The sequence below is a fragment of the Nyctibius grandis genome, chromosome 1 (assembly GCF_013368605.1).
Source record: "Nyctibius grandis isolate bNycGra1 chromosome 1, bNycGra1.pri, whole genome shotgun sequence".
NCBI lineage: Eukaryota > Metazoa > Chordata > Aves > Nyctibiiformes > Nyctibiidae > Nyctibius > Nyctibius grandis.
The window spans coordinates 70207349-70495706 of NC_090658.1; the positions used below are offsets into that span (position 1 = coordinate 70207349).

Consider the following 288358-nt stretch of genomic DNA (forward strand, 5'->3'; position numbering starts at 1 on the left):
TTACCTACTTCCTCTTCAGTCATGAAGAAAGTAAGAGACAACATATTACAGCCGCTATTTTATTGCCTTTGCAAGCGATACTTTTTCTGTTTGGTAAAAATGTGTGTTACTGTTTATTTTTAAATTCCTCTGCCAGGTTGACATCATGCTCTGCACATTATGAGAAAAAATACTGCAGGGATTTTTCTTTTCTTTCTTGCTTTCCGGAGAACGTAGTGTTGCAACTACTGGCAAGTTGCATACACAAACAGAGAACGGATGTGACCACATTTAACTCCTCATTGGATCTTTTATCTCCACACAGTAGAATTTTTCTTTTTCTTTTTTTTTCTTAAACGATACTGTTTGTGAAAGGTGCCAGGCAGCCACCAATGTGACCTCCACTCTAAATATCAGATCCTAGAATACAATCTTTTCATGTGTATTCACAGAATCACAGAATCAATCAGGTTGGAAGAGACCTCTGGGATCATCGAGTCCAACCATTGCCCTGACACCACCATGTCAACTAGACCATGGCACTAAGTGCCATGTCCAGTCTTTTCTTAAACACATCCAGAGATGGTGACTCCACCACCTCCCTGGGCAGCCCATTCCAATATCTAATGACCCTTTCTGAGAAGAAATTCTTCCCAATGTCCAACCTACTCCTCCCCTGGCGAAGCTTGAGGCTATGTCCTCTTGTCCTATCGCTAGTTGCCCGGGAGAAGAGGCCGACTCCCACTCCACTACAACCTCCCTTCAGGTAGTTGTAGACTGCAATAAGGTCACCTCTGAGCCTCCTCTTCTTCAGGCTAAACAACCCCAGCTCCCTTAGCCGTTCCTCATAGGTCATACCCTCCAGACCCTGCACCAGCTTGGTCGCCCTCCTCTGGACTTGTTCCAACACCTCAACATCTTTCTTGAAGTGCAGGACCCAGAACTAAGCCCACAAGTTTCTCTGATTCAGGGAATGAATAAAATTTGAAGTCTTTAGCTTGTAACTCATTCTCCTACCCAGTTACGCCCTTCAGTTGCCCTGGCCTGCTTCCTCTAGTCCAGGTACTTCCTCCTGCCCCTGACTCCCCACAGTCCTGTCTTGCTTTTTTCTCTTGCCCCTCAGTGTGTCTTATCAGCTTTCCCTTCATTCCAAAACTTGACACCAAACTTGCTAACTTGGGGGTTCCTTTCTAATTTTAATGTGGACTTGAAAACAGTCTGACCTTTACTCTGAGTGGCTTTTATTCATATCAAGGAATGTGAAGGAATGAGGAAGAAAAGACTGGATATATAAATTTTTTTCTCTGTAATTTGTTCTAATGTAATCCCTGAGCACCACAAATTCTTCTTTGTGTTGGTCCTCATGGCTCATTTAGGAAAGGAAGTGTTTTCCGCCTTAGATGCTGGCATTCCCCCTGATTTGTTTACCTGGGTCAACCGGTAATCTGCTGGGATTATTCTGAGATTGTAATAAAGTCCTTAGGAGTCTGTGCTCTACTCTGTGCGAGCTCAGCTCAGGAAGGTTTTATTCAGATGATACACCAAAGTACAAACAAAAGAGACAAAGACCTGAGGCACCTGAAAGGAAAAACTGATAGGGACAGGGCCAGTGACACACAGAACAGCACCTCAGACTTGGTTTCATCCTTCACTGTTGTTATGTCTTCAAAGTTCAGACACAGGCAGTGAAAAACCTGAGGTTTCTATAGAAATTTGACAGTACCTGCTTCCTGCTGCCCTCTCTGAGATCAGTTGTCCTCTGTCATTTTTCAGAGAAGTGACTGTAATAGACACAGACCAAGGGAGAAAAAATGTTCCTCCTGATTTCAATGTCTGCATCTTATCACTTTAAGAAAGGCTTTAGAAAGAAACTTAATAGGTTGGAACAAGCAACAAGATCTTGCAATCAGCTCAAGAGTCAGTGAGAGCCTGTGCAGGCCCAAGAGGCAGGGGAGGGAACCTCTAATGACCTGTCTGCAGACCAAGATCAAAAGACTTTTACCTTTTATTTCATGTGACATAAAGCTAATGCAATGTTTTAGAGATGGTGTTGAACCAAAACATTGGATCTGTGCCCCACGTGAGCATACAAAGAATCAGAATCTAAACTCAGAATTAAGCTCTGAAATTTATGGCTGTTTTTTATTGATATGCTGGAGAGAACAAGAATCCCAGCTATAAACCACTGAGTGTCAGAGGAGAGTTATCTCCCAGATCAAGACCTTGACTCTGCGTCTTTCATGTAGCTCGAAGTTTGCTTGCTCATTTCCCACAAGAGTCATCTTTGGCTTCGTCTGTACTGGTAAATTAAAGGTGCTTGGGATAGTTCTCTGGCACTGAGGCCAAGCCGCATGTGAGTCTGTGTCCACATCATTAACTGCTCTTGTCCTCCAGAACAGGATAGCTGCATCCCAAACTGTCTATTTGAAATGATCCTTGCTCCACTGTGGGGGTGCTTGCACAGCCCACCCTAGGACAAGGGCCTGGATAACCCCCCTGCTAAGATAAGCATGTGGCTGTAAACAGCATGTGTGGATCGAATACACAAAACCACACCAAAACTCATCGTGTTAAAGAGGAAGATGACCATACACCAGAGTAAACAGTAACCAAGGAATTACAAAGAGACTTTTGAAACAAAGAAAGAAACAGCTTGAAAGGAAATATAAAAAGGGATCTCAATTTGTAACAGGGGTGGAGATCTTGACGTGAAAACAGCAGTAGTCAAAACCTGGTGTGCTACCTCTGAAGACACCCTGCAGCACCCTGCCCTCGGGCAGGCCGGGCAGAGCCGGCTCCCCAAGGATCAGCCAACAACGCCCAGCGATGGGCAGGCAGGGTGGGAGCCCACCCCGGCTGCACACCCCGACTTGCTGCGGCATCAGCAGGTTGCCGGGAGCAGCAGGGGCAGGTGGGCAGCTGGAGATGCCCCACAGCCAAGCATGTGCATGTTTGTGTGCGCGCATGAGTTTAAAGCTTCTTGGGATTAGGCCTAGAAGGGCGTGGAGAGGTTTGTAGGTGTTTATTAACATTTTAGAAATGTCTAGCACTGTGATTTATGTGTTGTATTGCTGATATTGATCCTGAATGTGTAGTTCACTGATTGGTGGTTAATTACTATCATAAACAACAAACCACTGCATTCCTGATTTGACTTAAACTCTGTGAACTCAGTGGTTTTCCCTTGCAACTGCTTGTGTTAACCCTTGAGCTGCGTATGGGTATTGTCTACAGGAGTGCTAGGCTGTCCCAGCAAAACAGGGTCAGGGCCTAATCTAACACTTCTAAGAGTGCAGACAATCAAGTTGCAGTGCCCAGGAACATTTACTGGCCTTACTTAATTTACCAGTAGAGATGTAGCCTATATTTTTCTCATGAGAGGGCCAGCACCCTATCTGCAACATGTACTTCATCTGCTCCTTTGGAGATGTTCTCCCACTAAATGCCACAAAATAAGCAGGGTCTGTAAGAGCAACGTAAGAACTTGTACAAATGTGAGAAAACCTGGAGCACCTTTTTGTTTTAGTGCAATGTAACAATTGTTGTGGAAATTAGCAGAGCATCAGCTGCTCTCAGTTTAAGAGAGTTATGAACACTGGTCCTTCACCTTTCTATCCTCACCAGGTCTTTAATGTTTTTTGTTTACATATTTTTACGTTAAAAGTGTAAGTGCCAGTTTGGACCCAGCACTGGTATGATGGTGGCTATAAGTTCACATCTGTAACTCCACAAGATTTTGGTGTCAGTGTCTGCACAGTCTGTGCATGGGAATCCAATCTGACAGTGGTGACACAGAGCCCCTGTGATATTGGTAAGAGCAATTCTAATGCAAGTTGCTCATGGGGAAAGCCAACTCACCTAGCTCTGGCATCTAATTCAGTGTGTAGTGAGGTGATGGTAGAAAAGAAATTGTCTGACTCTGCTAATGAGGAAGCAGCATCTTGGAGAGCCTGTAGAAGAAGAAGAGCATGTACTCAGTTTGGGTGTTGGGGCAGCAGGCAGGGTCTTCCCCTGGAGACCCTCGGAGATGTTTTCCCTCCACGGGACAGGCAGTGGTGCTTGACTAGCTGCCTGAAACTTCAGTACAAGTTTGTTGCAGGCAGACTGGGTCTCAGCCGGTGATTCCTTTGGGCCTGATCTAACACGTAGTAAAGAAATTGAATATTATCCCACTTGTTCTACTGAGTTTCACAGGCTTTTTTTACATCTGCTTGTCTCCCTTTCTTCTCTCTTGTGATTAATAAAGAGTGCACAAGAGGAGGAAACGTTTAAATACAAACATTCTCACATGAAGACCAATATTTTCATTTTTTTAGAGGGGGGCAAAGACAGCAAGGTGCCTTTTCAGATTACTTCAGTGACAGTTGCTTGCTCTTTAGCCTCATCTATGGAGTACAGGGCTGTGCAGAAATGCCCAGGTTGGGTCTGAAGGAAATATTTGGACTAATAATAAACTAATATTTGTGGCTGCTTTAATTGCATGTGATTTAGAGTAACAGTCATAAAGTGTATAACAACAGTCATAAAGTGTAGCGCAATATTTTAAATCTGGGTATTCTCAACGCAGACTCAATGTAGTCTAGGAAAAGCGGGTCAAATAAAAACGATCCCTTGCATACACTTTATTGTTCTTCTATGGCATGTAAAACTAGAGTAAGATCCCTGTATTGTTCAGGAAACTAAAAAAGTAGGTTCTCAAAATTCTGACATTTTAACCAATGTTAAAAATATTAGTGCTGAGGTGAAATCACTTCACATGTTATCAGTGACCGTATTGTTAAGTCTGCTTTGGTCTGTAGCCTGACCTAAGTTCTTTCCACTCGCTCTCTTTATAAATTTAAGAGTAGCTCTACAAGGGGATTTAGGCATGACATCACCACACCTAACTTGCTGTCTGCATCCAGATCCTTGAAGTAGCTACTCACCTAATGGCCACTGAGGAGCACAGCTCCCATTTAAACTAACAAGAGGCAGGCTCCTAAAACTTTCTAATGCAGGCATTTAAGTGCCGTTGGTGGGAGCCTGCTGTAACTTGCAGAGAAGGAGTGCAAGTCAGAAGATACGCCATGACAATAAAGTCACAGCTAATTCTTGAAGTGATATAATCCTCAAAAAATATAGTTAACAAATGTTCTGGGCTGTATCTGGAAAGGAGTTGGACACTTCCTTATATGGTGAATGAGAGAGTTAAAACTTCAGCTGGGATTTACAACCAGCCACTGAGTGAGGACATGCCTATACCGTTCATTTGGAAATGCTGACATCTTCCCTATTCAGCAGGCTAGGCACTCATCTTCAACCTATGTGGGACTTAATTTAATAACCTGTCTTCTTTTTAAACCAAGGTATCAAAATCACCTCATTTAGCAATAAGTGGTTGTCTTACCCTTTTTGTTTAAATTAGGGCCAGCGGTGGTGGCATTCATGTTTCATCTTATGCATTAGTCTGCGTAACAATCCCTGCTCTCTGGATTATTCCTGTGCTTTAGCAAATGATCATCTACTGAAAAATGCATCACAAGTCCAGACCACAGTAACCAGGATCAAGTTTGCCCCTCCAGCTGCATGGCTTTTCCATTATGCAACACGACCAGTCTTGTCTCTCTTTTGCTTCTCTGTGGAGGAAAAGAAGGTTATCAGGAGTAGTCAATATGGAGTCACCAAGGGGAAATCATGCTTGACTAATCTGATAGCCTTCTGTGATGACATGACTGTCTGGGGACATGAGGGGAAAGCAGTGGATGTTGTCTACCTTGACTTCAGCAAGGCTTTTGACACTGTCTCCCATAACATCCTCATAGGAAAGCTCAGGAAGTGTGGGTTAGATGAGTGGACAAAGAGGTGGATTGAGAACTGGATGAATGGCAGAGCTCAGAGGGTTGTGATGAGTGGGGCTGAGTCTAGTTGGAGGTCTGTAGCTAGCGGTGTTCCCCAGGGGACAGTACTGGGTCGAGTCTTGTTCAATTTATTCATCAATGACCTGGATGAAGGGACTGAGTGTACCCTCAGCAAGTTTGCTGATGACACAAAACTGGGGAGAGAGGCACTGACCTGGACAGGCCAGAGAGTTGGGTGGAGAGGAACCTAATGAAAGTCAACAAAGGCAAGTGTAGGGTCCTGCACCTAGGGAGGAATAACCCCATGAACCAGTACAGGTTGGGGGTTGACCTGATGGAAAGCAGCTCTGCAGAGGAGGACCTGGGAGTTCTGGTGGACAAGAAGTTCACTATGAGCCAGCAGTGTGCCCTTGTGGCCAGGAAGGCCAGTGGTATCCTGGGGTGCATTAGGAAGAGTGTGGCCAGCAGGTTGAGGAAGATTATCCTGCCCCTCTACACTGCCCTAGTGAGGCCACACCTGTGCAGTTATGGGTCCCCCCATTCAAGAAAGACAAGGAACTACTGGAGAGAGTCCAGAGGAGGGCTACAAAGATGATCAGAGGACTGGAGCATCTCTCTTACAACGAGAGGCTGAGGGAGCTGGGTCTGTTTAGCCTAGAGAAGAGAAGATTGAGGGGGGATCTTATCAATGCTTACAAATAGCTTAGAGGCAGGTGTCAAGAGGATGGGGTCAGACTCTTCTCAGTGGTGCCCAGTGACAGTACAAGGGGCAATGGGCACAAACTGAAACACAGGAAGTTCCGTCTGAATATGAGGAGGAACTTCTTTACTTTGAGGGTGACAGAGCACTGGAACAGGCTGCCCAGGGAGATTGTAGAGTCTTCTTCTCTGGAGATATTAAAAACCCACCTGGATGAAACCTTGTACAACGTGCTCTAGGGGAACCTGCTTTAGCAAGGGGTTGGACTAGATGATCTCCAGAGGTCCCGTCCAACCCCAACCGTTCTGTGATTCTGTGATTCTGACACCTATACTCACACAGAATCACAGAATCACAGAATCACAGAATGTTAGGGATTGGAAGGGACCTCGAAAGATCATCTAGTCCAATCCCCCTGCCGGGGCAGGATTGCCTAGACCATATCACACAGGAACGCGTCCAGGCGGGTTTTGAATGTCTCCAGAGAAGGAGACTCCACAACCTCTCTGGGCAGCCTGTTCCAGTGTTCAGTCACCCTTACAGTAAAGAAGTTTTTCCTCAAATTTAAGTGGAACCTCCTGTGCTCCAGCTTGCACCCATTGCCCCTTGTCCTGTCAAGGGATGTCACTGAGAAGAGCCTGGCTCCATCCTCTTGACACTTGCCCTTTACATATTCATAAACATTAATGAGGTCACCCCTCAGTCTCCTCTTCTCTAAGCTAAAGAGACCCAGCTCCCTCAGCCTCTCCTCATAAGGGAGATGTTCCACCCCCTTAATCATCTTCGTGGCTCTGCGCTGGACTCTCTCTAGCAGTTCCCTGTCCTTCTTGAACTGAGGGGCCCAGAACTGGACACAATACTCCAGATGCGGCCTCACCAGGGCAGAGTAGAGGGGGAGGAGAACCTCTCTCGATCTGCTGACCACACCCCTTCTAATACACCCCAGGATGCCATTGGCCTTCTTGGCCACAAGGGCACACTGCTGGCTCATGGTCATCCTGTTGTCCACTAGGACCCCCAGGTCCCTTTCTCCTACGCTGGTCTCCAACAGCTCTGTCCCCAACTTGTACTGGTACATGGGGTTGTTCTTGCCCAGATGCAGGACTCTACACTTGCCCTTGTTATATTTCATTAAATTTCTCCCCGCCCAACTCTCCAGCCTGTCCAGGTCTCTCTGAATGGCTGCGCAGCCTTCCGGCATCTCAGCCACTCCTCCCAGTTTTGTGTCATCAGCGAACTTGCTGACAGCACACTCTAATCCCTCATCCAAGTCATTAATGAATATATTGAATAGAACTGGTCCCAGAACCGACCCTTGCGGAACTCCGCTAGACACAGACCTCCAACTGGACTCTGTCCCGCTGACCACTACTCTCTGGCTTCTTTCCTTCAGCCAGTTTACAATCCACCTCACTACCCGATCATCCAGACCACACTTCCCCAGTTTAGCTGCGAGGATGCTGTGGGAGACCGTGTCAAACGCTTTACTGAAATCGAGATAGACCACATCCACAGCTTTACCATCATCTATCCACCGGGTAACATCCTCATAAAAGGCTATCAAGTTGGTTGAGCAAGACTTCCCCTTGGTGAAGCCATGCTGAGTGCCCCTAATGATCCCCCTATCCTTGATGTGCCTAGAGACAGCACCAAGGACAAGTTGCTCCATCACCTTTCCGGGGATGGAGGTGAGGCTGACCGGTCTATAGTTACCCGGGTCCTCCTTCCTGCCCTTTTTGAAGACTCTTACTCATCACAGTGGCTCAGCTGTAGCAATAGGACAGTACTGCCTTAAAAATGGGATACAAACTCCATGGGTTCAATCTCAGAAAGCTCTGGAGAGACTAGAGTCCAGGTTTCCTCTTTATGGGTGACTACTCCAACCAGTAGACTCATAAGCAAAAGGTCTCCTTGCCTATTTCTTTTTAAGAGGAAAATTGACAGTGGTGACTGGCTTTCAGGGAAACACAGAGGCACCCAGCACTGATGTGGACAGCAATGCTTTGCAGAAGTGCAAGTGTCTGGACTTGACTTTAAGCAGTGTTTAAACTTTCTGGTTTGGTTGGTAGGTTTCCTTTTTTTTTTTTTTTGGCTGGACTTTACAACCGTTTATGAACTAGTTTGAAGTCTTATATGCATAAACTGGTATTACTGGGATCATATACCCATTTTTACAGCATTTTAGTGTCCAAGTTTGGAACTTACACATCTTGCCTTAAAATATACAGGAAAGTCTGTGGAAGAGCCAGGAGCTGAATATGGAGTTCTGCAGGTCCTGCAGAGTTACCTAACTATTGACCTGTTAAGGCTTCTTCCTCAGCTGAAGTAGAAGCGAGCTTGCCTATTTATTACAGTTTTAAATTCTGCAACATTGTCTTTCCAGGATTCTGGGTTGGTGGGTTGGTGGCACAGTAACCGTTTGTGAACATCTGTTTATTCTGTTTTCAGAAAGAGAAATAGCTGACTGTAGGCGTCTGGAAAATTTTATCTGATTTGAGTTCAGAGATCCATCTCCTAGATATTTGGCTTGGCAAAGCTTAGCAAGCACTGTCATCTACAGCTTAGAACCACAGTTCCCCTCAAAACCTTGGAAAGTTGTATAGTACAATCCCATCAAAACAGGACTTTTCCTCCTTCCTCCCCCAACTCATGATTCTCCTCCTAGGAGTTCAGCTGCCTGTGATCCCAGGCTTAGTTTTGATACAGCCCAGCTGTGCAACCTTAGCTCAAACTGTAGAGAATATGTTAAGTTACGAGAAAGAGCTGTGAGAAGTACGTAGACTAGAATCAGCCATATTAAAAGGTAAAATTGGAGACAGAGGTAAGATCATTGGGACAGGCACAGGTAACAACTGAAGGATTCAAGGAGAATATCACTAACAAGAAAAGTTATAAAATCTTAGGGGAGAAGAGAGTGAACCAGAAGATGGCAACTCAGTGACACCGAGGACCACCCTGCTCCCAGGAGCAGCAGTAAAGGCTGACAGATGCCTGCCTGGCCAGAAATGTCCTACTGTCTTATTGGGGGTGGTGAGCATCCTAATGCTTAGCCTAGTACCTAATGCTAATGCTTAGCTCCTTACATCCTCGCCATCTATTGTGCGCGCTATCCAACACATAATTGCCTTGTGGGTTTTTTTGTTGGTATACCCTATTTGTAGAGTTTGTCTCTTCATACACGGTAAAAGTTGTCTGAATAATGAGAGCCAGGGGACAGAATAACAACCTGTAAAAACATGGCCTGTACTGCTGTACCCTAACACAGAGTAATATAGTATTACACAGGGTACAGTTAAATCATTAAGGGTGTTTTTATATTGCATATTTCCTTCCCAGGAACTTTTACACGTAAGATGTGCTAGTTATAAGGGGTTAGAAATCTACAGCTGCTTAACTGCAGACACATGCCAGTCTAGCTCTGTAACACAAAGAGTGGGAAGTATCCCAGAGGAATTCAGTGTTTGAAGAGAAAATATGAAGACCAACACAGCTCTCTCACAGGCAAAACCTACACAGACTTAGCAAAGGAAACAGTTTATTGAGACACATTCTCACTTTACTTCTGCTAGCATGGGTAGTGAAGGGCAGAAGGCTATGAAACAGCAATGCTAGTGAAGTGTGTGACTGCAAATACCCCTAACACTGGCAACTGAAGTATCTCTTGCCATGTTTAAACATAAACTTCCACATTACTACCTGTAGAAGGGTGATGGTACTTGAGGTCTGCATGAGGTGCCTCAGCACTTCTCAAGTCTGGGCATACAACCTAGGAGGGAAAAATCCTGATATATCAAGAATTGTTGACAGAAGAAAGGCAAAGTTTTCAAATTTGGGGGTGTCTAAAATTAGGAATCAAAACTTTTGTCATTATTTCATTTTGCTCTAGTGGGTAAGAAACAGCGTAAAACAACTTCAGTAATCTGAATGTTAAAAAAGACAACTTGTGATCACTGGCATGTATAAAGTTGTCAAAATGTTCCCTCTCTTGATGTAGTGTCAGCAGCTTTTGGATCTTTGTAAATATTCTGCCTTCCTCAGATGTTTATTCCTGTATTTATTTGGTAGTACTTCCTTTGACTATAACTCCAGTTATCTAAAGTAGAAGGTGGCAAAGTAAGTAGAATACTCTGGAAACTGCATATTAATGTATCATGCCTTTTATTTATAAACTCTAGGCTTCTTCAGATTTTTCTTTTATTCCTGCAAAAATCTGAACTTTTCAACTTGGATAGTCTTGCAAAGCATTAAAAAACAGTACAAAAATTGCCAGTAGAAGCATATATCTTAAAGTCATTCATGTTCTGGCATATAGTCCTTAGTTATTTTATAATGGTTACTTTATATTGTTCCCTTTCTTTTCTTTCTTTCTTCTTTTTTTTTTTTTTCTTTTTACATTCAACTGATTATGTCCGTGGAAACTAGACCTAATTGTAGCTTTACAGGCAGGCCATGTTTTCCATCATTGGCACATACTGATGTAACTCACGGGGGAGTAGCACAGGACTGAGCTGCTGTTTTCTGTTATGCTGCAATTCAGAACAAGATTAGTATTTCTGATTAATCATTTTTGCAAGTGGCCTACCAATTCCCTGTCAGATTATCATGTAATAAATAAAAACATCACCAAAGATACTGGGCTCAGCACAGATCAGATAAAAGAGGATAGTCTTTCAAGGAAGATGTTTCTAAGTTTGCACTTACTATAGTGGTCTTAATGACCAAAGTTCATTTTACCCATAAAAAGCCTGAGTATTCTTCCTGTAGATGCTGAGACACATATATCATCCCTTCTTTCACCCTTGATGCAGGGCCATGATGTGGCACCCGTGACACCTCTAGGCAGGCTGCTAGAAATGCATGGACCATACCTGAGGTGCAAGGATGCCTCCAAACCCTGCTTTGTTAGATGAATCTGTGATGGCTGTAAGACTTGGGAAAGCTGGGACACTGCTAACCAAAGAGGGAGCCTGGGAAAGTCTGTTCCACCAGCAAGGCACCATTGAGACCTCCAGAGGTGCGGGGGAATGCACCAGCAGAAACTCAGCAGAGAGGCAGCAGCAGGCAAGGGGCTCACCAGCTCCCGCTGGCCATGGCTGCCCCCCTCGTTGGCCTGGGGAGCACTACTCCTTGCACTGTGAGGGGGAAAACGTGGGCTGCCTGCCCATGCGGATCCATCATCCCAGCTCAGAGGGGGAGAGAGGGCTCTGAGTGAGCTTCCCTCTCCTGGTCAGCCAGGCAGCTACCTACCACAGAGAGGGAAGCTTCGGGCTAGGGAAGGTGAGCCAAGCTGCCTGCTTGGGAGCCAGTGCTCTCTCCACAGTTGCTGCGGTTCAGGAGGCTGCTGGCCCCTGCATGGCCGCCTGCTGCGCTCGGTGGGAGGGTGAGGGAGATTTCAGCTGCAGCGGTGCCAAACATGAGGCCATTAGCGCGCTGAGACATGGGTGAGTGGGTGGTAGCCGGCCTCAGCGAGACCTTGAAAACACCATGCAGGCAATGGCACTGGGTGAATGCCAAGGCCGGTCTCTAACAACTGCTGCTATTCCTTTGCACTTTAGCCCCTGTTTTGACTGTTGCTTGAGTTAATCTCTGCTAATTTCTTTAAAGCCAAAGGTCCTCTGCAGAAGACAATACATGTCTCTTAAGGTGAGGGGCCATCCCAGCCCTTGTGGGTCAGCGTAAGAATTAAATCAGCTGGAGTATTTCAGATAGCACGCCTACGAGCATGCTGTGCCCGGGCAGATAAGGCAAGCCTTCTGTCAATACAATTTTGATCTCTGGCCTTTTCCAACCGACTGTCTTCGGGAACAGGTTTTTGGAGGGGTAAACTGAAGTTTAAAACTTCTGTTGTGAAACTCTCTATTGTACTTTTCTGCAGCCTTCATAGTATGAAAAAAGATACCATTTTGATTATTACAGTTACCTCTTTTGTGTTAATCCACCACGCACTTGTCCTTGGCTGCAGTTTTTGCTGACTTTAAGAAAAACTCACTTTAAAACACCTGAAAGTTAAAAAAAAAAAATGTTTCTGCTTTCAGCCTCCGAATTTTTGAGGCTTTTCTATGTATTCTATAGCAACTCATGAATTACAAGTACTGAAACGTACGAAGGTGTATTAAAACATGTTTGCATTTCTGATTTTTTTATTCTGCTACATCGGATGGTGTTAAACTGACAGTGAATCTGCAAATGTAATGTCGCAACACTGGGCACTGGAGGTGAGTTGCTAGAAGCCATCAGAGCTCAGGCACATGTGCTCTCCTAACGATACCACTCATTCAATCACATTTTAGCAGCCTCCCAGCAGGAAGTGCTGATTTATTTAACTCTATTAAGCTTAGATAACAAAGGTAAATAATATGTCTACCGAATATAAGACAACCACTCCAAAATAAGTTTGACATTGGCCAATAATCATTCTAACATTTTTGTGGCTTTAACAGCTTTGGAGCCTGTTGAATGGCATGATGGGGAAAAAAAAGAAAGCGAGAGAACAAACGCCTGCTTGCTGCTTTAGCTTATTTGAGATGAATTATTAGGAAGGACAGCCAACACTCAGGCTAAATGCTAACAGATGTGGCGCCAAGTGTGCCATTTAGATGCTGGTGGTTTGCTGTGGAGCAGCAGGAAGTGGCTGCAGTGGGTGGCAATGGGAGCTGGTGTCCGGTCAGCAAGTGGCTGGGGGGGGCACAGACCCAGCTTCCTGGAGAAATCCCACCCCATGGTGGGGCTGGCACTGTGTCTAAAGACCCAGTTTAATCTTTTTACCTGATTTCTGCCAGGAAATGTCTGGTTACCAGGCATGTCTTTGACAGTGACTCTGTCCATGAGGCAGAAGAAAGGGCTCACGTCTTTTGGGGGGTGCAGGCAGCTCTACAATTGCTCTGTTTGGCAGGAGCTAGTACAGACCAGCCATCAAAGCCACGGGGGGTGAAGAGAGAGGCCTTCCTCACCTCATTGTACTCACTTAGGATGTGATGAAGCAATAACTTTGCCACTGACATGTTAAGGAAGGGGTTTTGCAAAGTCACTCATGGGTTTTGGTGTAAGATGAGTCTGGTATCCATTAAGTGCATGTCTGGGATGTGCTGGGCAGCCCTATGGTGTGACAAAAACAGGCTGGTTGCTTCACCTTGCAGACATCTGCCAGTTGTTTCCCAACAGGACTGTTTTTCAGCTTCTTGGCATGTAAATTACAGTGACACGGCTGTGTGTTGAAACCTGACAGAGCCATAGCAAACTGGTTGAGAGCCTTGTTGTGTTCAAAGTTTCAGTGACAGGGACAAAAAGGTTTTCAACACAAAACCAGTATTGTGCAGTGATGTAGGAGATCAGTCAAGGAGTACAAAAACAATAGCAAAGACCCACAATGGGAGATGCGGTTAACTTTTTAGCAGGCCACAAGCCAAAGTTTGCTCAGAAAAAGCCATCACTGAACACATTTGATGAATGAAGGCATTCTTATCACAAGCTGGTTGCATAAAAGAGAAGACCTGTTGGCCAAGATACTGTGCATGCCCTCTCATCTACCTGCCTTGAAAAGGCGTCAGTGTGAATCCTGATTCACGGAGAGTAAGGAAAGGTGTCAGCCAATGACTGAAGTTTTTACCAGAACCCTGCTCAGGGAACTTATCTTTCTGTGTGCAAAGAATACAAGTAGTTTCTGCCACGGATTATCACTGATTTTTTCTTTTTTATGGACAGCCCAGTTTGATATAGGAAAAAGTGCCACTGAAGAGAAGATTGTCATGACTTCTTCCCAACCTTAACTCTGTTTGGAGCTTGGTTATATTCTGCCCTGTATTCTTCCTGGGATGCAGAGTCTCTTCATGAAATAGTTTGATATTAAATGTCTGTTCTTCATCCACTGTGTCTTCTCACCTTCTTTTTTGGGGGTCTGAAAAAATGGACCATTGCACTTTTCTTTCTTTTTGCCTATTTTGACTAGTCAAACCTGTGTTCCTAGGGTCACAGTTAATCATTGGAAGCTGGATTTCTCATCCACCTTGCCTGTCAGATGAGACAGGACAGCACTGTAGCCAAAAGGCCCCTGAAGCCCAAGCAACTACATTTTTAAATGATTGCTCACAGTTTGATGAATTTCATAGCTCTTAGGAAAAAACTTCCCAGTGGACCGGTGGGAGAAGCCCTGGAGTATCTTGCCCAGGGAAGCTGTGGACAGTTCACCAGCAGCAGTCTGTAGGCTCAAGTTAGATGGACAGCTGTCAGGAATGGCATAGGCAGTGTTACCTCAGGGTTTAGGGGTCGTCTGGAGACCTCCTGCAGTTCCCCCAGACATCTCTGACTGCCTGATGGAGGATCAGGGCCTGCGTCATCTCACAGGGAAGAGGCTGCATGCCACTATGGCCATATCTCACTAGCCTGATGCTCCACTTAATGTGGAGGTGAACTTACGAACTTTTTATTTTATGGATATCTTAACAGCACTGAACAGAAGGATTTTGGCTTCTCCTTACAGTGTGACAGATTTTGCTGAAGAGACCACAAGAACTGGATAGGTAGCCTCTATTCCAAGTCCAAGTTTAAACTGCTCTGAAAACATCTGTTTCAGCTTGACTCTTGCAGGTGGGAATGCCATTCCTAGTACTATCGTGAAGCTGCTAACATCGAGTTTGAAACAATTTTAATGTTAGAAACACAAATAAACAACTCATAGACTTTAATGCAGTATAAGCCAGTCCAGTGCCTCCCATCTAGGTCAGTTTGTCAAGGGCACAATTATCAGAGACATTCCCAGACTGAATTTAATCATGGAACAAAATACAACTGCAAACTCCATCTTTACAGGGACAAAAGCATCAGATTCGACACTGTGTCTGTTATGTAGCAATAACGACAGAAGGGTGCAAAAGCTGTTTTCCAAATGCTGTTCCAGGATTCCCTGCCCTTGGTATTGTTGTGTTCACCAAGCCAGCTGGGTTTTAAGAGTTCTTGCCCTTTCTTATGGTCATAGTCTGCCATGACTTGGCCAGACCTGAATGTGGGTCTCAGTGACTACAGAAAACAAAAAGTGATGCCTCTCTGTGATCACCACTCAGGCATGGGTTTATCTGTGCGTGTGTAGGAGAGCTGGCAGGGACACGGAGAACCCTAAAACATTCTCACCTCAGCAGTGCTGCCTGCGTAGAAACAAGACATTGCATAATATGACTAAGGTCAGCCACTTGCACAGGCTCTTCCAACAGGCCTGTATGTTTCAAATACTGGTCTTTGTGGATTTTGGATTTCTTATTTAGACCTTTTTCTTTCTCTGACTCAAATTTTCTTAAGCAACCTAGAATACGTTCATTATTATATCACATGCATCACATGTTTACCATTAAGTAAAATTCTTATGAGCTTAGAGAAAAAGTATGATACTTCCTTTATTTATTTAATTATTTTTATGTACCCTATGCATATATATGTATATAAATATATTTTCATCATCTTCCATTTTCCCTGGCACAAGCCCAGTGGTAAAAAGTGTCATACTTTTTCTCTAATCTCATAAAAATTTTACTTAATAGTTATATTAACCCATATATATAGAATAATAAAATTATCTTGCCAGAATTTAGCAAAAAGGCCTAACTAAATAAAACATTTTCTGTAAAAATTGCATCTAACCCACACACCTAGCTGCAGATGTCTAGTTTCATAAGTCATCTGTTTTTCTAGTAATTTAAGAATTCAGCATGGAGGGAGTTTCTACCTTAGATGAATACTCTGAGGTAAACATGATATGAAAAGCAAAAAAAGGTAGATTAAATTTTTACAGAGCTGTAGCCTTGAGAGTGTTGGGCTCTTGTAAAGGAGACTCTATAGCGCTACCAAAAGAAGGTTACAGTCCTTTGCAGGGCTAGCTACACTTGTTTCAACAGATCTACCCCAGGTATCTGCTTGGCCCACAAATTATGCTTTGCATGCAGATAGCATGAACGCTGAAGTTATTTTTGTAATCAATTCAGATCATACTGGCACAAGATTTCAGCCTCATGGGAGAAAAGAAAAGGTTGCTGCTGAACTGGAGACCCGTTCCAAAAAGTTACTGACAGGGTGGGAGGATCCATTGCTTTCAGGCAGGGTAGTGCTCTCCCAGGAAACAGCAAGGGTCTGGGCCTAAAAATGCATTTTTTTTCCGCTCAAAAAGTCATTATTCACAGGTCTAATCACATTAAAATCAAGTCTGATGGAGGCTTTCACCTTAGAGTTCAAATTTTACTTTTGATTCCTGTAGAAGATATGTAGCCAAAGCCAGTCAGTCCATCTGGAAGCTTCAGTGTGTGTCTCTGCTACACCCATGCAGGGGAGCCACTGAAGGGACTGACTGATCATGACTTGTTTTAGGATTATCAAGATTTTCAGAATCAAATGATTTTTAGTGGATTTATTGCCTACTTGAATCAATGGCTTCACTTAGTGTCCTTTACTGAAAGATCTAGGTACCTAAACAGTGTCACACTAGCCCATCTGCTGGCGGGGAAGTGGAGGATAGTCAAAGCAGCCAATAAAGAAATCATAAAATCATAGAATCATAGAGTAGTTTCGGTTGGAAGGGACCTTAAAGATCATCTAGTTCCAACCCCCCTGCCATGGGCAGGGACACCTTTCCACTAGACCAGGTTGCTCAAAGCAACATCCAATCTGGCCTTAAACACTGCCACGGAGGGGGCATCCACAACATCTCTGGGCAACCTGGGCCAGTGTCTCACCACCCTCACAGTAAAGAATGTCTTCCTAATATCTAATCTAAATCTACCCTCTTGCAGTTTAAAACCGTTCCTCCTCGTCCTGTCACTACTTGCCCTTGTAAAAAGCCCCTCTCCCGCTTTCCTGTAGGCCCCCTTCAGGTACTGGAAGGCTGCTAGAAGGTCTCCTGGAGCCTTGTCTTCTCCAGGCTGAAGAGTCCCAACTCTCTCAGCCTGTCTTCATAAGAGAGGTCCTCCAGCCCTCTCATCATCCTTGTGGCCCTCCTCTGGACTCTTTCCAACAGTTTCATATCCTTCTTATGTTGGGGGTCCCAGAGCTGGATGCAGTACTGCAGGTGGGGTCTCATGAGAGCAGAGCAGAAGGGCAGAATCATCTCCCTCGACCTGCTGGCCACGCTGCTTTTGATGCAGCCCAGGATACGATTGGCCTTCTGGGCTGCAAGCCCACACTCCCAGCTCATGTTGAGCTTTTCATCAACCATCACCCCCAAGTCCTTCTCCTCAGGGCTGCTTTCAATCCGTTCTCCACCCAGCTTGTATTTGTGCTTGGGATTGCCCCGACCCACATGCAGGACCTTGTACTTGGCCTTGTTGAACTTTATGTGGTTCACACAGGCCCAGCTCTCAAGCCTATCAAGGTCCCTCTGAATGGCATCCCTTCCCTCCAGCGTGTCGACCGAACCGCACAGCTTGGTGTTGTCGGCAAACTTGCTGAGGGTGCACTCAATCCCACTGTCCATGTCGCCAACAAAGGTGTTAAACAGGACTGGTCCCAATACCGACCCCTGAGGAGCGCCACTCGTCACTGGTCTCCACTTGGACATTGAGCCATTGACCGTTACTCTTTGAGTGCAACCATCCAGCCAATTCTTTACCCACCGAGTGGTCCATCCATCAAGTCCATGTCTCTCCAATTTAGAGACAAGGATGTCATGCAGGACAGTGTCAAATGCTTTGGACAAATGTCCATTTGACCAATGTCAAGGAGAGATATATGCTCAGTCCGTAGGTCAGATACAGTGAAGGATGAAAAAAACATGGCTATTTCTACATGGGCTCCAAAGACTGACTTCTTTCCTGGGGTCAGATATCTATGAAGCAGAGAAGTTGTTTATTGCTAAAATTGGGGAGGAGAAATATCGTCCGTATTGGCAGTAGCCAAGTACTTTGGAGTGCTCATCTGAAAAGTGAGATATGAAGATCAAAATTCCCCCTTTTCATTGACTGAAGTGGAGAAGCAAAAGTAGGTATTCAGCCTCACAGGTCTCCCACCCAACTAGTTTAGTCACCAGGCAATAAAGTATTCTGAGGTGGGGCTTTCCCTGCATCTCTTGGATTGATGCTGTTGTCCTTTGTACAAGTAATCGGATATTCTCTAGTCCAGGGACCTAAGCCCCACTCAACTCTTCTGTGTAAGTGACCTCATATAGTCTGTAATGCAAGTAAAAAGCTTGCAAAAAAAGAAGGCTTGCTTACGTTATGTTTTAATGAGGTATTTTACTATGGATTAAGAGGCACAACGTAATCCAGCTGCAAATATGCTCCTGGGGAGTCAAAATCACAAAGTAGGTGACAGAAAGCCACACTGGTACGATGTTGGGAACATCACTGTTTTGCACACTATGGGCTGGAGAAGATGATGGCCCTTAATAATGAGTGACTTTTTTGGCCAAGGAGAGAAGAGTGCTGTATTTCCACCCTATGAAGATTAAAGTTTGAAATATCTCTATTTCAAATGAAGAAAACAGGTCAATTGCCAGGAGATGGCTATAATTCAAACCACTGCAAAGAAGTAATATCTCAGCCTAGAATAAGGAAATAGCAAGTTAGAGAGTTCTTAAGTTAGGTATTTCATTTTAAGTATCCTTAGTGAACTTCATCCTAGAATACTTAAAGAATTGGCTGCAGCAATCTCAGAAACATTAGCAGTTGTATTTAAGAAATAGTGGATGACAGAGAAGGTACTGAAAGACTAGAAAACACTAATTTTTAAAAAAAGAAGGGAAGGAATAGATTATTCAGTTTAACTTAAGTATCTGGGAAATACTGGAAATAATGAGCAGACATGTTTTTGCAGGATAAGCTGAGTAGCAAACAGTATAGACTCACCAGGAGCAGAACAATCTAATTTCCCTCCACAGAATGGTAATAAACTTTCTGGATTCTGTAGTAACAGTAGATCTCGTGAGACCCCACCTGGAATACCGCGTCCAGCTCTGGGGCTCCCAACATAAGAAGAACATGGAGCTGTTGGAGCGAGTCCAGAGGAGGGCCACAAGGATGATGAGAGGGCTGGAGGACCTCTCCTATGAAGACAGGCTGAGAGAGTTGGGACTCTTCAGCCTGGAGAAGACAAGGCTCCAGGAGACCTTCTAGCAGCCTTCCAGTACCTGAAGGGGGCCTACAGGAAAGCGGGAGAGGGGCTTTTTACAAGGGCAAGCAGTGACAGGACGAGGAGGAACGGTTTTAAACTGCAAGAGGGTAGATTTAGATTAGATATTAGGAAGACATTCTTTACTGTGAGGGTGGTGAGACACTGGCCCAGGTTGCCCAGAGATGTTGTGGATGCCCCCTCCGTGGCAGCGTTTAAGGCCAGATTGGATGTTGCTTTGAGCAACCTGGTCTAGTGGAAAGGTGTCCCTGCCCATGGCAGGGGGGTTGGAACTAGATGATCTTTAAGGTCCTTTCCAACCAAAACCATTCTATGATTTTAGATACAGAAACATCTGTCTTGACTGTAATAAGACTTCTGACACTGTGTTATGCACCAAGCAAGTGGGCTAGGAAAACATAGCCTTGAGAGTATGTGGAAGCTGTTAAGAAAAGTCTTCCAAGAGACTCATGATTTTTCACTCTCCCATGGGAAGAATGAATGAAGAGGGGTTGCATGGGACTACTATGTCCTGTCCAGGCTCTGTTTGGTGCTCTGGTGAGTAAGCTGGATGGTCGATAAAACAGAGCTACTACATTTGTACATGACATGATATTTAGAAGGACTGTACACATGCTGGAGAGAGAAGTAAAATTCAGAAGCATGTAGAGTAACTGCAGAAATGGTCTAAGATGGGATAGTTCTATGTGAAGACATTAAGGACAAGTGCCAGTTTCTACACTTAGGTGGAAATACAGGTTCACAGTGGGGAACAATTGACTGGACAGCAGATCTTCAGAGCAAAAAAAGAAGGAGTTAAGATAAATTGGAAGCTGAACACGCTTGCTGAATAAATGTGATTGTCACACTGGGGAGTGTAAACTTGAGCGTAGCCTAAAAGCAATGTGATATGATCCTTCAGTACCATTCAGGTTTGAAAGACCTTTGTTGGAGTCCAGTCTGTAGTTTTGCTCCAAGGAGGATTTGGAGCTGCGTGAGAAGGTCCAGAAAGCAGCAGCTTGAGTGTCCTCAAAGGAAAGGGTCTTTTTTTACTTCCTGAATGGAAGAAGGTGCTTCCAAGATAAATATCCATGGCAAAGGTGTAAGTGTGGGGACGCTCCAGAGCTTCTGTAACTTAAGGTCTTCAGACAATACCTGCTAGGAATTATATAGTCTGTATAGATTGTTTCTGACAAGAAGTAGAAGAGTAAAATATATGATCTTTTGAGGTCCCTTGAAGAGGACCTTGAGATTTTACCATGACCTTATGATTAACCTTACTCTATGTAACACCAAGGTCTGTGTAACAGAGAGGCCTTTGGGGCTGCATCCTGGTTTGATCACAGTGCTGAATTTTATTTTTAATTATTAATACCAAACAAGAAAAGGATAGGAACTCTGACTTCTCCTGGTACCATGATTGATTTTACTGAGGAAGCCAGCAGAATTATAAGCAGCTATGTGTCTGTGCTTCCCCAGTGGAGGAGATGCAGGTACACAGACAACTAGTCAATTAGCTCATCACAGCCCAAAGACCAAACAAGGATGGTTCTGCTGCATATTGTTCAAACTTACAGGAATGAAAGCAAACTAAAATATCAACTGATTTTCATAGCACAGCTCAGTGATTTGAAGAATTTATCCTAACTGGTAGAGGTGGATATCCATTTCAGCCATGTGCAATCTGCAAAGTTCATCATGAACTTACAGAAGTTCATCACTTCCAGAAACAATCAGCAAGGGTAGATACATATGGAAAGCCATTTATGAAGATTACACAAATCCATCAAACAGAACATGGAGTCTAAAAGTGTTTGTTACCTGTTCAGGATAAGTGAAAAGACATGGGCTGTATGGGACTGGAAGGAGGCACTGAGGGGAATGCACACAAGAGGAGGGATTTTTTACAGTGACCAATTTAACAACACTAGGCAGGACGATTAGAAGAAATAGGCTATCTTTCTATATATTATAATCGTGTGTGTGGTGTTATTTTTAACTTGCTAACCCTGTATAAAATCTAATAACATGCTTGATTGAAAAAATAGTCTTTATTTGAATGTATTAAGAGATGGAAAATCCACCACTTTTGTAATTTTTTCTGATGGTTTAACATTCTCAAGTCTGGGGAGAGAAAAACCCAACCCAATCCAAACCAAACCAAACCAACCAAAAAACATCTCCCATACCCCAAGTCTGCAGTATTTACAGTCTGAATTTTTGTGAATTTAATTTTCAGTTCTTCTTTATTTTCTCAGTAGATTAAAGAACCCTTGAGTGACTGACTTTTTCTTTTTCTTTTTTTCCATAGTGTTGATAAATTCTTCTGTTTCTTTCTTTGATAAGCAAACAGAAAAATTCTTACTGGGAAAGCCTAATCCCAGTCTTTCTGATGGCTCTGTTTTATATTGTCTCCAAGTTCTTGACACTCTCTTAAAACTACAGTCACCAGAAGTGGATATGATGCTGTAGTACCAGTGCTAAATACAAAAGTTAATTTACCTCTGAACTCCTACTCACTGATCGCCTGTTTATTCAGCCATGAACTGCAGAGAGATGAAGTGACCTCTTGCATCATGAGTCTGGTTCCCTGCTATTTAAATTGCCTAAACATTTAGGAGAACTAGAACTGCTGCGCTGGGTCCAGCCAAGAGCCCATGAAGGCCACTACCACATCTCTGACAGTAGCTAGTCAGAGAGACTTTAGGGAAGAGAAGAACAAGCTCACAATGATCTTTTGCCCAGTATTTCATGGTTTTCAGCAGTTTGCAATTTAAAGGCCTCTTAAATAAAAACTGCACCTTTGTGCTTAATAGTTCTTGATAGATAGTTTTCCCATGGATCTATCTAATCTGATAATTGTTAGTCCTTAAACTGTGACAAATAATGAATAATCATTATTTAACCATCTCTGGATGTGTTTAAGAAAAGACTGGACATGGCATTTAGTGCCATGGTCTAGTTGACAGGGTGGTGTCAGGGCAATGGTTGGACTCAATGATCCCAGAGGTCTCTTCTAACCTGGTTGATTCTGTGATTCTGTGATTCACCATTCATCTTCTAGGTGTCCCTGTCTGTGGCAGGGGGGTTGGAACTAGATGATCTTTAAGGTCCCTTCCAACCCAAACCATTCTGTGATTCTCCATATTGTTCATGACATTTTATTTCTCTATCATGTATCCCTTTAGGTTTCTCTTTGCCAAGATGGATACTCCTAGTCTGCCTCACTCTGTAGAAGTCATTGCCTAATTTTGCACATCACTGTAATTCCTGACATATTTTTCTCTTTCTACTCTTTTATTTTGGAAATGGGGAAAAAGAACTGCACATAGGATTCAAGATGCAACTTCTATTTTCAATTTGACCTGGTAAGAGAGCTCTGCAAAAAGATTCAGCACTAAGACTCAGTTACCTAAATTAGGTATTTAAATTGACTGGCCAGGTTTCCAGGACTGTTGAGTATCCACTGCCTTCCACTGAGGTAGTGGAAACTGTGGTTTATTCTTCTGAATATCTGAACTCTGCTGTGGACATTGAGCACTTTGGAACTAACCTTTATAATATAAATATATCTTGGAAGCAGCATGTTTGCTTGAACAGCAGCAGAATGAAAAAATTCCTCTAACTCTCTCACATTTTTTAATGCTGAGGTTAAATATGCAATCATGGGTAGGCAGGAAGAGGGTGTGCAAACTCTCTGCAACTGTATCATTTCATCATTTTTATGAGCAGTGGGGATTATTTTTTTGCTAAGAACACTATGCATTATAAAAACATCTGATTTTTTGAAACACATTTCCTGGCATTCTTAGACTTCAACAATATTTCTTCTTCTTGTGTTTTAGAGGGGTTTTTTGAGGTTTTTTTTTCACAAACAATTTCTTGGGGGAATTATGACTAATTATATCTAACTTAGGCTACATTTATATTGCCCTATGGAAAAAATGTTTATCTTTTACAACAATAATGGAAATGTTGAACTGCTTTGCTAATGCTGATGTATTCCCTTGTAACAGATAGGGGCATAGTTTTAGTTCTTTTTAAACAGAAGGCTTTTTATTGGTACAACCCTTACTCTTTGCCATGGATCATAACTTCACTGAAAGGCCCAAATTAAATAAAAGGAACAAATAATGAAGCAAAATTCTTGAATTCGAGTACACCTGCCTCTTGTATTGGAAAAGTCCCACAGAAAAGTAATAGTATTGTTCTCCTCTATTATCAACCCGTCTCCTTTCATAAGCACTGAACTTTTTTTCTCAATGTAATTAAAAAAGGAGAGCTAGTGTCCTGGGAATTTGTATGCTTCATTTACTAGCACCTGGTCTACCCCTTCCTCTCTCTTGCTTTTTCTCCTAGCAAACGTATATAGTAGATTATATAACACAGAAAAGGCAGGAAAGTCCACATGACTGATTCTTTCAGAGAAACGTGGCAATGTTGTTTTATTGTATCAAGAAACGCAGTCCTCCTTTGTCCTTCATGGGAGTCCTTCAAATATGAAATAAACAATTGGTGATTGAAGTAAATGGCAATGTTGACTTTTTCGGCCTACAAATGGTAACTAGGGACCTGCATTGCAGGTATTTCAGATCCTAAAGCAGTAGAGGAAGGTGGAGGTTGCTGACAGTGTTCAGACTAATAAATACCAAGTCTCTTTGGTGAGCTCTACCAGAGTTTCCTCATAGCAAGAAAACTCTTCACCCTAAGGATGGAAAATGAAAGATTGTCACTATTCCTAGAACTGCTTAGAGCAGGTTCTGCATGCCTTGGTTCCTGGAGTAGAAATCATTGTTGTCTACTTCAGCAGTGCTCCATTGGCCAAAGGGATTTCACCGAAGAGAATCTGCTGCAATATTTTGCTACTTAAATTATGCCTACAAAAGGACTTGTTATCAGAAGCAGAGCATTGCAGAGTTTTAGCTGAAGACGTTTCTCATCTAATTGCAGTTTAAAGCCTACAGTACAGACCAATGAAGATAAAGCCTGTGTTATATGGTGGACATCTTAAAATTGCCCTTTGTCCTCACTACAATAAAATACCTGTCTGAATGAAGGTCCTAGTAGATTATACAGTCATCTAATTCTGAGAGCTGTGCTTTGAATTTCTCTTCATAAGCAATAATGTTTGAATAAAAGAGAATTTTCCTATCAGGACACAAGACATAGCATCACAGGTGCTGCCCGGAAAAATGAGTGCTGTCTTGGGAATCGAGAGGCAGGAGTTACGGCATCAGCAGTGCTTTTGGGTTGCTCACAAAACCTGGGAAAGTGATTATACTGCCTTATTTTTCTAAAAGTAAAGATAATTGCTGATCTCTAGAGCGTAAATCTGGACCCATCTTACTGTCTGCCTTCTCACTTTCAACGGCTGCAGATGTTCCCCTGTACTCACACTCTTCGCACTGGCCTGTCACCCCTCTCCTTGAGCAGCAGCAATGCCAGAGGAGATGTTTGTGGCCTCAGATGTGACAGCCTTTGCCTGGCATCATCTCAGAGCATGCTGATGACATGCATCTTTCTCATCTCACACCTGCTGTGGCTTTGCTTGCATCCTCGGTCAATTACCTTAAAATCTAACATTGCAAAGTACTGTAGAAGAGGTAGGTCTATATTATCCTTATGGTCAGTAGCACCTTTGGTAAAGAAGGTATCTGAACACTAGCTCTCAGAGCAAGTGCCCAAGATATTTTTTGGGAAAAGCCTGTATGCAAAAGCTAGCAGCTGCTCCCTCTGAAGCCACTGGGACAGCTCCTGGGAGCCCAGCTGACCCATGGTGGCCAGAAGCCTGGTGGGAGCCAGCTGCAGGCAGGGGAGGGATCCCTGGGCTTTGGATCAGCCCCAGGTAAAGACATCACTGACTTTAATTTTGCCAAGCCAGGGGAAAAGTGAGAAGACACTGAGAAGGTGTTAGGAAAAGCAGACAAGCTTCACACATCCTCAAACAGGCTGAACAAGGGCAGTAACATAAGGGTGCAGCTGCAACCCTCAGACCTGTTGTCTTTTGCTATGTTGGGGAACAAAAGTGGGTGAAAATTGTCTGCCTGTGGATTTGCCTTACAAAATCCTAGTTCTCTTCTCACCCTAGGCACTGTTCAGTGAGCTGGTGTCAGATGGGATGGGACAGAGATGAAGCAGAAAAACACAGTATCCTACTTTCATAAGTTAAATATTCCATGTTGATTAAGAAGAAATTATTGGATTCACAGTTTCAGTTTACCTGAGTCCCAAGAGAGGAGTTTTGTGTTATATCTCACTTGCTGTCCCTTTCCCAAAGAAAGATGGAAATCACCCTGTACCATCTCAGTGAAGCTGAACTGAGGAAATATGCCGAAGATGCAGAGTGAAAAGTAGACCTAAACCATTCAGCAAAATTGGAAGATAAGATGTTTTTCTTGCTGTGCTGGTGCTGTGTAACTTGCCTCCTGATGTGAACTTTTCACTGTGATAGCAAAATCATAATGCATTTTTCCCAATATTATTTAGTTGTGCTATTGATTTTTTGAAAAAAGAAAAAAAACAAACCACAAACAAACAAAAAAACCCCAAACACCAAACCTCCCAAATAAACACAAAACAAAACGCAACCAAAACAGCAAAAAAACAGTTAACTGATTTTCCCAAATGTTTTGTTCTGCTGTGGCTGTGACCAGAAAAAAGTATTGGCAATTGCAACATATTTTATTAAACTACTAATTGTTCTCACGTCCTTTAGAAAACAGTAGTGCACCAGAGTTTGTGTTTGTTTGTCAATGTTACTTTTTCTTTTCATGAGGTAAACATTGAATCTTTGGTTTATTTTTATGCCATGTCTATTTTCAGATGTTTCAGATACTGAGGCAGGTAGAGCAAAGAGGTGCCGGATAGAGGTGTTAGTGTTACTACCTGGTGTATAACGCAGGTTCTGCTATGCGAGGAGCTTATGGAGAACCAAATGACCTGTGAGGAGAGCAGAAGGGTGGTGGGAGAGAATGTAAGCCATGGTGGCTAACATTTTCCGGAGTGACAAGAACTGTGGAATCCATTTTTGGGTTGGGGTTGACAGTTCACTTCTGTGTTTGCTGAGGTAGAAATATTTTTATTTCTTAATCAGAAGAAATTACATTTAAAAAGGAGAAACCCATGAGGCTGGTGAGGTAGCTGGCTGTGAGAAGAGCCATTTACTCTTACAAGGTTGCCTCCTCACTCCTTCTAAATTATATTTCTGATTTTAATTTTAGGGACTTAGGGACAAACATCCTACCTTACTGAAGTCAAAGCAAATTTTTCCCTGGGTTTCAACGATGCTGCAAATTAACCCCAATCCTTCTGTAGATCAGCAAAACATGCCCTGGGCACACACTGAAGCAGTTGCAGTGCTGTGACCCTACAACAACAGTGCAATAGTGCTCTGGCACTCAGCAAGGGCTGATGTCTGAGCAAGCACCACATTACAGTCGTTCAGGGAGCTGCTGCACCATGGAAGCTACATCAGTGTCAATGTAGAGGTGCAGAAGTACATCATATATTAAAACCTCCTGTTCCTTTTGAGGTCCCCAGGGTGAATCTGCCACGCTCCTCAAAGCCTGGGCAAAATCCAGAGCCCTCCCCGCAGCGGCTGATCCCAGCACCGGGTATTTCTCACAGCAAACAGCTCAGCAGGTTCTGGCTGTGATCTCAGAATGGTCCCTTGTCCCCCTGAACAGAATTAGTCCTATTGTTTCATGCAACATAAATGTCACTTTTTATATTGCTTCACAGAATCTAACTTTGCATAGTACCAGTAAATTGGCCAATGGCACCTTATCTGATGCTAGTGCAGTGCACTTTACATTCAATATTGCAAAACAGCTTGGCTGGGCTGTGATCATTTGCTTTTGTCAGACCTCCTGACTCAAGAAGAAATGGAAACAAGCTCACAGATTACTTAGTAATGAATAATACTCCAGATGTTGTTAACTCCATCTTCTCTTGGACATCAACAGAGGCAGTTGATGGGTGCAGCTATAATATATCTTTACTCTCAAAGGAAAAAAAAAAAAAAAGCTGGCTCTTGCTCAAAAAGGGAAAAAAAAAGGAGTCATATGAGTGATTTGTTTTACTAAAAGAGGCTCACGAAATGTTCCCCCTTCAAATTAATCTTACTGAAATCTTAAAAATCAGAGGGGTGCTACAGGGTGTTAGGTTAACAAGCCAGAAGCATTTTCTGTGAACTTCAACTCCTCTGACCACAACTCAAGCCAAAAAACATCTCCAAGCAAGCAGATTTGTATTCTTAAGAGGTTTAGAACATGGGTGAAATGACTATGTGTAACTTTTTTCTATGGGAAAAAAAAAAAAGGAAGAAAGAAAAGATTGCAGCTGCAATCAACCCAGAGACACTGAAGCAACAAAATGGAGTGAGAACTGCAGGAAAGAGGAGTTCTGTCAGAGCCCAAACATGCTCCTGGAAAACGCCCAGTGAAGATACCCACATTCCTCCGCACAGAAAGAAAGGACGCTGGTTAGGACTGGCAACCCACACCAGCCAAGTGACTGGTCATATTTTAAGTGGTTATTATTTATCCATTAAACAAACCAATTAAATGTCTCGCATCACCAAACAGCCGTTAGAAACATTTCATTTATCATACAGCATGATAGTTCAACAATACAAACCGTGGTCCAGATAATCAATCAGCCAGCACAGACACTCTATACAAGTAGGAAAAAGGGACAAAGAAACACCTCCGTCTACCTGCTGTTTTCTCCCCAGATGCCTGGGAAATTTGGTAGACCTTATCAGCATTCCAGGTTATGAATTCCAAACAAACTCAAAAATCAGATCCTCACATCAAAAACATCCCATCAGCAGTTCCTTTGTTTTGCCCTTCCTGAAAGTCTGGGGCAGAGAATGGCAGAGGCTGAAAAAAAAGATGCAAGAATCTTCATGACAATTCTTAAATTGGAAAAGAAAATTATTATACTGAGGGGGAAAAAAACCCCAGTTACAGTGAAATAAGGTGCAGGAAAAATCTCAAACTTATTGGACCACCCAGCAAGTACCAAACTCAATACTTTCCTTCAAATGCTTCCTGGCTTCTTTCCTGGATAGACATGCCACAGGCAGCAGACTGAGACTCTAACAAACCCTCTCCACCCTGCCTTCATGGTCAGCAGCCAGACCCGACCTGATTCACATTGCAGCAGAGGCAATCTGGAAGGTAACATTAGAGAGCCACTCACCTGGGAGAGCACAGCTATTCGAGTACGCAGAACTTTTTGTTACCTCTGCAGTGTAGCCACAGTGAAGCATCTCTCATCCTACAGAGCAGGAGTTTCCAGCAGAAAGGAAAGGAAGTCTTTACACCAGGAAACAAATGTATATTTATTCCATCATGCCCAGAAGCAGAATTTCAGATATAACAATTCCTCTCTGCTTTCTCCTGTGTACTCAGCAGCTGCCAGGTACATATCTCATGCCTAGCTTTGAGGCAGCTATGCTGGCTGGCCCTCCACACCTAAGCAAATGTCAACCGAAGGCTGGATTTTTCCAGAGCACTGAGTCCTGGCATGCTTCTGCTCTCACTGAGGTCATCAGCATCATTGCCCTCCACCTGAGGAAAGCTGGACAAAATGATAGAAGCACCTAAAAACCCCATTTCAAATCGCTCTCTTGCCTAAATTGAGAGATCGTTGTAAACATGTTCAGTCCATATCTGCTGTTGAGATAGGTATGTTTTTCTTCTCTTCCTCACGTTCTCTTTACTTTTCTATCAATCAGCTATTGGCTGCATTAAGCGTAAAAAAGGACAAATATTTTTGAAACATCCATTCCCCTCCGCTCTTTCATTGATTTGAACTCTAGGAAACAGGGTTATGAATTTTATTGAAAGAATGGAGATAAATATCATGGCTCCCTATATTATATGTATATAACAGAGTATTATAGCAGCATCTAGTACAATATATACTATGTAGTGCATTACTACATTGTAGTTTAGTTGGTCTATGATGTAAACTATAACACATTGTGTGCATATATACAGCATATATAGAATATATATATGCATTGTATGTATACATGCACATATATATATAGTGTATATTTGTATATAGAATACAAGAGTGCCTATTTTATATACACTATATAATAGAGTATATATGATTAAAACTTGGCATTTATGTGCTGCAGTATTAACGTACACAGTACTGATGTGCAAGTTGCTCTGTGATGAGCAATTGATGAGGCCATATGGATTATGCGGTATGTCTTTCTGTGTACTTTCACCACAGTAACCTGAGATTACCTATGACTTCATACTTCTGCAATACATGCAGTTTTCTTCTGTGCCACCTATTTTCCCATGCTTCTATGTCTACTGGATTTTGGTTAGAGAAGCTGAAGTATGAGCTGTATCAGTTCCAAAGCTGACTGGCCAGTCAATGTATGTGTCCCAACTGGCCAGCTGGCAGACCAAACCAAGTAGATAATTACTACTTCCACACTGCAGCTTTTTGTTTAGTCCTTAAACTGGGCTAACCTCCATTACCAAGCCACTAGCTCCACAAAGTTTGTAGAAATGTAATTTTTTTTGAATGTTCTGTCCTGTCAAATTAGGTTGGAGTTAACCAATAGCTGGCAGGAGGAATGACAGATATATATACAAACAAATGGAGAGAGGGACTGAATGAATATGATCCACTTTCTTAGGAAACAGTGAAGGGATTAATAGTCTTAGGTACTTCAGTGTTATATGTCTTGTCTAAATTACTTGTGCTGGTCACTTTAACACTCAATGAAGAAGACAGGTGTACCCAGTAGGCATTTGACCCAATTTAGCATATGTAGAGGAGCATTTGTAGTACTATATAGCATATGGGCTGCTATTGATTCAGGAAGGCTGTCTGTTGGTTTATCAAACCCATTAGTTGAAGCAGAAGCTGTGTTCTTCAGTGACCCTAGCAACCAGCCCCTGGGAAGCGATACAGTCCTGAAGAGGAACAAAACCCAGATCAATCTGTCATTGTGCAGTTACATACAGACTTGCATTTCTATATACACATCCTCTTCTTATAGCCTGAATTTCATTCAGAAAGAAAATAATGACAACATTAGACAAGATTTTTCATCCCTGGCAAAATTACCAGTGACTAGAGAGTGCTGATGGGTATACAAAAGACCCAGACAAGTGGGTTTTCTGCATATATAGAAACCTTGAAACAGGTCCAGTGCAGGCTGGACGCGTCAGGCTTCTTGCACAGGCACAGATGAACCACCTGGGCATCCCTGCTCACCTGCCAATGGCAGATTCACTGCAGCTATGTGTAGAGGGCAAACGTAACTGGTCTGACACAGCCTGGGCACATCAGGCTTTCTGTGTGTGCATCACACGTTTCTCTGTCTAGGGAATCCCAAGGGAAACCCTTGTTATAGTAAGAAATGTTCTTGGAAAATGTTAGCAAGACTATTTTTCAAATAGTAATTTCAAAATATGCAAAGTCTCACTGGAATAAAGTAACACAGCACAGAGAATGGATAGGTGTGGAGCATGAAAGAATTACTCGGTTTGCAAATATGTAACTAAGCAAAGGCTTATTAGGAGAGTGCTGTAAACTTCAGCAGGAAAGGGTGAAGTTTACAGACACACTCAGATCACAAAAGACTTGCCATTTGCAATACCAAAATCATAACCTGTCACAACTAGTCTCTATGAATGTAAAGAGAAGTTCTGAAAGCAATATTCTGATGTAATTTGCTTTTACATCTCGAAACAGTGTATTTATGTTCCTTAATTTGGACTGGTGCTAAATTTGGAAGTGTTCTAGAGCACTTATGAAGGTGATGCAAAATCTCCATATCCTCAATAAAGAGAAATATAATCTATTTATTGGGAAACAAACAAGATGTAATCCCTAAAGATAAAATTAGCCCAGCTGTAGTTTCAGGAAGCCTCCCTCTCAAGTGAAGAGAGACAGAGAATTTCCTTCAGACTGTGGTTCATATTTTGATTCTTGCTTTCAGTTGCCATCTCGAGAAACTCTTTTGTTGACTGACGACCTGATGAACTATTCCCATCCCTTGGGCCTATCTCAGCCCCCAAATTCCTGGAGTTGTTCTTTAGTACAAGCAAAAAGTATAAGCATGTCTACTGTCTCCATCACTGCCAGACTCTCTACAAAACAACAGTGTACTCCTTCAACTTCCTCAAAACCTCACATTTGTGGTGGTACTGCAGTCTGCAGTGCAAGTGGACTACAAAGTCCTGCAGTTATTATATTGACCACAACCATTTTGCTGTCCCTTATAATCTTCCCAGATGTATATTGATCTGTTGCCTGTGCCTGCAGACTATGAGGTCTTTATAGCAGAAGCAACCTTTATTGTTCCTTAGTTATATGTCCTGTAATTAGCAGGATATTGTGCTACAATCCTTGACTGTAGCTACAAGGAAATGCCTCAAACGCAGGTCTAGCTCTAGGCAGAAGCTCAGTTTGCCTAGGGACTCTCAGGAAAGATAAACAAGCTGTAGGAAAGCCTACTTCATCCATGACAAAGCCTTAAAAGCAGGTTAGCAGCTGCTGCTGAAAGAGGGGCAGCAATGTGTGTGGTGACAGCCTCTCCCAGCAGTCATGTTCTCTACTCCCATCAGCTGTGGTCTCCCCATGTACCAGCAGCAGCAAGCTCAGCTATTGAAGAGTTTTTCCTGGTTCTTCACCGCATTGGTCTTTTCTCTATACCTCACTTTATTTTCCCTGGTAGAAGATGCCTTGGCCTTGGCCTTGGCAAAGAGAAACTCTGTTCTTGCTGTGCTGCCTGAGGAGCCTTGAACTGGCACCATCTTTACACATAGAAATATCTATGAATAAGTTACCCATTTTGAGGCTTGCTCAGTTCCTGTTCAGTCATTGTGCATTGAATTTCAATGTATTTTAGTTCATCTTAGGAGGGAGATGAGTATTCAGCAAAGGTGGTGGCTAAATGCCAGTCTTTCTCAATTCTCTCCAAAGCACACATGGAATAAAATTGCAGACATATATAATGCTGTATTTGTTAGAGGTAGAAAAATAAAAGCGTATTCGTACAACCGTGTCTAATACTTTGGTCAAGTTGTATTCATTCTATACACAATTATTTTTCTATGCATAAATCAAAACAGAGGTTTTTTCCTTGCTATCAATAAAGGACAACGTCTTATTTATGCAGGTGCAAAGTGCTCCGTGTGTGTGTACCCTGGCCTAGGTGAATGCAAACTCTTACTTGGAAGCCTTTTGAAAAATACCACTGATTTGTTTTGATTTTTTTGCCAGCAAGGATTGGTCACAGGGTCAACATATGGGACTGATTTAGGGCATTATTCAAATGAGCACCCTCTGCCACTGCTTTCTTGCTCTCTCCCAAACCAGCAGCAAAATATTTCAGCCGTCAAAGCACCAGTCATTTTGGTAGAAGATATACCCTAATCCGTAGTCTGTGAGTTATGCCTTGATGATTTATCCAGACTAGCTACTTCTCTATTCCCTGAAATATTCCCCATGTTGTTATTTTAAAAGTATGAAAATACATACAGCATACAAAAATGTGAACATGCATTTGTCTGCTTGCATTCGTGTGTTTGTGATGGTGGTGGGAAGTTTAGTATTATGGATGATCTCACACTGCAAAATTCACCTCTGCGTATGTTTTGCTAATGCTCTGGAGTGTTCAGATCAGTGTTCTGGCAAGGTCAGTGGCTGGGATTAAAATGTTCTAAATTGTTAAAATGGATGTGATTTAAAAATACCTCCTCCCTTATAGCAGTTTGTAAAATGTTCCCCAAATGCTGGAGGAAGGGCAGAAGCAGGGATGTAAATTTTCAGTGATTATATAACCTGTTGTTCACCAGAGCCACAGTATGGTCCTCCTCCCAAATACCGAGTCCTTCAGCAGAAATGCGGCCTGGAAGAAATCTGCCCTTTCTGGAGATCTCATGCTGCTTTGTGCTTACAGCAGAGGAAAAAATTATTTGACAAATTGCAGGTCAGAGCAAAATCAATGGAAGAGTGTAGTAATGATTTAATTCAGGTACTTCCCACAAAAAGCTAATAGCTATATAATAACGTCTTTCTCAGAAAGTGATGATGAGCAGCAATGAGAAACCCAAGGAGAAATTGAAAAGAAGTCTGCTACTGTCCACCCGTGGGGTGAAACTTGGCCAAACTTCAGCAGAAAACTAGAGCAGCTCGACTTGGTTAGGACCACAGCAGACAGGTCAGATATCCGTGTGTTGGGGTTTCCTCGTGTGTATACAGATACATGCACAAACAGGTACAGAAACATGCACACTGTGCATACTGTATGCATACTGTGAACAACAAAATAAGTCTACTGGAGAGGTTAATAAACTAGACAACTAATGTACCTGCAGTACCTCACTTTCAGGTATCTCAAGTTAGAAGAGATGAATCCCACTCAAAATTACTTTATTTTTGTCAATACCCTTCCCTGATCAATTTTACTGGTGCTTATCATTTATAAGTTGTGTTCTGTGCTTCCGCATGTGATGTGTTTCCTTATTTTCTATGTTCTTGAGTATAAGAAGACTCTTCTTTAAACGGTAGCCTTTAGAAATATGTTTGCAGAGGAGATGTAAGGTCAGACAAAGAGTACCAGAATTTACAAGGGCCAGAATTCGTTGTTATTGCCAAGTAAGGCAGCAAACTGGGAACCTCAGTCATTCCACCACTACCCAACATTGCAAAGAGGGTAATCACAGTCCAGTATTTTAATTTTGGGTGACAGACGCTTGGTTTTGAGTATCTCTACAGGCCTGAGTATTGGTACAGCCAATGATGCTTCTTCACAGAACAGCCTTAGCTTCCCTTTGGGAGTATGGCAGCAGGTACCAAGGCAAGTACTCACATGAGGACACATCCAAGACCTCTTGGACATCATCTGTTTCCTATAATGTCATTCTCATCTCCTTCAGTCCCTGTTCAGCTCCCCAGGACACAAAGTAGAGGATCTCTGAGAACTGCCTGGAGTGAATTGCCTGATCCAGCTTACAGTACTCCTGTCAAGCCACGTACTTACAAGCAGCTGAACTGTTCCCACAGCTTTCCAGATGCTTAAAAAGAGATCTTCAAATCTTAGAGGAAAGTGAGAAGCTGCATGTTTGTTGCTCAGCTTCCTTCACAGAAGAAGAATAATGTGCACAAAAAAAACCCAACACATTGCTTAGTTTACAAACTTTCACTGTGGGATGGAGCAGCTATGCGCATGCACTTAATTTATATTCTCCCCCACAATGGCTGAATACACAGGGGACAAGAAACTCAGCACTGATTGATGTGAAAACTTACAGCATGTAAAATAACCCACTAAAAACTCTCCTTCCCTAAATCAGCTAACGTAAGTCTCTCCCAAAGGTGCAAGACAGTAATCAGCTTCTTAATAGCTTTATTTGAGCCATGGGACAAGGGGATAGATGATTATTATCTACCTTGTTTCATTTGTATGGTACCTGATAGTGTGCTCCATCCTAGCCCTAAAAATCACTGGGAATACTGTTACATAGCTTTTTCTCATATAGGTCTTTGTTCATTAGTCCTTCTTTCTTTTTTCTCTCTTTCCGTCATCAACTCTAACCAATAAATCTCTCCTACTCTTTCTCACTTTCTATTTGAAGCTTTATCACTACCTGATTGTATTCAGGTTAGTTTGCAGAGATAGTGGACATGTATAAGGAGAAAAAGAAGGTGGAAAGACATGGTGGTAACCCATGAAGGCAAGGTTTGGGGGCTTCCCTGCTGGTTCCTGAACGAGACAGCATCAAAGAAGCCTTTGCTCACACAGAGATGTGTCCAAGACCTCTTGGATATCATCTATTTTCAGTAATGCCCTGCCAGATGATTTCTCACAGGAGGTTTCATTTCCTGCTTGCAGAGGTGCTTGAAGAGGGAGATTTTCTTCAAGCTAAAACAAAGGTTCCAGTGAAACCAGTCTTGGAAAACAGTATAATAATTCCATGAAAAAAAAAGTTGGTGGGCACCTTGAGGATGGTTTTCTTCCACAGTACTCAGGTTGCTAAACGTTAACTATATTCCAGGACTGGTCTTTCCTCAACAGCCATCTGTGTTTCTACCATAATTAACTAGGATGTCAGGAGTTTAAAAGAACAGCCTAAATTTCCAAACACTTCTTCTTACAAAAACAACTTGTGCCGACCAAAGCTGCATAATAAATGAGACTTCCATTAACATTAAAAGACAAATAAGGCACTCCCATTGAACAGTGGTATCAAACAGGTGGAGGGCAAGGCTTGTATGTTTGGCTGTGTCTGTATTGTGGGACCTGGGAGTGCATCTCAGATCCAAATCTGGAGTATGCCCATGCGACCATGGACGTGTCCATCCTCTGCTCCCTCTCTCCTGCCAAACTAGCAATCAGACTGGCAAAGCCCCACTCTCCAGATGCTGCCATTGAGTACTTGTCAGGGAATAAAAACATGGCAATTGTGCAGGATGTGGGGCACATACCCTCCTCTTCTAGGAACACAGCTCTAATTATAGGGCTAGATTTTTTGTCTTATTTACACAGGTATTTCATTAAGAGTAATTCATTTAGCACTGATAGAGTAGCACCAAAGTAAAACTTGTAACTGAGAGCAGAATTTAGGATCAGGATTTAATATACAGAAACAGCAACTCTGTAACTTCTTATATTTATGGATGTAATTCTCTGAGACCACATTCATTTCCTTTATAACTCTACTCAAATCAACAGAATCACACTGAGGATTAATTCACTGCTTAAATTTAACCACATTGAAAATAATTATAATGTCCTATGACTATAGTATTTTCATTTTCCATGAGGAGAAATTTGCCAATATGTAATATGGTCTCACGTACCTGATTGAGCATTACCTTCAAATCTGTGAGAGCCTTCAGGAATGGTAAAGCTGAAGAGGTCATGCTGTTTAGATTGGAAAAGGGCCAGATGCATCATTGGCTGAATATCTAGGCTGTCTTCGAAATGGATGCACAAAACCAATGTTGAAATGGTACAACATATGTCGATTACTAAATCTCAAAACAACTTTGTTGTTTCAGCAAAATTCTTTGTGTGAAGAAAAGGGGGCCCAGTCCTAGAGCACCATGGCAGCTGCAATTCCTGCTGATCTCACTAAGAGTTGGAAGTGCAGCACTGGAAGCTAAAGGATTTGTTCTGCTCACATTGGTCTGGTATGTGCTTGGAGAAGTTTCTTTAGAACCAGTAGAATCAAAGACATGTGAAACTCGCACAAGCTTGGTCCTAACAGAGGTCTTTAAGACTGCATGCCATATTCATTTTCTGAATTCATGGTCTCTGTATTATCTGGGATGATCAGTAATTCTCTTAAAGATAAAAGTAGAAAATACTGAGCTCCTGAGGAGAGGATAGACCTATATTCCTTTATTTCCATCAGTGAGAACTTAAGTGTTTTTACTGAAATATAACAGAACACGCAAATATTTTAAAGATGTGGGAAAAATTTCCAGTCCCTCAAATATTCTTACAATATTGTAGTTTGTTTTTTCACAACACCTCTTATAATATTTTAGTTTAGTTTTCGACAACAACTAGAAGTTCATAATTTGTTACTTCAATATACAATTTTGGAAACAGAAGCTTTCCAGGTTTTTCGGTCAGAAGTTTTGTTTTCTAGATTTTGATATCCTACTCTCCCCCAATGCCATCTTTAAAAAATTTGGGGCATTGAAGCCAGTTTATTTCAATTATTTGAGGGGAACAGAAGATGGTACAAGGAAAAGAAAAGAAATAAAAATAAAAGATTCTCATGAATTTGCTTTCCCTTTCAAACAGAACGTTTTTATTTTAAAAATGACAATCTTAAAATCAGTTTTGCAAGAGGTCTTGCAATCTGCTAAAACATCTTTTCTGTCTTTCTTATATACTGTTTATATGCTACATCTTTACCTCACAGATTTGCTCTCCAGCCAGGTGCCACCATCAATTTAAGAAAGGTTTGACTTTGTGGTACAATTAGCTCTTGGAGTACGTAGATCTAAATGTCATCACATCGCAGTATTTTAGCACAAGGTGATGATATTCTGTTTTGACACAGTGTCATCACGCTGCATCCCAGTAGGAAGTTGTTTTGACACAAAGTGCTGACAAAACATCAAAATGTTAACAATTGCTCTTTAATATTCATGTGTTCTGTGATGCCTGGTGCATGCTAACTGATAATAGCAAGACAGAGGACCAGTAAAGATTGCTGTTAAATATATTTATTTAATTTTTATACAAACAAATTCCTAATGAATATTCCAACCCGGGTGAAGGTGAACACATGTCCTCCATAAGGACTGCCAAACAGGCTGCTACCAACCTAGCATCTTAATCTACAGAAAAGGAAAAAAAAAACCTTTACGCACAAAAAAACCTTCTTTCTAATTTATTTTTTCTGTTTTTACAATGCACAAAGAAAAATAAACTAATGGCCAGAAATAGCAGCATGGAAGAAGTGTGATATTAATATGCGAGACTGGAAGTAACAATTGGTAGAAACCATTATAAGTGCCTACATGTGAAAGAACAGCCCTGTATAAGAGGAGGATTGAGTCTTCTAAGAAACATCTCAAGATTTTTGGGTGTGAGGCACAGGGAAGGAAAGATTTCAAGCTGAACAGAGTCAGCAAGGAGCCACTCTGCTTGGGGTCCCAGTTAGCTGGTCCACCCAGAAACCCACAGCTCAGCATCCCAGACCTGCAAACAGCCAAGCAAGCAAGAAAACCGCAAGGGGTTTGCACCCTAGAGCTGGAAGCAGTAACTCTATCAGTTAGCTTACCTAAGGCAGAAGCCCTCACGTAAGTTTGTCAATATGCTTCACAAAAGGGATGCAGGCAGCAGTTTTATTGAACTCTGTTTTTACTGAAGCCGAACCTGGGTTTAACCTGAATAATAGTCTTGTACAATGCACCAGGCAGCAGCTGGGGCAGAGAAGCCACAGATCAATGCTGTCCACCAGCCAGGCTGAGAGGAGCAGCAGCATGACACGGGGTTAAAGGCAAGATTTGTACAGATGTTCTTCCCATTGTCCAGCCTGTTCCCACACAGTACTGGCACAGAAAGCGGCATGACAGCCACATTATTCATAACATTTCGTGATGTTAATATTTTTTTCATCAATCAGCTAAAGTGCATTAATTTTTTTAGCCACTGCAAACTATTTATTTTAAGGCAATGCTAATAAACCAGTAAAATAATTAATTTAGCATATAGAATGATTAGTACATGGCATGACACTTATCTGGCATTTTTAAGATGAAGCACTCCAGAACTATTGACAGTTTTAACAATTTGAGACCTATAGTTGTTGTCCAGTCTCGAGCTACCCTTCTCTTTGTGACTTTATATTTGAGATTACAGTGTTTACTGTTTACTGAAAGAAGGTGACATATTGAGAAATAACAAATAACTTTGGAGAAATTTTCAAGCCACAGGTATGCGTAAGTACTACAGATTAGCATAAACATAAAATTATCCCGTGTCATCTGCAAGTACATAATATTATGCATGCAAATCCATTCTGCTTTGTGAATAGAGCTATTGATTTCTTTGGATCTATCAAATGATTAAAAGTTACTTACATAAACGTGCATGCAGAATTAGATCCTTAATAAAACCTATATCTGGACATGTTACTCTTTCCTCATGAATTTTCACTAGCTGCAATAGTATAGGCTTGCTATTGTTATAGCATTGAATTACTTACACTAATGTTCATGAAACTTAAATTTCATCTCTTTCTTTAAAAGGTGAGAGCCAAGGAGAGGCTCACATGTTTTCATGGTCTGAAACAAACAATATTTTATTCTAAAGGATTATCGTTAATGTAAAGATTTGGTCCTGAGCCCATTTCTCCAAGGATTAGTTTCTCCAAAGTTTCTGGCACATGTTTAAGTTCCATTTGAATATAATGAATGACTGCCATGAAGAATGGCCATAACCAGCAGCCTGTGCTGAATGTGTCCTGCACTGTTATAGGCTGAATCCCATAATAGTTCAGCACCTTCATTTCTTATTGACTTCACTAGGAGCCAAGGTGCTTAGAACAAAAACTGACTGGATGATGACAATTCCATTTTATGCAACTGTCAAGGTTTAACATTTGTTTTGGTTTCATGTTGAACTATCTATTATTGTACTGAAACCTGAACTGTTCAGCTAGGATCCCGAGCAGCATTTCTTGATTTACTTCCACGTCACCTTGAATCTGGCAAAAAACTGCAATTAACTTTCCCAAATGAATGCAGTAGAATGCAAGATGGTCTCTTTTTTTTTTCCTGAAAAAAACCCAAAACCCCTTGCAGCTCAAAACTTCAAAGGAGAAAAATGAACCTGAGGTCTTTTGTCCAAGTAACTTGTACGTGTGAGCCTCAGCACTTCTTCAGCTCCAGGTCCCTGGGTGCTGCACAGTCTTTGTGTCACTGCTGCCCAATGCAAACGCCCTTGGGCAATGCCCAGTTAAACACACCCACATAGCCAAGGAGGGTGACTGGTGTGTGCATGCCTTAGCCTTGGGTTTCCACTCCAGGCAGTGTGAGAAGGAGCATGCACCACCACCTTGCCCACACAGGCACTCCAGTTTGCTCCACTGTGACAGCATACATACACTTTTAATACAATTTCACGTTGTTTCTAGAGGAAATCTGTAGTTAACAGCTGATGGGGCTTTTATAAAAATGTATGTAAGCAGTAAACACATGCTTTACGTCTGGGTTCCTTAGCAGACGGATATAATTACAGTGCACCATTAATTTACAGAGCCATGTAGGAAAGTTCCAGGCTTGCTCTCTTTCTCCACTCCTTCATGCTTCCTGATGCATCCAAGCATCCAGGCCTGCCTGTGCATGCCATACAGAGTTATCTGCATATGCCCAGCAAGCCTGGTGCACGTATCACACATGTGCTGGCCATCTGTATGGTGCATGTGCAGGAGGTTCAGCGAGACGCCGCATTTCTGCCTGTGATTTCCTGAACAAAGGAATGGGAGCTGTATCAACACGTACCCACACCACACTGACGGTGTGTGACCACACACTTGGCCAGCAAGACGGGAGCTGAGTCCAGCCCCCAGAGTGCAGCTGATTTCAGCTCCAGGTCTGCTTGTTCATTGTGGGGTTTTCTCCTTTCATTTCTAGTCATTCTGTCAGTGACTGCATTGATCTCCATTTGACTTACCCTTCAGAGCCCAGACAGACTGGGGAAGCGATTGCCCTCTGCAACTGCAACCATGTGAAAGGTCTCCGAGCAAATCTTCTCACTTACTCAATTATCCCTTCACTGAAGTGATTTGCACCGCCGTGGGCGGGGAGACCTGAACTCCCAGTGCACCACACTCATTTATCAGGTGAAATGAGGCAAAGAAAGTAAGGTCAGTGAGTGTCCATGCTGCTTACAAGCTGCAGAGCCCTCAAGCCTGTCATTGCCCAGATTACTTAAAAACTCATTCCCTTCCCAGCATACGATCCCCTTTATCAGCAGCTGCTCTCCACTCACTGTCAAGAGGAAGCTTGCTAGCCTTTGTCGTCAGGTCCAAACGAACAATGGGAACTACAGACAAAAGCCACACCAGAGAAGGTAGTACCCATGCTAGTGAAACAGGCTTTCTTCAGTCTTGGAGCATTGCTGGGAAGCTCCTCATCCCCCTGATATGTTTTGATGGAAATCAGTATTGGCAGGAAGATAAATCAGGAACAGGCAGATGGAAAATGATCGCTTAAAGATTGTTTGGCTTTTTGGTCCTTGGACAAGTAATGGCAATAAAACTACATCACTCAGCAACTTTCAGGGAACCATTTTAGCCTGGTTTCTTGTGGAAGGGAACTTCTTATGGCCATGCTATCTATCTGTTTTCCTCTCTTGTTCCTAATAATTCCCATTTCTACCAAGATTCAGAGAAAACTAAGGATCATTAAGAGAAAGATTTAATTCCTGGAAGTTTTGTGAACGTAGGTGTCCCTACAGAGAAAATAAATCCTATAAGTGCCCCAGCTAAATCTGACCTAGATCTGTAGGGCAGCAAACTTCACTACTTTTGATGTCATAGCAATGACTTGTCAGTCTTACAGTCAGTTTTAATAAACCAACTGGGTATATCTCAATTTCAACAGGCAACATTTGTGTAGCCTCTGAAGCCGGTAAGTTAACAAGCAGAAGTGTTCAACAGGAAAATTTGGTGAAGAATTTTTTACTATCTGAATATGTACTTTTAAAGCCTAAACCCCATATTTGAGCATTACTCTAATTCTAATTAACCCTAGCATTAATGTGATTTGCTCAGATATATTTTCATGCTTACAGGAGATACATCACCCTGTCTAACAGAGAAGATGGTTCTGGTATCATGGGGTGTCACTGTTCTCTTTCATGATCAAAGCAGAGCTCTGTTTGTAGGACTTTGGAGGAAAAAGTATCGTGCTATCTATGTTAAATCAGTTATGATGAGATACAGGTAATTATAGGTATATGAACATACACGCAAACACACTCACAGCAGTTTCACAGTGCAGCATCCTCCCAGCTGTTCCTTCCTCTGGTTTACACCAGGATTTTACAGACAGTCCATCCAGGAGCTCTAGCATCACACCAAGTGCTTACTGGTGCACACACAAAGTTGTCCTTTCATGTTTGCTCTCTGCATAGTCACCAGTTCTGATTACAAGGGTGCATTTTGTCAGAAAATGGTGCATTTTGTCTTCTACAGCAGGGTAAATCAGGGGAGAGCTCTAGTGCTGCCGAGAAGTTATTGCTGAGTTTGGGATTTACTGCAGAGATGTAATGTTGTGTTGCAAATCAATAGGAGGTTGACTTGCTCTGTGCCACTAACATTTCTATTACTGCCAAAGGGCAAGTTACCTGGTTCTTATGTCTAGTTCTTCTGTAATCTATACAGCAAAAGTAACAAGTTAGAAATTTACTACACTGTTTGAAATGATATTCTTCATAATTTGGAGTGTGATGGCAGCACATGGGGTGAGATACTATTTTTTTTTTCTCCAATGGGCAGCTCAGAACACAGGTATTTTGGGGACAAGTCACTCAGCCAGGTTGTAAGTCACTTTGAGTGGGCCCTGCTGCTGAGGAGGCCAGGTCACCTTTAAGAACTTACGTTTAAAACTTCACCACAGAGCTACAGCACAGCTTTCAAGGACTGAGAAACTTGGGGCTTGTACAGGCTGTGAGGACTCTTCAGTCAGCTCAGTGCCTGCTTGTGGTCAAAGACTAATGAAAGACCAGTGAGGGACTAATGGTGAGGAGAATACATGTGCCTTCAGCCAGTCTGAGAAGCCTAGATGCCTCTCCTGGAGGTAATCTAGACATTTACTTGACAGATTATTGATATTTGGCTATTGAACAGTAATTCTCAAATTATTCATCTCAGTATTTTGTATAGATTTCACACTTGAGGCTCTTGTGAAGAGAGATTTCATCAGCTTTCACGATCATAAAAAACCTGATTATAATCATATAGACCAAGCTTGGCTATTCGTCTTTTCCTGTACTTTAAAGGGACACCAGTAGGTGTGGTTGTCCTGACATCAAACCTACCAGATTTCTTTTGATTTAAACACAAGTGCTATTTCCTGCCTCTTATCCATCCTTATGAACAAGCAGGATGCTCTGGCCTCGATTCTACTGCTCTTGTTCACATCTACATCTGTAAGGCGGGCAAGGTACGAGAATAACTGAATATGTATATGCTTCTTTCACAGAAAACCTTGGGCCAGCATGTTTCCCACATGAGAAGATAAGCAAGATATGAGGGACGAGGGAATCCTATTGCTACAGTGTGAAGATGGAAAATGTGCACAGCAGCTGTTTCAGAAGTGACATAGCTTTTCTCTTTTTTTTTTTTTAATATAAAACGGGCATTTACTTAACAGAAATTTTGGGGCTTCATCCATATAATAGGGTACCTTTAACAGGATGCTTTGTATTTTACTACCTTTCATTTTCTTGTCTCTGAACTAGACTTTTCAGTGCAGGGCTGGCATAAAAGCAGTAACTACACTTATGTGGGCTCTTTCATGGAGAGCTGGCCAAGCCACTGGCATTGCAGAAGGCACCCCTAAGAACTGCTTTCAAGAAGGCTCTTGAAGCCACCTCCCCATCACTCCTCATGGAACAGTGAAAACATTGCTATTTATCCTCAATTTCTCCAATTTCTTACGTGCATGCAGTGTGTGAAGCACACAGTTTAAAACTCGTGTGTTTTTTGTGTAGCATTCCTGGGGCCAGATTTTGAATCTGTGCCACTGGCTGCATTATGGGTTGGCAAAGAAAGGTCTGACCTCCGCTGAGGGTCCCCAGAGCTATGGTGAGTTTGGCTGCAGCTCTGGAGAGGCACATGTCTCCTCTGCAGTTCACACACCTCTCTGCTGGCTGGTGAGGAAAGGGGCAGTATCACAAGGCTTGAAGTTTCCACTTTGAATGCAGCTGCTTGTCACAGGCAGTATCAGATGAGAGAAAATGAAATGCGAGCTGTAGGATGGTTCACTTCAGGATAGCACCCTAAGGCAGCTGAAATCGATGGGAATCTTCTTCCTAGTGAGCTCTTTCAGATCAGCTTTGCTCCTGTTGGAACAGTTTTGTGTAATCGCAATGTACAGAACAGGATAAGAAAGCAGGGAAAATGCGTTCAGTGCCTTGTTCTATGACCCTGAGTCTATCACCTTTTATCTGTGTCCCATCCTTTTTCTCTTCTATTTAATGGTAAGTACCTCACAGCTGGGATTACCTCCTACCATGTGTACACTCAGTGAACAGCGAGGCCCTGATCTCAGAAACTGCCTAATGGCACACGTAAAATAATCCAGAGCAAAAGTTTCAGTTTCCTTCTGAAACTGTATATTTTGGTGATGATGAACATATGCCAAAGGCTAAGGTTGCACACAGAGTCACACTGAAACCAAAGCAAATATTCGAAGACCAAACATGTGACTTCCTTTCCCTTGCTGCAGAGCTGTTGGATTCACTTCTCGTACACAGAGAGTTTTTAGAGGGTTTCATTGCAGCTGAGCTTTTTTTTTTTTCTTTTACTATAGACTGGATCTACTTCTCTCTTCATTAAAGTACAATTCTGAAGGCTGTTAGTAGGCATGAAACAAGGCTCCAAACTAAAAAGAAAAACAGTTACCAGCTGCATTTTCTGACCTGGCAGGCTCTGAAAAAAAGTGTATTTTTTATGTATGAGGCAAATACAAGACCTTGCTTTAAGAGGGGCTAGGGTTTTGATAGGAATCTTAGAGTCCTAGAGCTCTTGCCCTGTTGAGTGCTAAATATCTTTGATGAATATGGAACGCAATGTGGTACACAGATGACAGAGCAGGCGCTTAGAAAGTACAAAACAAAACAAAAAATCCTAACCCTTGGACAGTGAGATTAAGCAGATAGTATGATACTACACAGAACTCTGAAGACACTACATGTGCGGACATGCACTAAATCACAGCCTTTTCTGAAGTCATGCAGGCTGCCATTTCAGCTCTGTCCTCAGCTCCGGTGAACATGATGGACAGTCTGGTGAGTGGGTGCAGTGCCATGCTAACAGACAGGCATGAATGTAAACAGGCAAGAGACTGCACAGGAACTTCAGGATGGGCCCACTCAGGTCACAGGTGAGACAGGAACGGGGAAACTTTCATGTTATTTCTATGGTTTCTACCGCTTGGCATCAGCACATGTGATTTACATGCCTCTCTGGGGCTGGATTGCTGCTAAAGAGTTATAAAACCACTCTTGTGCATGCAGAAGGTGGGATCTTTAAAATCTGACTACTGTCAGAGCTTCAGGAAAGAAAGTGGAATGAATGGAGAGACAAAAGCGTGCCCGAAATCTCTTCTGTTCTTGTTTCATCAACGCAAACTCCCCCCAGTGTCAGCAGAGGTCTGAGTGCCTTCAGTCAGCCCAGTGCTCTCTGCACTGAGCAGGTATGAAGGATACTTCTCCCTCAGAGAAGTCATCTTGCAGGCAACCCCCACTGATGAACAGGGCCTTCTGTGTGGTCACACTGTGACCAAGCGATTTTCTTTTAGTGGGTAGAGATTATTCTAGTGGCTTTGGCTTCTAAAATTGAAAGCAACTTTCTTGAGCAGCAATCTGTTTATTTAATCATTTGCCACACAGAATGCATAGCTGTCAGATGACAAAATCCACCCTACTCTGTCAGCCAAAACTGATTTTTTTCGAATAATTATTTTTTATCTTGTTTCATCTTTGAGGAATTAAGTCCTGCTTGGTACAAGATATTTTTCTCTATCAAGGTTCCTCAGATGAAACATGCTGCAGCTCTACAGTTGAGTTTGTGCTTGTCTATAATTTATATTATTTTTGTTTCAAGGCACCAGGTCAAACTCTGTCCTCACTCTCGTGCAACCGCAAACACTTCACTGTGGCTGCAATCGAGGATGGAATCTGACCCATTGTGTTTGTTTTTAATCGGAATATGCATGACTTAATGTTGCCTTCTCCTTTATTTTAATCTCCCAGGGCAGTCTAAAGAATCAGATGTTGAATCTCAAGGGATTTCTCCCCACTAAAATATTCTAAATATGTCAGGAAAAATGTTTTGTCAATTCCAGCTTGTTGATTCACCCCAGCCAGCTGGCTGGGCAGGCTCAGCCACTACATGCTGCCATACAAACTGGGAGGTCGGAGTTGGGTGCATGTGGGCAGGATGGTGGGGCCATGTGCTAGAGATGATTGGATGGATTCCACTTATTGTAGTAGATGATGTGTTTGGTCTTCTGAGGGAAGGGGAGGTTGCACACCATCTGTCGCTCAGGACTTCATTTAACTGACTGAAGCAGAGAGAAGTTGGAGTTAAGCATTATCCCCATGTTTTCACCATCCTTGACTACATTCTGCCCTGTCCTTTCTACCAAAGGCATCAGAGTCATGGTGCACCTCTGAAGATGGAGGAGCTGGAGGCTCTGCCTTGCCAACCTCCAGATCTACTAATACTCGCTGAAGGGTTCCACGCAGACAAAAAGCATCCTCCATCAAAATGAGCACTTCAGAAACTGCCTTTCATGAAGATCTGATCTATTTTTTAGGATGCTTGAAAATAAAAAGCATGATTGACTTTTTATGTGGCTGATCATTAGAATTAAGGATACATTGGCCTTTTTCTTTTGTTTACAAAACTGATCCAGATCCTTCAAATAATCTGGAAAGTTGTCATGTATCTCTGACACACCAAGAGGTTTCCTAAAAAAGACGGATTTTCATTTTGTAGATTTTGTGTATTACAATAGCAAAGGAAAGATGGTAATGGTGGCCACCATTGTGGCTATGTTAAGAACATCCCCTTGTTTGGGGACGGCTTGGATAGGCATACATTTTGAGAAAGCGCTAGTTTTATGTTCACATGTGATTGTGTGGAAGAGGAGCATCATGCTACTGGTGTCATGGGAGGGCACTGAGGTGTTTAACAAATCAGAAGGAAAGTGTGTGTCAAACCAATAAAAAAAATCATCTTCCAGAGGTGCAAGTTCTTTCCTTTGAAACCATGAATTTGTGAGCAGAAGCCCTCTGTGTTAGTGAGATTTTTAATACTAGAGGATGTCTTATGAAGGTAAGGCGTGACTGTTTCACTGAGGACTATATTTTCATAGCACTTCAAGTGCTTAGATCTGCATATTGCCCTTGCCTTGGATCATAGCCCTAAAGATCAAAACAATACTGTAGGTGCCTTACTGCAAAATGAGCAGGGAAAACAACCAAAGCAAAGGAGCAGATACAGAAAGCAACACACAAAGAGACAAACGATACAAAGCAGAACCAGACTTAGACATCAGAGGTCAACCCACAAAATATTGTGAGGGGTGAACATGTGAAAAAGAAAATTCTTCCAAGAAAAGCAGTCACAAAATGGTTTCTGAGAAAGCTGCAGGGCTCCCTCATATGGGCTCCTCATGCAATATGTACTCCTTACTCTCCTGCATTTGGCTTTGGCACACACATGACAGACAATAAGAAAGCAGTCATGAACCACTTTTTTTGTTGGGACGTGTTTATCTATAGAAATTTTAATTCAACTCTAATTTTAATGAAGGCTTGTTGCAGAAATTGAGAGGGCTCATTATAACTGAAAATAGATGTAGTAAAAAAAAAAAAAAGCACAACTTTGTTTTGACCTTACTTTGCCGACTGTTACTTCACTTAACAAGAGATACACCAAAATGTCTTGCAGAATTAGAATCTACAAGACCAACACATGGTCAGAATAACAGAAAAAGAGAGAGAACTGTGTGTGCAGTCAGAAGTGAAACATGTTTCTTATTGCTAACCTATCCCATTTGCCATAATGTTCTGTACCCAGGAAAATAAACTTCAGTCAATATAATCAATATTTTGATGTTTTCTCTTAAAATGCAAACCCTGCCTTGTAGATCATTAATGTAAAGAAGTTTTAACAACACCTGTTCTAGACCAGTGGAATAAACGTTGCATTTTGCACATGCTTCTAAAAATTACAGTGCAATACTAGCCCAATTAATTTCAGTGGCTCAAAAGCTACAACACCTACCTTCTCACTGGATAACTGCTGTAGATTTTCAACTGTCCTCAAGTGGTCCCTGCTGACTTATGCTCAGGGTTGTCGCTGGCAGTGTGAACACTGTCAAAGACCTGGAAAGAAAAAATGCTTCGGTTTCTCATAGGAAACTATAGTAAGCAAACTGGGTGCTTAAGTTAGGCACATTGATAAGCATGATGTGATATTCAGAAGTAAGCACCCTCCAGAAAGATCCTTATTTCTGCAAGCAAAGAAGTTATATGGCTCATCCTTAGTGTAAATGAGAGGCCTCTTCCAGCTCTTTCCCCTCACATCTGTATGATGATTTTTATATGGCTCTAGATATCTCCAGTTTCTCCTAATCTAACCTAAGGTTGTTATGTCTTAGTTCATATCTTTAGTATGAGACTTACACAAGTCTCCTCAAAGACTTACCTCCCAAAGTCCATGACAAAGCTAGGCATGAACTGTCAGAAGGACTCTGAAAGGCGAGTCCTCTCTGGGTGCCCAGGTCTTGGAGTACATCCCAAAGGCAGACCCTGCCCCTAGTCGCTTCTTCCTGGCTAGCCTTTATTCAGGAAAGCTTCAGTCCTCATGGCTGAAACAAAACATCCTCGAGGAACTTATGAATAAGTCCATTTGCTTCCTGCCTCAAACACTTCTAAAACATTAACCTGAAGCGTAAACGTTTCTGCCTTTCATTTCCTTGGGGATGCAGGAGAGAGAGACTGAGACTGATTGCAAAAGCTGTACGCTTGTCTGAAGTTTTTAGCCTGACTCTGGTCAGGCCCCAGGTGACCAGCTAATGAAAATAATTCAAACTTTACCAAAACAAGAGCCATTTATAATGTGGAAATTCTAGACAGACAGCTCCACAAAACCCTGGGAACAAACACGGAGATAAATCTTTGCAAGAAAAAACACCCCTACCTCACTACTCAGAAGGTCAATTCTAAATAGCATCATGGGGCACAGCCCCCACATGTGGCAGAAAATTAGTTAGTATTAGCTCTTTTTTAAATACGTCCATACCTGTGTGCTTGTTCCTCTGGAGTCGTGAGGTATGAGGAAACGTTTGGTTTCAGATGTATTAGAAAGGCTTTTGAAACCCATACCTTTTAAATAGATGGACTTTGGGATTATTCTTAAGAACAGTTTCTATAACTGCAAATGAAAGAGAAAGAAATGAACCACGGAAAATGGATATAAAAGCCCTGATTTCAAATAAACTCAACACAGCCATGAAACAAGACACAGAACAAAACGAGGAACATGCGTGAAGGAGGAAATCAGCTGGGGGTCTCCAGTAACAAAACTGGAAGTTTTCAGATGTCAAAAAACCTCCCAGAAACAGGAAAAGGAAGATGGCTTGCATGCCGTGGCACATAGGCTGTGCAAGCATGGAGTAAGCCAGTACCAATGAAGCACAGCTGGAGGTAACCAGTGGCAGGAAGCTGCAGCATCCCAAGGAAAGTGTATGCTGGGTTACCCGGGCTCAGTGGTCATCAGCCTGCTCCTGCCCTCCAAGCAGCACAGCCCAGCCCAGCCCTGCCTGAAGGGCTGCACACCCCCCCTGCGCCAGAAGGAGCTCCCCAGAGGCAGAGAGAGGCCATGGGACGGGCTTGGGGTTGGCAGGGACTTCCCAGCCAAAAAGCCTGCAGTTATGAGGAAAGTGCACACTAACTCCTGCAGGCTCAGGACCATCCCCAGGGCATGCCTGAAGACCAAGAAATGGGGAACAATTTGGAATCAGTCCCCAAACTGTTCTGTGAGACCATCCCAGACCTTGCACAAAATGATGTGAAGGTTCTTCTCTCCAGTTAAGTCTACTTAAAAGCCTTATCTAAACTTTTACAGTTTAAGGATTTAAACTATATTAGAATGAAGTGCTTTTAATGTGAGTTTTGTAAATAAAAAGTCTTTAGAGGTACACACTATGAAGCGAATAATTCTTTCTTTATATTAACTTCATATATATAAAAAAATAACACATTTCTATGTGTTTGTATATATATTTACATCTTGCCATTTATTCATACTTTATTTTTTCATAGCTGTCTTCTGAGCATTTGCCAAGAAGTCTGCAGAGACCCAAATTGCATTTCTGCTTCCTGTGGAAAAACAATAATTGGAAAATTGGTTTTGTAGAAATTACTGCCTTCTGAGACATCTTAGATACATCCTAATAAAAAAGATTGTAAAACTCATTAAATGAGTTATATGGAATCATATCCTGATCCCACATAATAAATAAATAATTTTATCTCAGTGTTTAGACCCATTGAAAAATAGTATTTCCCACACTTGCTGCTTTATAGAGTTAGGGTTGAGCAAAAGTCCTCTCTTACTGTGTATCTATTGTCTGGCTGAACAGCATGTGCAGAGGACATTGTATTAAGGTTATGAAAAGGAACATTTTAAAGGTATTTATTATTTCCAAAATAATTGAAAGAGAAGAATATTATATGGAGTCTCAAAATATCTCCATATTAAAGAAAACCCTCAGGATATGGTTGCTTCCTTCAAGTTCTCATTGCAAGAAGAAAATTATTTCTGAAAGTGATGGAGAATTCTCAGTGTGGTTAAAACTCCTAAAAGCTGATTGCTACGTCATGTCATGTGGTGATGTACAAAAGCAGCACGGTGCATTACTGCATACGTCATCACCTGAAAACTGTTTTCAAAACATCTGTGAAATCAATGATGGAAGTCAGATCTATGCTTTTGTTTCCAGGTGTCCAACATTATTTTGATGGGACTCATTTCAGTACATTACTGAAACTGTCAAGAATTAGCAAAATTAAATTAAAATAGAAGTAAAACCCTTGAGAGTGTCTAACAGTGTAATTCTGCTGCTTTCTAACTTCCCTGAGCACAGCTGTCAAGAAGATATCACAAGCATAGGAATTCAGGAAAAACACTCAAAGGCTTTTAGTGTCTGTGCTTTAGGGAAGAAATATGTTAAATGAAAAAAACATTGTTAAACTGGCCAAGAGTTTGGAGGAAATTTTGTCAGTCTGTCACTTTTTCAGTACAAGAGGTCTCATTTCTAAATTGCAAGACAACACATTTTCTCTTTACTTAGTACCAATCATCTTGGGTCATATCATTTTTGAGATGAAAATTCATATGAAATATAAAAAAATGAAAAAATTATCCATGAAGATTCATAGTTGAATATGTACTACTAGGCCCCAAATTGGAAAATGATGGGAGAATCAGCATCAGAAGTTGCAGTATTCACTACCAGTGCCTACTACCAGACCTTCAGGTTTCAGGTGCAAACTCCCATGACCCCAAATTTGTACCCCCCAAACTGGCATCATTGCCAGGAGCTTCCTGCAGGCAAAGGTGCTGGTGCTGCAGTGATGATGAGTGAATTACATCCTTCCCTTTCCCTCCAGGAAACACAGAGGTTAGAGACCCTTACATCCACAAGCTCTGTACATGTCTGGGAGGCTGGTGGGAGCTCTCACCTCTCCAAGGGAAGCTTCTGCCCCGGATGACCACGTCCCCTCCCGCACGGCTACAGCTGCCACCCATGGCTAAGTGAGTGACCACACAGCTTCCCTGAAAAAAACACATAATCTTCATGGTCTGAGTGGGGCAAAGTGAAGGGAAACACCCTTTTACTGCTAGTCTACAAGCACTTCAGTCTTATCCAAAACACTTCTCTAGGGAAGCTTGGGAGAGGCAAGTAGCTTCAGCCCTTCCTCACCCATCCGTGACAGTCACTCCAGATGCCTCCAGGGTATCCCATTACAAGCTTATCAGGTCCTTTTGACGACTAGGTTGTCAGCTTTGCAATAATGGGCTGAAGTTATCTGAAAACATCATGCTGCCTTTGTGTGATTTTCTGAAACACCGTGCTACAGAAGTAAATCAACAGAGGCTAGAGTGAGTCTTCCAGTAACTCAGCAATCTGATAACTAGCTCAACAATTGTGCAAAGAATTAACATTCCCTTAAAGAGTGTCTCCATGCCCTTGAGACCCATTAGCCTGGTATCCAAATTACAAGAATATCGCACAACAGCAAGAAAAGGAAAAACTTGTGTCTATCTGCTCTATTTGTATCTTTTTCCTAATAAATCTTTTGAAAAAGAAGCATTTGCAGGGAAATTTTTATGGACAAGCTAAAGGATAACAATTATTTTTTAAATGACTTGTGAATAATTTCCAGAAATCACAGACAAGTTGTTGAAAAAAGAAGGGGGCCAGTAGATAGGAATTGCATAGAGCATTCAATTCATCATGACAGACTCACTCAGTTGCAATCTGAAGTGAAAATTAAGGTACAGAAAGATATATTCAAATAACATTTAACGTTTGGCTTCATTTCAGACGAACAAGCATGCTGCCGTTGAGTCAAGCTGAAAGTTTTCCCTGTTCCCATGCACTGTAGGTTTTAAAGAATGAGCGCCTTGGCACTTTGTATAGGTCAAGCTAAGTGGTATCATAGGTTAAGTTCTGGCATTCAGTCTAAATGCCCTCATGTTTGTACTTTACAGCCAGATTTTGAACATTGCTTGAAAAATTGTCTACATCCGAACAAAGAGTGATTGCTGCACAGGCCCCCTCCAAGAGTTTTCCCCTCTCTCTTCTCTGCTTTCCTGAGTCAGAGAAATGCCATTTTAAAGCGGCAAGAAAACCGTTAGGCACTCTCTGCACTTGGAAGTGATGCTGACTTTTTAAGAAGTTTGGGCTGAAATGTTGCATGTCATGAAACCTTTTGATTAAATAATTATTTACTGATACAGGAGTTAGAGTGGCATATGCAGCCTGACTGGGAAACGAAGAGTCCTCGCTGTTCCTTGTAAAATCTATCTTCTAAGTTTTTTTCTTTAACTATTGTAGCAACAGCTCATCACTCTTATTAACTCTGTGTGACTCAGAGTTTGCATTAATCACCTTCTAGGAAAACAACTGCTCTCAGTCGCGTGGGCTGCGTGTCTCAGCTTTCCCTGCTCAGTGTGCTAGGGTAGTCTCCAGCATTGTTTATGCCACAACATAATCACTCCTGTAGTGATATTGTTCAGACCCAGATGATCCAATGTCATCAGCTAGGCATTTATATACAGTGCCTTCATTCTGGAATTTAGTGCAGGCTTTAATTGAACAAGACTAAGAAAAACTTTTCAAGAGTAAGTTAAGAAGCAGAAAGCATAAACTGATCCGAGTCAGATTTTGTGGGTAACACTAGGTGCAGTGGGTGTGCTCAAAAACTTTCTCCTGGCTTTACAGATTTCAAAGAATTTCAAGATATTCCCTATTCTTATAAGGAGCAATTCTGTTACTTGCTGATGTTCCCTCCTAGCACTGTGAGGAGCAGTCTACGTTGCCCTCGCTGCTTGAGCAAACAAAAGACTACCCAAGCTGAGCCACGCTACAAGACCTGGTGTTAACATGTTTAATCCCTTGGTTGTTTTTCAGATGGGATAGGGAATCTGCCCTAATCAGTGCTGTCAGCAGATGTATCTCACATGTACCACAGAACGCGTGGCTGAATCCTGTTTGTGCCACTTGTATAAAACAAATCAGAGCTCTGATGGGGACAAGGGGCATATGGGCACACATACTCTGTAGGTATCTCTTTCTCTCCCACTTCACCTCTCTGGAGGGCTGGACGACTAGTTTTGATTGTTCAATGGCAGTTAGGTGAGGAAAAAAGAATCTCTGGTCAAACCAACAGCGAAACTTTTATATGTGTCCAGTAAAATACAGAAATTTGATTTCTAAACAAGCCAAAGATATTTGAATTAGTTTTCAGGCACTCTTAAGGAAAAGGAAAGGGAGTTTGGAAACAAAAGGTTGGAAGATCTAAGCGCTGCTCATTAAGAGAATAGAGTAATTCCCTAATAATCTAAGGCCCCTTCGTTAGAGCGCTCGTCTGTGATACTGGAAACACACGTTCCTCCCACCACCTGCCCAGAAGCAGGGCTGTAACACTCTGGCACGAACGTCTTCAGTGCCAGGCTGTAGGGCCCCCTGTCACTTTACGGCTATGGCCAAATAATTTTTTTTCTCCCTTCGGAAGCTGTTTAAATATATGAAAGCTAAAGCCACTCTATTTCTAAATGAGCACTACCACAGAGAGGCTCACTGTGTTTTGAGTTCATCCATTTTCTAAATTTGCCTTTGTTTTCCAGACCATTCTTGGGCAGACAAGCCGTTAATATCATATCTAAGACCTTTCTTGTTTCTTCCTTTTTAATCAACTGGCACAAAAACCTGTTGCTCTTTCATATTTCTAAAATATCTGAAAAATTAGAATGTTCTACTTTAATCACAACTGCATTGCACATGCCTTGGTATTCTTTTGCCTCAGCTACTCCAGCCTCTGCCATTTTGACCTTTACATCTCATCACGCTTCCCTCTGGTGTATACAAAATGCTGCTAAATCCAATTTACTCTCATACAAATCAAGCCCTTGTCACTTCTCTTTTTAAACACCTCCAGCAGATTCTGGTAAGTTCCTATGATGTCACATGTGAGCTTCTTATCAAAAACTTCTTTACATTTTCTGATTCTTAGACCAATGTAATACCTGACTCATCCGTACTTAAACATCCTTTTTGTTTTCTTTTCTGGTTTACTATTTTTCCTATAAAAGCTTTGTCTTTTTGCTTTTTCTTCCGGGTCAAATGACTACATTTTCTTCATTCCAGCCCTTTCTTCCAAGGAGTTTCTCACAGTAAGCCCTTCACTAGTGTTCAGCCAAAGCTTTCACTGTCTGGTAGACTTAGACTATATTATCTATGTTTTATAGACAAACACTAAATACATTGTAAGCACCAGTAAATTATACTTACCAATACCACTTGTGGAAAATAAACTTGAGAGGAGTCAGCTCAAACTACATCTTGGACATTTATGATGAAAAAAACAGAAATAAAATTTTCACCCCAGCCACAGGAACTGCATCAGAGATGAAGAGAGAGAGGGATTGTGTGTGCATGTCTTTCTGGCTCAAAGAGTAATCTTGCCCTGTTTCAATCAATGGAAGCTTCACCATTAGCCTTATTGTGCCCAAGACCAAGCCTGTAAAAGGGCTACAGCAAAGACAAATGGAGCTCTCAGATCCTGGAAGCCAGCAATGCAAAATATAAAGCAGGATCCAGGTACCTAAATTCAAATAAAGAGCTTAAGTATGCAAGGAGCTTCCTCTGGCAAAATGAGAAACATCTAATTCCCAAAGCAGAAATTATTGTTCCTGAGATGAACAAGTTAAAAAGATACTGTTTCTATAGCAGTATTGATTCCTCTGGAAACTTACAAATAATAGTTTGAATACATTTGTTTGGATAAAATTATGTGCTATCAATTCATAAAAAATCACACCAACTATAGATTATGAACAGCCTTGCTTAGCTTGTAAACCCAACAAGTTTTACTTAATTTAGACCAGCTTAGCTGTATTCCTTCCAACCTCAGTTGTTCTTACAGGACCCATTGAAAAGAATAAGTTTCTGCTATTTACAACAGAGGAGAGGGAGCTAACGTACATAATTGTGGATCCTACTTCAATATGTCTCAGTACCAAATCAGTTCCCAAGGTAGTCTGAGCTATGAAGGAGTCTTGAACCTTGCCTGCAACTGCCTTCTGGAGAAGGCTGCCAAGTAGGCTGGATGCAGCCACTGTAAATGCTGCACAGCCAGGGCTTGGAGAGGAGAAGGCAACTCAGAGATTGTCCCTTGGCAAATCCCCGGTGTCTGTCAAGGACATCATGGCTTGTTTACACACACAAGAGAGCATAAGGAACTGTAACAATGCACAGGAAAGATAGGAAGTCATAAAAATGTAGGAGGGGACATGGCAGGCAGTGGAAAAAAAGTACATTGTTTTTCCACAGGAAGAGCAAGATGAACTAATCCAGTGCAGTAGTTGAGATGTGATAGAACTGACATCAGGGCTCAGGTTTTCAGAAGAGCATCTATATAATCTCACATCTAATGCTCAGTTGTACATAAGATGGTGCTGTACAATGCTATTGCACGTACAGTCCTGGGGAAGACTGGTTCATGTCAAACATGTCACTGAGAACATTTTTAAATGTGTCTAAATATTTCTATATAGGTTTTATAAATGATTGGTAATGGTATCTTGAATGCTTTTGTAAGAGTTTTCGTGATGTTGACAGTGGCTCTTTGAGTGTTTTCATATCTGCTTTCAGTGCATTTGATGGGAAATACTCAAGCATATAGAGACCCCATTTACAGAATCACAGAATCACAGAATGTTAGGGATTGGAAGGGACCTCGAAAGATCATCTAGTCCAATCCCCCTGCCGGAGCAGGATTGCCTAGACCATATCACACAGGAACGCGTCCAGGCAGGTTTTGAATGTCTCCAGAGAAGGAGACTCCACAGCCTCTCTGGGCAGCCTGTTCCAGTGTTCGGTCACCCTCACTGTAAAGAAGTTTTTCCTCATATTTATGTGGAACCTCCTGTGCTCCAGCTTGCACCCATTGCCCCTTGTCCTGTCAAGGGATGTCACTGAGAAGAGCCTGGCTCCATCCTCATGACACTTGCCCTTTACATATTTATAAACATTAATGAGGTCACCCCTCAGTCTCCTCTTCTCTAAGCTAAAGAGACCCAGCTCCCTCAGCCTCTCCTCATAAGGGAGATGTTCCATTCCCTTAATCATCTTTGTGGCTCTGCGCTGGACTCTCTCTAGCAGTTCCCTGTCCTTCTTGAACTGAGGGGCCCAGAACTGGACACAATATTCCAGATGCGGCCTCACCAGGGCAGAGTAGAGGGGGAGGAGAACCTCTCTCGACCTGCTAACCACACCCCTTCTAATACACCCCAGGATGCCATTGGCCTTCTTGGCCACAAGGGCACACTGCTGGCTCATGGTCATCCTGCTGTCCACTAGGACCCCCAGGTCCCTTTCCCCTACGCTGCTCTCCAACAGGTCTGCCCCCAACGTAGCCCACTCCTTGGAGAGAGGAAGATGTGGCCTGCATTGAGGTTAATGAACTGGCTGGCAGAGAAATTTGTAAGACCAAGTTTTAACTCATTTATTTTTTAGTGAAGATTATGTCCCTGAAGGCTGACTATGGAGAAATTCCCACATCTCCCATTAAAATATTCCCACCTACTGATTTTCAACAGGAAGAATGCCAGAAAGGCCTTTTAGGCCAAAGAGTTCAGTCATGTTATTTCTACCATCCCAACTAAAAATGCCTCCTTGCACTATTGCAGCTAGAAATATTGCCACATTATTTGTTGTTGAGCTTCTTCCAATAGAAATACCACAAAAATGCCTTTTCTTTGGGGCATTTAGACTATGAAATTCTTACAAATTGTATATAGAAACATAGCTCAAATTGGTACCAAGTATTTTTCTTTTTTAACTTTACCAGTGTTTGGTAGCATGTCTTCCCTTTCCATTTTGAGAACACATCATCAGATTAGAGTTCCTGCTGGGAAGAAACTTGTCACCAGATTTCATACTTGGTAAAAGATGAAGAAAATATAAATTATCAAAAAATGTATAAAACCTCATCTTTACTTTAAAAGTAAGTCAAACTCCTATCTTTCCTAGAGAATGAGATTAGCTGGTGTATTTAAGCAGGATAGACAGCCAAATCAGTATATTTCTGGATGATTTATTTGCATACATAATTATGTAGGTCCTGCAAATTCTGTTACCACAGTGGGCACTGGTAGGAAAATCATTTCCATTTTTAAATAGCTTCGTTAAGGATATCTTCTAATTCAGAAATATTTGGTTATGTGAATGAACAGATGTGTCCTTCATGTCTCCTTTTCAGTTTACTGCTTTGAAAGATCCAAAGGCTGTCTTGAAAGGTCAAAGCAGAGAATGAAAACCTCTGAAATTCTGCTTCTTTGTTGACACAGTGGTTGGAGACCAATTGAATCAAAAGGGGGGTGTCCTCTCTACATCCATCATCACTTTCAAAAGGTTCTCTGCAAAACCGTTATTTTGGAGGCTCCAAAATTTGGAGGGGAGCTAGCTAAGCTGAGAAAGCTTACAAACAAATATATGGAGAGTCACCCTGTGAGAATCCAAGCCCACAGTAATTTGCTTGGGCAAGATGTGTATCAAGGTTTTGTCACATTGTGTGTATAGTCAGTGTGCACTCTCACAGGCTCACTAGGAGGTAAGGCTTGTCAAAAGTTGGTTGGAGGAGCGATATTGATAGTTTGGGATGAAGCTGGATGCTGGCTTCCCTCCAGTTTGGGAAAGTTTGGGTTCAGTCAGGAAGCATCTGCTTTATGCTGTTTACCATAACGGATCAAAATGGGCCACCAGCCTTAACTGGCTCCCCACCTTCCTGCATTGTGTTCAAATCTGAAATCCTGAGTGAATGTTATGGCTTGAAGCCTCCTCTAGGTAGCAATAACTATCTTTGCTTTGACTTCTAGGGGTGAAAGAACCGACTCATTGTAGAGGTTTGGTTGAGTGAGAAGGGGCACGATCCTGTGTCAGTCACTGAGCAGTCTGAGCAACCCAGGCTTTGAGCAAGGGTTAAGCCCAGAGCTAGCGACCTTGCACTCCTCTTGCACAGTGCAGAACAAAGAACCTCGTGGTGCCTGCTTTGCGGGAAGCAAAACTACATCCGGGAGGGGAGGGGGCGGTCACGGCTCTGAATATGTAAACCTATGGACCAATCACAAGTGCGATCGGGGGGAGCGATTAACATATGCATAGTCTATATAACCACTGCTTCCTTTGTTAATAAACGAGAAGCTTCCATACTCACATTGAGATCGCATAGCTTATTCCGGACCGTCCCCCAGCACCTGCGAGCGCGCCTCCCCCGGTTTTCCCCTTACTACAACTCATAAAGATGAAGAAAAAATGTCTGTGGTTTATTAAATACATTTCCATTTTTTGTCCAACACTACAAAAGCTCATCTTAGCACTAGCACTGTCTTCAGTTTCTTTTCATTTCCCTTGAGTTGCTCATTCAAATAGCGCAGTTCTGCAGCATCTCAGGGCAAAAGCCCAGGAAGGCTGAGGCTCATGAAGGAACTGTCACACCTGATAACTGCACCACAGGTTTCCAGAGAACGATCTTTCAACAGACTTCAGAAGACAAGGGATGACTGCTACCAAACAGGCTCAGCATTTGAAGACAGTTCCCAGGCTGAGGACCAGAATTGGCTCCCGGTTGGTACCGAGAAGTACAGACGTCATGCAGAGCCCCTCTCTCCTCTGACTCACACTGCTTTTATAGTGGTGTGGCCCCGCTGGGCAGCCAGCGCGTCGTCATGGATGTAGAGGACATTGGAAATGGGCCTGCAGAGTAACCACAGAAGCAAGCAACATCTAGGTAGGCCCCTTTGTTCCAGCCTAGAATGTTGTGTTGGCTTTTTTTTTTCCAAAACTATTTGGCCCTCCCCTGAGCTGTTGAGTAACTGGGTTAGAATTTTTTATTTGTTTGCTTTAAACAAAATGGGATTGTTATTGTGCAATAGCATTGTTCTGGGATGCAGACAGCTTTTGCAGGCTGTCTGCAGCTTTGTATTTATAAAGTATCTGTGTTTTTAAAACAAAGGTCAGTGATCATGCTATCAGGTCATTCCTGTATCTGTGTCACTGTGGGATCAGAGCCTCCTGATAACTGGGCCACCAACTCCCTCACGCTCCCCCAAGTGACTTCGGTGCAGCCATCTGCAGGGCTGCGGAGTTACTGCAGGTGAGCCTCGTCCTCCCACCCTGCCCCAGCCACCCTGCACAGCAAGGTTTTCTTTTCCAGGTGTTCCCTGTCCAGACAGGCAGCAGAGCTTGATTTAGTGCCACTAGTAATCAGCACCTTCAGATGAATTAAAAGCAGGACTGTAAATCTCGACATGCTCTTTCATCCATGACTTTTTGGTTCTTAACATCAAAATAGATTGACATTCTTCTACCACATGGCAGGGTTGGGTCTTGTTTTACTGAGACATTGAAGACTGCAGCCGCAGCGCTCATGCTGTAACGATATAGCGTGTGGGAAGAGGCTGAGTGATGTATTGCATAGAGTACTGGCTTTGTTCCTCTGGGATCCAGGTTTTCAGTCGAATTTCAAGTCCTGTGTTAAATGAGTAGTCTCTGCTCCACTCCTAGGGGAACAGCAGTCTGCATTAGAAAACCAGGTGCACAATTCAGCAGACTCAGTAGCTGAAAGCAGGACGAGATTCTCAGAGAAAGTTAAGTATCTTCCTCTTGACAGAGGAACATTTCTGCTCCCCAAGGCTCAGGTCAGAAGCTGCCTGATGGGCATCTTGCCCTGGGAAACCAAGGACACTTCTGCTAGAGCTAGCCTCAACTACAAAATGCAGAGACAAGCCTCTGATTGGTGCTGTCTTGTAGCAGTAATGTAATTCTCCAGATTGAATCTGCTAACACTCCCCGCCCCAGACAGCACTAATATTAGTCCACAAATGAAATGAGGAACCCTTCGGTTCAGTAAAGCCTTTATACTGTCCCCCTTCAAAGCTGTTGGACAGGCAAGCCCTGGAGTGGCTTGTACTCTCAAGTGCAGTTCAAAAAATCCTAAACAGACACAGCTGTAGTGCCCTGTGACTTTCAAACAGATCTTGTTTTATGAAAGGAAATTATCCCCCAGCTGGTACAGAATCTGGTGATCGATTTGTGTATTCATTTTAGTCGGACAGAATTCCATGAAAAAGACTTTGGAGCCACACATCTGCCCTGGACCCTGACACCAATATGAGCTTTATGATGAGACTACAAATGATCGAGGGACCTAGATGAAAGAGAGAGGAGTCTCAAGACTGGACACTGGAGCCAAGCTCCTGGGAAGAGCAACCATCTTCAGCATAGTGTGCTAGCTGGAGGCTATCTCAGCCCAGAATACCAACCCTTCAAGATACAACCACAATGCATGGCATGGAAATTATGGAACAGAATAATAAGCACAAGGGGAAATGATAAGACAAAAACTTTCATTAACAGTTGAGATGAATAGTAAAAAGGCTGTTTGGATCATATGAGCTGTATCCCATGCTCACTCACTGACGTTGCTGTAGTATTACAAACATGGAACAATTTGCGTTGTTTTAAGAACCACTAAGGAATGGTCCACAGTCTGAACTTGCTGCTTAACTATGAAGTATTTCACCAATGTCAATAGAATTACTCAGCCTTTATGAAAATCTGATTCTAGCACAATGCTGTACGAATGCTGACATTTCAGCATATTATTCTGAACAGTAAGCCAGATCACACAACAGGGTGTGTCTGCTGATCAGTGGGAAGCCAGGATGTACCATTTGCTCTTCTGGGAAAAGGCTGTAAGAAACAAGAGGCACACAATTCAAGGGCTGTAGAAGGAATGAAGAGGTTCATGTGCATGCTACAAGGCAGTGCTATGCAGAGATCTGGAAACAGAGTGGACAAAGAGTGGTAAGACTATACTGCCCAAGGGTGGCAATGGTTTCGGACATGGGAACACAGCTTTCAGGCCCAAGTCAGTATCTCTGCGCTTCATAGATATGCCAGTTTGTCTGGAGGCTCCTTGCATAGGAATCCTTACACAGCGCTGGGCTACCTCATACAGATGTACCCAAAAAGGCTCTGTTTCTGTGAGGAGAAGATAAATGAAAGGAGTACTTTCATTGAAACAGCCGTGAGTAAGTCTGAGTGACTTGATAAGAGCTGCATGGAGCCAAATGTGTACAAAAGAGTCGTATGAAATTCTGTGGTGTAACAGAAGGCAATGGTCTCTTCTTTCCTTGCAATCAACAAGACGTGAATCTATCTTTCATATAGCACCTCTGGCACCATCATACCCATTCTCTCCTTCTTTCCTTCAGCTTCTTCTTTCCCATCTCTCTCTCTGACGACCTACCTTGAATCATAGAAACATAGAATGGTTTGGGTTGGAAGGGACCTTAAAGATCATCTAGTTCCAACTACCCTGCCACAGGCAGGGACACCTTTCCACTAGACCAGGTTGCTCAAAGCCTCATCCAATCTGGCCTTAAACACTGCCAGGGAGGGGGCTTCACTGCAATCCTCCAGGTCTCACCACTCAGCAACACCGGCACCCCAGTCACCTGAAATGACTGTGCTCAAAGCTGTAATTCACTATTATTCTTCATTGTATACATTAGAGAGAACTGTACCAATTAATAATGCTTTAGATTAAAACTTATCTGGGCTTTCAGCCACTTAAGAGTTGTCAAGCATTGTACTTACAGTTGTAAGTCAGTCTTAAGTCAGGTCAAGCTGGAGTGTGAACAATTGCTTTTTTTTCTCCAGAACACTCACTCGATATTAATCTCTCAGCTAAAAGTGTGATGACTGGAGTGTTACTTCAGGAAGACTGATAAGAGTGCTATGTCTTGGGGTAGGGGGGTCAGTATCTTAGAATTATTTGTTTTAGATAAGCAATTAGGCCAACATTATCAAGCTTGTGTGTAAAAAAAAAAAAAGGCATTTAATTCATATCCTTACTTAGGCACTTCAGTGGATTCGCAGGAACACGAACGCTAATTTAATTGTAGGCTCCTGTGCGTATGTGACCAGGTTTGGAAATGTTTGATTTCATTTTCCATAAGAGAAACCAAACTGAAAATTAACTAGTACTAAATATATAGGAAAGAAGAAAGACTGTTTTGGAAACAGGGTGATGTAGCAGAACAAATGTACGCAGTTATCAGCTGCTGCTGAGGAAAGTGCACACCTGCAGCATCCTGGAAATCATGTCAGCAGTGCTTGAACAAAAGGCCAGAGAGTCCTGTGTTTAAGATAATAATTACAGGGAAAACTGGATGGGCAGCATGCTGTGGTCCTAATTGCATCTAAATACAAAGCTGAATGTTTTAAAGCCAGTCTTTAAATCAAAGCATATTCCCCTTTCATTACTGGACCTTCAAGCCAGAGTGAATTCATAGCAAATTCTAAGGCTTTAAAGTCCTTTCCCATACATTAAATCATCAAAGACTTTTCTGTATGTATTTTGGACTGGCTTATGGCAAATCGGGGGACACTGGACCATTTTCGTGCTGTCTGCTTAGTGTTCCCATAGCAAAAGAAAGCATCTTGGGTAGGAACCAATCTACTTACTGACTGTTAAACCCACACTACTTGTGTTTGTCTGAGCAGTGGAGAACACAAACCCCCATTATCTCAGGACTGAGATTCCTTTTAAGACTCATATCACCACTGACAGGCAGAACCAGAGACAAGCTCTGACCCTGCACTTAGCAATCAAAGGCCAAACTGTCAGAATATTCAGCCCTCACCAAAAAATCCTTCCTTAAATAACTACCTCTCTCCCCCAAAGAAAAACAACTCTGAGCTTCGTCTTGCATTTCCACAGATCTCCTAGTATGGGAAAAGAGGTGGGAATTTCAGAGCTGACAATCTCCTCATGGAGATGGACCCTCATGAAGATGCCTCACTCTGATGTCCGCCTGGCAGACGTTGCAGCTGCCGTGGCACCAACAACTTACCTCAAGCAGGGGAGCCCAAGCCACTCTCTATCAGGTGTGAAAGGACAAAACCAGCATCCTTCCGATTCCCACAGGCAGGCACGGAGGAGGACGAAGCCCTTGTATTGTATACCGAAAAGTGAGGTTCTCCTGTTTTTGTGTATGATGCATTCATGACATACATACTACTCTGCCGAGCTGCCCTCAACATGCCATTTGTCTGGCACTACAAGCCATCCAGAAAACCAGGTGGACTGTCTTTAACTGAATGGTAAAAGCTGCTAGGCAGAAAAAAGAACAAACCTTGCAAAGAAAACGTAAAGCAGCTGCCTACAAGGCAAAACCAAAAGTTTAACAAGTGATACAGGTTTTGTACCAGTTGCAGTTTTATATAAACTTCAAGTGTAGCCCTTATGTAGTGCTCACAGTAGAAGCTTACACAATGTAGTAAGGAATTGAGTTGTGCCTGGCTTATTGTACAAAATTTTGCAGCCACAAGTTGCTTTCCACCTGCCTCAGCATAAGAGAAGGACAATTATTTCTATCAACAGTAGCCTGGACAAGAAAAGAGAAATCCATCTGGTTTCTGAAGCAAAACCGGAGTATCTAATGGCAGACACTCCAGCCTAGGGAGATAATTTTTTACCACCTTCCACATCCTTAGTATTGGTGGTCCAACCTTGACTAGACCCTGATTCAGCTGTAACGAGTAAAGCAATAATAGAAAACTGGCATGTATCACATACAGAAAATACCGCAATCCTTGTCTTTAGGACTCAAATTGCAGCAAGATGACATTGCAAGCACAGGGTTAAACACCTGCTGCAAACTGTCCTGCCCTGCTAAGTACTGATCTAAAATGGAGCACCGACGAATCCAAAGGTATTGACTGCAAGTGACTAATAGTGGGCAGGATTTTTTTCTTTACCTCTGTGTCTAGCCAAAGCCATCCCTTGGCACTGGAGAGAAAACCATCTATATTACAAAAAAGTTTCAGGATGTTTGGGGTCTTGTTGGAGTCAAAACGAATGGGAAACTTTGTGATAGCTGAAAAATGAGAGAAGTAAAGGATACCCTCTGGATTTAACAAATTCCCCCCCAAAACTAAGGCACAGGTGGAGGATCTCAGATGTTCTTTCTTTGCATTAGGCAGATAAGCCTTAACATGGGCCTGCCCCATCCTCCTGAATCTCCTAGCCACAGCCCACAGAGCCAGTTTCTCTTTATTCCTCATGTTAAAAGGGTTTTGCCTGCACTGTGCAATTGTCCACAGGTTGACTTCTGCAGTCCACACTTCTGATGAAGGTAATTCACGGAGAGCTAACAGCAGAGATATCCAGGATGTATCAGAAGGAAGCATGACAGGATAGATTCATCAACGAATTTTTTCCTTGTCTGTTTACCAGCTCTGTGCTTAGGATACAATAGGGCCCTATTGCACTCAGTGCCAAAACTTGCACTACTTTTAGTCTCTTGAACCCAGACAGCCTTTGTGTTCACAGCTGAAGAAAAGAGACCGTACCCAGCTGCTCAGCAAGGGAATAGCGTGCGTGGAAGAGAAGGAAAAGTAAAAGGGAAAGCACCATGTGCCTGTTGGCCTCCCCCTCCTCCCACCTCGCCTCTCATGCATCCCCCAAGGTCAGGCACAATCTGTCCCTTTGTATCCAGGAAAGAAACAGGACACAAAGTGTTAGGAATTTCCTAAAACTGTCTCGAATCATGTGCTGTTTAAGTAACTGTCATTTTGCTGCCTGGTTCATTGACACTTGGGTCTTAAATGGTGCTTGCGGAGGAGTAATATTTTCAGCTCTGAAGGGGTAAAGAAAATGGTCTTACAGAACCAAAGCCTTTGAACAGTGATATGCTGTTGAGATGTTTATTTCACATAAAGGCTGCATTCTCTTTGCATGAAATCAACAAGATGTTAAAATAAGTATTTCATCAAAGTGTAGCATGTAGGAGAAGTCTATTTTCATAGAAGGAAAAAAAGTTAGAACAGATGGCTCAAGGAAAAATTAGTTTAAAGATATCAAAAACAGCTGAATAAACTTTCAGTAGTCCAAGAGAAAAAGAGGCTCAATCTTCTGGTTTATTCTCATTTTCCTATTTACATTCTTTAAATGCACTGGAAATGGCATTCAACTTTTCTAGTACCTCGGCCTTTTTCATTTATTAAGGTTTTTGAGTATGGATCATAATGTTTAAGGTCATGGGGAAGAACACTGTTAAAACAGCACTAGATCTAGTGTTACTCTCCGTATGTTAATTTTAAGGTCATAAACTAATAGGCACACAAGACTTCAGAGCTGTTATTAGCCCAAGTCTCATGAACACACCATAACAGAGATGCGATTAAAAATCAGGCGCATCTATTAAAAAAAGAAGAAAAAAAATCTCACTCATGACTTTCCTTTGACAGGTTCTGCTGTATGTTGTAGCATGCAAATATATGGCTGTGTGAGAGCTCATGGCCAGCTTCACTCAATATGTTCAGAGGCAGTGGAAGAAGCTCTGCTCAGGTTGACGAACTGCCTGATGGATTAGACATTGGTCAGAATTTTTTCTGGTGTAATACCATCTTTTACATTTGAATAATGAAGAAGGAGAGTGATGGAAATAGCCTTTTATATGTTAAATGGTAATTTCTGCTTCCAGGTATGCCAGAAATGTTAGACAAGCAGCCCTTTTCAATGATACTAGGTCCTATCTGTATCAGTCTTGATCTGGATTAAGAACTAAAGAGGAATGTTGGAATAAGACGTAGTCTAAAAAGTTATTAGAAATTAGGCACACCTAACATTATATATTGTTATTAATTTTTTTCTGTGGAGGAGACTTTTTGAATCTCAACTTGCATGTGAATCCATAATAATTATGCCTAAGTTGTAAAATACTAAATGCTTTTCTGAGACAGACAGTGAATTATCTAATTCTGGGATAGGAAGATGAAGAACATGCATTTTTGATAAATAATGTATATATTAAATTTGATTGAATGTTGATGCAGTGATTTGGTAATCCTAAGTAATTTTATGATTGGAGAGGTCTGAGCCTCAGAGATACCAGAACTGTTTTCAGCAACAGCAATGAAACAGAATTCTTATTATTATAACAAAATTATTATTATTTTCAAACAAAATTATCTTCATGATAAACTATATGTAACGTATCCAGAGACAAATCTTGGTTCTCTCATGTCAAATAGCAGCATAATAGTGGACAGAAATAGTTTAGTCTGGAAGTGTTAAGATCATTGGCGCATGCAAGTAATTTGATTCCTGCTGCTACTCAGGAACATCAACAAGTTATAAGCAAAACAACATTTTTTTTTATCCTTAGATTTAAAGTGAGAAAACGTAAGGTAAAATTTTCATTTTTCGTAGAAGTCCTCAGGCTTTCCTGGTGGCAGAGCAATATAGCTCCAGGATAAAAACTATAATAATTTTGAATTTAATGGCTGAGGCCAGAAACATTTTGTTCCTACCTTTTTACGAGAAGCTGTCTTTTCCACCAAAACAAAGATTGCTAGAAAAAAAATCTTTTTTTAAAAAAATTAATATATAAACTATTATATAGATAACTAAAAATCAAAGCAAAACCAAGGAAAATCAATAACCTACAGTAATTCTGAGCAAACAATAAAATGTGGTTAAATTTTTTTGTTGTTCTTTCACCAGGACATCAAATAATTTCCAACTGAAATTTGACAAAAATATTTTTTTCAGCATTTCCTATGGAAGCTGGTTATGTCTTGTATCATACCTAATTTTGATCTTTCATGAAAAACTGTGAACATTTTGAGCAGCTTTATTTTTAGCCTATAACGTAAGAATATTTTGTTTACTTCCCTTCATAATTTCTAAGAAAGTATTTGACTGCATTTTTAGTCTACTAATTTTTAGACCAGTATGGGACTTTTTTTCTGTTCAGTATTAGAATGGAGCCAAAGCTGTGTTTATAACCTGTGTTTATTAAGAGAGATTAGTCATTCCATAATAAACTTGGTTTATGATTAATCTAATCTTGTTCCAGTGGCTGAATGAGATTCACAGTCATATCCTTCCAGGACAGCTTCCAGGACAGGACCCTCAAGGAAGATAAATTTAGTGGTAGAGAAGCACAAGCAGAGTTGAAAGACCATAGAGGAAACCAACTGGTAGCCGAACATGATCTAAAGAGTCTTTTTTGCAGAAGACTTTGAAAATATGATTCTTATTAGAAAGATCTGAATTTTTATGGATGATTTTAACCAATCCATTGGTGTAGAGACATGAAAAAGCATAATCCAGCTCCTTCTGAATTTTTTTTGTGCCATTTGGATGAGGCTCAAATGAAGTCATTGCACCTGTACTTCCCCATTCCATCTCTCGATTTACCGTTATGTCACGCATGCTGTTTGAACTGCCTGAACCAGGCCCATATTTTATGTGAAACACTCATACCACTTGAGTGTTGCTACTATAAAGTGGCAATAAAACAACTAGTAGGCCACATCTATGTCTTTATCATATTGACATTTTAAAAGACATAGTTTATCAGCTTCTTCTTAATGACTATCTAAAGAAATTCTCAACTTTCAAGTATGCAGAATGGTCAAATAAGGCATTAGATGATATTCAGTTTTCCTTTTATTTGTCACAGGTAAATTTTCATTATGGTTCTTGATAGTTTTGATGGTTTTTGAGCAAACTGTTTTGTGAAAATTGTCTCCCTTTTATGGCACGTGTCATATCAGAAAAGCGCTTTCTGCATCTTGTTTAATTAAAACTGTCTTCTACCAACAGCATAAAACTGGAGCTTAAGCCATTAGCCACAACTAGAAGTCAGCTTAGGTGAACATGGATTCACTGTCCAGTTCAGTTAATATCCCCTTTAAAGTCGCGGGGAGATAACCACAATTTCAGATAATGTTGCAGTAAACCTCTAACATCTGGTTTAACATAAGTTTGAATATGTCTCTTTTTGAACTCCAGATTTAGTTGTGCTTCCCTGCTGACTGGATATGTTCCCATATTGTATGAAGAGTCCACCTCTAGACTCAATGACATGCAGAAACCTCTGGAAGAGGTCGTGGCAAATCAAGGCACTGCAGCTCAGATCTCTGTCTTGTCCTCATTCCTGAGATCTGGGATCACCATCCAACAACTGGCTGTGGAGATCCATACTGACTCTTTGCAGACACTCCCAGCTAACACAAATCCTCTCCCAGAAGCCAAGCAGATCCTTCCCTGTTTAACCCCTAGCTGTGGTGTCTAATATACTCACCTTCAGGCTTTGCGCAGTTCCTAAATACAATATAGCTCTTAAAAGGCAAAGTACAAGAGAGAGTAAAAGCCAACAAGCGAACAAGCTGAATACAAACCGTTTTCTTGTCATTCATTCTTTCACTGGGGGCCCATCTGTGTAGGACATCAGGGTCAGGAAAGCAGCTGTGCCCCAGAGAGCTCCTACCCTTGCACTGCTCATCCTGAGCAAGAAACTGCTCTCCATAACCATCCCATTTTGTCATTAATCTCGCATCAGCCCCTGGAGGTGGTCAGGGACAACTATCCAGTGTGCCATTGACAGGTAATCTTCTCCCCAATGAACTCTTCCACTTGGGTGAAATACCTTCTTTTTTGAAGCGAATTAATTATGAGGGCAAAGCATGCAAATCAGCAAATCTTGTTAGATTTCTTATTCTGTGCCACTAGTGTGGGGAATTTTACCACAGACACGGAAAAAAATGAGTAATGAAGACAAAAGTGATAAAAATAAGTTCCTGTCTCAAATTCACATACGCAGCAAGTTCATAATTTCCAACAGGATTCATGAATTTTTATAAATGGATTCTTCATGTCAACACAAGCATTTGCAAAAGTATTGCTGAACTGGGGTTCACAGGAGATTGGTGAGCTGCAGGGACTGATTCTTCCATAAATTTTAATGCTGCCCATGAAACTAAGTTTTGTTTCTGAAAAGAAAACTCAGCTATGCTTTGATACTGTGCTGTGAGACCCTGCTACAAAAATTAAGTGGTCAAAGGCAGGAACAGAATTGCCAACACTTGTGATTTTATTAGGAGAGAGATCGCTTTTTCTTGAAACCTTAGCTCCTGAAGTCATACGATTACAGGAAACTGTCATGTTTCATTCTTTCGGAAGAAATAGTTTCTACCTTTTGCGGTTGTGAAGAAAAGTTGAAAATACAAATCCAATAGACGGGGCCACCAGATGACAAAAAGACACCAGCTTTACTGGTATTTTAAGGAACGTGATGGTTTATGAAGGCCTGAAGTTGGGAATACTGAAATAATGTTATTCAGACAAAGAAGGCAGTGAATAATGATGTGAAAGTGAAATCTAAAGAGTCAGAGAGCTTTCCCTATCATACTAAAGAGAGGAAATAGCATGTGTAGTGAAACTCCCCAGCTTCAAAGCTCATCCACATTTTTATCCTAGAGTAGTTTTTTAAAAATTATATCTTTATTCTTGGAGAACGGAGCACATATTATGTCGGATGAGAACTGCTAATACACTAATGGAAAGATAAAGCAATGCTTTAGGTCTACATGATGGAACTTTACTTTTCCTGTTTCTCCAGATAAAAATGAGAGAGATATGTTAAATAATATGAAGCCAAGCTATTGCAGAACTTGCAGAAACTGCTTCCTGTGAAGAATTAAGGTTTAATTAGCTAAAAAGGAAGTGTACAGAGGGATGATAACTGAGTTGGTCACCCTGTCTCTCTGATGAGATTATCCTCTGTACCTCTGAACTTTATTATCCAAACAAGTCGTCCATGGCGTGATTTGGTGCCTCCAATAATCTTGCGCTAATTTTTACTCATGCTGTCTGTCAGGAGGCCCTGAGTTGTCTGCAGAACAGCTCTAGATATGAAGAACAACTGACTGCATTAGCTGTGTGTGCAGTAACATTATTATAGACATCAAAAAACAGACACTGGGTCCTGATCCAAAGTCCACTGAGATCAACAAAAATCTTTCAGCATTTTGAATCAAGATCTATGATCACTTTTGCTTAGTACATTTTTATGCCTTTATTTTAAAATTAGTTTACCTGATCATCCCAGGAAGCAGAGTCCTAGGTCTCCTAAAATAGATGAGAGTGTGAAAACAGGATCGGATTTAACTGACCTTCGAAGCACCACGTGCAAAGGTCAGCAATGTACTCTTTCAAACACACGCATCACCAGGATACAGGCAGAGCTAAGGACAGGCAACAGGTTGCCAGTCTGGGTCTATTGCTAGAATCCTCCTTTGTTTCATGTACTTTCTAGCTGTGACCTGACCTTGCTCTCTGTCTGAGGAAGATGTCACCAATACAACTCTCTGCAGGGGTTCAGACACTGACTTGTAACTACCTATGTGCCAACAGACCAGTTCCGCTGCCTGTTACAAGCAATGAGACTGGTTGTGTCCTACCTACCACTTGGTGAAGCCCTGTTTCCCAAGCAAAATGGGGTGGTAAACACCACTGCTAAGGTCTCAGGGTGCTCCACAATCATGTGGTGCTCCCTGCTGCAAACAGAAAGTGATCCTGCCTGGAGCAAATCTGCAGTCTCAGGCCCATGGAAAAAGCTCACCCTATAAAAAAGTTTAAAAAGCCAAGAATTAAGCCTCTTCACTGCCATGGTCTTGGTATAGGCAGGTACTCGTTTGGGCTCCCAATACAGTGACACTGCATTTTTTAGGGAATCTATTTGGTGTGAAAATGTGTCGTCAACATTAGTTCAGGTATTCTGAGGGAATCAGAGCTGTGGGGGAGGAAAGCATCAGAAAACCTCCATAAGCTGATGTGGACAAAAGGAAAGAACAAAATGAGATGATAAAAGGATTAAAGGATGATATGGGATGACAAGTAAGAGTCATTGAGAGATGTGGATCAAAAGTAGCTGTAGGGATCCTGCTCTCATTTGTCCTTTAGCAACAGTTTAAGAACATCGTTTACTGAGGGACCCCACTGTGCTAAAACTATTGCACAAACTCATTGTAATTTTTATAGGCATGCTCTGCCCTGAACCGTTTCTAGTCTCAGCTGGTGAGCAAGGGCACAAAGGCACAGAGAAAGGAAGCATCTTGCCCAAAGTAGGTTAGTGGCAGAAATAAAGATAGGATCCAGATCTCCTGCAGCCAATTGGATGCATCCCATGGAGAAAAGTGTAATCTGCCTCCCAAGCCCATGGGGAAGCTTCCAAGCAGAAAAATCTGTTCAGATGAAAAAGCAAGGAAAAGGAGTAAGTATGGGCTTGAGGTTCCTAAGTGAGATACGTAGGAACATGCTGATTGTCTGCAACTTTCTTCCAGTGGAAAGCTCCAAGGAAATAAACAAGTACAGATGATTTAAACAAAAACCAAGACTTGGTAGCTGCAGCACTCAGAGCCTCTGCTAATGCTGCAGACCATTCTTCAGAGAAAGAAAAAGCACGGCAAAGATAGCACAGACCTCTCACAAGTGTATTATACAGTGAGGACAAAAAGAGGATAGGTATGTTATTCTAAACTTTAGTGGTTTGGGGGAAATTCTGAACTAGAACATTTCTTTTTAGCTAAAAAAGCACAGATTCATTTCTTCAGATATTTAAGTCTGGGTTTCTTGCTGTTTTATTTCAGCTTCTGTTCCACGCTCTTTCTGATCCTCATCTTTTAGCTGTTTAGAGATTTGAGAAACTGAAAAATGGCTCCTGTCCATTGGAATTTCAACACAGCTGTGAAAAAACACGGTTTTAAAAATGTGGCCTGACTATGATCAAACCAAGGTGCAATACAAATAAGCAAATCACATACTTCTATTGTGTTGCACACTGTCATTAAGAGGAGCATGGTAATTTCCTTTAACCTCCATAAAGAAATTGTTAGCAATAAGGTAAGCGTGGCATGAAATAAAAACTTTCAAAAATAAAGTAAGATTGTCAGTGTACCTGAGGTTTTGTGTCAGTGTCAAAGGTTTCAAAGCCAAGGAATGGAATTAAGAAGGAAAATCTAAGACAATGGAGAAACATTATGCAGCGTAATATTAGTAATAAATTTTAATGCAATGAGCCATTTCTTGCACAGGGAGAACATTACTTTTTTTCTCCAGAAATCTGAAAGCATCCTGCTTAAAAGAGACAGAGCACCTCTGTGAATTAAGTATGATAGTATTCCTGCATCAGCCCTCCTAAAGGAAGGTAAGCTGAAGTACAGAGATGCTAAAGATTAGGCTCTGCTACCTGCATCTCTGCTCTGAGTTAAAGGAAATAATAATATTCATCATCTTTTGAAACTAGATTCTGAATAAAGGTTCTCAAAACTGAATGCAAAACCCATACTTTTGAAATGATGTGATTACTTCTTCAAATTTGGTCGTCTTATTGCACATTATACATTAGTGCCAGAGAGGGTCACAACCCAGACATACAGGCCTCTTTATTCCTGTGCTTGCCACTCAGGTAGGACATTTTGCCTGCAGGCAAGCACTGTTTGGTTTTTCTCAGATTAATTCTATTTCTTATTCTCTTTGCACACAGATGTTCATCACATGCGTACATCTTTAGCAATTCAGAGAGAAACTTTCTTTACCTCACATTTAAATATGCTGGATTTTGGATATTTTATGGTAGTTACTGTCTCCCTTAATGAGAAAAAGATTGTCAAAACTCTAAAGTCATGAATGGCACATGTTACACTGTCAAACTAATTAAGGCAGGGAAGTTGTATGTGTTTTGGTTTCCAGCACTGGATAGGATCATCTTTAAATTGATGTGTTCCCAGTGCAGGTTAGCTCATTATCAGCAGAGCTCTGGAAGGTAACTTCTAATGATGAATTCCTTAGCCTCCAAATTGCTGTGGAAGTTTATCTGCATGAGATCTTTTTCAGGCACATGTGAAGGGGATCATTAGTGTGGTCATTAAATCAAAGGACAGAGTCTGGCAGCATGGATTCTAGACTCAACTCCTCTACCGAGCTGCTTTGCTGAATGCAAGCTGGTCTCAATTTTTCCAAATGTCTGCTCAGATTAGGAGATTAGCCTATTAGATTAGACTGCTGCCCATGCACACATACAACATGCTGATGTAAGCCACCATGGCTCTGCAAAGAGCTCACCTATCCCCAACACACCACCCCTGCATTCCTCCTGCCTTCTCTGTGTTGATCTGAGCCTTGGTACAGCTCTGAGGTGGAGAGCTTCAATACTCAAGTAAAGTTCACAAGGCAGTGAAAAGGTGTGGTGAATTGCTTAAGGAAATGACCATGGCTAGAACCAACTTTTTTTCTTTTCTGGCAATCATAGTTTTAATGCAAATCAACTCACTGATCTGGATCACCATACAGCATCACAGATGCTTGTGCCAGCACCAGGAGGTGATGGGACAGAGGTGTGAACAGGATGCCAGTGGTGGACAATGGTGGTAGCAGTGCTGGTTTATGCTGATCGAAAGTATACGTGAAACTAACACACAGCTTTATGTTTTTTCCTTTCCAGTTACGGAATTGTTCAGAAGAACAGCATTCTGTACAGTCTATCTGAAGGAAAGATGACTGGATGATGATGATGATTATTATTATTGTCATTTTTTAAATGGTTTCACTTCCTTTCTCTTTGCACAAACATTCTCTCCAGGGATTTAACGCTTAAGTGTTTAAGCACCAAATCCTGTTGATAAGACCTATGCTTGAAAATTCACATTCAAAAGCATTACCCTTTGTATTGCTGAATCCATTTATCTGTTAGCAGTGTGCCCAGGTGGCCAAGAAGGCCAATGGCATCCTGGCCTCTAGTAGGAATAGTGTAGCCAGCCAGTCTAGGGAAGTGATCGTCCCTCTGTACTCGGCACTGGTGAGGCCGCATCTTGAGTACTGGGTTCAGTTCTGGGCCCCGCACTTCAAGAAAGATGTTGAGGTGTTGGAGCAAGTCCAGAGGAGGGCGACCAAGCTGGTGAAGGGTCTGGAGGGTCTGACCTACGAGGAACGGCTGAGGGAGCTGGGGTTGTTTAGCCTGGAGAAGAGGAGGCTTAGAGGTGACCTTATTGCAGTCTACAACTACCTGAAGGGAGGTTATAGTGAAGTGGGAGTTGGCCTTTTCTCCCGGGCAACTAGCGATAGGACAAGAGGACATAGCCTCAAGCTTCGCCAGGGGAGGTTCAGGTTGGACATTAGGAAGAATTTCTTTACAGAAAGGGTTATTAGACATTGGAATGGGCTGCCCAGGGAGGTGGTGGAGTCACCATCTCTGGATGTGTTTAAGAAGAGACTGGACATGGCACTTAGTGCCATGGTCTAGTTGATGGGGTGGTGTCAGGGCAACGGTTGGACTCGATGATCCCTGAGGTCTCTTCCAACCTGGTTGATTCTGTGTGATTCTGTGTGATTCTGTTTATAAAACATGACTGACATTTATCTGCATAGAATTTATCTCTACTCTTACTGCCGAGTTGTCTGGAAAAAGCAAAGAGGAGGCTGCCTGCTGATAACACATCACATATTTTTTACATCAGGACCTATACGCCTGGGATAGGGTTTCTGGAGTTCACAGATCAGGCACACTCTGAGGCTGACCTGAACATTTTCCGCTGGATCAGCCCCTGAAAACGCTGGCTGGATATGAATGGAACAGACATTTTAATGGATGCAAGATCAGATTTTCATTAATAAAGTTCAAGGATCAATTAATTCAAGGGATGTCCCTGCCTCTGCTTTTTGATTATACCCACAGGCCTCACAAGGGCCTATAATTAACAACAAAAAAAAAAGTGAAAGCAGAGAGGGACAGAGGTGGTGTGAGGGGTGGGTATTGTTTTCCTAGAACGGTCTGGAACTGAGACCGAATTTCCCATAACTTCAGTCTCCGAAACCATTTGATTACTCTCGCCGTATATTTTGGGAAGGGGAACTTCTCAGGGATGTTTGCTGGAAGGATGTCACCCCACTGCTAGGTGCCATGCAGGGTGCACAGCTCTGGGGGGAGGTTGGTGCTCAAGGCTTGCCGAGAGCTGCTGGTTGTGGCTCTCTGCAATTGACACCTTCCCTCTGAAACGGGTGCTGCAGTCACAGTGACCTGAATACCTCCTTAGATCCAGAGTTTCTGGGCCAAAAGTCCCTGTTCATTTCAGTGTCTTAAACATAGTGAAACCATTCAAAAGAAGCCTGAAGATCTTGCCCTCCCCTCTATCCCCAGCGAGCTCCCAAAGGACGGGCCTGAAAATTCCCCACACAGAAGTATTTTGTTACTGCTAGCCTCCACATTGAGGGACATGGAAAGGACAGGATCTGTCCCTGTGCCAAATCACAAGGTATACCAGAGAAGGTAAGGTCCCCTACCACCCAATTCAGGCGCCTGCTCTACTTGCTGCTGCAGAACAGTTTCTGCCAGCACAATTGTAACTCTCCCCAAGCGGCGTGTCAGAAAAAGTCCCCTCAGCATATTCTGGGATGTATTTATAGAATGCCTTTAATTGTCTCTCTTAGTGGAGCATATCCACACCGTGTCTCAGGAGGCAGCTGGGTCACCACAAGGTCCCTCCCACCCTCCTGCTTCCCTCCTGCTGCAGCTGTATCCAGTCCTGGTAGGCCCACCTAGAGCGGAATTTGGGGAAGAACTTTATTTCTCTTCCCCTCAAATAGGATTTTATTCCTTTATTAGTCTGAGTAAGGCTAATCCAGAACCTAGCAACTCAGGAGCTCAGTCATATAGTTAAACTCTTACCGAAATATTTATACCATCTTTGCTGGGCTGTTCTAGGACCTAACGTAGGTGACACCCAACGGACTAAGCTGAAGATCTCAAGTAACCTAAGGTGTGAATTAACTCTTATGGAATGGGGTTTGTGAATATGGTAGAAGCTGTATTAACTTCTTTTTTAACTTAAGTCCACAGTGGCCTGTCTCAATTAGTATGAAACAGGGTTACCTATAGTGGGAAAGCTTCTGAGGAGCTCACCCCTCAACATTTCTTATGCAACAGGCAATATTTTTTATATCCAACAGTAAGGTCAAATATTACCTGTGGGTAAAGGATACTAAACCAGCGTCCCTTACCATCTTCTAGACTGGAAGTAGTAGAAGAGAGTGCTCTGGTCTCCTCATGAGCACCTTTGCTAAAAGAGCTTGCTGAGTACTGAAGCATGGGGGAGATGGAAAATCTGAAGCAAAGTGATGCTTGTGAGCATGTAGCTCACGTCTCACCCTGAGCAAATAGTGGAGCTATACACGAGCTGTCTATGAACCCTGAAGCACAGGAATGCTCACACTAACAAAGCCACAGAGCAAAAGCCATGTTTGAAGCTGCCGCTGCTTCCTTGGTGACATGGTTACCCAGTATGTCAAACTTCTTGGCATGCAAATGAGACATAAGCCACTCACAACAGGGCTGTTTTGCACATCTTCAGTGCTGAGAGCACTGTGCCCTCGGCTAGAGATGAGGATGCAGCAAAATCAGTTCGTTACCAGACTGCATTTTATTCACAGGAGGCACGAGGATTGACAAGTGACAAGCGCCACACTATGATGTGCATCAAGTGCAAGCCCTGGGCCCCCATCCACAGGGGCTTTTCTCAAGGAAAAGTACAGCACATCCAGTATCACCTCACTGGCTAAATTTGCTCCCTTCTCCTCCTCACAATATTTCAGAGATCGTCAGGGCCGCAGCTGCAGATAAATCTTGCCTTTTTGGCAAGTGTGCAGGATGGCCAAGCATATCAAATGAGCTTTCTAAGCTTAATTGATAATGACAAAAAGTCTAAGGCAATCACATATAAAATTCTCTCTTCTCTCAGATGTTGCTGGACGAGTGCTGGCACAGCCGCCTTCCCTCACAAACATTTCAGATACTGTTTCTTACTTTTTGGCTAGAGCTTTCAGTAAGACTTGGAAAAAGACCAAGATTTATCATGGGCCTGGGTTACTTTTTTTTCTCCTACTTTTTTATCCTTATTTTCCTCAGACAAAACACTGCTTGATTCACTTAAATAAAATCAATCCTCTAACCCTGTTCTCACTTTCAGTTCTCATTGAGGGTTTGGGGTGAGGTCAGGAATGCTCTGAAGCAGCACCTCTGCAGACAGCATGTTAATGACACAGAGGACAGATTCATTTCACTTACACCTTGGCTAATGGACTTTTTACAGAGCACATACACACACAGATTTCTGTGTCTCCATAAATAAAATCTCCTCTGAGCACAAGACTGTACCTTTATGGGACTTTTATGAAGTGGCATTGTTCAGTGAACTTCATGTAAGTACGTGTCAACATTATGTCTGGGCCAGCGTGCTACAGCTAGAAGCTGGAAATGAAGGCTTCCAAGCATCAGGAGTGTTCATCAGTGGGGTTCTGAAGCAGGCACTTTGCAGACAGTGGAAGCGCACAGGGTGGGAGGGAGCTGGAATACGGTTTTGACCCAAACCCAAATACTTTTAAGTCTGAATGTGTGTTTGGATCCAAAGTTTTGGTTTTGCACATTACTGAAATGTGAAAGCTATCCATGGAAGAGAGACCTGATGCTGAACTTTTCTTGCATTTGTGGAGTGTCCTAACTGTGGCTTGGTTCAGGTTCATGCCTAGGTGAAACATCTCTGCTTCACAGTGACCTACATTTTGTGGTTCAAAGAGCTTTCCCCTCCAGCCTCTTCTCAGTATTGTTTCAACTGCTGCAATCTCCGTTTGTTCTCTCCCAGCCATACCAGTCTACCTAAGAATATCACCAAACATGCCCCTTATATCTCCCCTGAGTCCCAAGAGGAAATTCTTGTATGAAGGCTCAGGTGGGCAGTAATGATACACCTTCCAAACATGACCACCTTGCAACAAGGAGGTGCCCACAATAGCTGCAGCCCAGCCAGCCAACCCATCACTCGTGAGGAACCTGTGGCTGTATGGGCATCAGCCTGGACTATACAATAACCAGGAGCCTCAGGAGGTGTTTGGTTATTAAAAGCCATGTCACTGTAGTTTCACTTATTAAGCACACATGTCTCAGTAACGTAGAGGAAAAGATGGAAAATAACACATTTTGAAAGGTGGTCCAAGAGAAGACTTATGGTCACATTTCCAGCTATTTGCCTTTCACAGAATGATAAACATACTTACCACACAAAGGGAAAAAACAAGAAATGTGATTTAGGTTGTTCGTTTGCAAAGAAACTGGATATCTAATCTCAGCTCTCTCCTTCTCTCATGTGCTCTCCCAAATATGATCATTTTATCTGCAAGAGCAATTTGTTGAAAACCCCCATGTATCATCCATGCCTGTGTCTTTTCTACTCAGAGATAAATAAGAATAAAATGTCAATGACCTTCTCTTCTCCTCAGTTCCCTGGTTTCCCTGTCAGAACAAACAGCTAGGGCTGAGGTGCCCCCCCAAAGTCATCAACTGTTCAGCTGATCTGAAAACTGCCCATAGCTTTCCACTGCAACATATCATTGCCTGACTCACTAAAAATAGGTTGTATTTTTTTGCTCCACTGAAACCTGTACAAAAGAGCCAAAGCCTTGACAAATCTGCAGCAGAAGATCTATGGCTTTTTATGACCATGACCTTAAGTGACCATGTTAATTTACTCTTCTTCCTGGCTCCATACCAAATCCCACTTGCATGATCCACACAGTGAATCCAAGTTGTCCAAAGCAGACAAGAAGGATTTCAGTTTGCTGCTGTGTAATTAGGCTCAGTAAATGACAGCGCCCTTCAGCAGTAAACCTAGTGCTGTTGGGGCTGAAGCAGGAGTGAGGAGTCATGGGAAGAGGAGAGAAAAGAAGAGGAAAGAGGAAAGAAGAGAAGCTGTGGCTGCCCCCTCCCTGTCAGCGTTCAACGCCAGGTTGGATGAGGCTTTGAGTAACCAGGTCTAGTGGAAAGGTGTCCCTGCCTGTGGCAGGGTGGTTGGAAATAGATGATCTTTAAGGTCCCTTCCAACCCAAACCATTCTATGATTCTATGATTCTATGAAAGAAAGACAGACATACAGAAACTGTCTCAATAGGTGCAGAAATTTTCTCCTCTGAATTGAGAGAAATCAGGGGAGGTTCGCCAGGGGAGGTTCAGGCTGGACATTAGGAAGAACTTCTTTTCAGAAAGGGTTATTAGACATTGGAATGGGCTGCCCAGGGAGGTGGTGGAGTCACCATCTCTGGATGTGTTTAAGAAAAGACTGGACATGGCACTTAGTGCCATGGTCTAGTCGACAGGGTGGTGTCAGGGCAACGGTTGGACTCGATGATCCCTGAGGTCTCTTCCAACCTGGTTGATTCTGTGATTCTGTGATTCTGTGATTCTGTGAGTGCCACAAGCAAAGCAGGGACATCTGTTCAGCTTTACCCAGGTGCACCTCTACCTTTTCCCCGTCTTTTCTGACCAATGCATTGTAGTGCATGAGCACAGACGTCACGGATGACTACAGGCCAGGAGCATGTCCCAGGTGGCCTTGGCTCTTGTCTCAGCCATGGAGGCTGGGAGGCAAGGCCTGAAGGGACTGTGAAACATGGAGGCAGCAAGGCAGCGTGGCTGACCCCATGGGAAGATGTAAGCTTTTTCCACTGTTGAGTGACCGGTTAGAAGGGCCTGTTCCTCCAGTGTCCTGGGCCAAAGACGGATGTCCTTTCCCTGCAGAGTAGATTGTGTATCCATCGCCCAGCCCTGAGGCAGAGAGTAGGTACCATCTGTTCCTATGAGTAGCGGGGAGGGACTGTGCTCTGTGCATCAACAGCACACTTGACAAATCCCTGGAAAGGAGAAGCACACGTTAGCTGTGCCTTTTAAATACAGTGACCTGAAGGCCATACGCTGAACTTGAAGGGGACGTGCATTACACTAAAGTGCCTACTTGTGCTTTTTTCTGCCAAGTTGACTGGGGCATGAGTCGTGTGCAGCACCCAACCTCCAGCTGGTTACCAAGAAGGATCCACTGATATTTCTAGTCAGGAAAGGTCTGAGGAGGTTTAGAAGCATAGAATCATAGAACTGTTTTGGTTGGAAAGGACCTTTAAGATCACTGAGTCCAGCCATTAACCTAACACTACCAAGTCAATCACTAAATAATATCTCTAAGCATCATGTCTACACACCTTTTAAATACCTCCAGGGATGGTGACTCCACCACTTCCCTGGACAGCCTGTTCTACTGCTTGATAACTCTTTCCCTGAAGAAATTTTTCCTGATATCCAATCTAAACCTCTAAATTAGGTTTCAGAGTCAACTCTTCGGCCTGAACAGCCTATTTGGAACTATTGGAAAACAAACAAAACAGCAGAAAACATAAATGTATTTAAAATGACTGTTACGCAAAGATGGAAACATGGCAATTTTATTTTACATTTATTTGTAAATGAAGCTCACTTGTAACAAATTAAGCACGTGCAACTTGCCCTAGATCCCACAGGTCCTAGAGAAAGGGCAGGAGACAATCACACTAGGCAGTAAAGCAGCAAGCTGAGGTCCCCAGGCCTATGTAGTTCCCTCCTGCAGCTCATCTGTGGAAGCCTTCCTTTCATTCTTTCTTTCCTTTACACCCTGATTTTCCCCTTTCAAGTCTGCTCTCCTTTGCCCATTTTCTCCCTCCTTACTTAACACCTGTGCTGGAAAAAATAATGTCCTGAGCTTTCCACAGCTCCAAAAGGAATTATTTAATTGAAATATTGTAAAAATTGTTAATGTAAACAGGAAGAGAAGTTTTTAATTAGACATAGGAGAAAAAGTAGATTAGCCCCAGGATCTCTTGTGTGGAGATCATCGGGCCATCACGGCAGCTATTTTCCTGATGTCTGCATGGACCGAAGCCAGTTACTTTTTGCTCCTGCTGAAGAATCAGGTTAATCAAAACGATGACAGCCAAATGGACAGAGAGCAGGATTCATCCAGGCCTCTTTGTCTAAACTCCAGATGGAATTAGAAAGCTAAGGCACAGACAGCGTGTCCAGGATGGCCGGGCCCTCATGTGACAAGCCCTGTCTAAAAATCGTTCCCACTAATTTGCAACTGTCAATCACCTCAGCATTCTGCTCTGAAACAATGGCTGGCCCCGGATCATAGCTTCTCCCCATCTCCTTGCATCAGCACAGCAGAGAACTAAGGATTTTTTTTTCTTGATTAGTAAAGACTTCTTGGTGCAATGCAACCAGCTTGGTGCAAGAAAACAAGCTGCTAGAAAGCCAAGGGACACTTTATACATACCCACATCCCCATCCCCTAATAAAGTGCTAAAACTATTTAATGGATTACATTTAGTGGCTATATTTTGTCTGTGTGAATAAGAAGTTTTTCAGCTTGGCAGCCAAATAAGAAAAAAAAAAAAGGAGCAGGAGGCTGGAAGTTGGTTGAAGTGAAGTTAAAAGCAAGCGAAATGAAAAGCAAGATTTGCCACCCCACTGGAGAAGAAGGAGATAGCAGCATCTCTGTTTCACTCAATAGCTCATGGGTTGCTGCTCTCATCCAGGATGACCTTACCTGCCAAAGGGCTGAACGTGGCTTCCAGTTGCTGCTTCAGTGATTATAAGGAGAAGTGTCATCAGAAGAAACTGAGAACATCTTTCCTCAGCTGTCTATAACCCGCTGCTGTCTGCACTTTCTTGGAGCAGGAGTGGTAGTTGAGTTCAAAGTCAAGCAAGTAAAGGTGGGAATGAAGCGTGGTCTTGTTCTGGTTTTAAAGAGTGCCCTGACTATGAAGATATAGGGCAGATGGGAGATGACAGCAAGTTCTTCTGCAGTTTTGTTTTGTGTCTTTATCTTCCGTATTCCCTGGGAGAAAAGAACACAAAAATTTTGACTCAAAATCCTGAATAACTTTAGGATGACTAAAAACACATATTAGAAGGCACATTTACTATTACCAACAAAAATAAACCCTTGTTCTATCGTTTGTATAAATTCCATGACAATTAAATTCGTATTAAATTTCCTATGCAGAGAATTTACATTTATTTTTTGCAGCCCACATTACCAGTATATTGAATCTAATGCAATACTCAAGCACATTTGTGAAATTAAATCACATTCATTTAAGATATGCAGAAACCTAAACAAAAGGATATAGGAGGAATTTTGAGAAGTCAGAAGATATTATTTGAAAAGGCAGTCATATTTTTTTTTAGATACTTAGAACAGTATTTTAAAAGGAAAAAAAAAGTCAAACCAAACATTTCAAATCGACTTCACAGGAGTTTTTTCATTTTTTTCAAAAACTTCTAAGAGCTCCTATTTCAGTTCTACCTGAACTGAGGATCTTTCTCCAGTTGTTCAGTCCAGCAACCAAATTGAAAACCCTTGTTCTTCCCAGCTGTTGATATAACACGATATATTTTGTTGCTTGAGATTGCTTTCCTGAGTATATTACTTCTCTATCTGGGTGACCCAGCCTGAAGACATAAAGCCAGAGTCAGTAGCCATTTCACTTCCCAGACTTAGGCTGAGTCATTACCCTGCACGTGCCTTGCTTTTTCGGTTTGCCTGTCTAAAGACACATACACACAATAGCTAACACATGTATGATACAGGGATGACATCATACGCTATTTTAAAGAATCATCCAGTAAAGATTATCTATCGTATACCACATGAAACTTGTGTAACTTGTAGATCCATATTTTCCCCTATTACTTAGATATTACCCATGAAGTTTGTTGTCATAGAAAGGGGAAGAAACTGTTAGCTACATGAGATATTTATCACAAAATGACACTCTCTCACAACCAGTCTTTTGCTAAGAGTACAAGAGAAAAGAGGGGAAATAAAATAGATGAAAAAGAAGGACAAGGAGATTGAAAAATTACATTACTTTGCTCCTGGAGAATGGAGCTTTTGAAAACAAGTGCAGCCTTTATCCATCTGGCTTACTAAATAGTTAGTAAAAAGCTTCTCTGAAAGGGTTTGCTTTACATTCATAACTGCAGTTTGTTAGTCCATTGGCACTAGCATGCCTAAACACAAGGGAAAGTCAATACTGTATCATAGCATCGCCTAGCTAACACCTGGAATATATTCTCTGGAGTGAAAACAGCAGGGAACTGACCAGAAATAACCTCTCTCATATTATTCCTTCAATTAGACCAAAACAAGTTTCCCTTTGAAAACTTAATAATAAACACTGCAGGTCATTCACTTGTTTGGAGCCCCTTTGGGAAAGCTGAGCAGATGGGTCCCCTTATCTAGCCCCCTCGCTGTCACAGAGACAACAGCCACAAATCAGGACAGATATTGATTTTAATTGGAACCAACAGCATCTACATACCGTCTTAATATCCACATCTTCCTGGAAAAAAATACATCTTTTTAAAAGATTGGCTTGTTTTGCCCTGTCAGGTTGATTAGACAGAATGAGGTAATTCTTTGCAAGATGAACAATTATGCCATTTTTCAGGTTCACTGCTTAAGTAGATACACACAGCAAATCCCTAGGCAAACCCGAGGTCCATTTCAGAGCCTTTGTACATGTAAGTAGCACAGATTAAAATATTGTTCATCCAAACTGAGGCAGTTATATTCTCATTATCAAACAGATTTGAGGTGTTGTCAGGGTCTCTTCAGTGGTTTTCACTGGGGCGTAAGTATTCCTCAGCCATGGAGAGAAGTAAAAACACAAAGTGAACATCTACTTAAAATCAAATTATCTGGGACATTTTCACCACCCCCGGGGTAAAAGCAGTTCTCCTCAAAAATCTTGTAAATTCATCAAGTCTGCTATTCCCTGAAGAACCTCAAATGCATTGCTATTTGCTTTTAACAGACGCAAGGAAGCTCTTCCCCCCTACCCCCCATGCAAATCTCTTTCCCATATGGCATGTTAATTCCTGTGAGTGAGGTGAGATGAACAGGTGTCATGGTTCTTGACTTAATTGCTGCGAAAAGTAGAGCACTAATAACGAGCTGTTCACTAGAGGCAGTTTCCATCCTGGCAAAGGAGCCCTGCCAATCTGGGGGGCGTCAGCCAGGCAGCGGCACTGTCAGCCGGCCGGCTGCTGAGACTGCAGGGATGGGCAGATTGCGGTCTCGGCAGCAGGCCAGCCCAAGTAGACCTTGCAGGGCTGTCATTGTCATCGGCATTAGCATCGTCCTTCCAAAGAGACAAACAACATCACCTTCCCTCCCCCTGGGAACCATAAGAAATAGCTTTATCACTAAGGGAGTCATCTCAGGGGACTTCTATGGCTCCTGCAATAACATAAGCAGTAGCATGAAGGGGACTGGACCCCTGCCTGTGGATATCACTATGAAGGCCTTAATGGGGAACAAATTAGACTGGGGAATAATTAGACATTGCATTAGGAGGCTGGGGTGCGAATGGAGGGATCACACAGGGCTTTCATTAGCCCATTCACTATGGGGTGCAGTACTGTCACAACAGGCTGGAGGCAAAGTCAAGTCTGTTTCTACCCTGTCTCTGCATACTCCATGCATCGATGGCCACGTCTGGGCATTTTTGACTGTACACCCTGGGGAAAGGCATTCGCAGGGAGCATAGCGGCAGACACCTATACGCTCCATATTCCCCAGCTGATGGAGTCGTACTGCAGAAGTAGGAGGGTGTATGCTGCACCTCCCCGAAGGGGAGTGCTCCCTCCCATGTGTCCGGCAGCTCCAGGAGAAATTCTTCCTCCATGAGAAGCATCCTCACTTGGCAGTGTAATAGCCTCTCAAGGGAAATGGTATAACCCATGGCTTGAATTGTCTAAAACGAGATTGTAGCAAGTGTCAGCAGATGTAGGGGAGATAACAATCATGCGGGAGGTGGAAGGGGGGGGAGGAAGGACTACCGTCCATCTTTGACATCTGTGCTTCCATGATTGATGAAAACCCCAGCAACAGCTGCCCTTTTGGCTAAGACTCAACAAATCTAAGGGTTATTAGAGCTTTTTGCAGGGCTGAAAGGGAATGCAGACATGCAGTGGGTCTCTTGCATCTTGAAAATTGTGTAGCACACTCAGATCACTTCTCCCCTTCACTACCTGATATGCCTTTTAATTTCCTGTCCTGCCACTCATCTCCAATCCCCCTGCCAGACTGCCTGGTGATCTTGGCAAGCTTTGTTTCTTCAAGTGCATGCTTACCCTGCATGTGGGTTTTCCCAAGCCCTCACAGCTTCTGTTAAAAGCCCCCTGGAGATGAACTACAAGACTAATACTAATTACCATAATAATTTGTTAGAGCATTGCTTTGATCTTTTCTCACCTACCAAGTCAATCCTTTTCTACTCCATCTCCGAAAGTGTTAGGCGTGATTACATAACTAATTAACACAAGGGATTGAATTTTAAAGATGTATGACAGTAATTCAGATAAAAGTTTTGATCTCTTGATAAACTAGGAAGTGGGCAAACATCACTTCCCAGGAGACTTGTAGCAGGCCAGTTATTGCCAGAAATCTAATATATAACACGAATGGCTTTGAGCGGCACTGCTAAGCCAGGAAGATGTACTGTTCCCCAACAGTTTCTGTAGAAAACATCATTACTTTTTTAAAACTCACAATCTTGAAATAGTCATATTTAACTCTTATGTGTGAAGCATAATTCACATATAAGATATTTCTCTTTGATCAGGAAAACCCCAAACTTTTTCAGAGGTTTTATCTCCTTTCAGGATCAATTTCAGTTTGATTTCTACCTCAGAATAAGACAGTTTTTGAGTGTTTTCAGATTCCTTGGTGTGTCATGACAATTTCATTTTATAGGATGCCTGGCAAGTTACACAGATGAGCTCTCACTGTATTCCTTTGAATAAATAAGAAAGAGAAGAGAGGGAGAGAGAACACATATCACACTTTACAAGTAGGTCAACTTACACAACTCCTTCTAAAACATGTTAACTAGGATTTAGGAAATAGAATCAGAGCCCATTGGATCTATGCCCTGGCTTTAGAGATTTTGACATCAAATCACGATAGGCAAAAATAGAACAGGAAACCAGATGAGTGTCTGGGAGTATCAGGAACTACATAACTGGGATTATTAAAGCAGTAAGAGTCTCTGCATGACTGCTTCATGTTGTCACCTGCAATATCTTCGATGACAGATGCTTTTGTTGGATGTTAGAAGCCTGTGAGAAGCTATTGATCCAGCATAACTAAAGGACAGTGCTATTACTAAGAGTTTTTTTTTTAGATTTTTTGGACACCTAGTATTCTGCAGTCATAGTTCCTACTAGGCTACAGAGAATTTTCCAGGGCAGATATAGCTGGTATTTGATGGTTAGGAAAACAGTGTTAAAAAAAGAGTTATGACCGCTACGTTCAACTCCCTGTACTATATCATGACGTTTGAAGTGTAACATTAAAATATTGCTCCAGGAAATGACCAGGTCCTGAATAAGCAGTGTATTCCATATAGCCAGAGATGAGAGTGCCCGCACAAAGGTTGCACTGCACAGGTCTGCTTTCTTGTCGGTTCCAGCACATTTTTTTACACTGCTTAGTGTAAAGGAGTGGTCTGCATTGTTGTGGTTGCTAGCAAGGTACACTCTCCTCAGGGTTTAAAGCTTTCAGTAGGGATTTGGCATGGTTTACATGCCCAGCTGAGACATGCACGGGACCAGTTTTCAGTAGAAACTAGAGCTCACAAATGCTGCTGAGGGAAGGAAGGGGGCCTGTGGATGAGGGGGGGTTAGAAAATATGTCTCCAGGAAATGTTTGCAATTGTCTTCTGTTTTTATTTCCTGTCCTCTCTCTTTCTACCTCTACCTCCTTCTCTCCCCTTCTTTCCTCTCCCTTCCCAAAAGCAGTGCATGTGTGTGTGTGTTTGGGCTAACCTGATAGGTTTGATTTTGATGACATCCCTGGACTATAAAATGAAGGAATTCACACAGGAAGATTCTAAACAGGTTTCAAATATGTCTGCTACAATCCCTTTCTTTTTTACAAAAAAGAAGAGAGGAAAAAAAAAGGAAAAAAAAAAACCAGAAAAGCTTAGCTTTTTAACAGAGGAAATATTTTGTGTTTCTGTCATCAGAGATACATAATTAAGACCTGAAATTTTTTGCCAGCTTCTCTCCCCATCCTTGGTCCCAGCCTTAGCACAGCATACTACTTCAGAAGCTTCTTGTATGACAAATTGCATAGGAGCAGAGCAATATATCATCAGATCTGACTCATGACCAGTGCATTCATCCAAATGGCCAAGGCTACAGATCATTTCAGGGCTCCCTAATGTTACAGTAATTTAGCTTGCAGAGTGTGATTTATTAATCTGAGGTTTCTTTAAATAAATAAACTTTGCAAACTATCACGTGCAGACAGATCTCTTTGCATATGGACTCTACTGTATGGTAACCCGCACAGCTGAGAAAGAATTCTTACTCATTTGGTAAACCAGTTGAGGTATTTTCTCTTGTTGCTCCTTTATCATTGAAAAGGACCAATATAAAAATATTGCCTATTTAAGTCACACAAACCTACATTTCTTCAGCAGTGGCATAATATTTCTTAAATACACTTTTGCAGGCGAATGGGCAGGTCATTTCCTAGTACTTCAGTTCAGTTACTGGGTTAAAATATAGTTCAGTATCGCTGATATAAAGAAGCATATACCACTTATTAGCGATATACTTGAGTTTAGACAAAGCACTGAAACAAAGAACAGTCAGCCTGTGTGAGGTCAACTTCATTACCACTGCTTGCACCAAATTTGAATTTGACCTCCTGATCTTTGCAGGGCTATAACGCAATTTAATTCAGTCACTTCAGATTTCATTTGAGGTACCTTTCACTGAGAAAGGAATTTAGTTTCATCTGTGCTTGAGTTAAAGCTGCTGAGAGAAAGTCAGGCAAATGTTCATCTCATTTATTCCAGTTCAACTTTAACAGAACCCATTGGCATAAGCAAGAGGAGAATTTTGTTCATTGTCTCCCCATATGACTATGTGTATCTCATTCTTAATGACTGGAATCAGAAGGAAACTGAGCAAAAGTATAGAAAATTGGTCCCTCGGGTCATTTTTAATGATCTACAAAAGTAAAGGCTCTGTTAGCTCTTTCTTAATTCTAACCTGATTGATTGCTGATGCTTTTGGAGGAAGAAAGGTGCACCTAATCTATTGCACACAATCTGAGGTGAACACTGGGATAATAATGATACACGAGAAACTGTGATCCCTGTTAGAGACGCCTTTTTCTCAGTAATGTCTTTCCTCATTGACTTCATTACAACTGCCAAAACATGGCTATCATTTGAGAAGTGAGTGAAAAAAGTCCTCCCCATCCTACAAACATATTTTTCCTTTGTCTGGCTACTTTGGGACATTAGGGAGTTGGTTTGCAGGCAAGGCCAAATCCCAATTTCCCTGTGAAGGAGAAAGTTGACATCAGTGAATGTTTAGTGAGAGTAGTGACTGCAGATTCGATCTTCTCGTAAACCCTGAAGCACTGCAGAGCAGCAGTCCCTTTAAAATCAACTCAGCATTACCTTACCATCTAAGTGCTAGCTCCAAAGCTTATTGTAGGATATTGTGACCCATATGGTCCAGTCCACCTGAGCTTGTCTTTATCTCTGTTCTCTGTAAGCATTGAATGGTGTTCCAGGATCCCTGCATGATCAAGGAAGAGAAATAGATGGAGATTTAGACCTCTCTCTGAATTTAGGAATTGGTTAGGATCTAAGTCACCCTTCTAGCCCTGATCTTCTATGACTGGTGGGAAAAAAGGGTAACTCAGGGTATCCATGCCTTCCTCTGGAGGCACTTACTTACAGTTGCTGTATGCTGAATTAACAGACATTTATTAGCCTGTCAAGTTAGACATCTCACTTACATGCCTGTAGGCTACCTGGACAGCACAGAGGGTCCTGATTTCAGGCCTCTTCTTTCCTTTGCAGGACAATATGAATGATTAAAAGCCTTTCAGAGGCTTCCTGCTCTGTCAGTTTTATTCTCTTGGTCATCGTTGGAGATCCTAAAGTGTTTTGTGCTCTTTCTTGCCTTTACAAATGTAAGCTGTATTCTGCCTCTGGTGGTTAGCGTCATTTCCAAGAGGAATGCAAAAACTTCCCCTATATACTCTGGCATGTATTTGAATGTGTGGAAGGACCAGACTTTCATACTTCAGTCCCTGAAGACCAATATTTAATTAATCATCTAATTCTTAATTCGGATGAGTAAAAATGCCAAGAGTGTTCATTTAGTCACTTTACCTTCTGGCATATTTCCTTGTTCTGCCATTCTTATATCCTTTGAAATGAAATAGAAATGCAGAAAATAATTCTGTGCATTTTATTACAGAGAATTATTTGCTTGATCAGAGACTTGAAATTTTGCTTCCTGGTAAGATACACTTTTATGCTTTTTAAAAATAAATAATGAGAATTTTCAATTTAATTATTTTATCCTGAAGGGGAAATATATATGAAAGTAGGATATTGTGTAGATCTGTGTGTGTGTGTGGTTATGGGTAATTCATTAAAAACACATTCTTCATTCTGCCTGCCCCTGCAAATGTGAAAGGTTAGCCTTTTTAGAGTTGCCACCTGTGAGATGAGGGATCACTAGTTCCTTCTTCCTCCCAAAGACCCACAGTGTTCTTTCTTGCTATAATGAAGAAGTTGATTGATGGACGTCACCCTCCATGCTGTTGATATCCTTATCTCCCCCTGCTTTATGCAACAGGCACGACCTCCTTCAGCCAGATGGTTTCTGAGTGCTGCATCCACTGCTCACTTCCACCACACTCTCGGCACGCTCACCTTCAGCACGCATGCCCATTGGCAGCAAACTATATGTCTGTCTGTCAGTGGCTCTGTAATGAGACCTATTTATTAGGTTACATAATCCTACCTCTTTAGGGAAGGGGCGGGGGGGGAAATTGCACAGCACACTGGAAGAAATCTGTCCTGGCTTCTAATTCTCAGGACTGTGGGAGGTAATTTCTTTTTAGTTCAAAAAAAAAAAAAGGTAGGGGTAGGCTGGCATGTTTGAAATTATTTCACTTCAGGGCAATTTTGCAATATTTTCTTGCTGTTATGGCTTACTGTTTTACAACATTCAGAAGGGGGTGCAAATCAAAATACCAGATGCAGACTCCTCTGGGCTTTGTAGAAGGTCAGACCCAACCCAACTGTGTCATTGTCTTCCTGATATGATTGTATTGCAAGTCATTTTATCCACCACAGTAGTTTCCTTTAAAAAGCATACCATTTTGTTATGTTGAAGAACTCTGCTGCTTCATTTCGTATTTTATTACTGGGGATACTCAAGAAAAGAAGAACCTAGGTAAATCTTCATTGTGATGCTTATTTTACACATAGGATCACAAACTTTGAGTTGTAGTGACAATGCAATGACAGAGGCTTGGATGTAATACATGAATAGAGAATGAGGACACAGGCTAGTCTCTCCATACACTAGGCACTTTATACAAGACGGTCACCCTGCATAGCCAGGTCCAGCTCCAAAAACTTGCAAAGTAGAGAAGAGGAAAACAAAACAAAACAAAAGACAACAAGGAATATTCAGGTAAATATTTCATGAAAAATATTATTAAAAACTTGTATGACAGAAATCCCCACAAATTCCAACAAAGTTCAAGATCCTGCTGTGCTAACTGCTTCAGTGAAATGCAACAATAACAAAACTAAATTCAGATTCAGACTGTATAATGTCACCACCTAAATTTGAAGTCTTGTTTCCCTGGGTTCCCCCTACTAGACAGAGAAGAGCACATCCAGGGTATAATTCAGAGGTTAGATAGGTTGAAATGCCTTTTAAAGATGCCTGATGTTAAGGTGGATCAACCTAGACCTAAAGGACTGCTATCCTTCTATAAGAAAAATAAAAAATACATTGTATGTGAAAATAATAATCAAAACACAATTAGAAGCACAATTAAATTTTGAGTTCATTTGGTTTTGAAGGGAAAACAAAAGGTAACAGCCATAACTCTTTGAATATATTTGAAAATATATTCAAAAAATAATTCCTGAAGTTTGTGGCTCAGAAGAGAAACCTTCTTAGCAAGAGCTAGTTGAAAACTCTCGAAAGGAAAAAAAAAAATACTGTGTGTTTTATGTAGTAGATATGAAGTGCCCAATGCTCCGTTCAAGAACTACGTCTCCCTACTAAATAAAATGAGCTGGGGACTATTCTATACCCAGCTGTTATAGGAAAGTGCTTTTCATCTAAACTTCCTAGTGGTAGCAGTCTCTTGCTTATTCCTGCTGACTCCTGAACGGTCCCTGGGAACTGTTTCAAAGAGTGTTTTTTGGCTCAGGCTGAAACAGGGCTAAAAAGCAGGATAACAAATTAACAGTAGAAGTGATCATGTGCCAGTCAGTATTCTGGCACTGTTTAATCTACTAGTACAGAAGTACCCAAATTGGCTACAACTGATTTACCTACAGCTAGCTCAAGATTCAAGCTTTTAACCAAGTCATCCAGCTATAAGACTATATGAAAACATAGTAAACAGGCCCTAAGATTCCCACAAATAATCTTGCTGTAGAGCACCTTACATAGCAGCTAAGCAATCTTGCCTCTGCTTAAGTCCAGGGCTTCTTTATATACATAATCCATAACAAAACACTGAATGAATTCACCTCATGTGCACTCCATTAAGTCCTTTTTTGGGCCAAACACCTAATACAAAGCAACAAGCCTGAATGCAACAAGAAATGATAAGATGTGGCTCCTGGTGCTACTGCTCAAACCCAGGCTGCCAGCTCCCCTAGTGGGAAGTTCTCTGGGTTGAACTGGAGTCAAGATTTCGTCTATACGAATGCCTGGATCGTGAGCTTACAGAGACACAAAAATAACCAGAGCACTCACTAATCCCAGAGGGCATTGATGCTGCATTACCATCCATTCCTTGTCAGACTTAACATACTTATTATACAGAACATATTTGGGAAAGGAGCAGACATCACAGTGATTGGTGAACAAAAGCGGAAAAGAATAAACACAGTACAATGGATATCACTTATGCAGAGTAATCCATCTAACATACAGAAACAAGGGAAGTATCCCCAATCAAAACTATCTGCTCCTTAAGCCTAAACATTCAATAACTTCCCAGCTTTGGAATGTATGTGCATCTCCTCCACGGGTTTCCTGTGGTTTACATTATCATTTGCAAGGTATATTATGACAAGTTATTTACTTTGGGCCATTGCCCTGAGGCATTTGTGTGTCTTTCCTTTCAAAGAATGTCATAAATAAACATGAATAATCTGCATAAAGGGAGATGACTTTATCTTACAACAAGTCAGAAGAGCAGGCTATGCTCCTCCACACACAATTCCCTACATGTATTTCCTTTTGTCTGATCATGAAGGTGGTAAGGTTTGTGTGCCTGTTAAATAAATAAACTTTTCCTGTTATATTGTACAGCACTGCATTCACATTCAAACAGCAAGATGTTCACTTAAGTCAAATAGTTTCTACAACAAAAACTACTACTTTACTGTCAACATTATTTTTTCTATGCTATGCTAACAGATGAATTGTGCAGCCAATAAACAAGCAATTCAATTTAAAACCAGTAGCACTTGTCAAACAGCAGTTCCTTAACACCACTCTCTGACATCCCCCAGCATTACCTCATGAGGCTTGAGACAGGGGACAAGGAAGGCTTTTAGATTAAACAGCAGAGGCTCACCATAGCCTGACTCCCAAAATAGCAGAGAGAAAGGCAAAAATAGTTAGACATGCTGATTGTATTGTTATAACTTAAATTGTATTCAGATGCGAACTCTGACGTGCCAAAAACTGTAAGACCTGAGCATGAAAGATCAGAAAAGTGACATCTGGTATTGGATGCCCCTCCAGACATGACTAATACCATTGGTATTGTGTAAGCTTTGCCCTTCCTAATTTAATAGTCAAATGTAAAGATTAGGCCCCCACAGCTCCTACAGTATCATGAGAGACTGTTTTACTGTATGTCTATATAAAATTCCCTACTATCCTTCTCCATGGATCTCCACAGATGGGCTGACTTTGAATAGGCATGTATATCTTTCATATTGCTATGGACAGTTCCTCTCATTACTTCCAGCTGGTGGATTTACAACTGAACCATATGACTCCATCCGTTATTAGTGGGAAACAAGGGAAATTTGACCACTAAATATTGATTTTATGCAAGAGCAAGTTTTTACTGCACAGTATGTGACATATATATGCAGCTAGGCCCACACTTTGTTTTCATTAAAGCTGGAGTTATAGCTGTAGATTTCAAGTGCATTATTAACAGCACAGCCCAAGTATTTTTAAATCTGGCTTTACTTTCATGAATATCATAAAGCACCCAATATTAAGAATATAAAACTTTCTCTTTCCCTGAAGTAAGTCTCTGAAGTCAGGGACCCAAATCTAATTTTTTTCTAACCAGGGTGGTTCTTTCTCTTTAAGTTTAAATACTTGTTGCTGCCATGCCATAATCATATGCAGCTTTTCTAGAGCTCTCTGCAGATACAGGCTTCAAAATATTTTGACCTAGGAAGTGTATGTACCAGCCCTCACAGATAGAGAAATAATGCCATGCGAAACCAACAGGCCTATTCCAAGTCACAAAGCAAACTGACACAGAGCTAGCATCAGAAGAGCGCCCTGTCATGTATCCTACTCTCTGTGTGACCCAGCTGTACCAATATACATGTAGATAAGACGGTCTTCAAAGCTGTTAATCATAATTTTATTACATGTCAAGGCATGTGATGGCAGCCCTGAAGGGATGACAGAGGTGACATGGACAACAGCACCGAAGGATCACGGAAATGCTGGTCCACAAGAGAAGCAACATGGAAAATTCTATCGTGAAACAACCAGCCAAGGGGAGAAATTCACAAGGGCTGGAAATGTGAAGGTCAGTGTGAAATTTCACATGAGGAAGACATTACCTGTTTAAAAATTATTTATATGTATTTATTTATTTTATACTTACTTTATTACTTTTATAACAAAAATGTGGGTGCAGCTAATCAAACAAGCTTGGGTACAAAATTAGAGTGAGTTGAAATACCTTGATAACTCTCTGCAAACACGTACTCCACCGTAAGTGGGTGAGAGCTTAAAAAAAACCCAAAACACAAAAGCTCAAATTTTGTCACTTCATTAGTGTGGAGCAGTACACCAACTCTAACATATAAGGTACAATGCATGAGCCTTGCTCACGGTATGTTAACATTGACCTTTTCTTTCCTATAACAGAATAGCGCAATTATTCTAATATCTGCTGTAGGAATAGCTCACGTTCCCTTGGATATGGATTAGCCCTGTAAGTGACTGTGAGCCACTAGATTTCACATCAAATCATTTAAAACTGGTCTCTAAAAGCTTGTTACCAAACCATAAAAAGCATACACAGAGAACCCAAAACATTGTCTATGCATCAAATAGAAACTCCATGTTGAATCAGGCAGGCTTAACCTGAATATTAACAATATTGAAGGACAGAAGGGAGAACAAACCTTACAATTCAGAGGTTCACTTTGGTTTGGCTAAGGACCCAATATCTGAACGTTCATTTGAGTTTCAACCAGACTGTTTGACCATCTTTGATCTTCAGAACTAGCCTGGAAGTCTTGCAAAAAAAGGGTATTCTTGTGAAACTTCCAGTAATTTCTCTTTCTGGTCGGGCTTGAAATACGGTAAAAGTAGTCTTTTTTGTGGTATTTCACTGGGTCGTTAAACTCCAAGCACAGTGTCAGTGCTCAATAAATAATACATAAGTATAGTCTTTCAACACTTCCATTTCCAACCCTGATCAGACATGGGAAGTGAAGAAGAGTGAAAAACCAAAAGAAACGGTCAACTCAAGTCTCAAAATGTCTTTAACATTTGGGCTTTTGTGGTTTTGAAGCCAGAAAAGGAGGCCCCAGGGCTGCTGTGCAATAACAGTCCCTGCTATCACTGGAGGAAAAAGGATGGGTTTGCTGGCCATGGTCAAAAAAGAGAGGATGGTTGTGTACCACATGGGAGGGTGCTTCCAAAATCCATGCTAGTAAGAGGGTTAAAGTTTTAAACTAGTCCTCTGAATGAAAAAACATATCTCTTACCTTTTAGCATCCACATATTCTCAAGTTTAACTCCTTTATTTTCAATGCCTTCTATCATATTTTAAATCTTAGCACAAATCTCTGGCTCCTTGTAAACAAAAAGGCAGCTGAGATGACACTTCTTCCTGCTCTTATTACTGATAGGGGTAGGGGAAGGGGGGAGGTCTGTGTGACAGCTGGTCACTACAGCCAACCTGATTTCTAAAGAACAAAACATCTTGAGGTCTCAGACAACAGACATCAGATTTAGGGAGAGGGGTGTGCAGAATGCTCAGGGAAATATCAGCAATTTACATATAACCCACATGAGAATTGCTGCAGCCATTATTAAAACTTAAAGGCATGCGATGATTGCACAGAGCAAGCTGGTATTTCTCTATTTTGGAAGTTAGGCACTTTTTATATTATAGATCCTTATCCTGGGACCTAAGCAACAAATGTGTCCATTTTTCTTTTGGAACAGAAAATACTGAGCCTAATACTGACTTTTTTTCTCATAATACCTCAAATCAAAAAGAAAAACTTGAAAAACTGAATTTTTGCACTTATCTTTCAAGTTACATTAATTTGTTTTTCCATCTACTGAAAAAAATCTACATCCAAGAAAAATGAAAAACATATGGTTTAAATAGTTTAAGCCATGAATATGAGTTAGTGCTACTAAATTTTATGATACATTGCATCTAATTAATGTGACAGAATATACTGAAGATATATATTTACACATATATCATGGAGGATAATAAACCACTCTGTAGTTATGATTAACATATGCAGAGATATACACACATATACACACACACTTGTAGAAATGCAGGTAAATATTACACCTATTCAGTAGGCTACTTACATATACTTGTATTGCACTGAAAGCAAAAATACATTGTTATAATTTTTCTTGTACACAGAGGGTAAAATGAAGATAAATATTCACAAAAATACCTATTTCATTTTCCCTTTTATAAGGGAAAATTTTTGACAAGCTGACTTCTACAGTAACAGGGTCTATGCTAGTGAGTGTTACATATTTTATATGCTTATATTTTCACTGTCTAGCTTGGGTTTTCTGTTGCAGCATGCTCATAGTTGTAGCTGAATATTGACATGACTCTACACCCTGGAATCGGCTTTGGTGATTAAAACTGTGTAGCACAGTAGACTGTCTACTCCTATGTGAACACAACAAAATATTCATTGACTTTGAATTTTTCACATGTAAGAACAGAAAAGCCTCAGTTCCAAATGTTCTCAAGAAAGAGGCTTCACTTTTCAACATACTGATCATTTGAAAAATGCATGAGTGGTTTAGTAGTTTAAGTCCTATGGTCTTTTGGAAACAAAGGGTGTGACTAGATAAGCTCCAAGGAATCTATTTGTGAGAATTTTAAATATCCCCACCTTGTCACTTCACTGGTCACCTTGAATTATCCATCCCACAAGAAAGCATGCCATTCTCTAGCTTGTTTATCACAGTGTTCACTGTCTCAGCTTAAACCCACTGCCATTACAAACTTCAGTTACTAGACTGCGAACTGCGGCAGGCACATCGTGCATGCTTGCCTTACACTGCTGACTATGCTACCAGGGCACTGAACTCGGGCAGGAGGGCAGCAACCAGGAGACCGTCACACCCTGAACCACTCCAGCAGAGTCTTTGGAGTGTATCTGACTGTGTCCTTAGGCTTCTCCATCAGAACATTTTATCATTATGGAATACCATCCACTTTGTGTCATCTTATTTCTATGCAAAAGAGTTCAAATCTGTTTTATTATTCTTTATTGGGAAATATTCTTTGCTTCTGAGCACCCATGTTACCCACTTTCGTACCCTACATCCCCTTTGGTGTGGAGGAACAGGGCTCCGCACACTGTTTCAGAGGGGGCTACCCCATCATCTTTGTCATACAGTGGAAGAAGAAAGTTGCCTGCTTCATTCTCCATGAATGAGCACTGAACTGATACTTTTCTTTCTCTCAAGGTCTCATTCCTAAATGGGAATAGTCAACTCAAAGGTTATCATTCTATAAATAAAGTTAAGGTTGTTATTTTTCCACGCATGTCACTATGTTTACCTACATTGAATCTTTTGCTGCCATTTATTTCTCCATCACTCAGTATTGTGTGACCCTATTTAGTTTTTTGCAGACAGTTTTACTACCTTAAGTAACTGAGCATCATCAGCAAACTTTGCTATTGCTCACCTCTTCCCTGAATTACCTATGAAATCCATGCCTGGGCCTGTGCTGCTCAGGGCCAAGCACATATTACTGTGGCACTCTGTGCACAAACTCCTTTGGTATGAATAGTGACCTTTTATTCCTATCCTTTGCTTCCTAACTTTAACTAGTTTTTTATCTGTGTGAAGATCTTCCTTCTTATCCTATGGTAGCTGTGTTTCCTTAGAAGCTTTTGGCAAAAGGCAGTGTTACAATTGAATCATGCCAATTAAATAATCCACTCTAGAAAAAGAAATGTATATAAACATGTGTTAAGCAAATGTCTTCATTTAGCCTGCACCCGGGGCTAAACAATAACCCGTTGTTCTCTCACCCAATGTCCCTTCCCCGACCAAGAAAGGGAATTGGGAAAAGGAGGGAGACTCCTGGGTTAAAATTTGCACAGATTTAATAAAATAAGGAAACCAATATCAATGCTAATACAAAACACACAAAAGTATACTTAGCCCACAGAGTTGGGGCAAGTTATTCCAGAGAGAGCAATCGTTGAGAAGAAGGGGAAAGATAGGATGGAAGAAGGGAGCAAAGCAAGAAGAGCCCACCCCCACCAAGCTTTCCCATTTATAGTGACCCTGCCGTTAATGATATAGAATACACCTGTGGGCCAGCCTGGGTCAGCTCCCCTGGCTTTCACTGCTAATGGCTTTGATCACCATGGCTGGCCACAAACTGAAACAAAATGTAACAGAAAAGTGATTCTATAAATTTTATCCCCATGAAACCAGGACACCAAATTAAATCAACCTTCAGAAAAGCCATATTTGGAATTCTATCTTATTAGCCAATAGCAAAATCATAGTGCCCTACACCAGACACTTAGAACACGTTAACACATAGCGACTAATGTACATGAACATCCATTTTTTTCATTGAGTCTCGACAAAACCTTTTTTGGAAATGTCAGGCTGGAATACTAGTCACAGCAACCTCACTGTTATCTTGGGATGTGTCCCATAAGCTGGCATGTGCTCATCCTGAACACTTACACTTTCGTCACTTCCAGTGAATGACACCTTTCTGGTTTGGAGTTTTGTAATTGCCAGACTGACTAGTGAGTGGTGTGGGCTTGTCCTTCGCATCACCTGCTGGTTATATAATAGGAAACACATAAAGAGATTTTAGTTTCTTATTTCTTCACTTGCAACAAGACTTTGGTGCAACTAATAAAGTAAGGAATATTTTCCTGTGTTCTTTATTATGAACCAAAAATTTAGAAAAACACTTTTTAATGTAAAATTAAAAAGTTGTTATTCCTTGGCCAAGCTGGCATATACCACCTTGTCTTCCCGTTTCTGGTTTTAATAGAAAGGAAAAGGGATATATTACTTTCATAATAACTTGATTACCTTATGGGCCAGGTTCTTCCTCCAATTTGTGTAGTAACTGCCCTGTAAATGGTCATAGTGTTTATTTAGCCAGATGCAGTTAAGTTGTGGTGCCTTACATGAGTAGTCATGCCAAATCAAGCTACTAATGAAAATCCATTACTGAGAAATGATAAAGGCTGTGAAAACCTCTGAAACCACAAACATCTTTGAGTGTAAAAATGTGCTACTCTAAGGAGCATCTTACTTGGGTCTTTTAAATACTTCTGTCAGACACACCCCCACCCAAAAAAAACCCCCAAACCAAAACAAAAAAAGCATGAATTCTTTAGCTCCAGAAAACTAATATTCTTTAAATTGGCTTTACTAAACCTCTAATCACTCAGTGTCAGTGAAAGCTCACAGGTCTTAGTTATAACTCTTCCATTTCACAGGTCTTAGTTATAACTCTCTTCCTATGACCCAACAACTTGTGAATTTCCACGTTTTCCAGGAGATTTAATTTCTGTGACTAAAGGCAAAGTAGCTCACGAGTCTCATGTCACATTGTTATAATTTCCAAGCAATTGTGATTAACTTGCTGTGATACACAGTTCAATTTTTTTGCAACTTTGCCCTCAGTAGGATGAAACATTGGAGTGGTGTACACTGCTGGACCATAATCCAATTATTCCTTCTGGTTGTGCTGATTTCACATTCAGAAGTACCAAAGACCACTGGTTTCTACTTGAGGTTCTCATAGCTGTAAAGTCCTGCACTGTTTCAGATAATGCACAGGGTATTTAAATAATGTACAGTGGCTGAATTTGCCTTTCTGTGAGATCCATGTTCAGAAGCTTCTCAGGCAATGTTCATGTTCTTACTGCAATCTGAAAAGATATATTGGGCCTGCTACTTTGGGTGAAGAACATCATTATATCACCCTCATATCAAGCTTGCATTTTAGACAAATGTTTTTGGTCTTTCTCCGTGGCTGGAAACATAAAATGCTGGATGTCCAGTGGGCCACATGGCCACAAAACCCTCACTATTGACAAAGATAGAAAGTAGGTCTAGTCCTTTCACTGCAACAGTTGCGATCTGATGAAAGAATTACACAGCTTTTCACATGAACTGAGACAGAATTTTTTTTAAAAAGGAGCTTCAAAGATATTATAGAGGCCTTCAAACCCTCCATAGACCACTGGCAGTCCACAGGGTCCGTTGTTATTCTCATTTCCAGCTAAGAGAAACAAAACAGCTGGGAGGAGATGAAGAACAAAAGCAGAAAATGCAAGTGTTTTGTTTTTCAGAAAGGGAAAAGCATTTATCACACTCAATACAGTACAAATGCATAAATACTTTCCTATTATTAATTTTCTGTGCAAGCAACCACTGTCATTGCCACAGGGGTAGTATGTGAGTGTGCATAACAGAGGAGGAGGCCACACAGTTCTGAAGGGGAGGGGACCTGGTACTGGATACCAACTCTTTTACAAAGAGATTATCCACATTAATAAATGTTTTAGCACCCCTCCCAATGGAATTTGAAGAGAATTTTTAATATCAGTAATTTTCCAGACAGAATCCTAGTGGCTCACTATGCCCAGTTTGGGGTAATGAAAATTTAATTTCCTTAAATTTTTCTGTGCCCATTTTTCCTTCCTCCATACTGAGAAAAATTGAAAACTAAATAATACTTATGTAAAAGCATTCTAACACTTCAGCCATAAGAGTTGCAAAGACCAAACATCAAATAGCAAATGCTGTTTAGCAATGGGGAAACCAGTCTAAACAAGTTAATGGAATCTTTTTGCAGTCTCTGACAGAGTGATCAATGGTGAGGATGTGGCATATAAAACTATTTGTTAAAAAATGCAGCTTGCTGGGATTTTGTGTGGGATAGCACGTAAGCTGCAAATATCAAGTGTAACCTCTTGTCAGGCTACAGGGCACATGTCCCATTGGGACTTCTGTGTTCAGCTGCCAACCACTCAGACTTGCATATTCTAATGCCATCCTGTATCTAAGGCATAGTCCACTTAGGAGACTCTAACATTCTTCAATTTATTCCAATTGCGCTTTGTAGCTTTACAAAGCCACTGCGGCACAAACCAAAGAGAAAAACACAGATCCTGCAGAGTATAAAAGCTAATGCCTTTTGTCTCAGATTTTCAAAAAACCCTGATAATTCTGAATGACTTTGTTTCCATAAGTGTCTTTGTTTGGACACTATGAAGCAGCGGTAGCCTGGGTCATAAGACTCTTCTGAACGTCAGCTGAAGTTATTTTTTTTTTTTTGAAGCTTCACAAGATAAACTTCTGATTTGATTTTACAAAAGTTGTGACTTTTGGTGGCCTGTGAAACTTTCAATGTCAAGGGCTTTGTCCTAGTTTGGACTAGGACAGACTTTACAGCTTTAAGACTATGGGGCTTTTTGGTGGGGTTTTTTTCATTTTTGAAACTGCGGTGAACAGTGTTTATGAAGTGAAATACATCACCAGGACTACTGGAGGATGTCAACCAATGTTATCTTTTCCATGTCACAGTGAGATGCTGCTGCTGCTAGTCTCTAGAGTGTCTTGCTCTGGACCCCAGCTGGTTCATGGATCTGTCCACTGTGTGAGGAAGCATGAAACCACTGACCCTGGCAGCTTGGGATCTCCAGCAGCACACTACAACTGCATCTACTCTAGTGAATTAAACAGTGCCAGGAATTGTTCCTGGCATTGAAACTTGATTGTCCACAAAACAGCAGAACAATCCCAGGAATGTTTTTGCCAGAGACAGACGCTATTTTCCCAAACAATTGTAGTGTATGGTCTGAAAACTAGCATGCCCTACATAATGTTCCAAACAGGTAACTGGAGGTAGCTACCCTGCGATGGAGAGTAAGAGATCTTCACAATATGGATATGGAATCTTCCATGCCAGTTGGCTTTAATGCTAGAGAATGGCCCCAAGAACATTTAATTTACCAAAACACACTTAGCCAGGAAAACCGCTGTTCCTGCTCTGCTGGAATCCTGTCCATGGTTCAATTAGAATTTCTCAAACCTGGGATGTTTTTGCAAAAGATTTCAGCTTCAGTAAATTAGTATTTTCTCATCAAACTATTTCATCAGAAGACTTCCAAACCACTTTAGCCATTTGTATTTTCTTACGACAGCCCAGGAAGAGCCTTGAATTATTTAATCCCAAGAACTCACATACAGATATGGCCACAGAAAGCAGATAGTGAAAGTCAGAGGTAGAATGAGTACTTTTTGTCTAATCCAGTTGATACTTAAACACTTAATCTTATTATAAACATTTTCCTATTAAAAATCTCTACCTTCTCCCAGTAATAGTGGGATGTGAGCAAACTACTTCCAGGCATAAATAAATGAAAATAGGTGGACCTTCTTAGGCCTTGTTTTGTTAAGGAGCATTTTTAAGGTTCTGATAATTCTTATTGCTCTGTTTTAACTCCCTTTAGTATGTCAACTGCCTTCTAGCATTTTTATGATAAAGCCCAAGCACAACAGTCAGAAACTAATTCAGATAATAGAGTTCACACAGGTGATACAATTTCTTACTCAACTGGAAAGTCCTCTGATTAGCACATATGGGGATAATATCTTATGCCATTGCAATGGCAACTTCTGATCAACTGATTAGTCAAGCTCTTTTCTGTATTTTTTCCAGAACACAGTCCCTCCTTTTACAGAATATTCTTTATGTCTAATAAGGCTTTCTGCTCAACTGTGTAAACAAGTCTGGTGTTTAAATGAACTGACTTTCAACAACAACTGAAGGTCTTTGCTTTTCACAACACCACTAATTTTTGTGCTATAAGCTAATATCACTTGAATAAACTCATTAGAGTCTTACATGAAATAGGATTGTATCTGCTACAGACATTTTTATAGAAATGGTTACCAGCCTTATTAGCAGCGCTGTCTATAGCATATGCACAGGATATTACTGTATTCAGCCCAGTAACCAATATTCAACTGCTTCTCATCTTTAAAGGAAAGAGCAAATTATAGGTTTCATTTGTGGTAACATGGCCTCTCTCAGTTCAGTCTGCCTTTGTGCTTAAAAGGAAACTACACCAACTTAGCACAGAGGTTTTTACACATTTTGAGAAGAGGGTTCTTCAAATGGCTTCTGACAGAATACAGGAGGTCACTCACATGCTAATGGAGCAGATACTATTGTCTTTAGTCAGGATGCAGGATTCTGAACCTGAACATAACTGGAGAGAGCAAAAAACACGTGGACTCCCACTGCAAATCTCCTAGAAGCACTATTAAGTGCTTTTGTTCATCCTCAGTGATATCTAACTTTGAGAGCAAACTAAGTCATCTTGGATAGAATAGGGCTATTTGCAAGAAGCAAAAGGCTGAAAACATTTTCAACCACAGCTATGAAGAGTAAGTCCTTCCTTCAAGCAGTAAATTTTCTACAGTTGCTTCCATCATCTATTTGCCAGATCAGATACAATCTCTTCTAAACTTTAACTTCATTCTGGTCTCTAACTGTTGCTTCAGTAGAGACATTATCCAAATGTCCTGATTTTACTGTGTCTATTCCCCCATCCACTTTTATTTTTCTGACATCTACAGATGAATTTTCCCTTTTGTAGTACCTCTGGTATAGAGTGGGCCACAGAAACACTCTGATGCTTGTCTGTTCAATAACAATCAACCACTTTCTTCTGGCAACCTGGATTTCCTGGCACAAAATGCCCTGTCAGCAGTGAATAAACTATTACTGACTGCAGTCTTCAGAGGATTAATATCATAGACAGTCATCATGCAAGCACTCCATTGGCATCCTGCAATTATTAAAATTTCCACAGCTATAAAATCTTTAGCACCCCAAGTACCTGACAGTGAGGCTCCAAAACTGCCTGTCCAAAATGCAATTTTTGTCTTCCTTGTTTTGTTTTTTGTCATTAACCCAGTGAGTCCTGAACATCCTTTTCTGCTTTTCAGTAGTTCTGCAGAGTAATAATGTTTCTAATCATATTTTTATATCAGCAAAAACTACACGATGAAGACAGTAAAAAAAACAGTAGAAGGCTGTTTGTGCTTCTATAGCTTCTTCTCTATATTTTTTCCTAAGAGGGACAGAACAATCTCTACATGCAAGAGGGGAATATGGAGGGAGAGTGATAAAGGTACAGCATAGCTTTACTTGAATGGGGCATAATCAAAAACATAAAGGGAATTTTTGGAAAGTGCTGAAAGGAGGGCTGGTGCTGTAAATGGTCTCTGAGGTTTTTTCCTTGCTCTCCATCAGAGAAGCAGAGCTTTCTACATTTCAATATGTAAATAAGCACATGTCCACTGAAATAATTGATTCATATTATAATTTTCTTCTCTAGCTAGATGACTCTAGAAGATTTGGAGTTCTTTGAGTTCTGGTTGTGGCAAAAGGTTGCTATACAGAGCTCCCATGTCAAACTTACAGCTTTGTAACTTGTCATGATCACAGCATCACTCATAGTCAAAGGGAATGATTTGTGATTAGAATTTCAGAAGTCATCATTTAATCTTCCCTGTTTCCGCCCTTCATTGTGATACCTAAAGGCGGGCTGTACAAATGACTTCTATTGCCAGACCATCTTTGGACTATAATATAACACACAGTTTGAAGCACAACAACTTCATTCTTTCAGGCATTCCTCACCCCATTCATGTGGTTCATTTTAGATGGGTTCAGCTGCATCTACGGTCTGTGCAGCTGGAATGTAAACAAGGAGGGCTTGGCGAATGAGGCAGAGGAAGGTGAAGAAGCAAGCTCCAGAGATTGTACTGGGTAATATGGAACAGCCCCGAGATGATTTTAATTAGAGCACATGCCACAGGATCATTTACTCACAAAAAATATTCAAGGACTTGTGGGCTAGAAGCCTCTGTTTAGAGGAAACTTCTCTGCCCTAGGCTGCTTCAAGATGTCACTACATTAGCTAGATTTAAATATGTGTGGCTCATTCCAGATTCAGTGCCCCCGAGTCTTTCTGGCATGATAGTCACTTTCTACTCAACTCCTGTCACTAATCAACACGGAAGCTGCTGCAGAGCAGGGCTTGGAGGATGTTTAGGGAGAACAGATTTAATAAAGTAGAATCAGAGCATCTTGGTTTCAAATTCAATCTCTTTTGCTAGCTCTTGATGCTACAGCTTGCTGCCTACTTCTGACCTTCTAAAAGCGAATTCCTACTGTAAATGAGGTTAACACTGATTAATTCAGAAGTGCATTGAGCTGAGGAGCTGAGCTGTTAAATAACCTTTCATAAGGGATATGGAAGGACTTCAAGTTTCCTACCTCCCTGCATAAATTATTATTATTTGTGTTGCACGTAGAAGCCCCAGACAAGAGTTGTCCCATTACTTCTGGCATATCAGAAACATGTAACAATGGGCAGTTTTTTCGTTTTTTTCTCTGAAGACCTTACTGAGATGGGAAAAGTGACTAGCAGGCTTCTTTTACAGATAAACTAACTCAGAATCAAGTGACTTGACCAAGATCACACAAGAATCCCATGGCAGTTCCAAGAACTGAGACTACTTCCCCTCTCCTCCAGCAGCATAACCACCAAATCATTTCATTTCTCTAAGAGAGCAGCAACTCAAATGAACTTAGTGAGAGGGAGCGTTGTAAAGGGAATCATCCCATTATGTTGCCAGGGTTTAGAAAATGATAACTCTGAAAATAGTAGGCCAGGGAAATGTTTTATTTCTCAAACACTTAACTAACTCGATACTTCTGAAAAAGTTCCAAATAAGTTTTTCTTATCCATATCCCACAAATGAAGGTCTAGATTACTGGGAGGTTATGAGCTTTTGGTGGAACATGCCTTTACAAACAGAGACCCTAGACAGAGGAATAACTAACAGCGAGTACAGAGGACCTGTGGAGTAGATGTCATCATGTTCCATGTCAGCTAATTAAAAGATTCTTTGGAAGGCAGATTAGTATACAATCTCTAAAACAATTATTTTAACAAGGTCTTATAATTATTAGGGATGTGACTGCTGCAAAGCACACTCAGAGAACTTTAAAAACACAACACACTGATGATACATGGCTATGTCCCTGGGTCCCTCATGTATCCATGTGAACAAAAAGTAGCTCTTTGGAGTTCACTGAGGGCCATGTTGTGGTAAAACTCATGAGAGCAACACAGATACCTGCTACAGCTCTATGCATAACACACAGTAGCATATGAAAATAATAACAGTGAGGTAAAAAATACAGCCATCAAATATTCTGTTGTCAAAAGATACATGTCTCTGATGAAATGTATTCTCTAGCTCCTGTCTGTGTTACAGCATTGCTCTTTGAAAAAAAAAGAAGCTGGAAGAAACTGAAGAAGTGACACATGCTGCTTGCCTCACTGAATGTTATTTTAATACTAATGTGGAAATTTTGCTTTGTGCACAAACACTTTTCTTTAGGGTGGATAAAAAAAAACCTCGAAGAATTCTGTATCTATTTCACTGGTGATGACAAGTATGTTAATTGCTTGCAGATAACATCTGCTCTAGTGAAATCAAGATGCAGGCTCTCACTGGACTGCTAGTGCTACACTTTGCGCTTTGTCTAGGAGATCTACTGCCCTTTGCTGAAGTTTGAAGGGAGCTGAAGTGCCTTTGAATTTTTTGAGAATCTTCCAGTAACTGAAACCAAATCCACCAGGAGTCCTGGGTCATTGCAATGTCTCTCTTTGAGCACAGGACTTACCTTTGAAGCTCAGAGCCTTTCACTGACCATGACACCGAAGTGTGCTCTGGCTGAAACAAGTTCATGGTGATCTGCCAACAGCCCTGCATGAGAGAGCCTCTGATTTCTTTCTGTTTACAGTAGAAGGTGAAGGGCCTCTCCTGCTAGAAAAGCGTGAGCCTGGTAAATATAATGTCAGATCTAAGGAGCCCTTATCCTCTACAGACCACATTTACAATTTTACAGTGTGCGTATGCAGACCTTGCCATGAAGTTACTTACCAGATGTGCCTATTGAGTCTGTCAATCAGAGTGTTGAAGAAACAGCTCCAGACTTACCATTCCCTGCTTCCCACTGTGCATTTGCATATGTGTTTAGTAAACTTGTAGATTCCCTAAAATACTTCAATCTAATTAGCTCTCCAACATGAGGAAAAATTCCTGGCAATCTGTTATTGCAATAACATTTATGAGGGAGGAAGGGACAAACAACTCCCCCTCATCCTTAAGAGCAGACCATTATTAAAATCCTAAATACACAATGAATAGCAAATAGAGGTCAATATGCAATTGCACACTTAATAGAGCTTATTCTGCGCCAACTGGGTTCCAACCAGGAATAAAGTTCAGCCATATACTGAGGGATATTGCCAAGAGTTGTGCTGCCTGAAAAAAAAAAAGACATTTCTTATTTTTATTAGTTTGTTTTCCAAGCTCTTCTCCTGTGTAGGGATAATCAACTTCACAAATATAGGATGGAAAAAAACCTACACAGCAGCTGAATTGCAGAACAGGAGCTTATAGTGGATGGTATATATGATCTATCTATGGAGATAAATCTATATCAGATCTATCATAGATCATTAAATGAAGATAAGTTAATGGTGTTTCCCTATTGTGGCAAAGGGAAATTCTGTTACTAGGCTGTATAAAGAAAGGTAATGCCTATAAACCGTAGGCTGCGGTTCTTCTGCTTTGTGCACCGCTGGCAAGGTTGCAGTGGAAATAAATACATTCAGCTAGTGGAGCCTAATTAAAGAAGGTTGTGGATTGACTAGAGAGAGTCCTGAGAACAGCAGCAAGAATGGTCAGAGGTTTTTAAACACACAGAAATATTGAAGGAATTGTAGCTATATACTCTAGAGGAAAAACTACTAGGGGAAACACGATGATGATTCAAATAGATGTAGAACAGCTACGAAGAGAGAGGTAATATACTGTTCTCCATGTCCAGTAAGGATAAGGCAAGGGGCTGCAAGCTAAACTCACAGCAAGGGGGATACCAGTCTGAAACCAGAGAAAACTTTCTAACAGGAACAACTGTGAGGCCCTGAAACAAATTGATGTGAAAGACTACAAAACCTTTATCACTGTCTGTTTTTAAGAAGAGGCTGAGCATGTTCTGGTGATACAGCTCCTCCTGAAATAGGTTAAAGAGATGGTTTAAAAGGATTTTCAAAGGCTTTGGCAGACTTTTTAGTATAACTTGACAAAACAAGAGCCATCCAAGGGAAATGCCGCTGAGCGGCAGGGTCCCCCTCATTAAATCACTGTAGAAACGGCAATATCATTTCTCTTTTTGACTTTGTGTCAGCCAAAGTTTTGAGGTGGTTCAGGCTACACCTTTTCCTCAAAACAAGCACACCAAGGGGATCTTCAAACTCTAAAGCTAGATTTTATTTGACTACATACTGAAACAAAGTCACTTTTTGAACAGCAAAAAATTTCAATCTGCTGGGAATGACAAAATAAAAGCAAAATAAATCTCTCTCCTGTCCCCTTGCCTACTGTGCTGTTGCAGGGGGGGGATCCTTTCCCCCAGTCTTCTCTCAGCTAAGGAATGTTCAGTGGCTTCCTGGGATGCAATAAATTACACACATTCCCTCTGCGTCCCTAGATAAAGTCAGTGTCCTTCCCTCATGGCTGAGGCAAGGCTGCATGCCCGTCTCTGAGGACTGGCACAGTGCCTGCTGATGCTGCTGGCCTCCAGCCGCCCTTGCACTCCCCACCCCAGCCCTGCTCACCCAGCCTTCTTCCCCGGCACGGCTCGGGTTGGTTTGTCCCCAAGGAGGGCTGTCCTCGCACTCACTGGGGCTCCCACCTGAACCCCAACAGTGACCACTAGAATCAGAGAACAGGCATCTTTCCTCCCTGCTCTCAGGTGCAGCCCTGTCAAGGAGCACAGTACCTCACATACGGTAAAGGAATGAAACAGCTCCCGTCCATCGCAGCAAGATAAGCCTCCTGGCATCACATCCACTCTCAACAAAAAAAAAGGCTTTCTGCTACATTTTTACCCCTTGCTTTGTTTTCACACCATTTCTCTTTTGGGTTTTCTTTAAAGAGAAGCTGGAAAGTTTCCCTGCACTGCTCTGCTCTCAGAAGGGACAGAGCTAATATTCCTCAATAATCCCAAATTTACCAAATATTAGAGAGCGGGGATTGTGAAAAGGTGGGACAGCAACTGGATCAGTATTTTGGTCCAGCAAGAAACTTTGCATTAAGCCATGTGGTGTGACAGCACTCACTTATCTGCAGAAACCTTCCACTTCTGCTCTTCTAGCACTGTATAAAAGCCTTCTCATGAACAACTGAAGACCTCAGGTCTCAACAGTACAGAGAATCTCAGATACAGTTGGAAATTAAAAAGAAAACCAAAACCAACAAAACAAACCAAATTAAGGGTTAAATTAAAATAAAATGAAAGTCAGTAGATTAATCAGAGAGAGATTTCAGACCTGGTATACAGTTTACTAGATAGGTTTGTCGGCACATATCACTGAATTCAAGAAAATTGTGGGTTTTTTTCAGAAAATGGCAGTATCAATCATTTCTTGCTCTAGAACGCAGCTCTGGAATTTCTTAGCTGGTTTTGGTACAAGACATATTTCACTGCTGACTCTGTAATAACTTAATAACATGAAAATTTCCAGTCTTTACACAGAGGAATGAAGGGTTCCATTTTATTTCCTTCATTATAATGCAGTAGAGTTTAATTTTATTTCATATATTCTAATGCAGTTTCCTAAAATGAATGCCTAAAATTAGGCTTTTCAGTTTATAGAAAAGAATCCACTCGATTTTGCAGAACTGCTTAGCACGCAGCAATACCAACTGAGGACATTCAGCATGTGTTGGATACAGAACATGTACTTGCCTAAACTTCTGGCCACTTAGAGCCTAAATCAAGGCATCCTCTTCCAAAAATCTTGTAAAAGCTGTTATAGGTTCCTTGTTTACCAAAAATGTCTTTCTAGTTAACTCCATCTGTTTTTTTTTTCCTAGCTAAAATCAGATGTTGAAACTACTTTCTCCAATACTGAGTTTCAATTTCTGTAGTTTAAATCAACTGTTTATTCTTCAGGTTATAAAAATAAACATGTTCTTATTAAAGCCTTTAGTTCCCTGACTCCCTCTCTCCCTCCACAACTTTTTAAGATAGGAAAGGTTCTGTAACCTCATAAGTTTACCTATGTACAGAAAGGCTACTGTTATCTACTCCCCAGCACTGGAAAATTTGGAATGAAAAAAAACATTTATATTTTTGTATAGCTAACCATACAGTCCTCCTAGTGCTTTTTTATATTGAATGTTTATATTATATAGAAACAGAAAAACACAATTATATAATTAGCATCTGTGTTACTTTAAACTGATACTCACACACACATGCCTTGATGCCAGTGTAGCCATTACTAACATCAAAGGCAAGAGAGAAGAATAACTAAGAATAACTGTCATGTTGCAAAGAAGTCATAAAAAGGCAATATACTTAGTAAAGTTATACTAAAAAAGAACATGCTGTTTTCCACAGAAACACTGTAAATCCCCTAATCATTCAGTCATTTTCAATTATGTCCTTCCAGTTGCTTCTTTGTGACAATCTTATAAGACTGGCAGAACTGCCTTCTTTTTTATTCTGTTTTGGTTGGGGGGGGGCATTGTTGGGGGTTTTTTTCCTTCTCTCCTTATCCCTACCTAGGTACTGTAGAGATTTCTCACATATACAGCTTATTGACTACCATGACCCTAGTCTCTTAATTTGGAAATAACAAAGCCTATATTTCAGCAGCACCATTTTCTGAATTATTCTGCTCTAAGATGCCTGTTATTACAGGCTGAAATAAATGCAATAGCATCCATAGCTGGGGAGTCCTCAGTTGAGAGAAGATCCACAATACACTCTACCATAAGATTAATTGGTCTAATGAGTCAGCAGACACAGTTCATTTCTGAGGCTGCCTTGATCTAACACTTTACCCAGAGAAATAATTTTGAAGGATTTCTCAGCAGTCCTTTTGCCAATGTTGTCTGTTCACACCTACTGGAACTCAAAACTAAAGAGCTAGGGGCAAATTACACTTCTTAAAACAGCCAGGAAAGTTAATGACAAAACCAGAAAGGAAGGATAGGAGGGAGGGAAGGGGGGAAATGAGGAACAAACATTCTTTTGGGTAAAACTCCTGCAGACATGTTCATAAACTGACCCTTGTGGTATCTGCTTAGAAGGCTGAAAGTAAGACATCCCTAGCAGACTTGCCTAGAAGGTCACTTACGTATTTGTCAGGTGTGGAGCCAGAAATCTAAAAGTATTAATGAGAAATAAAAATATATCAAAGCTACAGAGTCTTCCCAGAGATTGTAGTGCGTGTGCACCTTTGTGATAGAGGGTGAAAGCTCTTCTCTTTTAAAGCCATGGGATTTAAGAAGGCTCAAGTCTACACCTTGAAGAACTATTTGAAAGGTGGTGAATACACTGGAATTATATTTCCCCTTTATTGATTGCCTGACAATATGCCTCCTATTTGAGGAAAATTGCATATTTTCATTGGCAGTTGTTCACTGATAAAGTGCTTTACAGATTGTGATGAAACAATTTGGCAATCATTTTCTCCAAGCCACACAAAGAAAAGAAAAATGCACTATTCCCAGCTCATTTGTGCTTTCAACCATTCCCTCTTGCCAGAAAGAATAGCCCTAGACACTTGCTTCAAAAGGAAAGAGGCAAGATTTATTTTAGGTTGTGCAAAAGTTTAGAACAGAACATTACAAGAAATTAAAGTGTACCGTGGAGCAGAGGAAGATAAATTGGGGCCACCTGAAAAGATGGAAGACTGAAAAGGACACACTAGAAAGAAAAGAAGGAAACTTGGGTCCTATAGCTGTTGTCAGAAAGAGGAAAGCTGTCCCACTAACCATACCTCAGCTGTTTTACAGGTGGCATTCCAGTCACCCCCATGAGAAGATCTTGAGAACTTGGAAGAAGATTTGCTGTTTCTTTGAGCAGAGGTGCAGAATCCATCCCCTGTTAAAAGTAACCATCATCAGGAAAGGGAAAATGTAAATGGAAATGCTCTTGACCTGCCCCCAAAAAAGTAGCCCACTCAGTAAAGGTTTGGGGAGTAAGTAGCTAAAAAGAACAGCAAAAGGAACTGATTCAACAAAAACAGGATCTTGGAACTCTAAAAATAAAAGAAGAAAACAAGAATGGTCAAAGTTAAAATTATTAACAAAGTTCCTCAGTCAAAGTGTTGGGGATGGCTTTAAGTAACACTTGAATTTATGACCACAAAAAATGTTTTCCACAAAAAAAGTGAGTATCACAATGGAACTTGCTGATGAAAAATGGGAGGCAATGTCTGGTCACAAGCTGGTCACTATTTGTAACAGAAGAATTAAACAATTCAAGATTAGATAAAGAGCTGTATGGACTAAAGTGAACTACTTATCAAATGGATGAATGCTTGACTTATTTTTTTATATATATATATATATATATACACACACACACACCCCCCTAATTGGCCTCAGCACCATATTACAACTGCTCCGATGAAAGTTTTCATCTACCAATATGCATAAATGTCTGCAAGGGAGCTCCAGAAAAGTCCCACATACAGTCATATGGGTATCATCTCCTACATGACCATTACCAAGTTCCATCTAGTTTACTTGAAATTGCTTCGTTGTTTCAACCGCACTATTTTTACTAGACAGTTCCTCCAAAACTGCAATTGTCATACTTAGAAATATACTTTAAGTCTTACCCTAGCATCTTTCTTGATCAATTAATATCCCATTTGTCATTGGCACACTTTGACAGTAAGCCTGGGCCTAATTTTGTGCTTATTTCTTAAAACATACTCAAAGATCTTCATTAATGCTAAGGACTGAGTGAAGCAGATTTTTTCTGGGGACGATCCATTAACATTGTATGTAAGGAAGGCCTGAAGAGCTTTCTAGGCATAAGGTGGTACTTCATTTTGTGACTTTGAGCCCTGATTAATATTTCACCTATGTGGAAAAGCTGGTGAGACATTACACACAGCAAAAGCTCAGACGCTATTGCCCTGTCCAGGATACTGGCTTAAGGAAAGGGAGGTTTGGACAGTGCTTCTTGGTACTTATGCAAATACAAGCAATTGTGTAACAGCCTGTATTGATGAGCCCAACACAGTGGGTTCCCAGGAAAAAAAGCGTGGAAATTACATGAAGCTCTCTCCCCAGCTGCCTGGAGCATCTGGGGATGGCTCCCAGCTGAGCCTGGGCTGAGCAACTGGTCAAATTTGTGTCATCATCAGTAACTCAATGCCTGAAGCATTTCACAGCTGGTTTGAAGAATCACACTTATTTTTTTGGACTTGCAAACTATAATCTCCTGGTAAACTTTTCCAAGGGCTTTAAAAAAATCATGGTTATTTGTTCTAGTAACTAAGATGTTGTCCAGGTAGCAGACTATACAGAATTTCTTCTACCACCTTCTGATACACAGCAAAACATAGATGCAATGCTGAGAGTTAATAAGTGTAGCTAAGCAGACCTGCCTGTCTTTATTTCAGAACTACTGCAATTTGCCTCACAGCATGTTTTCTAATGTACTGACACTGTCTATTTTACAAAAACTGTCACCTTCACTAAAATCACTGTGATAAACCTGCATCTGAGCATCAGATACTTCTGCTGAATGCAGAGGAGGGCTTGTAAAACTTTTAGACTTCCCCCAACTCTTCCACCCTTTTAATCTGTGGATGCAGTCAATGAAGACCACTTAGCTCTAAAGGGAGCATGCAGTTATTTGGTTATTTTCCCAACTATTTGAATCTCCTTGATTCAGAGCATTCATTAGGGAAACACAGTAACCAATGGGTGTTAGCACTAACTGCAAACCATATACTTCAGCCAACATATTTTAAACTAGGTTCTTTTAATGATACTCTAAATAAGTCATTTGCTTTCAGACAGTCTGGGCATAAAGAGCTTCACAACCATTCTCTTTTATGTGTGTAAATTTGATTGTTCAGTACCAGAGATGAAACAAGAAAGTTTCATATGAGCTAGAAGCAAATCTCAAATATCCTGCCTCCCAGTCTTGAGCTTCGGGCACAACACTGTTTCTCTGTTCATATATATGATGAGTGACTTCCTGACTTTGTAGAGTTCAATTCCAAAGCTTCCATGATTTCCAAAAGCCCTTAGACTCACTGTTTCCTATTCAGTACAGGGCAAAAAAAAGGAAATCAGGAGCACATCATGACTGCTCTTCAGTTATTAGGCTTCTTAAGCTCTTAGGAAAATATTTAATGGACACTTCTTCTGGATCATGCTGGACTAACAAGGATTCAGCCAGAAAAGGCATGCACAAAGGATGTGTAGACAAGCTTACATGCACAAATCTATACTTCCAGGGTCTGTAGCTGATTGCAGGCACTGACTCTAACACTGAATATTAACTTTGGAGAAAAATTAAACCAGAAGAATAGAGAAAAGGCTAGGAAGAAGGTCTCCCAGTGTCCATCCAAGAAGAGGAACAGGAATTCCCCAGACAAGGATCCTTCCTGGGCGTCCTCTTCCATGCAGCATATGATCCTCCCTCACAGTACTTTTGCCATAGTAACTCAAAGTTCCCATATAGCTTTTCATCAGGAACCACTCCAATACCCTATTCCCGTTGCCTATGTAACTAGCATTGACTGGAGCATGCTCTGGAAAGCCACTGCCATGAAAGCTTAGCTTACATGTTCCAGAGCTGCAAGTGAAAGACAGGCTTGAGAATTGCAATGCAAAGTCTGTAGCATTGCCCAGTTTAAGGTGCTTAAGACTCTGTGCAACATAGCCATACTTCATTAGGCTTGCATACCAGCATAGTGGAGTGCAACAAGATGGTAAACTCCCTAATTTCTTGACTTTTATCTGCCATTCATGCTAAAAGCTCTTGTTTGCCTTTTTCATAATTCATATTTTAAATAAAGTTACTTCTGCACAATACAAGCAGTATAATGAAGCATACATCACAACAGCAAACTTCAATCACTTGCCACAAATAATGCATGGAAAACAACTAGGATTGACCCATGTAGGACGATAGTTGTTCATACAAACTTCTCAGGGGATACAAATAATGAAGTCATTCTTAAAAACGAACTTAAATTCAAGAACATTTTGTGAACAGGAAGAAAGAAAGGCTTAGTTCTTTAGATATTTTATTCACAACAAGTAATTTAACCACATGTACTTCAAAGACAGTGGTTTGGAACTGCTATTTATACAGTGTGGAATCAATCACCAAAACCTCATTCAACTTAATTGCTGTAGCTCATAAACAGTTTTTTTCAGGAACAAAATGAACATACCATGCTCTTAAAGTGTTATTGTGCATGGCTGATGGTAATAGAGACCTGTGATGTAATCTCCTAAAAAAACATTACTGAAGTTCTGAAGTGCCTGAATTTTGTACTTGTGCTCAGATAACAAAGTGCCCAAGAACACCAAATCTTACTATAAATTTCCTCTCAATGGTGTCTACTTTACCAAAATAAGAAACTACAATTCTCTGCTAACATTGAGCCATTCACAAGACAACAGGTGACAGTGTAGAACAGAATAATGTAACTTGTCAGCTTATTCTATAACCGTATCATTTCTTGAACTGTCCATGTCATATGACACGGTGGCAAATCATTTGGCTCAATAACTGGCAGCAACTTTGCTGACATAATTAGTGGAGTGTCCCTAATGATGACGTAAGGTTCCCAGCACAGGAAAAAAAAAAGCCAAGAGGAGTTTAAAAAGATGCTATAGCAACCACATTACTATAGGAATAATAATGATGGAAATCATGCAACAGATGGGGATCTTTCGTAAATGCTGAATGGGATTCAGTACTGAAGTACAAGTACATGAAAAGTACATGCTTTTAAAAATGTCTTCATAGCATTGCCAAGTCATACCTGTGTCATCCTTTAGGTACAAGTTAATTTATGTAAAAAGTGACTTGATATATCAAATGCCCAGGAGAATAAATGCTTTGCAGGATGGAGTACACCGAAAATGGGAGGCAACTGTAACTGGTGGACACTGAATTGTTAAAGGAACAACAACCAAATCGCTGCTCTGTGTGTTTGCAATAGGTGGTACATGTGGCTAGGCTACTAGTACGTTTCAGGAGAAGGCAGAAATAAGATAGGAAGAGGACTTTTCCTCCTCTGCTTACTGTGATCACTGAAACATAAAGTGGAAAAAAAGAAGCATTTTATGCAGTTGGCTCAGAAAGCTCCACGTCCCCCAGCACCTAGATCCTGGTAAATGGCACCCATATGATACACTGCTGTGTTCTTCTCATACATCTTTAACCTCACTGCAGACCTGTTCCTTAATCCACCTCTCATCTACAAGCAGAACTGTACTGTTTGTGTAACCAATATGATGAAGCTAAGCAGCAGGAGCAAGGGAAGGTTTTAGACAAAAGATACAATTTGAAACAGAATGCAAGATGCAGACTAGCTCTACTGTTATTGTTACAATGAAGTTCTTTATTCAGTGTTAGATGAAAGCTACTGACCATTTTTCACATGGCAGATTTATTCCAATATAAGAGCATTCTGAACAGCTCCAACCTCCACTTATATAAAACAAACCAGTCTATAAAGCCAGCTCCTTGTTTAAGCTCCATTTTAAAAATTTTCTTCCTTAAATGCTATTTCAGTTTCAGTCTGTAACAGGTAGGAGTCTGTTATGGACCACTAGCTTTTTCCACAGCAAATGCATAATAAGTTTACAGGGGTTTTGTGTAGTCCAGCAAAAACAGAAACAAGCAAAAACTTAACTTAAAAGACTATTTCTGACTTATCACTAGTTACTAAAGTCCACTTCTAGCCATTGGTAAGGCATACTACATTGCACTCAAAGGGTTCTGTCAACACTCATACAGCATGAAACGCCTGTTTTGAAAGTAATGAAGCATGAAGCTACAATTTTTTGAAAACTCTAAGCCAATCATTCCTGAAATGAATTTTTAAAGTGAAATCTTAAAATTTATTTTCTTATACCCAATACATGATAGTGTGATCTGGGAGGCTGTAAAGCTTTGATTAGCATTCTTTGGGAAGATTTGGATATTTTCTTGATGTGTTGCCTCTTATCTCTGTTTCTAGTTTATCAAGAGTCAGATGAGGTAGCCTAATGCTGTACAGTTCAAATATTCTTACATGCTGCTGGAGTCCTCAGTTTGGTGGAAAATAACACAGCTTGAGAAATGCTGCTCTCACTTTCAGTTTCATAGGGGGTTTTTTGTGATTGCTTGTTCATTTATTTATTTCTCTGTGAAGAGTTTTCAGAAGGAAAACTAAGAGGCCAATATACAGGTATGGAAAAGGTTAAATTGGATGTAAAATGAACACCTAAAGTTAGATAAACAACAAAGTTATTCTTTCAACATGAATTGCATCCATTCCAATCTCATAGGGATACAGTAGGACTGGAAGGGGTGACCTGGATCATTGTTTTCTCAGGAAACCATAACATATAATCTAATTCATAAAGTCATAACATTTCATCAGAAATTGATTAGTAGGTTGGTGCCCTTTCTACACCATCAGAAAGAACAATGTGAGAAAATAAAGTGTGCATACTTCATTAAAACATGAGCCACATGGGAAATGATTTCCTAAAATTAAGCTCAGGATTAGAAGTGCTAAATAAAAAGGTTAACATCCAAAAGAGATAAATGACCAGAAAAGCACTTAAGACATCAAAGAACTGAAAATCACCAGGACCTGTTATCATCCATGTTTTTGGTGTAGTTATTTATGTGTCTGCACAAGGGATTACCACAGCCCCATTATGTAGTTCTACAAGGAGACATCAGTGAATGGATGACACACAGGAAAACAAAACAAATTTTTAAGTACTGACCAACCAAATATTGGTCTCCAGCTGTGTGGAGTTCATTAATATTTACAATGTCAAACCTGACCTCTGACCATTTAGTCAACCAAAGGGGATAAAAATGAAATACAGGAAGTGGAATAGCTCAACTTTTGATTCACAAATTTATTGTGGAGACTGCTAAAAGTAAGAAAATAATCTGTGGAGTAATGTGGACAGATTAAAAAAGACCTATGATTCAATCCCATAGTCATGGTTATGGAAAGTTCAGGATTGCAAACAGCTTCTATAAATGCTTATGTCCTCTGTCATTCTGTCCTCCAAACCAAAACCACCGTGGTTAAGGGTGAGTTACTCCCATCCCCCCAAACACTGAAGAGTGCTGAGCTACTGTCATTCCTGGCCCTTACTAGGAGCTGGTAATGGATCATGACTTGCTCTTTTTTGCATGTTTATGCAGACCATTATTGCCAAATTATATGTATATTTGCACAACATGTGGCTTTTGGTACACTGAAATCCCACCTCAGCTACCTGCAAGGGGGATGTCTTTCACAAAAACTAAATGGCTTGTTTACAGCCAAGATAAATAGTGACCTAGTTGCTCGAGAGTCTCTTTTCTTCCTGGCCAGGAGATGTCCCAGGGGACACTGCTATTTCCAAAACTGAAGCTCTGTAGTTACTTGGGAAATAAATGTTAAAAACAGAGAGCTTGGTTAAGAGTTGAACTTGTGAATGACAAGAAACTCGTTGTATGAACATTTGAAACTGAATAGACTCCTCCAGGGAAAAGGACACACCTAAGTACAAGAGTGTCGTGAGAGCAAGATCATAGGACCTTGCCAATATAAGGACTTATTTGCAGCTAAAATGCCTGTGTGGGCATCCTGACATCTTGTATGGATGTTACACAGTGGGTCTCCTAGTTTTGAACTGACTGTGTCAGGGCATCACGAGAGCCAGCAGCTCCTTGGAGTCAGGCACCAAGAGCCGTGGGGGCTCCCCAAACCAAGAGGCAGATGGGCAGGACCCTGGTGGCAAGGCCCCCACCAGGGAGCAGGGCAGCCAGGGGGCAGCAGGGACAGCCCCAGCCCTGGACATCGGGCACCTCCCTGGGGATGGGCTCAGGACGGGCTGGGACACAGGCTTGCGGGTGTGCCTGGCTCAGCGGGGCCCATGGCTGTGCGGGACAAGGCTGTGGGGAGCTGGAGACCAACCCTGCTGCAGGACTTAGTGGTGGACTTGGCAGTGCTTGGTTAACGGTTGGACTTGATGATCTTAAAGGTCCTTTCCAACCAAATGATTCTATGTCTAAGTCTATGCAGTATCACTGGGGCAGGGGCTGACAGCCTGGGGGGCTGAAATAAGGTCCTGGGCTGTGGGCAGGGCGGGGGCAGCCCTGGGTAGGGCTGGGCATGGTCAGTAAGGCCTGTGGATGCCTCCATGACCCTGATCTACTGGTAGCTATAATCTTTAATTTTATCTGACTTTATCTCAATTTATTTTATTTTTATTTTTCAAACCGATTATTATTGTAATAATAATATTGTAACAATTATTGTAATAATTATTGTAATAATATTGCAGGGCAGCGGGGCCGGGGCAGGGGACAGCCTCAGGGGGGGAGTTGGGGGGGAGATGGGGGTCAGGAGGGAGTGCGGGCGGCCTCGGGGAGTCATGGTGCAGTGGGCCCGGCCCAGGGGAGGGGGTGACAGAGGTACCTCAGCCCTGGGAGTGTAACGGGGCCTGCCCGGGGCAGGGGAACGGGCAACTGGGAGGGGGGAACAGGGAAAGCCCTGGGGACAGTACCTGAAGGGGCTACAGGAAAGCGGGAGAGGGACTTTTTACAAGGGCATGGAGTGACAGGACGAGGGGGAATGGTTTTAAACTGAAAGAGGGGAGATTGATATTAGATATGAGGAAGAAATTCTTCACTGTGAGGGTGGTGAGACACTGGCCCAGGTTGCCCAGAGCAGCTGTGGCTGCCCCCTCCCTGGCAGTGTTCAAGGCCAGGTTGGATGGGGCTTGGAGCTACCTGGTCTAGTGGAAGGTGTCCCTGCCTGTGGCAGGGGGTTGGAACTAGATGTTCTGTAAGGTCCCTTCCAACCTAAACCAGTCTGTGAAATGACATCTTCATAACATAAGTTGGTTACCTTTATGTTTGTCCAGTCATACGAGTGATTTCAGTGTGCCTCAGAAAAATCCAAATACTTGTTTCCCAAAGGACTCACAGTCCATGGTGGCAATACCCTGCTGCTTTACTGTTGTACTGCCCAGCTCCCACTGCATGATCAAGGCTATCAAAGAAGCAGCAGGATGTTCCTCCACTAACCTGAATTTTACAGTCAAAAGGAGAGGTAACAGACTGCAATACATGAATGGAAAGGGGCACATTAGCTAAGGAGCACTGGTGAGTACTCTTCATGGGTCCTGAAGAGGGCTGTGTTCTCTCAAAATGTTCTCCTAAAGTCAAACAAAACCCTGCAGTGACCTTAAAAGAAGTGGGCAAAGACAGAATTTTGGGAAAGTCATGAAGGAATGAATGATATGAATAAATAAGGATGCATTAGTCTTTCTTCATAAACCTCAAATTTTTCCAAAACAAATAACAGTAGCCTTGACCTCTTTTACAAATAGGTGAAAACCTACACCAAACTGATCTCATTCAGGGATACCTAACCCCCAGTGGCAATGCTAGAAACCACGCTGTTCTTTGCACATTACATTGTACTGGTTTTCCCTTAAAGCTTCTCCTTTTCTACAGAGGGCTCTGCAACCTGCAGATGAATGCCATTCAGCATTGAATTTTTATGAATACAATACTCTTTTGTGATAGTTCAAAGTTCTGAGAACAGGGTGTATGAACATGTAGACAACAATGATATATTTCTGAAGGGCAAATCTACGTGGAGACAAAATATTAGTCTGAAGAGACTTCATAGATTTCCAAGGCCACCCAGAAGCAGAATTAATGAGTGTTTTCAGTACACCTTCTTATGTGCATCTACAGCAATGGCTCTTCCATGAATGAACAGAAAATAAATCTCAGGCGCACTGCAGAAAGTCCACTTCACAGAGAGAGATGAATATCATGTATATTTTGAGATATACTATTTAAAAAGGAATTATTTTAACTTTAAACAATTTAGACTTCAAAAGTTAAGGTGCTCGTTTTGGAGAACAATTGTCACAGTACAAATCATATTTCATTAATTTAGGTAATAATAGATGCTATAGACTAGAAATAAATAAATTATATTTATCCGGCAGCTGCTGTCCTTTCCTGAGAAGTTCCACTTGACTGAAAGTGTCGTAAAATATTGCCAATAGTTCTTTGGTGATTGTTGTTGTGCTGTACTATTTTCTCTCAGCATTACCTTTCCTATTGTTATTTTTTACATTTTTTCCTATACAGTAGTAGTCTTAGCAGCTGATCTGTTAGAGCATGTATTTTTCTTCTGACTTCCACGATCTTAACTATTGTATAGCAAAAGCCTGCTTCACACAGCATGGAGCAACTATCTGTCATAGAGGCTGTGGCAAGAGGTATGGTCTGACAGGCTTGTCTCTGCGCCTCCTGATATTATTCACTGTGGAATCCTGGGCCAACTCTAGTCTCCACGGTCTTTTCAGTTTACATTCCTTGTTCTGGAAGATGCCAAGAAACAGCAAAAAAAGCATTTATTGAATTAGACAGGGAGACATTACAAAACAGGAAGGGAGCTGGATGGATGAGTATTTATCTTCAGAAGGTCCCAGCAAAAAGATTTGTTCGAATTGCTGGAGATTATTCTGTTTGATAAATGACAGGCTTCTACCACACTTCGGTTGACTAAGCTCCTCTTTTTAAATCTCTTGTGCACTTGTGGCCTTTATGGAGGTACAAAGAAGTGTGTTACTTTAAGTGGGACTATACAGGTGCAATGGGGTGAACTTATTGTTTATTTGTCATCTGTGGGAAACTGTTCCAAATAAAATGAAGCCCACAGAGATGGTGACAGGCTTTTTGTCATTTAAGATCTTCCTTTTTTTCAAACAGGTAAAAGATGCAACATGTATAACCCCAATTTCAAGCTCAGCTGAAATGAAATATCTGTTGTATTCAAAACTCAGAATGAAAGATTACTTTCTATGGACTCTATTCAGCAAAAAGTCCAATTTTTGTGGTTTTGGCAATAGTTTCCTTGTGGGCTTCAACGGTTTAACTTTCACTGAGCTGAAGACTCAATCAAGAGCCAGAAGTTTCTCCACACCTCTCCCTTGAGAATCGGCCTGGAGGTTCTGGCAGCAACTCTTTACTAGTATTGAAAAGATGTCATGATCCCGAAGCACATAGTTTTGCTTAATATTTACTCCTATCTGGAGTCTACCTTAACTCCATCTTGACATTGGTCAAGTGTTAATATTAGCATATATATGCTTAAACAAAAAGAAATAAACAAGAAATAACTAACTTCTTTCTTTTCTAAAGTTATAGGAGTAGAAGCAAATATCAGTAACATAGAGTGGGGGAAAAAATAATTCCATAGATGATGCAATTATCTGCAAACTTGCTTTCTAAATACAGAAAATACAGAGTTAAGGTTAAACTTAAGAACTCCAAATACATTAGCATGTGGAAATACAGGGGAGATACCAAAGCAACTGTAAATTTACTTATCTTACAGGCTTCTACTACACTTCTTTTGGTTATATCTCCTCTTTAGATCGAGTATCTGCGTACACTGTAATATAAAATACAATTGTGACAAAGGTATTCCAGTGTTTGTGATACCAGATTCAAAAAATAGAAGCTTTTAAGAGACCTTCACTTTTCCCAGTGTTGCTTAATTGCAAGAAAAAACAGAAATATCTTGGTTCTCTCTTTTTAACCTGATAATATAGTAATCCTGCAAGCTAATCTCAGTTTCTGAGGTTCGGAGTGATGAGAACTGCATAATGTCCAGGAGCTAATTTATGCTGCATAGGATATACAGGCCTTCAACAGCAAATTGTAACAATTGTCTGGAGCCATACACTGAGTAGCAAAGGTGTAAGTACAACTGATTTCCCCTAATTATTGTACTTGTAACTTTGCAGCCTAAAAAACATTCAACATATTTATATGAATTACATAAACACATATATTGCATAGATTCACACATTTTAATGCAGATGGAATATTAGGTGAGTTTGCAATTTTTATATGCAATGGAAAGGATTAGATAACAGGTATGTGCATTCACAGTGCCCCTAGCCCAATAACGTAATGCTGATTCAAATGCGTATTCTCACAGGGTGTGTGGGTAAACAGATGCATAGGGAGTTTCAAAATCTCTTAACTTCCACTGAAATTAATATAAATTATGTGCCTGGGGACATTATGCATACAGAGTATTTATGTGCAACTTTAAATGTCAAAATAGCCCTTAAAATATAGCCGTAAAACCTGATCCTGATGTGAGATAAATTCCGAGTGAGAAAGTAGTAAGAGAGCATCTCCCAGCCACTAGGCCTAGGTTCTTCCTCTGTTCAGTAGCAATGAGCAGATAGGCTGAAATGTGCCTAGTTCTTTGTGTATTTTGAAATAGACTACAGCTAGTACAGAAGTTACACATTTTTCCAGGTATTCCTAACTTAATCCCCAGAGGCAGACAAATCAATCCTGTGTACAAGCTTAAAGGAAGAAGATTTAAGGAGATCTGGAAACATTTTTTAATGCTGGAACATCAAGTTCATCCTTTATAAGGTTTTCTGTTAAACAAACAACTCTGGTATCTGAAACAACACAATATTTTCCCTGTTTCCATCTAGAATGTAGCAGTGGTGTTTTAAGATGCAGGAGCACAAACAAATCACTGTGGAGGAAGATCAAACTTCGGTCATTTGCCTTGCAAGCATGCACTGTGCATCATCCCACATTTATCCCAGGGTACAAGAACACAAGCAGTTATGGGGAAGAATAGCTTTTGTGCTGCAAAATCCCATCTAACCTTACCACATTTGTTGATGTGCCAGTGACTCATGATTAGATGGGAAGAGGTGAATCAGTTAAGAGTCTATAAGACCTATTATTTGACCAGAAAGTGATGACATAAATTTACCCAGTTAAGTCCATTCAGGGATTTTAGAAGCAACATGTATCATTTCTAAGTTTCTCAACGACCCTTCCGAAGAAAAGGCAACTTCTTGTGGTTGGTTCAGATAGAAGAGAGTAGAAGTGCATCATTGTCACTTAAAGGTTAATGGAGAGGTAGAATAGTTACCCTGGTAACCTATAGATAAACAGAAGGGGTTACAGGCGCCTATTGCAATAGGTCTTATTAAAAGTTCAGGAATATGAAAGAAATGTTGGAAAAAATGCTTACAGTCAAGTCAAAGGACATTGAAGAGACAAATAGTATAGAAGTAGAAACTAGGAGGAGAGCTTGTCATGAGTAGTAGGTGGACTTATGTCAGTCCTAAACACTATGAATAAATGAATGGCTATAGATATAGCCCCTTCCCTTCCCTTCCCTTCCCTTCCCTTCCCTTCCCTTCCCTTCCCTTCCCTTCCCTTCCCTTCCCTTCCCTTCCCTTCCCTTCCCTTCCCTTCCCTTCCCTTCCCTTCCCTTCCCTTCCCTTCCCTTCCCTTCCCTTCCCTTCCCTCCCCTCCCCTCCCCTCCCCTCCCCTCCCCTCCCCTCCCCTCCCCTCCCCTTCCCTTTCCCTTTCCCTTTCCCTTTCCCTTTCCCTTTCCCTTTCCCTTTCCTTGTGTCTTTCTGAAGTTTTGAAGAATGGCTTTGGAATTGAGAGCAGAAAGCAGCCCAGGCTGGACCGTGTTAGGCTGAGCTGTTTGGCATGGCCTGGGTATTTTCAGTAAGTGGTTCCGTAGTGGGCACAAGTCTCCATCACCTGGCTCAGCTGAACAGGATGGGAGGAAACCTGGTCGCAGGCACACTGGGAATGTAATAGTTTGTCTGAACAAAACCATATACCAAAACTCCTGTCTCAGTGTGGTTGGAAACTTTGTTGTATATCAGGAGAAATTCAGACGAAAGGGCAGTTCCAAGAGAGACACTACAATGGCAGCCTAATGCAATATGACAGACAGAGTGAAATATAATCTATAGTAATAATTTTCTGTATTACCAAAATCTTGCCAGGTAGCTGATGGTTCTATTAGAAATGGACAATTTCAAGATACCCACAAGTAGTATGTCACACAGCATCAGTTAACACCTGCTCATCTTTAGTTTTTATAGGATGATTTCCACAATTTAAATAGTAAAGAGGGTTCCAGTTTTCCTGCTAGCTAATGAAACAGGTGCTGTGTCCATTTAAAAATAAATATTTTATTCTATTAATTGACTCAAGAGCAGCAAAATCCATCCATCCCAAGAATCTTCATCGCTTTTCTTTTGAGTTTTTACAAGAGTTGTAAAAAAGTCATTACTGCTCATAGCATAAAAATATTTTCCCATTAAAACAGTGGCCTGGTTTTAATAAATCCCAAAGTTATTGTTGGCTCTGGATTTCCAACGTGTAACCAAATGAATATTTTTTTGTGTGTGCAAGTCAGGAAACTTAATATACTCTGTAAAACTGTTCAAATCCTTCAACAACTCATTTAGTCTATGCAGATGTCAAGAGAGACGAAGCTGTATTTTAAGTTATTGTATAGCCATGATTAACCTTTCTTTCATTACTATTATCGCCGAAAGCAGGAAAGGTTGTACTGGCAACATTTCTACTGGGTTGCTGTGGAAAGGGAAATTTGCCCTCTGGGCTATCAAGAAGATAAACTACTTTACCTGCAACTGTGGTGCATTTTATCACATAGATAATGACAATATCTAGGGGAACATTTTTTCTTTGTCTTGCAGCTTAGTCAGGTAAGTTTTTGGCAATCTGACAAGTTCCTTTGACATAAAATTTGATCCACTAAAGTCAAAGGAAATGTAGTCATTGCATTTGATACTGCTGCGATTTCATCCCTTAGTTTTAAAGCACAAAAGATATTACAAAAAGGTCTGTTTCAGTCAGTCATTTCTGCACCTGAAGGAAGAATAGGTTTGACTGTGCTCTCAGCTTTATTCCACTTGGAAGGGTCTTCGTTGAACCATGGTAAAATATTTCATTGATGTTTTTCTTCATGACCAAAATATTCCATATTTATGGTGTGAAATATCTTTCATATAATTTTATTATGGCTCCTCTTCAAGAAAATACCCTTGTTCTGGAACAATATACACACCACAGCTGTCTTGTGCAGCATGCCCCACCATTTTTGAGTGCTTCAGCAGATGGCTGGTACTCAGCACTTTCCTGGGAACCCACACTGTGGTGGATTTAACTAAAATTGAATGAGTAATTATGGTAAGGGATTTACCTATGCCAAAGTGACATAAATGCATGGAGAATCCCTTCAACAGTCTCCAGCTTAGGTGTGACAATGATTTGGCATACTGAGATGCTATTATCACCAACATTTGTTCAGACTTTTTTAAATTAAAATAGCCATCTCTGTTGTGTTTAATGCTGGACTCAGTACCACCCTAGATAGAGACAAAAGTTTGACAGCCAGCTCAAAATTAAGCTCCTTTTGAGGTGCATCTCTGGATCCTTACAATTTAGATAGGAGCTAACCATCTTTTTCGTCAGAGCTAGGAGCTTCTGTACCTTCAAAGGCAGTTAGTTTACAGCACCCTGGGAACATGCAGGCTGAGAAAGGAGATACAACTGAGCCTTGTCAGCATCTGGGTTGAGGCTTTCATAGGATTATAGGGTGTTCAAATGGCTTTCCAGAGGAAAGGCACAAAAAATTTATACAGGTCCCATTTTAGGTGCCAAGCAGCCATGCTGCATCTTCCCTGACAAGTCTGAAAAGACAGCAGAACTAAATTAGGCATACGTCTTTTTAGTTAGCTATGCTAATGATAACCCCATGTTTCAGAAATTGTAAGGCCTAAGGGGATCATCATGATTATCATGATTATAAAATATGATTTATAGGATGACAGTGTTAAAGAAACTCACTGGGTAATTTTACTTCAAGCTCATAACCTTTCTTTGAACTGTGGTATGTGTTTTGGAAAAGTATTTAAAGGCTTTAGATGATACAGAGCATACCAGAAGTGGGAGAGAGAGAGTCTCAGAAAATAAGCCTTGCCAAGGGTTGTTCTCAGTATATGGTGGAAAGATGGGCTGCTTGAAAGGGTAGTTTATAACACAAACCTACCTGCAACTTCACAGTGCATGTAGGACCACCTGCAGAAATGTGTGTCTACAGTGTGGAATGTGTCCCCTTGAGTTTGATTGGCTTGAGTACATCTCCTCTGCCTGACGTGACTGCTCAATGCTTTTCATCACCTAATATCCACATAGAGAAAGGCTGAACAGTTCCCGGATTCAGAAAGAAAGGCATAATTATTGATCAGATAACTTAAAGTGCCAGTTTGAAAATCAGTTTTCCATTTTTATATTTCTAAAATTCTTCTTATACCCATGAACATCATTGAAACCCAAGTGGGTTGTGAGTGCTCAGCACCTCTGGACCAGCTGCATAATGGCCAGTACCCCAGGATGACTTCAGTTTTCTCAAATGGAAAGGTTTGGTGACTAAAGGCTCAATCTATGGCCCTTAACAGTTATAAAACTTGTCTGCCCATAGAGTTAATTTTCTGAAAATTTTCCACAAGTGATTTGCTGACAAGGCAGAGCAGACATAAAGGATTGTTTAAGTAAACCCGGCACGGCACCGCTGCCCAAACCAGCTTCAGTCACCGAGCAGCCTCTGCAAACTTCCCTCCTGGGCAGAGCTGGCGGCGCTGCCGGTGGAGGCAATGACCGAGGAGCTGCCACAATGGCTGTCCTCGTCCTTCCTCAGGAAATTCCTCCGCTGGCAGCCATTTCGGAGGGATGCTTTCTCCTTCCTCTTTCGGAAACTGGTTCCAAGGGTTTCTTTTAACCCCAACTGCAGCTTCCCTCCGTGTATTAACAAAGAGGTGAGCAAAGGAAACACTCTTCAGTCAGTTCTGCTCTGAAGGGCAGGCAGAAGTCGTAATGCATAAATGGGGAAAAACACGTCAGGGGAAGTGGCGCGGGGTGCGGGCGCGCAGGGGACCACGCGAGTGGCAGGGAACTGGCCCCAGAAACGTTGGCAGTGCTCCAACCTGAAGCCTAACCTGCTGATTGCCCTCTTGTTCAAAGCAGCCTAAAAGAGCAAAATAATATCTGATAAAGGAGTCAAAAGGGAAACACTCTGTCTCGAATAATAAGAAATAAGACATCGTGACCGTCTCCTACAAATCCTTCTTTAGTGCTCTTGTATGAAGTGGTGATACACACATATTTTTAAAAGAAGCTCTTCAGGAAAAAGAAACTCTGGAGTGTAACTAAAGCTGTGTTTTATTTACTGCTTCTTTCTTTTTTTGAAAAAATGTACTGTACTTCAGGGCTATTGTAAGACTTAATTAAGAAAAATAACTTCATAAACTCAGGCAGTTTACAGAAGTGGGTTAAAATTAACGTGACTCTGTCTATTTTACGTGAGGACACCTAGTAGAAAGGTAAACTTCATCCTCCAGAATTACTAGGAGGAGAGAATTAAAATCCTTAACGAAGTTGCTTTGATCTAACCCCAGTTTATAATTATTAAGATGCCTGATACATAACTAATATATCATGTTACACTGAGGTAGAACTAAGGTTGTTTGGTAGCTTTTCATGTGAAAATTTATATGTTTCTATATTGGGGTTTTTTAATCTTATATTCATAGTATTTTCTGGTCTTACAATGTTTGTTTTAGGAATACCACAACAGCCTCATAAAATGATTTCATGCTAAATCACTGTTATGTATGTACTCTCAACCTCATGGTAGATTTTATCTGGGAATATATATGTGCGTTCAGTCCCTTGATACAGAACAGCTAAATAGCAATCAGGGAACTTATTTTTGGTATCAAAGTGAAGCGACGACATCTTCCCCTAAAAAGATGCATTTTCAGACAGGCACCTGGAGAAGCCCTTCACTGCATGAGACATCCATACCTACATGAAGTCAGTGTCTGCCCCTGCACTTGTCTTGGAAGATGATATCAGCAAAATATTTCAGCTGAAGGAAGATATACAGCTCAAAGTTGTCATGCATTTTTGACTGATTTTAGTTTAGTTTGTAAAGCCATATCCCTAAACATTTTGTATTTATTGCATCGTCTTTTAAGTTTTCATTTATTATTTAGAAACATTGCCTATTTTCCATTTTAAAGTGTAGCTCTTGCCCATTTCCCTTATTTGTCTCTGTTTTTAGAATATACCATTTTCTACAATGGTCTCCCTGTCAAAAACAAAAATGACTTTCTCAGCTGACTAATTTCAGTACCTTTGCAATAAATTTCTCCTTCAGAGCATCATAACTCAAATAACAGCAATGAGTTCAAAACAGCTTTATAAATGGTGTACAACTAGACAAAAATATTTGTCAGCATAATGTCACATCTCTGCTATCTCTTTTGGACACAGACAGGAGATTTATTTTCCAGCAGCATCCAAAGCAATGGCCTCCACTTTGTATATACCATTATTTGTGTCAAAGCAATTTTACATGCTTTTCAGCCGTTCTGCTTAAGGGTGGCTGAGATCGATGCCATTTTGCAGTTGCATACTGGGAGAAGTAGTCCCCCACAGGGCATACTTCCCATATTAAAGGGATTACAATCTCCCCACTTTCTGCAGATCTGATTTAGACCTTCAGCTCCGTGCGAGCTGCCAGTGCAATAGCTCAGTTGGGCAACATTTGGATGTTTCTCTCTTAGGTTTTCCAGCCTGCTTTAATATACAATATCTGTTCTGTTCAGATCTTGGCTGTGTTGAACTTTCTTTTCTGGAACTGCAAAATATCATAAGTTTGGCTGCCTAGCACTACTGTCTAATGTAATACTCCCTAACCCATCTTTAAAAAGCCTGCCAAAGTCAGATTACTGCAAACATGAAGATCAGATATGTCTAATATAACTTTAGAAAAACCATGTGCTGTTTCCACATCGCTATTATTGCTCTGGAAAGAAAAGCAGCAAAAAGGATTTGACATCTACTGTCTGCTCTGGTAGTTGTGGTGGCTACTTAGAAGAAAAATGTCAAATGCATATGTCAGTTCTGCAGGACATCTACGCTTATTTTAATGCAAATTCTAACAAGGTTGCAAGTCTCATTTACAACCCTATATTGCTTTCTTCATAAAAACGAAACAAAAACTTTCAGAATGTATTATCTTTTTATATTGATAGTGTCCATGCCTGACACAACCAAAGACTTTTCCCCCACAGTTAAAGGAAATGCTGCCTTCTATTCCTCTGTCAACGTAACACGAAAATGGTCACAGCAGTGGCTCAGGAAAGATGTATGTTTTTCAGATGTACACTTATCTGTTCCTCACTGAGGTACAGCCGTTGTAATATTGAAAAAATATTTTGAATTATAAATGTAAAAGCAATTGAAAATATGTTCTCTGTATCCTCAGACAGAATTCTCCTGACTTCAGGAATATTTCTCAGGTTGGTTAAATTGAGAGGTATCAGTAATTAGATCAGGGTTTTCTGTCTGAGAGATGCACAAACACTCCAAATTTCATGGAGCTCTGAAAAAAAAACAGTAGTAATATTGTTGTAGCTCATTATAATGTCCACAGGGTAGAAAAAATAACTCTGGAAGTCCATTGTGCTACAGATAAATCTTTTTTCCTGTTATTAAAATGGATATTACAATGAATCTCCCAGTCTATAACTAAGTCAAAGCTGTGCAAAATGTCTGCAGCCAGTACATTATCCTGTAGCTAGGAGGGCTCCCAGACTTTATTTCCAGGTTCTTCCTCAGGTGTGCAGTCTCTTCATGAAAAGATGAGCTTAAGCGAAGCTAACACAGCGGTGCTGAAGCCAGCAGGAGGAATGGTTACCTTGAACCATTTCAGTTTGGAAATTATTGCCGTAAAATCAGTGGGACTCATCAAGGTCAAAGTGAGTAGGCTTTTGCCACGTTTGTTTGGCACCAGTGAGATAAAAACTTCACTGAAAAAGAGAATCGTACCTCTGCAATATTTGGATTACCTTCCCTTCTGCACTTCTTATGAGCTCTGAACACCATCCCCATAAGCAAAGTGGCGATCTCCATCCACAATGCTTTGGGAGAAACCTAGGCTTTATATGTGGACTTTCCATGAGAGGGAATCACACCAGAAGTACAACCATCTGTGAGGAGTGCACAAAGATGGCGGGCTGATCCTGGGGGTTTATTCTCCAAACTATGTTTGATCCACAGTCCTTGCAAACAAGACACCTTCTGGGAATTTTTGCAACACAAGATGACTTCACTCCTGAAGTACTGGGCATGCTAGTGGCATGACTGTCTTTCCATGTTTAGTGCTGACTGTTTCTTAAAAAATTTAAAACTTACTGTAGCCAGAGTGCCTAAGAAGTGCCATAAAATGGACATGAGGTGTTTGAAAAACATGATGCACGCTAACAGAATAGCTAGCTCTTCAGCTTCCAGTCATCTTCTCCCCAGACCCTGGTGACTGTCATGCTGATATCACAGAATAAAAAACTTGCATCTTTTGTAGCTTGCATTGCCCTAACCTCCTCTCCCCAAGTGCTTGCCCTTCCTCATGGCCTGCTTGAGAGACACACAGTCAGCAGGGTCTGTCACAGGCCCTGGTGTCCCTTTGTACATGGTTTGAAGGTCAGTCACGTATGCTTATATGTATCTCAGATGGGTTCCCAGTGGTGAAAAGGCAGCAAATTCTGCAGCGCTAGGGATACAGCAGCTGTCTGGCTGGAAACAGGTGTACCCAGGAAAGGCGTATGAGTGTCTCCTTCGAGCTAACCTGCACGTGCTGCCTCTTCCACGGCCTTTGGTGGAGTCCTTGCTTCCAACTACACCAGTAGGGACTGATTAATCACCAGTCATTCCATCCCTTGAGTTACATTTGTATGATCGGTGGAAACATGACTGCAGAATTCTCCATGCCCTAGTACTGGCCCTGTAATCTCTACATAAATACTGCCTCTGCTAGCAAGCTGTCAGCAATTAAAACAACATGCTTAAAAATATTTAATGGTTCCCGTGTTAATCCCAGTCAGAACTCAGTCTCTGAACACTCTCTGGCCAAACTAACAGATACAGATAATAAATTAGCCCTCTAAAAATAAATAAATAAACAAATACCAAAACTATTTCTGTGATTAGACAAACATTTCAGGGGGTACATGAATCTTCTTAACATGACATTCACATGTAAGACAGATATGTATTTTTTCACGTTAAGGTCTTAAGATAGGATATCCCATCAGTCCACCCCTCAGACAATTAGCATATTAGCTAAATTTGCTGACAGGCATTCTGTGTGAGATTTACATCTCCTTTCAGTCCAAGTGAAATATTTGTCTTTCTGCAGTGTTTTCCAAGAACATACAGCATGTTTGAGAGCTTTACTGTCCTATTTTGATAACTAAGTCCAAAACTAAGCTTATAATGAATTGCCCAACCCAGCTCTCATGAAATGTCAAACTGAAGCTGGCAAAGGAAGATAACAGATCATAAAGGTGGCATTCTAGGGGAGCTAACTGGTGCCATTATGCTTTGGGTTCTCTCCATTGCTACACTGCGTACCCTTACTTGGAGGGTTTTATAACTTGCCTGCAAAAATGTTTTCTGGGTGAATTTTGGCAGACAAAGTCTTAACTTGAGAGCAAATACTTTTAAAACAAATTAAAAAAAAAAAAAAAGAGAAAAATCTGTCTACAGTGTGGCTTTGAGCAATGCATAGTCAAATTGAGTTGATCTGGTAAGCTACAATACACCCAGCACAGCCCCGGTGCCAGCCCTGAGGGCTAGCTCTGCCCATCCTGCCACCGGTACCCACAGAGGAACCAACACGATGTCTGCTTTCATCCTGGAAAAGACAAGTCTCTCCCACCAGCTCAGCTGAATCAGACATGGGCATTTGAGAGCAGCCACCATGCCTGCAGAAGGAGACAGGGCTGGAAGAGCTTGTCCTCCTTGGAATGGCTGCAGGCGTAGGGGTAAGAGCTCAGGGTCACTGTCTTGCTCCCGCTCACGAGAGCCTGTGGCAGAGCTGGCACCCAGCCCTTCCACGGGAAAGATTTGGTGGCTCCTCCTTTAGTGGGCTTTCCTGCAGGACTGTCAAAGCAAGGCAGATGCTTGTTAAGCCTCTTAAGATTCCCAGTACAAGGCACACTGCAAGATGTTGCCTGTTTCACGAATAGACCACCACACAGGAAAGTGAAGTAGATTCAAGCCCCTCAGAGTCAAAGAGAGAATTAAGTCCTGTCCCACTTACGTGCTCTTACGACAGCACGTTTCAGACTTAGTAGACAGGTTTCAGTTCTCTTAAGATAGGTTATGATTCTCACTGACTTTAAAAAGATCATGTATCAGGCCCCAAAGACTATCCCAGAGAACTTGCAAAGCAAAAAGCCACTAGTCTCACCAGAATATCTGGAAGATGCAAGAAACTCTTTTCTTGGCCAGAGTCACATACTACTTAGTTGTATTGCAGCAGTTGTGCTGTATGGCATGGATATATGGTATGGCTGCACCATCTGTGCGAGGCTGTGTGGAAGACGGGGAAGGACTCATGTGTGCCCCCCTAATTGTTTCTATTCACCCAAAATGGCAACTTTATTTGAACTAAAGCTGTTTGCTAATTATAGCTAAATTCAGGAGAAAAAAGAAGTTCCTGATTAAAAAGAAAGAAATGCAGAAATTTCAAAACAGTTCATTTCAGCATTTCCAAAATGAAGTGTTTTGCTTTTCTGGATTAGATTCAAAAAGCACATTAAACAATATTCTATTAAAAAAAAAAAAAAAAAGGCAAAACAGACAGACAAGAAAATGATGGCATATAACCTGTAGTTTGGGCAGTCTGTTTGCATATGAGGAGCATTTTGAACATCCTGTCTTCCTGGAGAGGGCACTCACTCACCTTTGAACAAGAAAGTAATTCTGACTTGTCCTTTCTGTCCCCATGAAAGTTTATTTCCTTCAACCCACCCTGGAATTCCAAATATCTGGGTGGTTAGGAAGTACACAGCTTTGGTTTAACATCCCTGCTCTGACTCAAGCTCAAAGAAAAAGCACCTCCACACTCTCTTTCTCAGCTATAAAGTAAGAAAACGAGAAACAACTGGTATAAATTCTGAATTCAAACCATACAACCTTTCTTAGTTTCCATTTTGGGCATTGACCTGAAATATCAAGTCATGGACTGAATGAATTCACATAGAGCAAATTTAAGTGTTAGCAAATTCGGTATACTTCCACAAAAATTATCTATTCCTCAATGCTGTCCAATGAAATATCATTGCATTAAGTCTATGAGAAACAAGGTCAAACAATGACTTTCACAGAAGATTTAATGAGGCTACATTGTTCCAGAAGAACTCTTCCTAAGCTCTAGCAGCAGTGAAAGACCTGTGTAAAGTCACAGAATCACAGAATCACAGAATCACAGAATGTTAGGGATTGGAAGGGACCTCGAAAGATCATCTAGTCCAATCCCCCTGCCGGGGCAGGATTGCCTAGACCATATCACACAGGAACGCGTCCAGGCGGGTTTTGAATGTCTCCAGAGAAGGAGACTCCACAACCTCTCTGGGCAGCCTGTTCCAGTGTTCAGTCACCCTCACCGTAAAGAAGTTTTTCCTCAAATTTAAGTGGAACCTCCTGTGCTCCAGCTTGCACCCATTGCCCCTTGTCCTGTCAAGGGATGTCACTGAGAAGAGCCTGGCTCCATCCTCATGACACTTGCCCTTTACATATTTAAAAACATTAATGAGGTCACCCCTCAGTCTCCTCTTCTCTAAGCTAAAGAGACCCAGCTCCCTCAGCCTCTCCTCATAAGGGAGATGTTCCACTCCCTTAATCATCTTCGTGGCTCTGCGCTGGACTCTCTCTAGCAGTTCCCTGTCCTTCTTGAACTGAGGGGCCCAGAACTGGACACAATACTCCAGATGCGGCCTCACCAGGGCAGAGTAGAGGGGGAGGAGAACCTCTCTCGACCTGCTGACCACACCCCTTCTAATACACCCCAGGATGCCATTGGCCTTCTTGGCCACAAGGGCACACTGCTGGCTCATGGTCATCCTGTTGTCCACTAGGACCCTCAGGTCCCTTTCTCCTACGCTGGTCTCCAACAGCTCTGTCCCCAACTTGTACTGGTACATGGGGTTGTTCTTGCCCAGATGCAGGACTCTACACTTGCCCTTGTTATATTTCATTAAATTTCTCCCCGCCCAACTCTCCAGCCTGTCCAGGTCTCTCTGAATGGCTGCGCAGCCTTCTGGCATCTCAGCCACTCCTCCCAGTTTTGTGTCATCAGCGAACTTGCTGACAGCGCACTCTAATCCCTCATCCAAGTCATTAATGAATATATTGAATAGAACTGGTCCCAGAACCGACCCTTGCGGAACTCCGCTAGACACAGACCTCCAACTGGACTCTGTCCCGCTGACCACTACTCTCTGGCTTCTTTCCTTCAGCCAGTTTACAATCCACCTCACTACCCGATCATCCAGACCACACTTCCCCAGTTTAGCTGCGAGGATGCTGTGGGAGACTGTGTCAAACGCTTTACTGAAATCGAGATAGACCACATCCACAGCTTTACCATAGTCATCAGATTTTACAAGTCATCAGAAGCTAAAAACTATGCAAGACAACGTCTAGCCTAAACTTTTGGTTTGGAACTTAAACTTGAATTAACCACTCAGGATATTTTTTTTCTCATTTTCTTCAGTTCCTCTGTCTCTAGTGACAGAATACGGGCAAAGGTTTATTCCCCGGAATTTTTATCAGAAAGATACGTCACTTCTTTCAGACATATACTTTAGCTCATATCTTAAATATCAGTCTAATAGAGCCTTGAATCTGCAAGTGAGACTGAGATCTAGCTTTACAGTGCTGTCAAGAAATTATGAATTTCTAGTAACAGTATATAGATGTGGAAAAGAAACATCAAGGTCAATGCCTGATTTTACAGTGGGTAGGCAAATAAAGTGCTGATGCTATGAATTCAGCCATTTCTGATCCACACCCAGATTCTGACACATAAACATTATTAAATTAAGCTTCTGACAACATTTGACTATATCTCTATATCTGATACATCTTTTGACAATCATCTACTCAAACTAGCTGGTAGCAGGAATTACCATTTCATGTGTCTTTCAGTGCAAGAGGTCTGAGAGATAGTTTTCTCAAAAGCTTCCAACATCCAAGCAGAGAATCCCCTCTTTGGAGTTCACCCAGGTTTACCTGTTCTTTAACTTTTTCTCCTTCTTCCTTCCCGTACACAAATTGAAAATGATGCTATATGTATACTAAACTATGAGTTTTCCATGTTATTGTATTGTTGTACCAAGAAATTCCAAATTTGATTAGATAATCTCTATGAATGAGCAACCCTCCAGAGCTTAGGTAAAGTTGCAAATTTTTCTTGCAGAAGACACACCAATGTTAAAAAAATGGGCCACCTCATTTTTTTGGAATCACAACAGGGATTATCTTCAGCCACAGGTGAAACTAAAATAAACATATGAATTTAAAAAATTGAATAAAGGGAACCATGGTATCTTTATGTAAGGAATGTCATGAATGCCACCCTTAAAGACATCTGTAATACAAAGAAATGGTGGGGTTAAAAGTTGAACATATTATACTTATAAAAAATGAAGTCGTTGTGTGTAATCCAATATAAACCCTGTTAACTTTTTGTATTTCTTGGTTCTTTCATGCTCATTGTCTCTCCAAGCCACTTGACATTCATTCCTCAGTAAACCAATTATTCAGTGGTCTATTAGATTTACATTCACTGCTGTCAGTCAGCTCTCTTATATCTATGAAATCTTATTCATGATGCACAAGAAAATGCCCGAAGAGAATTGATATCTAGGGGATTGGCCAGGTTTGATAGAAACTATGGAACTGAACTGCTGCTAAATTCAGTCCTTTCAAGACTGCAGGGAAGTTCTTCAGAGGCGCTCAGCGCCTAACTTACTGTGACTGTAGTGGCAGTATTCAAATGCAAAAGACTGGATGGAGATCTTACATCTATTCCACACCATTTTAGGTTTCTGTTCTAGTTTGTCATCAGTCAGCTCAGGCATTGGACATGGATACATCCCTTCACTTAGCTGGCTTGAGTAGAGATATCAGTGGAGGGTCAAGGCACGAGAGGGAATGAGGAGAGCCTCCTGAGTTATTAAGACCATTGAACACTCAGCCATGGTCATCAGCTGCACCCTTACAAAATGCCAAAAGTCATTCTAGCTGCTTCGTAAGGAAGCTGAGTTACAATCTTGTGATAAGATAACAAACGAGTAGTTTAAAATTAGTTATAATTATCAAGCTTGACAGCCTTTGAGATGGCAGCCATTTTGTCTTCACCAAGTTGAAACAGGACTGCTCAATATTGGAATTTCTCTTTGCCTTTGCACTTATCTCTTCAGTGTCCCTTCTCTCACTTTCTCTCTCAATGTAATAAGCTAAAGTTTTGTTACAAACTCCGCTATAATTTCTCAGTAATCTGAGAGGATAACCACAACTGCAGTTTTGAGGTTGCCAGCAATTCCTGCTACTGGCAATTTTCCGTCAGTCTTGTTAAGAAAGTTGCCACAATTTTACCACAAATAGTAAGTCTGTGGCATACTCCAGAATTTGCATACAATTGCCATTAGCTTACCAAAGTGATCATTTCTGTTAACAATAGCTCTCTAAAACTGCTTGAAAATCAGGCTTCAGCCAAGCCAATCTGGTTTACATTATACAAAGTATTTTAACGTGAAACCTTTTAATAGAAATCATCACTAAAGTCACTTTGAGATCATGCTTGCTATCTGCAAGACTTGAAAAACTGATTGTATACTTGCTTTTTGGATTATTTGTACTGCTTTTTCCAGAAAAAATCATTGGAAGCATGTTTAGCCAAAATTTAAGTACAAGTTATTTTGTTAACATTATTAAAATGCATATTCAGCAAATTCATTTGGCTGCATTAGCTCGTACATTCATTCAGCTTCTGAGTCCTTACACTGTTACTAGCAGTTCAGAAGAAATCTATACTAAATTATTTGTGTTGCCTTTTGATTTCATAGGTTAAGTAGATGTTATATACAAAGTAAATTACAAAAAATCTAAAGCTATTAAAAACATTTGTAGTGATATTTAGAACCAGGTGAAACTGGTTTGGTTAAGGATTTTGAATGAAATGCCATCAAACTTCACCTAAATTGATTCACTTGGACAAAGTTTCAGTTTGTAATGATTTATTTTGCTGAACACAACCGAAACTCCATGGATTGTCATGGTTTCTGTTATATTATTTATTTTGGTATGCCTGTAGAAATATAAAATTAATTCTCCAAAACAATTACATTTTAACTAATGATTTTTAGTTGGGACATTCTTCCTGTAATCCACAAGTCTCACACTTTCATTTGAGTTAGGTTTTCAAAAAGACTAAACATTAAAAAGTTTTCTGTAGAAAACTAAAAAAATGAGATTTGTAACCAGAGCTGTTCTTTCAGTATGTTCAACAATTTGGCATATAGTTTCTCAGCTGCACATGTAAATCAGGTGTGCCATTGCATGTACACTTTGCTTACACCCATGCTTGATCTTGTTTTATGAGTTAGCATATTGCTGAGAGGGATGGAACAATTTAAACACTCTGAAGGGTTGTGGTTTTGATCTAAGAAAACATTGTGGCTGGTCATATAGGAAAAGTCCTTCCTAAAATGCTTAGGGAATCATTTTTTTTTAATAACAAAAAATTCACCTATTCAGCATGTTTTAATTCTTTCAGAGGAGCTTGACAGTATATCAAATTGTCCAGTCATTAAATGCTGACACTATAATGAAGCCGCCTTCTCTCATGATTATACCATTCTCTCCGTTGCTGAAAAGACTTTAGCCCAGCCATCCATTTAATGGTGTTTTCTTTAGTAAAAAGTAATATGTTTTACTGATAAAAATGGAACCAGTCTGTTCTTCAAGGTGGAAATTAATTTTCCAAACCTCTGCTCTTTTGAAGGCTGGCACAAAGGTAAATCTACAAATCCCAATTAATTTCACTGGTATTGGCTGTCCTTGAAACAAAACAGATGCTGGTGTTTTTTTCTGTACTGCTCAGTGTGAATTTTTGGATTCTGGAAACCAGTTAAAAGGGATAGGACAATTATTGGGAGCTCTCACTTATATTACCTTTTAGCACCTAGCTAGCATTAGACTGCTTAATTTTGAATGGAGACAGAGCATAGCAAGGCTGCTGTGGTCAGGACCCTCACTATTCATTCTCTTCCTTCTGACAGCGGAAATCTAATAGAGTAAAAGTGTTGTAAATAAATGGACAAACACTGAGCTGAAAAATATGTAAACATTTGCATCTGAAATCTTTAGCTTAGGACTTATCTCAGTTTATTTAATATCCAGATTTATAACATTAGTGCCATTCCCACATATATTTAGCCTTGTGACATCCAGCTTGGGCAGGTTGATAGAAGAGATTGCTTTTGTCAATCTTAAGATTAAATTAATTGTTCATCAGGTAATGAAGATCTTGACTACCAGTAAAATATTTCCTCAGAATGACTCATCTTCATAAGAAGTTATTTCTTCCTGACCCGAGGGCAACTTAAATTTGTCACACAGTTCAACAGTGCTTACTCTAAACGTAGACTTAATTAGCACTGTTAGGACACACTTTTGTTTGTCGGTGGCCATGGTGATGACTTCATAAATCCTCTGACTACTGTTTTTGATGTGATACTGGCTGCTATATTACTAGTACTGTGCCGCTCGTTGTTCAGACTGAAAGGCTGAGATACCCTCTTGCCTATGGGCTTGAGCCCATCCCATACTGACCTGTTGGAGACCAGCGTAGGGGAAAGGGACCTGGGGGTCCTAGTGGACAGCAGGATGACCATGAGCCAGCAGTGTGCCCTTGTGGCCAAGAAGGCCAATGGCATCCTGGGGTGTATTAGAAGGGGTGTGGTTAGCAGGTCGAGAGAGGTTCTCCTCCCCCTCTACTCTGCCCTGGTGAGGCCGCATCTGGAATATTGTGTCCAGTTCTGGGCTCCTCAGTTCAAGAAGGACAGGGAACTGCTAGAGAGAGTCCAGCGCAGAGCCACAAAGATGATTAAGGGAGTGGAACATCTCCCCTGTGAGGAGAGGCTGAGGGAGCTGGGTCTCTTTAGCTTAGAGAAGAGGAGACTGAGGGGTGACCTCATTAATGTTTTTAAATATGTAAAGGGCAAGTGTCATGAGGATGGAGCCAGGCTCTTCTCAGTGACATCCCTTGACAGGACAAGGGGCAATGGGTGCAAGCTGGAACACAGGAGGTTCCACATAAATATGAGGAAAAACTTCTTTACGGTGAGGGTGACTGAACACTGGAACAGGCTGCCCAGAGAGGTTGTGGAGTCTCCTTCTCTGGAGATATTCAAAACCTGCCTGGACACGTTCCTGTGTGATATGGTCTCGGCAATCCTGCTCCGGCAGGGGGATTGGACTAGATGATCTTTCGAGGTCCCTTCCAATCCCTAACATTCTGTGATTCTGTGATTCTGTGATTCTGTGATAGTGCAAAAAAAAAAATCTTAAAATACTACTAAGAATTGCATATTTTAATGGCTTGCTTTACCCTAAGAAAGTGAAAAGTTATGAACATATTAGAGTTAGGGGTTTTCCTCCCTCATAGAACTATATTTATAAGCCAAAACAGAGTTTCTTGGTAGACTTACAACGTGATTTTGACTGTTATGAACAAAGTGGACAACAAATAGATTTAAATATGTCTTGCAGGTTCCTCTAGATAGGGTGTAATGGTCCTGCTGAGACACACCATGTTCCAGGCCCCCAATGAAGTACTTAATCCTTACCTTCTTCCTCTTTTCCTGTTTTGACCCTTCCTTACAGATACAATATTACATGTATTTGTAATCAAGTTGGTTTAATCAAAAAGGTGCCTTTCAGTAGATCAGCCTTTGGTTCTGTCTCTAAATTACCCTGTTTATATGGTCTCCTAATCAGACTGCTGGAGCTGCATATGAATTCCTTCTCTTCTCAGAATGATCCAGTATACATTATTATTAAGAAATTTTAAAAGCAGCAATGTAGCATTAAATTAGAAGGACAAGTATTTATGCAACCATTCAATGTTCATGGAGCAAAATGATAGTCTGCAATCATATTCCTGCAGAAAGTATTTCCTTCTTGAAATGCTTGGGCTACTTTTTTTGGAATGAAAAAAATTGCCTGTCGTTTCCTAACACATCAGCATGCATGAAGCTTAGCATAATGCAATCCCCACAGCCTGTGTTCTAACTCAGTCTGCACAAGTCCATTTTGCAAGGACTTCTGTTAGATTCTATCATGATTCACCAGTGAAACAGGGTAGTCCCTTCAACCATGAATCACTGCTCTAGGCCTCACTGCACTTCTTTGAGATTGTTCCTGTGTTTCTTCGGTCCCACAGTCAAATATCTTCTCTTTATTCAAGAAACTCAAAAACTTGACTATACACATCAGATTGCACATGATCTCTTAACCAGATACAACGATCAACCCAAAGAAAAGTCATGTAACAAACATCAGACGAGACAAAATTTCTTCTAATTATTCACTCTTATTTCATATTCCTCAACTCAGAAGAATCATTTGCAATTCTTTTCACAAAGGAATTTGTCTTATAATCTGCACACAATAGCTAAGCATCATTCACCCACTTGTCAGAGCTCTAGCCATTCATTGTAAGTTTTTAACAAAAAGAAGTGCATTCAATTTCCAAGGCAACCTGCTGCTTTTACTCTAATTCACATAATCATTAGGATATTTTAATGGCTACTCCAAACAGATAAACAGTAGAGAAGTTAGACTGAAAGAGAGAAAAGAAGTTGAGAATCACAGGTAGAAAATAATACGTAAATTCTGAAAACTAGTCTCTGGTGAGTTCTCACTGTTTACTGTGTCCGTGGGAGATAAAATGATTCTGCATTTATCTCAACTGCTGCATCAGTCAATGCTTCCCTTGTACTGTCCCTCAAGAGAAACTCTTAATAAGATTGGCTGACACTAGGCAGTTAAGCAGACTTGAAAAAGTTGCTTAGGATTACAGAAAGAGAAATGTTTCTGCATATGGTCCTACATGTTTGAGCAAGAAAAAACTATTCAAGAGTCTCTTTCCACTTCCATCTTTCCATTTCAAACTTCCCTCTCTGTTACATACTTATAACGTCTATGCCACGTCTGTTTATGTTCACGTCATACCTGCATAAAAATTGTCTACAAATAGATTTCCCAAATGCCCTTATTTGGGCATTTGGTTAGGAAGTCCATCCCAGAGTGTCACTGGGCCATATTCACCGCTGAAGCATCCAGTTGGGATTGAAATTCAGTCTCTGAATTTGCAATGATTCAAGTGGTTCTATGCTAATCACTGTACCTCCTGTAATTTAAATTGTTTCTTAATTGCATTAGGAAGAAATCCAGAGTAAACTCTTGGCCCTGTTGCCATCAGCAGAAGCTGTTGATGGAATATGCTCAGTCATAGTGGACCCACCAGAATGAATAGACTGTGGTTTCCTGTTCCAGAGGAATGAAACAATTGTTTTTTCCCACAAGCATATAAAAGAAGTTGCTGCTTTATAGGTAAACATAAGGGAAGGTGTGTAAGCCACGTACTTCCTTTTGCAGCCAGCTCAGTCTTAAAAGACCAAGATTACTCTGCACATATCTGAAAAGAATTCAGGCTCAAGTAACCCAACATAAAAATCCAACTGCTGACAAACTATAGGTCTTGAAATACACACCATGTCTCTGTTTTAAGCAATGGAAAATTTGCCTGGCAGAAGTGCAAATTTTGATGACACCAATCCTTAATTCTTCTATATCTCCTTTAGTTCTTAGCTGTAAAAACTCTTTCTAAATATATGCATATATTTATATTTTTATGCTGCATCTTCAAAAAAATGAAATCACTTTCTGTTTAAAATAAAAGCCCAGCCAATGGTGCATAAAAAATCAGTAGCAGCTAGATTTCTAATGCTGCTGTTTCTTCATTTGATGGTTTAAGGTCTATACTGAAAAACTTTAAAAAAAAAATGGTGAGTGATAATTTTAATGCCCTGATTTAGGCAGCCAATTTTAAAGATATTCCTCCAAATGACATGTTGCATGTCCTCACTATCCAGCTTCGGCAGACCCAAGAAAAAAACCTCATGGTTCAGTTGCTTTAAATGATCCACACTGTCATAACAGATGATCAACAACAGCCCGTGAATCTATGGGGTAGTGTCCCAACTTTGGATACTCCTCTGCTGAACTGCAGATACTTAGAAAGGAGCTTTCTCATTTGCGTTTTAACAGCTTTGAAAAAAATAAACCACAAAAAATTAATGCTTTCCACTTTTTATAACCCTCTTTAATTTAGGTTGCTTAATATTGCTGACTATTTCTCATTTTACATTATTTATATTACTCTAAAAGTTCAGGATCACCTGAAAAAATAAGATGCTTGGACTATACCCCATCAAAACTCTTGCAGGCTGCATCACTTCTAGGGAAAAAGGGCACAAAAGGAATCTGCACCTTATTTCAGGATGTTACATGTCAAATTTGGGCTTTCTTGCATTTTAGGGCACCAGAGGCAGCTTTGGGTTTCTGTGGTTTTTATGCCTGCAATGGAATTGCTCTTGACTTTTCACAGTCTATTTTATAAGAGCTTATATATTTCATATATAATGAAGCTTATATGTTTCATATATAATGAGCTTATATGTTTCATTTTCTAGTTTGCCTGTAGTTTGAGAAAAGCACATATATCTTTTACAGCCATTGAAGTGCTGTAGTAGTAGGTGAAGCAGAGGGATAGAAGCAACCCAGGGTCCCACCAGGTCTATTTTACTTTAAACAGTGTCTTGTCCTGGTCCCTTACTATTATATGGATTTTTCCTCGATGATCTGTGAATGGTACTTTAGCTTTCCTGTACATACTTTTTTGGCTTACTTACCAAAAAGCAAAACACTGGGCCCTCATTTGGTTTTATAATTTCCTTTCCTCATGTTATCCTTCTGTGGTGCTCAGGGACCACAAAGGACCTTCAGCTCTTATGAAACTTTAGAAATAAGCCTCTTGGTACAGCAGCATCCCATAGGACATGTTTCCTCCACGCAGAGCATGACCCCACCTCCTTACTTGAGTCAACAGAGGTTCGGCCACTGAGTTCAGTGGGAGTAGGATGAGGCCCTAATGCTTCACCAGTTACCTAGTTGCTCAGCTGCTCTGGAGCTGGTAGGACAGCAGGAGTGCATATGACACTGTGACATAGGAGTCCTCAGTTTCATACAGCTTTGCAATGCTCTTAGCCTCATCAGAGAGCCTGATAATCCTCAAATGATACTGTTGGCTTCTTGCACTGTTGCCTGGTAATGAAAACAGAGAAACGCTTCCAGCAGTGAGCCATCACCCTTCAGTCCTTAAGGGAAAACACACATGTGAAGAGAAGCACACAAGCATGCATGCATATGCATGCACACACACATATGGCTCACGTATATCATGAAATGACTGGTCAGAGACATGGCTGGCCTGTGGAAAATCTTATCTTGGATAGATTAAAATATACCTCATCTCTTAAGCCTCTTTCCTTCATGAACATAGTCATCTTGTTACCTCAGTGAACCGCATTTTGTCCAATGCCTTGTACGTTTGAAAAATTATATGGTTAAGCAAGACATTTCTTAATCATTAATCTATAGTTAACTCAGCCTGCTGTATTATGCAATACTATGAGGAACAGCTGGGGCCCACTAACCAGAAAATACTTTTATGGTTTCTCTTAAGGGCTATTAAATCAATGTGATGAGAGCACAGCTGGAAAAAATCCTGCAAAAATTTATCAGATCCCACACAATACGTAAAGGGACCACTCGGTGCAATTGCAGACTCAGCACCAAGCCCCCTCAGTTGAATCTGCAGGTGGAGGAACATTTACAGCACAGCTCGTATACAGTCCTGGAAATATCTGCTGCCTCTCCCTTTCCCCTCATCTATGGGGCTTTCCATTTGGGCCTCACTAACTGCTGTAATTGCTGTGGATCCCTTAGGGGTAGATTAATGGGATCATGAGAGCAGCCTTTTCGGCAATTGCCACGCTGCCTGCTTAAGCCGTTTGAGGTGGAACTTCCTAACGTTCATGCTGGGGATGCTGGCAGTGCTGCCTCCCTTACCTCAAGCACATTCTAACTGGGGTCTGGAAATCTCACGCTTTCCTCCTTCACATTTTGAAACAGAAAGCAGAAAAGAGGAAAAAGCTATTAATCCCTGAAACTCACAAGTTTCACGACTGTTCACACATCATAGATAATGCAAAATAATTAAGAAAGAACACTGTTACTGAGTTATAATGTCCTGCAGAATTAGCCTCTGATGAAATAAAGCAGACTGGGAAGTGAAAGGCATATTAATCAGAATAGAGCAGACAAAAAAAAATCACTATACCTACTTCATGGATGTCTAATGGGTTTTAAGCCCCGGAGCAATTTCTCTAACGCCTTTCTTAAATGCTTATTAAGGACCTGATCCTAGGAGCCTGTTGAAGCCAGTGTAGTTCTGCTGTGGACTTAACAGTCTCCGGATCAGATCCATAAATGAACCAAGTGAAAATATAGTAGAAAGAGAAGAGCTAAGTATTGAAAGAACTCCAGAGGTAGGGACAAAAGAGAGGAAATAAATACAGTCCAAAAGGGACATTACGAAAAAAGGGAGCACACTTTGGGGAGAATCCAAGCAGTGGTCGATGTGTATTTTTGCACACTGGTGCAAAAGTTATCATTGCACAAGCCTGATTGATAGTCACAAGTACTGGGCTATGGTCTAAATGCACATTAGAAAAACTGACATTAGAGGCCTTGATCCTACCAGACCTTTCATTCAAATCTACGCAAAGGCAGTAGACAGGTGTCTTCCTACTACTCCACACAAGTGGCTGGTGTAAAGCCAGATAGTTTATGCATCTAGGCTCATTATGAATGTTTTTATTTACGGTTTCCTTCCTGTCTTCTCCAGAATGAGCAACCCACACCGTCTGCTTCCCTTCTTTGCTCCTCTTTATTTGTGAGACTGTGCTCTCTTTAAGTAAGATGCTCATGAAACAGCTGCTGTGTTCACCACTGCAATATTACCAAACAGCTTAGGGTAGGAACTAAAAAGAAACAAACAAAGAAAAAACACGCTGGAAATGTGTGTGTGTGGGAGGGAGGGTTTTGAAGTAGAAACAAAGACCACTGCCAAATTAGAACTTAGCTATATACACCACAGCTCTCAGCTTTCCACTTGCAAAGGGAGCCATGATCTTAAAGGATCACATTTTGGCATATTGCACATGGACAGTAATTACAGAATAGCACATAGTCACCATCAGGCACATATGAAAAATATATATGCATTTGTATAATAAGTATGCATGTATATATGTGTGTGTGTTTGTGTGGGGGTGTAAAAATGTTATGTGCATGATTTATGCCATATATCTTAATCTGTGCCATATTTCATATACATATGATACTTAGATACGCACACATACAAAACATACAATATCACACTGCACTTTGATTAAAATCCAAGAAAGATCATATCCCACTGAAATACCTTCTCTTTCCCTGTCACCCCTGCCAGCCAAGACCAAGGTGAACCTGGTTTTATGTAGCTTAGGAAGACTGAAGGACTCTCAGAGCAAAGATGAATAAACTCTTTTTCTGAACCACTAAAGTCTATGGAAGATTTGTCACTTTCTTCAGTGGATGTAGAATCAAGTCCTTTTAGGGCTGAATAGGAAGACCAGGATCAGACACTCATGTGAAACTATGTGCTTGAGTGGAGAAAGCAGCTCCTTCTGCTTGCTGGGACTTCTTTATAGGATTGTGTACCCATATAGCAGGAGCCACAGGGAAGAACAATTCGGAGAGAGGAGGAGAGAGAGAAAAGTGGGTGACATAACAAATATCCACCTCCAGGCAATGCACTCAAAGGAAAATTCTGCTTCACACTGTGTTCTCTTTTCCTTCTTGCCCTTACATCTTCTAGAACCACACTGAAAAAAGCCAAGGTCTTCACGGAAAATCTCCCTTACAGACATGATGCTTGAAGGCTAGAAGCATAACACAAACAACAGATCCAGGGCATGGCTGAGGAGAGGGGCAGCTGTTGCTCATATTCAATAATTCTTTAAAATTTTTTGTCTCCCCAATGATATTCTTTGTGTGCGTGTAAAAGGTTCCACATTCTCCACAGAAAAGAGGCTTAAAAAAAACCCCACTTAGTTTTCAAAAGTGTTATTGGTTCTTAAACATATTTTGACAGGGTTGCTGCTGTTAAAATATCGTGACGTAACCAAAGCAGAAATACCCTCTGCAGTAGCTCATGGTTCTTTTTACTGAGGAAGCCAGAAATGAGTTTCCAAACCCAAAGCAGGGGAAGTATAGAATTTTTGAATTTTAAAAACACAGAAAACCAAGACTCCCTAAAGTATACAAAAATGTAGAAGGAGAAATTCTATCTTCCCAAGGTTTGCCAAATGAAATGGGGAAGAGGGGGAATTAATTCTTCTCAGAAACAAAAGAGAAAACAGAGGAGAAAAGCTTGGGTCACGAGCACCAAGCAGGCAACAGAACGGCTTGTTGCAGCACGCATTCTCTCCACTGGAAATGCAGTCTAGCACGGGATGCTCTTGGCCCATTAGAATATTGTACCTTTACATTGAGACATGACACACAGGAATGACCAGTAGAAATGTTTTCTACGAGTGTACATTGATATGTGGCACATTCATAATCATTACATGTCAGGTTTATCAAGTCTGTCAAAAATCCCAGTAGAGTCCCAAAGAGCTGCAAATATAATCCAGTTCAGATTCATATTCTGCTATTAATGGCAACTAATGAAAGAAAGGACAGACCCTCACATTCTTGCTGTTTCAGCTTCCAAGAGGATGTCTTGCTGTGTTAATCCTTATTCATATCCAGACCACCAGAAAAGTAGGAAGTGCTCATATCCCCTTAATTATATTTCAAGATAATATGTGGGTAATGTAGCTCATTCACTTCCATTAAATATGAGCAGTGCTTCAATATTATTTCTTTTAAGATTTCGCTAAATATTTCATGATCCTTTAGATCAAAATCTGCTTCTTGCAATTTTGATCCCATCTGTTTATTTTCATCCAATTTCTTACACTTTAAGAGTATTTTCAAGAAGCAATACTTTCTTTCTCTCCTTTAAATCCTTCCTCCTCATCCTCCATCCCAAATCAATGTTTTTAATTAAAAAGAAACTTGATTCAGGGTTGCTGGCAAACTCCCATGTTCATTGTTGATACCTTCTTATTCAAAATGAAAGAAAATCTCAAGGTCCCTGCAGGATTAAATTTCAGAGATGATAGTAAAAAACTCTTACCAGAGATTTTTCAAAGCTAGAATTTTTTTTTAAGTATTGGCCCAAAAGCAGTGAGATACATGGGTAAGCAAGGGACAAAGGACATTATAGAAGAGTACACAATAACTTCTCCCAGATAGAATCTTCCTGAGTTCATTGATTAAATTTTGAAAATCGAGAGGTGTTACTGGAAGTCTATGAAGAATTTGTTATTCTACTTTTAAACCAAAGAGTAATGGCACAAGGACTTCTCCATTCTCTGTTCCATATCAGAGAGATTCAGAGAAGACCTACATAAGCAACAGAGCATTGTTTCCAATATAACTGATAACTTAACTAGATCACCTTGCTCATAAAAAAAAAAAAACAACAATATATAAAACTTTTAAGATCTGACGAGAAAAAAAACACAACCCAAAACCCGACAGCAAAATATATCCCTAAGTGGAGGAGTGCTTATTTGTTGTTACTGATTTGTGCTGTCTAATATGTGGTCTCATCTTCTATGGCATAAGTATAAGTATGATTTACAACTCGCTAAAGGCTTAGCCTTCGCTTCCATGAAGGCAATTCATAAAGTCAGAACTCAACAAACTAAATGAGCAGTTGCAACCAGCTGTCTGACCTCTTCTGATTGTCATGGGTTGTGTGCAGATCACAGTTTATGGAGACACTTATTGTATTGTCTCTCTGATGTCAAATGTGCTGTCAGTGAAGCTCCCATGGCATCCAACTATCTGGTCACGGACATTTCCAAAGCACACGGGTCCTTATGGTATATCTAGGACTCACAAAAAAAAACCCACCTGTTTCCTTTCCTAACTTGGATCAGGTTCCACAAAAAACAAGTCAAGAATAACAAACTCCCTTTATCTGCTTCTTCTTTCCCTTGATTTCTCTCCTTTTGTCAAGGTACACCTGCTCAAAACTGAAAACCCAATGAACAGAGCAGTCAGTCATGATTTAGAGGACCTGTCTTTGGTTGCCAATTCTCCCTGAAAAGCAGAAGAGTACCCAGGTACCAGGACACTTTTGAGTTCATCTATGATGAAATTATTTCATATCAAGTTACATACCAATGAACAATTACTTAGTCTTTGGGCAAAGACATGAGGGAGAGTTGGTTACTCTGCACCTACAGCATTATGGTGAAAGAACTCATCAAGAGAAGTCAGACACAGATTACAGTCATCATCAGATGAACATTGAAAATAAAATAATTTGCAAGAACTCAGGTGAATTCCTTGATTGTTATATGATAGTCTTCATTTCTGTTTTCCTTTTCCCTTATTTGGGCCATTGCATGCTTCATCAATCCACCCGAAAGGCAAGAGAAGACAGTAGGCACCACCATCTCCTCTCACATTTTCCTAAGGGCTGGCTTAGAGAATTCAGAGATGTAATCCAAAGTACAGAAAAGCACTGTCTTTCATCTTCAACTGATCTATATTCTCTACATTTCTCACTGATTAATACACTACACAGAATGCTGTTTTCCATGGATGCCATGCTTACATCTCCCTCTCTGATGTGCAAAGAGTTGGATTGGCTAGCTGAGTTGGCACTAGTGGGCAGAGATGCATCTAATGAATTCCTCTAAGTAGGTACCATGACTTAGACCACTGCTGTGTCAAAATATTATTGTGATGAAAAAGGTCAGATTGATGACCCTTTGAAAATGTCTCCTTTGGCCAAGAATCTGTCCTGCCACTAAGAAATGAACATTCCTGATGACATGCTGTTAACACACAACAGAAAATATGAGCAACTGCCTCCTTCACACCACTTTGCAAATGACGTTCTGCTTGGGAAAGCATTGTTTAAGCAATATTTCTTTCCTGATATATGGAACATTATTCAAAATGAAAATCCAGTCCTCCCTTTGAAAGAATTCTGCCTGTGATATTTCCTTTTAAAAAACACAAGTACTGTACGCTGACAGACTCTCGCCTTATTTATATCCAAACTTTGCAAAGATCAGTGGAATTGCTATGAATTTATACTGCTGCAAATACTTAAGTACGGTGCTGAGCTTTCATTAGAACTTACTTTTTCACCCATTATCTTATAAAATATCAGCATGATGTGCTGGTCCTGAATTTATCATGATATCAGACCAGCAGGGAAGGAGTTCATGGAGAAACAACTATTGTTTTTACCCACAACTGCCTGCACTCTTCTAAAACCTTATCCAAAAGGTTTAGTTGTATTTTGGCATTTGGTGATAGGGTGATGCTTCCTTGGTATCAGTATCATGAAAGATTAATTGCAATACCTATCGATATTCTTTGATATATATGGGCACTTACCTTTGGTGGTTTTAGCAGCAATACACATAAATAAAACTGTGGGGATTTAAAATAGGTGTATCCTTCATTAGAGCGATAGAAAATGTGTTACTATCATTTGTTGCTACTGAACACTTTGGCCACAAAATACTTGCCTACTTTACAAATTGGAATCTAAAAGAAAAGAAGTTGAGAGGAACGAATTAGAATGAGAGGAATGAATTACAAGAAATATGGTTGAAACAAAAAACCTAATAAAACTAAATTGTAAGTTTTCTCCTAATTTCAGCCGCTTTGGATCAACTTCACTTACATAAGTCCAAGTAGCAGAAATGACAAGTTAGTTCAAGAGCTTACAGGTTGTAAATGTATCTAGATGACAGAAAAATAGCATTATACATTCACTTCTGAGTAAACCACTTACAAAGAGATTTTTTTAGGGGATGTTTATACATTCTTAGTTTCTCACATGATGTAAGTACTAAAATAGAAACTTTCCCAAACAAAATGGAAATTGCACCAACTATCCAATTGGCCTTTAAAACCTTAGGCTAGTGTTTGTACTACACAACTAGTTTGTACTACACAACACAAGTACTGTGCTTGTATGCTTTTAGGTGTTTTCTTCTCCAAAGGATTATCAAATGGCAGCCAGACACAGCTCAAGGTATAGGATCTACTTCTCTCAGGCTCTCAATCACGTAACAGCTGCCATTCGTATTGAGCATTCATTTTGAAGGAAAGATTTCTTGTTTTCTTTTTAAACTTTGTGTAAATAACTTTTTTAGATGGGACTAAGAAGCATTGAAACAGGAAAAGCAGATAGTTCCCTAATCCATTGGTGTCAGTTACATTACACTGTACAGTCATCATCAGGCAAGGAAAGACAAATGGGAAAAAAAAAAAAGCCGCCTCTCTACAAGCACAAGTGCAGTTAGGAAGATTTTCAAGCAGCATTCTGGTCTGCTTCCCCAGCAACTAGGAGAGGGATTTTTGTCTGGGAACTTCATAAACCAGATTGCACTGCTAAAAATCCCATAAGTAACATTTATAATATGATATTGCAGGAAAGTATGGGTGATCATGGTATTCGCCATTAGTCTTCATCTGTTCTGAGAGGTTATTAATAAGAGCAATAGAATTGCAATGATGGTATGGTAAAAGCCATTGATGTTGTCTGGAAAAATACAACAACTGATCAAAGACTGGGAAGCAGGCTGGGACATATTTAGAGCTCGAAAGGGGATGCATGTTTTCTCTGAGGACCCTTACATATAGTTGCACAAATCAGTATCTGAAAATCTGAGTTTATGGAAATTTTCAAAAACTGACACTGAATCTGGCTCTAGGTTTCTTTATGGGCCTGCTTACAGCTGTTCAGGTCAACTTTGATGGAACACGTTTGCAGCCAGAAAATGAAGCATAATCCAAATAAAAATGTACAGTGTAATTTTCTTGAAGGAGAAAGAACTTCTAAAAATGTAAAAAAAAAAAATAAATCTTGTTTTTGTATTTCAGGGATATCAATATATCAATATGTATCAATATTTCTTTTGCAAATAACTTTTTATGTTGTGGTACATTACATACTTTTAAAAGTCAAAATGAAAACAAGCCATTAAAAGTAGTTTTCAGCTTTTTAATTGACATTTTGGCACTAGAATTTAGAACAAAGTTCTGAAGTTCTCCACAAAACAGGATTTTTGTTCTCCACATAGCTCTAGTTCTGGCCCACACTGGGATATAATTATAGTGTGTGAAGCAAGTCTAGCTTTTGAAAAATTCCCAATCACAGAATAACAGCAAAACTCATAAGAATCTTAGAAATACCTTAGCACATTTAGAAAGTTCCAGGAAACCTCCACAGCAATACCAGTTGAATCTAACTAGAAAATAAAATCATTTTAATATCATAGGACAGGACAGACATTTAATTATTTAGAATCACATCTGATTGCAGAAAAACATTTGAAAGCTACCTTAAATGCATATCTTCTTACCAGTTAAATTATGTTAATATTTATCTTAAGAATAAGAATGGTTGTATTGCATTAGAAAAAAAATCCCTTTAATCCAGCATCATGGGTACAATATTGGCCAGTAACAGATGTAGGGAGACACTACAAGAAGACAGCTTTCCTAAAATAGCCTTTCCGCTGGCTTTCTTTCCAGTACACCATAGCTTAGGGACTTGCGGAGGCAGAGGTTGAAGCCTGACTATCAACTGTAATCGCCATGGTTAGATCTGTCTTCTCTAAATATATGTAATTATTTTTGGACTCAATTATACTGTAGGCCTCCGCAGCATCCTGTGGCCATGAATACAAGCATTTGATAATGTATTTTAATTAACTATACTCATTCTTCTGGCCCAATTTTGAGTTCGTTTTGTCTCTATCCAAAATGTTTCAGCGGGGTAGGAGGGAGTGTTAGATTTTGTGTTTGATTTGTTGGGTTTTTTAGAGCTTATTAGAACAATTAAGGATAGTAAACTAGGATTTTATTTGTGGATGATTTTACTTGTAACCCAAAGGGTTTTGTTGAAACCCTCTAATATAAGATTACTTTTAAAGAAAACCAGAACAGGAAAGTGAAGTCCTGATTTCAGTTGTATTTCACATCCCACCATGTGTAAGCTGTCATTGGATCACTGGATGTTTAAAATTTTATGGGTAGTGGACCTCAAATATATTCACTTTGGCTTAGCCCGAAATCTTGACAGGCATCAGACTTTATTATGATTATTCCGATACAGTCTTGTTTAATCCACGTATGTAGGTGTTAAACATACCTACATGACAGATAGAGAAAGGATCAAAAAAAAAAAAAGAATCATCTCGGCCTGTTCAGACAGCAAAGGAAGGAAATTTAACTGACTCCACAGCCTATTCTAGGGCTTCAGAAATGGTAGAAAAATGTCCATTCATACAATTTTCATTATTCCAGAGAGAAAAGAGAAGAATGAGGTAGAAGGTAGATATTCTCTCAAGAAAATTGGAATCTTTGGATTTGTCTCAGTGTGGGTAGATTTTTCCTTTTTCTTTTTTATTTTGTTTTTTTGCTTTTTGCTTTTTGCTTTTTTTTTCCTTTCTTTTTTTTTTTCAATTAAAGCTTTACAGAATGTAAGTTTTTACATGACAGAATCATTTTGCATGCAGCATTGGCCAGGACTGATTGCAGCTAAACTTTGTGCACTTATGTTTTGTTTTTTTTCTATATAATGAATGCCTGCCAAATGATATTCTATAGCAAGTCTGACTTTCCTTCAGTACCACCAAACATAAAAATTAAACAGATGCTGCCAATTCCCTTGTGGTATCAGAACAGAAACAATCCCAAGACAACTCTAAGAAGTGTTGTGACGTCCCAGAGGAGGAGACATGGGCTGGGTCTCACAGAGATCAGACATGCTTCCATGGTGTAAGCAGGCAAAACCATTGTTGAGCCTTTGCAGTCAACAAGCTGGCTTTCTCTAGCTGTAGGGACACCGGTTTGGGGGACTAGGCCATGACTGTCTCATCCAAGTCCTCTCTCCTTTATATGGGAGTACTAGCAAGCTTCAGGATACCAGTCTCCATCTTCCAAGATTATAAGAATTTTACACAGGTGCTTTTGAACAGGACCTTAATAAAGTGCTGTTGCCCACATTATTTACTTACGGCAGCAGACCTGCAATTAGGAAGCAGTAATAACCAGTGTCTATCTGAGTAAACTGGATACATAAAGATTTATTCTGGCCACCAGTCTTTGGAGGACTGGTGGGCTAAACAGTATGTGAGATGGACTCAAACAGTGCAATTACCCAAGGATCTATTGTCTAACTCTTTTGAAAGAATTTGGCACAGCATTTGGTCTGCATCTGTTCTCCCTACGTCTCTGTGGCCAAGGTATAAAGCCTCTGAATGCAAAAACGTATGCTTGGAAAAAGTAATTCAAACCAAATCCACTCTGGAATGAAAGGTCACCATGCAGCAGAAAGGACACTGAGACATTTCAATTTCCTATTATTCTAGCAACTTTGAGAAAGGGGCTTCTGCAAACTGTCTGTCCATTCAGCTACATGCCACCCAAATAACACTGGAATACAACAGCTCATTTCAAACAAACATGGTGAGGGGACAGAAATCCTCAACCAATAAAGTTATTCAGCTTCATATAAGTCAGCAACTGCACCAGGGAAAAATATTCACATTTGAGTCCAACTGGGAGCAGCTTCTGTATAACTTTGTCCAGGCAGAAGGAAGCCAGGTTAAAGGATGTGGAGAAGGGAGAATGGAAGTATGGTGAGGCTGGAGGCGAGAGGGAGTGTAGGAAAGACCTACAAATAGTAATTCATGGAGTATAGGTACGTGTGAGAATGAGGCATTGCAGTGGGAAAGACAGAGGGCTTCAGAGAGAGCAAAGATTACTGTGGTGCAAAGAGAAGGAGATACACTTCCACAGAAGAGTAGGCTTCACTTGTCAGCAATTCATGGAATAACATGTCACATTTGTGGTGGTTTGGAGAGTAGGTGGAGCATTTGGTCCAAGTTTGGAATGAATGTGTGAATCGGGAGCATATGTTTACAGTCCAGAGAGGGAATATCCTCAGAGCATCCTCAGAAATTTTACTACAGACATCTTTCAATGAGAAGAGTGGGGAAAACTGTCTCCTTGGTTCCTGCTATCTCAAGATATATTCTCCTACTTTCCATTTAGCTCATCAGTTTTGCAGAAATAACATTAAGCTAAATCAGGCCCTTGCATTTGCCATTTCCAGCTCCTTCTATTCAGAACACAACTGCAAGAGGAGCACAATGCCATTAAAGTTAACATCTTTTAAATATTTTATTTCTTTTTTATAGGTTTAATATGCAATAATTGGCAGAACAACTCATTTGGAAATGAAAACATTCAATATCTTTCCGTTCAATGCTCTGAGTATTTTCTCACTCCAGGGTGTAAAAACATTTGTTCTTGATTCACACAGTCATTCCAAATCCTTGCCAAATTATGCAAAGAGCTGTCAGATTTAATGGTGCAAGCGTCTTATTCCTTATTATAGGACTTGGACAAATAAAAGCAATACTTTGTAAAAACAGGTAGTGAAGCTACTGCAAAAAGTCATCACAAAAAGATGTTTTTAATAGTATTCTGTCCTGTCTGCAGTGCCTCTCCCAGATCTCAAGTCTCTTTAGGGTCTGACTTTAACCTGCAGTGCACCTGTAAAATACAACCAATAAACACTATTTTCATTTTATAGATACAAAGACATTCCTCTTGCAGAGGCTACAGCCTCAATTCAGTAATGTGCTGAACCAGTTGTTTGATTTTAAGTACACACTAGTCCCCCAAATTCATGTTTTAGGGTCCTGTTGAACTGAAGACTCAGCAGCTTTCCCCTGCACTCACAGCAAAATGCATACCATGACAGAAATGGAGTATACATCTCCTTACCTGGTCACATGTAGATCCTTGGCGATAACTTAACCTTTCGTTCAGCAGAGAAATAGAAAACAAAACCCAACAACTGTGCTTAAATTTAATTTTGCTGAGTTGTTTTCATTTCCTCCCAAGGCAACTCAAAAAAAAAAAAAAAAATCCACTGGAGAATTGAGTCCCTGCAGGAATATGAGCTGTAACCACCCACCACTCCACTGAGTGGCCTGAGCAGCTGCCGGTAGAGTCCTGTCAGGTGGGAAGTTTTAATCCTGCTTCTTTGGAGACTGTTTCACTTTGTATAAAATATCTTCAGGCTTATTTCAACAATCCAAGTGATGTATTTGTTTAACACTATGGACAAAGCACCTTTGACTCTCCAGCCTGCGTGACCAGGTAATCATTTACAGCTGGATCATGTTGAAACTGATCTCATCACAAAATCAGAGACGTGAACTATTCCTGAGCACAGAAGATGCCCAAAAGACTGTTATTGTGTCCTTCCTCATAATTCCTGCATCCTCATACTACCAAGTGATTGTTGTGGGCCACAGAAAATCAAGCAGATTATTTTAAGTATGCAGAAATAAACAAAAGATAGACAAAATCCCCCCCTAAATCTAAATAAAGAGCCCACGATTCATCTTTTAGCCCAAACAATCTGAAATGATCACAAAAATGTAGATCTGGCCTGAAACTGCTAATTGGAGCTGTGAAAATTCTCACTTGGATTCTTTCTCTTTCTTTCTTTCTTACTTTCTTTCTTTCTTTCTTTCTTGAACATCCTTACAGGTATGTGATTTGAATTCTGCCATTAGAAATGCATTTCAGAGCAAGACTGTACTGCTCTTTAAGTGAATATCACCAGCTTTCAGCCATTTCACAGTCTTGCTTCCCAACATGTAGTCATTTGTGTTGGCAGAGAAACCTTTGCAAAATATGATATGTAATAAAAGTTAAAATAAGGATATTTTTCAGTTTCTACTTGAGTGTGTCAGGAAACTGAGACTGAAAGATTTATAGTTTTGGTACAAAAACTAGTTAAGAATTAAGCAAGAAGGCACTCTTTCTCCCCAGGAAAAAAACTCTAGTGTTACAGTCAATAGGATTTTTTCCACCTACTTCTATGAGAAGAAGATGATCAGATTTCAAGATGTAAATGGAAAGGAGAAAAACTCAGTGATCTGACTAACTTACTGCTTTTAATGACAAGGGAGGCACCTCCCAAAGTTACAGCAATTTATTTGCCTTGATTAAGGAGGGTGCACTATCCCCTGTCAAGCATCAACACAACTACATCATTTGCACCCCTTTTCCAAATAACCTCTGCATGCAAAAACAACTGAAAGGGCTGCTGTGAGTTTTATTAGTGGTGACCCTGGGATATAATTTGTCCTTCTTAAACACAAAGACCACCACAGGTAAACACCCTCTGTTCCTCTGGCTAATTTGGGCCATAAAAAAAACCCAAAATGGTAGCTGTGTAGACTTGGTCTCAACTGCTGTACAGAAACATTTGAATACTTTTGAATTAAATTAATAGTTCCTCAATCTAGGACAGTCACTGAAGTGCACACCTGAATATCTGTGGGAAATTACTCCTAAATAAGGATTTTCCAAATCAAAAACAAATCTTGCACTCGCCTTTATTCTCTCTATCAAAAACAAATCTTGCACTCGCCTTTATTCTCTCTAAGCAATCAAAATGTGTTTCACGTGACACATCGGACAATTGGGTTTCTTGCATGGCAAGATGCACTAGTAGGTTTTCTTTCCGATCTTCTTAATACAGAGCATCCTTTTTTTCTTATTTACAAGTGCTCAGTGTGCTATTGGTTACATTGGTAAAGTTTTGCCTTTCCAAGCAGACAGCACGCTTTACTCTTGGACCCTTTTCTACCCTCCTGTCCTCAGTTCCAGTGCTATAGTATGACACTGGCTCCCCTTCTCAAAAGAAAGAGGGAGGAAAGTATTTTTCACTAAAAAAATAGCTCCCCTTTTGGCAACAAACAAAGGGAGAAAAAATGCAACCAGAGGAACTTAATTCTTTAAAAGTGCTTTTTTGCTGTTTGACGACATAGGCATAAAGCCAAATTTCACCCATTGTACTTCATGTACAAAATTTCTTCACACAGCTCTATATTGCTGACAGCTCTTTAGCTACAGCCATGCTACTGGGCGCCATTATAATAGTTCACCATACCGTTATGATGTGTCAATGTTTATGACCTGTATCCCAAAACTGGACGACACTCAGATCTGTTGACTGCCTCTAAATCACCTTTTTGGAAAAGAATTAAAGTATTGAGATTGTAACTAGAATTGCTGTTGCTCAAATAGCCCCATATAATCTTTTTTTCATTGAAAACACAAAAAAGTTACAGAATTGTAAAGCCCGTGTGGAACAAAACACAGGAAAATACTTATTGTTTTCATATAGAGAAACACATATAATACCTGCAGCTGTATGAAGGCCCAGAGGGCTTTTTTATTGGTGCATGGATGAATTTTTTATTGCTACTGAATAAAGTGTTCTTGACATAAGTATTTGACCTCTGACACTAGCAAGATTCCCTCTTGGTGGCCATTAGAGTACAAACCCTGCTTCATGTTTTCTGACTTTAAATGATGTGTTATCATCCGCAGGGTTTTTTTAATGGGAATAAAATCAGAGAAACAAGAGTAAGAAAGTGTCTTATTGCCTGGAGATGGGCCAAAGTGGGTTGAGGTGATTTCACTTACCTTAGCTTCGAAAAACTTGAAGGCGTGCTGAGCAGAGCAACCTGCTTCACAAGAAAGTAAGAAAAATGAGCAAAAGGGGGAAGGCAGGAAAAGCAAAGTGAGGGGTTGCTGATCACTTAGGGCTTATAGGTCTTCAGTTAGCATGGCTGAGTAATGCCTATTTCCATAGTCAGGCAAGTAAGAGAATAACGTGTTTAGGCTTAGGTGATCACCTATCCTTCATCAGCTCAAGCCTACCTATTTGTATAGAACTAAGTACGACTGGTGGTCCCTTTGGAAGGAAGGATCAACTTGCTTTTTAGTGTGGATGACCTCCGAGGATTTCAATAGTCACATTAAACTCCAGTTCACTGATAAATATGAAAGTTATGCTCTCTCTTATCCTAGAGGAAACCTTTATTGTTTTAATTTCTTCATAAATTTTTTTGTAAACTTCATATCTTTGTTCAGCTCATATTAGCTTCTGAGGACTTTTAATTAAAATGGGTAACTGACAGATTAAAAGGTATTTGTATCAGTTTTCCTGCACATTGTTCAAGAGAATTTCCTATAGGTACTGACAGCAGAAAATTGTCCTGATATTTTTTTGAGTCCTCCTTTTGTCTTCTCCACCACACCTCTAGTTCTCTGACACTTTCAGTTTCTTAGATCTGATCACATCTAAGACATCCCTCATCCTCCTCTACCTTCCCAGGGATGTCCTGTGATTCTGTGAGCAATAAAGCAGAAAACCAGGAAAAATACAGCATTATTGGCAAAAATGCATTATCAGAACTTCAGTCCAAGCAGTTCTAACAAGTTTTGAGCCTTTGGTCCCATTTTTCAATTATAACAGTTGTTAAGTCACACCCATCTGAGTTATTCTGGTAATAAATCGCTTTGTCCATCGGGAAAGTCCCCACTCCCTTCTGGGAAGTACTTCCAACGGCTGTCAGGAGCCCGCACCCTGTTTATGAGATAGACCCGCTGGACTGCAGAAAACACACATGGAGCATCGAGCCACCATTGTGACTCTCTGTACAAAATTCACACCGGTTTCAGTGGCAAATTATACTAAAAGCCCAGAGGAAAAGCCAGGCAAGATGCAGAACGTGTACCTTTTCACTGCCCTTCTGGTGAAGAATGGCTAAGGGTGCCCGCAGCATCTGCTAACAGGCAGTGTCTAGGATTCCTTTGAGGAGGAAAGTCCCTCACCCTCAGCCACCATATTTATGTTCAGTATTTGTGGAACAGCTCAAGTTAACAAGACTTTCAAATGACTGCACCACATGAGATCTCCAGCTTCTCAAATGAGTTGTTTGAAAAGGTAGTGAAAACTGGCTTCTGGTGCCCCACTCCTTCACCAGGATCCTTCCTTTCACCTTGTCTGTGTCAGGACGCAGACAGCAGGTGAAACCGCTGACCCTCTGCATGCCTGCTCTGCAGGTGGAGAACTGAAGCCAAAATGGTCTTACAAGGATCTGCTTCTCTTCCTCCACAAGCCTCCTCTAGTAACTCAGACATGTTGGTGAGTCCTATAGTGTATCTTAAGAAACAGGAATGGGGAGAAAATTATAAAGTTATGTAACCTCAAAAGTACCAAAGAAACACTCTAGTTATCTACCACTTTTCCCTCGAGCAGAAAGTAGGTATTGAGATGCAGAAAAAAAGAAGCTGAAAGTGGGCACCAGCTGGAAGAAGTACAGAAACCACTACTATTCACGTCAACTACAACTAGCAAATATCTCATTGTCCATTGATAGAGATGGCACTGCAGGCAATACAAATGGATTCCTGTGGTGGCACAGTGTGCGACTCACTTCAGAAAGATTTTAGGTATACGGAATCTAACTCTTCAGGCATAAAGGATAAAGCTAGCTTATTCTGCTGTAATTAAATATTGAAGGCAAAATTTGAATATTTCCTCTATAAATACCGCATTTGCACTTAACAAATACAGGACAAATGATTCGAAGGACAGGCAGATGCCATCTACTCAGCCACCTACAACACAGAAACAGCAGAGAGACTGAGCAAGTCTGACCTGGTCCAAAAGAAACAGCCATTTTCAGGGGGTTTCTAACTTTAGCGGAGAACACCGCAGGCTTCTAAAATAGCTACAGGCATGTATATGAAGAACAATACACCATGTCATGGCTGGCTGGTGAGAACAAGACAGAGGAGGGCTTGCAAGGGAGCAAGTGACGAAGATGGATTGATTTGAGTGATGTTTAAATTTGGTTTATTATGGGGCTGTGGTTGACAATGTTGCAAGCTGCTCACCTCCCAGAGAGATAGGCATGTGGGCCATTCTTTGATTTCATAAATCATCCAGGAACATACCCAGAGCATTGACCTTTTATAGGGAGGGAGCTCAGGGCATTCAGCATAATTTAACACCGGCATGTCGGATGGTGTCCAGCACAGTTTAACACTCCTTAACCTCTGCCTCATTAGACATCTGTCCCGTCATTTATCTTTCTGTTTATTTTCCAAGTGATATATTATTGGTAATAACTAAGGAATGGGCACTGATGTTACTCTCCATGGAGCTGCCATTAGTCAGCTGGAAGTCAGGCCAGCATCACTCTGAAACTGGTACACAGAACAGCTTTTAAAGGATTTCAGTTATTTTTTTTGCCAAGCAATTTCCTCCTGGCATGGGCAGCTAGCGCCCCTATTATATGATCTTTTATTTATTTTTACTCTTTCCAGACCAGATCTTAGGAGTTTTTAATACCAGCAAGTATTATTACTGTTGGTAATAAGACCTGAATTATTCTTTTTGCAGCAGAAACTTCATCCTGTCTGTGACAACCACTGCTAAATAAGAAGCCAGCAGGGAAACGGCAGGGTCTTCCATTCCAACCACATATATACACATACTTGTACACAGGGACAACTACACACACACACACGCTCACACTCCACTCCCCACCTAGGTCATTGCCGTGATGGCAGATATTAAGACTCCTTTCTAAATACAAGTATTTTAGCATGTCTATAATTGACTGAATATTGGAGGTTTCATTTGTGCTGCCTTTCTTTATCAAGTGGCAACTACTTTTCCAATATTTGGTATACTGAGTTACATTCTGGAAGGGGAAAAAGAAAGCGAAGAAAGCACGGGGCCACAGTAAGGGGAAAATGAAATATTACACATTTTTTCTGTGTGTTGTAATATATGTGTTGTGATATTGGATGGGAAGTAAATTCCAACAAAGATTCTTCTATGGTACATGTGGTACTAAGCATGAATTTGGATTTCTAGCAGATTATAAAGAAGGTACAAGTCCAGAAGGACCTGTAAATTAAAAAAAGGCATTCCATATTTGTTTATATTGTGGATATTTGTGAGTCAACTCTATAATAGATGTAACACCTTCAGAAAATACTGATCATGTTTTGTTTAACTGAATAACAATATTTTGCTTTTAAATCCATCATCGCATGAAAGATATTGAAATTTTGAGCAATAACAAACAATTTTATATGAGTAATATTACCATTGAGACACAGATTGAAGTAGTTAAGGAACCCACTGGCTGACCTGAAATGTCCTCTGTTTAAACACACACACACATGCACACAGAAACCGTCAGCAAAACAAATCCTAAACAATATCAAATATCCTGTGAAACTGTGTGAGACAGGTATCCCTGAAATTTGGATTACAGTGATGAGAAAGCGCAAAGCGAAGGGAGGTGAGCCTGCTGCTGGCTCGCATTCGTTGAGGCAGGTGAGCACAGCTGAGAAGGAATTCAATGGGTGGGAGGGAGTTTGCTGGGCTACCAGAAGCTTTACTTTCCAGATGTGCTTTATTTATAAAGCACTTAATCCTTTTAAAACTACCTACGTCCCACACAGATTTGGCATTGCTTTATTGCTTAATTAATACCATCATCTCAGTTTTTGCCTAACACCGTGGTTAAAGAAAAAAATGCATCTCCGCACATGCAAATGCTGCCAGATCTAACATGACACCATGGAAGCAATTTTGATATCATAAACAAGATATCTGCTCTTCAACTGCTTTGGTTCACACTCTGCAACTGGGCATTGAGCTGTACTTGGGATCACGTAACTGGAGTTTAAAAGCTTTAGGGCTACTGTGAGATTCTGGACTCAAACTCTGATTATTTCTTCAGCAGTGAAAAACCTGCATACGCCAGTCAGTCACAGGATGCCTATGCACCACAGGATGCATTTACGAAAAAGGCAATGAGATCTGAGAATGAATTCAGCAAGGTGGAGTATGAAAGCCACCAATACAAGGGCCTTGTGAAATCTCAAGTATTGTCGGCCATTTGGGTCACCCACGTTGACAGAAAGGGAACTCATATCAGAACAGGTGCAGAAGTGGCCGCTGGGATGATCCAAGCAATGGAGAGTTTACTTTACAAGAGGAAATTAAAAGACAGTGGCTTATTTAGCCAAGCAGATCCAAGCCTGCGAGGGGATACAGTCACTCTTTGTAAATACAGCTGGAGGATAAACACCAGAAAAGGGAAGGAGCTTTTTAAGCTTACAGACAATGAGTTGGCATGGGAACAAAGAGATATAAGCCAGCCATTAAGAAATTCAGGCTGGAAATTAGGTTGGGTTTCCAGGTCTCAGAAAGGTGAATTTCTGGACCTACCACCTTTTTGTAGCAGTGAGGTCAGAATTTGCCACTAGTTCACGGCGGATTATGAAATATTTTGCATGACACAGTGCAACAGGCCAAGCACATGCTGTCCATCGGTGCCTTCCTCAGCTCTTCCCACCCTGTTCCCGACCACCAGGATTGTGAGCATACTTCCAGCCCACATTTCTTCATTTTTGTCCTTTGAAAACCAGGGCATGAGAGGCACCAGGATGGAGACACTTCATACCTTGCCTGTACTTCAGTGGTGTCCCCAGACGGGAGTCAGGAAGCACTCCCAGCTGTCTAGGTATGGGGCTGAGGGATCTTGCAGATCTTTTTCAGTCCTGCAAAATAATTAGTCTGAGGTAAAAGTCTTTCTTACAACAACAGGGCAATCCATGCTTTTCCCATGCTAGCCGGGCAAGGTAAATCTGCCACACACCCCACTTTACCTCAGCCTACTGAGGTGGGGACAGCTTCAGGCTGCCCTGCCTGCAGGCTGCCCTGGCCCTAGCCTCCCCCCAGGCACGTCTCCAGGGTCTGATCAGCCACTAACTCCTGCAGAAGGAGCCTCCCGAAGTCCGTTTCTGTCTGGTACACACACTGAACTCTGCACTCTTTGCCTAATCCTACTTAAGAGCAGCATTTAAATGTTTGTGTGTTTCTCCTAATTAAGTGCCAAAAGTTTTGAGGTTTCTCCTCAGCGAGGGGAGACTCAACCCAGCCCAACCTTGACGTAAATCTGATGACGCTAGTGATTCAGTCAAGCTACATGAGTCAAATTTGGCCCTGTTTTTTTCCCCCATTAGTAATAAAATGCAAAGCTTTATTTTGAAAGTACCTAATTGATAACATTGTCAGCAAAATTCATTATTTCCCCAGCCTCACCCTATAGTGAAAAACAATGATGTTAATACAACACAGGCCATAAACAAAACACTGTTTAGCTCTGTGTTTCTAGTTAAATTGTAAAGCTTTTAATTTTTGTATATTGAAGTAGAAAATGGAGTATACAGAATATTCTAAATCTATAAATGCATCTAATGAGTTGAAAAAAGAAATTTTAGGTTTTATAGTCTTCTGTTATTTAAAGTCCCAGACAGGATTACTATAACATACACAAAACAGATTATGTTTAGCAAGAAATTTAAAGATCAGGATTCCTGTAAACACCAGTGTAACATTTGGGCACAATAAACTCAGCTTCTCTTTCTCTGTTAATGATATTCTGGCTAAATGTCTGCAGATCATTTATTTTGGAAAAAAATGTATGAAAAAAATACGAGGTTTTGTTCAGGTTCTCTCCAGATAAGAAGCGTACTTGCTAGCACTGGGACAGACCCCCGCCACAACACTGAACCCGAAGCAAACCTCCATCTCAACCTCCCTCCAGATTGTGGTGGCAAAGCTTTGAAACCTGATTCATACCTGTGCCCAGTTATCCTCAGCACTGCAGGGGAAAGAAAGGGGGTCCCACCTCGCCTTGTAGCACCAGTATTTTTATCTCCCAGCTAGCTCAGGAAGGAATTTGGGGTGGGTGGGAGGTTCGCTCTCTCTTCAGGAGTCGATGTGGTGTGCTTTCTCAGCAGACTGGGACTTTACCGGCCGACTGGGGGGCCCACAGAACAGGCACCCAGCGTTGGTCTGATGGACATGGCACTCTTGAGATCACCTTTGAAACCTAACACAGACGCCTGTACTGCCACTCTGCAAAACACTGCATTGTAACCTGCACTGGAAAACACACTGAGGATGGGTCCCAGAAACTACATTCTTTTAACCCTAAAACCTGAGGATGCAGTGGCGGCTCCTCGTGGAGTCAGGTGCCTGCCCTGCCCAGCTTGGCAAGACTTACCAGCACTGTGTAGGGAGGGGACTGAGCTGGGAGACCCCCCCAGCCTGCCTCGCTGAAGGGCTTTGTGGCCCCCCCCCAGCTCAGGAACCCACCCCATGTGCCACTGTGAGACCCTTGGCATCAGGGCGTGACTCCTCAAACCAGGAAAACACCCAAAGCCAGACCTGCTCAGTTGATGGGCCTCAGCAGCTCCAATGGTGTTTGACAAGAGCCACCAATTTGTATTTCAATGACACTCCAAAGAAATCTTTGAACAAACATACCAACAGTGTGTGGAAACAACCATGAAACTGCATTCACTCACAAAAATGCCAATATCTTAATTATTCCCAATAAAAATTGCAATATTTTTCTTTTTTACAAAAGTATTCTTTTTTTCTGGTTCACACTATTAATAATCCTTGCTATCTCAGCACAAATGATAGACTATGGACATGCTCCTGTTCACATGCTGATACATCAGGTATAGACTCACTCTGAGATGGTTGTACCATGGTGTCACCTGGACCTGCTCCAAACCACATGAGAAAAGGGCAGTGTGATAAGGGTGAATATCATCAGCTTCACAAAGGACCCTACTATTAAAGTCAGTAGAAAAGATCTTCCAAAAGAGACACAGATCAGATGTCTCAGTTTCCTCTAAACTCACCTCCAAAATTTGTTCACACATTCCTCTCTTTCAAAGACAACTTTTTAGTCCTAAGAGACTGCTGCAGAAATGCTGCAGTTTTGTTGCTGTTGCGCAATGATGAATACAGGGCTGTGAAATTTCCATCTTTCATAACAAGTTCATTTAGTCTTTGAGTGTTTTTCTGCCATTTTCAGTTAGACCACCTTGAAATATCTTCAGATGCATCAGTCAAGTTGTTGAACTTCCCCTGACTTAGTTTCTGTTGGAATTCAGCTTCATTCCAGCAACGATGGGACAGAAATTTGAAAGGTACATACATGCCAAGAAACAGAAGCCCTATCAATTCCCAGTCAAATTTAGGTTCCCAGGTGCCCCAATTATTTTTTGAAACTGGACGTTAGAATCAAAGTCTATTTCTAATTACAAAAGTTCTTTTTTCTAATGCCAGTGTATGAAACTACATCATCTGATGCTGATGAGTTGCTCTTTGTCTAAGTAGATCATCATTATGATCACACACAACCTTCAGAAATTCATACTCTCAATGAGTTTCCACTGTTTTGTGCAATATTATCTTTTTCTTCACTTAACTTGTTCTATAAATCTTCCACCCATATTTAAATAAAATACATGCACAATTCCTGAACAAAGAGTTCTTGTACAATAGCATGTAGTATTAAGACACTAAGTGAACAAGCCTAGACACATGCTGAGTATCATATCATTCCTCGTCCCACCACCATCCATATACTATAGCTGGATAATTTCACTATGGCACCAGAAGGTCCTGCTTTTCATTAACCAAAACGAAATCCTGTCACCCCCATAAAGTCAGAAATACTGTTGCCTTTTCTCCTGCAGAGGATATGGTACAGCTTTTTCTGAAATCTTCAGACTTGCTGACAGAGCAAAAAGCAAGGAGCCAGATAACCCCCTTCCCCCCCAACAAAAAGGCTGTTGAGCATACCTAACAGGTCAGAGCTTGCCAATTTTTTTTCCCTCTTAGCACAACATCTCTAACAAATGTACATATCGTATCTTTGAATATTCACATGGAAAAAAATTTAAACCAAATGCCACATGTTCAAATGGCATTTCAGTTACACAAAAAAAGTATTCTTCATTTAGGATGGTGGTTTACAATAAATAGGGCTGTATGGTGAAGATATTAAAGCACTGAATTACAGGTTTATGTCTGAGAGAGTTGATATTAATATGGCCAAAAAAAGAAACTGTGCTTTCAGTTGAGGTTTGGAATATGTGGTGAGGCAGTGAAGCAGAGATACAAGAAGGCTGTTTTGGATGGCAGGAGCTTGAGAGAAGGTGATTCTCAAACCAGTGGTGTTTGGAAAGAACTGAGAAATCAAGACGCAGCCAGACTACAATGGCAGGGAGATAAAGGCAGGAAGGACTTTCTGAGAAAGAATGGTAGAAATTCAAGGAGGACTTTCAAAATAGTACAGAAAAAATGTAATAACGTTGTAAATATATTAAAGAGTTTAAAGAAGAAACCAGGTCCATAATCTGGATGTCTCTCTGTCGATACCTGACGTACAGTAACAAAGGTCACAGACTCACTGTTTCCAATAAAGGGCACCGTTCCACACAATAAAGTCCAATTTCTAGAATATTGGATGAAAGATTATTTTTGGAAACATAAACTGGGAAATCATTGGGGTCTCTTTTGTATGCTGATTTACCAGTTTTTCCAAAGAGCAATATAAGAAGTGTTTATGAGTTCCTATCAAATATGGCTTCATTTATTTGTCAGAAAGTTCACAGAAAGTACAGGAAGAGAGCTCCTTTATTGCTTACATCAAGAGTGGGGGCTGGGAGCAAATCTGTCCCCACATCCTTCTGCAACAGCTGTATTGTCTGAAAAGAGAAAGTGGGGGAAGCAAGAGAAAATGGGGAAGAGGAGAGAAGAGGAGAGAAGAGGAGAGAAGAGGAGAGGAGAGAAGAGAAGAGAAGAGAAGAGAAGAGAAGAGAAGAGAAGAGAAGAGAAGAGAAGAGAAAAAAGAAAAGAGAAAAAAAGAAAAGAAAAGAGAAATACAAAGTGGCATTTCTGTGTAAACACATTGCACTTGGAAAAGCCTTCCTCATTAGCTTTCAGACATTAAAAGAATCTGTGTTCCTTGTTAAAAGAATAAATTTTGGCAAACTACCATTGTGACAGAATGGGATGTATCTGTGTCAAATTATGAACCCTGTGTTGTATTAAGAGTGCAAACAAGCCAGGACATGCCCAATTACAACCTATTACACTGAATTCCTATGGCTGTCGACATAAAAAATGCTTTTTGCACCTCAATAAAAGGCTAATGCCCATAAAGCCTACAGGCCCTTGATTTGGGTGTTGCTATAGGAGCGGGCGCAAAGGGACACAAGTGAACCATGCCCATATTCAGAGCTAGGCGGAGAGGAGCCTGCTCCGATACAGAAGCCACGTAGGATATGTCTACACAGTCGATTGCAGGCAGATGTGAGCTCCCTTCGCCAGCACTCTGAACCAACAGGCAGAATTGTAGCCATGTTTACTGTGGCACAGAGTCATTTTTGAAAGAAACAGAAAACAAAAAACAACAGCATTTTAGGACCTGGTCCTGCCTTCCACATAAAGCTCTGGGTTTGGGCCTCTCCTTGTCTATACAATTTGCATTGTACTGCCAGACAGGGCTTATTGGTTCAGGATCAGCACTTTCCTAACTGCAGTTTTGCAGTCTCCAGACCATATGTGCAATGAACACTGCCTGCAAAAGTCATGCAGTCATACATTACTACACCACCAATCTTAAATTAGCTAAGAAAAGCCATGCCGCAGCTTCCAAAATAAAACTAGCCAGGTCTAGCAAGACTGGGAGAAGAACGCAGATTTCTGCATCTGTCCAGATATGCCCAGAAATGCCCACCTTTGGCTCCCTGCCACTGCTCCGCTCCTGTGGAATGAGTGCAAACACTGCATGGGGAAAACCCTATGGAAAAGCAGGACTGGGGTCATTCACAGCACAGTGTCACCACTGACTTTGAAGATCTGTAAAGGAAAGGGACCAGGAGGCTTGTTGGCTTTCCTGTCTGAGAATTACTGCTGGTTACATCAGCATTTCACTGAGCCTCAGCTACAGACTAGGAACCCCATTGCACCCGGTGCTGTGCTACATCCTTCCAATGAGATTATGAACTAATTAAAGTAGACAGGGCAGCACTAGGAGGTTAAAGGCTTTTTTGATCAGCAGGGTAGGCAGTGACCTGAGCACATCAGTAGCCCTGTCACGTCTACATCTTAGGGAGAGAATGAGCTCAGGTTTGAGGGCTCTGACTCTCATGACTTGTTTATAACATGATATTTAACTCCCAAGTGCTGTAAAAGTGAATGATTCACTTCATGTATTAAATTTCTTTGCTGAGCTCAGCAAAGGATTTAAACAAGAAGCTGTAGCTACACAATGTCTGGTGCAGAGGTGTGGGATGTGGCATGTGTAAGTAGTGGGGTAAGTAACTAACTAACTAATGTATAAGCAAGTAATTAATGGAAGTCTGAAATATCTCTATAACACTGTCAGGAATTTTTAAAATCTTGATTCACTCTAGTTCAAATCTCCTGTAGGAATGAGCTAGCTTTAAAGAGTGTGGAGTTAGGGGGGTTTCCCAGGTGCACGAGACTGAAGAACAAGACAGACATTCATGACCGTCCTGTACTAAGTAAAACCTTGTTGTTGGGACAGTCACGCAGCAGCAATTCAAATTACTGCTCTGGCTGAGCCAGGGACTAACTTCAGATGGGGTTTTCTGCAGCATATGAGTGCTTTGTCCATCTGGCTCTTGTGAGAGAAGTGTTGGGGCAACTCAGTCACTTTCTCTCCTCCAAAATTCTAACCTGTGTTGATGATATGTCAATAGAGAACAGGAAAAAAATAAGTCCTAATATTTTTAAAGCAGAGGCAGAGGGAGAAGAATAAGAAGGAGTGTCTCCTACCCCACTGCAGAACTTGGACACCAATTTCAGCAGACGGCTGTCTGTGTGTCCATGTGGTAAGCGCAGCTACTAAGAGGTTGACATGCCCAGGCCACATACTGGAAGCAATGCTGAATAATACTCAAATCCTCTCTTGGGTGGGATGTAGTGTCAACACGAGACAGGTGACCATGGAGACAGGCACTCAGCTGGACTTTAAATATCATTACTTTCCTATTTTTCTTCTTTTTAAGGACGCATTTCACAACCAACGCCTGTATTTTGTCAGCTTCCTCTAGATAGCCTCATTAACCGCACATAGCTATACTATGCAATTAATTTTTCTGCTGTCTAGATCTAGGTTAGATAAACTGCAACAAGTATCCACTTCCAGAACTGGGAGGAATTTGGAAGCAGCATCTTCGATTCCCTAAGAGAGATAACACGCTGCACTACTCAGTAACCAATGACACTGAAAAACAAGGAGCATTGCTGGAAATCTCAAAAAAGAAGCTAGAAATACTAAATGCAAGCCTTGACACAATACTGTGAGGATGGACAATTGTTAAGTAGTAAGTCCAGTGTAAGTGCAGTCACTTGCTCACCCCATTCTCTTGAGCAGAAAGCCAGTACATAGCCAGAACCTTCTTATGGTCTCACTGTTTCTCAGGAGTAACACTTAAAGAATTTTCCCACCCTGGCAACAAACAGTACATAAAAGTCAGAGGTGATAAATGTCAAGTAGCATCCAAAGAAGATCAAATTTGAGGTATCCATGAACAAGCGTCCGAGGGAAATATCTTAGCCTCTCTCTGGGAGAGTAAAACTGAAGAGTAAAGCTGTGTGTATGTGTGTGCATGCTATATGGCTTATTTAATGAAGGTCTATAAGTTCAAATTATCTTATATAATCAAATCAATAAAAGATAGTACAGAAATTATGACAGAAAGTTATGAAGATATGAATAAGCTTATATGTCTTAATAACTGGAATAACTTTGTTCGGTTCTGGCCAATTTATACCAGAATAATAGAGTGAAAACAGAAATCCAGAGATGGGTGTTAATTATTACTAAACACACAGGATAATTCCCATTCAATGATACAGTGAAGTAATTAAGACTGGACAAAAGACAAAGAGGAAACAATGAATGGTGTGTATCAGTGTTTTTTGTTTACATCTAAACAAAGCTGTAGCTGAGAATAAGATCTCCATTTCAGGATGCTCTGTTTACTACTGCAAAACTGGTGTTCTGGTTATAAATGAGCACTCTGAAAATACAATTTGATCCAGGTGCATCAGAATATTTCATCTGAGACTCTAAAAACATAATAATACAAAATTAAATAATGTTGAAATGAAACAAGATTTCAAAATGAAATGCAAGATGGGGTATTTTGTGTTTCTGGAACATTTTTTCCAATTTTCTTTTGTAACAAAATTATAGTGAATCTGACAGTTTTATAAAGCAATTTTCATTCCAGAAAAAATACATTCTCTACTTGAATTTGGTTTTATTAACAGAGCTGTGGCCAACTATATTCCTACTCCTCATTCATTTGAAAAAAAAATAAAAAAAAGAAGGACATCCAACAAAATTATCAGGCAAAATATTTAACACCAATAAAGGCAAGTACAGCCGTAAGCTACAGCTGAATGCAGAGTCTTCATAAGAATCAAAAACAGATGAGATATTTAAAGTGGGTAATGAGCATAGGCAGAGCTGCAGTAGAAAACATTTACAAAAAGAAAGATACTTTCTAATGCATAAGTCAAACAAATGATCAGGGAGAAACTTTCTCTACAAGCATGTTATTCCTGACTGCCTGCTATGGAATCCTGTTTCTGGTGCCCCTCAGAGACAGGTAGTGTATGAACGGACAGACGGCTGGCCTGCTGCTGTTTGGCCCTTACTCTGTTACTGTGCATCCTAAAAGAAGTAGAGGAGATGTTTTGCAGGTTTCATTGCTGGAAGACCCATTTCCCCCACACCGTCTGTTCCCAAACCTTCACATATGCTGTTTCAGAATCATTCAAAATTTGGCTCACAATCTAACAACTCATTCGTCCACAATCACGCTGCTTGGAAAGACCTCTTTTGGAGATAGTTTTCATTGAACCACTTCCAGAGGTCCCCAGTTTCCTCTGCTAACATAGGTCTAGCCATTTCTTTGTACTTTCTTTACTATGTTTACTTATTCAGATGACTTTTATGTCATGGCTTGCAAGTCTGCTCGTTCCTTTCAGCAGCATTTCCTCCTCTTGTTTAAAACTTGCTGAGTGCCTTCTTACATTTATGAGGGAGCCCATCTACAGTTCAACCAGAACACTAAATATATTATATGTTCTGTTTATTACATGCCCTGGAGAACTGTATTTAACAGTGCAGATAAAAAAAAAAAAATTGGCTTACTGTTCCTTAAAGGAAAGAATTAAGAGGGAAGCTCACAGAAGTGCAATTCTTAACAGCCAGTCAGACAGATGCACTTATCTGTTTCTCCAGCGTTACCTCACAGGCAGTAAGACACTTAGCTGCAAAATTTATCAGCTATGAGGTCATTAATAAAGCTGGTCAGTCTCAGTAGTCACTTTAAAGACGATAGTGCTCAGCGATTAAGTAAAATACTAGAAGATAGCTTTGTTATGTGTAAGTAGCTGAGTTATGATTTTGTAGTTTAAAGGATTTTGACAATGCTTTCTTTGAAATTTCTGGCCTAGATTTTCAGTCAAGGAGCCATTTACATATTCGGCTCTTTCCAGCAAGCTGGCTTTAAGAATCAAGGAATACGAGTGAGTCCTCGCCAAAGAATATAAAAGAAAATGCAAGAATTTAGATTTATAGTAGAGCTGGTACAGCTTAGCTTGAAGAAAACTCACCAGGCAAGCAGGCTCTTTTCCTTAAAAGAAAGATCTTTAAGCTTGCAAGCTATGGAGAGTTTTACTAATATCCATGGAAAATTCTGATATGAAAGTAGGAAAGCAGCAAAAATTTAAAAGTCTAATTATAAGCTATGCTGTCAACACTCTCTTTATGCAAGTTCTTAGCTTGTGCCCACTTCAACATTGTCCAAATTCCCACTTGAAGGAGCCAAGGGGCAAGTGTCCCTGCATGGAGTTGTCATATATAATGTAGCAAAGAGGACCAGAGCCCATCTTTTTCACTAGTGGGAAGGTTTGTGGACCACAAACTTCAGCTGAGCTCACCCACAAAAAAAGAGTTAACTTGCATGTGTGTCGGGCTCAGAGCCCACACACAGACACGGTAGTTCAGCCGCAGTTGGTAAGCTCTAGTGAACTCAACTCAGTGTGTGTGTGTAAGGGCTTGAGGCAGCCTCATATTCAGAAGTGTGGGACATATAAAACTCCTGATGATCACAGTTGCAAATGATCAAGCATCTTAAACCCTGCTCAGGCTCCTAAATAGAAGTGCTCTGGTGAATATTCCCCTGGACCAAAAGGTTTGCATTAACCTGCATAGGACTGGTGAGGGCTGCCTTCTCTCAGCCCCCGCTGCCTCCTGCCCATCTTTTCACACTTTCACTAGCAACAGACTCTCTGCCCCAGTGTATAGAAGCTGATTCTTATCAGAACCTTAAATATACATGTCCTAGAGCTACAGGAAAATTGCAATCCAAATTGTGCAAATTGAGGGCCACATCTCTCACAAGCCAGGCAGAAAACTGCCAAATGTTTGAAGGTATATTTTCACAGTTAACGCACACAGCAGATTAGTTTCAAATCAGCTGCCTAATCAGGGTTCCCAGGAAGGCTGCAGGCACATTTTTCAAGGATCAAGAGAAAGGCTTTCCTGCCACTTTAACTACAGACGTTATGAAATCCCGGAGCGCAGGGCTGGGGAGGCACAGGGTGGGGTTTCTCCCCAGTGTGTTCCTTCTCTTGCATTTCAGGCTGACCCCCTTCTCCCAAGAAACTGTAAATTCAACATGTATCTTCTCGTCACAGTGGTGTTTTTTTTTCCTTTTCTCATTTTTTCTTTCATGAAATCAAACGCACTTCTCTAAATACTGTCATCCAAGAGTTGATATTTAAGTGTTATTTACACCAAGTATCAAAGAGAATAGTGGAAAGAAAATGTGAAAAAAACCCCTCTGCCACATTTTAAAATGTGATTATACCATTGTGTGCATCTCCTAATTGTTCTGCCTTCTTATTGAGATAATATACTACAAAAGGAATTACTGTATAGGTATCCCACACTTCAGCTTATTAGAAAGCCTCTCAATTTCGTCCTTCAGTTTAAAACTCAAGATATAGGAGTGCTTACCAGGGGGACCCTATGTAGGACACCACATTATGTAAAACTATCTCTGAAATATATTTCTTTAAATTTAGAAGTTGTCCCTGCAGACTTGCGTGAATGGCTCTTCCCAGACGCCAAGCCCTCCCTGTTGTCTTTATTTGCAAGCTGTGGTCTGCCTGGAAGCAGCCACGGACCCTCAGCCCCTTTGCCGCTGGTGCAGAGCAAACTGCCAGGAAGGGGGGCAGCTGGGGTCTGCAGGGTGCCCTCCGTGCCAGAGGTCCAGCTCAGGGGAAGGACATGGAGCGAGGACAGAATTCCCACTCATGACCGTAACAAACATCTCCCATGTGCCTACCCTGTTAGCAAAGCACTTCCGTGAGACAGTGGCTCTCTGAACCTACCTGAAAGCCTCTTGGAGAGCTTTACCAACTTTTAGGGTTCAGTCTAATTTGTATCCTTTTCCTCTGTCTTACATACCCAGAGAAGGCGCATGACCCATGCATTTGACTGAGATGGAAAGAAGCCGCTGTCACTTGGCCATTTCCCTTGACCAGTACTGTGTTGTTTCCTCTGGTCAGAGACCCCTTCTCTTCACAGCCTGCTGTAGGATTATTTACTCTGTCTTCTGGGAAATCCTTCATTGTTCCGTAAATAAGATAATGAGTTTGTTGTAAAGCTGACACTGCTCTAACCTGCAAATACACAGTTAATATCAAGGCCATCCATGACTTTTGCCAAATCCTCGCCTTGTGTCTTCACTGTGATTGGCATGTTTGCAGCACACATTGCAGGAGCTTGATTTGGTTCACAGCTCTCAGTCATTTTTATGTTCAGACATATAATCTAATGAGGTGAAAATGGAAAGCAGCCCCTGAGCATTTGGCTATCGCTGGGAAAGAATGCAAATTAAATGTCTGAAAGAGAGAGCGGGGCACGGGGTAGTGTGTCACAGAGCTTCGGAGTTCCATCAGGTGCCTCGCCAGCTTGCACAGGCTTTGTGTCCACATTGTCTGCCTGTTGGATGGAGCTAAGAGACAGAAGAATGACAGTCTGGGGAAAAGAAAGAAAGACAGTAATTATGGGACGTATGTGATTAGCATGGTAGCCAGAGAAATTAAACCACTAGTCCCAGGAATCTTCCCTTCTATAAGGTACCTGTGGTGGAAGAGAAAAGCTCCTCACTACAGAGTTCAGCTGGAATCCACTCCCTGCTAGTTTAGCTTGATTGCTTTTTTGGATACCTACTGTGGGGGTTCAGTTCCTTGACCTTCCTTTCTATGGAACTATATTGTCCTGCCATGAAGAAAGGCAGATTAAGAATTTACAGGGATCCTTCCATCACTGAATGCTGACAGGAGTGCTCAGGGAGTTCATTTTTCATGGCTTAAATTGCTCCAGGCCAGCATTCTTATCAAAAAGTTTTGGTTTAATGTAAAACACAGACTTCTTTTCTTTCTTTTTAATTTTAGCTCCATATTAAACAGCATCACAAATTTCCCTTTGAACAGCAAGTTCCTGAGCTGCTTTCCTTTGAATAACATATAAATTTAGACTAAACTTTATTGTTCCTGAGTAAATCAGTCTAGTTAAGAAGTTTATAATTATTCTTAGGGAAGCAAAATTTTTTACATAACAGCTGAAAAGTCTGGAAAATTCCTGGTGTAATTAGACCACAGGTTCATTGTTCGCTTGCTCTTTAAAGGTACCAGCTTACAGGATAGTTTCCAAACTTTGTCTTTTGGGTGCCTTGGGATCTCAACAAGGTCAGAAATAAAAAGAATTAAAAGTCTGGTAAGCATTAGCTGGCATCCCAACCGTCGCTTCCAGCAGGATTTTCCCCCACACCTCCCAGCACATGGTGCCGTTTCTCCACAAACATGTTCCCTCCATAATTCCCCAGGATTTTCACCATGCAGCTGCTGGTCCTCAGGTGGTGCCCACTGGGGCAGCTCAGGTCTGGGTGGTGGAGTGATGGGGAGAAGCCCTCTGGGCCCTGCAGCAGTGCAGCACTTCTGTCCGGCAAGGGAGTCCTCCGCGCACTCTTGAGCATTGCAAAAGCTGTTTTCCCTCAGTAGCACCACAGGTACAGCTGGGCTGGGAGTCAAAAGTTCATTCCTCTCCCATCCCTTAGGTGCTTTGAACCCACACTTTGTCTGCAAAAATGCCTGAACTAATAACTGCCAAGCTTCTGGGTACTCGGAGACAGGAAGCTGTTTCACTTTACAGGGAATAATTAAATATAAATTTGGCAAGAGAGATGGAGCTGGTATTAGTGTCATTCTGGAGCCTAGTAAGCATTCATCAGAGAGGAACAGACCAAGCTGTCACTGCTCTGAGGACAGTGTGCATAGTCTTAGATTAAACCTCCCTAAATAAAACACAGGCAGCAGAGCAAAGAGGGTAACCAGAAGCCAGGTGTCCTTCCAGCACCATGCTTACACATGCTCTTCCTCTGTTTCTCTGTCCTCTCTTCAGTCAATCCCCACAAAGTCATGCTCAGATGACCCCCAAGCTAGAGCTACAACATCTCTAGAAAGTGAGAGACAGAGCAACAAAGACAAGTGCAGCTGCAGGTGAGGTAAGGACCTTTACCCTCATGTACACAACCCAGTCTATCAAATTTCAGCTGTTCCCTGAAGTTGCTACCAGACTGAGAACTACGGGTAAGACAATTTGGAGAACACTTACATGCTATTCTCTTTGAGGAGCAGGTCTAAAATAGGCACCAAACGGCTTAGTGCTCTGAAGGCAAAGGTAATAGCCAGCTGGAGACTTTTACAGTCAGATGGAGAATTTTAACAACAGAAATGTAGGTGCCTAGAGAGTTTAGACACGATCTGAGCAGAGACTTCAAGGATCTAAATTTTGGACCTAGAGTCAGATCCCCTTTGGAATCCAGTCTTAAATTCCTAGGGTGAAATAGAGGCCAGCTGCTGCTGAAGTCTATGGGAATTTCACTATTGGCTTCAGCAATGCCAAGAGCTCCTTTTTAAAACTAGAATGGGAACACTTATAAAGTATAAAGAATAGTCTACTTGGCAAATGACATGCCATTTTCTCTAGCCCTGTGATCATAAAAAATACATATATGACATGAAATACAAACATTTAACATGGTAACTATAATTTCCAAAGAAAAAATTACAAAAATATCCATTTTTGCCAGCATTGAAAGTATGTGTTTGCTACTTTCTACATGTAAACCTACCTAAACTGCCTGTCAAGTATAATAAAATCTGGAGAATCAGTATCACAGTCAAATGCTATAGATGGATTGTTTCATACTTTGTGGGAAAGACTTGCTTTTCAAATAAAAAGTTTTAAAACTTCAGAGATATTGATGTATTCTCAGCTAACCAGATGCTGTATACTAACTGTGTGCCAGTATTCTCTCAGTGCTGGAAGAAAAATAATTGGGACAACATATTTGATGGATTTGTTTAGGGATTTTGTATGCATATGGAAATCATTTGTTTCTCTACTGCAAAGTATGTTTGATTGTTCAGTATCAATATTTAACAAGAAAAAGTAGCTACAGGGCTCCCAGTTGTGTAAAGCACGAGCTAAACTAAACAAAAACTGAAAAGCAGCTTCAGCAGATCTCATGCTCATTAGGAAAATAAACGATGAAAAAATTAACTGATGACAGGTATGCAGATTTCTGTAACTCAACAGTTTAATGTCAGAGTCTTGCTTGGTTCAGCTACACAGAAGGAAATCCTAAAAGACAGATATGAGTCCAACTGCAAAAAAAAGGTGGGTTGGTGAGCATCAACAGGTTATGATAGAAAGTTCCACTGAAGTGTTAACTATACAATGCAGTCCCTAAAGAAAGAAATAGTATCTTGTTTGTATGTTCTCATGACAGAAAAACACTGGTGTAAAAAGTTTCCTCCCTTCTGTTTTTGAGGCTCCCAGACGTGAGAATCTTGGATGGAAATACAGCCACATGTGGCACGCACCCTGTGCAAAGTCATGTACTACAGGTGATACAGGATGCATTGAATTCATTAGGTGCACACTGCAGACATGCACATGCACATCCAGTTAAATGTGTTCCAGACTGGTTAGACTAGTTCATGTGCACATCAATTGTGCACGCAGGCTACTCCATGTTCGGCCATTCCAGAGATATGGCCAAATTCTTTCTTCTTCACACAAACTTAATTTCCAAGCAGTTTGGATTTCCTTGGAATTGTCATCTGATAGTCCTGGTTTTTTCTATTCATAATCGGATGATGGTGAAGAGATTCTTATTTTACAGAATATATTCATCATTCCAAAGCATGATTTTGTCATCCTGTTTTACCTTAATTGAGGTTGAAAGTTATAATTACCACATGATATGCTTTCTTTCTCTGCATGGTTATGTGTAACTACTTTTCTGGTGTAAAATTCACACAAATTCAAAATTTACTTTACTTATTTTTATTGTTGCTCCAGCATAAGATCTGTTTTCTTGACAACTTTCTCAACAATAAATTTCAAAAGCAAATATTTTTAAGAGTTCAGTAACCACCCAAATCTAATCACTGCCTGGGTAACTTATTATTTTTCTGGATTTAAATGCATAACAACTATTTTTTTTGCAATGAGAATATACACTAATATTTCCTAAGGCTTGGTTTTTGTGAATGAAAAGACTTGTATATAGCTGCTTTATGCAACTTAAGATGTAGTAATTCTGCAGATGTGAAGATATACCCAAATTGAAAAGGAACCACTACATTTTGGGATACACTACAAACCAGACTGTGTAGGTTTGTACATAAGAAACAACTAGAAATGTGGCCAGACTGCCTCCAAGACTGGAATCTGAATTAAAATCTCATCAGAAAACTTTGGTTGTACTTACCACAACAAATATTTTTAGGATTTAGGACACTAACAGATTTACTATTACTGCTACAGCTGTACTCCTCCTGCCAGCAAAAAAAAAGTCAGGTTCAAATTTTCAAATATTTGAAATAATGAGCACCCTAAGATCAGTATGCCTCCCAGAGGAACCTGAATAAAATCAGACACCTGCCTGTGCATTCACATTTGCAAGTGAAAGCTTCTGCATTTACAAGCTTTGAATCAGTATATAAAACGTCCTACTAAAACTGGAGGTGGAAATGAGCATAGCATCATGCTGGAAAAGCACGGCAAGGATTTACACAGCTAGTAAATAAAACACCCATCCCACCAATGTCTTCGCTGTAGTCCTTTACTTTGGTACCCAAGCCTCTGGGCTAAGTGCTGGGCTCATCCCAGGTGTGGTTGCTGCTCCCTCTCCCCTTCCCCTCCCATTTCCCTCACAGCCTGTGATGCAGCATCGGTAAGGAGGAGGCTCACAGCTGGACAGGAGATGCTGCTCAGTCTACCTCCATTTGGTGGCTTTCCTGCTGACATGCCAGTGCTGGGTAAGGGAGCTTCTCCTGTCTCAGCGCAGTCTGCAGCCTCAGAGAAAAACACTTTGCTGTAAGATCATAGAATCACAGAATCATAGAATCGTTTTGGTTGGGAGGGACCTTAAAGACCATCTAGTTCCAACCCCCCTGACACAGGCAGGGACAGCTTTCCATTAGACCAGGTTGCTCAAAGCCCCATCCAACCTGGCCTTAAACACTGCCATGGAGGGGGCAGCCACAGCTTCTCTGGGCAGCCTGTTCCAGTGTCTCACCACCCTCACAGTAAAGGATTTCTTCCTAATATCTAATCTAAATCTACCCTCTTGCAGTTTAAAACTGTTACCTCTCGTCTTATCACTACTTGCCCTTATAAAAAGTCCCTCTCCCGCTTTCCTGTAGGAGCCCTTCAGGTACTGGAAGGCTCCTGTAAGGTCTCCCCAGAGCCTTCTCTTCTCCCAGCTGAACAGCCCCAACTCTCTCAGCTTCTCTTCATAGGAGAGGTGCTCCAACCCTTTGATTATCTTTGTGGCCCTCCTCTGGACTCCCTTCAACAGTGCCATGTCCTTCTTATGTTGGGGACCCCAGAGCTGGACGCAGTACCCCAGGTGGGGTCTGACGAGAATGGAGTAGAGGGGCAGAATCACCTCCCTTGACCTGCTGGCCACGCTGCTTTTGATGCAGCCCAGGATACAGTTGGCCTTCTGGGCTGCAAACGCACATTGCCGGCTCATGTTGAGCTTCTCGTCAACCATCACCCCCAAGTCCTTCTCCTAAGGCTGCTCTCAATCCATTCTCTGCCCAGCCTGTATTTGTGCTTGGGCTTGCCCCGACCCACATGCAGGACCTTGCACTTGGCCTTGTTGAACTGCATGAGGTTCACACAGGCCCACCGAGCCTTTCCTGTGAGACTACAGGGCCTTGTGGCACTGGCCCCACACAAGCCTCATTTTCTCTCTCTGTTTATGACTATTTTTCACTACCTAACCAAGCAAGACCAAAGTGTTCATGATGGTGACTCCTTTCCCCTTAATATACCCAAACTGTTGTGCTGACCAACCGCTGGCATGCCGGGAACCTGCCCCCTGACAGCTTTTGCCCACAGAGCTTATTTGGTAACACTTTCATTCCTCAGTGGTATCCTCACTTTGAGGACTGTGAAGCACTCTACAACCACAACTAGATATAGCTCCGAAACACTTCAAACAACAGGTGTTAGGCCATTATCTGCTTTCCCAGTGGGGCAACTGACTCCAAAATGGATAAGGTCACATTTAAAAACATAGTGCCCAAACAGAAGCACTCCAGCCTTCATTTTCAGAGAAGCTGAGGTACCTACCAGCTCAGCTGAAGTGAATACAGGCTGCCATTCTGTTGGCTCCTAAAGAGATCCAACATTTCTCAAGCTGGTCAACAAAAGCAGATTTGTCAAAAATGAATGGGTACTTTTGGGCAAGTTACTGCTTTTCCAAGTCTGTGGCAGAGATCTGTACATCTCTTAGTTAAAACAAGTCCTGAAAAGAGAGGAGAGTTCTACATCTCACCCAAAACAAACTTTTAACAAGCTAGTGGCTTTGATAAACTTGGCACTCAAATCAGAGATGACCCGCATGTCTGGGTCTTTTCCCATACAGGGGCCCAACTCTCACCCTACAGCAAATGTGCTCCTGTGAAGCAAGCAGTTGGCATAAGAAAACTGACTGACAGTCAAAGACATCTCAAAGTAGGTATTAAACAACTATATAATTCAGAGAAGACATCAGTATTTTCATCAGACATTTCCCCAGGAGTCTGTTGCTAAAAGGGTGACAATGGGTGGGAAGAAAGCAGCGGAGTCTGGACAATGACCTTCAAATTATAGTGTTCTCATGTAACATGTTGAGGATTATGTGTCATAGAGGGAAAACCTGTGATGGACTAAATGGACAAATATAGTTCATTACTTGGGACAAATGTTCTGGGAAATTAATCTTCTGATGATTCCTTTTCTTTTTTCTCAACCTTAAACCAGGGATTTCTATTTGAACACTCCTACTTGGTTATGGAAGACACCCCTTGCCTCCCTCTCTGCTTTCCTCAGATCCAGGGGTGCCTGGGTGCACAAATTTTCCAGGGGTACAAGTAATCGAAGGCAAGCAATTAATTCCTAAAAGATACAAAGGTCTGCACTAAGGAAAGCTGTACCTACTGCAAGTAATTATTCAGACTTTTCTAATTAATGTAAAGTAGGTTAGGAATGTCCCAACTAGCCTGAGAGAGCAGCTAAATGAGATGCTGTACAGACAGATTGCCTTTCTGTTTCTACATTTTCCATGTGATATTATTTTCAAAGCTTTGGGGTGAAAGGCAAATTTTGTCATGCATTCTATGTACATGTACACCCGACTCTGGTCACAATCATGTCTCACTAGCAACAGAGAAAATATGCTCTTAGTCTTGGAAGAAAAATATCTGCCTTTCCTTTCAGCAAATACATATCTGTTTGAAGTCTAGTAATTATTTTTATCCAGTTTGACCACTTCTGAGAAGGGAAAACTAAAGAACTCCCATAAGATCCCAAAGGTTAATTTGATATTACCTTTTTTCAAATATTAAGCTAAATGTAGGCTATTTCTATACAGACAGGTACCAACAGGAACAGGCTGCTTTGCCTACCCAGGATCCAAATGGGCCAGATGCGGAGCAACTTCAAAAGAGATTTAGTTACATTTCACAGTGCTATTCTCAAGCTATGCCCTCTGCTTTAGTGGCCAGATACTTCACCACTCTAAATCAAGTCTAAACCAGTGATCCCTTGAGTCCATTTGGAAGATGGCTGGTAGTCGCCTCTTTCCATATCTGTCTATTAAAAAAAAAAGGAAAAAATACCTTTATATTTAGCTTTACCTCTGAAAGAAGATTTCAGGTTAACCAGTAACACTTACTGGTGTGAGTTTGATATCCTAGAGTTGCAGGACAGCTCAGGCAGGATGGAAGAGAGGGAGGTCCCTGTCCATCCCTGCCGCAGCAGGCTCAGCGCTGGGGTCTGACTGGGCTGCTCAGGGCTGTGACCCATCTGAGCTGGAAACCCCCCTCAGGATGGAGCCAGCACAGCCTCCCTGGGCAGTCTGTGCCTCTGCCCCCCCGGACCCCTGGGAGAAAGTTTCTCCCTATATCCAGTCTGCACCTCTCTCATTTTAATTTATACATGTGGTCTCTTGTCCTTCGATCATGTTGCACCGTGAGCAGCCTGGCTCTGTCTTCATGAAGTACAAACACGCTGTACACTGTAGACCTCAAGGCACAATAAATTTACCTATGCTTATGTTGTCACTGGCAGGTTGGGTTAAATTACTTTTGGGCCTTGCATCATGAGCTGGCAGCTTCTTTAAACCGTGATGGTTTTTCTAGCCACAGTTCAAGCTGGCCGTGTGTGTACAGCTCTGAAAGTGCTTACCTTTGCAGACGAGGGTTGTTCCCCTCATGTCAATGTGACTCCAGACTGTGTGGGAAGTAAAACATCTATGGAAATATTTGTACGGTCAGGCTGAGATAATGCAGAAGGATTTTGTGAGACTGAGCAAGCAATAAAAGAGCAGAATAAATTCATGGATATACATGTAAAGTGATATGGGGAAAATAATCTTAACCTCATATATAAAATAACGGGCTTTGAGTTGACTGTTACCACTCAGGAGAAAGACCCTGGGATTGTGTTCTATGAAAACAAATCCTTCCTAGCAATCAAAAAAGCAAATTGAAAGTTAGGAATTATTAGGAAAGGAGTAGAGAGCAAACATAGCTATGCAGCTGTATAAACTCACGGTGTGCCTGTGTCTTGAATACTGCCTGCACTTCCCATTTCAAAAAGCATATAGTAGAAGTGACAAAGGTTTAGACGAGGGCGACAGAGGTGACCAAAGGTATGGTACAGTGCCCATGGAGGGGATGGCTAAGCAAAGTCGACTCCGTAGCCTGGAAAAGAGGTAACTTAGAGGGATGTTATGACCACAGTCCACCAGAATCACTGAGGGGAGCAGGATCCGCTCCATTGAGTGGACCAAATTGGCAGCCAGTCACAAGTGGTGTTCCCCAGGGCTCAGTGTTGGGGCCAGTTCTGTTCAGTATCTTTATCAATGATCTGGATGAGGGTATCAAGTGCACCCTCAGTAAGTTCGCAGAGGACATCAAGTTGGGCGGGAGTGTTGATCTGCTTGAGGGTAGGAAGGCTCTGCAGACGGATCTCGACAGGTTGGATCGATGGGCTGAGGCCAACTGTATGAGGTTCAACAAGGCCAAGTGTTAGGTCCTGCACTTGGGGCACAACAACCCCATGCACTGGTACAGGCTTGGGGAAGAGTGGCTGGAAAGTTGCCTGGAGGAAAAGGATCTGAGGGTGTTGATCGATGGCCGGCTAATATGAGCCAGCAGTGTGCCCAGGTGGCCAAGGCGGCCAACAGCATCCTGGCTTGTATCAGAAAATAGTGTGGCCAACAGGACTAGGGAAGTGATCGTCCCGCTGTACTCGGCACTGGTGAGGCTGCACCTCGAGTACTGTGTTCCGTTTTGGGCCCCTCACTACAAGAAAGACGTTGAGATGCTGGAGCTGACACAGTATGGCCTTTTTTATGTTCTTTTCAGGGTCATAGTGTGTTTGTACTGATGCTTTGATGCCATTATAAATTCACTTTCTGTGACCATTATAAGGAAATAAACCTTTGCAAGAAAAAATTAATTATAAAAGTTCTATAGATCAAAAATTAGGACTAAGAAATCAGGAAAAATATTATCATTCAAAGGCTTTCTTTGTAATCTAGTAAAGAAAGGTTTAACAAGAACCAGTGATGGCAGCTGAAGCCAGATTAGATGGACTCAATACAGGAGCAGTTAGGTAACGTGCAATGGCCCATGATACACAGAAGGTCAGGCAAGATGATCTAATGTCCCTTCTGGCCTAAATATCTCTGAGTATAGTATTCTGGCAGACACACAAATGTTGAAAGCAAACTCCAACTCAGCATGTTTTCTGTCAGCCACACTATATCTAGATAGATTTTCATGCCAGGTTTTTAAAAACTTGTCCTGTTGATTTTATAACTGCACTTTATTTCTCTGCTTAAAGAAGATAAAACTGAAATTCTAGAACAACTTAGAGCCATGACAACCTGCAACCCTTCAGTTTGCATTTACTTGTGTAAATACTTGTTTCAGTTTCTATCAATGCAATATTTTAATCTTTGTCATCTCCCTCGTATTTTGCTTTTTGAGTGTAGCTGTTCAGAAAATATGTATTTTCTCCTTCAGTGAAATTTTGTTTTCCACATTTTTTTCATTTTTACCAGAACTGTAAGACCAGTGAGTCACATATGGATTTCCTGATCAATCAAAGCATTGTTCATTCTCCACAAAACAAAGTTAAAGGCCTGGAAAGTGATTCTGGCATAGTGTGCAGTGCTATGACAGGGACCTAGGCTGGTTTTAAAAACGGGAAAAAGAAGAAATAATAATATGAGTAAACAAAAAAAAATTTGTAACCAAATCAGAAAGAAGAGGAATTATTTGATAATTCCCTGTCCTTTCCTGATTTAATACAGGTGATACAAGGAATTGTTATAAGGTTACTGGCTTCAGTCACCCTCCTGTACCTCCTTCCCACAGAAAATCCAGAAATCTCTGCCTTCCTCTCTCCTTCACATGCTCTCTCTGAAACTAATGTTTCAAAATAATTTAAATCACATGTAAAAGACGTTCTAGTTTCAAGTTTCCTTTGGAGTAGCCTATTAACTCTAATCACCTTTGATTCATAATTTTGGGTGGCATTTACAGATTTCTACAAGTATACACAAAATCCACTGAAGATTTTATTAGTCCTGTCTAATAAAAACACATGCTTGAAATAAAACTGCTACTTTATCTAGCCCATAAACTCTGTTTGTCTACTTAGACGACAAATTGTTAGTAGAAGTCAGTGAAAGCAAAGGTTATATCTGAATCACTGGTACATCTTAAAAAGCTCATAATCTTATCACAAAGCATGGAAAAGGGCAAAGGTTAACAGCAGTATCCTACTCTTTATACCATATGGATTTGTTTTCAGAGCAATTCTCTGTGATAAATTATTTATAAGCATTACTCTGTGGTATCAGATTAATACATGCACTTATGAGTAGGTGGACATGATTGAACAAGCTAACAGGATTTTTTCACTTCTAATTAGCAGGAATCTATCAAAGCACTAATGAATAATAACAACAAAAACACGAATCTATGTCCACCAATCAATTTATCATTCTGACTTAAAGGATTCACTAATTTTCTCAATAGTGACATAATAAAATGCTTACTCTTCACCTTCTGTAGAAAAGAAAGTCTCAATACAATAGCATATGTGCAAAATGTGTTAAGAATGAGACAGCTGAGAGATTTTAAAATGTAGTTGCCAAAAGGGTATCATAATTACATCAAGTTATTCTTACTGAGGTTTCAGGGAACTGATATTATTTCAGGTGGTAGTCAACAAATTCATGAGACATAAATACAAACAGCTGTACATTTTGATAACGATAACTGAAAAACCTAAACTTCTAAAAACAACTGCCTTAGGTCAGACTCACAAATTGCAAAGACAGTATCCCAGAAACAAGTGCCTGAAAAGAACTGATGAATCAGCAGGTGGAGAGCTGAGCCTGAACTTCATACACGGTCTACAATAGAAGGGCTAATGCAATCCTTGTACGTATAAAGAGGGAACCAGTCCCACTACGGGGAGGGACTATGGGATTATGGAAATGAGTTTATCCCTCATACAGCACAGGCCCTATACATTTTAGAGTGATGCATGATGCTCTGGTGCACATTTTAGAACAGATGGCAAAACAGTGGAGAGGGTAGAGGAAAAAACATCACACCCAGTTCAAAGACTGGAGAAAACACTTTCATAACCAGTCGGTGAGGGAGTAAGAAGTGAAGCTAGCTCTATAGCTTAGTTAAGATGTACATTTGGGAGAGGAAAGGCACAGATTTGGAGCCATAAGTAAATGACTGTTTAACATCTATGAAATTAGGTATTAATTGGAAGGAGACGGAACTTCTCCCTCCAATGAAAAACTGCTTCCAATGACCTGTATAGTTGTGCTCGTGTTACCTGACTGCCAGAGAGTGCAAATGTAAATGGTTGCTTGTTCTATACAAAATTGTAAGAGGAAGGCTTTAGACATCCCAGTTCCAGAATATCCTCCTGTGTGTACAACATATGGTTTCAGTGTGGTAAGAACTAACTCTGAGCCACTGGAGTGGAAGAAATGATAAAACCAGATACAGGGCACACATTGTGCAAAGCTTGATCCAGAAGGCATGGCCAGAAAATAAGCACCATGATAGGTGCTGCAACCAGGACAGACATTCCTCAGCCTGCTTTTATTCCAGCTGTCTTTAGGCACTTAGTTCCGCTGCAAGACCAGTATGCAGGAAGACTGCATCTTCAGAAGAGCTTGCTTTTCCTCCTGTGCGATCACTGCTGAAGACTGAGTGGCCCATTTCTGAGCAGACCCTGACTCAGATCCCTCAGGTGGTAAAGAAACTTGACTGACACTAACAAAGACAGTGACAGCTCTTATGGCTACTAGCATTATGAGGCACCAGAGTGGGCACATCATTGAAGTTAAAGGTCAAAAGTAGGAGTTAGTTGGGTCGTAGGTACCTATGGGCATATGTGTACCATACATTTCAGCTCTGTACAATAGTGACCCTGGCTACTTCTGAGCAAAGTGACTCTCATTCTCAGCTGGGCTCAGGGCACTGGCGAGGTGCTAGCTAGGTGCCAGCAGCCTGTCCATGGTTTGGCATGGCTCTGAGCACAGAGGGGGTAATCAGTGCTCCCACTGGGCATGCCTGATGAGCTGGAGCAGCCACACAAACACAGCCATCCTGCTGCTGATTGCAGCTCTCAGTCTTACTGGTCTGACTCAGGTACCTTCCAACACCACAGCAATACTCCAGCTGTGGGTCTGCTACTCATGGGCAAAGGGACTGGAGAAGGCTCCTGCATGGAAATGCTTGTCATGCTCTTTGGCATGTATAGAAGATGAACAAAGAATAGTCTCTAATTAAATTTTAGTATCCCAAGTGAAAGTACACTGGCTTCACAAAACCAGGGGAAGTACATTCATATTTAACAGTAAAATAATTAGCCAGCTTGGTTTGAAAAAAGATGACATTTCAGTAATTTTTAGATATTCAGAAAGTTAGATTTTTCTGCTTAACAAGTAATATTAAGCCTAGTTATCTGCCTTCAACCCAGCAAAAATCCAGTGACTTTCACAGTAGCTTTGCTTATGAAGGAACTGCAGGATTGGATCCATAAACATAGATTAAATTGCTGAGTCTATTACCTAGAGTTAGCAGTCATTAATTCCTTTAAGTTTTCCTAGTTCAAACCCAATAGATAAATGACAGCAGCACCAATACCATTAAACGCAACAGCTGGTCATTGCTTTAATTAAAATTCCTTTTTTTCTAAATTTTAGACTGCAGAAGGAACTTGGCATAAAATTTTCCAGCCTGGAAACAATTTTTATGCTTGCAGATTTTCAAAGGGAATACTTTGGCTGTTTTTAAGTTACAGAAACATAATAAACATAGCTAGCATTTAAGAAGGGACTTTTCTTCTTATTGTTGTCTTGATGCAACTTATGTGTGGATGGAAATCCTTTAAAAGGTATAACAGTATATTCATTAACAGACCTAAGATTCCCTCGTTTTTAAAAGAGCACCTGTGTGTGTTTATAAGTGATGTACAGGTATCAGTGAGGGGCCCAACCAGCAAAGACTGAGTCTGGATTCGATCATTCTGAGAGTTCAGCGGTTTTGAATTAAGGGATTTAATCTGAGCCCATTTCTTGTAATGTATTTTAAAGGTGAAAGGCCTTTTCTTCTGCCAAGATGAGAGCATAGGGCTGCAGGGATTTGCATTTCTCTTGCAGCTGTAGACATCACTAGCAAATACAGCCTCAATTCTGGAAGCAGCTTAGCTCGAATAGATCTCTACTGTGACATAATGCTGGACACCCACAAGGCTGTGGGCCCGGATGGGATTCACCCCAGAGTAATGAAGGAACTGGCAGATAAACTTGCCAAACCACTCTCGATTATCTACCAGCAGTCCTGGTTAACTGGAGAAGTTCCAGCTGACTGGAAATTAGCAAATTGTAACGCCCATCTACAAGAAGGGTCGGAAGGACGATCCAGGGAACTATAGGCCTGTCAGCCTGACCTCGGTACCAGGCAAGGTGATGGAACAGATCATCCTGAGTGCCATTACACGACACATGCAGGACAATCGGGGCATCAGGGCCAGCCAACATGGATTCATGAAAGGCAGGTCCTGCTCGACCAACCTGATCTCCTTCTATGACAAAGTGACCCGCTTACCAGATGAGGGCAGGGCTGTGGATGTAGTCTATCTAGACTTCAGTAAGGCATTCGACACTGTCTCCCACAGCATCCTCCTGGACAAACTGTCTGCCGGGGCTTGGATGGGTGGACTCTTCAATGGGTTGAAAACTGGCTGGATGGCCGAGCCCAGAGAGTGGTGGTGAATGGGGCAAAGTCCAGCTGGCGGCCGGTCACTAGCGGTGTTCCCCAGGGCTCAGTTCTGGGGCCGGTGCAGTTCAATATCTTTATAGATGATCTAGACATAGAGATTGAATGCACCCTCAGTAAATTTGCGGATGACACCAAGCTGGGTGGGAGTGTCGATCTGCTGGAGGGTAGGAAGGCCCTACAGAGGGATCTGGACAGGTTAGATAGACAGGCTGAGACCGACGGCATGAGGCTCAACAAGAACAAGTGCCGGGTCTTACACTTCGGCCACAACAACCCCATGCAGCGCTACAGGCTGGGGGAAGAGGGGTTAGAAAGAGCCCGGCGGAAAGAGACCTGGGGGTGCTGATCGACAGCCGGCTAAACATGAGCCAGCAGTGTGCCCAGGTGGCCAAGAAGGCCAATGGCATCCTGGCCTCTAGTAGGAATAGTGTAGCCAGCTGGTCTAGGGAAGTGATCGTCCCTCTCTACTCGGCACTTATGAGGCCGCACCTTGAATACTGTGTCCAGTTCTGGGCCCCGCACTTCAAGAAAGATGTTGAGGTGTTGGAGCGAGTCCAGAGGAGGGCGACCAAGCTGGTGAAGGGTCTGGAGGGTCTGACTTACGAGGAACGGCTGAGGGAGCTGGGGTTGTTTAGCCTGGAGAAGAGGAGGCTCAGAGGTGACCTTATTGCAGTCTACAACTACCTGAAGGGAGGTTGTAGTGAAGTGGGAGTCGGCCTCTTCTTCCAGGCAACTCGTGATAGGACAAGAGGACATAGCCTGAAGCTTCACCAGGGGAGGTTCAGGTTGGACATTAGGAAGAATTTCTTTTCAGAAAGGGTCATTAGACATTGGAACGGGCTGCCCAGGGAGGTGGTGGAGTCACCATCTCTGGATGTGTTTAAGAAGTGGAAAAAACCACTTAGTGCCATGGTCTAGTTGACATGGTGGTGTCAGGGCAATGGTTGGACTCGATGATCCCAGAGGTCTCTTCCAACCTGATTGATTCTGTGATTCTGTGATTACAGCCAGTCTTCAGAGGCAGAGCGAGCCACGACAGCTATAGCATGAGCTCAGAGATGACCAGGAGAGTACCTTGCAGTAACGCGGCAGCATTGCCCTCCTGAATATCACTGCAGCATGAGCCTTTTGTATTAGTGCCCTCAGCATCAGGGGGAGATGTTCGGCTTCCAGGCAGTTTATTGGAAGTTTAAGGTTCTCGCTACAGATTTATGTTTCTTTAAAACTAGATTTTCAATAGGTGAGACAATGATCTGAGCTTCTGTGGTCATCAGCACCAAGAGCCTAGGTCCTCCCCTGCACCCAGAGCCTGTGCAGAAGTAGAGGGTGGTGGTGGAGGAAGTCAGAGTGAGACAAGGCAGGCTGTGCCAAGGGACAGGAGCACGCAATTAAAGTTTATCTTCATGTGATATTTAACTGAGTACCTTTTTAATCTCCTTAAAACTAATTTACCTACAGGTTATTGCTGGAAGTTTCAACTCCTGACATTCCCCTTCCTCAGGTATTGCTCCAGCAATTGAGCCCCCTTAATTTTTCATTGAATTCTCCCCTTCCTGGATACCTCTTTTCCTCGGCCTTTCCTTAGCAGAATGCAACTTTGATTAAGATCAGCACTTGAGTTGCAAACCCACTGCCTCTGAGTATCACAAAGCTAGGTAAAGTGTACTTCATGTTGTCCTGAGCAACTGGGGAAGCTGAATAGGCAAAACTCGCATTCTCAGAACATTTTCGTACAAAAGCTTCAGAACAAAACTTGACAACAAAACTATCAACTTTCCACTGTGAAGTCACCACTGTTTCACTATAAAATTTCCTATTTATTGGTGAATTCCAGGTCTTCTTGTTTCACCATATTTTTCCAAAGAAAATTAGAAATGTATCACTTTTAAATGATACTATGAAGTTAATTGAACAGCTGTCCTGGAAAAAAGTAGTATTTTTTGTTATAGTTGATGAGGTAAGGAATGAGTTTCATGAAAGAAACACCTATTAGGGACTCATTCTTATTACAATAAAGAAGGTCTTTCAGTTCCAAAGATTATATTATCAGCAAAGTTATATATATTGCACAGAAATATATATCTGCCTCTGTATAGACACATATGCATTTACACACATGCATATACATGCACTTCAAAAACTATACTTACTCATGTTTGCTTTTGAAAAATACGATACTCTATGAAGGTAAATTCATATGTAACATTGATTGAAGTTTGCTTTCCTTATATTTAAAATTCAGGAAGCATGCGATGCAACATCCTATAGTCTCTGTGCTCATATTGAATACAAGCTCTGTTAAGTTGAAAGGATTTCTGGTTTGTTTCAACTTGAAAGTGATTTAATATGAGGCCCAGAGAGAAAATCTGTCTCAGTAATCAAATTATAACAAGTAAGGATTAAAAGTATTAAGAAGTTCAAGCAATCTTTTAGCTGCCCTGTGTTCTTGAGGTCATTTGAAGCTGGCTGTGGGAATAAGTAAAATAAAATAACAAGAGGGAAAAAACACAAAGTATTATAGAAGGGAATCAAAGAGCGTTCTTCAGGATTAGATTATGGTACAAGAAAGGGGCTGAAACATTTTCCAGGATCCTTAATTCATTTTCCTTTGGCAAACACAATTTTAAAAGGATATCTTAATACCAATCTTCCTTTTTTCCCTTCTAAACTAGATGTACTAACACTTAAGAATCTAATGTTTTTATATAAAAAAATACAATAAATGCTGATAACATCCACTAATTCACAAAATAAACAGCATTCCCCAAATAGACAATTTTAGGGACTGAGTATATGGTATTAGTTGTTTATTATTTGTTGTATACATACATACATATAAATAAAAAAGCATATTCTGCCTAAATCAATAGTGGCAAATGCATTAACATCGAATAGCTTTATAGCAAATCACGTAAGTGCCTCAGTGCAAGAAAGTCATGTCTGCTTTTGTAGGTCATTTTAACAACCTTTACAAAGACAAACAGAACCAACTCACTACTAAGGTACTGGTGGTATCTCCAACTTGACACAGGAAAGGGCTGAGGTGATGCTACAAGGAGATATAAATTTTCCTTTTCTCTGTCTGCACCTGTTTTTCTTTCAATTAGTAGCATCTTTCCCAAGAGTTAAAATCACTTAATGTCCCTACAAATGCCTGGCATATACTTTGAGATTAATCCCACTAACACTTATTCCCCCCCGCCTGCACCAATGAAGCCAATTATGAAGTGACCTGCAATCACAATTAATTTCTTCAAATTAATTTTGTTGGAAAAAAGAAGAAACATCGAAAATTTCTTTTTCTTTATCCTGATATTCTGTTTCCAAGAAAATCTTTTAACCAACTCATCCTGAGTATTTATCTGTGTGGTAAGTCCTGACAAATGCATATGTATGGATAACTATTGGCTGAGGTTTACTTTAAAGCAACATCTCAGGTCTAAACAATTCTGCTCAGAAAGCACCTTGCCCCCACCACACCCACATACACCACTCTCCACCTCTCCATGCTGTCATGTGCTCTCTAGGAAACGTAACCCCCAAGGGACTGACCTGACACCACCCCTGTGCTGCAAACTTACAGCCTGCATGCTGCCTAGCCACTGTGCAGGAATGGAAAGATCAGGGCACTGAGCCCATTTATTTATATATAGTTAAGGATTTTAATTAGGTTGTGATGGGGTAATTGTGGACATCTGATCATAATTAGGTTTTTTCTTGCAAATGAAAACTTGTTTGCACGATTAAAAAAACCCCAAAACTTGACCTAAATGAGGCAACACAAGCCAAAGCACATTGTGTGAGCAAGCTGGTGTCCAGATTTGATTGCTAAGCCTTCAAAAAGCAGTTCTCAATTACTATTAGGTGGTCTTTGCATCGGAAGTTCACTTCCCAGAGAAAACAGTGAGTCCATGTAGTATTACGCATATATGTGCGTGGAGGATTGTTTTAAAAAAAAGGGGGGTGGGTGAAATCTGCGTTGGATTGAGCGGACACCTCCGAACATGACTAGAGTGTAAATGCTCTTGGCAAAGTTAGCTGCCTCACTGGCAGGCTGACCAGGGAGTATGGAGGGCAAATTGTTTCCAAAGGTGGCAAGCCATGCTTTCTTGCTTTCCTTTTTTTTTTTCCACGTAAACTGAGAATATAACTGACTTAGCTTCTGACACGTAAATCCAGCCAGCCACTTTCTTCCATGGTGGCTTTAATTTCATTATCCGTGTATTTTAAATCAAGCTGTTACTGCCTGGGCAACTTCATTAAGAAAGTCTCCAAGGCACGGGGGCTGAGGGACCTGGCACAGCTGTGACCAGCAAGCACGGCTGGGTCCCAAGCTCCCCACGCAGCCGTGGCAGAGGGTCCTGCTTCTCCAGGCTGGAGGGCTGCCCCGCCAGCTGGACACGGTGAGGGACGTGGGGAGAGCAGCTTCATGTCAAAATGTGAGGCAGGTGCGGATGAGGGTGCTGAGCTCCAGGAATCTTATTCACAACCTAAAATTATGGTACATATAGCATTATATATATATAAAAATATATGTGTACACACTATGTTTTAGCCCAAGTGTGCTGTAATTTTAGTCATGTTTTTGGACAAGATATTTGTGAAAGCAGTGACAATTTTTTCCTCAATACCTTTTGTTTTTTGTACTCTTTGTTTTTTGAGGGGATCATAGTCCTAAAATCTGAAAATCATCAACCTGCACCAGACAGACCTTCAATAAGTCATTTTTATTGAAACATTGACCCATATATTGCTCTGATTTGCAGAGATAAATGTGATTTATTTTTCTACCAAAGGTATGGTGTTGACAGTACCTCTTTATTATGCTTGATGATGAAAATACTGTCACTTAATAAAAATAATTGTTTTTACCTAAGCATTTTTGGTTTAGTAGCTGTGATATCAATATGTTCCCAGTGTGGAAAACAAACCTCAGCAGAGGCTAGTTGTTAATTTTTGAGTAAATACATACATACACAAAACCTTATGCGGATGTGTTCCTCCAGAGCAACAAGAAGAGCCCTCACTTACTCAGGTTGTATGTGACTGCCTGAATCTCATCTTGTTTTCTTATTGCTACTACCCTAGATTCCCTTTGGGCAAGTCCTTGGTTGTGGAAGGGCTTGGGTCCATGCCTGCTGGATTCAAGAAGAAGTTGTCAGTGAAGGACCCTTGATAAAGGTTTGATTGCAGATCTTTTGGCAATGGCTTCAGAGTAGTTTTTCATATGCCAAGGGAGCTGGCTCTTGAAAGCTCACTAGGAGCTCATTGGAGGGGGAATCTGCTGGGAAAAGCTTTTGATGAGATCTTTTAAAGGATATAGAGGAGAGGAAACTATCTGATTTTTTAAACATATATGGGGCATACTCTACAGACCTTCACTCAGGCAGTACCAGTGATTTCAGAGAAACTGCTTTGGAGAGCCAGGGGTTTGGTTTCCTGTAGTTATCCAGTGCATAGATAGCAAGGGAGAGAAGACAAACTCTTATGCTGTCTCCTTGTTGCCTGATTGCTAAGACTTTAGCTGTAGGATGAAAACAGACAGGATAGTAAAGACATCCAAGAAAGCGGGGGTAAATGGGTGCAGCAAGGGAAGTGCATCTCTTCAGAGGAATAATCTGCCTCTCGGTCAGTAGTATCTCAACAGTGACTTGGATTTAGTCAGCAGTAAAATAGGTCCATAAAGGAGTAAGAGGAGTCCATGTCATTCACTGATGAGAGGGTGTAGACTAAAGGCATTTCCAGGAAGAGAACAGACAACAGAGGGAGCCTGGATCACCAAGCAGTACTTCAACTGTTGACCTATAGTGAGGACACAGCCATGACCAGAGCTACTGATCACCAGCAAGGATAGAACCACTTAGCCCTAAACATGGGTTCTGGCTTAAGAACTAAATAGGGAAGCCATGTATGCCTTTAAAAAACAGCACTATATTTGCTCACCATCAGATTTCCTGACTTTGTTTTGTTTCAGGGCTAGTGGGCTAGTGCTTGTGAGGTCACATCCCCGAAACATTGCAAGTTAGCACAGAACTGATATTCAAAGAAATTCAATCTACTGAAGAGAGGATTTTCAAATGCTCTACAGTCTACCATCAGGAGAAAAAATACTCAATAGATGTCTGCTAGAGACATTCAGTTCCTTTTCTTTTTAATCCCAATAACTATCACGGCCTCTGCATCCCATCTGACCAGAGGAAGGTAAAAACTGTGTACCCAGAGACTGTAACACACCCATCACCACCTGCAACATGACTGCAACCGCAGATGTACAAAATGTACTGCATTTTAGACTGAAGCATTTCTCTCAGTAGAGAAATCCTCTCCCAGCCTATGACTGTGACACAGAAAGTTAAATTAAGACTAGAACAAAATCTGGGAGGATAATTTAAAATGAGAATCAAAAGGTTATGAAGCTAAATGCTTTTTTTGAGCCAGTGGTTGCCATAGTAACCACTTGTACAACTTTTTTTCTTGGAAACACAGAGTAAACACTTATTAAAGTGGGCCTCAGTGATGCAGTAAATACATGAATTTATTACTATTTGCAGTCAGAGCTGGGTGAAGAAATCCAGGAGACACTATTTGAGAATTTGTTTTCCTTCTCAAACGAAAGGTCCAATGATACAGTCATTCAAGCAACCAAGGATCCGGGGATGCATGTTTATTGTCCATTTTGGCCCATCCGTGGGGCCCTGCAGCCACAGCTAAGCAACCAGCTTCATCTGGGTCAAACTCAAAGATACAGACAGTACACATTAGGCTATCGTGTCGTGAAGAGTATGACATGATGTACAGCTGGCACGGCAAATTTTATTTAAAGAAACGTAGCTTCAAATTAGTCTCATTTTTCTGTACTGATTGGGTTGTGCTTTTTGTTTGCATCCAAGCTGTATGAGTTAAAAGTCTACTGGAAAGAATAACACATAATGCAAGCTGTGTTCTTTCCAGGCTTTAGCTGTATGGGACAAACCAAGATTCCATTAAACAAGATAACTTAAAATTATACATAAAGTATTCCAAGGTGAATGGCTTCGGTATGTTAACCCATGCACTTGAACTGCTGTGGGCATCTACAGTTTGAATTTTCAACATAGCAGGTGCTTTGGATCACTCTAAAAAAAATAAGCTGTACAGTCTAAAGACAAATTTGTTCAATAAAGATACATGCAAATAGCAAATTCCTGACTGCATGTGAAAACACGGTCGAGTCATGTGAAGTCCTAATTTAGGTTTTAAAATTTTAAATTCTTCTTTTAAAATATGAAAAATATTTTCTAAATATTTAAAAAACATAAATTTGAAAAATATGTCTGTGACATTCACACATTCTTTATTAAGCAGTAGTACTTAATTATAATTTTGGATATAGACATTCAGCATCTACCTTAGACCAACATGGATAAAGAAAACAAAAGCAACTGTGATTAAATTGAGTTGTAAAAGCAGGGGTCAAGTGTTGAACTCCTAGCTGTATTTATTAGAAAAATATTGCTGATATAAACTATATATAAATGCCAATGGATCTACAAAAGACAGTATCCTCATTGCAAATAACACAAAGTAGAACAGCTCTACCATGAAATCAGCACAGTGCCTGCTATGGCTGGGAGGTTTTGGACATATTTGACTTCATACCACTCTCCTCTTACTACTTATTTCTGTGAAGGAGCCTTTTCTTCAGTGAAATAGAGATGGATAGAGCTTCACATCTAACTCATAGCCAGAGCTACAAAGTTACTGAAGGTAAGAGAAACTCCTACATGTTCAAGGTTTGTATTAGGTGAGTAAGACCTGAGCATCCATCCTACATCCCAACGACTGCAAAAATAGAGGAATGATATTGGAAGCAAGGCCTGAAACCCCAGTCTTCCCACCACAAACTGATTTTTTTTTCACTAGGCTACATGTCAGATTTCTGCCTACGTGCCTTTATGTTCTCGCTTAGATGGAACAAATTCTCTGTGCTGGAATGCTTCTCCAAAAAAAAATTGATGAAGACTGTTTCAGCTTCAGCATCCCAATTTCTTCCCCTAAAGGCTGGTTTGAGGGTTGTGCTGTGTCGTAACATTTTCGGTAATGCAGACTGGTATTCCCTTAGGAGCTCAGTCAGGAAACAACTGAGTATTTTACACCAGGATAACCTAGTGGGAATTATTTTTGTGGGAGAGGGGAAAATGAAACATCGTGGACATAAAGAGTCAACAATACCTTCATTTTCTGAAGATCCCGACTTCGGGAAGTGTTTAGTTTTCTCAACAACACCGACTAAACTAAGCCTCTCTGAGAGACACATAGAAAACACATTGCATACATCTATGCTACTAAATTAAATGAGCGTGGGACTGTTTTCTGTCACCGAGTCCAACTGGCATGGAGCAGCCTACATCCATACTCCTAAATTGTCATCTTCCAAAACATGCTGGCGGCAGCCAAATTGCCTGTGATCTCTGAATGACCTTTGGCCTCTGGAGATCCTCACTGCACTCAGCAATTGTTTGGGATAGTGCTAGCTGGTCCAGGTCAAAACCATATTAGGAACCTTTCTAACAATTTAACAGTTAGACGACTGAGTTATCATGTCCAGGAACATTCCCAACACAGTCTAATTTATTAATATAGATGCTGTCATTTTAACTCTTCCCCAAAGAGGCACAGATGTGAGTTAGGAGTTAAGCAGACTAACTGTCAGGACTGGGGTAGTTCTGGAAATATAGAAAATTAAATTCAATTAATTTTTCAGTTTGTAAGACAGAAATTTGGATTTTGACATCCAGACTTCACCTAAGACTTCACCTAGGTGTATGGTGCTAAAATGGCTTGATCTGACTCGATAGTTTTAATATAGCAAATGTTTTCAGAATGACCAAATGAAAGCTTCTAGGCTCACTTTGCTTCATACACAGCACAATTTCCCTCTCATGAAACAAACAGCTGTACAGATGTTTCTCAGTTGCATGAAACACAATGTAAAATTTCTTCAGGAAACTAGAATTTGTTCTGGTTTTTCACTCTGCATAAATTTTTCTACATAGCTCTATTTAGGACAAAATTCTAGTTTAAAGTATCTATTTCCCATTTGTTGTTGGTTTGTGATACTATCATCAATAACTCTTTGCACTATTCCTTTCACTATTTATTCAGCTTCTACATGTCCAAAAAAGAAACATTAAACATGAGACTGAATCATGATCTGTTAAAAAGGACTCCCAACAAACTTTGCTAGATTTCTGATGGACATGTGAATCTACTGTTGCAATGCCCACTGAGGGTTCAGAAGTATAGAGCCTTAGGCTAGGTGTTATAAAAACAAAAGTAGCTGATGCATGAATATTTCACATTAATTATTCAGTCTTGGGTTGAACAGCACAGCAAGTTCTCCTACATACTGAGGGGAAGGAGAATAATACCTAATACCTTCATTTGGAGAACTACAGCAGAGAAAAGTTGGTACCCTTCTTATCACAGCTCTTCTTCAGGACATGCCTGGTTGTTTTGCTGATGGATGCAGAAATTCCAGCTCAGTTCACTCACTGACTGACTTACTGGCCCTATGAAGTAGGTTGTGATGCTTACTGTACTGTGAGACTGTATAAACTCTGGGGTGTCAAACACTTATTTTCCTCCATTTCTAAGGCTTGTGTATGCCCTAAAATGTGTGCTATATATAGAAATAAAAGAGCCATGGGATTTTAAAGCAGATAAAAAAGTACTGGACTGGACAGGCCAAGTTCTTGTTGCACAGAACCAGGGACCAAAAGACATCTTGATGCCTGAAGCAGAAACAAACTAAGCCCAAGCATCTCCACCAACACACTGGAAAGTGACAAGGAAGGCAGGAAGGAGCTGAGTCACCCTGGATGAAGGGACTCAGTGAAAGAAAGGAAAAAGTTGAGATTAGCAATCTCTCCTCTCAGTATATATCATAGTTATCTAAATCACAAGTGGAAGCTTCTGAAGTTTGTTCCTCACTTTTTTCCAGTGCTGCAAACAGCAGTAGATTGTGTACATTCTTAATTGAAAGGATAAACCTGATTGCTTCAGCACTCAGTGCACAATAATAAAAAGTAACTAACATCTCTCTTCCACTTAGAGAAAAGTCTGCACACTCTTTTGTATAGCTGGAATAAAATCAACTTGGCAGGAGCCATGGGATAAATTAGATCTTAGAGAAGAATCCAGATCTTCAAATAAGAGCTAGTCAGGATTTTTTTTTTTAACAAGACAATTTTTATGTGCACACATTGAAACATGCTGCTTTAGTTAAATCTAAGTTTTCAGCAGAAACATCACAATTTGAACTATTTTGTTAGTGGAAGGAAGGAAGGAAGTTTCTCACCTGTTGAACAGTATTCCAAGTATGGATAAAGAAAGAGAGGTACACCTGACTTCAAAATAGCCAAAGCATTTGACAGGGTGCATGAAAGATCTAATTCATGTTCCTGGTCAGAAACAGACAAAACAGTTTCTACATCTCACGCAAGTGCCCTAAAATAAAAGGTTAAAAAAAAAAAAAAAAAAAGTGTCAATAAGGGCCTTTTTATCTACATACTTTTTGCAAGAAGAAAATACCTTTTTCCTACCCAGCTCCACTTCTGAGCTCTACTTTTGTACCCACTCTACTGAACATTGCTACAATTGTCTGGAAAGCAACTCTTGAGCCCACAGAGGCAAATCATTGCTGTGGCCCAGAGCTGATCAGTGCAGGAGAGAAAGTGAGTAATCAGGAAGATCTGGTTACGACTCTGATTCTCCGCCAGCACTGGCCACAGAGGCAGCGTGCGTTAGCGCAACCCTCAGGCTGGTCTAACCTACACCGGGTGACACTGGTCTCAAGGTGGCAAACTGCCAGCTGGAATTGTCTGGAGCACAGTAGCACTCCCGTCTCATCCCCTGCAGTCTCTGGCATTATTATTGTATAGGCTAGGACTGGTAAGATTAAGACTCATGCCAATCTAACATCTACTAAAAACTCCCTTCTGCTGGGAAATTTTCATTTGGCCAGATACAACTGAATTCCTGAGGCACAGAGAGGACAGCATATGGAACTGAATCTGTCCCAGTGTATTTTTGGTCTATCATCTTGTTAACTCATCAGTTAAGAAAATCTTCCCAGCTTAAAGAGCCCTGCTGTGGTGTCACGTTGTGGTGATCCCACAACTTTATAGTACGCTCTGCACTAGAACTCAATGTCACTGACGCATCTCAAAGTGAGAGGTCACATCAAGAAGAGAATCAGCCAAGAAATCTGACAAGATACAGCTTTCTTGGCACTAACGGAGCCAAGACTCACAAAAAAGGCTGTTTCTGAAGACTAAAAGATAGTAACACTGATGGTGATAACCACCGTCTCTGACACAATTGCTGCCACAGTTACAGAAAGTCCTGTTCAGAGAGAACGTAGCAGAAGAAAACAGGGACTCAAATCAAGCTTTTATAAATATGTGTGCATGTGTGTTTGTATTTATAAAATGACTCACTAAAAGTCTTTTACCCAATCAATACCCCCAAAAAACCTTGCTAAAATAATACATTTTCACCAAAAAAATCCCCTTCTATTTCTAGTCATCATAAATGGGCAGTTCAGATAAGAAGTCAGTAGGGCTATATACTAAGCAAAATTAGCACACAGTTGCCAGAAGTCTTTTCCTTGGGAGGAGAAATACCTTTGATTACTGAGCTTATCCTCTATGCTCTCAGTAACGAGCATCAAAACAACCACCTTGTCCAGGAGATGTAGCAGGGAACTGCTCGTCAGAACCCTATGGTTCTGCTTCCCTCGCTGGCATGCCCTTCCTCAGGCAAACTGCTTAGCATCCATGCACTCCAGCATACTGCTGGAGACCACTTTTCCCATCTCCTAGACCAAAAACTTCATTTCAGAGTCTAATTCTGGATGGTCAGCAGCACCAAATCACTCACCTATCACAAGAGTTTTAAAAGACCACATTGAATCTCGTTGCAGTAGTCAAAGGCAAAATAATCCTTGTGCTCTCTGTACATTTAGTTCAAAGGAATATTAGGCAACAATTGCTAGCTGGGTAAGAATAAGAAAATCCTAGACAGATGTTAGTTTAGGATAATTTTTATGTGACCTGCAACTCAACGTCCGCTTAATTTCCTTAAGCATAAACCTTTGCTTTCATAGTAAACATAACAAACACCCAAACCAATTTCCCCACCTTGCAGGTGGAGCACAAAAGGATTGGTAACTAGAAATGACAGCAAACTTAGCTTCTGCTATACTTATGTCTCTTTCTTTCTCACTGCACTTCTCAAAAACACCTGCTCATTGATCAAGGTTCTCCAGCAAGTTAAAGGAGAAACATAAGTTCTTTCACAGAAAGGTGGATGAATTTCTGTGTAAAGTCCCCTCTGTGAGATAGTGGTTTTGATGGTAAGACAAGATAGTATTATACTTATCTGTCTGCAAAAGGCAACTTAGTGTTAGATGTTGCATTTAAAAGGCTACCCTTCTTTGACATGAACTTATCTGTGGTTCTTATCTCTATGGTATCTGCTCCCTAAATTACTAGAAAAGACTTTACTTTCATGCAACTGAGTCAGAGACACAGATGTAAAAGAAAACAAGCCATCAGTTTTTGGTGTCAAAATTAAGACATCCATGGCCAAATTTTTTAATGTATTAAGCATGGCATAACTCTTCATATGTTGAAAGCACAGGGATCAGAGATTGCAATGACACAGACGACAACTTGACTTTTCTGCAAATCAGAGCTTATGCTCTCCAGTCAGACACGGAGAAAACGAGTCACACATATGCAGTAACTACATGCAAAGAACTGGGGATAAATGAAATTTCCACCATCTTATCCCTTTGTTGCAGATGAAAAAATAGAATCCAGTTCTTTATTGCAGCAGAAAAAAACCCTTAATAATGCAAATGTGGGGTTTTTTTGGTTTTGGCAGCCCTTTCCAATTTCTGCAAAGATTGGGCCTTTTAGACAATCACTACTCAAGCCTGATTCATTTCCAGAGCAGGTCCACTTAATGTACTGAACTGACAGTGATCTTCTGGAAACAGACTACAGACTGAGGTAAATTAAGGTTATCGTAAGTCATACAAAAGAATATTGGATTAGAGTTCCACAGGAATATACTGGTATGCCATTTTTTATAATCCTTACCTTTACAATCTTAATACACTGGGTTTTGAGGTTTGGTTTTGGCGGGGTTTTTTTGCATGTGTTTCTTTTAAAGCTTGGGAAATCTGAAAAAAAAAAACAACTTAGATAAATCTCATAAAAGCCCATAAGGTCTTTACAGCAGAGCTGGCATCTTTGGTTGCTTGGCAAAAATACCTGCTACCTGAAGTAACTGGAAGTGAATGGAGTAACTGGGAGAAATAGAAGGCTGCTATATTCTGTGTGAATCAGCCTCTAGACATGAATAAGAAGGACACTTTGCATTCAGCAAATATCCTTGCAATTTAATGACACAGTGTAGTAACAGAATTTACTAAGTTCTAGATCTGTATGAGGAGCATTCTCATGACCCAACCTTGGGCAGCTAGCCCCATCAGCAGGTTGCTCTCTGGTCAGTGAAGGGAGTTAGGCCCAGAGGTTGATTCAAAAATAGGAAAGGGCCTTGAAAGATCATCTAGCTTGTTCCTTGTCCTAAGACAATATGAGCCATTACTTGTGCCTTCCCGATAGTCTAACCTGTCCTTGTAAGCTGCTAATTCTGTGAAAGCTTCACAACCTCCCAAGGCAACCTAACTGTTCATAATTCTTAGTCTTAAAAGGTTTTCCTAATCCTTACCTGTATTGTCGTCATTCCAATTCAAGTCTTTTTTTTTAATCATCATTTTGGTCCTACCCACAGTGGACATAGGTGAAAGACTCTTTCAGAGAGTGATTCAGAACAAGAGTCTGAGAATAAGGAGTTTAGAGAGACCTGCTTTGCAATACGGCCAGCTCGGATCAGTGCCTAGCCATAGAGACATACCTAATCCATTGGATTAGGCAGTTGGACTAGATGATTATTCTAGGTTCCTTCCAACTGGAGCTATTCTATTCTATTCTATTCTATTCTATTCTATTCTATTCTATTCTATTCTATTCTACTCTACTCTACTCTACTCTACTTTATTCTATTCTAATTATTTTTAAACAGTCATATTTCCCTTTAGGATAGAGCTGGTTGCTCGTCATGTCAAGAATGAGAATAAACTATATTTTTCAACACTGAAATATATAAACCCCGTGGCCAGCTGAAAAGTAAAGAGCAGAGGGAAGTGGAAAAGGAAAGAAAAGCCAGTGGCACACTATGTTTTAATTAATAATAGATTGCTGGAACTGGGAAATCATGAGAAAAGCCAATATCCTTTACCTCATAATAAAAGTGGTTTTAAAACCTTTTAATATTATTAAACTAACAGTTTCAAACACTTTAAAATTCTATTCCCCACTAGGCTGGAGATGTGAAAACTCACAGAGGAGTCTCTTTCAATAGTGGGCTGGCTGATGGGACAAAGAGCATGAGTCTCTTTTTTTAATTCTTGAGTTATGTTTTTAGTTGTTTTTTCTTTAATGGAAATCACGGGTAATAAGATGCATATAGCCTTGGGGAGAATTTACTCACTCACTTCAGCAGGAGTACTTTCTTGTTTCACTGAAATATACTAACTGTGGCCAAAATAGTCTCAATACATACCGCACAACCTGAAAATATTTCATTAATAATGGCATGCTGGGACCACTACCTCACAGAGCTGAGGAAAATCTTGGTGGTCTTCTCCCTTTGGCAGAGGACATGCAGGGCCAAATCTTTGGAGAGACTGCACTTTATTTAACACAAAGCCCAGGAAAGGAACAAAAGGTGGTACCATTTAACTGTGGTAGCAGAGTAAAATCCATGTGTCTGAAGGCCTTCCATAAGGCCAAATCAATAAAATGCTATTATACCTTTAATCTCATTGTCAAAAAATAAAGGGACTTTAGATTCCCATAGCACTTGCAGTAACCATAGTTTTCCTAATATTCATATCTCACCCTCATCACCAGTTCCCCACACACTAAAAAAGTTAACAATGTATTTATTTCGATGATGTGTTCTAAGGCCAACTTTTCCTTCATTTAGCTTTTCTTGTGGAAAAAAAAAAATGAGATCATATCACTAGAGGCAGCTTTCGGTAAGTTTAAAACTTGCTCTGATCTCATTCTTCTACACAGTGGCTGTCCTGTACGATGCCTAGACTGTTAAGTGACGTTTAGACTGTTAAGCAGTCCAAATACTGCTAAAATTCATGAGGGCTGTCCACTTCTGTTATGAAGAGAGACAAAGACCTTTATATCTGTATTCCAAAAGTCTCTTCTTCTACTCATAAAGTAACATTAATTTTTCATAGATCACCTTTTCCTTTGGTTATCATTAGGAAACAAAAAGCATCATTTTACTGAGCAAATGAGAAAAACATGCATTCAAGTAACAGTTGATGAATACATTGCTAAAGGTAAGTCTTCTGTTTGTTTTCAGTTGAGGACAATTTTGTGGTGTAGAAATACTTTTTAAAGTTTTCTCTTCTCACCAGGGAACTGATTTATTGACAACCAATTAGTGCTTCCAGATAAATCTCCTGTGTTTACAGCAATATTTATGCCTCACTTATTTTTTAACGGTTTAGTTTTATGTTCTCATAGACCTGTGGAAATTAGTTATTGAAAAAGTTATTTCTTCACTTTTTCCATCTCGAAGGTCAGCGCCAGATTCTTCCTTATTTTATGGCTGAGAGAGCTTTGTTCAGGCTCTTTTTAAATATCCCAAAGGATGGGTATTCTACCACTTTTCTTGGCAAAATTTCTACAGCTTAATAAACTTCATTATTAGAAAAAAAATCTCATAAATCAGCCTAATTTTCCTATGCTACATTTTATTCTTTTACTCTTCTTAGTTACAGTGCCCTGGACCACTCTGCACAATCCCATATGCTTCTTTTCTTTTTAACATCTTTCAAAATTCTTGGCTTAGTTTCCTGCCCTAATGACTGTTGTAACCTGTTCCTTGGGAGCAAACCCTTTTCTTGGCAGGAGACACCCAGGTAATACTGGGTACATCCTGTTTACAGACATTTGACAATTTTTAACAACAGCTATTTTTTTTGTAAAGCTAGATGACATCATCCGATATTATACTGTGGTAATTGGGTATAAACAGACCCAAAAATTAAGGTTTGCAGAATGCTTACCTAGCAAAATGTGCTTTATCTGTGTTTACTTCTGCTAAGATGCCCATGTTTGTTCAACCAGACTGTAAAAACTCTGATAAAAAAGCTGAGAAGTGCGACTTTTCCATACTCTTCCTCTCAGGATCTTTCTCTGTGAAAGCACAAAACTGAACATCATGTAGGGGACAGCTAAGCACAACTTTTTTCTGTTTATGACGTGTGTTTGCAATGTTTGAATAGCTGCTGTCTATAGTGGCAGTGCTGCCACTGAGCAGTCAGTGGTGGTTATCGAACATCAGGCACGACAACAAAAACACTATTTTTCCTCTCATTGGCAAAGCTAACACATGAACAGAAAGATAGATTAAACTATTCTCTCACCTCTAGAGATGGATGTTGCAAGGTATGTGTAAGATCTTAGAAAAAAAACTTTTATGGCAGCTCTACTCTTTTGTGTACTTCCCAAGGCCAGTACAATCTAACTCCTGTTAACTTAGCTTTGTCCCAGCTTCAGCAGGAAATGTAACTCTGTAAAAACAAAGGTAGTTAAGTTATTGTATGAAATTTATTAATTTGAAAGAGTAAACAACAAAGTTGTCTGGAAACCTCCTGAAAGACAGGTCAGTGCAAGAAGCTGGAAAGCTCCTATGGTGAATCAGTTGCTGGAGGAATAGCAAACAGCTCTGCTGGTGGCAGGTCCCCTTCGAGAACCTCCCCTTTCGCATCTCTGTTGGCTGCTGGTTGCACCAGATGTCAGATGAGCATTTTAACGTGGTTGTTCTGTAACACAGGACTTGAAAGCCTCTGACAGGCACAGGAACAGTATCAAGCAGTGGGGAGTAGGAATCTTTTGAAATGATAATAAAAAAGTTTCATTCACAGAATCACAGAATTAACCAGGTTGGAAGAGACCTCTGGGATCATCGAGTCCAACCGTTGCCCTGACACCACCCTGTCAACTAGACCATGGCACTAAGTGCCATGTCCAGTCTTTTCTTAAACACATCCAGAGATGCTGACTCCACCACCTCCTTGGGCAGCCCATTCCAATGTCTAATGACCCTTTCTGAAAAGAAATTCTTCCTAATGTCCAACCTGAACCTCCCCTGGCGAAGCTTCAGGCTATGTCCTCTTGTCCTATCACGAGTTGCCTGGGAGAAGAGGCTGACTCCCACTTCACTATAACCTCCCTTCAGGTAGTTGTAGACTGCAATAAGGTCACCTCGGAGCCTCCTCTTCTCCAGGCTAAACAACCCCAGCTCCCTCAGCCGTTCCTCGTAGGTCAGACCCTCCAGACCCTTCACCAGCTTGGTCGCCCTCCTCTGGACTCGCTCCAACTCCTCAACATCTTTCTTGAAGTGCGGGGCCCAGAACTGGACACAGTATTCAAGGTGCGGCCTCACCAGTGCTGAGTACAGAGGGACGATCACTTCCCTAGACCTGCTGGCTACACTGTTCCTACTAGAGGCCAGGATGCCATTGGCCTTCTTGGCCACCTGGGCACACTGCTGGCTCATGTTTAGCCGGCTGTCGATCAGCACCCCCAGGTCTCTTTCCGCCGGGCTCTTTCTAACCCCTCTTCCCCCAGCCTGTAGCGCTGCATGGGGTTGTTGTGGCCGAAGTGTAAGACCCGGCACTTGTTCTTGTTGAGCCTCATGCCGTCGGTCTCAGCCTGTCTATCTAACCTGTCCAGATCCCTCTGTAGGGCCTTCCCACCCTCCAGCAGATCGACACTCCCACCCAGCTTGGTGTCATCCGCAAATTTGCTGAGGGTGCACTCAATCCCTACATCTAGATCATCTATAAAGATATTGAACAGCACCGGCCCCAGAACTGAGCCCTGGGGGACACCGCTAGTGACCGGCCGCCAGTTGGACTTTGCCCCATTCACCACCACTCTCTGGGCTCGGCCATCCAGCCAGTTTTCAACCCATTGAAGAGTCCACCCATCCAAGCCCCTGGCAGACAGTTTGTCTAGGAGGATGCTGTGGGAGACAGTGTCGAATGCCTTACTGAAGTCTAGATAGACTACATCCACAGCCCTGCCCTCATCTACTAAGCGGGTCACTTTGTCATAGAAGGAGACCAGGTTGGTCGAGCAGGACCTGCCTTTCATGAATCCATGTTGGCTGGCCCCGATGCCCCGATTGTCCTGCATGTGTCGTGTAATGGCACTCAGGATGATCTGTTCCATCACCTTGCCTGGCACCGAGGTCAGGCTGACAGGCCTATAGTTCCCTGGATCGTCCTTCCGGCCCTTCTTGTAGATGGGCGTTACATTTGCTAATTTCCAGTCAGCTGGAACTTCTCCAGTTAACCAGGACTGCCGGTAGATAATCGAGAGTGGTTTGGCAAGTTCATTTGCCAGTTCCTTCATTACTCTGGGGTGAATCTCATCTGGGCCCATAGCCTTGTGGGTGTCCAATTGGCACAGCAGGTCACTAACCGTCTCCTCCTGGATTACGGGAGGTTCACACAGTCCCCCATCCCTAATTTCAGGCTCTGGGGGCCGAGTCTCCTGAGGACAACCGGTCTTGACATTAAAGACCGAGGCAAAGAAGGCATTGAGCACCTCTGCCTTTTCCTCATCCCCTGACACTACACTACCCTCCTCATTCAGCAAGTGGTGGAGGCTCTCCTTGACCCTCCTTTTGCTGTTGATGTATTTGTAAAAGCTTTTTTTGTTAACTTTGACTGTAGCAGCCAAATCAAGCTCTAATTGAGCTTTGGCCCTTCTAATCTTCTCCCTACACAACCTGGCCACGTCCCTATAGACCTCCCAAGTTACCCGATCCTTCTTCCAGAGCAAGTAGGTTCTCTTTTTTTCCTTAAGATCTAGCCTAAGTTCTCTGTTTAACCAGGCTGGTCTTTTTCCCCGACGGCTTGTCTTCCTACACACTGGGACAGCCTGCTCCTGATTATTTAGCAATTCCCTTTTGAAGCATGTCCAGCCTTCCTGGACTCCTTTGCCCTCCAGGACCGATTGCCAAGGGACTCGGTCCACCAGCCTCTTAAACAGGCTAAAGTCAGCCCACCGGAAATCTAAGGCAGAAGTTCTACTCTTGCCCCTCCTTACTTCCCCCACTATCGAAAACTCTAACATTTCGTGGTCGCTACTCCCAAGACGGCCACCGATCCTCACATCTCCCACTAGTCCTTCTCTGTTCACAAACAACAGGTCAAGCAGGGCCCCTCCTCTAGTGGGCTCATTTACCACTTGCATGAGGAAGTTGTCCTCCACACATTCGAGGAATCTCCTAGATTGCTTCCTCTCTGCCATGTTGTATTTCCAGCAGACATCCAGTAAGTTGAAGTCGCCCACGAGTACAAGGGCCGGCGACCGGGCGGCTTCTGACAGCCGCTTGTAAAACGCCTCGTCCGCCTGCTCATCCTGGTTGGGTGGTCTATAACAGACTCCCACCGTAATATCCGCCCTGCCGACCTTCCCCCTGATCTTCACCCATAAACATTCAACCTTGTCATCCTCACCATCTTCCTTAATTTCAACACAGTCCAAGCACTCCCTAACATACAACGCTACCCCACCGCCTCTCCTGCTTCGCCTGTCCCTCTTAAAGAGGTTATAGCCATCCATAGCTGCACTCCAGTCATGAGAGTCATCCCACCACGTTCCTGTGATGGCAACCACATCATAACCTTCCTGCTGTACAGTGGCTTCTAGCTCTTCCTGTTTGTTGCCCATACTGCGTGCATTGGTGTAAACACACTTCAGCTGGGCTAGCAGCCTGGTCCCCAACGCAGGCCTGTCACCCCTAGGTTCATTTGTGGCTGCCCTGGTCTTATCCCCCTCCCCCATCGAACCTAGTTTAAAGACTTCTTGATCAGCCCTGCCAACTTCTGGGCCATAACCCTTTTCCCCTTCTGATTCAGCTGTTCCCCATCCGGCATAAGCAGGCCTGGTGCCATGAAAGCCGCCCCGTGGTCAACAAACCCAAAATCCCACCTACAGCACCAGTCTCTTAGCCACGTATTAATCTGTTGTACTTTCATAGTCTTTTCCCTATTTTCACCAAACACCGAAGGAATTGAAGAGAATATCACCTGTGCACCTACCCCCTTCACCAAACGCCCCAGGGCCCTGAAGTCCCTTTTGATTGCCCTGGGACTTCTCTCTTCAATCTCATCCCTACCCACCTGGAATACTAATAGTGGGTAGTAGTCAGAGAGCCTCACCAGTTGAGGAATCCTCCTGGCAACATCCTTTACCCGAGCCCCAGGGAGGCAGCAGACTTCCCTGTGAGTCGGGTCTGGCCTGTATATGGAGCCCTCCGTTCCCCTTAGCAGGGAGTCGCCTATAACAATTACTTTTCTTTTCTCCTTTTCGGAGCTGGTTGCAACCCTCTTACTCAGTTGCTTCTGTTCACGTAGTCCCGTAGAGGGTCTTTCACCTAGATTCGTGTCTTCCTGACACTCAGGAAGACACTCAGGCTCCAGCGCCTCATACCTATTCTGCAGGGGGACGTGGGGAAGGGAGGAAGGTCGGGATGGGATTCGCCTGCCACCCCGAGCAGGGACCTGCCTCCATTCCCCCCCATCCCCTAGGTCTCCTCCTGCTCCTTGTGGAGGAGGAAGAGGATCCTCCACTACCCGGGGAGCATTAGGCCCGTCCGTTTTCCCCAGGACAGGCAGGGAACAGCACTGCCCGCCATCCTCTTCCTGGGATGCTCTTGTACTCCTTAACCTTTCCACCTCCTCCTTGAGTTGGGCCACCAAGGAGATCAGGTCGTCGACCTGTTCGCACCTCACACAGGTGAGGTCTCCGTTACCCTCGAGTGCCAGGGCCAGGCTCTGGCACTCCCTGCAGCCTGCCACCTGCACCTCCGCATGCTTCCGCGGCAGGTCCGTTTGGGTTGCCATGTCTTTTCTGGCACCCGCAAGGGACTTAGGGCCCCGCTGAGTGGAAACCATACCTGCCTGCCCGCCTACCCTGCTCGCCCGCCCTGCCTGCGAGAACTGCTGCGCAAACTGCCACGCCCCTGTTTGTGCACTCTGGGTCGCTCGCGCTCCCCAGGGGCTCTTCAAATCTCCCACGGTGCCTCCAGCTACGCCCCCTCCTCTCCTGGGACAGGACTCAGGGGCTGCTGCTCGGGTGGCCCTGAGTACGGAACCCGCCCGGTACTCAGGGCCACCCGAGCGGAACCCGCCACACTCACCTCAGTCGCTATCGCTGCCACCGCTGCAGCACCGCTGCTGCACCGCTGCTGCCCTGCTATTATTCTATAGTAATAGAATAATTACTATTGTTCATGAAAATTACAATTAGTAAACGACCCAGAGACTAGCCTCGCTATTACTGAAAATGCCATTTGTCTTCTGAAACTTAATTCCTCTCATTGTATGTATATCTGAGAAAGAGAAAGAAGTGTAGGAAGCAGGGTCTTCAGCAGGAGTATAACAACCAAATACACTCACTAGCTAATAAAAATACATACATTTGAAAACATCTCTAGAGAAGTGACAAAATTTTAATAGAGAGGGGTAAAAAGAGGAAATCACAAGTTTATATGGTATAAATAACTTCTAAGAGAACAAATTTCTGTATGGACTTCCTATTCCACAAACCCTAAAAGGTTTAGCCATGTTCTCTGAGAAAGGACTAAAAGTTGTTCAGCTTTTCCTCAGGTCAAAATTACTTTTTTCTGTCTTCTTGAGCTTGAAAAACCTCCAAGACAAATGATGATACCAGCTCTTTTTGTCTTGCAAATGCTCCTTGAGCAAATTAGATAAATACGTCACCTATCAGCATAATTGTGGAGAAAGTCTTGGGATAAGACTCCATAGAACGTTATTGCATGTTCATGTAACTGGGACTCCACCCAACACTTATCATGTTTTTCCTATAAATCTCAAAATCCCGAAGTGAGGATGACGACTGCATACATACAGCATTTGTATGGAAAAACTGAGCAAGAAAGTACTATAACAATCTGGAAACAATTCCTCAATGTGCTGTTCCTTCCAATAACACCACTTGTCTACAGTGCACGGTGGCAAAGACTGCAGATTATGATTCTATTAAACGTTTGGCTTACTGTATAGTTTTTAAACAAGTAGTTCTCTGGGATTATGAAATAGTAGTACAAACTGGAGGTAATAACGGCCACAAAGTTTCACTTGGTTAGTCAAGTACTTGGCTACATGCTTTTTTGTTGGGGTAGCAAACATTCATAGTTTATGAATTTATCCAAGGGTAGCTGCAGACTTTGCAATGCATTTCTGCTGAGGAGATTAAATACTCAGGAAGTCTAGGTGTTTAGGGTCAGAACTTCCACGATACATGGGTGTCTGCAGTCCTGTTTACGCACTTAACCTACATTTTGGCATCTTTGATGTTCTTCAGCTACTTAACTGCCACTTAATCCAGGGCAGATCTAAATTTCCGCTAGTCTGTATATGTGAAGATGAGCCAGAAGTTGTAGGCTGCTTGAAGCCCCTGCCATGCTCCAAATGGAACAGGAACTTGATCCCAGGATACCTGGTCGCAGCTGAGAGCCCTAACTGTTTAGGTGGTGGCCACTGAGGAGCAGATCTTTCTCAGTCTCCCCTAACAAATTTGTTCCTCTAAATCCATAAAAGCAATAGCCATAGGTTTTAAACTTTTTGTTTCTTACAGCCATAAGCAACTTGCAGAGCACCTAAGCTGGCTGGAAACACAAAGAGGGAGCATTGCTCCTTTGAGACTAAAAGGTAGACTTTCCCAACATCCCAAAGGGATGTTTCTGGTAGTATTTGAACAAGCTCCTGCAGGTGACCAGAAATGAGGACAACAGGTACATCACTGCCTGCTTTTTGTTCCCTCATCTTTTATGGAAAAAATAGACCAGATTTTGTGTCTGAACTTATTTTCATACAGTTTATCTTGGTTTATCCATCCAAGTTAAAAGAAAAAAAGAATCAAATTTCAGGTTTATGCTGGAGTCATGTGTTAACATGCCATGTCCACCTCATTTCTGTGAGATGCAGTTGGGACCTATTCTTCTCCTGAAATCTATAGCTTGTAAGCATTTAAATGAATGATTAGCCAGAATTCTCAAGCAAAATAATTATTTGCTTTCCAAAATAGAGGGTTTGGTATCTTCATAAATGGGTGCTTATAGCATTGCACTGTAAATACTAATTTGGGTATCTGAAGAGATGTCAGTAATGCTATTATACAAAAGTTCACTACATACTTTTCATCCCTCTGTTATTGCCATTTCATCTAATTTTACTCTGTTTAATTCTTAAGAATTTGTAAGTCACTAATGTTCAGTTCCTTCTTTAGTATTAGCAAAAGAAACTTTGCTACAAAACAGTTCTCTTTATCTGTGGGTATTACTCAACTCTATTTAGTCTCCTAGAAGTAGGTTCTAAACACTTGCAAATAATTCTACTAGCTCAAAAGGCTCACATACAGTAATAACACATAAGTTCAACTTTCAGCAGAGTACGCCCTATTTTTAAACAATGGAAGTTCACAGACAAAAAAATATTTTGAGTGAGAAGACAAAAACTGAATTTTGTCACACATTACTTTAGGAGTCAAACTCTTAGGAAACTATAAGAATATCACAAGGATAATGTAGAATAAAGTATAAATTAATATTTGATACGGACTATCTACTTGTTAGTGAAGCAAATCATCTCCTCTGTCTTTCTTTTTTTCCGTCCTTACAAGGTGATCTCTTTCTACAGGAAAGATAACTCAGTCTCAGTCCTGCTTCTGTACTACCTTTATACCAAAGCAAACGGGTGGAGCCTTGCTTTCAGAGACTGCAAAGAAACAGAACTTCCTACTGGTTTTTTTCTAAGCAATTGTAATTCATTCCTTGGTCTCACTATGATGCAACCTTTATAAACATACCATAAAATTAACTAGAGTCATTCAGGGGCTTGGTTCCCAAACTTACTGGATTCCCATCAATCATATTCTGCTTGATGGTAGCTGTGAGACTGTTCACCTCCAGAGTGTTACTCAGAAATTGGTGGTAGCAAAATCAGTTCCATCATTATAGAATGTATGGTTCTATGTACAGAGAACTTTATGATCGCCTTGTGTGGGCCAATCATCATCTTTTGTGTCACCACAAAAATCAGTTTAGTAGCTATTTCCATTCACTACTTTTGATACAAGACGTTTAGAGTTATCACTGCAAGAAGCTTTTTTTATCATGAGTTATAATCCTGAGACATGGGTTTAGCTCATTTGCACAGAGTATACATATTCACCCCATGCTTCTCCATAGCTGGACAACTGGATAGGATAGAAAGTCATAAACCTCAGTAATAAAAAGGAGTCAGCCTCTTGCAAAAAGCTGAGAACTCTTAGTACTGCCCAGATCAGACAATTCAAAGACAGGAATTTATTTATCTGTCCTTATGTGTGGGTGTGTATGGTGAGTGGCATATCACTACAAAGGCTAGAGACTTTTCAGCTACTACACAGTGATGCACAGTGCAACACTCAAACTATCTGTCCAAAAGATAAGTCATGGACCAATATAAACAACATAAAATTAGCACAGGACTTCACTATGATTAATTTACCACTTTTGCCACTGTAGATTCATGAGTTTCAGCAGCAGTGCTTGTTGAAGTAGCTCTTCTCCAGTTTCTTTCCTAACCCTACAAGTCCTTCTGATCCTTGCACTGCATACACTGCAGCAGATCAGATATCTGGTCAGGTTCAAAATAAATTGAAAAGAGGGAACTTCCCAAATAGGCATGAAACCTACAGTTTAGCAGAGCTAACACACTGCCCAAGTGCACCTCTCCATGGTATTGTATTATCCCGCCAGGATACAGTACAAGGCTTTCTCATTTGTGGGATGACAGGGGGTGTTTTGGCCTCTGATATAATCAAACTACTAGATGTGGCTACAAGAAACCATACCGATTTTATTTTTTTTTTTGCCATGCCTACCTCCTGAAGATTAGTAGTTCAACTGAAGCAACCAGGTGCTTTGCAATTTTCAGTGGAACACCAAACAGAGATGTCCCAATTATTTCAAATGATGCACAATGCAGTTTTGAAAAGTGGGAGTGGAGTGTCTTTTTATTGCTTTTTTTTTCCCCCCTGGACATCCATGGAAGTCCTCATAAAGAAGAATTTCCCACATTTTATTCTTCAATTGAAAAATAATTCATCAGCTAACCTTTACTGCACGGAAAATTGAATCCTATTTGGACCACTGTTTTCTGTTGTAGAAGTAAAATACTATCCTTTTACTTGTCCAAAGAAAGTTGTAACTAGGTGAGTAAAATGTGTGGAGGAAAAAGCAGCTTAAATACTAGCATGCTGATGAAATGATACGTCAGGATGAAATGATTATGTGGTCTCCTTGAATAGGTGCGCACCCAGCCACTATGACTCTTGCCATTTTCTCAAATTGACCCAAAAGGCTCACATTGTTATGTCTGTGCTAATCTGCATGATCCTCCCTTGCATGCTGACTTTGCAAGGACAGCTGTATTTCTGCAATCAGTTGAAATGCTTCTTTTGAAAATGTGGTTATTCAATACATGTTTTTTAATGAGGTATTACTATAAGGGCTGTACTGTGTAGTCCCCCCTAAGGATAAACTTACTCCAGATGAAAAGGATCATCTGGTTTAAAATGGTTAAAGTTGAATTTTTTTCTGATTTACTTTCAGCTAAGTATAACAGGAGATAAGATACTTACCCTTTTCAAAACAGAGCCTAATCCCACAGTCTGCACAGTCTGATTGAAAACGTTACATTTAGCTGAAAAATATGTATTTGTGAACTGTACCCACAAATTCCAGAAAGGTAGACTGAAAATCAGAACGGAAATGTTTGGAGATCCCTCACCCAATCAAGCCCCGACAAATCTTGGTGTTGACTCCTACCTATTAGACCCACTGAAGTCTGGAATACGTGACTGAAAATATCAAGGGAAAGAATCTCTTTGTAAGATTTCTGTTCAAAAACACCAAAGTAACGCCATCATAACGGCATTATGATGTGCCTGCTTTTGTCGTGAAGCAGAACTGATAATTTCTATCAAATGAAAAATAATGTTCAAGGGGAAAATAAGCCTCTTATCCAACTTATTATTCTTATAACAAATCAAAAAGATTTTTAAATTTTGTACAAAAATTGAAGCAGAGTTGCTCCTCATCACCTGTTCCCTTCTCCACACTTGTTCCTCCCTCCCCTGAACTTACATAAAACCTGACATTAACTCACACCAGCTTTCTCTTTTTGTGCTTTCCTGCTCCTAAAACTTCCTTAGGAAAGACTCAGGACTGCGCTAGTTTCTTCTACTGAATGTTTATTTCCCTTATATTAATAGTACTTCCTCTGGAACCAAACAATAATTCTCATCCTTCTTTACTGGTTCTCATACCATCAATTCCTGAAACATATTTTCAAACTTTTACTATTTCCTTGACCATTCTCCCACTACAAAATATCTGAATACTTCTGCAAATAGCGGATTTAGATATCATAAAGAACGCAGTGTGCAAGTGGCCCAATTATTTTCTTACACCTGTTTGGCATAAAGACTTTGCATTGTATGTGAAAGGTAATGACTAGTGTATAACCCAAAGCTCTTCCTTCTCTCTGAAAAAAACATGCTCAGTGCATTGGAAATATATAGCTTGACCTTCTTCCTCCAGGAAAACTGCATTTGATTTGATTATGGAAGCTTTTCAGAGGTGGGAAGGTTAAAAGAATTGTTTCAGTCTGCATTTATATGACCAGAGTTCCTGCTTCATATGTTTAAATAATTCTAAAAGGACAAAAATAATTATCTCAATAAGAAATCTGTAATGATAGTTATTTCCCAATATTTTATAATCCATTGCTTCTGTATGCCCACTGAAAAGTAACAACGATACAACTTCTTTAGAAAAGGACACTACTGCATTTTCAACTTGCTTCCAGTAATGCTTTTAATGCAGCTGCTCTTGCTGTATCTAATATGTTTAGTTACAGTAGCTATGAAAACCTCAAAACGGGTATAAGGTTTTGCAGCTTCAGCATATTACAAGTTTAGCAGTCTCTGGGAATGATGAGCCATCTACTTAATCTTTATGATAGTACACAAAGTGCTGGAGTCTAACATCAGAAAATTTTTTCATTGGGTCAAACATTACTATTTTTATTAATATTTTTAACCCCAAAGAAATCGAATAGCATATCACAATTTTGGTATGGCTTTAAGAATGGTAGATGATGGAATATTTTGATTCACTTAAATACCTATGATTAAAAACTATGTTTCCTAATGGGGCTTTTGCCTGAATAAGCCAGACCAGATTCAGAATTAATATTTACTTCTTTCTTGTACTTTCCAGCACCCCACAGAAGTCAAGACAGACATACAAGCTTAAGTAAAGCACAAAAAGAAAACGTTTTACAGGGGATTATAAGCTAAACTGATCTCTTCTAACTTGATATCCATCTCAATATCCGGCTCTGATTAAAAGCTTTCAGGAATTCTAGCAGAGCCCTAAAATTGAGATTTTTTTAGTAAAGCAAGATCCACAGCTCAGCCCCAGCACTAAGAACATTCAGCTACCAATCCTTTGCATATCTTAACTGAAAGAGAGAGAAAGAACCTTCACGCACCGAGATTTACTGAAAATGTATGCTGTTTAATTTCATTAAAACACTTTTGCCAAATATTTTGTTTTGCGATTATTTCCTTCCTCTATGTTTATAGAGAAAAAAGTCATAAAATCAAAAGAATACAGCAAGGAAATCCAATTATCTTGTGGCTCTGTAGCATTTGCTTTAAAAACAAGAACATTTACCCAACTCCAAATGGACTATTAGTTAAAATTTGAAAAAAACTGGATCAACAAACCTACTAGTTCGCCTGGGCTGAAACTGACATCAAATGAGAAAAATTAAGGTTGAAACAAAAACCTTCCTTCTGCTTTGGAACAATCTAACACAATAAAACTGATATTTGGAAGTATAGGATTATATGGCCTTTTTTTAAAGAGAGATTTAAACTTACCAAAACAAATTAGATAGAGCAGGATAATATTTTAATAAAGACAGAATCCATGAAAGTTTTGAAACTGGCTTCATGCTACAGTGAGAATGTCAGACCAATCAAAACAGCAGAAAGGTAAATTGCATCACATTTACAGTAAGATGAAAGAAATTTGTAACATAGCTTACTCCATCGTAATTAATGTTTTGCTATGTCGCCATCCTTCCACCATTTCTTTTCTATATACCACGCATATTTTACTTAAACAAATGTAGACTAGACCCATCTTTAAAATGCTCTGTTTGGGAAAATCCCACTTAACACATCCAAAAGCTGACTTAGGCACTCCTCTGTTTTAGGAGCGAAGGCTTGAAAGCACTGGCCTTTTAACCCAGTCTCTCAACATATATAGGACAAGCTCCTCATACTTCTTCTCACAACAGACAATGTTCTTAGCACTCATAGTATCTAGAAAGTGAAAAAAAAAAAAGACTAAATTCATTTTAACATAAACATTTAGATAACCAGGTATTAATATGAAATATTTAACAGCAAGATCCTCCACATGAATCAGAAAATACAATGCCGGATAACCTAAGCAACCTAAAACGTAACATATAATTGAAACCTAGTGCATTCAGTATAACAATCTGGTAAAAACGAGTCTGACAGGAAATTAAGAAACAATGCTTTAGTCATTTCATCATTACAGAATCGTAAGACTCCTCCAGATATTCTGGATACATAGCGAAACAGAACCAGGACATCATGGAACTATATTTAATAGAGGGGACTTAAAATAAAATTCACCTGTATGTAACTAAACAAAAGACAGCTTCTAGCACCTCTTATTGAAACCAAATTAATTTTTTCTTTCTTGGCTTGAGAAGAGCGACTGTGCTTCCCCGTAGCTAGCACAATTGTCATACTCCTCAGAGGAAGGATGAGAAATAGATCCCAATGGGACTCACCTCTCTTCTAGACCGTATCTTGCTTTAATTATGATTCAATTCAAAAGCATATCAAAGTGATGTATCTTGGCAAAATGAAGATGTTCTACTCACTACAAAGGACTGTAAAACCTTCTGGCATTCAAAAAATCCACTCATATCAGGAGATGAAAGGTTGGAAGTGTGGGAGTCGGGGTAAAGCCAGTCATCCTTTCCACTAAGTTTGCAAAGATTCCAATTTGGACACATGCCAGATTTCCTTAATAATATTAAATAATATTATGGAATAGCACTCTTCCCCTCATAAATGGCCAGTCAGCTTAAAATTTAGAAAAAACAAGTCAAGACTTTTTGGAGGGGGGGGTAGACATAATCTCTGCTGCTTCACCTGAAAAGGTGAGGAAGAAAAGGGGAACTACGAAGACTGTCCAGCCTAATGTTTCTGTGATAGGTAAGGGAAATTTTGAACCTGTTTTACCATATTCTGGATGTCAACTGGACCCAAGATACCATTCAGCAGCTCATATTTCACTTTGTGCTAGGACCTTTGATGTGGGAAAGCAAGATGAGATATCACAGATTTGTTTGTCCCACGTGACTAGAATTTAACTCTTTTTGTTGATGCAGTGACATACAAGGACCTCAGTGAACTAGAGAAACAGATCAAATATCTTTCACTTTGCTGTGTATAGCAGAGAGCCTTTGGGACTTGAGAATCTGCATTTGAATTCTTAACACACACTGAGACCAAATTTGTTGAAAAGGTTATGCACTAAACCCTTATCAAATCATGGATGTACGCTACTGCAAAATTAGCCATGTAAAATCCTAGGAAATTCCAAAAAAAGTTTTTTCCCCTTGACATTAACTTAAGTAGCTTATTTTATATGGCTTATAATACGCTCTCATAAAATACAGTGAACACTTGTAAAATGCACTAATTTTGCTTTACATAACAGAACTGTGGGATCTTGGACAAAATAATTGGTATAAAAATATTTAATAACACTTAAGTTTCTGATGATTTATGCTTTTTGAGGAATCCCGCAAAATAGGGAGGGGACCCAAGTGTATGTTTGTAGACTATGTCACTTTCAATTTATTAGCAAGCAGGAAGCAAGAGGAAAAGGATTATATGTTCTCCTACCCCAGCCTCTCTCAGAAAGGCAAACTCACAAAATAGCTGGAAAAGTTCCAGAAGAGGAGTTAAGTTTTGTGTCTCTCTGAATTTGGGATGAAGCAACTGGCAGGGCTCTGTGCCAAAAAGGTGTTGGCTGCCATCATGGCTGTACCCGACGTGGGCTTAGAAGAACAGGAAAGTGTTTCTATTTATTTTTAGTTGTTTTCTTACTCCTTCTTCTTTTGAAGAAATTCTTATAAAAACGTTTATCTTGTCATCATGTGTAAATTATGTAGTATATTTTCAGTATTAAAGGGTTATGTCCACCCCACTGTGGGTTATATATCAAGATTCCTGCAGCTGTTCTGAAAAGTATTTTACTCTGAAGATACTCCAAAGTTCTGGCTGACTTGAATTTGGAATAAGGATTTTGCCATTATGTGCGTTATGAGAGGGAGACTGGTAAATGTCTGGACTTTGGAACTGACTTTGTGATATTTGGACTGTGCATACACATCATGTGGTGAATTAGCATGTGGTGTTCTTATGCAAACAATAAAAACAAAACAAAGAAAGAATTAAAAGTGCATTTAAGAAAATGAGTTTCAGCATATGACTAAAACAATCCCATAATAGCAACAACTTTGCGGTAAAGGTACACACTTGCCAAAAATATCTGCTAGTGTGGAAGCCTAGTATTCAAAACCCTTCATTTAGCAGTAGTACAGATGCTATTTCTTAGTTAACATCGAGTATCATAGAAAAATTAAGTGCAGTCTGGAAAGTGCGCTTCAGAGCAAGATGCACTAGTCAAAACTATTGGGGGAAAATCTTGCTCCCATTTTCAGCAGTGTAGATCACTTTGTATGACTTCGGATTTACACTAGTCTAAGTGGGGAAAAATTTGGCCCAGAACGTACCTACAGACAAAATAAAAAGATATTAACAATCCCAAAAAAGTAAAAATGATGACATTACAAAAAGTTCACCTAAAAAGTTCTTCACCTCAGCCAATTGATAATTTCCCTTCAGCAACTGCAATGCCCAGTCAGCTGAGCCCCTAAGAAAATCTAATGCTTAAAGGCAGTGACAAGAATGGCTCTTATTACTGGGGACAAGATACACAATTCTACATTTTTTAACACTGATCTCTTAAATGTTAATAACTTCTGTTATTTACCTCAGTTGAACTAAGATTTGGCTCCTACTGCAGAACAGATAACAGAGAAAGTAGCTTGCCTGTCCAAATGATAACTGAGGGCATAGTATCGTAAAGAAGTTTTTGTCTGCAAATTTTCAGTAGTTGGCTTCCTTTCAGATCAAAGGGCTTCTGTTCTTAGAACCACTTATACTGGAGATTACATCTGTTCTTCCTGGACTTTTTCTTAAGGGGAAGGGTTTTCCCCAATGCACTTGGTCAAATCTTTCATCTATTACTTATGTTCTGTACAAATATGGTATTTCACTCGAACAGAAAAAAATAATTGAACTTAAGCAAGGCTGTATTATTTATTACATTTATATAGTTCTGCAGCTAGGACCAATCAACTACTATGAAATATTTTCCACAAGTGTTAATTCAGATTTTTAAAAATATATATTTCAGCTCAGCTTTTCCCAAGTTAATGAAATGAAGTTTATCATCAGGAATATGGATTTAAGCAATTCAAGCACACTTCAGAAAGCGTTTACTGAAAGACATGTTTACATTTGTCTTCTGCAAGCTTCCAGCTCAGAATTATTACGTATGTTCAATCAGAACAAAGAAACATAACATGCAAACTGGCTGATTAGACTCTTGGCTTTCAAATAGCAATCAGCAAAAACAGACAGCTGAGCAGTGAGCTAAAAACCAAGACTCACTAAGAATATTCAACAATTCTGCATGGTGAATATACTTGAAGAAACTGAATTATTCATCAACAATTCATGGTAAAGAAGGAAAAGTTTGTGAATTATCTGCTCAAAAATGTTTTACAGTACTGCAAGCTGCAAGAAAGTATTTAAAAAGATACATTTGCTGTTGAAAAGTAATATAATTAAAATGGATGGTTAATGACAAGAATTTCAGAGATACTGCAAATTTTGATCAATCAGCACATGAGACAGTCTTATAGGGTAACAAAATCTAATTTCTTATCAAAGAAACCAAAAAAGATACCTGAAATGGAAAAATATAGAAACAGGATAAAAATTATTTTTTTAGTTGCTCAGGATGCCTTCCCCTGTTATCTTGCTCTTCTACTCAAGGGATATATTGTAATGTACATGAGCCAACAATTCTAGCACATGTTTGAATAATGGATTACTGTGATCTAATAAGGATAATTTAAACAATTTTTGGCAATTCTTTTTTTCTCTTAATAACAAGGAATACTTTCAAACAAGGATTCACACACAAAATTGCAACAGGGTTTTCAAACCCAAAGATTTAAAAAACATGTTATTTGCAAGATTTAAGCAAGGCTAAGAAAACTTTGGGTTGACTCATTTATATGAGCTCTTTATTTCTGGAAAAATATATTTACACTTTTTGGTCATTTTTTCAGATCTATCACCAAGCATTGTGTTAGAAAAGATTATACAGAGAAAAACATTTATTAAAATAATACAAATGCTGTAAGTTACAGCAAGTCTATCACAGTAGCAGTTATAGGGTTGTGGGCAATGGATGGGTAGAACTGCGTCTTATTTGCCTAGTGCTGGAGCTTGAATCTTCATAATTACTTTCTCTACTGGCTTCATACAAGCTCAAGCAGACTGGAGAAAAAGACATTAAATTAGTGTAAAGGTACAATCTGAAACCAGTTTAGGGAGTTTGAAAAAAAAATTTTTGCTTCCCTCTTAATCAGTTACTTCCTGCAACGTTTTTGTTATTAGATCTCCACAACTAAAGTAGGGAGAACCTTGCTTCTTACTGTAAGGAAAATACCAGGAACAACCTCCCCCCCAGTTTAATTTTCCATAAGAAGAAGAATTTGATTGTGTCTTTTATCAACCCCTTCTTAGCCTTGAAATTGGGAGTGTGGGTATGTATATGAACAAAAACCACTGGAAACAGAACAAATTTGACACCGAAGAAACATTTCCGTGCTGGCTGCTCCACTTACATGCTGAACAACTCTCAGAGAAAATGTTTTGATGTGTTTCTTTATATCCTCAAGAATGTCCTCCTCCAACAGTTTGCATGTTTCTGGTGTAGATTAGTTATGGACCTTTCATGCTGATGAGGTAATCCCCTTAATGTACTATACACCATAGGATATCCTCCTCCTCTGTTTCATGTTCTGACATAGCTAAAGGTCAGGAAAGTGTTTCATGTGGTGCTAGATCCTATTTAAATGGGAAATTACAAGAACAGACTGAAATCTATTTTTCTCTGGGTTTCCAAGGATACTACAAGAAGCCTAGGTTGATTGTGAGTGTACAGTCATAGTTTTGCTCAAAATTTGATATTAACCTCTAAAGATTTCTTTCCAATATAGTGATTGGTAACACAGTGGTACTGATATAGTAAGATGAGATCCATACTGTAAGTGCTTAGAAGTTTACTCATAGAAAATGTAGACTTCACATCAAACAGTAACAACATAAAAATAATTTGTGTTGAATGCAAAAATTACTGCTCTAAACATATGACTTTTATTAAAAGTATACTTCCTCTGTAACAGAGGCACGTAAAAATTAAATTAACTCAGAAATAAAGATATTTTGTTACACAAATTATGTCTCAAACATGGTCCACATTTCTTTTCAAGAGGGATGCAGACAAGAGTTAAACTTACTAAACTCTAAAAATATAATACACAAGCTTTTTAACAAACATAATTTTACAGGGAATTTGCAAGAGAAAATTGAAAAAAGTTGGTATTTCAAACGTGTTTCTTTACTATTAGGAGTATTTTGCTTGTTTCTGCAATAACTTCATGTTGTTTTTTAACAAACTGATATTAGTACAATTTATAAAGTCCCAGTTGTGGTACAGCTTTAAACATTCAGCTTCTAGTTTTTAGAAGTTTTCTCAAAAGAATATGTATTCCCCAGAGAAAAAATATAAAGAAAATGAAACAAAATGTTTCTCAATCAATAATTAACACACTAAAGAAGAAATTAAATTGTCTTTGTTCGTGTTTACATGGGATCTGCTGTTTTCTTCTTTTTTGCTAATAAGGATTAAAAAACAAAAACAGCTTTTTTTTTTTGAGGGGAAGGGTGGAGAAGCATTTCCACAATTTTTAAGCAAAAGCAACAGTATTGCTAACAAAGGTTCATCTTGTGAATTGTCTCCCCAAAGGACCATCTAAGTTTGATAAGGAACACAGAGCATTTGTTTCACCTACTCTTTTCATTATTTAAAGCCTGGTAACTCTTGGTATTATTGCTTAGGTTCCAGTGTAAACGTTCTGCAACACTGCAACCATTCTCTCCTCTCCTCCCTTTAGCATTGAAGTTAGGGGTTGGAAAAAGAGGAACAGAAAATACTGGGAAGAAACTCTGCTTTGTCTTCAAAATTAAGAAGATTAGGAATGTTATGGAAACTGGAAGACTTCTTTGGGATGTGAGTCATAATTGGATTTTCATGCTTGAATAAAGGAATATGATATCAAATATTTAGCAAAAAAAAAGCTTTAAAATATCTATGAGCCCCTGTAGTTATAAAAAAAAATTAAAACCCCAAAACAACAAAAAAAAACCTGAACAAAAATTTAAAATAATCTAACAAAAATCCTCTACATTCTCAATCAGAGAGTAGCCTAATATTTTAAATTGATGTGTTCTTCAGAGAATAAAACATAGCCCCAGGTAGTCTGAGTTCCATCTGGAGTTTTATACATTAGAAAATAACTAGAGTTTCTGAACTGTAAAAAAAAAAAAAAACAAACCACACACCACTAAATTTCTTAAAAGTTGTATACATAAAATCCAGTATGTGCAGAGGTCTTTACACATCAGAACAAATGTTTTAAATTATAATTAGTAGAGACAAAATAATACCTTCTTGGTAAATCACCAAATTTCTAAGACATCATTTTAGAGATACAGGGCCTTCTGCTTCACCAGGAACTTCACAAAAAAAAAAAAAAGAGCCCTTAGAAGAGTTTTCCTTAGAAGAAAGGAGTATCCAGCTTATCCCATCCTCTTCCCTTGTGAGTGAAAGTGGGCAAGCAAGAAGCAGGAAAAAAACACGTTAGCAGAAATATCCAAGGTACAATTCAGGTCAATACATGAACGTTTGTTTTGGAGAAGTTCAGTGTAATTAAGCATCCATTTTACCCAAGTAAAGATGAATTGGAAATAAAAAGAAAACACCTTTCCAAGAAAACCTTGCAAAAGATGCTAGGTTCATGAAAATAATATGCCAAAGTAAAACTGCTGTGCTTGCACTCATCCTGTGTTTTTAATATTGCCTATTCTTCCAACTCTTGGCTATAGCTGCACTGCCAGCTAGCTGTTTAGCAAACAAGAAAAGTTCAACATAAGGCATGGTAGCATGAACAATAACATTAACAATAAAATTTCTTTGTGTTTGGAGGTACAAAATTATAGTACAATTAACACCTTCTTAAGGCAGTAATTTATTCCATACCTTGTTGAGACTTAACTTCAAAAGTTGCAGTCAACAAAAAGTATCATTAAACCCTACGTCCTGCTTTCATAACTTCACAATGTTTGTGTTTATGCTACATATATACGGAAAAATTAAAGTGAACAGGGAAAAATAAGCAATGATATTTCAGAAATCTTGTGTAAGGGCTACTAGCTCCTATGCTTCATTTATCCTTGAAGACTGTTTTTTGGGAACATTTAATGTTTGCATTTTGCTCACAGTTTAGGATAACCTAAAGCAAATTAATTAAAATATCCTATACTAATGTCCATAAAAGCACAGAAAAACCTACAAGGAGGGTTAGAAAAAACTAGAAAATTCTCCACAGCAGGCCTGCCATAGAATCATGTGGAAAGACACCAAGGCCATTCCAGTACTGGTGTCCAAAGAAGTTCCCCCAGGATGTTATGGGTACAGCAATGTGTCTCCCAAGACCTGGGTATTTGCCCGAAGCAGATCCTTACTTCACACACCCATGGCTAGCAGGAGAGCACAGGCCACAGAGCCACAATAGCGGAGACCAGGGGAAGTGCTGTATTCTGCCTTGACTTTGAAACTTGAAAATTTTCTTTCGCACAGGTGTCTTCTGAGACAGTGGATTCAAACTAATTTCAGATCATTTGTCTGCAAGACATTGTATAAACCTGAAATAATACCAGTGATGGGGCTAGACTGTTCTTTTCCTATTTGGAACCATTCTTAGCCAACTGTTCCTTCTCTCCTTCCCATTTTATAAATTTCAGTCAAAGAGAGAAGAAATCTTCACACCTAGCTGTTGAGGGCTCCTTTGAGGCTTTTTCCTTAAATTCTCTTGAAGTCAATACACATTTCAAAGCCAACAGACTGCTGAAGGATTCTCGTACTAACTACAGTGCCTATTCATCATGTTAACCATCTTTGGTAACTTTCCCTTCTTTCCACTAAAAAACAACCACCACCACCCCCCCCCCCACAAAAAAAAAAACACAAACCAACCCAAAAAACCCCACAAATAGGGGTAAAGAGGGATTCTCATTCTTAATTCTGCAGCCACTTTTATATATATATACATATATATATACACACACTTACAAATCTATGACAAACATCTATAGGTGAATAACCCACTGGTTATTTAAAACATTTAAATGAAAAATGCATTATTGCCCAAATTCACATAAAGAATACAACTGTGCCTTCAAAGAAAATTGATACTTAATCCATTCTTTTGGCAGTAGTGGATTTTTAAATGTTGTAGCTGCCCTAAAACAGAACTTCACTATGCTCTCCAGTCTCATCCAGAAAAAGAAAGGGAAACAATAAGGACAACAAAATCAAGGTGAATTACTGAAAAGCAGATAAGTTAATTTACATATACCGTCACATATTTTGCAAAATTTTAGTTAATATGGAAGTTTCCTGTAAAGCTCTTAGACCAAGCAAGATAAACGTCTTTTGTCCACTTCTGATCTAATTTTCAAGGCTTATTCATATGAATTTGTGGAAAAAGCTTCCAGAATAGACAACAGGAAAAGTACCATCTAAATTAACTACCATGTGGAACTCTGATGATGATTTAGGAAGAAGATATCCCATATCCCAGAAAACATTAGTTAAGCTGCTGTTCAGGTTGAACAGACACAGCACTAACTTCATCAGAAAAAGTTTTAGAAGAGCATTGTTACTTAGACTACATGACAACTACTGCCCTTCTCCCTTAAAACCCAACCCTTTAAATCTGGAAAGTGTGGGAACCCACAATTAAACTTCCATGTGAAAAACAAAGTGTGAAACTACATAAACACAGTTAAGGTTGGCCAGACAATCATTTACTATGCTGTGCACTAACTTTTCCCTTTTCTTTACTGCTCTCCCCTCTTTTTCTTTTTTTTTTTTTCAAATTAGGGTGTGTCTTTAACTCATTTTTAATTTCTAACCAACCTTCAGAAATCAGTAATATTTAAACAGCTGACCAATTTTGGAAACAGCATTATACACACATAATTTTCTCTGTCGAGTGAAAACAAACTAAAGAATAAAGAATTTAAACACGTTTAAAAGTAATCCACCACCCGTATGTTAACTTTAGCTTTTACCCTGTAAGTATCCTCCAACAGCTAGGACTAGAGGCTTGCTTGTACTAAGAAGATTTCAGCTATGCAATAGAATTTTAAAAACTGGCTTACATGTTACTTAAATGTTTTCCTTTATCTGGTTTATTTATAAAACCTCAGCAAATCTCATTAAAACTGATTTCAGTTATATAATGTGTATACTTACCTGCTGTATGTACTTACCTGCTGAAGTTAAACAAATGAAAAAATTCACATTACGCTGCCAATTTTAGAGGTTAGCACAAATACAATTAGACCAATTTAAACCTGATAATATAAGGGATTAGAATCTCCAGCTAATCCAACCCTATTCCTTTTTACTTTTATTTGGAAGTGTTCACCCTTTATACATTTTGATTCAGGATCTTTTCGATTGCCAAAATATGTCTCTTTCTCTGCTTTCTACACACTTAGGAAACAAAATAGGAGTCTGTTTTGGTAGAGCCTGACCTAGTGCTAGGAGGTTAAGAGCAAGCTATTCCTGTAGGAAGTGCTCTTGGTTTTACTTAACTGCTTCAATCACATTATTTCCCAGTAGTAAGGCTGTGTCTACATTTCTTTTGTAAACCAGAAGTAATTTTAGGGCTGTTTAGGTGTTTTTCTACGCTCTACCAAGTTCTCCATGCACTGAAATCATTCCCCCAGGAAAGTGACCTTCTCAGTAAGAAACTTGATCTTACAGGTATCAAATGACCTGAAAAGATCTTTCAGCAGTTTGGTCAGGATAACATTAATAACCCATCCCACAGGAGGATATTATGTACCAAAGCCAGTATGAATTTGATGAATGTGGACTGCAAAGAAACTGACATACCCTCAACATTATTCACCAAACAGTAAATGAATGAATTCCAACTGACTACGTCTGCAGAACCACGAGCTGTCAGGCGGGAAGACTCTTCACCAACTTCTCCAGAAAGTTGTGCTAAATACAGAATTGCAACAAAAATGCTGTCAGCATCTTCTCACCCTAGAACTGAAACTACTCAAACATGTAAGAAACTTGTTCTCTTATGCTCTTTTGTCATCTCCAAGTAGGCTACTGCAGCAGCTACAAGTACAGTATCATTAAAACATATCAGTCTATATTCCAAATCATATATATAGAGTATATTGAACTGAAAAACAACTACACACAGTGCTTTGAAACAGTCTGAAGAACTTCAATTTGACATATACTTTACAGCTCTGGAAAAAGGAATTTTGTTTTACTGTAATCAGCACTTTTACTTGAAATATAAGTCACACCTTCTAAATATATACTCATAATCATAAGTCACCTCAAAATCCTATGTATTTTGGAGTTACAATGCCCTATCATTAGTTGTTCTAAGCCGATAAAAGACTAATGGAATGCCGAGTCAGCAATTCAACCAATACAGGCTACATGTTTTATAGTTAAGGCCTGTACAAAAGCCTCCTGCACAAAACTGCCCATAGAACATACCAGTTTCTAAAAGCAAGGCTATTAGTACAAATAAGTATAGACCTATTAACTAAGAAAACTATCTGACGCTGAAGCATTGAGCTTCAAAGAAAGAAAAATCTTCAAGATTCACCAAAGCCTCGCATATCTAACTTTTACCCTCTCAGTAATGATCAGCAGAACACCCTTTTTTGATGTGAATGGGAATTTTTTTTTAAACATTAATTGCCCTACATATGTCAGCAGTGCAGGCTTGGTAGTCTTCAAAAAATATCTGGAAGTGTCACAACCTATAGTAAACTTTTTAGTAGGAATAAACAGAATATTTTCTCTAAAGTGAAGTTACTGCAGGGAAGAAAAAGACAGTTTTTGCTCTATCCCCACCTTATGGCCAGAAAAAGAATTTTCCTATTACAGCATACATATTTCTGATTTTTTTTCCTTTACTGTATCACTATAGCCAGAGAATATTTACTATTTGTATCATGCAACTTAAGATTCTTTTTTAGCAATCATGCACTCATTCACATACAAGCACAATGAAACTCCAAGCCATAAATGTCCTCTCTAGTACCTGTGTTGATTTTCTGAATCAAAACAGTAGACTTAATGATCCAACATAACTTTAGATTCAAATAGAACAGGGATTATTTGGGCCCTGACCCACAAAAGTATATAAGTTCATACGTTCCTGTTGACTCCATTAGGACTTAAACAGCTAGATCTCTCCATAGATCTACCCTTCACTGACATACCATCCTTAATATTAACACTTTTTAAAAATAGTTTTAAACCTAATAATCAGGTGATTTATACCACTCAGAAAATAATAAACTTAGATGCTCTACAAATTAAAACAAAAGTATGCATGAATCTAGTTTTAATGCTTTCACAACTACTCTCTTTGCTTTGCATGTGACCATGAGAGCTAGAATAGTACACACACCTCCCGAGAACTTACTCAAGTTGGCAAACAGCAGATGCTCTTTCATCAGTCACTCCATACATGAGATGAAACAAAAATAGCAGCAGCAGCAGCACCCCACAAGGGAAAACACTCTCCTCCCTCGTAGTCACCTGCGTATCAATAAACATTTTTCTTCTTCTTTTGCGCCTTAATCACTCGTGACACCACTCACTGGCCCAGGGACTAACATTAGCTACGTGAAAAGCTGAAAACCAAGACAAGGGCCACCAGAATTAATTTTGTCAGATTCTTCTATTTCTTCATTTTGACTTTTCCCTCTCTCATTGATGATCATAGTGAAAGAGTGGGGTAGGACATGAAACAGAAGAACACTGGGAAATCTGCAAAAAGACAGAAAATGGAAAAACTGGATGTCTCAGTGTGCCTTTAATTTTTTAGGCCTTCTCTCCTGCTTTCCTGAGGAAATGAAGAGTCATAATTGTATTGTCTGAGCACCTCTCCTTCCCAAAATCTCTTTAATCTTACCTTTAAAACCAGAGGAAACTCAATAGCGAGTCAATAGTATCAATGGTTTCTGAACACTAAATTTCTCAATGTTTCATGAAAACAGTTGAGTAGAAGAGACACCTTATTAATACATCAGCATGACTCTTCCCTCAATAATCCTTGCCTTCTTCCTCCTAATGGCAGAGTATCAACACAAGAATTCAAATAGAGAACCCAACTTCACTAGGCCCTCTACCACAGATCTAATTTAAAAAGACATTTTTTAGAACTACACGCTTCAATGTTTTCTCATTAAATAGATTCAACAACAGAAAACAGATTATTAGTATATCCTCCAAGGTTATATTAATTGGAAGTGTTCATGGGTATTTAGACAACAATCTTGATTTTAAAAATCCAGTAAGGAGTACTGGGTAGAGAACAGACCAGTTCTGTACACGAAGGAGTACAGAAGAGCTGCCAAATATGAATATAGTTAACCTTACGGTGAACATTCAAGAAGATGATACTAGAAAAATATAATAGCATTGTATATTTCTGAATGCTTACCCACACTACATCAATCACATAAACTTTAAATATATGCTTACTGAAAATTAAAGAGAGAAGTCTGAATACCTGCCAAGCTATTCAAGTCTTCTGAATACCAGTCTGCTTCAGCTATTACAAAACATTCACAAAATACTGGCAGTCTAGTGACAGGACACATTCTGACTCAAACTTCTCAGGGCTTATAGAAAAAAGTCCCTCTCCTATAAAAAAACAAAGGGACTTTCTTAACCATGAATACAGGCCAAAAACACTGTATAAAATATTTTTAAGAGTACACTGGTGGCTGATTTTAACCCTTCCTTGCCTCCCTTCCCCAATGGTAGCTGATCATCCATCTACATGAGAATGAAAACATTCCACTAAGCTCAGAGTGGATCTTGCTCCTAGGCAAATCAAAAAAGAAAAAGTTAAACAGGACACCAAAAGTTCCAAAAGAAGCTACAGCACTCAAACAACTGTACAATAAGGAAAGGTATGCGATTATACAAGACTATGAGAAAATACTTCAGGGAAAAATTAAGATAAACATTTCTAACAAAGGAAAATCTAGTGTTGCAATAAATTTGTTAAATTATGGACAGTAATTACAAAGAAAAATATAAATAGTTAGATCTCCCTTATTCCCAAGAATACTTCAGATTATTAAATCCAAATATTCTCTACGCATGTACGTTCCCAGCTTTCTTTTTGGATTCCAAGGGAGTAAGAGAAGAAAATGCAGACTAAGGAATCTAGTTAACCTTACAAGAAGCAGACTGAACTAAGCGCTATGAGTTAAGTAAAGCAGAAGAGTCATCCTTCCTTTTTGCATACTGTAAAGGGATGACTTTTCCCAGGTTGTGCAGGATTTTAAAAAGTACATGGACATGATATGAAATTAGAAGTTCTGGCATTGCTCCAGTTTCCTTCGAGTACAAAAATATTTATAAAATGCAATTATTTTTTGCTGAGTTTCTAGAATATATTCAGTAATGTGTTAAACAAAATTAAACTACTCAATACACAATGTTTTTAAAAATTCTTTATTTTAAGAATAGCTCACTGTGCATATGAAGGATCGGCTACCACATATTCCACAAAACTATTATGAGCTCAAACTGTGAGATTCAATGATATCCTTATTAAAAGATTTAAGCAAAGTGTTCAGCAACTGTTTAAAAATATCAGATTAGGAATAGAATATGATTTTAATTTAAAAATATATTTTTATATAATGTACATTTCCAGACTTCTGACAAGTTAGGATGACTCTCAAAAGTGGGGAGGAAGTAGCTTGGCACTCATGCCAACTTATCTTCACTATCTGTACAGGAACTAACTTCAAAAACATTAGCTGTGCCAGATCTTTTCCATAGTGTTCATCTGTCCACACCTATTGAATTAGAGACCACCAACTTGTCTCATATACCACATCAAATAGGCCAGCTTCACAGTTCAGAGCATGATTTAGAAATAAAAAACATGTATACTTTCCCCAGAACACAGAAGTTTTAGCCTACTTTTCAAAGTCATTTAAAAATATTAAGACATTTATAAATAAATTGAAGCCAAGATATTTAATACACTAGTTTCTACAGCAATTGTTTTGAAAGCCAAGATTCTGTTTAGCTAGTAAACCTACTTTGAACTGCATAATCTATAATGGATTTAGTGAAATCTGCATTTTTATTACTATTCTCCTTTAAAGTTTCACACTTCGAATAACAAATGACACATCGTACCTGAAGAGTGAATATGGTATAGACATTCCTCCGTTATTATGGAAGAAATAAGGTACATCAAAAGTCTTAAATGACCAAGTGACACACATTTTAAAATTATCCATGAAGTGTATGGAAATATATATTGTAAGATTCTTAAATTTTTTTTTTCTTAAAGAAACAGCAAGATACTCAGTCAGGAGATAGACATTAATAAAACTAAATACTTCCACAAGTGCAAAAGCTGGCTCACAGGATCTCACATTAGTAAGAAAACACAGAAAAACATGCTTTGAAATTCCCGTGGTCTGTTTTCTAGCCTCTGCTTTTCTTTAAAATAACCTGCAAAAAAAAAAAAAGTATATTTATCACTGCTTTTATCACTATAATCCAGGCAGCAGTAAGAGATCCAAAATGCTTGGCTACACAGACCAAAGGTTCACCTAGCCAAACAATCTGTTTCCAAGAGTAGAGTCACCAAGAGTAAAAGTCTAGGGAAAAGGTTAGAAATAAAGCAAAAGCATACAGAAAAATGCCGTATCAGAAAATATTTTTTTAAATAAGAACACTCATAACCAAGAATTCTGTAAAATAAAAGGCTTATTTTAAAAATGAATGCTGAGAAATGGCAATAGTGCTCTCAAGCCCTCAGCAGATTCCTTGAGTCTCTTACTCCATTAGGCCTAGACAAAAAGAAAAAAAAAAAAAATAAGATTTGCAATTACACAGCTACTATGCTCAATTTTTGTTTGCAATGCCTTATTTCTTTCTATATCAAGAGTGCCCAGACCCTTGGAAGGACATTTTTTGGTTTGGAGTTTAAGTTGAAAAATGAACTTCAAAGCCCAAGTGGGACCATTTAAGTGTTAACATTATTAAAATACAGGCAGTTTTTCCTTTCTTCTCATCTTAAAAAAAATAAATGGAGCACAAAAATGTTCAAATAATGTTAAGATTGCAGTTAAAAAGAAATTACAGATGCATAAGATTCCAACTGTAACATTCACTTGGCTACTCTACACATCCTGTATATATTTCTGTTACTATAGTAATAGAAAGTATCAAACTAAACATTTCACCAGAGGAAAAAAAAAATTAAGATAAACAGAAGCCACAGGACCCAAATATCAGATAACATCGAGTTTTGTTCTTCCAATTTGCACAGCAGTAGTAGGTGGCTGAAGAGAGATAACTCAACAAATTAAAGAGACTGAGTTTCTTCATGAAAACTAGTAAAGCAGACATATCCTAGCAAGTGAAATGAGCTACAGAATACAAAAGGATTTCAGTCATACTTTGACACCACTCAAATTCTTTCCAGAGAGAGAAAGCTGCATAACGCCTTCCTTTTTCCCTTCTTTTGCATGTACACAAAACTTACCAGGCTCTGTAATGCAAAGCATTCCTCCTTCACAGTATTCATAAAGCAATTTTTGTTATGCTGAACTACCCATATAGCAATCCACAGTTTAATCCTCCCTTAGTTCTTCCCTTGCCGAATACAACATCACTCAAAGTATCTGTTTGTTCAAGTAGGATCCACACAACGCTGCAAGAAGTCACTTCAAACATCTTTCAGACTAAGCTGGTAAGAACTGAAGGTGTAAGATATTTGAACCTCTTTGTGAACTGTTTCGCACTTGTTCCATAAAGCTTCATTTATATTACTGAAGCTAAGACAGCATGCTTCCTTGATATAGTATCATCCGAAATAAATATTTTCCAACTTTGGAATTTGCTCCTATTCCCTGGGCTTTCAGCCTATGGATGCTTGCTGACAGACTACTATGTAGACTTACCCACATATTGTAACTATGAATTTAAACATGGAATAATAAAAAAAAAAGGGCTATGTTTAATAGGGCAAGGATGGTTAATTTGATGTCTTGGTAACAGTGAATTATGCCAATGACAGATTAAAGAACATTAAACGTTTCTGCAGGTTTTGGACTATAAATAAAAACATATCAACACTAACACAGAAAGCTTTTGTATATGCTGTCACAATATATTTTACATTAAACAAAAAAGAAAAATATTTTAAAAGTTTTATTACCTTTGCTGCAGCTATAGTGTGCTCAGGTTTAATTATTTTACTTTTGCTCGCAAAAGCATTTGTCCTGGCTTCTTCTGCTAGCCGATGGAGAAACAGCAAGAAGTTCAAATGCACCTTTCAAAGAGAAAAGGGAAAAAAAAATCAAGAAGGATTCAAACTGTTTAAGCATAGTTTGGTTTTTTAGAGGTTCATTGTTTGAGACAGAGGATTCACATATTAGACTGCTTCCAAATTCCTGAAAGGTGCTCTCTTAATAAATTCCCAAGACATTCCTTACTGCAAGACTCTTGTAAATATAGTTTAAATTTAGTGTACTTAAATCATAAGAGTGCTCTAGAAATGATCATACAAACAACTGCTCTAACAAAAATCAAATCTAATTTTTATTAGTAGTTTTTTATAATAAAATGTAAACATAAATATCAGAGAATAAGGAGCCTTTTTGATTACTAGTAAATATAGTCAGCTCTCAGCGACTACAACGGCCAGACTTTTAATGAACAGCAAATTCATCCCTGCCTTATCACCAAATGGACCACAGACAAGTTCAAGGACTTCTGCCTCTTTCCAGTGCAAAGAAGCATTGACATTAATTTCTCCAGAACATTAAATTCTCCACTGTCAGGAGGTTCCATCCATTTTTTTGTAGCTCATCACTTAACCTTTTTACATGAAAAGAACTGGTAAGGCAGTATATCCCATTCAACACAGAATGCTGCTCCGCTAGTACAGAAGCAGCAAAAAATTTCAGCAGGCAAGGAACTGCTCCAACTTGCACTAAAAACTGCCAGCCAAAAGCACCTCTGTGTAAACAGGGACCTATAATACAAACCTCTAGCATTATAGACTTTATGTAAACTATTTTAATAGTCCAACCTGAAAATTGGTAATCGCACCTTTTGTAAATTAAACTTTCAAACAACACTAACTCTGCTATGTAAAGTGTACAAAAGCACTTTTCCAATCAAGAGCTCAGAAAAATATTACAGAAATATATGAAAATTTTATTTATATGAATTAGGTGATACATTTATTCTGCCATACCTGATCTGCAAAGCCTAGAAAGATATAACAAGGAAAGCTACAAGTTAAAGTTCATAGGAAATACTTTGGCAGTGGGTTTGCAGCACAAAGAATCCGTTAGAGGACAGGCATTTCAGTGTTCATATGACAAGCAATTTAGGGGGTTATTTTTAATCTCCTGAACTAAACAAAACCAGCGTGCAATAGATAAATTTACATAATACTTGGCATCATTCAGAAGCATCTACTACACAAAAAGCAGATGTTCTTGCAGATTTATTTAACAAAATATCAAAGCCGTTTTTAAACTAGTCTTTAGTTACTCACACAGAAATAATCTTCAACAGAATCAAGCAGTGGCACTAAAATAGTGTTCAACATTAGAGCTCTCATTATTAGACTTATCAAGATGGAGGTTAGATTTCCAGAAACAATGTGGGAGAGAAGAGGGAGGCAGAACAAAAGCTTCCATACTTGCAAGTCTTCCTGCTGAGATAACTAAAGGCAAAAGCGTTGATCTTTAAAACTGTCTTTAAAAACTGCATCTTCTCTCAGAATCACTGTACCTTTATTTTCCCATTTTCAGAGTGAATTCCTGCATGTGGAGAAGCTTCCCCTGAACTCCTATAGATTTAAACATAGTCACATAACTAAAATCAGAGCACTCCACAACAGAGCACACATGTTAATAAATATTCCAGATTATTAAAGGCAATTGAGAAAGGCTAATGAAAGCCAGAATGACTGATTACCATGAATGGGACAGTTACTGACAAGTACCCAAGTGACACCACATTTGTTTAAAGACGTTGCCTTACTACGCTTGTTGTCCCTCTGCATAAAATTTAAAAATAGTTTTGAACTATCCATGAAAACCACCTTACACAACAGAATGTTTATTTCCCATAAAAGAAAGGTTGTAAAGTTCTAAGAACCTATGTAAAAACTCACAACATGGCTTGAAGAGCAACTTCCACACACCTCTTCAACAGGACTAATGAATACTAGGGAGAAGGTCCACAATTTTGTTTTGCTGTCGTAACTTCAGAACAATTCTTTAGACTGATATTTTGCCTTCAGTGTACACTTATTCATCATTCTATGCCAATAATGAAGGAAAAAAAAAGAGGTCGTTCAATGCAATACTCTAAGCTTTTTCTGCAATGTAAACTCAAACCTGCTCTTCTAGCATAAAACCAAGTTCCTGCTTTTCTTCTATAATTTCAAGATAGAACAAAGTCTGCAGCTTTTTCTTCTCAGATCATTCAGGGGGGAATATCTGAACTTCAGTCCTAAAATGTTTACCTCTTATTTTCAAAAAGGTAAATAATTGAGTTCCAAGAGCACTGGAAAAACCTTAAACACTACTCTTATCTCTTCACTCAAAAATACTATCACATTCCTTCAAAAATAAAATAGCTTCTTGAGAAAGTTTGATGGAATTTGTTAGCTACACTGTGCACAGAGAAAGATGTTAACACTTAGGAAACAGGTACTGACAAAGCTTCAAATTTCAAAGAGAGACCTGATCAAAAGAATCTGAAAAGTGAATAAGAAACTCCATTCAGGTATTTAACAAAATTAGCTGAATTCTTGTGTCTTTCAAACTTGTTAGTAACAATCACATAAGAAGACATTGGCTTATCAAGGAAAAAAAAAAAAAAAAAAAAAAAATCAATTAAAGTCAGGAAAAGGAAAACAATCTGATTATGTCATAAGCCAGGTAGGCAGACCTCCTCCCTGGACTAGCTAAGTACCACAGCAGATTCAAACATAAAGCATGGATCATTTAGGAAGATAGCCCAGAAACTGAACTAGTCAATTCTTATGTTTGCCTGCAGAAGACAGTCATTCTGCTCAAAATGTACATGGTTTCATCTTAAGGCAGCTACTATATAAATTTCTATAGTATGCAATCTTATCACTCTTACAAGGTTTGTAGGGAATAACAGAGACACTAAAAAACATACTCTCAAAACTTGTTACTTCTCTAACTACAGGACTAAACTCCCACCCCCACCTGTTTTTTTTTTCTTAAATAAAACACTCCAGCTGTGTTGATTATTTATTCATAGAAATGAAGAACTGAAGAGCTGCTAGCCACATGCCTAGTTGAAGAACATCATGGACCATCGCCAACCCTGGACGTTCCTGTTTAAATGTAAAATAAAAAAGCCAAGCCTCCTAACATTAAAGGCCATTTAACTTGACATCACCAGAAGAGATAATCTAAGCTTCCACCACATTATTAAAATTCATTCTCATCTCATCCTTTGTGTTGGAATGAGTATTTGCATAGCCATATTGTAAGCTAGATCAGATTGTTGTTGTTCATTACCTTCAGTCAATTCAATTCACTGATTGTCTTTGCAGCCCACAGAACACTAGTGCCAGGACAAGGAAGAGATGGGAACCAATGGCCAAGATTTGAAGGGATGTTCCACTTACCCCTTTTCAGACAGCTACACTACCTCAAAGCCAAATTAACATGACCATGGAAACACAGACCAACTGTTACTAACACCTACAAAAAAATTTATTAGTGATTGTGTGAGTTTGATTAGTCGACTACTGCATTCCACTGAGTAAGCTTTGAGTGGGTCTGAGCATGAGTAGCAAGGGACCAGGTCCTTAGTCCATCAAATACTCCAAAGATAGCAAAAGCAGTAGGAAGAGACCATATTTTTATTAGACCAATTAGAAAAATATGTACTGTTTACATTCAAATGTAAACCCTCTCATGTAATTACCATCTTTCATAATAATCTCATTATATTTTAATTTTGTATATTTACATTTAGTTTCATATACCCAGATACAAACCTTCAAGATGCTGCAAGACAAAACTTTTACACACATGTGAAACATAGACTCACAATTCAAGTCAGGGACCACACTAGTACACAGTATGCATTAATGCTCTGAGAATCACAAACACTTGAAAACAAGTAGGCATGACAGTCAAGCAAGTTAAGCCTCTTAAGTCAGTTCAAAGAATATTTTTTTATGCACAGATTTTTCTTTTCAATATGGCAGCTACCACAAGCTGTCTTGAAGTCAGGTTTCCTTGCTGTAGTAAAGTAATTTCTTGGTGAGACAAATCCTTCCTGTGCCACAAATCCCTTACGGCAGGTCAGAAGGAAGCCAGCTTTGTTGGCCTCAGTTTTCTGAAACTTGTTTGATATGGGTCTGTTATCCCTACACCCTTATGGTAGGTGTTTTTAAACCATGAACAGGATCCCATCACCTTATTCTCCTCATTAGAGTACTAACAAGATTTGTCATTTTTTAGTTTTGGACAGATTACTTAGATGGCCTTCTACAAAAATATTATCATTCAAGATGCCTTAACAGCTTTGCAACTAATTAATCAGAATTCAGTTGATTGATATCTCTACACCTGAGCTGCTCTACATAAACAACAAATATTTGCACGTTACAGCCACATAATCCAAATTCCTATTTCTCAGTTCGGCTACATCAAACGCTTTGAACAGCAACGCGTACATGTAGTGACACAACATTTATGCATCAGTCTGCCCCTGAATCCCCAAACTCACTGTCAGAAAACTACAATACAGTAGCCACCAGCAAAGCAGAATGCTGCAATCACTACTTATTAGTATTCTATTAGACTAACCAATCGTCTGTCTCCCCACAAACTTTGCCTCCCTTCTGCCTGTAGGTCACTGCAGAAACACCGTGAGTAGTAACCTGACACCCCATTACACCCAGCAACTCCGAAGTGCTCCAGTGCGCACCATACATCGACCCATGTCTTTCAAGCGATAAAACATTTACAGGCTAAATGTCCCTATTTAAGGACACCTGCCTCACGGCAACCACAACAGCTCCAGCAACCCGCCATGGCCAAAAGCACAACTGCTCCCGGCCCTGCGCTGCGACCCCAGGCTCCCCGGCGGAGCACCCATGGAGCTGGAGGATCCCGCCTGTGAGCTCACCGCGCTGCCCGAGCGGCTGGGGACCGCAGCCGGCTGCTTGGAGCAGGCGCTGACCCCGGTCTGTGCTCGGAGAGGGCAGGCTGGAGGCTGCCAGGGCCAGCACTGAGGGGCGGAGCGGCTCGCACCCAACTCCAGGCCGCACACGCGGCGCCCGCCCCTCTCCTTCCTCACCAGCAGGTCGGAGTTAGCCGCCAGGCGCAACTGAGGCTTGTGCTTCTTTATTATCTTCCGCAAAGTGCTGCGGGGCGCCGTGCGCTTCATCCTCCTCCTTCTGTTCCTGCTGCCGCTGAGGCCGCCGCCGCCGCCGCCGGGAACGGCCCCAACGGCTCCCGCCCAACCGCCCTCCGCCGTTCGAATCCGCCGCCCTGGCGCAGGCGCGCGCCCGCCGTGACGCACTTCCCACCGGCCGCGCGCGGTACCGCCCCCGAGGAGGTCGGTGGGGAGAGGAGGCCCCCGCGCCCCGCCCCGCCCCGCTCCCGCCCCCGGTGCTCAGGTGGCGGTCAGGCGCTGTGCTGGGAACCGCGTCAAGCCGCGGGAGAGGATGCGGCACCTCTGCCCCCCGCGGCCAAGCCGAGAGGGAAAGAGGTGCCGCCCCCCCCGCGCTTGCGGCTCGGCGCCTCCGTGCCCTTCCGTGGGTACCGCCGGCAGCGGTCCCGGCCCGCGGCTCTGCCCAGCTCCTCGGGCGCGCTGGGCCCGGCCCTCGCCCCCAGCCGCTGCTGGCAGGCGGAGGCGGTCACGTCCCAACGACAGCGGTTGCCGGCTCCAAAGTTACAGCCCCGCCGCGGGGGTTGCGTCCGCGGGGTGAGAAGAGCTCCCCGGGCTGGTGCTGGGTTTGTGAAGGGCGCCCAGATGGACCCTGCTGCAGTCGTTCCCCTCGCAAGGACCTACGTGTCAGAGCGCATCCCTTGTGAGCTAACTGAAACTTCGTTTTAGCTCTGCCTTTAACAAGTTCCCCAAACCTCCACCCAGGCCTTTTTTAATCAAGGAAGAAAATGGACGTGGCAGTTTCCTGGCTGCTTTCACCTCGCCTTCAGACCTGTCTGCTGCCAGTGCAGAGGTCTCCCAAAACGGAGGGAACATGGCACCAGTCAGAGGCACTGGTGTGGTGCTGCCTAAACAAGCCTCAGAGCAGGACCTGTGGATTTTAAGTTGGCAATCATCTCCCAGGTGTAATAGAATTCATTTGCTGCAGAAGTTGAGGGAGTTTTTTAACACGCTTGTTCTCTCCATTGCCTTGTGCGACCCTGCTGGGAGTATGTGACAGCAAATGGCCTAGTCTGAGTGAACTGCAGGACCAGGCGCCTAATTAGCGCCATAAACCTCCACTAAAACGAGCCTAGAGTGATAGTTATGTTCTGCACGTAAATCCGGATAAAATACTGCATAAGTACAAGTATGGCATTGACACATATTGTGTCACAGAAATTGCACACAGTAATTGCACACAGAAACACACACACGTTCTGAAATCGGCCACCACTTTAACGTGTCATCCTTTTTGTAGCATCTGTCCCTACACTTCTATTTTGGCTGACGGATGCTGCTGACTGAAATACAGGTTTCCCCACAGAGGGGCCCCTGTAGCTTGGCATTCTCACTGTATTTGGACTGTGTGTACTTAGTTGGAGAAGGGGTCAGGATTTCATACTGAGGTATGGAGTTTTTCGGCATATTTATTAGTTTTTTGTTTTCTTTGGCCTATGGGATGTTTGCAAATTTAAATGTTAAATCAATAAGATAAATATATTGTCTTAATGTAGTCAAAATTGTCAGCACCCAGATATGAACCAGTTTTGTTGAAGTGTGTTCTTAAATCTGTGTGATTTGGTATTTTAGTTAATTTTGCGATATGCACAAAATGTAGTCCAAATAGAAGTATGATATCTGACAGCAGGAGAGAATTTAAGATTTGCCAGTTCTTCATACTCTGTCAAATATTTGAAAATCATGCTTTGTTCTTCCAGCTTTGACTGTCACTTGCCATTAATCGTCAACAGCGACGCAGATCTTAAAATCAGGGTCTTGATGTTTTTTGTGTGAAAGGATAAGCACACTGAAACATAGGGGATTTTTTTCTGCCGTTTAATAATAATCACAGTTAATGGTTCAGTAGCACTGCTAGAAGTAAACATTTGTTTTTTCGGTTAACTAAATGGCTATGACTCAGGAGCTACATAGGGTCATATACTGTAAGGTTCATAATATACACACAGCAACTTGCATTGGGATCAACAATAATTCAGCATGTCAACAGATTCAAATCTACAGCTGGGATAAATCAGTGGCTCCACTGGACCTTACCTGAGCTGAGAACTGGGCCTTGCAATCTCACACTGTCTGTGGGAAACTGGTATGGGCAAGCATTTTACAAACTGTATGAGCTGCAAAAGTACCTCCACTATAGGTCTAAAACTGTTAAAATACATCACACAAATTTGAAACTCTGCTGTGATCTGCATAAAATCACAGATACTGAGACTCAAGACTAGTAAATATATCTTTAGTTATGTGCTTGCTGTATAGACAATGACTGAGTAATAAAATCTACTATTAAGTCTAATAGTATTAGACTTTTGTTGCTTCTGATAGTTTTATATTTCTAGTGGAATATTCTTTGGTTTTAGCCACAGAAAATAATAAATCAAAGTGCTGTCTCAAATCTTATTTACCAGATTTCCTTTTTTCTTATGTTTTGAAAAATTTATGACATTAGTTATTGCAAGCAATTGATAACAGAAGTCCAATGTAAAAATGTTAAATTATAGGTTCTGGTTTACTGAATGAACATGAACTTCAATAGCTAAAATTTCTCCTTGAGTATATATTTTAATCTCTTTATCAGTAAATATTTCTGTAAATATGATTTTTGAATAGTTAATTTTTACTACAGGAATATTGTAGAACAAGAAAAGTTATATTGCTGTACATTATGCATTGCAATGGACAAAAATGATTTTATAAGTTAACTAAATGACTAAATTTCATTAAAATCACAACTGTTTAAATGATTTGATTTGTATTAACACATGGATTAATGATTACATTACAGTGAATCACAGAAAACTGCAAACTCACATTATGTTTCTGATTTTGAACATGACTATTTTCCTTTTCTGTCTTTCTGATAGAATCCGTAATGTTGTTATAATGCAATTATGAAATATCATTTAAATAGCTAAAAGCGTAATGCAAAATTTATTTTAAATGAATTCTTGAAAAGTTGAAATTGTTAATTTTGTCATGCTCATGCATCTTTATAAAAAAGGTCATTCTTTGCCTTATAGGCACATTTTCATGTTTTGCCTGTTCAAAAGCTGCAGGAGTTTTGCATCCATTTTCTACAAGCAGTTGCCTTGTTTTCAAATAGTATTTCAATAATTTTATATTTTTCACTTTTTAACTATCGCAGTGTTTAAGCATACATTAGTTCACTTTGTGAACTGGATGTGTTTCGTGGCTTCAGCTGCAGCACAGCATCTTCCCAGTTTTCCAGCAATACTGAACTGTGTTTTAGAACTAAATACGTCATCTGGTACCGATGATAAGATCTTAGGAAAATTCAGCAATTAAAATGCCATGATCCAGGTCTGACTTCTTCAAGAAAACAAACCACCTTTGCAGTGTTTTTGAATAAAGGCAATTTCAGTGGCATTATTTTGTCACTTTTGCTTCCAAGATTATGTGGTTTTCTTGAAAACAGTTCCATACATTTCAGTGACTAAAAAGAGGCCAAGCCTGGGGCCATCACTGCTGAACTGCAAACCAATAAACATTTTGTTTTCTGTTCCTGTAAAGAAAGAGATGAATTTAATTTTATCCACTCCTCTAATACACTGTAAGTCGAAACAAGGGTAATATTTGGAAATTAAATTCAAAAGCAGTGTTTTCTTTCTGGCCTGAAACTTTTATAAGCCCGTCTTAACTTGATAAATTGTCTCTGCCAGCCTGTCCTTCATAACTATTAGTTTAATTATTTTGTTTCTGGATTTTGACATTATCTTCAGTCAGACTCTTCATCAGCTCTTCATCAATTCATAATTTTAGAGTCAATCTTCCCAAAGAATGCTGAAGAATTCCATTTTAAATGTGTGATATCTTGAAATTAATAATCACATTTTATAGATTCTTGCTAAGCCAAAGGTCCCTTGGTTTCTTCTTCAGTCAGGTAGAGACTGTTAAATACTTTCTGGTGCTAATCTAGTTTCAGTGGTTGATGAAAGACTTTGAAACTTATCCTGGCTATGAATGTCAAAGCCTAAAATCTTTTGATCTTTTCTTCAGTGATGAAAAGATACCTCCAAAACAGAACATAACAATTCAGCAAAAGTAAACTCTTCTATAGCGTAGCTGATAGGCTTGATCATAGTGGTTGGAATACACAGACTTCCTCTCCTGTTACATCTGTATATTCTTTCTGTTGTATATAAGATAATTCAGGTGTGGTTGAATACTTTTGTAGAGAAAGAGGAAAAGAGAGGATACAAAGCAGCAGATTGTATGTTTTCCTCTCCTCCGTGGAACTTAAGCAAATCTCTTACTTGGAAAATGAAGGTGGAAATGGCAATTTTAACAAGAAACTTTTCTCTTGTGGCTGTCACTATTAATATAATGCCAATGATTTAATTGCAAATTGTAAATACTAGAAGCCCAAAGACGTGTTTGGCATTCACCTTTTATTCTCATGAGTAAAAGAAAGACGTCTCTAAGATCAATTATTTTTAAAATTACTTTTTTTTTAAAATTTAGCCCTATTTCTATTTGGTTTCAGGCTCAGTGTTGAACAGTGAAGAATAAGAAAGGCAAAACACCATAAATTATATTTGAAATTCAGACTATTTTCTGATTTTAGGATTTACAATTTAAGCTTCAGTTTTGTTTTTCAGGACATTCTGCATATCAGCTCTCTGTATACCAGGCTGTGAAGAGCCTGCCTAAAGTCAGTTGACTTCCACAGGCCAGATGCTATCTACCTGTTATAACTTGGGATTGCATTCATTAAAAAAGTAAAGGCATGTAAATCACAGCTCAGCAGTCACTCCTACCTTCAGAGATATTCCTCATGCACTTGACATGCCATCAACTAATCAATTTCACTGCTTTTGAAGTAATTTAATGCAGGATCACATTGATATATATGTCCAATACTTTATTTAATTCTGTAAGAGAAAATTGTTTATTTTAGGTGTTTCCAATGAAATCCATAAAGATTAATAAATAACACCAAAAAATAATTACTTTGGATACCCACTTTGTCTGTGTTCATTTAACTTTTCTCATTACTTTTTAGATTTTTACATTATTTGCATTTTGCTCCTGGATCTACTTCACCCATTTAATGTCAGTCATATTTCCTCCCCCAAATTCCAGAAGGAACAGTGCAATCCTCTGCAGATGTCATGCTTTTTACATACAATCCAGAAGGATCTTCCAGCACCTCTACTCTGATCAGCTAATCCAGACCTGACAAAAAGACCACCTTCTCTGAGAAACTTTGACAAACCTAAACAATATTCTGAAAAATACTGTTGTCTGCCTTCCAAAAAATATATTTTATGCAAATATATTACAAACAGAGAAGAAAGGAGAGCGCAAAACTTAATGACATTCTCTGGGATCTTACTTTACTAAAAACTGGTCTAATTAGCATAACATGTTTAATGCTAATAGCCATCAATAGAGAACTCAAACAAAGATTAATAGATGGATGCATATTACTCAGCTGCCAACTTTTTAATTGTATTTATCAGGGAGAATAGATCAGAGGTGTTGACCACAAGAAGGCCCGAACCTGATGATTTTTCTTCCCTTTGTTTTTCACATGTAGGGTAGCAGCACCTTTTAGCCCCACTAGAAGAGACATTAGCTTTCACCTCCCACAAGGACCGTGTTTTTTCCTTGAAAATAATTGACTTTTTCTTTGGTCAGAAATAAACCCCTGAAGTCTGATATGCAACAGTATTTTTCCTATCTCTTCATGGATTTCCTTCAGGTGACATCAGCTCTGAAATACCAAATGATGTGCTACAGAATGGCCTGCTTAGCTATGCATCTTTCCACCAGTTTTCTGGCCACGGCTGCAGAAGAAAATGGGTGATCCCAATTTGAGATATCAACCCCTGCAACAAGAAAATTAGCCTCTTGCTGGTGTTTCTGATTGTCACGAGTCCTCAGCTCTCCTAAAGTACCAGAGGAAGCAGTCACGAGGCCACTGTAAATGAAAAATGCACACTTCTTGCCTGGTACTACCTGCATGCCCTGTGAATGTACTAAAACAAAGGGACGTTACATGCATATTTGTTAACAGTAAAGCCAATTAGACAAATGATCACATGTATATCTCAGGCCAAAAACATAAATACAGGGGTTTTTTTTTAATTAATAAACAGTAGGTGATAACCAGTGGGATGCCTGCCTGACAGCTGATTTGCCTCAATGCCTCTGATGATGGATTACAGCAAACGGAATTCAAAGAGAACCAATCAAGTGGCAGACAGGTTAGGTTTCAGATGAGGTGAATTGGTTGCTGATTACTTAAATCTCACTTCATGTGACAGAAGCCAAGGCATAACATTATTGTTATAGGTGAATGTGGTAGAAAAAAGAAGAATGGCAGTTATAGTGGAGCAAGAATTTAAATATTGACTTTCAGGTGCATAGAATACACCTGTAACACAATAGGAGTGGTGTTTAGTGCACAAAGTTGGCATGTATTCTGCAGTCAAGAAGACAGGAGAGGGAAAAATTAAGTAATTTTTATTTTTTCTTTTACCATTATAGCCAATAAGTTAAAAAAGAACATTTCAGATAAAATATGAATAATTCAGAATAGGCTGTAATCAGAACATATTTTTTTTCATGCAGGTTTTCAGAAGTGAAGAGGTTTTGTTAACTGTCAAAAAGCACATACAGTCACCTGAGAATGAAGTAATGTAATTTATGCCAAACAGTTTACCACAAATGGTTCCTTAGTGATCCACCTTCTTTAGCAAGCAGTCATAAAATCATTGGTCTTCAAAGTTATGTTAAGAAATTAATGATCTAATACTAGCTATCAAGAGTAGGATGCATAGAGTTCAACTATCTGTTTTTCTGGGGGAAAAGGTGATTGAAAATTTTAATGTCAGTTCTGTGTTAGTAAAGAATGAAGACTCTGGAGAAGGACAGAATTGCTCTTTAGTTTCCGTCATTACGGAAATGCTTGCATTCCTTTTGAGTGCACAGAAATCTTCCTGAATATGACTCTCTGTCATGCTTTTTTCAAATTTGAAACACCTTTTTTAAAAAACAATAATAAGCAAAATATAAAACCCTCTGAAACTATTCCAGATTGTATTGAGAATCAGTAGCTTTCTGAAGGTACTTAAATGCAAAAGATAGATAAATTTTTAAAAATTGCTGCTGCTGTAGCATAGACGAAGGAAAAATACGTCTTTGGAGAATATGGTGAAGTATAGGAATTACTAAATCCTTTTCCTTTCGGCTAGTTAACAGCAAATTTCATTCTCGGGAATGTAGGTTTGGGTTTTTTTTAGTGTCTTGCTATATAGTGTATAGAAAGAGGCTTCAAACATTAATTATACATTGAGCTAAAAGTTCTTTTATTAGCTTAGAATCATTTTGCCTTCTGGGGACGATAACATTTGTAGTTTCAAATGTGATTAAATGGAAGTGGTAGTTTACAGAGTGAAAGATACTGTATATACTTCTTTGAATGTAAAACAACACCAGTGAGTATTGCTTAAATAAATGTAACTTTGACCACAATTTTGTAAATAAACAACTGCTGATACAATCTTTTTCTTTTCCTACAGAACAAACACACTTTCGTCAAACAGTGCTTGACACAGAGAAATAGCAAGGGTGTAACCCTTCAGGTTAATAAAACTAAAAGATAGCAGCTGTAGCTGCAGCGTTGCACAGAGGCAAGATGCTGCTCTCTGCTGTAAGAAACTGCATGGGAGCCTTAACATAAGAATAACCATATTGTGTGTGGAGAAAAGAAGCCATATCAAGTTTTCTTCATCTACCCCAAACTGCTGCGTGAGCCTGTCGTTGAAACAGAAAATGTACATGGAAGCACAGTAGCTAGTAGAACTGGTTTAATAAATGCAGGTGCCATACTGTTTTTCTAGAAACAATGAGGCTACCTACCTGAGCTTACGTGGTATAACTTAACTACCACAAAGCTAAGAAAAAGGTCTGTTTTAAGATGAAAGGCACACCTCTTGCATCAGCACAAATACAATTATAACAAAACTAACCCCATAAAAACACAGAGTGAATCATAACAGAAATGCAAGATTTTTATGAAAGAGCATCCTATAATGTTAGCTGACACACTTGGAAAACAAGTCAGCTCTAAGGTCTCTCACCTTTATCCCAGATATTGCAGATAGATAGGCATTTTGTATTTAGACTACCTAGCCTGAATATTAGCAAAGGTTAAGCTTGGTTTTTCAGCGTACAGTGATATTCTTCATAGTAAATAAGGTTGCTGTGATGTTTTTTAAGTACCTTCACCTAGGTATGGGCTGTGGCTCCTTAATATCACCAGTGATGCACCAGCTTCCAGATGTACAATGGAACAGTTCCCTTGGAGCAGGTCAATAGCCTCAAACTGCTGCTAGTTGTCATCCTGACTGATGGCACTTTGCCCCTATACAAAACAACTACTCAATGCTGCCATTAAACAACGCAGAGGGAAACATAAAATTGCTGTTCAGAGGCAGCTTTTTACCTAAAAAGGTGGCAGGTGTGTGATTTTTCAGGGTTTTTTTTTTAATACATTGATACTGAATGCTGCCCTGCCTTGTAGAGTTAATAAAAATATGCTTATGCTTGACATTTGGTTGTCAGCATGTTTTTCAAACCTGTCTACAAGATATTTGCAGTTTTGAAAAACGTGTTTGCATCTCACTAGCATTCTTCCCAGTTTTATCTGACGATGTAGTGATATCACTAGGTCTACTCGGATGTGCAAAGTGTCCTGGAGGAGAGCCATCAGGAGAAAGAGAAGAAAAAAAAAAAAGCGTGTACAAGAATATGGAAAGCTGGGCCAAGACACAGTTCTTTTGGGAGAGGTTTCTAGTGTAAATGTCATTCGGTTGAAGGCCCATGCTCATTGGTATGTTCAGCTGTTTTGCAGTGCTACAAGTAAGCGAAACAGCTGTAAACCTAGCTTAACTCTCCAATTAAGCTGAATTTATGACATCTTTACAATACCAGTGCAGAACAAAGCAGCTGGAGACAACGAGTAATTCTGATCCTAACAATCCCTTTTTAGGCTTTATTTGGCATTCTTTAGTCAGGCAAAAGTTTACCAGTTTGTCTAAGATTAAATTTAGAGGCCTCTGAGAGGCCTCTGAAGATTAAACAAAATTATACTATAGAACACATGTTCATAAATGCATAGACTTTAAATGTTTCTTTGTAACATTATATTTTGAGCAGTTTAATCCAATTTGGGTGCCTTGTGAACTCAGAACTCTCCCTGATTTCAATAATTACCAGGATTGCACTTTAATCAGTTTTGCCTATTACATTTTTTTTTACAAAGAAGTAAATTCATTTTTATTTCCAAAATAAATTTAACAATTGCCTTCTGCCACAGTTCTTACACTTGTGAATTCTATGTGTGGATGACAAATCTTCATTTGCCCTTAGCTACAAGGGACCTGAAATATAGTCCTGAAATACGTATGTTTGTATAAAGAAGCCACAGGCATCAGTATCTTGATGTACAGTTCATAGCCTTACTGCTTTTCTTTGTGATTCCCAGCACAGAGGACAATTTGAAATAATTCTATTTTTTTTTTTTTGCATCTGTTCTTTATTTGTGAGTCAGTTGCCTTTAGTAGACACAAACAAATCTGGTTGTTCATTCAGAATAAGACTCTCCTTTTTGATCTCGTAGGCTAGATCTGTACCTAATGTTAGGCCTGGTCTTGGGTCTGAGAGCAAGAGGCATGCTACACCTCAGGTACCTATGGCTAAATTCTTTTCTCCCTAAATATAGGGTGATGTAGTCAATCCCCACTATTGGGGACAAACCCTGCCCAGGAGTTGGCTGGGAGAGTGCTTGTTGGCTCAGGCCAGAGCTGTGCCTGCTAGTCTCATGCTATAGACAGGGTAGTTGTTACTACTGTTGCATGCCAGACTTTGTGCCTGTCCCTTCTGTGGTTTGGCATACTGTACCTGTAGCCTCGGAGTAATGCAGTAATGATTGCAGAACATTTGTCAGTGGGGCTGAAAGTTAAGAGTCCTAAACAAGAAGTTGGATGTGAAAATTAGAAAAACTCAGTGATCAGACTCAACAAGGAGGCTGGTCCACATCAGGATTGTTTCTGGGTTTTATTTTGTGCTCCAACTAGGCAGGACCAGGGTCCAGAAAATGGATCTCCTCTGAGCTTGGAGACTGTCCTTACCGCAGACATACAAGATCAGCTGCTTGTGCTTTTTCTTTGGAGTCCTGAATCAGGCTGGATTTGCTACGGCAAGAGTGTTTCAACAGGCAGAATGGGAAGTAGACATCTCTCTGCATGTCCACAGACTGGTGGCTAGGGTGTGCTTCTGGGAGGTGGGAATGCAGTCTTCAGCCCCAAAATTTAAGGAAGAAATGAGGACTGAGGATCCTTCTCTGAGGACAAATGTACTCATCACGAAAGTATCATACAGAAGAGTAAGTAGAAAGTACCAGCTGGCAACCCGGGATACAGAGTCTGGTCCACAGGCACTGCCCTGCACTTCAGCCATTGTAAACAATTAATTTTGTACATTCATTGCTTTGCCATGGTTTTGTTTAGACAGTATCAGTTGCGGAACTAAACTGTTCCCAGCTTTTAAGCAGAGCTCAGAATTATGCTGTCTGACACTCAGAGTTGCTTGATGTCGGGGGCAAGCACAGGATAAGAAATGTATTAAATCTTCCATGAAACAGTTTTATTTTTAAATTTGACTTTACCTTACTCCAACAGGAAACAATAGTGCAATAGCACAGCAACAAAATCAAACCTGCAAGTAAATGGCTACAGGTCTGAGCATAAATTTGTGGGAGAATGTGTTCTGTGTATTTGTATAGCTGTACATATGAAAGATCTGAATTCTCCTAGCAGCAGTATCTGGATCCAGAGCTTTGATTTAGATTGTGTTCCTCTAGGGAAGCTGTTCGATACATATATAAAACTGAATTTAGCAATTAAATGGGAACTTTTGCATTCTGGACCCAGGAATACATGCTCATAACAAAGTACAAGACTGAGTTTAGAAGTTCTGTCTTTGGGAAGATTTGATTCCAGATTTCCAGTTCTAGCATTTCTCTGATGGCTTGAAATCTGCAATACATGAGTGTGCTGTATTATACATGGAAAAAAGTCTGACTGAACCTATGAGGGGTATGAATTGCTATATGCATAACTAGATGATTAATGTGGTTTTATACACCATTACCTGTATTCTGGCATATCAGAAATCGGTGGAACCAAGTATATGCAATAATATCACAAATACTGTTTTTCCAGTATCAGCCTTGATTTGTCTATTATCTGTTAAGGCCAACAAATCTACGTACACATGAACAGAAAAGCCTCTCCTTAGATTACCTTCTGAAAGCCATTGCTCCAAGCAGGTAGAACATATAGATACTTTTCCAAATCTAAATGAAATTTTAATACATTAATAATTTTTTCAATACATGAAGACCATCATGTGATCCCAAATATTCCTCCAATCTTTAAAGTTTAATAAGTGTCTGAAAATTATTAGTGAAGTTCTCACCCTGTACCTATGCAAAAGACAATGAAGATACTGAGGACACTTTGCTGATGGCTAACTTTCCCACTCCGTAGTTAACTGTTCCTCCCATCAGAAAATACGTTAATAGATTTTATTGGCTAGCTTCTAGTCACTTGCAGTAGTTTTTTCATATACTTTAATTTTCCTCTTAGGTGCAAACAATGAAAGCTACAAATATAACTTAAGACATAAAATGCCCGTGACATCTAATTTGGTGTCTCAGAGACTTGGACCTTTTCAGGTGATACAGTTCTATAAAGCAACATGCTCAGAAGTTAGTGAGATATAAGTTTAATACACATTCGTGTCCTGCATTTCTTGTTAATAAAGTTCACATTTGAAATACAACCAATCTTTCTTGTTACTCAGCTACAGTCTGGAAAAGAATCAGAATCTTTTCTGAATTCTGTAGGATTAGTTGCGACTTCAGCATCTATTATCTCTGTAAACCAGTATCTTCTGCTATGTAATATGATAAATAAATACAGCTTGTCTTTTACAAGATGTCTCCTCCCATTGACTGCCAAATGAAGCTCAACAAAAATGTTAAAAAAAAAAGAATCCTCAATAGCTGCATGAGTAGTTGTCCACTTACTCCACAGATCAGTAAAATGTTTGGCAAGGAATACATGAACAGCACTAGCAGTCATTCACATGTCAAAGCCAAAACAGAAAACATAGTTTATAGTTGAGTGCAAGGACAAGAGGGCCAGAAAGGCATTCTTGCAAACAGGTGCTACAGAACTGTACCACTCTGCACCTTCTCTGTTGCTTTCATGTGCAGCTCAACTACATTTTGGTAAAACAGTGTGCTAAAATGCAGCTCAGAAACGTGTATGTCTTCTCCTGTGAACAGATGCAGAGCCAACCACCAGCCCCTGTATCAGTGCGTGGGGATATTGCACAGCTGGAAGAGCAATTGCAACTATTAAGAAAAAGCACGTGTTTTTCCTACCAGGTTATCTAAAAACTTGATTTGTAGTCTGAAAGTGTGTTTTAAACATGATTTTGACCACATTAAATTTTGCAAACTAAAGGCAATGTAAATTTAATGGTGGCTTTTAAACTCTCTGAGGTCTTAACTGAACAACATACATTAGCAGCCAAAAACAGGTGATTAGTTCAAAATCAAGTCATGTAGAGTTCTGTAAATTTAAGTCACTGCCTGACACGTGGGTGCCCACACTCTCAGAAAAAGCAGTGTGGGGAGCCAAACAATGTAGCAATCCTGTATTTCCTGCCTAAAAAGGTGGCAGGAGTATGTACTGCACTGTCAAAATCTCTTATCTAGTGACAGCGTGAGGTGCATAGAGTTGATCATGGACAGGAGGCAAAAAGGGGAAAGGAGAAGGACAAAATGAGACGTTCTTCCACCCTCAAGGCACCAGTAACCCCTTGCCTCGCCTCATATTGCCCCTAACTGCAGGTTCAGCTGAAAAAATGCTGAAGTATATAACAGGGACAACACCCCATAGGCAGGAGCCTGTAAATCTTTGCAGTCTCCAAGGCATGAGCTCCATGGGCTTTGACATTCATTGCACTTGACTGGTCGTCAGGGCTGCCTTGAGGTGTGCGAGGCACTGCTTGAGCAGGTGTGAGAGCAGATGCAGATTTTAGGAAAATGGGATTTCAAAAAGAGACCTTAGGCATTCACATACATAAAAGCTACTTATTTTCTAAAATGGAGCAGGATTAATTCTGATCTAAGTTTATATATTAAAAGAAAAAAAAAACAAAACGGTTCTTAATTTCTTCTGAAATAAGCAAAATCTAAGGTGCTTCAATCCTTTTGTAAAATCTAGTCCTTTTCTTCCCGCACACATACATTGATGGCTTTAGCACTTATCAGACCTTTACAAACAAGTACCTAAACATCACAAAACTACAGTAAAGTTGATACAGAAATCTGCAAAGTGAGGATCAGGACAAGGTAACTGGCTTTAAGATATTATGACTAAACTGTTACCCTAAATCTGAACACCTGCAGATGTACTTAATAACAAGCAGGTGATGTAAGAGTGATCAGGACTGAAGACATCAAAGTACTACTTAAGGTCTGTGGAGATAGATGCCCAAGTCTGAAAACACTGTTTAAGTTCATGTTTAGTTTCCAAATATTTAAACCATGCACAGTAATATTTTACATTTTAATAAATATTAAAAAATATTTTTTAAAAAAATAATATTTTAGTAATGTTTACAGACACTTTAAATTTGTTAATTTTTTAATTTTTTTTTTTCCATGAGACAAAGTTACCTTTTTCAGTACATTTGCCTTTTGCTTCTTCTAGAAGAGGAGTTACTTCTGGGCTAACAAATTTTTATTTAATAATGCATGAATTTTCCTCTCATGAAGCTAGATAGTTTTTCCATCACTTGTACTTCAGTATTTCTGAAACCAGGTGTTAATTTTCAGGGGGACAGGAGGTTTCCAAGCAGCTGCCAGGACTAATATAGCAGCCAGCAGTAAACGCTGAATAAGCTTAGGTACAAAATCTATACCATCTGGTTTCAGGAGTCTCCAGCCAAAAAATGTGAGGCCAGTTCCTTTCATGTCCAGAAATCTTCCCGTTCATTGGGAATTGTGAAATGGATCTTACCTTTGCATTACCTTTTAATTCACAACTCAGAGGAAGATTCAAATAATGGTCTTAAGAAAACATTTCATAACTGTAAAATAGGAAACTAAGTAATGTGCTCAGGTTTCATAATAAGAAAGGTGAACACTTTTTGACAAGCTGAGATCAAAGTCCTTGCTCAGCCTCCCAGTAGTCCAGTTTTCTAAGCTGCTGTTTCTCAAAGTCTATGATAGCTACCAGTGCTCAACAGAGAAACAAGTCCCTTGGAGGAATGATCTCCCTAGACCAGTAAGTCAATACAGAGATACAAAACTAAGCCCTTCAGGTTTGATTTAAGACCGGGGAAGTAAAGAATGAGGTTCATCTTGGCTTCCAGTAAGGAAATACTTCTGGTTCTGTAGGTGTCTGAAGAGATAACTATGTTCTACATAAAAAATTGCTATACTGAAAATTTTGATGAAAGAGTAACTTAAGAGTAACTTTGTTCAGAGACACGAGTATGAAGGCATAGATGTAGCTTGGGCCACTCTAGAGATACCTGAGGAGATCCAAGCAACAGAACTTCCACTGAAGAAGCATGGAAAAGGAGTGTTTCCTGCAATTTTTAAAGTCCAAATCATTTCACCCTCTCTCTTAGGCAGTCATTTACAGCTATGCATAATCCACAAGGTCACTTTCTTATCAAAGCCCTGAAGGTACCAAGCTATCGTCCCATCCAAAGAGTCACTAATATCTCTTACCTTTTTATGTCTGGGTTATATATAAAAAATTGCATAAGAAACCATGCAAGCCTATTTTTCTTTTACTGTCATCACTGCTTTCAACACACTGATTAAATCATGTCTTTAACTGGGTGATTAAATCCTTCTGAGAAGGGACTGCCATGTTATTGTATTTGGCTAGAACAGAGTATAATGATTCCCCAGTCCATAGGCACTATCAGCATGCAGATAAAACAGCAGTGATAGTGCTGTTGCATTCCTGGTAACCATGGGTTTGTCTACACTGCTGTATAGCGAGATTGCCCTGAGCTCCGTACAGCAAGTTAGAATAGCTCTGTTGTCTGATCTAGCAGCAGGTTTAATTGGAGACACTTTTAAAGATGGGCAGATGAATGCAGATCAGACTAAACTGAGTCAGAAAAAGTGTAATTTTAGAAGCCTGAAGTTTTCTCTCAGCACCGATCTCCAGAAGACTTAATGTTCTGAGGATTCATTCTGACTCCTTCATGGCTGGTAGTCAAAATATTTTTTTGTATCTCTGTCTAATAACAGTAAAGTGATGATCATTCTGATCATATACTCTGCAATAGCATTTGATCATAGATTCCAGCCAGAGGGCATTCTGAATTAATAATTCCACATAACCAGACTATTTTATAACGCACTGTGAATAATTATTTCAGTAAAGGCAGTGATTTTGCTGTGTTCATGCCCTGGAACAATAGGGCTAGTATAAATCCCAAGATAGCACTCAATGTACTTTAAGAGAAAACTTGTCACCTTAAAAAAATTTAAAAGGCTGTGGTCCAAAGTTCCACTTATCTCTGAATGTATGATAAATTGTTGATCCAGAGATAGAGGAGTCTTCTGTAATGCATCCATGAAGCATCTGTAAGTGATAACTTAGCCAACTGTAACGCACTGATATTTTTCAAAATGGCAACAAAACACACATCAAAATACTGAGCAGTCACTGTCTAACTGACCATTATATTCCAGAGCAGTGTTTCTTCACTCTTGAAGCTGTAGGCTCCACACATAAAAAGTAGGACTAGTCCACAGACGGCAAAACCACTTAAAGAACAGACATGCCACAAAGTTCAACCAGATAAAACAGGCTTTCCTGTTACTAATTTTCATCCTTTTCATTATTTAATGTATCTATTAGGCTCTTCCTATTTGACTGTTTCTGATATTATGAAAGGTTCAGGGATACCAATAAAATAACACCAAAAACGATGGATCTTTATTTCACATTATCTGATTTAGTTCCCAAAATTCACAAATCACTTTTAATACCAGAAAGAAAATATTTCAGTGAAAGCAAGTACGTGCACAGCCTCTATCCAAGAAGAAACAGCAGAAATTTTATCACTCACTCTTCTTCAGTGTTAACAGCCAGAGGGAATACACTCTGGAAATCAATTTTCTTTTACAGGAACTTGATGTGGGTAGTTGCTTGATATGTTCAGCTTCTGTATGGCCCAGATTCAACAAGACACTTAAAAGTGTGGCTGATTTTATTCATGTGGGTATTTAGGTATGCGTTTAAGTACCTTGCTGAATTGGGGTTTACATTAGGTCATAAGTATTTACTAGGTCAAGCATCCAGGCTAAAAATTTCTCTGTTTTCCCTAGTCCAGATAAGTCCAGTCACACAATACGTTTGGAAGCACCTGCAATGAATTTATCAGGTTATGTTACCCAAGACAATGGAGAATACATTCTTGTTCTGTTGGAGAAACATATTAATTTGCCTCCTCGGTACAGACCCTGCATACTGCTGAGAGGATCTACATGGGCCAAACTTCAAACATACAGGGTAATAAAATAACATTTTACTTAAATATTTATGCTGCTGCTGTATCCAGCAGTTGAAGCCAGTCTTATGCCCTATTGCATTAGGCGCCATAGAGAGGCATGAGGTCCCTGCTCCAAGTAATTTACATTCTTAAGAAGCATTGCATGCCAGGGCTAAGTAATCGGAGAGCCATACATTTGCCACAATGAAACACTTATCAAGATAAATCAAAAAGCAGAAAATTTAGGAAGGAAAAATTAAGTGCATAACTGCTTTTTCCTCTTTAAGCTCTGGCTATCAGCCCAGACATTAGCCTATCTAACCCACAAGTGAATATGTTGTTTAGGAAACACAGTGATTCCAAGCATTGAGGGAGTATCACTGAGCAAACTTTTACTGTTTTCTTGGAAGAGAAGACGTGATTAAGATTGTCCTCTAGTCTTCTCATCAGCCCTCTGTTACTGACTTCTAGCTCTGTGGCACATTTTAGACACAAAGATAGGAAGTCCTCATGTGTGTTTCGAGATCCCGTGGCAGAAGAGAAGACGACTCTTGCAGCTGCTAGCTGTGCAGGCCCCATTAGCAAGGCGTCGAGTCTGGCTGGGAAAACTGGGGCCTTGCTCAAGCTTTGATAGTATTTAAAACTCATAATCACTGCAAGTGAACGAAGTTCTTTTCCATTCTCTACCACTGTGTACATTTTCTCTGCATAAACTGCAGTATCCTACTCTGCACTTTACTATCCTGGCAAAAATACTTACAAAACCTGGAATTAGTGATGTCTCTAAATAAAAGACTGTTACAGCTCAACCAAAAAGATGTACCCATCTAATCAATCTGTGCATATAAAGGAGCCAGCCAGTGTATGCATGGCTATAACAGAGCCTGAGTACACAGGAAAGAAAAGACTAGGAGATACCAGAGGGAGCTGCAATTCCCAAGGAGAGTAGGACAGAACCTGGGACACAGTTCCTTGTGAAACCAAGTTTCACCAGTTCCATTGTTCACTTATTGCATAATTATCTTCCTTGACTTGCTTTCCTTCAGCTGTAATTGACAGAAGTATTTCTCAGTGTCTTGATTTTGCCTCAACAGCAAGACTTCAATCATTTGTTTTTTTCCAAGGCAAACTATTTTGGGACTGATTGCTTCTAAGTAATTCAGCAAGGTTGGACGTTGGTCTTGTGAGTAGTTGTGGTGTCTTTTTCTTTTTCTGGAATCAACCCCCCCCATTCATAATATGCTGATGTTAACTTTGTGAACTGAAGTGTCACTCTTCCAATTTGCATTCAGCCTTTCTGTAAAATTTGAGAGTGTCAGTTCATATTGTAAGGTTTATTCATGTCTTGATGGTATGAAATTTCTTTGCTGTTTGCAAAAAGCCACAGATATGTTGTAATGGATTTTAACAGTGGTTAGGTTAGGTTAACATCAACAAAAAGAATTAGTGGAGACTATTTGAGCCATGTTTCTTTTTTAGTGTAAATTGGATACAGTGCTGAGAAAGGAGCAATCATCATTAGGTTAGCAAAACGCCTGCCTTACATCTCGCCCATCTTCGCTGTGTTGTATTCCACTAATGGGATCTGTATGTATTTTGAACTCTAAGACTAGTATAAACGGTGAACATGTCTTGAGGAAGGAAAACACACAGCAATGACATGATAGAACAGGAAAAGAATGAAGCTGAAAATTAGGCCAGAAGATTAAAATCAGGACAGATTTAAATCATTCTTTGCTATTTTATTCATCTTGGTTGTCTGGTAAACTACGAAGCAGGACAAAGTTCAGGAGACTTGATATACTGCATGTTAAGTCTTTGTTGTTATAAGGTGAACTCCCTTACTCCAGCTTGCTCTCCTCGTCTCCCACACTTGTTGTTTTAATACAGAGGAAAGTTCAACTCCCCCTGCTTAACTCCAGTACCTCTTAATGAGGGAACTGTAACACTATCCAGTCATCTCACCACACAGCAATCAGAATTTCATTGCTTTGCACAGCTTGACTTATGTCAGAAAGGATGGTTAAAATTCACCCAAGTCCTGGAAACCCCCTGTTGGGTTAAACAGATCACATCTTAGCTACAGGAGGGGGTTTTGTTTGGTTGGTTTGTTTTTTAAATGGTCAAAGGGCAAGAAGTATTATTTGCAAAAGCTCTTTCACATACCTTGTTCTTAGGATGCTGGCATCAGCAAGATGATTTACGTATCATATAGTTAAAGAGATACAAGCCATAGAGCTTCATGTGCCAGTAAAAAGAAACACCATTTACAAAAAATACGGTCTGATCATACAAAATGGATCCTTTAGCCTATTGTGGTTAAGAAAATCTCTTAGATCATCCTAATAGATTATCTTTGACAGTGTGGGATTTACATTTACAAATGAGCAAAAATCAGAACAGAAGGCTCCAGGCCAGTAAGTTTGAGTCATGGGAGGTAATGTTATTTATGGGCAGCAGCACTTGAACCACCATTTCTGAAGCCTTCAGGACAAGTCTCCTTGAAGGCTCACATTCACATCGTATGGTTATTGCTATTGCTGCAAGAGAAACAACACAAGCAAACATTTGCAGGCACTTGGCTTATGTTTGCTGTAGCTCAAGTTGTACCTTCCAAGAGTTTTTAGACATGCTCTTTTTTTCTAATATGTTGCTTCAGTTAAACTGAAAACCAGACACAAGAGAATGCTCCATTAAACTGTGAAATTATTGTATTGCATTACAGGAAGCCTCCAAGTTTACAGAAATAGGAATGTCTTTGTGGTATAGGGGTAAAAGATTCTTATTACCCCTGTTTACAAGACAGTTCAAAGGACATAATAAACAATTACCTCTGAAGTGATAATGCTATGGGTATTTTTCTGTGTAAGTAGAGTCAGCACAAGGAGGTGAGCTTTAGTAGTGGTGGCTCTACATCTGTGAAATATTAATTATCCAGATAAAACATAAATTATTTATAAGCAACAGCCCTAGAACCAAAATAAAAGTAGTTATATTTTTAAATGGTGGCTGATTTAAAGATCATTTAAAGGTACAGGGAATAACTGAGTAGGCCAGTCTTCTTTATTCTGGAAAAGAGACTACTGAAGGAAAACAGGAAGAGTTTACAGAACCATAAGGGCCATGGAGGTGAATAGGGATCAGCCGCTCACTATTTTCTCCAGTGCAAAACCAGGCAGGCATCAAGTGAAGACTGTAAATTCTGTTCCAAACAAATGTGAGAGCGTGGTTCTTCATGCAATATGGGCAGTAGTAGATGTTGTACATAGATGGGTTTGAGAGGACACTAGACCAGTTAATGGAAGAAAAATCCATTACAGGTTACTAAATACATAGAAACTACATCTGATTCAGGAAATCTCTCAGCTGGAGATAGTATAAAACTGGGAGTCCTCAGGGCATACTCCTATTTATAGAATCATAGAATAGTTTGAGTTGGAAAGGACCTTTGAAGGTCATTTAGTCCAGTCCGCCTGCAGCGAGCAGGGACATCTTCAACAAGATCAGGTTGCTCAGAGCCCCGTCCAACCTGACCTTGAATGTTTCCAGGGACAGGGCATCTGCCACCTCTCTGGGCAACCTGTTCCAGTGTTTCACCACCCTCACTGTATTCTTCTTTATATCTAGTCTAAATCTACCCTCTTTTAGTTTAAAACCTTTACGCCTTGTCCTGTTGTAACAGGTCCTGCTAAAAAGTTTGTCCCCATCTTTGCTATAGGCTCCCTTTATGTACTGAAAGGCCGCAATAAGGTCTCCCTGTAGTCTTCTCTTCTCCAGGCTGAAAAACCCCAACTCTCTCAGCCTTTCTTCATAAGAGAGGTGCTCCAGCCCTCTGATCATTTTTGTGGCCCTCCTCTGGACCCACTCCAACAGGTCCATGTCTGTCTTGTGCTGAGAACTCCAGAACTGGACACAGTGCTTCAGGTGGAGTCTAATGAGAGCAGAGTAGAGGGGGAGAATCACCTTTTTCAGCCTGCTGGTCACACTTCTTTTGGTGCAGCCCAGGACACGGTTGGCTTTCTGGGGTGCGAGCACATATTGCCAGCTCATATTGAGCTTCTCATCAACCATCACCCCCAAGTCCTCCACAGGGCTGCTCTGTTATTGTTTTTCCCTAGGCATCTGCTTATGACCATAGTTCTCACTGGATTCCCCCTTACAAAAAGACTCCAGTTCATGCCTAATACCAGCTACCCAGCCAGAGAAAAGGATGATGAAATTTAAAAAGTCAGCAAAAAATTACAAAGACATCAAAGAGGAAGAGAGTCAAAGGGTCAAAAGTAGAAAAAAGTAGAATGTGTGAGTGGGGCAGAGACAACCCAAAACAACTCCAAGAAGTGCATGCCAAGAGCATCACCACTCCTTCAAGGCATCCAGCTCAAGGCACACAAGGAGATAATTGGTATTGCTCAGTGATGTTCTTCCCAAATGGAAGGGACAGAACAAGGGAACACAGGCTCATCCTGCACACACCAGATCCCATCAAGTTTCCTTCCCTTGAAGCTGTGATCAGCCAGCATAGACAGGGTCAGGAGGAGGTTGATATTACGTAAGGTCTTGTGATTTTGTGGGTCCTCAGGTGAGGAGAGAGTAAATGAGAAGCTGAGGGGAGAAATGCAGCCACAACCTCAAGGACTGAAGGACCCAGGAAAACTGCAGGGTTGTGCACTCAACATACATGTATGGCAGAGCCCCTCTCTCACTTCAAGTCAGGGACCTTATGAACCACTTTGTGCAATGCTAATCAACATCCACAGCTCCACATTCTCCCTGGATACACCATAGTTTGCATTCGTTCTCTGCTTTAGTATTTACCAACAGTTCTTTCAGCTGAAAAACCTAAGCACCGATTTGGGCCAGTCCATGCTGGGGTGCAGACTTTATGGACAGGCTGCCCATCATCCATCCCAGTTCTGGTTCTCTTGGCACATTTCTTTCTCTACATCTTGCACGAGGCAGGGCTCACACCTTCTGAGAGGAGTGAAGATTGTGGTACTCATTAGCATGGCCAATGGTGTCTGTGTGCAAGGGAGGAAGGGGTTGTACTTGTAGCACAGTGAGCACTGCTGATGTGCAGCAAGGACAAGATCTATCCTTCCGAATGGATGAGTCTTAAGCAGTGCAGAAACAGGGCAATCCACCTCATTTGGTCAGGAGGCACTCTTTAGTGTGAACATCACCAGCAGTATCAATGTAACCTGTAAATAAAAATAAAAATGTAGCAATATGTTCCAGCACCTCAGAGTTCAAAACTCAACATTTAGACAAGGTAGATGGAATAATTACATGGCAGATAATTGAGGCAAGTCTGAACAGTGCCCTCCAAATAGCCAATGCTTTTATCCTTTACCTCAAATGCAAGGTCTTCCATATCATTACCATAGTTAAATGTGGTAAGGAAGAAAAACACAGCACTTGTGCAATCCATCTGAGAAAACTTGGACTTCTGGGTGTTTTTAGGGTGTCAGAATTATGAATCGCTCTCAGAGGAATCCAGCTGCGTGTAGAAAGTATCAATGACTTGTTATGTACAAATACTGAAAGCTTGTTTAAAGTTATTTGTTAGTCTTTGGGTACCGTCTGTGCTATACAGATTTATGACCCACAAAGCCACATGGTCTTAGGCCAGGCCCAGTTGTGCTTTTGAAGACAGTGTGATGTAAGATAAGAAACTTCAGCACATAGATGCTGTGCTGAATTTTCCAGCTGCAGTGCAAACATTGGCAAACCCGTTTTCAGAATAGGAGAGCCATGTTGCACAACAGCTTACACCCAGTTATCTCCAAGGACAAAGCCACACTGCTTGTCAGGGCCCTGCGTGCAACCTCTTCCCCTCCCCCCCACCTCTTTGCCAGGGCCTGGCTGCCTGCTCTTAGGGCCAGCTTTTGAGACAACTGGATGGCCTTGAGCCAGAGAGCTGTGGGGAAGGAGCTGTGAGAAGCGTGTTTCTACCCTTCTTTCTTCGGGAGCTGCTTTTAAGCTCAGACCCTCACCCTTGATTTCTGTCTGTGTGATGTTTATGCCTGATCATTGCCAGCTGGCTCGACTTCCCAGCTTGACCTTGAACCTGCCTCCTCTATATGGATGTTTCAGGTGATCTGGACTCTTGGGTGACCCTGATTGCTGTCACCAGACCTCACTGCTTCCGACAGCTTGGAGAACCATCCCGCGGCTGACTGCGGCACCAGCTTCACAGTTCCCACAGACAGGCAAGATTGCTAATCTTCAAGGTTGGCCCCAGGTGGTCTTCAAAACCATACCAACAGGTGGCATCCCACAGCCTTGGTCTCACCACCTGGTTTGCCCAGATAGGCTGTCTGCAAGCCGCCTGGGAGGCAGCTGTGTCAGGGAGCATGCCATGAGCATGGTTTCATGTCAAAGGTTGTATAGACAGAGGCAAAGTGATTTACAAAGCTAAGGGAAGAGAGAGCTAAGTCTATTCAAATATCAGATACCATAATTCATCCTGATTAGCCTGGGATGATTCAACAGCTGTAACCATTTAGGCTACAATTCAGAAAGGCAAATACTTTAATGCTAGCAGGGGATTGCCAAGGAAAGGGAGGAACTGAAAAGAAAATATATCAAAATTTCAAACTTCATCCTGGAAACAGAATTCCAAAACTTCATGAAAATGCTTATGCTGAATGTATCAAAATATAACTCAGTTATACCAAAAAATTTCCTTCCAATATGTTAAGAAGGATTGAGAGCACCCAAGATGGATGCAATGTAGACAAAACTTTGTCCAACAAATGTGATGAAGAAAGCTATTATCCAGCTATGCCTTATCATGAAGGCATTTAAAATTTAGTGGGCACCTCTATTGTGCCTTTTCATGGTCTTAAAGCTCCTTAAGTGCCTGCACGTCCTCAGTAGGGCCTCAGCTGTAAGGCATGTTCTCATTTATGCTCTACTATGGTCCAGAGATAAGGATGTCCATCTACATCTGCAGTCCATTACAGCCTGCTTCCAACACATGTAGAAGTCAGCACATAGCACAGCATGGTACTCCCAAAAACCTGGCCAGTGCTGGCTGCAGCCTTTCCTGTAGAGGCCCTGCCAAAGGACAGAAAGGAGAACAAGGTTAACATGGCCTGGAGGAGTCTGACTCTGCAGATGAGGTAGAAGACATGGGTATGATTTTTACCAGGAAGGGGCAAGATGGGTCACAGAATCACAGAATTAACCAGGTTGGAAGAGACCTCTGGGATCATCGAGTCCAACCATTGCCCTGACACCACCCTGTCAACTAGACCATGGCACTAAGTGCCATGTCCAGTCTTTTCTTAAACACAGCCAGAGATGGTGACTCCACCACCTCCCTGGGCAGCCCATTCCAATGTCTAATAACCCTTTCTGAGAAGAAATTCTTCCTAATGTCCAACCTGAACCTCCCCTGGTGAAGCTTGAGGCTATGTCCTCTTGTCCTATCACTAGTTGCCTGGGAGAAGAGGCCGACTCCCACTTCACTACAACCTCCCTTCAGGTAGTTGTAGACTGCAATAAGGTCACCTCGGAGCCTCCTCTTCTCCAGGCTAAACAACCCCAGCTCCCTCAGCCGTTCCTCGTAGGTCAGACCCTCCAGACCCTTCACCAGCTTGGTCGCCCTCCTCTGGACTCGCTCCAACACCTCAACGTCTTTCTTGAAGTGCAGGGCCCAGAACTGGACACAGTACTCAAGATGCGGCCTCACCAGTGCTGAGTACAGAGGGACGATCACTTCCCTAGACCTGCTGGCTACACTATTCCTACTAGAGGCCAGGATGCCATTGGCCTTCTTGGCCACCTGGGCACACTGCTGGCTCATGTTTAGCCAGCTGTCGATCAGCACCCCCAGGTCTCTTTCCACCGGGCCGCTTTCTAACCACTCTTCCCCCAGCCCATCTATCTAACCTTTCCAGATCCCTCTGTAGGGCCTTCCCACCCTCCAGCAGATCGACACTCCCACCCAGCTTGGTGTCATCCGCAAATATGCTGAGGGTGCACTCAATCCCTACATCTAGATCATCTATAAAGATATTGAACAGCACCGGCCCCAGAACTGAGCCCTGGGGAACACCGCTAGTGACCGGCCGCCAGTTGGACTTTGCCCCATTCACCACCACTCTCTGGGCTCGGCCATCCAGCCAGTTTTTAACCCATTTAAGAGTCCACCCATCCAAGCCCTGGGCAGCTAGTTTGTCTAGGAGGATGCTGTGGGAGACAGGGTCAGCCCCCTACTCCCGTGTGAGCTTGCTGTTAAAAGGACCAGAAAAAGTTGCATCTCCTCCAACAAGTCACATTGCTGGTAGGACACAGAGCCTCATCTCCACTGACTGACCAGTTTCCAGGAACTCATTTCTGCCAATGCAGTTCCTCACACCCTGTGATAGTTTGGCATATGCAGAACTGCCCCTTCAGTAAGAGGAAGAGAAGGAAACCCAGGGTCTGTGAAGACTGAATCTGGGCACATAGCATGCTGTGATTGTACTATTACTTTCCTCCAGTGTGTGCAGGCTTTGAAATAATGTTCATTTTTCACCATCTAACTGTCAGTGTAATGCAGCTGAGTCATTGAAATGGTATCAGAGTTGACTCAAGCCTTCAATGTGTAGTGCCCTTTTGAACTACTTACTAATCACTATTAAAAAAAGTTGTCAGGTAATGTCTTTCTCCTCCTTCAGTTCACAAGATTAATTACTTGTCTTCAATAAAGACCAAAAGGAGAGGCTCCTGCAGCTGTGGGTTCCGACTGAGACAGAGACTTTTCTCAGAGCAGCAAAGACATCAGCAACCACAACATAGTGCTAAGAGACATCGCCACTGATAAGAGTTGTGTATGAGAAGAAGCGGTTAGGTCTTCTTTCACCCAATTTGTTCTTAGAAATTGTTTACTATTGTTAAAGTAAACAGGTTTTAAGATAAGCTTTCTTCTAAAACCCTTTCTGGCAAAGTGAGTAGTCTTGGGATGCAACTGTTTTTTTAAGGAAATTTGATATAAACTACTTTTCCTGCAAGATACTGTTTTTTAGTGACAGAGGAAAAGTTAACAATCCACTTGCACAGAGTCAAAAAGAGTAGTAGGGCTCAACCTCCTAGGTATTCATATTTGGCATTAATTGCTCTGTGGAAATGCAATGGCCATGCTCACACTATTTACTGGCTACCCTGCACAATCATTTCAATTTTTTTTAATCAGGTAATTTCCAATAGGTAGTGCAATATCGATGTATTGACATCAATGTATATGCTAAAGATGTGTGTTTTGTGTTATAGGAACAGTATAGCTATATAGCTGCAGACTCTGGAGGTCTTCCCACCAGGAACAATTTCTCAAGTCTGCGCCTTCAGAAACTGAGCAGATGCATAGTGCAATGTTAAAGCAGTACATTTTAAAGGGAGATGGGCACCTTAAAATTGAAATTAGCTAGAAAAAATGAATTGCTGAAGACTAGGTAAAACTGCTTAGATTATTTCATTTATGTTTAAGAAGCTACAGGAAAATTCAGCAGAAGCAGCTTGTGGTACGCCTGTGACTGTACTGGTACACCTGGAAAAAGAATCAGGTAAGAGTTCCACAATGATGACACATGTAGATTACATTTGATATCCTCTTATGAAAAGTGGCTTCCTTCCTAAATTGTGTTCCTAAAAACTGGGCATAATCTGATATACGTAGAGAGAGAAAATAAGATGTGACACCAATAGAACCTGATTTTTAAACAAACTCCAAACATGTACTGTTTCAATATCAGTAGGGAGATTTAAATAAAGGTGCATCTTAATTTCTTGAGGTTATTACAGAGCTAATACTACCCAGACAGTGTCAAAATATAGCTGATGTAAACTATCAGATTGTACTTTGAGGGTATATTCAAGGAAAGTCATTCAAGTAGTGCTGGCCCAAGTTAGTGATGTGTGGTACTGTACAAACTCAGAGAAACTCTTCTGGACCTGAGCTGGCTCAAACTGAACTAGGTTTGATGTCTCTGCACAAGTTTCATAGTTAATGCACAACCTGAAAATCCACTTTTGGATAATCAAAAGCTGACTGTATCTATCATATACTTGGGGGGAAAAAAAAAGCAAGGTTCCAAATTCTGACCAATCTAGCAACAACAGACAAACTTCAGGGGATCAGAAGATATCTGAGGTTGGAAGTAACTTCTCACAATCGTCTGGTCCACACCTCGTGCTCAGAGTAGGGTCAGCTAGAGCAGGTTGTCCAGGACCTTTCCTAGTCAGGTTTTGAAATATCCAAGGATGGATATTTCCACTGCCTCTCTGGGCAGCCTGTTCCAATGTTTGATCATCCTTACCATAAAAAAGTTTTTTTACTATGTTTAAATGGATTTTTCTGTACTTCAGTTTGCACCCATTGCCTCTTGTTCTTTCACTGGGCACTAATGAGAAGTGTCTGGCTCCCATAACACACTACCTGGTTCCCCTACTCTACCCTCCTAGTCAAAAAGTTTTTTCCTGATGTCCTCCCAAGCCATATTTTATGCCCATTGACCCTTCTTATATACTTTGCCACAAAAGTTTGGCTCTGTCAGCTTTGTAACTCTACTTCTACTGCTATTAGATCACCCTTTAGTCTTCTCTTTGTCAGGAAGAAACAAGCCCAGCTCCCTCAGCCTCTCCTCAGATGTGATGTGTTCTGGGCTCCCAGTCAGCTTGGTAGACCCTCTAGTATCTCTCCAGTTTCCCCCTCTTGAACAGGGGCCAAAACTAGACTCTGTATCCCAGGTGTGGCCTCCCAAGCACCAAGTAAAGGGTAGTTATAACATCCCTTGATCAACTACCCATGCTCCTCTTAATGTATTCCAATATGCAGTCTGCCTTATTCACTCATCAAATCCTGTCCTTGGTCTAAAACATGAATATCTGACCATTGGTTGAAATTAATCAGTAAGTGTAATGACGCAGTTAACCTATGCTACTCCTGAAAGATATACCCCAGAGTCCACTGTTTCGTGCTCCAGTGGCAAACCTGTTGACCACAATAAATTAACATCACAGAAAATAATAAAATAGTTCAATCAAACTGAGCATTTCTGAGCCAAATTGATACTTGGCACACCTTCAGAGTTTGTACTGACTTATTCTGCTGGTCTGTGTGATGGGTCAGAGCAGACTTCTGCTGTAACAATGGAGCCCATCTGAAAATCAAAGATCAATCTTTCTTAGTCAAGGAGGTCAGGCAGTAGCACAAATTCCAGAATCGGTATGTGGTATATGCAGAATCTGTTTATCTCCAGAAAAATACTTCAAAGCCAGAGCATGACTTTTAGAAGTATTGACATGCACCTCCACCCATCCCTTCAAAAACTCTCACTTAAAACCCAAACCTTCTACCCTGGCCTAGATGAAAGATCTTGGATGAAGGCCCACCAGTCCTTGCAGTCTGCCTAAACCAGGCTTGGGTGGACCATGAAATGAGATACAGTCTCTCTCTTTTCCTTGTGAAGGCAATGGTTTAAAGATAAGCAGTGAAAGAGAAGGAAAATGGAGAGAATTATATTCAAGCTGACTGTTCGGATCTTCAAGAAAGGGTAAGGGTTGGGGAATGAAAAAATGAACATTACCTTTATAGAGTAAGGAAGAAGGAGTAAGATGAGAAAATGACTTTTTATTTAAACACTACACATCCTCTGCAAGGTATTTAACAGCTTCCACTCCCAGTTGCTTCAGTGAGAGAGACTGTACTTTGTCAGCTATTTCCCCCGTCTTTAGCAAAACCATGAGCCATCTGAAACACTTAGCTCATGCTAAGTGATCATATGCCAAGTGTTGTGATGATGACTGATCTTGCTGCCTGAGTGGAATTACACAATAAGCAAGAGTGGAAATAAGTAGGTGTTTAAAAGTACTTGTGCTCTTAAGGACATGGTTGTGCAGGTCCCTGACTCCTTGAGCTATAGCACTGTTTTAGAAAACACTGCTACCCAGTGACACCTGTCCCCCTGACTGCGTCCACAGCCATTGAACCAGGAGCTTCAGAAGCACCTTCAATACTAGAGTGTGACCCAAGGGATACAGAGAAAGTGTGATCCCGATGAAGCAGCACAGACAAGGCCCTGGAGCTTGTACCTATCAGAGGGTTACAGTCAGGAAGCATCAAGAACTGGATTGCCCCATGAAGGAAGACAAGTCAGCAGCGAAGGGCGACCCCAGCACAAGCCGTGCCCTCACCAACAAGGCACCATCCCAGAGGGGCTGAGCACAGCAGGCAGAGCCGGGAGCTGTAGTAGGGACCATTAACAGCCCCCAATGAAAGTGCTGAACCAGGGCCAGGGTCCACCCAGGGCTCGCGTCAGGAGCAAGAGATGAAGCTGGAGACAGAGCTGGAGATAAGCTGGGATATATGACTGAGGAGTCCATCCAGGATACAAGCTAACTATAGAGTAGGTCCAAGGTCCATTGGGGAGGCAGGGCTGGAGACAAGCACACCTACAACATAGATCAGGAAAGGACTCGGTGCCCATTCCTGACCTTATAGAGAGCCCCTGGGCAGAGAAAGTGTGGGTGAGTGTCCCAAGTGAGGCTGGTTGGGGCCATTAAGGCATATGAGTCCCCTTGAGGCACTGACAGTTACCTCAGAATCACAGAATCACAGAATTAACCAGGTTGGAAGAGACCTCTGGGATCATCGAGTCCAACCGTTGCCCTGACACCACCCTGTCAACTAGACCATGGCACTAAGTGCCATGTCCAGTCTTTTCTTAAACACATCCAGAGATGGTGACTCCACCACCTCCCTGGGCAGCCCATTCCAATGTCTAATAACCCTTTCTGAAAAGAAATTCTTCTAATGTCCAACCTGAACCTCCCCTGGCGAAGCTTCAGGCTGTGCCCTCTTGTCCTATCGCTAGTTGCCCAGGAGAAGAGGCCGACTCCCACTTCACTACAACCTCCCTTCAGGTAGTTGTAGACTGCAATAAGGTCACCTCGGAGCCTCCTCTTCTCCAGGCTAAACAACCCCAGCTCCCTCAGCCGTTCCTCGTAGGTCAGACACTCCAGACCCTTCACCAGCTTGGTCGCCCTCCTCTGGACTCGTTCCAACACCTCAACGTCTTTCTTGAAGTGCAGGGCCCAGAACTGGACACAGTACTCAAGATGCGGCCTCACCAGTGCTGAGTACAGAGGGACGATCACTTCCCTAGACCTGCTGGCTACACTATTCCTACTAGAGGCCAGGATGCCATTGGCCTTCTTGGCCACCTGGGCACACTGCTGGCTCATGTTTAGCCAGCTGTCGATCAGCACCCCCAGGTCTCTTTCCACCGGGCCGCTTTCTAACCACTCTTCCCCCAGCCTGTAGCGCTGCATGGGGTTGTTGTGGCCGAAGTGTAAGACCCGGCACTTGTTCTTGTTGAACCTCATGCCGTTGGTCTCAGCCCATCTATCTAACCTGTCCAAATCCCTCTGTAGGGCCTTCCCACCCTCCAGCAGATCGACACTCCCACCCAGCTTGGTGTCATCTGCAAATTTACTGAGGGTGCACTCAATCCCTACATCTAGATCATCTATAAAGATATTGAACTGCACCGGCCCCAGAACTGAACCCTGGGGAACACCGCTAGTGACCGGCCGCCAGTTGGACTTTGCCCCATTCACCACCACTCTCTGGGCTCGGCCATCCAGCCAGTTTTTAACCCATTTAAGAGTCCACCCATCCAAGCCCCCGGCAGAAAGTTTGTCTAGGAGGATGCTGTGGGAGACAGTGTCGAATGCCTTACTGAAGTCTAGATAGACTACATCCATGGCCCTGCCCTCATCTACTAAGCGGGTCACTTTGTCATAGAAGGAGATCAGGTTGGTCGAGCAGGACCTGCCTTTCATGAATCCATGTTGGCTGGCCCCGATGCCCCGATTGTCCTGCATGTGCCGTGTAATGGCACTCAGGATGATCTGTTCCATCACCTTGCCTGGCACCGAGGTCAGGCTGACAGGCCTATAGTTCCCTGGATCGTCCTTCCGACCCTTCTTGTAGATGGGCGTTACGTTTGCTAATTTCCAGTCAGCTGGAACTTCTCCAGTTAACCTCACATGGCCCTAATTCCAGTATGAGGCATTTCACTGTGTTATAGAAAGATGTCATGTCAGAAAGCAAGAGCAAGCCGGAAGGACAGCAGCCCAAGCAGGAAGCACAAGCCATCAACCTGGCACTCCTCGTTCATAAGGACTAAGCAAATGTGCCCAGAGAGGCCAAATCCCATTTGCAAGAAATCATTAGATGTTGTACTGAGACCAGCTGATATTAGTAAGGCCTTACAATCCCTGTTGTCGACAGCTCATTCGCATAATTCATGGCTGCCTCCAATTATCTGTGGGAGATTTGCAAGCCGGACTCTCAGCCTGTGAAGGAGGTTCCACATGGGCAGGCGCTTAATGAACAGATTGGATTATAAACACTAGCTAATCTTTCCCACATGTACACCTGAAGAATATCACAAGTGACAGCTGTTTAAATTTCCAAGGAAATTAATGATTCCTAAAGAGGCAAGGCTTATCAAGGCTTTGACTGGGCCTGATAATGGACAACCACCAAGGGGCAAATTGTTTATAGTAGTCTATAAGTGCCTCATTCTATAGGTTCATCTTGGAAACTTTTATTGACATGGTCTCTTTTATTAATGTTTGTGCTGGCAAAGACTAGAACAGCTTTGTTCAATCTACTGATGATATTAGCCTACTAAGGCCTCTAATGAGCATCTCGTATTTTCAGGTCACAGTCAGTTTAAAATGATTGGTACAGGGGCCAGGATACCATGTGCTCAGCTGAATGCTACGAGACAGCTACATTGTGCCTGTCCCATGCAGAGCTCACATCTTTGCAGGGCCCATCTGTGAGACTGCTAAAACATTAACTCTTGTGCGGTGGGCCATTTGCTGCACTCACTGTCTTGAGATTCGGGGATGGGAGCGGGGTGGTGGGAAGAGGGCAATCCAGGTTTACCGTGCAACTATAACCAACCTTTTCTAATAGACCAGATATGGAAAAAGAAAGCCCCTTCCTCTGTCCCCTTTTGCAGAAAGCTGGTATCTTTACATTAGGATACAAAATCTCCATCAGTCGCCCTGGCGTTCCTCCTTTCCCTGGAGCATGTGGCAGGACACATTCTCATTTCCAAGGGGACTTTTCTGAGCCTGGTTCTATTTCAAAGAAGACATCATGAAAAAAGAGCATCCACGCTGGCTTGTGAAAGTGGCAACATGGAAAGATCTTTGTTAAACTCAGGGGTCAAGAAAAATGAATTAGCTACAGCAAGTCATTCTCCTCAGGCTACAAGTAATGCAATTCCTGTGCAGAACTGGGTAGCTATGGGATTATTTTAAAGTTCAAACTTCTCTTCCTGGTCAATGAGAGTTTCACAAAGGAGCATGGAATTAATTTAAATTCAAGACTACAGACAAAACAAATGGGTCACAAATAGTTTATAAATGTTTTCTTGCATAAGAATAACTCTGTGATCCATCACTGAGTTCACTGCTGAAGTGTCTGGTCACAGCAAGGGACCTGTTCCTCCTGCCACACTGGTGTAAACCAGAATTAATTCAGTTGAAACAAATGGATGAAGGTGATGGTTAAAGTCAGGCTAAAGCCAATGGAACTGGGAGGAGTCTGACTTGTGTTTCATCTAAACCCATGCTAATATTACTGTCTGACCCATTGAACCCAATTAAGCCAATTTTGGATGTATGTCGTATATTCTGCAAATCAGCTCTTTCCCAGTTTATATTCATAAAATTACACTGACTCTGCTTGGTGGTCTGGCCCAGTATTTGTGACTTTAATTTCACTGTCATTCATCATCAAAATTAGTTGGGGGATTCACTTAAAGAATATTGGAGCTTCCAATGACTGGATAAATCATTTCTGTATGGGTTATTTCTTGTGCTTTCTCTGACTAGCACAGCATTTTTCCCGGGAATAAACATGAAAGAGAAGTAAATCACGGACCTTATGATTGGATTAATAAATAATGGATATTTTAAAAAACAACTTTCAGGCAAAAGATGATCTATGTCCTCCCAGTGCACACGCATACATACACACACACATCATTTCCTCAGTTTTATTTTAGGATCTTGCATGATTGAGCTTTCTCTTCAGATGCTGAATATCTGCCACAGAGAATGTTCTATTATAACCATAACAATGTGATACTATATTAGGAAAGGAACTCAATTTGTAGGACATTTGGAATCTTTGTTAGTTACGATTCAAGCCTGTTTGCTTTCTTGAGGCAAAGAAACCAAGAACAGCTAGCCTAAGCAGGAGATGTTGCTAGCAAGTAATAGGACTGCCTTGGTCAAATTGACTGTTTACTAACTTTCTGCTGGATTTCTAACAAAATAAATTCTTGAACAGCATAGGCAAGTATACAGCTGTTTACTCATCTGGTTGGTTTGAAGTTTTATATTTTGTTAAGGGTATTTCTACTGCAGTACATGGATCCCTCAGTGGCTAATACGGCACTTTTCAATCAACTTTTAACTCGTCTTTCCTGAAGTAACGAAGTGTAAAGAACACATACAAAATGAATGTATGTGTGACACCAGTTGGTTTAAGACAGACAAAGGAAGTGCTGAAGCCATGTAGAACAAATCAGGCCTTTTCCTGAGCTGCACCTTGCTTTTTCCTCCTACGTTTCTTTCTTCTAATATTCCATGTTTGTCTTGAATGAAGACCCTGACCCAGGGAGGCTGCATCCCCAGAAGCTGGAGAGAACGGGCTGGCTGGTGGGAAAAGAATGGCAGAGACCCCCTGGCACGGCAGTCAAGAGAGGAAGAGGTGGGGAAAGGGAGGATGACTTTCCTTCTCACCATGGCTCTGCAGCCTTGCCACTGTTATCATCGGTATACCAGCCCTGTCTTAATGCAAGTAGTTTTATAATACACCTACACACCACTCCAGGAATTTCTTTGTGCTTTCAAGGACAGCTGTTCAAATGCCTGTGCCTGATTCTCAAGGTCGGATAGCTCTATCTGGTGAAAGACTTTTTATGGCAGAAAGTCCCCCCCAAAAAAGCAGTGACTGCTTCTCATGGATCCCACGGAGGGCATAGATCGGGGGAAAAATGACTCAACAAAACCCCTTTCTTACAGGACTAAAAATTTGCTCAAATGGGCTGACCGAGAACTTACAAGACTGTGCAACAGTGCCATCTGATGGGCTTACTCAAAAGGGTAAACGAGGTGAAGAAGTCATCTGCAGGCCTGGCAAGCTACATTCAGTCCTAAGCAAAATGATGTGACCAATACTGAATTTGATTAAAAGAAAGTGCGGGCCAATGAATTCTTATTTACATAGCCTTTTCCCATGAGCCTATGTCAAACTATTTTTTAAAATAAGGTTATGGGTTTTTTTAATAAAGGTAATTGGGTTAAAATAATTTCCATGGTGGGATATTTGATTTAGTACTGTGGAATATTTTGGTTGAGACACGACAGCAAACGAAACATACAGGTCAAGTTAAATGCACTAATTACTGGGTAATAGACCCTCAAGTGAAATTTCAAATCAGGAAGTAATGCAGGGGAGATAGGGGTCCAGAGGTCTCTCAGAAAAGCTGGTGTGTCACAGAGGCAGACTACATGGCTACCTAGGATGACAGAAAAGGAAAGGAAATATTATATAATTGATCAGCATTTATGTGTTGATATCTCTTTGACAATGTAAACAACTGTGGGTTTCATCTTTGCAGACTAAATTGCCCTTAAATTGTTGCTAGAAATTTGTAAGACAAAGTTAACATAGGAGGTTTTTTTAAATCTAATTCGTTCTTCTCCAAGACCCCAGTCAAGTGACTTTGTTTCAAAGAATGAGGCATGTTCATTGCCCATTAAAATAAATGTGGAAATCATAGAATCATAGAATCATGGAATGGTTTCAGTTGGAAGGGACCTTAAAGATCATCTAGTTCCAACCCCCCTGCCATGGGCAGGGACACCTTTCCACTAGACCAGGTTGCTCAAAGCCCCATCCAACCTGGCCTTAAACACTGCCAAGGAGGGGGCAGCCACAGCTGCTCTGGGCAGCCTGTTCCAGTGTCTCACTACCCTCACAGTAAAGAATTTCCTCCTAATATCTAATCTAAATCTACCCTCTTTCAGTTTAAAACTGAAATGGGGCTTCTGAGTTTCAGTCATGACTTCTAAGTGCTCGATGTGGCTACTTACCACTAGACGGCCTTCTCCTAAGCCTCTTCTTGCTATAGTGCATGAAGTTGTTATTATTATGTCATTAATTTTGAAAAGATCGCTCTTTTTAGATCAATTCCAAATGTAAAAGTGACCTTTTAAATTGATTTACATCTTCATTACTGTATTACAGCATAGGTAAAACAAGTTAATTTCCCCGAGTCTGAATTGCTGTGAACATGTAGAAATTAACAGCAAAATTTATTTCATTTGCTGCAGTGAAATAGGAAGAGCCATCTCTGTCACAGAAATCAGTTCATGGCCCTGTAATATAAACAGCATTTATCAATAAGCCAGGACAAAACCTTAAATCATTATTTATACAATCTTTAAATAACACAAATACTGGAAATATATATAAATATTGGACAGAAAAGATTTTTGAAACAGGCCTGGACCATTTGGTAAGTAGGGTTCAGATCAGTGTTATGTTGTCCAGCATAGGTAAATGAAAAACTTGGGGAAAACATAGTACATCCTTTTAGGACTTACTTTGTCTTCGACAAAGATAGACAAGGAGTCTACTAAATATGTTTGGAAATTATGATAAATATCTGGTTGAATATTAACTGGCTTCTTTTGTGTTCGTTTTCCACTTCCTTCCTAACTCTTAATGTTTACAAACAAAAATCCCGACATTTTTTTTCCCACAAATTGATTAGTCTCGGAAAGCAAAAGCAATGCTGGACCATTGTCACGCAAAAATATTTTTTTCCAGAGATGAAAAATAATATGAAAAATTTTGCTTTAGATCTTGATTTTCTTTGGAGTTCTAACTCCTGTCTAGGGAAAGTTCATGGAGGAAAGCCCAGTTCAAACATCTGTCTCAGAGGGGGATTAGGTGGATGAGATATGAAAGTCCAGGGTAGAAAAAAAGGTTTTTGTTGAACCAGGAAAGGATTGTTTCATTTATGGCTGTTTGGAGGGAGAGAAGGAAATGGGGAATGATCACGGGGGCAGAGGGAGTGGGACTGGTGAAATGTAGGCATCTCGCACATAAAGAAAGCATCATTGCTGCTTTTGGAAGACTCAAATTAAATATGCAAACGCTATGGCTGAGAGATCTTATTGTACTTGACGTTTCCTGGATCTACCCACATCAGTCCTTGATATTAACAGGAGAACACTCAGTTCTATGCCAAAAGCTGTTAATAACACTATTTCACAGGAAAGCTCACTTTGTAGAGGTACGTGGAGATAGTACTGATAGAGAATTTAGATTCTATAATTTACACATTAGCCCTTAATAAATCCATGAGGTTTTTTTCAGTAAAGGCATAATCAAAAATCTCAGGTAACCAGGATTTTCTTTTGTGTGTGTATTATGTGTGCAATTTAGTTACACAACTAAAAAGGACCAAGTCCAGATGTCCTCAGCTGACATACAGAGTGTGTCTAAGAAACACCAAAGCTTGCTGTGAGCAGAGCCACATTGCTGTAGCAGGACACGGAGGTATAATGCATGGTTATCTGGTTTTAGCTTCATGATCTGAGGAAAGGTAGGAAGCAAATATGCAGCCTCCTATCTGTGCTTTTATATACTTTTGTTATTGAACCCAAAATTCTCTGGGAGCCATTCTACAATGAGTGATTGACATTTAAATTGATGTTTACCAGTTAATCTTCTGTCTGGTATCTCTGTTGTCAGTAAGTCTGGGCCTGGTTATAGGCTTCAAGGCAAGATGGAAATGTGAACTCCAGACAGTAACATTGTCAGGGTGGCTCTAAACCTGCTAAATCAATAAAACCAGAGGCAAAGGCTCATAAATCTGTGTGTGTGTGTGTATAGCTGCCACAATCCAGCTCCTTCTGGGAGCCTGCGTGTGGCCTCCAAATAGAGTTCCTGGCAGTTCATCTTTCTGGTCTAGAGGTACATCTGTGATAAAGCGGATTTCGTGGGGAAGACCTCTCAGTGGAATAATGTAAGCTGTATATTTTCTTTCTTCCCTCTCACCAAAAAGCTAATATTCAGTTTCTCTCCTGTCCAAGTCAGATTAGCTTCCCATAACAGCACTCACCCATGACAGTCTCCAGTATTTTATTTCATGACAAATTGAGCTCCATGAACTAGAACACTTGCTTCTGGAGCTGACTGCAATGGATGCTGAAAGAGCCTTGAGCACTTGCACTTGGAAAGGGGCAAATTTTGTATTTGTATTCTAGCTTTCTGCCTGCGTGTCTGAGTGTATATGTGATCTAATGCCAAACAAGAAAGTACATCTATGAACTGCAACACTAATGTAATGCACAGTGCATATGGAAGGGAATAGTTTAATTTATGGAGCATGAAACACAGTGATATCTGTAATTCTTTGGTTTTGTTAGTCAAGAGGATAACAAATCTTGTGATTTTTTGTTTGTGAAGAATCAACTTTTTTAGCAGTTTCTCAGGAGAAATGTTATATCTCATACTTTATTAACACTGATTTTTTAAAAAGCCATTGAGTTAGTCCACTGGTTTAAGGAGAAGGCACTAGCATACTTTTTTGTGTCCCTTTAACTTTTCTAGTCATAAATGCAATGTTTCACCGCATATTTAGCATAAGTTCTACAGTTTCATGGGAGCGTTCAAAACATGAAGAGTTCTTATGAAATAGAGGCAGGAGTGAGAAAAATTAACAAGGTTCCAAATGCATCAGAAGCAAGAAGCATGGCAAAGAGTCTGTAGAGTCAACAGATTCAGCTGTAAAAGCAGCTTTCCAGAAAGATAAGGCCATTAAAGAAAAACTTAATTAAATCTTTACTTAATAAGGAAGGTTTCCACCACAGCCTTTCTTTACAGAGCGCTGAGTCTGATGGGCTGTTTCAAATTGCAGTGTCAGAAGAGATTTTTGAGTAAAATTTATAAAATGAGAAGTAGGAAATCAGAAGGACCAGATGGCGTTCACCGTGCTTTCTGAAGGAACGCACGTACCAATGTGAAAATGTTATGTGTAATCTGTCGCTTAAAATCAACTCATTCCTAGAGAAACAGAAAGCAACAAATGTGACACCATTTTTAAGCCGTCAGGGAAGATTTGAGGAACTATAAATCAATAAGTCTCACTTCCATATAAGGGAAACTATGGAAACTATAATAAAATCTAGAATTAGTAGCCACATGGAAAGATTTGATTTAGTAAGGAAGAGTGAAAACTGCTTTTCTGGATGCAAGTCACAGCTCAAATAGTAAAGATTTCTTCAAAGTAAATAGTGAGCACGCAGGCAGGTTTCCAGAAGTGTGCACTTTGTGTTTCAGGCACAAGAAATAGAGGGGAAAACAAAAACTTCATTAAACGACTGTATGAATCTATGTTGAGTGCTGCATGCAGGTCTAACCCTTGAATATCAAAGTCTTAAAAAAGAGACTCTCTTATACAGTAGTCTTAAAAAATACACAGAGAGAGAAGTTATGTTAGCACAGCAAACCTATGAAGAAAGGATAGCTGTCTTCTGACACTGCAACATCACTGAGAGTCAAGCAGATTCATTTTATTCGAGAAAGCAATTTCAGATTACTGATGTCAGGAAAAGAAGAATCTTTAAAGTCTTATAAAAATGTTGTTGAACATACATACAAACTTTAGAGACAAATTGCCACCAGTTTCAGTCTTCCATTGTATTTGTACTTAAAACAGTCATCAGAATAAAAAATGTCCCCAGGATCTCTTGAGCCGTGAACAGGGGATGACTTTCCTTAGTGTAGCAAAAGGGCTACTTTTAATGGAGCTTGAAGACAGTTACTGAATACCTTTTGTGGAAAGAAAGGACAACTTTTCTCCAAATGGAGAGGAAATAAAAGTCTGAAGCAAGGCTCTGAAGTTCGGAAGAGTTAAAATTCCAGTGAGAATGGGTGGTTTAACCAGAACTTTTATTCTACACCACTCTTAGCACTTGTTTCTAATATTTACTTTCCCGTCCTTCAGGATTATCTTCTGCAAAATCTGGTTCTTGCAGACACAAGGAACCACATGTGAGAATTTTGGGGGAGGTGCTAAGCCAGAGAACAAGGAATGGGAGTGGGTGGATCCTTGTTAGCGCAAAGGAATTGATCCCATACGTGAAAGAAAAATACTCATCTGCAGTGTAGGGAATATCTGGGCAAGCCAAAAATTCCTAGGCCTGTTTCACCAGTATTGAAACATCATGACACTCACGGACATATTTTCTAAGATGCTAAAATCCTGTGATCGATTTTCATGGAGCTTGAAAGCATCCATAGCTTCTGGGGAAATGGAATTATAACACCCGTGTTACTAAAAGGAATTAGATTTGTGGCAATACCAGGTGTGCTTGCTCTTTCTTTCCTTCTGTCTTTATTTAGGTTTATGTACATGGGTAAGGATCTAGCTGTATTGTCTAGAGGATTTTGTTTTTAAAATGGTGTTATAACAAATATTTACAAATAATACTGTAATGAGCAATTTTAGAACCTCAGCCTGTCCTCCCCTGCCAGTATTTTCTCTGACCTCTTTTACAAATGGGTCTTTTAATCTAACCCAAGGCTAGTAACTATGACAAATACTTTTTAAAACAAACTTGCTTATGGCCAGCATCTCAAAACCATAGATATGTCTATGTCTAAGAACATCACACATGTATAAGCACACAAGCACTCATGACACCACAGGTCACATTACAACATGAAAGTATTTCTTCTTTCCCCATTCTTGTGCACCAGAAAACACCTCCTTATATACGCTCCATTCCCCCTAACATCTACAACAATTATGCGCACAAGAGGCAGGTGTCTCAGTAGTATCTCTAAATCTTTCACTTCACAGAAGGAGTCGTTGCTGAGTGTTTTCTTAGCAAAAGGCAAAGCAAGTAGTCTCTCGCCTTGATTAAAACCCTCTGACTTTTGGAATCTTCTGTTAAATTATATTTGCCATACAGGAAGGGTGTAGGATGGAGGAAAAGAATTGAAAAACTTGAGTTTGTGTCAATTATCAAGTGTTTTAAATTTAGAGATTTTCCCATCAACTAGAAACTAAATCCACTTGTTTGTTGCCAGGGAAAATGGGTGAAGAAGCCATTTCTAAAGTGTGTAAAGACTTTGTGGTTCATTTCACAATAATATTTGTTGAACTTTTGTGGCACGCTTTCAGAGGAAGCAAGACAGGGCTGTGTTAGTCATGATTCGCTAAATAGTACATCCTAATCCTTCCTAGTTTTTGTTTATTCATGCCTTGCTGTGGGATTTACAGTGTTAGCTCATGGAAAGAAAAAGAAAATCCCAGCAGATAGAGGAATGCAACCTTCCAGTCCACTGCTTGGAGGCAGGTTTGGATATTTCTGTCAGGAGGACTTGCTTTACTTTTGACAGAAACCTGAACGAACAGGGAAAGGGGAAAAGGAGCAGAAATAGGTGGTCTACTTCTCAGGTGCAGGCATATGAGACCCTGGAGACCAAGCTCCGCACGAAAGATGACTTTGAAATCAGAGGTACAGCCTGTCGACGCAACACAGAGCAAGCTGTGCTGTTCTCCCAAGAGCTCATCACGCCCCTGGCTGCTGCCTCTGACAGCGAAAGCTGTGGTCATGTAGAGACCATCTAGCTTCAGGTATCCCAGGGCACCTCCAAGCAATGTCACGGTGAGGAGGAGGGTGCAAGCTGTGCTAGAAGTGTTTCTACAAGCTCTACCTCCTGCCTCATGAGGTTGTTTCAAAGGTTGCTTTCATTCTCCATCTCTCCAGGCTGAGCTGACTAATAAAGGAGCTCCTCTTATTTTTTCTCACCTGCTCTGAAACAGGATCTGTTTGTTGTGAAAGGCCCTTTTGTCAGAGGAGGGTGTCTCTTCTTTATTTTGTTTCCTCTGATGCTCACTGGCCATAACCTTGGTGGAGCTGGAGGAGGGAGCTGCAGCGATGCCATGGGTGGTGAAGCCTCGTCCCACCAGTGGGGAGCAGGCGTGGAGGGGTGGCAAACGAGGGAGTGAGTGTGTTCAAATCCTGCCCGTGCATTTCCAGTCCAGGTGATCCTGTCAGTGACAGATCTGGTCTGAACCTCTGCTGCCACTGAGGAGGGCGAGGACAGAGGGAGAGGAAAACGAAAGCCTGTGGTGCATAATGAAGTCCTTATGCACTGAAAGCTCGTATTCGATATGCCATAGACAGAGATGCTGACAGCCATGGTCTGTGCCTTGCAGGAAGAGGTTTTGAAGAGAAAATATGTTGCCTTTGCAAATGCTGTCACAGAGCAGGCATGGGCCTGCAGAGCATTGGATCTGTTCAGTGATGACTCCCGTTAGAGAACTAAGAAAGAAATAGTTTGGAGGTATTTTTACTTTAGTGCATAGCTCAGTGGCTGAGTGTGCGGAACAAGGACCACAGCATCCAAGAAGGCTGGCTTTCTGTTCCTCAGCCTGTCATGGTCTTGGTGCATGAATTTATGCCAGTCTGCTCTGTTCTGGGCACTTCTGTTTCTTCATCTCTTCATCTTTGCAGCTCTTGGGATGCCAAGTATCAAATATTGTTATTAACTAAAGTCACTTGATGCTGTTTTTAGTCTTGGTCAGTCTATCAGTCCTCAAGAAAAGTCACAGTTTTTACAAATCTCTCCTTTCCAGTGAAAATGCATTTTCCTACACAAGTTACTGTGAAAATGATGTGGTGAGACTCCATAAACAGGACAAATGTGTTTTCTGTGGCTGATAGGTGAGAGAGAAAAGACTCCAGCTGCCTCTTCCTGAGCTGCTTTGAAGCGACTGGCATAACAAGACTCAAAACTATGTATAATTCATTAGTTTAGACCTAACTGTACCTTGCAAATTTTGTTATGAACCATTAATTTGGGGGCACGTATTCTTGATTATAACATAGGATTTTAACATGCCTTTTGAGTTGCAGTAGAAACTTCTTTTGACTTGTGTGCTACAGTACATTATGTATCCTGTTCACACATCTTTTATCAATAGTCATTGCTAAGGTTATCTCACTTAATTATTTCTCTTCACTTATTTATATAATATTGGACTCAGATTTGCAGGAGCCAACTTGTAAGCACAGGTTACACAGTCTCTCACTAGCTGGCATGATGTGAAGTAGCTGTTCTGCCACTGCAAACTGTGATACAAGTGTTTTCACCCAGAACTGGACAAGCAGAAATGAATCCCTGAGACCCCAAAACTACATTTAGCATCTATACTGTATAAAGAGTGTTCCGTCATATCCATATAATTTTATCCTTCTTGTTCGCCATATTACCACAGGTTGACAGTCACCCACACTTCCCCCGCTGTGCTAAGTGGTAGGGGAGACACCCACCTCTAGCTACTGTAGCTTTTCCCAATCCAGGAATTCTCCTCAGGATTTGCATGGTGGGTTGGCCGTGATGCACACATCCAGCTAACACATCCATAAGTAGCTTGGCTCTATCAGTGTGGAGATATATATGTAGCTATAGCTATATCTTTCATGAGAGGAGCTGCGCCAGTTCGCAGGTGCAGGTCTGCACCCCTGCTATAGTTAGGTATATATTCCAAATGTAATACTTCCTTTTTGCCTTTTCTCAAAATAATGTATTGAAGTAATAGAAGTCAGAGACAAAATTTAAAAACGGAGACCCCAAAGAACAGTCTCCCATCTGTGGTGGCACTTTCAGAAATAAACAATGCAAAACATTTGTTTTCAGCTCATTTTTGTGGTGGTGTTGCTTTTGAGTCACTAGAACAGATTTTTCTATTACCTACATTATATTCTCATAACATATAGGGCTAAATGCAGAGTAAACACTAAGTACAGAACTCTAAATTATATCATAAAGTGTATGTAATAAAAAGAAAAACCTCTTCTCTCAGCACTGCAATTTCATGTTATGTTCTTCAAAACATTGTCTTGCACAAATTATATTCCAAGTCATGCTCTCTTCAGCTTCATTGCGTCCATGTCAAAACCCAGGGCAATCTCCAAAACCGTGATCCTGTCTGTTAAGACCATGATGCTGAAGTCTGTTGTAATTTCTACTGTGAAGCCACTGATGGCCTGACAGGCAAAACAGACAGCTCAGTTCTAGCTCAATGCCATTTATTTCAACAGTTTTCCTTCCTATTTTCTCCTGTGTACAAAGCAAATTAGATGCACGCATATAATAATATTACATTTCTGGATGTAAGCAGCAGTTCTGGAGTTTTCAGCATTAACATTGTCATGCTTCATTCAAGGTGGTAGAAAAATGTGCATAAAAACATTTGGGTAAGCATTCCCATGTTTTGAGTCTTTTCTTACAACAAAACAAAACCTGGGACATTTTTGGGTAGCTGAAACTTGCACAGACCCAGGTGCGATTTTGGAAATGTCTGGATTACATGATAGCATGGCCTGCAGAGCTTAGGAAACTGCATTCATTTCTGCTCTGCTCTATTCAAAATTCAGATGCTTTTAGTCATGTCTTTTCAAAATTATCTCACATTAATACCTTGCCCTGCTGCTGATAAATTATGTTCTTACGAGGAGCAAGGAGTGGATTTAGTTATATAAGAATGATCTTGTACTTCTGTAGATACTATGTAGATTTTTATTATGATGTACCTTCTCCATAGTACAAAATGTGTCACTAAAAATATAGTAGCAAAATAAAATAATTTCTACATTAAAACGGTATCCGAAATCATATGTCACTCTTCGCAGGAATGTCATGGGCCATCCAGTGCTACCTACCTTCAGTTCAGCTGGTGAGCTCCCACCCACCGATGGTCCATCCCACTGGGAATGAATGTCCACGGGCATTTGCAAATCTAGACCTGACTCCAGAAGTATGAATACAAGGGGGAAAATCATTATTTTGTTAACTAGATCAGAATATCAGATTAATGTCTACAATTGAGACAGTATGTTGTTGCACAAAGTTTTCATTTTGGAAAACAGGCAAATAGTTGCCAAACTGGAAAGAGAGACAGAAAGCGGCAACACAAATATATCTTTATTATTTTTTCCTTGAAGCGTTCCTACCATCCAGATGTTTCTTGTGACATCTGCCTTTGCTCAGCAGGACATGTGTCATTGCACAGTTCCATCACCTTATGCTGACTAATTGAAAAAAACAACATATACTCAGCTCAGCAACACCCTGTTTACAGGAGAAGAGCTTTAATTTCAGCACTTTCAACTTGGAGTGCTATTTGGAAACATTTAGCTCATAAAAAGTCTTACAGTTCATGCTTTGACCTCATCATGACCTGAACATTTTGTTAACAAAGTGCCCTGTTAATGTTTTGACCAAAAGAACTAATGTACTTGGGGCTGGTTGTGTTGCCAAAGTGGTGCTTGCTCCTAAAAAGGGAAAGTTTTAATTCTATTTTCAAAAGCAATGTCTAACTATATATGGAAATGTCGTCAATCAGTCCTGGAAACAGTGTGTGCACTGCAGTGCATTATAATAGCTTGTGTTTCTGCATTCAGTGTAACAAATCTCACCATACCGTAGCTTGCAGCGGAAGTCTTTTGCTATGTCTATTTTCCTTCTACTAGCTTGAGGAGATGTGGATATAACTTTTGCTTTAATCACCAGCAGTGAAGTATAAAATAGCAAGCTAATCAAAAGAGGGGATAATAAAATGCATAGCCACTCCCAGCCATATTTACAACAGAATTCTTTGACTAAGGTGTTTTCGCTTGTGTTTGTTTTTAATTGAGATGTAAACCACCTGAAGCCTTCACTCTCATGGGTGCAACCTTCTGTTGTTGGCTCTTTTTTAATGTAATAAACAATAATTTAGCTAAAAAATAGATTCTAAACATTTTTATCAGTGCCCTATTAATAGGTACCAAAGAGCTTCAGCAACTGAAAACCATCTCCTTACTTAAAGAAGTGTGTTATTTGAGCATTAGGTCTACTAGGAATACCAAAAGGTAGGAGGTTTTGGAGTAGGCAATGAGCTCAGACCGTTTGGTCTTCATCTTCATAAAGCAAATCCCAAGAAATCTCTGACTGATAAATTCAGCAGCAGTGAAAGTAGTAATCACATGGCAATACTACAACAGTAAAGAAAGGCAATAATTAAGAAAGGTTGCATTAGACAAATCAGAACTGAATCATGCTAAAAAACACAGTGAATTGGGAAGTATTGCGTGTGCAGGTATCATTTACTAGCCACTTGACTGTATTTCATCATCTGTATCTTTTAACTTTTTGGTAAGTCTTTGTCAAGATTAAAAAGCAATGTATACTATGAATATTTTAAAACAGTCATATTAACTCCCTTTATTTTGGTATGGACCTCATCTAACATTTTGGTTTGTGTTTTTTTTCATTGTCAGTCATCTAACTTACTGCTGTCTCCTTCGTATGGGAATAACAGGCATTTCTAGGTCCTTCCAGAAGTGCATTTTAGGAACTCAAAATAGTAATAATTGATTGGGTTAATATGCAAAAGGAGGTTCTACAAGCCCCTGGTAGAAGAGTTCTCATGGAAGAAAATATCAGTCAAGTACGCAGGATGCAGGAAAAAAAAGTGAAAGAGGATAATAAATGTGAGGTTCTGTGCTTCTTAAAATATTGCCAGCTAAATGTAGGACAAAAGAGACCTTGTCAAAATTAGCAGTCAGCATGACGTGTGTAGGATAAAATCTATTTTGTTGGTGAGGAAGACTGTTGTAACATTTAGCTACAGGATATTGTTTCTGTAGCTAAGATGACACTTTGTCATCATGTTCCGATTAATACAGAGGCTGAGCATTATCTGTGTCAAAATTGTCACTTGGAGCCCTCACTTCCCAGTAGAATTCTGTTTCTTAGTAATCTGCAAACTCACAGTTATTTTTATTTTGGGGTTCAAACTCTACTTGATGCCAGGGTAAAAGTGGCAGATAAACAGAAAGAGACAGAAACCCTCCACAGAGCTCAAACCCTTGAGCACAGATTCCTAAATTTCGAGTATTTTAGATAGGAAGCCTGACGTTCTATAAGGGACAGTTCACCTTATTAGAAAACAAGATGCACAGTTAGAGGGACTTATTTGGAAAAGTCTTTACCCACTTTTGCAGTACCACATTCCTTGAAGAGATTATACTATATGTTTCAAAAAGTTCAGCTAATTAAAATGCTTACATTAAATACACAATATCCTGAGTTACAGTAGGCAGATATAAAGCTTTAGGAGAACAATTAAATGTGGTTTAGATTTAAGCCAATCTCTGTTAACTAGAGTTTGGGGGAAATCTCCTTCAGTGAGCATATTTTCACAAACAGATGGAAAGCAGAAAGTCCTTATTAAATCTGCAGACAATAGGAAGGGTGGAGCTTCAGACATGCTAAAGAGCTCAGAACGATCATGAAAACTGAAGTTACATGAAAAAAACAGGATGGTATTCAACAAGGAAGAACACAAAGTACAACACTTAGCCAGGAGGAATCAGCTTCTCGGACGCAGGATGGGGAACAACTGGTTAGGTGGACAAGGATGGAAGAGGATCCCAAGGTTATAAAGCACTTCTGGCTGAGTATAAATCAGCCATGTCATCCTGCTCTCGACACGCCAAACGCCAAGTGAGGGCTTACAAACAGGAGAAAAGACACACAGCACCTTCTGTTCTACTCAGAAAATAAAACCTGCTGTTCTGCTTTAGTCAGTTTTGGTGCTTCCACTTCTCAATCCACTCTAGCTCTTTTTTCTGGGATGATTGTTACTCTAGATTTTGCAATACCTTCTTCAGAGAACATGGAGCCAGCCGGCGTTGGTGACGATGTGCAGGATGAGCAAGGCTTCTGCAGTTCCTCCATCCTCCGCGGCTCTGCTGTACGCAGTGCCCCACGTAGGGGACTGGGCTGCTCATTTTGCATAGCTTTTTTTTTTCATTTTCATTTGAGGAGGTGGGCCCAAACCCCAGATCTGATGTTAGTTCTGAAATGTTTCAGGTCCTAATTTCTCCCAAACTCTAGGCTCACCTCCAAGTCCTTCAGATGGGAAAACATTGTATCACATTTGTATTGTCTTTACCTCAGCCGTTGTGCAGCACCACCAGGCCAAACATCCGTGGGACAGAAGGGAAGGCAGAGGAAGGGATAAAATGCTGGATCTCCGAGTATTGCACATAACTCACTCAGGGGAATGAAGAACTTTTACATTCATAATTTTGAGTTTCAGCCAGTCAGTAATCATCCTTATTCTGAAAAATATGTTGCATAGGTATTGCAATCTCACATTTTGTTCTGTCAGCTTTTAAAACCCTTCCTTAGATTTTGCTTTTTCTAATTTGTTTCTGACGAGAATGAAGACATTTACTTGGTCCAATTTAATTTTTCTTTATTCTGTAAACTGTATGCCCTTCAGAAAGCAGAAACTGGCTAGTCACAAATGAATTATCATAGACTGCATGGGCAACGGCTTCATGAGGAAAAGCAGTCACTGCTGAAGTCCAGTATTCCCTTTTGCCTACAAAAGACTTAAAACTTTGATATTTCTGTTGCAAGCTAGTAACAAAACTGGTTTCGGTTCCACCCTCCAGACAACACACCACCTCCCTCAAGTGGTCAGCGAAATTAGGGTTGTTTTCTCTGCTTCAAGGGCTGTATTTCGGCACTGCCCAGAGAATGTGTTGAAGAACGCACTTTTTAAAAACATTATTAACAGATCAAGTTTAAACCGTTCTGCAAAAAAAAAAGTATTTTGAATGGTAGAAAGAGATAACAATCCCACAGAAACAAATACTTAGCTGGCATCACTTGGGCATTGTAGGCTTTTGACGAGAAAAAAATTGAAATAGCAGCTTTTTTGTGGATGGGCTCTAATAGCTTTCTGCCTGCGGTTACAGGCATTGTTACGGCCACTGCCACGGCGGGGATTGTATAAGCACATAAGCTAATCAAAACAGCAGCACATTTGGAAAAGCAGCACTGTTCGTTCTAATGGCTTGCTCAAATTGTCGTTGGAATAATTACAGTTTTCTTCTTTTGTTCAAAATGCTCCCCATTTAGAAACAGTTCTTTTGTAATTTGCTGCCTAAATGTGCTTGCAGAACAAACTGGAACAATGCTGGGGAAGAGCTCACGGGAACTCAAACCAGAATTACATAAATGACAAAAATAGCGATAATGATGCTAAGATAAAAACAGCGAGGAAACAGAAAGCTTCATACTTCAGGAAGCAGCTCAGGCACATACTGCCAGGGTTCAGGATAAAATTTTCTCATGGAACTGTATGCTACAGAAGTGCATTGCAGAGAGACATACACCCAACACATGAAGCAATGCCTTTGTATGCATGCTGACAACATCCACCGTGGCAATGGGTAAAGAAATTCCTGCTCATGCAGCCAAATCATGCTCTTCTACACATCACTGGACACCTGCGAAATTTTGTGGGAATTATCCAGGATGAAACTCAACATTCACACAGACCACTACACTGTCGGTGCCCAAACACTGTGATTTTCTGTATTACCTCATATGAGCAGACTGACAGCAAATGCAAAAGGAAAGCAGTTCAGGTAGAACTGAGTGAGCAATGAAAAATCAGGAGCACTATAAAAAATATCTTTGTTTATAGTCTGACCAAAAATATCTAAATAAACCTATTTAACAAAAGACTACACAACACATAGGTTTAGACAGGAGGCAAAAAAACAGTGATGCCAAGTCACCAAGCAGTTAAATTAGTTAGTACAGGAAACACAATCCTCATGTTTCAAGGCCTAAGTCAGTCCCCAGCAGGAGTCAGGAATAAAATTGTGAAGCACGACACATATAGCGAAATATATTATAAGCATTGCTCTTGCTAGAGGCAATGTTCTGTTCTAGGATGTAATTTTTGTGTTTCTTTTGCTTAGTAAAACTGCAATCAGGTAGTTCCAACCACTTCTTTTAACAAAAGCCTGCTAATTAAAGCAACACTACCCAGCCTCCTTCTTGGCATTAATGAAGTGCCAGAAGAAGGAAGCCTTAAGTTTTTATTTTCCTCTCAGAGCATCTAATATCCCACACTACAGCTGGTGGAAAAATGGTAATGCATTTCCTGACCAAGAAAAAAAAAGAGAGAGAGAGAACATGTTTATCACAAAAGTTTGAAGCACAAAGTTTCTTTTGCAGTCTGTCTGAAAGTTGTTGAAAGGATAATGTCCTCTGCATCTTTGAAAGAAACATAAGTGGTATGAAAAAAGGTCCTTCTTGCCTTGCTACAGCAGCAGGAT

General features: G+C 40.7%; 1 protein-coding gene across 12 annotated transcripts; it reads right to left on the reverse strand.

Moving 5' to 3' along the window:
- Positions 1 to 82151: 82151 nt before the first annotated feature.
- CENPW (centromere protein W) lies at positions 82152 to 239565 on the reverse strand. 12 transcript variants are annotated; one of them, XR_011049348.1, is made up of 8 exons: positions 239342 to 239532; positions 234186 to 234299; positions 229404 to 229750; positions 205656 to 205802; positions 205296 to 205425; positions 202237 to 202319; positions 199428 to 199576; positions 192074 to 193578 (listed from the first exon to the last, which is right to left on the reverse strand). XR_011049348.1 is itself a non-coding variant. In XM_068413854.1 (3 exons), exons 1-3 carry the CDS (start codon positions 239429 to 239431, stop codon positions 232445 to 232447), a joined length of 231 nt encoding a protein of 76 aa, XP_068269955.1. In that variant the 5' UTR covers positions 239432 to 239565; the 3' UTR covers positions 231436 to 232444. The 12 variants fall into 12 exon arrangements, 1 of the variants encoding a protein (XP_068269955.1); XR_011049349.1 differs by lacking the exons at positions 192074 to 193578; positions 205296 to 205425 and adding exons at positions 193969 to 194369; positions 194465 to 194612; XR_011049353.1 differs by lacking the exons at positions 192074 to 193578; positions 205296 to 205425 and adding an exon at positions 82152 to 82251.
- Between the last annotated feature and the right edge of the window lie 48793 nt (positions 239566 to 288358).

Coding starts and splice junctions, on each gene's coding strand:
- CENPW (XM_068413854.1), bottom strand. CDS start 239,431: ATGAAGCGCACGGCGCCCCGCAGCACTTTGCGGAAGATAATAAAGAAG. Junction 234,300..239,341: donor CGGCTAACTCCGACCTGCTG/GTGAGGAAGGAG, acceptor TCTCTTTGAAAG/GTGCATTTGAACTTCTTGCT. Junction 232,472..234,185: donor ACACTATAGCTGCAGCAAAG/GTAATAAAACTT, acceptor TTTTTTTTGCAG/GTTATTTTAAAGAAAAGCAG.